Raw genomic sequence first — 287,446 nt, 5'->3', positions numbered from 1 at the left:
AAGGCTGCAGCTCCCACCGGGCAGTCCATTCTCAGAGCTGCCTAGATTACTCTCATATTGCAGTTGCAACAAATGACCACAAATTTAGTGACTTAAAACGACAAGGAGTCCAACCCCCTCCCCAGCCGTGACAACTAGAAATGTCCCCAGGCAATGCCAAATGTCCCCTGGGGTGCCAAAATCACCCTATTGAGAACCTGTGGGTTATGAGAGGAGAGGAGCTCCAGGTGGTGACCGGGGGAGATGGCTCTGCAGCCGTGGCCATCCTGGAGGGGCTGGCAGCTGAGTCCTCCCCGACAGAGCTCCCTGAAACCAGGGCAACAGCCCCTTCCTTGGCCGGGTATCAGAGTGACACATTTCACCTGCACCCTAGCCAGTGCTACTTTTGATATCAGAAAAATATTTAATGGCGATAAATAAAACAGGATAAAATACCACATTTCCAACATGCAGTTTGGGGAAAAAATTAATGTCATGTGATCACCTCCTCTGGGGCAAACGCCCTCCCCACCCATCGCCCTCCCCAGCAACATGCCCCCAAGGGGATTACACAAATATGTTTGCAGACTCAGAGTCTCTGCGACCAGACTTGTCGGTTTTGCCTCACAAGCAAGTCCCCTTCCCTGTCAACAGAACTTTGATTCTGTCCAGGTTCTGGCTTGGTCCCAGCCCTTCCCAACAGCAGACATGGATTAGTTAAGGCCAGTCATGGGAGTCCCAAGGCCTCCCGTGTTCACAAAATAGGAGGGGTCATGGGAAGAATTCTAGCAACAGGGGAAGGGTGTTGGGCAGCTGAAGGGAAGCTGTCTTTACATGTAGCTTTGAGAAAAGGCTGTTTACTCTCCTGCTCTTTGGGCATTGCGCTAGGATGCCTGGCCCAACAGCAGCCATCTTGTGCCATGAGGGGATGAGCCTAAAGATGGCAGAGCACAAGAACAGAAAGAGCCAGGTTCTTGGTAACCCTTGTGGGCTGCTGCATCAGCCAGCCCTGACAACACCTATCTCCATCTTCTTGTACTGTGAGACAATGAAGCCCTCCTAGAGGAAGCCATTTGGAGCTGGGGCTCCCTGGTAAACTTGGAAAAGTCCTCGAGTTGGGAAACCTGTTTGATACCCAGTGTTTCTCAGGCTTATCTGAGCAGGAAAACTTAAAAAGAACGTTTTGAATAATACCTTTTGATAGCCCTGAGAAGACAATTAGCAAATGTAGCAAAAACTGAGACACCTGGCAGTGGTGGGTTCGTCTATGGTTCCTTAACTCAACAGCAGTGTGACCTTGGACAGGCCCCTCTCCCTCAGGAAGGGGGCTGATAGTTACCTTCTAAATGTCCACCCTCTCCTTCTTTAGCCATGAAACCCCGATTTTTAGCTGGGTGACATTTCCCAGCCTCTCTTGCAGTTAGATATGGCTGGGTGTCAAAATCTGGCCAATGAGATGAAGGCAGAAGAGTTTGGTGGAACTTTCTTAAAGGAGGGTGACTCAGTTGAAGGATGATCTTGTTCTTCCTTCCTGCTGCCTGGAACACAGTCATAATGGCTGGAGACCCAGGGGCCATTTTGAACTATGAGATGACTTTGAGGATGAAAGTTATACATTAATATGTAAAGAAGCCCAAGGCCTGATGCATAATAAGTGCTGAATAAATAGAAGCCGTTATTTTATCATTAATATCTCCAGGACCCAGGTTCTCCCCCTAGTATATTCAGCAGAACACAAGAAGCTTCTCAAAAACAGGGATCCTGTGATATAATTGGGATGCCTCTTATAGATGCACAGGTATGGCCCTAATGAGTCCTGCATTTTCTCTGTTAAACCCTGCACTTCCCAGACTGGTTTGGGCACTAGCCATCCTCCCCGCATCTTTTAAATGTATCTACTCGCATTTCCCTGAACTGTACTCCAGGAAACCCTTATCTAGCCCAGTGCTTCTCAAACTCTACTGCACATACCAAGTATTTGGAAAGACTGTTAAAAGGCAGGATTCAGCTGGTTTCTGATGGGGCCTGAGATTCTGCATTTTAGCAAGCACCCAGGTGGACCTGGTGACACTAGTCCAGACACCACACTTTGAGAAGCACCGGTTAATAATCTCTCTAATGGTACCTTCTCAGGCAGCCCAGGCATCGTGGGATGAGATGGGCTTTAGCCTGGCAAAGTCAGGTTCAGATTCCAGACTCACTCTTTAGAGCAGTGGGACTCTGAACAAGTCACTTTGCCTCTCTGAACTTCTATTTGGATTTATAAAATAACCCATTTCCTGGACATGGCTAAGAACATCAAAGGAAAGATAGAAAGAACCAAGTCACAAGAATACCAACTAAACCTGCCAGTATGCACAGATGAGGAAGCAGGTTCAGAGAGGTCAGGCAACTTGCCCAAGTACACCAGGCCAGCAGGTAGCAGATCCGACTCCAGATAAACTGCCCCTGTTTCCCTGTGGGAACTGGGGAATAAGGCCAGCCTTTCTGGCAATCCCAGGTGGGAATTAGCATCAGTGATCACTTTTCTGCTATCTGCCGCCAGAGGGTCTTGGATTCAGCATGGCATGGGTCCCACGCTGTCTGACTGCCTAAGGACTGAGGTGTCTCCTCCCACCCTAGGTCACCAGGATCAATCTGTCAACCCCCCTGGAGTCTGGACAAGGCGTAAAATGCCCTCTTCCTGGCCACCCACCCCCGGCCTCCCCTGCCATCTGCAGGTGAAGTCATCTTATTAGAATCCTAGGATGAGCAAATGAGGTCCGGGCCACAAGGTGGCTCCCACATGTTCTGGGCCAGGGGACCCATTCTGGTGGAGTCCAGGAAGAGACGCCTCCACCAAGGGGGCCACTTGGGGCTTCAGTCCCACTTCCATTTCTCTCTGCCATCTCAGACCTGGGAACCTGGGGGTGCCGTGGGGGCAGAGGGACTGATTTCATCCTGATTCCTGATCTCCCTGGGACTGTTCCCAGTGTGGCACCAAGAGTCCCTCAGTGCTGAGCGAGCAGGGCAGTTAATGGCCCCTCCACAGGGTACTGGCTTTCTCTTCTGGTCCCGCAAGGGCAAGGCCTTGTCCCGTGACACACGCTGCTGTTTCTGTGCCATCAGAGCAGGGAATGTGTGTCTTCCTGCCTGTGCATCTTTGTGCAAGTACTATACCTGCACCTCAGTTTTGTCTCCTGTAGAATGGGGATAAGGCGGCTACCCTCCTGGCAGAGCTTCCAAGGTTTAAAGGAGGTAAGGTGGTAAGCGTCTCAGCAAAGACTGCGAGCACCATGCAAAGAAGCACTTTTATCAGTAATAGTAACACAAAGGGGCTGGTGTTTGCAAGGCAAAGTGAGTCCTGAGGGAATTTCTCCAAGTGGAAAGGTCACAACAGGAGTGAAATGTCGGTTGCCCTACGGTGTGCTGGGCCCGTGGGGGTCTGACTCATCCTCAGAACTACCCAGTAGGGAGAGTTCTTGCCCCATTCTACAGAGGAGGAAACTAAGGCTCCGAGGACAGCTGGCAAGGGGCAGGTCCCTCCCCAACACTCAGTGGGAGCTCTCCTTTCCTGAGGCCCCCAGCCCAGGGCTGTCCAATGTCCTAGAAACCTCAGTGCTGGGAGGCAGGACCATCCCAATTCTTCTGGGCCCAGGATCCCCTGTAGGACTGCAGCCCACAGCTGTGACTCAGTGCTGGGAGGCAGCAGCCTCAGCTTCCTCTTCTATAAAATAGGAAAACAACGTCACTGACGGCTGCTGAAGGGAACTTTCCATGACCTGCCCATAGCCGGTGCTGAGCGACCCAGGCCCAAACTCTGGGACACCAGCAGGTGACTCCAGCTTGTTCCCCGTACCGAGGCAGGCATTTTGCTCCCCAAAGTCCATACGCCCCCCACTATGGCTACAGCACTCTGGGTCCCAGCACCTCCTGAAGCCCTGTCCCCACACTACACCAGGGAGGGACAAAGCCACGTGCTCACCTGCCGCCCTGAACAGCCTCCTAGACCAGCTGTTTCCAAAATATGGACTGAGGACCCCTGGGGGTCTGAGACCCTTTGGGGGCACCCATAGGGTCCTCCTTTTCCAACTCCTGTAGGTGAGCTGGCTTTTCATCATGTCCTTCAACCAAGACGACAACCTCAACAGGCCAGACACAGAAGCAGACATCAGCACGCAGCTCCCCTCTAACATGCGGGCAGCACAGATCTGCACACGCTTCTCATTGACTTTTTTGTTTTGGAAAAAATTAGTTATTTTCATAAAAATACATTACTGACATTAACATGTAATGAGCCTCTTATCATTTTTAAGTCAATTAATAAATGGACATTAAAAAACTTTACTAGTTTCAATCTCTAATATGGTAAATACGAACAATAGAACCCACACAAACAAAAGCTCTTGGGAGTCCTTGATAATTTTTAAGTGTCACAGGGTCTGGAGACCAGGAAGTTGGAGAACTGCTCCCTGAAACAAAGGTTTTACTTTACTCCTTAAATTAAAATAGGTAACAGTTATATAGCACTTTTTAATGTGCCTGGCATCTGTGTAAACATTTTATACAGATAATGTTACATAGATGTGCACAGAGATATTAATTTAATAACACAACAACACTCTGAGGTGGGTTCTAGTTTCTCCATTCTACGGAAGGGGGAACTCAGGTCCTAAGAGGTGAAGTCCTTTGCCCGAGTGTGTGGGGGAAATAGTGGAGAAAGTAGGCAGCTGAAGCCTCAACCGCTAGGGGGCACTGCCTCTGGGGAGGCCCCCCACCTAACACTGGGATCACCCAGTTGGTCCAGAAGAGGCTGAGAATTGGAGTCAAACCACCTGGTGTCCTCAAAGCCACGCCTCCCTGGGGAAATCCTCCGGAGTTCACTGGCTGGACTACCCAGAGTCTACCAGCAGTGGAGCTCCACATGGGGTACCCAAATCTTAGCCTTCTGGTTGTTTGTTCTGAAAGAGGCCTGGCCACCTTTTGCTCACTCCCTTCCAGCTGCACTGGTCTTTTTGCTGCTCCTTGGACACACCAGCTCCAGCATCAGGGCCTTTGCACCTGCTGTTCCTTCCAGCAAGAACACCTTTCCTCCACCTTGGGCCCATCATCTCCTTTAGGCATAATAGGTCCACCTTTCCTGGCCTCTTGTGTGAAGGCAGCAGTCTGTCCCACCTCCATCCCTCCCTGTTCTGTTTCCAATACGTATTTCCTTAGTAACACTTATCACCACGTGACATTTTGTATGCGCTGATGTGGGATTTAGCGTCCATCTGCCCGGGGAGAATCTAAACACCATGAAGACCCAGGCACAGCAACAGGTCCCAAAGCTACCGAATGAGTGAATGAATGAGCAGATGACTGGAACAGAGAGGTCATGCCAGGCCGAAGGGGAAGGCCTCCTCCCCACCCCACCTGAGGCCGATCATGGCACGCCGATGGCACAGGCTTACCAGAACTTTTGATTTTTCAGAAGAAGCTGAACATCCACATTTTTAAGTAGAATTTCCTGATTTTTATATATTAGCAACTTATCCAAGTTACCAAAATTAAAAGCAGCTTGGTGAGCCAAACCTCACGTAAATAAACTCAGGAGTTTGGCAAAGTGAGCGTCCCTTCTCTTGTCAAGGAAAGTGACATTTGAGCAAAGCTGGGAGTCTTAACAGGGGAATGGTAGGCACAGGCCAAGCACAAGGGAGGAGAAGAAGGGCCCAGGATGAGTTGGGGTATAATCGAGCTGCCCCCACCCCTCACCTCAGAAGTGTCCTCCCTCCCCTTTCTGAGTCCCAGCTGGTTCCAAGTCATGCACTTGAATCATACGCATGGAGTGTTTTGGGAAATGGAACACACAATACACAGCAAATAAGGCTGCTCCTCCGTCTGGCCAGGACACGTCCTGTACTCCACCAGATGGTCCCCAGCACCTCCCCAGCTAAGAGGACCAGGCTTTGTGAGGCTCCGTTAGAGGCTCCTCTGCATCCCACAAAGAGGGGTCTGGGAAGCTCTCTCCCTGGGGCAGCAGGAGGGTTTTTCTTGGCCCACAGACAGGGAGGCTGATTCAGCTGGGAACCTTCTGGATTTATAACCCCCATTGGTCCATCCCCCTGTGACCTGGAGCCCCTGTGTGCTGGCGTTTATTGCTAATTGTTTTCAGACAGATGGCCTAGCCCAGGGTCCAGTTCCTCAGGCTGGGGGGCCGGAATGCTGGCAGAGAGGGCCTTGCCCTTGACCGCTGCTTGCATTCTTGAAGAAAACGTTCAGGGTTGAGGGGCGGGGCGGCAGGCCATGACAATGGTGGGTGCTTGCAGGGGGCATGTGTCAGGGCTTTGGGAAGAGAACAGTACAGGAGTAGGAGGCTTTGAAAGGGGGGAGCACTGCTCCCTGGCACCCAAGGGGCTAATAAGCTGGGTGGACAATGTCTCCTCCTCCAGGAAGTTCTCTTGAAGTCTGTGTGTAGAAGGGAGAACTCCTCCTGTATGGGTTGAATTTAGGGATGGGAGGATGTACAGGGTTCGTGGGGAAGGTGAAAGGCCTGCCTACAATGTAATAAGCAGTCCTCAGTCTTTAATATGATTGCAATATAATTTGAGGGCTTACAGAGCCCTCATTCCACTGAAGCCCCTGAGTGCCAGGCATGAATGACGATGCCAAATTAGAGATATGAAAGGAAAGGTGGACTCTGAGAGTACATGCCTAGCCTGAAATTACATGCTCAGTCCATCAAAACTAACTAAGCACCCCTGTGTGCCTGCCCAGGACACCACACACAGCAGACGGCAAGACCTACAAGCTCCCTATGTTCACAGTTTCTGGGTTTGTGAGAGGAGAAGGACATTAACTTACAGAGGAGTAAGTTCAGAAATTATAAGGACTGGAAAGAGAATGAAACAGGAAGATGGCATAGCAGGCGCTGTAGGAGGGTGGATCCACTGAGTGCCCCACCCCCCGACCCTGGGCCCTGTCAAAGCTGAAGCCACAGAGATGAGAGGACCACTGCCAAGCAGCCCCTGCCATGTTGGTGCCCCCTTGTGGGGCACGGGTTGCAGAGGGTCCCAGGGTCCCAGGGTGGACGTGCACAGGCTGTGGCCTCATTTGCTCAGTGACTCAGCACCTCCTGTCTTCATTCATTCAATTAACATCCACTCTGCATCCACTTGGTGCCAGGCACTGTCCTCAGCCCAGAAGACAGAGCCATGAATAAAACAGAAAAAAAACCTTGCCTTCATGTCAGCTCCAAGGTAGACAATAAACAAAATAAATAAGCAAAATATAAGGTATATCGTGTGGGGGGGATCACAGGGAGAACAGTGTAGCACAGAGAAGGCACATAGTGGATCTGTGGCATCTTGCTGCACTGATGGTCAGTGACTGCACTGAGGTGTGGGTGGGGACTTGATAATATGGGTAAATGTAGTAACCACATTGTTTTTTCATGTGAAATCTTCATAAGAGTATATATCAATCATACCTTAATAAAAAAATTTTAAATATATATATATAAGATACATCAGATGGTGATAAACATTGTGAAGAGAAATAAAGTAGGTGGGGTGGGAGGGAGCAGGGGTTGGTGCATGTGATTTTAAATAGAGAAGGTGACATTTGAGTAAGAAAGTAGATAAGGGAGTAAACCAGGCAGGAATCTGGAGGAAGGGTATTCCAGGAAATGGGGATAGCCAATGCAAAGGCCCTGGGGTAGGCATATGCTTGGTGTGTTTGGGGCACAGCCAGGCAGCCAGGGAAACCAGAGAGGATGGGGGAGGAGGTTAGTTCAGACATGTAAGGGAGGACATGGGGACAGACCATGAAAGGCCTTGTAGGCCAGAGTGAGGGCTGTGCTTTACTTCAGGTTAGAGGGGAGCCATTGCAGGCGTGTGAGCAGAGGAGTGACATCTCCTGACTTACATTTGGCAGGATCCCTTTGACTGCTGTGTGGAGAACAGACTAGAGGGGCCAGGGAAGAATATGGAAGGCCAGTGAGGAGGCTATTGCAACAGTCTAAGCAATGATAAACAGTAGCTGGAATCTGGGGAAGAGCGGTGCATGTGGGGAGAAGGCGCCACAGTCTCAATGGATTTTTCAGGTGTTGCCAACAGGATTAAGCAATGAAGCAGATACAGGGTGTGTCAGCACAGATGCCTGGGTTCCTGCCTCACTCTGGCCTGGATGAACAAAAAGTGGTTCCAGCTCTACATTCTGGGATTTTGAGATACTCCACAGCCAGGCCTCAGCTCCTGGACCCACCCCTGACCTCTCAACCTTTGAGGGTCTTGATTTCCCCCTCTTTGGCTGAGTCTCCCAGGCAACTATCTGCCCCTCATCCCAGATAGGCAAATCCTCTAGAGCAATGCACACAGTCAACCCTCTTCCTCATTGCTGTTTCTGCTACGTCAGCAGGCTCAGATGAGCAAGAAGCAGAATTCTCCAGCATCTCCTAAAATTCAAGTGAATTTCTGTTTTGAGCCCCATTCTGTGAAAGCTGAACCTTGGGAAGCCTGGGGTTTACCTGCTCTTCTCCCACCCTGTCTGGGGATTGAGTAGTGTGGCACTCCAGGCAGTGACAGTCTGGGGGCCTCTTTGGGGGAAGAGTCCCCACAGAAGTCCTCAAAATGCCCTTGGTTCTACCTGCCCTTGGGTCCTGGTCCAGCTCCACCACACTGACCTTCCTGTTTCCCAAACACACCAAATAAGCACCTGCCTCGGGACCTTTGCACTGCTGATCTCGCTCCCTTGCCACCTACTTCCCTTTTCACTTGACACTATTCCCACTCGTCAACAGGTCCCAGTTAAACATCCTTGCTCTAGGAAGCCTCCCCTCTGCCCCTGGTGACATCAAGCCCCTAGTTATGCTTCCCCCATCTCTCCCTGGACACTTCCCTTTCCTGAAACTCATCACTTTTGGAGGGAGAGGTAGAAAGCCTCTGGTTAGAGCACAGACTCTGAAGCCAAAGACTGGTTCTTTCACTAAAGAGCACTGTGACCTTGACCAAGTCAACCACTCTTGCTCTCATTATAAAATGAAGATAATAATAATCCCACCCATAGCATTGTTGTGGAGATTAAATGAGATACTGTATGCCAAGTGCCTGGAACAGTGCCTGACACACAGCATGTGATCCACAATGGTTGTCATCATGTGGAATCACTTGTTCCGTGGGTATCATCCCTGCCAGACTGTAGCTCAAAGGAGGGAGAGGTTGGGCTTATCCTGGGCATGACAATACTTGGTTAGCTGACAGACCTGGTGCTGGGCAGGGTCTGGCCCAGAGAGGAAGACTCAGTTATCACATGCTGACTGGAGGGATGTTTTGAACTCTGAGCCCTGTGGACACCCTCATTCTACATCCATGTGACTCCCTCCTCCCCTTGCTGCCCTCCTACCACCAGGGCCCAGCTGACCCACCCCCTCCTCCCAGCCTCCTCTAACCACCCAAGTACAATTAAGCCAAACTTTTGATTTATGATATTTATAAAGGCACTAAGAATGTCCTCTAATATCAGCTTATATATTTTTAATCTGCTGTTAAAGTGATTTAAAACAGAGCTCCAATGGATGGGCCTGATGAAAATTAAAAGTCTCCATCACCTAGAGTCCGGCTGCAGAGCCCCTGTCGGGGCACCTCCATCTTGCTGAGTTCCTGGGAAAAGCAGCTCTTACTCCAGGTCTCAGGCCGCAAGGGGTCCAGGCATAATTAAGTAAGGAGCACCCAGGGTGGGAGGGGTCTGGAGAAGGAGCCACGCGGTCACACTGCAGACGTGGCCTAATGAATGGTGACATCTGCTCATCCGCTTAATTAACGAGCCTCTCGCGCTGTGGCAGGACACAGGGACCATATCCTCTGTGCTTGCAGAGGCAAAAGAAAAAGCTGGGGGGAGAAAGGACTGCAAATTTGCAGATGATTTTTTTTTCCTGCCTCCTTTTAGAAACCAGAGAATGGAACCAAGCTCCTATCTTTCTCTCTGCAAGGCAATTTCCTGGGACTAGTTTGCAAGTTTCCTGGTGGGTGGATGAGCTCCCAGCCCATTCTCCTCTCCTTCCTCCCCAGTGCTGGCCCTCCTCCCACCCGGCCTCTGCACTGGAAAGTCTGAAATAAATGAAGGCAGCCGAGCACATGGGTCTGCAGCTTCCTCCAGGCCCTGGCTGAGAAGCCGTGAATCACCATATTAAATCTCGTCATCAATTCACTCATCCATAAATGCCTCCTGACTCCCTCTGCTCACTGACAACATGCTGCCGCCTAAGACGGTACCAAGCCCAGGCAGACGGAGAGATTCTGAGATCTCACAGTCCAGGACAAGACCACCAGATGGTGGCCAGGGAGAATACAGCCATTTGCAGGAATGTGTGGTGGTGGGTGTGGGGCCAATACGGATGCACCCACTATCACATCTCCCCAGGAGGTCTGGCTCCAAGACAGGTGGTTCTGGCCACGCCCAGAAAGATGCTCACAGAAGTCACTCCCCTCAACCCACGGAAATTTGGGTCTAGAGTCTAGATGGGAGAGAATGGTTTAGGACGTGTCAAGGTCCCTTTGAGACATGCAGGCCGCAATATCAAGGACAGGTGGGTGGTCCACTCAGAAGAAAGCTCTGAATCAGAGACATAAATTATAAGTCACTGACATGTGGGTGGCAGCTGGAGCAGTGGGTGTGGGCAGGGCCACAGAGAGTGGGGAGGGGAGGGGCTCCGGCAGCCTCAGGGACCCCCCGGAGGTGAAGAAGGAGCAATGTAGACAGCATGTAAGCTGCCCCCCACTCATTTCTGCTGTCTCTGCTGCTCAGATCCCTGTATAATCCTCTACCCTTGAATGTGGGCAGTCCAGAAACACGCTTCTCGCCACAGAATAATTCTTAAGATCTGGAGTCTGGAGGGCACTTCATGGCCGACAGAAAAGATATGGCTGGGCAGGAGCAGCTCAGGTCCCAAGAGTAAGAAAGTAAAACGGATTGCATGTAGTTTCTGAGAGGCTGATGGGAGTGGAAGCCACACCCAGGCTGTGGGACCAGGCTCTCTTGCTGACCACCCAACACAGCAGGCTCCCCCGTGTGAGGCCTCTCTCCTTCCCAGACAGCCTGGTCTCAGAGGTGGGCCTGGGGCTGGTGGGCATGGACTGAGCAGGCCGCCCACACCACCCCCTGCTCCTTGGCTGAGCTGGGGGATCTGCCCTTACAGCTGGCCTGACCTCCTGCAGGCGGGCCTCCATCAAAACAAGGGCCCAGTGTATTTTCCTAGGCAAGGATTTGGCTTGGGGCTCACCCAGGAGCCCAGTTCAGACAGGAGCCCTTTGAAGGCAGGATGAATTGGGCTCAATGTCTCCATCCAGCTGAGGGTGGGTGGGGGCCAGGGCAGCTTCCAGAAGGCCTCTTGTCCAGGCCTGAGGAGGGGAAGGCTGGAAGCATAGCCTCCATGCCCTTTGTGAGGCCTACAGAGCATCCTCGCCTAACAGTCTAATAACCACAGCAGCAACTCCTCCAGCCTTTGTCAGAGTGAGCCCCTCACAGAGAAAAGATGGTCTGAGACAAACAATGGTTTTTCATACTTACACATTTATGTTAATAATAATACTAAATAAAATATAGCTAGCCTGTCCCACCAATACATTCTCAGATTTTATTGCTTAGCACAAGGTGACATCTATTGACATCTACAAAGGGGCTTACTGGAAACTGCCTGCATGTGCATCAGCAGGTGAATGGATAAGGGCACTGTGGTACATCCATGCAGTGGAAAGCTACACAGTGGTTAAGAAAAACCCAGTCCTAAGGCACACAGCAGCACAGATCCGCAGGTATATGTGGTGGGCTGGAGACAGATGCCCATCCTCAAAGGAAGGAGATGTTGAGCAGGGGCCTCACTTGGCACAGGAGCCAACAGAGAGGCTGCTCAGCAGAGAGGCACCTGTCTGTCTCTATATTTAACTAGTCCCCAGGAATGTCCCCAGTCACTCCACACCCATCTCACTGTCTGACTCTGATTCAGACGACTGCTTAAGATGCCTCACGTGGCTCCCCCAGCCCTGTCTCTGGCAATTCAGACTACTCCCCACACTGCACAAATCGATCTTCCTAAAGTGCTGCTCCAGTTGAGTCTCTTCCCCTACTAAAGCACCTTCAGTGGATCCCCATCACATGGAAAATAAAGAGCAAATTCTTAGCCTGGGATTCTGGAGCCCAGGATCATCTGAGTAGGCTTTCGTCTGACATTGTGCCACCCACTCTCAGCAGCTAATTCACTATTTCCTGAATATACCCCATAAGTTCTCACATCTTGGTCTGCACCTTTCCCGCATCCCTAATGGTCAAATTCTGTCTCTTTTTTTAAAGGTGCAGCTTTTTAAATGACACTTCCTCCTTTCCCGTTAGAATCAAACACACCCCCCTTCATTGTTTCACAGCCTCTGTTTCTCCATTGTGAATGCCCTTATCCATTTTTCTGCAGACCACAGTGATTTGAGTTCCACCTTTGGGGATCAAGATTCTAAAACACACATGCCTCAACACCACAAAGTAAATAACCCTATTAAAAAAGGGCAGAGGAGCTGAACAGACATTTCTCCAAATAAGAAATTCAGTTGGCCAACAGGCAAATGAAAAGATGCTCCACATCGCTAATTATCAGGCAAATGCAAATTAAAACCACAATGAGGTATCACCTCACACCAGTTAGGATGGCCAACATCAAAAAGACTAGGAAAAAATTCTGGCGAGCAGGCAGAGAAAGGGGAACCCTCCTGCACTGCTGGTGGGAATGCAAACTAGTTCAACCATTAGGGAAAGTAATATGGAGGTTCCTCAAAAAACTAAAAATAGAAATACCATTTAACCTGGGAATTCCACTCCTAGAAATTTACCCAAAGAAAACAACTTCTCTAAGATTCAAAAAGACATATGCACCCCTATGCTTATCGCAGCACTATTTACAATAGCCAAGAAATGGAAGCAACCTAAGTGTCCATCAGTAGATGAATGGATAAAGAAGAAGTGGTACATATACACAATGGAATACTATTCAGCCATAAGAAAGAAAGAAATCCTACCATTTGCAACCACATGGATGGAGCTGGAGGACATAATGCTCAGTGAAATAAGCCAGGTGGAGAAAGACAAATGCCAAATGATTTCCCTCATTTGTGGAGTATAACAACAAAGCAAAACTGAAGGAACAAAATAGCAGCAGACTCAGAGACTCCAAGTAGGAACTAGTGGTTACCAAAGGCAAGAAGTTTTCATGGGAGGCTCTGTGCCCTGATCAAACGACAGAATCTGTCCCCAAAGTTCACTCAGTCACATGCCTGGGTAATGCTAGTCTGTCTGAGAAAAAAGGAGGAGAGCTCATGCCTGCATTCTCACATCCCCTAAAATGACACAGCCCTGTGCCCGCGGGCAGGAGCCAGCCCAGCCACACCACCGAGCACCTGCTACGAATTTCCCAGAATGAAGTAGCAGCCCCAAAAGCTGTGGGGACAGACTGACCTTCATTGTGTTGGTCCTTCCCGAAACTCAGATTCAACCTGTCTTACTGACTTGTGAATGGAACTTGTCACCTTCTGAAGAGGGGTCACAAATTAAACCTTTGAAGGCGAATTTGCTAACTGCTTGCATAAACCAGGCCAGGAAATTTCCTTTTGCTGAGGAGGCTGAATTAGAATGGGTCCCCATTTCTCAGCCTCTTAACTCAGGTCCTATGGGACTTCCTGGTTCCCATTCAGTCTCACTACCCCCAGCAGGTTGGCCCCAAAAGACGGGAGGTGGTGCTGAATGTAAACTGTACCCAGGTGGCATGCATACACATCAGCAGACAAGACAGATAATCAAATCCTTGGAGATGCCCTGGTAAACACTGTGCTCTGGGCACTCAGGCGTCATCTGGCAGCATGACCCCACCCTCTGTGCACCCACGGGGACAGATCCTGCCTTCTCCTTGCCTCAACTCCGATTGGCTCAATTCTTTAGAATCAACCACTTGTTTTCTTTCTAGGCAAATGAACTGACTTACAAAGGAAAGCTCAGATCACCCCATAATTGGAAAGCCTACGGTATCACTTGCTAATACACAAGGTGACCATGAAAATAAACACAACAAAACAAAGGGGATGACCAGGGTCTGGTTTCTGTTCTGCTGCCTGATGAAGGTTTTTGTGACTATAACTCTTCTGCTTTACTGAAGCCAGCCTTAGTGAGGCATCAGACATATCAGCACCCTGTGGAGACTTTCTCCTTGAAGTTGGCAGAAGACTGGGAAGAAAACAGGGAGTGCCTTTCTTGCTGCTGAGGATTATTTAATGGTGTGTCTGCATCCACCCCAGGTCCTCCCAATCATTTGAGAAAGATCATGTATTATGAATGATAGCAAATGACTGAGCAGAGCTTGCTGTGGGCTTAACGCTATGTCAAGAGGTTCAGTGCACAATCTCATTTAATCCTCAGCAGCCCTCTGAGGTAGAGGTAGGTGCCATTATCACCATCACATGGGACCCAGAGACGTTAAGTAACTTACCAAAAGTCACAGAGCCAGGGAGTGATGAAGCTGAGATTTGAACCCAGATCTCCAGCTTGAGTCTGTGCTCCTAACTACACAGTCCACTGCCTGGGAAGCACAGGACCACACCCATCAGGTCCCTGAATAACTGCCTGGGGTCTCTGTACTGGGTTGAACAGTGCCTTCCTTCCCAAAAAAATTTACATCCACCAGTGAATGTGACCTTATTTAGACATAGAGTCTATGCAGGTGGATTCAAGTTAACATGAGGTCCTACTGGATTAGGGTGGGCCCTGACCCAGTCACTGGTGTCTGTAAAAAGAAGGAAATTTGGACACAGTGACGCAGAGGGAAGACAACCATGTAACCGCTGAGGCAGGGACTGGAATGATGCTGCCACCAAGCAAGGAACACCAAGGAAGCTGCACCCAAGGAAGCACGATCCTACCCACACCTTGATTTCAGGTTTTCGGCCTCCAGAACCATGAAAGAGTATGTTTAAGGCACTCAGTTTATAGTAGTTTGTTATGGCAACCCCAGGAAATGAATACGGTCACTTTGGCCTGTGGCCTGCCAGGAGGACAAGAGTCTCTTGGGAGGAGGGCCTGGGATTTGCAGCGGGAGGTTTCACTGCTTCTAGGAGAGACAGAACCCCACCTTCCCCACCTGCTCAGACACCTGCAGGGCCAGCCTGACTTTTCTCTGGTCGTTGGCTTCTCCTGCAATGTGACTTTGGGCACAAGTGACTTACCCTCTCTAGGCCCCCGATTCCTTTCAGGCATTTAGCAAGAAACAGGCCTGAAGCTCCCGCCCCCAGGAGGAAGCTGCTGTAGCTCAGTAGATTTAGGCTTCAGGACTTGTCACCATCTGAAATGACCTCAACTATTGGTTGCTCGTTTATGACCATCTAGACCAGTGTTGTCCAGCGGAACTTTCTGTGATGATGGAACTGTGGCTGTTGAACACTTGAAATGTGGCTGGTGCACTTAGCAACTGAGTTTGAACTTAATTAAATTTAAATGTAAATAGCTACGGTATTGGTTTGCTCTCACTGCTGTAACAAATAACTACAAACACAGTGACTTAAGACAACACAAATGTATTATCTTGCAGTCTGGAGGTCAGAGGTCAGAAAGGGGTCTCACTGGGCTAGAATCGAAGAGGCAGCAGTGCTGCTGCCTCTGAAGGCTGCAGGGGTGAATCTGTTCTTTACCTTTTCCAGCTTCCAGAGGCACCTGCACTCCTGGGCTTGCGGCCCACATCACTCTGACCTCTGCTGCCACCGCTGCTCCTTCTCTGGCTCAGACCCTCCTGTCCCCTCTTTTAAAGACCCTTGTGATTACAATGGGCCCACCTGGATAAGCCAGAATAATCTCCCCATCTCAGGATCCTTATGCAAACCACAACTGCCAAGTTCCTTTGCAGTGTAAGTTCACATGTTCCCAGGTTCCAGGGACTAGGAGTGGACATCCGGGCGACATTATTCTGCCTCCCACACCCGCATGAGGCTAGTGGCTGCCATAGGGGACAGTGCAGGTCTGGACTGTCACTTCCTAGAGGAACTGTTTCTGCCTTGGTCATGCTGTGTACCCTGAGCCAGACACACCATAGGTGCCTAATTAATATGTTCAACTAATGAAATGCAAACACTGCTTCTACAACATGTTTCTTGAAGGCCATGGTGGATTTAAATTCCAGGTCTGAGCTAAACTTTGCAAAATGGAGACCCACACTGTGGTGCTTCTAACAGAGCCAAGCCTGGACCTTGGGAAACAGCTCTGTTCCAAGCATTATTGTGTGACTTTACGCAAACCTCTTGGCCTCTCTGGGCATCAGCTTCCTCATCTTCAAAATGAGGGGCAAGGAAGAACACCAGCCCTTGTGAAACAGCTACTAGCAGCCTGGAAACAAAGCTGTGGCACAGAGAAGCCAAGGGGCTGGCCTGATGACAAGATCTTGAGGAAGGGAGGAATCTGTCCCAAAGTCCAGAGAGCACTTCAGAAAGAAGGTGTGAGAGCCTAGCAGGGAGGCTTTCTGTGCCATCTGGGGAAGAGAAGATGGCAGCCCGGACCAGGTGTAAAGTTAGTGAATTCTTAAATGCTGTGCCATCTGCCTGAATAGTTCCCTTAAACTTTCTCTGGCCACTGAACTCCTGCTCATCCTTTAAGACCCAGTTCAAATGTATCTTTCTTAAGGAAACCTTCCTTGAAAGCCTTAAGCCACCTCTGACCCCACAAGAAGAGCCCAAGATCTGTGGGCTCTTCCACAGAAGTTGTGCTGCCCCATCACAATCCAGAGATGTTCAATGACTGGCCCAAAGTCACACATGTCAGTAAGTGGAAGATCTGGGATGTGAACCCAGGTGATCTGGCTCAACATCTATGTTCTCATGGACAGAATTATTTTCTATTCACCATACACATGTGTGCACACATGCACACACACATCCATATGTACATATACATGCACAGGCTCACACATATCCACACGAATATAAAAACACATCCATATATGCAATACAAGGAGATACACATATATATACAATCCTCTTGCACAACATGGGTGACCACTGAACACCTATGTGTGCAACATATATGCATAAACTTGTATGTGAGCAGGTAGACCAGACACACTTGCCCCCACACAAGTTTGTTCACCTAGACATGCACACACACCATATGCTGGTCCATGCACAAACCCACAGGCGTGCACACAAAGACCTGCATGAAGACCACCCATGCACATGCTTCTTATATCTAAACATGAAATCTATATAAACACCACTGGAATAGCACTTGTGGGCACATACGAATACAAGTGTGTATCCTCACACATATAGATATTCACATGTACCATGAACTGAATCACAAACAGAAAAATTTAACTCAGATATGTGAACCAGGAAAATTCAAAATTCCATCTTCCTCCATGCATCCCCAGACACGTGCATATTCACATATGCATGGCACGTGCACACACACACACATGCTCCTGTCCTCTGCCCCCTGGGTCCTCCTTGCCAGCCCTCCACTCTGTGTGCCCCATTGATGCAGTGAGGCCTGGGGAGCCAATGCCCCCTAGCCTATGATGAGCTCAGGGAGAAGGAGCCATCAGCTGCCTGGCCTTGTCTGCTGGGGTGGGAGGACCAGGCAGCATGGGGAGAGTGGTGCTGCAAGGATGGAGGGGTCCAGCTCCAGCTCTGTCCTCAGAGTCCACCTGGTCTGGCCCTCAGTGCCCTGATCACACTCATCCTGACCTCTGAATGGCTGGGCTCATGCTGGGCCCTGAGGCCAGACGCAGACCAACACACTAAATGGCACCCAGCCAAGACCCAGAAGTCTGGGGAGGGGACAGGGACTCCCCACCTGCCTTGGAGCCTCCACTGGCCCCACTGGGCAGAGAGAAAGAGGAAGCACAGTGTGGGCGGATGCGGGGGTACCTGCCTGGACAGCCTCCTGTGTGGCCAGATGGCCAGCCATCTGCAGTCCCCCCTTCTCTCGGCGTGGCCAGGCCTGGTGCTGGGGCGAGACTCCTCCAAGCTGGCACAGTGTGTTGGAACCATGTGCTGCCTGGCAGGCTGGGGGCTGTTCCACAGAGAGAGGCAGCCGGATGCATAGCCAACCAGGCACGGGCTAGCCTGCCATGGCCAGCTGCCATGGCCCCTTCTGTAGCCCCTCCTCTCAACCTGTAATGCAGGCACCTTTCTGGACGATTCTGGGGTTTTGGGGGTGAGAAGGGCCCTTTATCCAAGCATTCATTCACTAAACACCAAATGCCTACTAAGTACTAAGCACTAGAGATACAATAACAAATAAATTTTATTTATTTGCCTGAACAAATAAAACAAATATTTGTTGAGCACCTACTATGTGCCAGGCACATTTCTAGGAATCAGGAATACAGCCATGAATAAAATATGTATTAGGCATATGCCATGTGTCATGCTCTAAGCTGATGACACCAGTGGTCAAACAAATGTTTACTGAGTACACACTATGTGCCAGGAATTATGCTAGGCACTGGGAACACAGCAGTGCACAAACCACCTACTTGTTGAGTGCCTACTATGTGCCAGACACTATTTCAAGCACTAGAAATAGAACAATAAACAAATGGATTATTTGTTGAGTTCCTACTATATGCCAGGCACAGGGGATACAGTGGTGACCCAGGAGGACACAGTCCCTGCCCTTACAGAGCTTGCAGTCTCTGGGACGGGGCCCAGATGGACAACGTGCTGGGTGAGGGGAAGGTAAGCAGCATTCTTATCCATCTGATCACTTTCAGTGGGGCAGTCAGGGATGGCTTCTCTGAGGAAGTGACAGGATCAGAGACCTAGATGGAGTGAAGAACCAGCCAGTCATCCTGGGCCAAGCAGGCGAGCCCTGGTGGGAGGTGAGGGTAGGTAGGGCCCCAGTGAGGAGTCTGGGAAAAGAGACACCAGCGGTTGCGGGTGAGGCATGGGGGTGCAGTGGGCATGGGAGCAGGCGTGCAGGAAACGCCCTCCAGGCCCGGCCTCCATGGAGGCTGCATTTGGGCTTGTCCCAGTGCGTGTGGGAAGTGAACACCAGGATGGGTCCCCTTTCACAGACAGAAGGTTGGAGACACATGAGAAAACTGCTCCAGGGCTGGCATCTCGTTGGGTGCTCCTGATGCATGGGAGAGCGGGCGAGGCAACGCCCCTTAGCCCCCTGCCCACACGGCCCCACCCCGCTAGCCCTGGAGGCCCAGGGCTGCCTGGTGCCTCTCAGCTCCACTTCAGTCTTGGGCTCTGAAGGTGATGTCCCCGGCTGACCCCTCTGCCAGCCTGAAGCTGTCAGCCTTGATTCTCCACAGGCTTAGTCACCCGTACAAGTGACATTTATTTATTCCCTCACACAGGAGCGTGGTGAGAATTAATTATTTAGCGCCAAGGAAGCACTTTGAACATGAAAAGTGCTGAGGGTGACCGTGACATCTCAGAACACTGCCCCCTCCCCATGCCTACCTGCAGCTCTGGGTGGCTCGGCATCACTTCCAGGGCCCCCTGACCTTGCCCACGATGGGGCTGGAAATCCCCCTGGGTGGGGAAAAATGTTCTGAGCTCAGAATTTCTTTTCTGGGAAAGCAGGAGAGAAAGAGTGTGAAGGAAAGGAGCGGGGGGAGGGAGAGAAAGAAAAGTAGAAAGAGAAGAGGAGGCCAGAGAGTCTCACACTCAGCTAGGTGTCAGGTGCTCCACACTGGGCGAGCTGGGAAGGTTAAGAAAGAAACGAGTCACAACACAGTTACGGCTTGTGAGGCACTTTCTCTGTGTTATTTCACAAGGTCTGCAAAACGGGGTTTTTCTCAGAGCAGAGTTGGGCCTAACAGCCTCATTTTACAAATGAGGAAACTGAGTCTCAGAGAGGACCAGCACCTTGTCTCAGCTTCCACAGCCTGGCCGCAGTGGCCAGGAGAGACCCCTGTGAGACACTGTGGGGGGCCCCAAGGGCTCCCTGCCCAGAGTTCTTGCTCTGGTCCACCCGCCACACCACAGCAGAGCCCAGCAGAGGGAGACCCCAAGGTCAGCCTTGAACATGAGCCTCTACCTGTACCACCATGAGATCCAGCGGCCAGGCCTCCCCAGCCTGAAGCTGCGGGGAGGGGGCAGGGAGGCGAAACCTAGATGGGTGGGGGGTGAGGTTGGGGGGACACAGATAGCCTCGTAGCAGTTTGAGGTTTCACCTGACTTAACGCTTACCCAAAAGAAACTCCATCAGACAGAAGAGCGAGCTGGAACCAGAGGAACTGAGTTTGCAGTACTTGCCCTTAGACTGTCTGTTCCCCCTCCAGAGGGAAAGAGGTTGCAGGGCACACTTGATCCCTGCCTCAGCCACAACCGAGAAATCTTACTGGACGCAGAGAACCTGGGGTTCTCTTCATCACCTGCACACTTCTTTCTGAGGGTCCCAGTTCTGCCTTGATCCATCTCCAGTCATCCCAGTGGCCAGAACCAGGCCTGCATTTAGCAGGTACCAAATAAATGCCTGCTGTGTGTCCTGGCTGTTATCTGAGGTCCCCTGTTTGGTGAAACAGAGAAGGCCTGGGGCAAACAGCGACCTTACCAAGGAAAGTGACTTAACCACCTTGTGCCTCAGTTTCTCTATGTGTAAAATAGAAGCAAAAATGATAGAACAGCATCATAGACTAGTGAGGATTGCAGGGCTTATTCCCAAAGTGCTTAGAAGAGCACCTGGCACACAGCAAGTGCTCATTCAGTCAGAGCTCCTATTACAACCTCTGTGCAGGGCCCCTGGGAGGGAAGATGGTCCCCACAGCAGCCTACATGGCAGGTCCTGTTGGGCCTGTTTCCTTGTTATTTTTTTAGATAATGAAACTGAGCCCCCGAGATAAAAAGCAACTTGCCCAAGGCCACCCAGCTAGAGAGCGACTGAGCTGGATGCAAAATCTCTCCAGCTCCTGCCCCCTGGACAGATAAATGACATAGAAAAGAGAGGTGTCCCTGATGGGGCTGGCCTCAGGACCCCCACTCAGACTGCGGGAGTGAATCAGGCCCCATGGGTAGCCCTTAAGTTTCCTTTCATGGCTACCCTCATGGGTTATAATTGAGCGATGGGTGCTTTGAACCAGAAGACCCTCAGGCTATAAATCAGGAGGCAGCCCATGGGCACAGAGGCCCCAACCCTCAGCTGGGGAACTGGGTGGAGATCCCACAAGATCCTTGGTAGCTGGGAGGCCACTGGAGGCTGCTGCCATGACAACAGTGCTGGCTGCCCTCACTCTGAGCAGTCCTCATCCTGCCTCTCCTGGTCACTAAGTGGGCTGGGGCTCAGCTGGCCACCTCTCCCGCCTCCTCCCCCAGGGGGTCCTGGGAGTTCCCAGCCCACACAACCCAAGCAGAGCAAGGCCAGCTCAAAGACATCCCTCTATTAATAATAACTAACACCACCTGACATGTATTGAGTACTTAGCCCTTGACAAGTATTAATCACGTAATTCTCATGTAACACATTTAGTAGATGGAAAGACTGAGATCCAAAGGAGCAAAGCTGCCTGCCCAGAGTCACATGACTAGTAAAGAGCAAAGCCAGGGATTAATCCCAAGATTTCAGCCCCAGAGCTCCAGTGAACAGTACAGTGTAATGCTTAAGACACAAACTCTGGAGCAAATCAAGCTGCATGGCCCTGCACAAGTTACTCAACCTTTCTGGGCCTCAGCGGCTCCTTCTGCAAAATAAGATAATAGTACCTGCTGCGGAGAGTCCTTGGGAGGATTAGATTCTGCACCTAGTGCAGGAATGCGCAGGAAGTAAAGCACTGAGGGCTTACCTAGGTTTGCCCCAGAAATTGGCCCTGAGGTGAGGATCTGTGGGCAGAGGCTCCAGGGGTGTCATTAAGTCACTGTTGCAGCCCCAGCCTGATTGTGGAGGGCTCTGGAGCATTATGCTGAGAAGTTTGTCAGTGGTTGCCCAGGGGCTCTCCTAGAGGGCTGACAGCTCCCAGGCAGATCAGGCTTTCTGGGTGTGAGGCCAAAGCACTTCTGATAGCCCAAGAGTCAGCCACAGAAGCTAGGCAAAAAGTACAGGCAGTCAGTAGCAAGGCACTTGGAATCACAGAATGACAGAATCCGGGGAGCCAAACACCCAGGATCTGTGGGTGGAGCCGTGACTGTGTTCTTCGTGTTGTCCTAGCTATTGCTATTGTGCCTGCCTAGGACCTCACAGCAAACCTGTCTGACCAGTAGAGCTGTCCTCATTTTACAGATGGAAGACCACTGGTTTGGTAAAAGTCTCACAAATTTGGGGCAGGGAGCCAAATCTCTAAACTCCCAATTCAGCACAGTTTTCATTGCACCCCAGGCCTGGGTCTGGGTATGTCTTGCCAATGGGTTTCACTGTGGATTTGTCTTGCCAACTTGCAATCTCAGCTCCAGGCAACTTCACTATGGATTCAATGTGACCAAAGAAATGACAGTAGAACATTCTTGGGGGTGAAAGGGTTATATCAAACTTAATTCCCATGGTGGCAGATCAGTCACTAGAATCCCATCCACTCAGAGTGAGTCTGCATGCAGCAAGCTGGTCTCTGCCTCTCTGCACATGCAGCCATCTCAGTCTCTGTCCTTGGCGCTGCCACCACTCCAGCCTCTGCTCTGCTCTCCTGTAGCCTTGCAGCCATGCCACCATGTCACCCAGAGCACTGGGCGGAGCTCTTTATACAGTGTCAATATAATTGTATTACCCACACGCCTAGTGAGCTAGCCAACCAGGGGCCAGGTGAGAATCCTGGCCACAGGAACCTTCACTTTATCCACACTCCACCCCTCCAGGATTCTGGCCTCTCCATCTATGTGCCCTCAATCCTCTGCAGTGGTCCCTGGGCAAGGAAGCTGGAACATTGTAAAAGAACCATGGGTGGGCCTTACAATACCCACCTTCTCCAGCCTCTCCAGCAAAAAGTCTAGCAGATACACAGGCTAATCTTGTCGCTTTATCTCTGCCTTCTGCTTCGCCCTCAGCAGCTGGAACCACCACTCCAGTCTCAGTTGTTGCCACAGCTCCAGTCATCCAATTCCTTTCTATCTGCTCCTGCCTTTTCAAACCAACCCACATCTGGGTCCTTGTGACCTCTGTGGGGCTCTTTAAATTCTTCCTTCCAGAAGCAGACCGTATTTCCTTTTGTGTTTGAGCCTGAGGATAGGAGCAGAGCATGGAGTGCTCCACAACCCGAGGAGAGGCTGCACCTCTCCTGAAAGAACCCGCAGTTGCCAAGTCCTTCTGGCTTTCCACCAGCTTTCAATCGGGTAGGGTCTCAACTGAGGAGGGGCTGATGCCTCCAGCACCAGCAGGGCCTCCACCTGCACCTGTTCGTCAAACCTCTGCTCCTCCATTTCTGGGGCTGACAGCTCCACTACATCCTTCACCTGCCCCACGGCACCTGGCAGCCTGCGTGCTGCTTCTTCTTGTGCCACTCCTTCTCAGGCCTCTACTCCTTCTTGGGCCTCTGCTCCTTCTCGTGCTGCCTTCTCTCAGGCCTTTACTATTTCCACAGTACTTTGTAGTGATGCCATTTCAGTCAGCAACAAATTTTCTTTCTCTTAGTGTGGACCCCAGTCCTCCAACCCTTCACAGTACCATATGCCCACTGGGGGACACTTGAATGTCTCCCCGTCCATAGGTGCAGCCTGCTAAAACACTCCTTCCATGAGGGCGACCTGCTTTTTTCCTTGGTCACTGATGAATCCTGTTGACTACGCCAATTGTCTTGTGAATGGCTCTCAGCTCCAGGCAAGTCCACTATGGATTCAATGTGACCAAAGGAATGACAGTAGAACATTCCTGGGGGTGAAAGGGTTATACCCAACTTTATTTTCACAGTGACAGATCAGTTACTAGAAACCCGTCCACTCAGAGCGAGTCTGCATGAAGCAAGCCAGTCTTTGCCGCTGGGCCTCTCTCCCCATGCAGCCGTCTCAGTCTCTGTTCTTGGCGCTGCCACCACTCCAGTCTCTGCTCTGCTCTCCTGTAGCCTTGTAGCTGTGCCACTGTGTCACCCAGAGCACTGGACAGGGCTCTTTATATAGAGTCAATAACAGCATATTGCCCACACGTGTGTAGTGAGCTAGCCGACCACGGCCAGGTTAGAATCCTGGCCGCAAGAACATTCATTTTATCCACAGGTTGCTAATTGGGACAGGAGGAAGTGAGAAGCTCAAAGGCCCAGGGCACCTGGAGGAGGTTGTATCAGTCCAGATATCTTAAGCAGCAAATAACAGAAAAATCCCAATGCAAACAGCTTTAATAATGAAGATTTATATTTTCCATGTTAAGAAATCTTGAGGTGAAAGAACTCCAGGGCTCGTTGAATCAGCAGCTCAATGGTGGCACAGGACCAGGCCCTCTCTCTCTCTTCTGCCACCCTCAATATAGACCACTTTCCTCAAGGTCCCAAAATGGCTGCAGCAGATCTAGCCATCATATCACACCAGGATAAAGTGCAGCCCAAAATGAGCTAGTCATCTCTTTATGTTTCTCTCTTTTCTAAGAACAAGTGAAGACTCCCCATAAGCCCCCTAGTGGAGTTTTTCCCCACATCTCATTGGCTAGAGTTGGGTCACATGACAGCCTACAAGGGACATAGAGCAGCTGTGATTAGTTTAGACCGGCGTCAGCAAAGCAGGGTCCAAATCAGGCCCCAAGCCTTTTTTCTGTAAATAAAGATTTATTGGTGCACAGTTGTGGATAAAGTAAAGGTTCCTGTGGCCAGGATTCTCACCTGGCCCTGGTTGGCTAGCTTACTAGTAACATGTGGGCAATACGTTGCTATTGACTCTATATAAAGAGCTCCACCCAGTGCTCTGGGTGACACAGTGGCATGGCTGCATGGCTGAATGGCTGCAGGAGAACAGAGACTGGAGTGGTGGCAGCACGGAGGACAAAGACTGAGACGGCTGCAGGGGTAGAAAGGCCCAGAGGCAGAGAACAGCTTGCTGCATGCAGACTTACTCTGAGTGGATGGGATTCTAGTGACTGACCTGCCACCATAGGAATAAAGTTGGGTATAAACCCTTTCACCCCAAAAATGTTCCATTGTCATTCCTCAGTCTTACTGAATCCATAGTGAACTTGCCCGGGGCTGAAACCCATTCGCAAGACAACAACCATACCCCCTTTTTTTCTTTTTCTTTTTTTTTAACATGACTGCTTTCATGCTACAATAGCAGAGCTGAATAGTCACACCAGAGACTGTCTAGCCAACAGAGCTTAAAAGAATCATCATCTGACTCATAAATATTGAACAAAATAATAGTCTGTGAGGTAGAAGTGGGGTGGTGGCTGGGTTGGCAGCTAAGTCAGCCTCTAGGCCTTTGCTACTCAAAGTGCCATCCACAGATGAGCAGCATCAGCCTCCTATGGCAGCAGAGGCTCAGGCCCACCCCAGATCTACAGAACCAGAACCTGCATTTTGACAAGACCCCCAGTGAGTCTGTGTATGTGTGAAAAGCCCAGCCCTGCAGAGGCGTGAAGGCACAAGTGGGGACAGAGTGGGCAGCTGCACTGCAGTGACACTACAATGGACCCAAGTTCAAGTCCTGTGACTTTGACCAGCTATATGGCTGTGACAGGTCATAGCACCCCTTAGGGTCTTAGCACCTTTACCTGCTAAATGCCATGTGTTCTGGGGCTTCCTGGGTCTGTGCAGACCAGACTCTCAAGAGTCCTCTGCATGTCTAGGACTAGAGTGAGGCAGATGAGGCATCCAGGTACAAGTTTTAAGGAAGCACTCATTCTCAGGGGCCACCTCTGCACTTCCCCAGCCATGAGAAGACATGCCTCCTTAATCCTGGTGCTGAGTGCCTCGCTTGCCTCCCCTGGGAGTCCAGTGCAGATCCTCAGTTCTGCCTCACTTCCAAACAGCTCGTGGGCCTCTGTTCCCCAGCTGTGGTCAGGGAGCAGGTGAGCTCATCCCCAACATTTGCTGTGTGAAGAGAAGCCTATGTAACTTCTCAGGCAAATTGAAAACATCAAGAAATGTACACTAAGCACCCCTCTTTGCTTTCCACATAACTGGTGCTTTAAAAACACATGATAAAAAGACATATGCATCCCTATGTTTATCGCAGCACTATTTGTAATAGTCAAGAAATGGAAGCAACCTAAGTGTCCTCAGTAGATGAATGGATAAAGAAGATGTGGTACATATACACAATGGAATACTATTCAGCCATACGAAGAAAACAAATCCTACCATTAGCAACAACATGGATGGAGCTAGAGGGTATTATGCTCAGTGAAATAAGCCAGGCAGAGAAAGACAAGTACCATATTATTTCACTCTTCTGTGAAGCATAAGAACAAAGCAAAAACTGAAGGAACAAAACAGCAGCAGACTCACAGAACCCAAGAATGGACTAACAGTTGCCAAAGGGAAAGGGACTGGGGAGGATGGGTGGATGGGAAGGCAGGGAGGGAGAAGGGGAATAAGGGGCATTACGATTAGCATACATAATGTGGCGGGGGGAAGGGGAAGGCAGTGTAACACAGAGAGGACAAGTAGTGATTCTACAGCATCTTACTACGCTGATGGACAGTGATTGTAATGGCGTGTGTGGTGGGGACTTGATAATGGAGGGAGTCTAGTAACCACAATGGTGCTCATGTGATTGTATATTAATGATACCCAAAAAAAGATCCAATGGGCATGTGTCCGCGTGGGTTTGAACCCCACTCCTGGTAGGCTTGCTCTAGTGAGCATTTAATTGAAAACAAAAATTCTTTATGAAAAGCTGGGAGTTAGTCCAGCACATAGTTGGGTCTGGATTTCTTCTATCCAATGTGGCAACCTCTATCTATAATTGGTGGAACAAGTAAATTCCAAACTCCAAATTCCTCACCACGACCTCCAACACCCAGCATGATGTGACCCTGTCCACCTTGCTGACCTCATGCTCACCATTTCTCCCTTAACAATAAGGTTCCAGCTACACTGACCTCCTTGCTTTTTCTGGGACATGCCCAGCCCCCTGCGGCCTCAGCGCCTTTGCACTTGTTGTGCCCTCTGCTGGAATGCTGTTCCCTTAGATTCCCACGCTTCCTCCCCTTACGTTATCAGATTCCTGTGCAAATGTCACTCCTCAGAGAGGCCTTATGGACAATACAATCTAAAGTAGGCCTGTCCCCTCCATCACACAAATACTCAGTCGCATTCTATCCCATCAAACTATTTTATCATCTTCACAGAACTCACAGCTAGTTGTTGGCCATGTCCTTAGTGTCTAGAACAGTGCCTGGCACGTACATAGTGGGTGCTCGACAAAAATTTGCTACTTGACTAAACGGGCCCCTTCCCACCCCACTCCACTGAGCTCTTTGTGAACACTCAGGAGTCTCCAGGCCCCTGCATTAAAGGCCTGACAAGCCTCACCCTGCCGTGGAATTTTCCAGATGAAGCTGTTCCTTTGTGCGTCAATAGTGCCTTTAATCTCAGCCCATCTCACTGGGCAGGAAGGAACCTGCTTTGCTAAAGGACTTCTGTCCTAACACCGCCAGGTAACATGAGAGGGGCCTCTCAGGAGAAAAGCACGTCTCCCCACCCCACCCCTGATAGAGTCCAGCAGCCCTTCCTCACCTTCACCAGCCAACCTGCCTCCGCCAACAGCCCTGTCCATGGCGCTAAGCTGCCCGTGTGCTCAGTCCCCAGCATCCTCCCACCCAAGACTGCAGTTCAGCCCCTTGGTAGGTCAGGAGGTTTTAAAAATGGCCTGCATTGGTAAACCTTTAAAAATAGCATTATTCTTTTCTTTTTTTTTGCCTTGTTAGAAATTTATTCATGTAATCCACATGACACTGAAAAATCCAAGAATTACAGAACTCAGTAGGAAGAAGATCCTTGCCATCCTAATTCCAACTTCTTCTAGCCCCCATCACAGAGGTGATAACCACAGTCAAAGGCAGGGGTACCATCCCTCTTCATGAGGGCCCCAGCAATCCTCTAGGGTTGTTACTGTTATTATTCCCATTTACCGATGGAGAAACTGAGGCTCAGAGAGGGACACAGCTAGCCAGGGGTGGAGGCAGGGTGAACTCTGGCAGTCTGGCTCTGACCCTCACCTTTGACCACTATGCCATACCACCTCCAGGCAGAAAAGCTCTTGGCTCGGTTTCAGACTTTTTTTCTTTTTGTTCTATTTGCTGTCCTATGTTGTGCTATCACTTGCTTTTCTCATTTAACACTTCTTGTCTATAACATCATTTCATGCCATAAGTCAGCCCACTATTTTTAATATACACGTTGTGTTCCTTATCTTCTGACACACAGCACACAACTATTATGACATTTTGGGTCAAAATGGTCCATTTGTGACCATCTTAAATTCTCTGGACATAATTCATTTGAATCTGTACTACAGTTTATGTATGATACCGAGAGCACTTTTGAGAAACAGTAAGATCCAGGCTTGCAGGGCAGGAGAAGGTCTGAGTTGCCCTGTCACCCAAAGACTTTAAACTATGTCTTAGATTGTGTTCGTGGAAAAAGTAAATGCAGGCCCCAGCACTATGGTGCAGAATGTCCCCAGCTACATGAGAGGCCGTGAGGGTAAAACATCCATTTTGCTGACCAGCTACATATCTAAAGACTCCAGAAGGCCAAACCTTCAAAGCATTTTGACTTATTTCCAGAATGAAGGTGCCTGGTAATTCACAAAGCAACCTTAAGTACACCACAGTTTGTCCACATCTCCAAAGAAAGTCCTATTCAGAATCTCCCCTCAACAGATCAAGATAAACCAGGCCTCTCTCTACTTTAGGCACTGGATGCTCTTTTGGACTGGCATAAAAAGAAGGGAAGGGCATGCATGAGTTGTCATAAAGTAAAAAAAAAAAAAAATGCCAACAGCACAATTCTCTGTCTCCCAGGAGTGACTCACCAGGTGAAAACCTGCAAACTGTTTCAAGTGTCAAAGTCTGCAGAACAGCCTCCAGGACTTGGGTCTTATCCAGCTTAAATGAGCCAAACATTCCAGCATCTTCCTCAGGTACTTGTGAGTGGTGTACTGTCTTCCCCCATTAGCTTGTTTTTTAAAAGCTCACAGAGGAACTCAGGAGGTCAGAAGACAGTAGGCTGGCCATTTCCTTCCCCAGGACAGCGTTCCGACAGATTCTAAATGCTTCCTGGTGCTTGCCTCCTACCAACAACCAGACTGGTGCTGTTGGCACACAGGCTGCCTTGGTGCACATAGAAAACCAAGACCCTGGCGCAAGGCTGAAATGCACTCCTTCAGAGAATCATCTGGCCGCCTCAGCCCTGGCAGGGCCAGGCAGCACCAGGGGGAGTTTATCATCATTAGAAGCGAGTTAACTTTGAACAAGGGAGAAATGCTTTTAGAGTAATGTTATTAGCACTGGATTCTGGAATGTCTTTTCTATCCTTGAAGTAATGTTCTGTGTAGCCCTGTGCCCTTCATAGAGAAAGAAACTGACTGGTTTGTAGATGGGTAAAAGGCTGACCCATTTGTCTCCTGGCATTATTTATATGAGGAAATCTGCAAGGTAATCCCAGAACACTACATGTTGACGCGGAGTTGGCCAGGTCTCCATTATCCTACTGGGTATATTTTTGGAGCATATGTTAATCCATAATGAGTCATACAAAACCAAGACATTTTTGACCTATGTCAGTTTTCAGCCATGGTGGGGATGGAGGGGAGACAGGATAAGAGCAGCTAACACCTCTACAGGGCTTTGTATGGGCTGGGCACGGCCAACCACTTTGCATGTATTCACACTTAGCTCGGGTAATGACACAATAAGGAGATACTAACATGACCGTCATTTTATAGATAAGGTATCTGAGGTACAGAGCAGTTAGGTAACTTGCCTAAGTCACATAACTAGAAAAAGGCCAAGCTAGGATTTGAACCCAGGTGACCCAATTATGCTCTTAATTCTACTGATATTGTGTGATTGCCCCAAGTCGAAAGAAATTGGCAATGAGTGGGATCTCTGTGACAGACACTGTGACTGACCTGCCACCCATTCCCAGCCTCTTCTCCATGCCTGTGTCTACCACCAGGTCCAGAATAGCTATTTGCTTTCCCATGATCACTTGCAGTTCTGGCCAATGAGATGGAGACAGAAGCCAACAGGGGAGATGGTGGGAAACGTTTTGCTTCTCCCGATAAAAAAGAAGAAAAGGTAGCTAATATCCCCTGTGGCCTTTACTCCTGATTTGAATGTGGATGTGATACCTGGAGTCATGGCAGCCACATTGTGATATGAGGGAAAGCCCAGGAGAGGCACAGACAGTGACGTGAAAAGACCTCAGCTGTGGAACCAACTTGCCTACCCCTAGACTTATTTTTATATGGGAAAATCAAACTGTTTATATTGCAGGGTTAGGTTTTCTGTTACTTGCAGCCAAAAAATCATACCTAATATTCTGCTTTTCTCTCTTCCTTTCTTTCTTCTTTCCCACTTGAAAGTAACTGGTTGTTAAGTCTGCACTTTGGAAGAAGAGGACACCGAGAGACCTTCTTTCCAAGGTTATGTGATGAATTATATCCTCCTGCTGCCTTTCCAGCTATCATTTACTGAGCACCCACTGTACGTCATGTATACATGTATACCATGTACACCATGGACTCCAGGTTGATTTGATCCACAACGTTTTTAACAGGTGGGAGGCCACATCCAGCTCCATCTCACAGATGAAGACACTGAAGTAGAAGAATTTGCCCAGTGGTTGGGAAGCCAGATTCACCCAGGCCAGGCTGACCACAAGCCCTGCAACTTCCTGTCCTCAGATGTCATCATTCCAGCCCACAACCCAGTCCTCAAGAACTTCTCCAACTCATCAGACCCCAGGCTTTCTATTCCCTCCTGTCCCCTCAGGGTCATTCCCTCACCCTTGGGCTTCAGCGTTCTCATCTGTAAAAGTGGGGATGACCCTAGGACCCATTCACAGGGCTGCTGCACCAATTCAGCACAAAACCCAGCAATGGGGAGCTCTTAACAAACTGTGCTATTGTTATTACTCTTCTTATTACTAAGTACCCAGAGTCTTGGCCCTAAGAGTAATTCCCCAGATGGCAACAAATGGAAATGAGAAGCCAAGGCAACCCAGGGTCTGATTTCTACTCAGCCTGGCCTGATTTCATGCTCCCCAGGCCTGGGAGCAGAAGTATCCTTGGGTAACACCTTGCAAGGTCTCTTGAGTGGAGTCACCTGAGGAAGGTGCTCTCACCAGATACCTTGTCTGGAAAGGCACATACATTTGAGAAATGCTGTCTCCTGTCAGGGACTCAGGGGCTGGCCGTCGGCATCACAGTCAGGGTTGGCCAGCCCATGAGACTTGGGTGAAGGCAAGGGTGGCCGCAGCAGGAAAGGGAAGAGCGGGGACATCTCTCTCCTGAGCATCAGCCCACAGCAAAGGGAGTCAGCTTCTAGCAGAAGAGGGGAGGGGGCTCTGTTTCATTCATTCACTCACTGATGAGTACATATTAAGTGCCAAGAACTTGAATACACAAGTTTCACTGAATCTTCACCACAGCCCTATAAGGGAAGTGCTATTTTTCATCTCTATCTTGCAGATAAGGAAGCTGAGGCACAGAGAGGTTAAGCAGCTTGCCCCAGGCCACAGAGCTAAATAACTAGAGGGAGGATTCAAACCCAAGTGGCCAGACCCAGGAACCAGTGCTTCAAAGCAATAATGAGGTAGCAAGACCACCAAATTCCTAGCCATTTAGGGCTTCATCCTAATGCAGCCAGGAGAGAAGAGACCGACTAAAAGCTAATCAACAAATGCATGTGCTGAATAACTGTAGGCAGTGTTGGCGACTGAGTAAATCACCCCAACTGGTATGTAGTAGGTGTATCTGTTGAATGAATGAACAAAAAATTGGATATTCTGTGGCCTTGGAAGTGGTGTGGGACATCAAGGAATTCTGAGGAACCAAGAAAGAGGCTGATAATTCTGTCTGTCTGTCTGTCTGTCTGTGTCTCTTTCTTGCTCTCTCTCTCATACACACACACCCCTCTTCCTCCTGTCTGTATCCAGGACACCCTATTCCCACAAGCAAAGTCCCTGGATTGGGTCCTCTCTAGTCTGCTTCCCAAACTGGCTTCTCCACCCTCACACCAACTCCCACCCTATCCTACCAATCTGCAAGGCCACCTGCATAAGAAAAATTACGCAGAATTTGAAGTCAGAAAGACCTGGTCCACATTTAGGACTTCCCAGCTGCATGACCTTGAGTGAGTCACTTCTCTGTTGGAGCCTGTACAATGGAGCAAAATGAGGCCACCATACATAAAAAGCACGTTGTTTCCATGAATATGAGTATGTGGTTACTTCAGGCAGGGAAGGGCACTAGGCTTGCCTGGAGTAAACCTCCTCTCTCAGCAGCCCACAGTGCCTCAAGTGCTCTCAAGTCTGACCCAGCAGTTGTCCTTCCTCTGGCAGCTGCTCCCCAGAGAGTAAGAATGTTTAAGAGTCCAGTATTTTCTACAGCTCAGCGCAAAGCACCATCATCACAGGGCAGCCAGGAAGGGCTGTTAGCTTGATTGGGCCCTTTTTTCATCTCCATGTCAGCTACTAGGTGGCTCAGCTCATTCAGGGATGGCTGTTTCTTTATCATCCAGTGCTGGAGCAAGGCAGGTGAATCACAGCAAGACTGTGGTGCCACTGCATACCACCCCAGGCCGCAAACTCTGGAAACACCTCGTCTCCCTACTCAAAGGCCAGCAACAAGACTCATTCCCATGCAAGAACCAAGTCCAAAGGGCCCCCTTATGCTCAAGCTTCCCCTAACCGGGCCCCACTCCTGTTTCCTCCCCAGTCTCTCCTTTCAATTTGGAAAGGAGACACTTTTTTTCAAAGTCCTCCACATACACTGGGGTTGGAGGAATGATAACTGCTCCTGCCTCTTATGGAAGGTGGTATAATTCATTTCAACTGAGACACAAATTTCTTTATTGCCCCCCCTTTTAATATTACAAATGCTTTAGAGCAATTGCTGTATGCCAGGCATGGTTCTGAGTGTTTTCCATAAATTCACTCAATTAATCCTCTCAGCAACCCTAAGAAAAAGGCATTATCTGCATTCCCATTTTACAGACTAGATTACAGAGACACAGAGAGGTTCAGTAACCTGTCCAAGGTCACACAGCTGCTGAAAGAGGGGTTGGGACTTGAACTGAGACCTTCTGATGCCTGTAGCCTCTTCACAAAAGGGAAGGGAAAAGTGGACATTGCAAAGCTCAAACTGGTTCTTCTGCAAGGCTTGGGAATGAGGAGAGAGTAGATGGCCATTTCCACGGTAAGACACAATGATGAGAGTTTGGAAATATGATGGAAGCCTGAGTTTGGTGGGGGGCTGTATAGAAATGTTTCCCCTTTCTGTAAATGGGGTCAAAATACTCCAATCTCACTGAATTTTGAAAATTAAAGGCATTAATAATTGTGAAGGGCTCAGAACAGTGCACTTAGGAAGGACAGTGAACACTGGACCCTTTGCTAACCCAAGCCACATAGACTCCGTACATCCCCAATGCTACACCTTTGCCTGAGCCTGGGCCTCTGCCATCTTCTCAGCCAATCTAGTCTTCCTCCACTATGAAGTCTTCCTGGGATCTCCAGTGTACTCTGAGCCCTTGCAGCCCCATAGACCCAGGTCTTAACCCCAGCTCTGCTCCTCCTCCTATGTGACCTGGGAAAGTGGCTTCCCTCTTTGAGCTGGTTTCCTCTTCTGGAAAATGTGGATAACTCAAAGCACCTCAAAGGGCTTTCTGAGCCATTGGCTGAAGTAAAAGGCTGTGGTCTCTGGCATCTCTCTGTGTCCTGGAGAAGCCCCATTCATAATATCGATAGGCTCAGATTGAGGTCGGCACAGTCCAGAGTTGAGCCCCAGATCTACCCCTAACAGGCTGTGTGACATTGGGAAAGTCACTTTGCCTCTCTGGGCCTCAGTTTCCTCACAGCAATCCTTTGTCACAAAGAAGTTATGAGGCTGGCAGTAGCCTCTACATAGTACCTGAAATAAATAGTCACTGGACATTACCTCTTTCCGGGGCTGCCAGTCAAAATACCACCTCCTCTGAGCAGTCTTTCCTGACTGCCCAGTTCAAATGACCTCTTAACTTCTCTTGTCAGCACAGTGAGCAATGTGGAAGTTTAGATCAGGCCATTAGTGCCTTTGGAGTCACTCGTATCTGGCACATGGCCCTGTAAACAGTGGGTATTCTAGAGATTATGAGCTTGATAATGATGATGGAAAAAATGTCATTTGAGACCTCCCAGTTCTCCTTAACTCTTCTCCCAATTTAATTTCAGCTTAACTTGACTCCAGAAGTTTTTTCCAAATCCTCTTTAGGCAGGATGTAGGTATAAACAAATACATAAACCCAGCATCTACTCTGTACCCAGCTTTCTTCCAGGCAAGCCTCTTTTTATATTCTCAGGTGGCATCCTGCCTCTAATGATGAGGTTTTCATTCAGGCAGGGTTTCACGACCTGCAAGACTGCTTGGAACAGCACGCACAGATGAACAGTTTTTACTGTCATAGTTATGTATTTATTTTGACTAGGGATTGTATTTGGCTACATGTATCAGAAAACCCAAATAACAGCGGCTTACCCAAAAAAGGGATTTCTTTCTCTTTGTTAAGAGACAGCTCCACCATGCTATCAAAACTGAGGTCCTTTTCTAAGCCTTTTATTCTAATGGTCATCTGTGGTCACAAAGTGGCTGCTTTTCCTCCAGCACTGCATCTGAATTCCCAGCAGAAAGAGAGGTAAGAACAAAGGGCAAAAGATCTGCAGTAGCTTCTTCTTTTTAAAGAGCTTTCATAGAAGTGCCACCCAATAACATCCACTTACATCTCACTGGCCCGAACAATGGCATAGGGCAGCCCTTACTTACAAAGATGGCTGGAAAGGTGGAGCTTACACTGGGCATGCTACTGTCCTAAACAAAATCACCTTTTTAATAGTAAGAAAGGAGAGAAAAATGGATACTGAGAAGGCAACCACTAATGTGGATCACACACACCAAGTCTATGATTCGCACAAGTTATTACTTAAGCAGCAGTTCTAAGCATGCATCAAAAATCCCCTGGAGGGCTTGTGAAAACACAGGTAGCTGGGCCCACCTTCAGAGTGTCTGACTCAGTAGGTCTGGGGTGGGGCCCAATAATTTGCAATTCTAATGAGATGCCAGGCCGATTCTGAGGCTGCTAGTCTGACACTACATGTTGAGAACTGCAGACTTGCAGCAAGGCAAAGTCAGTACTCCAGTCAAAGCATGCGAATTGATTTTAAAAGGATAATAATGAGAACATAAGGTTTAGATACATTATCAGGTAGGATCCCAATAGAAACAGAGGAGGGTACACTCGGATGGGAAGTAAGAAAAGCTGACAAAGCAACGATTTGCAAAATTACGGGCAGGGGTAGACAGCCCCCCTCCCAGCAGCACATGAGAAGCTGTTACTACACCTGATGTGAGGCAAGGGTAAAGCATTCCTGGAAGCTGAAGTTGGGGTCTCTAGTAGAATACCACCCCATAGGAGCCTTATCCTTTGTTGGAGGGATGTAGCCAACCCAAGGCAAGGCAGAGAGAGAGCTGGGGAATAAACAGCCTGGCCTCTTTCTCCACCCACCTCCCACCCACAGCTGGTGCCTCCCACTGGCCGACTCCAGCTGGATGCCACAGGGCTGGAGGCAGGGATGCAGCCCACATGGGCCAGTCTACACGGAACACAAAGGAAAAGGGGTGGAAAATAGACCTGGAGAGTAAATGGAAGATGTCCAGCACAGACAGAGAAAATATCACGACATCACGATACACAGGAGCAACTGAGTTTGCAAACCACAATTTAAAGTAAGCAACGTGCCCAGCCCATTCATCTGTTCAATTATTCACTGAGCACCTGCTGGGTACCAGGCACTGTTCCAGGAGCCAAGGATTTAGAGCTGAATTAATCATGACTCCTGCCCAGAAAGGATGCTATCTACTGGGGTGCAAGGCACTACAGTGGCAGGGTGGGGTCATCTGCCCGCCTCTCCACCACAGCCCACCCAGTCTGACTCACCGTGCCTTCCACTGATCTCATCTGCTTGTCACCAGCGAGAGTTCCAGTGTGATTTAAGCTTTCATTAAAGTTTAACTACAGGGGAAAGATTGCAAAAAAAATCACCTGCTCCATCACAAATCACAATGTTATTATGTGTTGAAATAGGGGCAGCGGGAATATGCTGGGGGATTTGGCTGAGATTAGGGACAAAATGAATTTAAACCACTGGGTGCCTGCATGCCCCCCTGGTAATACCCTGTAAACCTTTGTGCATATAGATTTATATCTGGTGAACTGTGGATTATGATTTTTTTTTCCAGGCGGCAAACAAAACCCCAGCCCTCACTGACTCCCATGCTGCCGTTATCAGCCTTACACAAAATGTCTGTCTCTGTGCTCAATAGCCAACAACAAAAATGATGAAGAATCTGATGCAGACGTGGATAATTGCTCTTGCTTCCTCCCGTGAATTTAAATAGCTTTCTTGAATTACTGCCATTGACACGATCAATAAAATTGAGCTATGGCTGTATCAGGCCTTTTGGCAAATACACAGGGAGCTGTGTTCCTGGGGCTGATGGTTCAGCAACCCCAGCTCTCTGGGTGGCAAGGCCAAGAGCATGGGGACAGCTGATGGAGTGAGGACAGGGATGTGCTGGGCTGGCCAGCAGCCGAGCCAGGGAAAGCAGATGAACCTCAGTATTCTGCCTCCCAGCTGCCCTCCCTTACCTATATCCCTTTCCCAAAAAATCCAATTAAGCAAAACTTACCTGGCTGGCACCCCATTCCCTCTGCTCTCTAAAAAGGCAGCTGGCCAATAAGAAAACCCAACCCCTGCCCAGGTAGTCACTCAGTCCCCTCCTGGCTTCCAGGAAACACACTTGCATTTTAAATGGGGCTCCTGGACACAATGTCTCCAACAGAGGAAGTGACCCCAATGGTGGCATTTACAACACCTCAAGACAAAAATTAACTCTAGCCGTGAGATTTTTAGATAAAGGAAAGATATCAAGAAGGGAGAAAAAGAACATTCTTTAGGTGAAACTCACATAACATAAAAGCAACCATTTTAAGGGGAACAATTCAGTGTCATTTAGTCCACCCACAGTGTTGTGCGGCTCACCTCTGTCTAGTTCTAGGACATTTTCACCACCCCAACAGGAAATCCTATACCCGTTAAGCAGGCATTCCCTGTTCAGTCAGGGAAAACAGAAAGTTCAGCCCAACGCAGACCCTCGGGAAGGATACTACTGGTTGAATGGGGTCCCCCTACCCCAAATTCCTGTCCACCCAAAACCTGAGTGGGACCTTATTTGGAAAGAGGGTCTGTTCAGATGGGATCAAGTTAAGATGAGGTCCTACTGGATTAGGGTGGGCCCCAAACCCAGTGACTGGTGAACTTACAAGAAGGCCATGTGAAGGCACAGGGACCCAGGGAGAAAGACACTCAGTGAGCCAGCCACAGCCACAACCCAAGGAACACCAAGGATTGCCGGCAGCCGCCAGGAGCCAGGAGAGAGGCAAGGACGGGTCTTCCCCTGGAACCGTCAGAGGAAGTGCAAACCTGTCGCCACCTTTGGACTTTTGACCTCCTGAGCTGCGAGAGAGCACATTTCCGTTAGTGGCTCCCCTCATTCTGGCAGCCGGAGGAAACCAGCGCAGGGAGGGTTCTGCGGGAGGGAGGTACTGTGACAGTTACTACAGTTACTCATCACCTCCCCAGAGTCTTGCAGGCCTCACTCAGGAGGGCAGATTGGCTCAGGGGACCCGAGCAGGCTGAAGGGCTGAGGGGTACTCTGGTAGCCATCCCGAGAGCTGACATTCCCCTCCAGCTGGCCAGGCCTCATGCGAGGTGAGGCGCATGGATGGGTTTTGGTGGTGCCGGCTGGGGAAGAAGTTTGGGCCAGTCCTAGGGTGAGCTGGGAGGCAGGGCTTGGTGGAGAATTCATGATGACAGAGGGCCCTTCGAGGGTCTCCTGGCCTCTAGACTCATCAGCCAGCTACAGAGGGAAGGTGGGAAGCTTTCTGGGAAAGGCGCCTTAAAGAGCAGGCCTCACTTTCCCCACAAAATCCATCGGCTACTTCTTTACAACATGGTGGGGCTTGAAGGGCAGGATGCCAAGATGTTCACTAACCAAGATCTCTAGAGGGATGTTGACGGCCCAGAATTAGACATGACCTGGGGAAGACCCTGTGGAGTGGGGACTCCACCTCAAATCTCTCATCCACCTGAGCCACCCAAGAATCAAAGCCTGTTCCCCCAATGCTCATTACTCCCAGAACAATGGCCTCCAGACATCCGGTTCCTCTTCTCCCTGGATTTGGGCTCTGGGCAGCCCCATTCTCATAGGAAACTAGCTTTTCCCCAGAGAGCCCAAAGCAGAATGAAGGAAGCAAAGCAAAGGGAGAAATGGTCACTGGCACGCACACTACTGTCCTGCTCATTTCCACCCACAAAATCCGCTCATAAAATCCACCCTGAAGGAATCCAGGGGAGGCTGGATGATGCAGTCGGCATTTTTGAGAAGATGGGTTTGGATTTCCTGTCCACTATGTTGACGAAGACACTGGGAGAGTCATGAACCCTGCCAGATCAAAAGACGCTGCTGGGCCAGGCAGTTCCCAGGTAATGGCAGGTTATTCTTACATCTTTCTCAGCTCTTTTTACATGGTCACTGGGGTTCTGAGAGGCTGGGTGACAAGCAGGCAGGGGAGGTAACCACGTCCTCTGCCAAGCTCTGCAGAGCACACGTGCACAATGCGATCACTTGCCTCATTCCCTTGGAAGCCTCCAAGTGCATAAATGTTATTGCAAATCTGGTCTCTGACCGGGGGAGAGACCAGCCCCAGCAACGCAGGAGGCCCAATAGCTCTCCGAAGAATGCCGTTTTGAATTTCTGAAGCCAAACCAAACACTGCCTCAAAAAACGCTTTCTTATTATCTCATTCTCTGACTATGGAACAATCACCCCATTGAAAAGCCATGAGCCCGCCCAAGTTTTAAATTAAACCTCTTGAGTTTTCCCTCTGAGAGCAGATAAAATCCTTCCAGCTTATGTTTTGAGGAAAGAATTTTGGGGGTTGGTATTTCCCTAAAACTCATTTTCTTTTGTTGCGGAGTCCTTAAAGCTCTGTTTAAATATTTTACTTGAGGAAATAATTACATCTGATGAATGTTGAAATCCCCTTCCAGGAGCAGCTCCTCCATGCTGCCTGGATTCCAGAATGAAGCTCTTTCTGAAGAAGCGGCGAGGCCCCTTTCCAAGAGGTAAGCCCCCCAGAGTGGCCTTGAAGAGCTCTGCTGAGCTGTTATAAGAGGACTTTAGTCCCTAGCCATCTATTTAGTCACTGGGTGTCGACCACAGGCTTTGAAAATCCACTATGTAAAAAAGCTCAAGTTGCATGCTGGAAAGGGAAGAAAGAAGGGAGAGAGGGTTTTGTTCTGTGACTGGGGCCAAAAGAGACCCAAGTTCTGTTTTGGCCCCACACCCTGAGCAGATGGGCAAACGCTGGTCAATCCTTCACTTCTTGGCATCTCAGATGTCTCATTCTAAAAGGAAGGATAACAGGAGCTCCTTTTGTGGAATTCCCATTAGCAAATACATAGGAAGATGTATGCTATTGTTTAGACATTCAACAAACATTTGCTGAGTACCTACTATGTGCCAGATTCTGTTCTGGGCACCAAGAGACAGTGGAGAACAAGACAGGAAATATCCTTGCCCTCGTGGAGCTGATGTTCTAGAAGATAGAAAACTCATCTCTTTGAGAGTCTAGGAGTCATTTTTTATATAGTTTCAGAAACTACACAGGGCTTTGTAAGAGGCCTAGTGCATAGTAAATGGTCAGTAACTTTTCTTTTTTGTAAATGAATGGTGACTCAGCAAACACCAGGAGGGAAGGGCCCAGCAACAGCATGTGTGTAGGGGGGTGCTGGCGGCAATGCTGGGTCTGGAGGATGAGGCTAGCATACCTTCTAGGTCCTGGTGGTATCAGGGCCCCTGCAAAGGATCCCCAGCCCAGCCAAGACAGCCTGACCACCCCAGCAAGAGCAAGCAAAGAAACCAGTCTCCTTCACATGCAGCCTGACCTTTGTAACCAATGATGAAAACCAAGCTTTAAAGCAGAGGTGCAACCCGGCAATAGAGTGGGGTATGCACCCTGCTGACATGCTCAATTTGATCACTGAGCAACTTTATATATACTGGAGTGTGTGCACAATGCTGACAAACTGGGATATTTCACACACAAATCAAAATGTCTGGCTTCTCTTAAAAAATCAGCCATTTCACCAGGTGGGCAGCATGCCTGTGCAGCCATGCTGGGCTGGGACCTCTGCTGTCCAGGTCACCCCCATCCCTTCCTTCATGTACTCAGCTGGCCCTTGCATTCAATTACTCTTCTAAAAGGAGTGAGCAGGAGTTCTGCGAGGATAGAGGCAGTATTTTAAGTGAAAGAAGTTTTCTCCATTCTGGTTGGTGCAGGCATGGGAGGGAATAGAGGGGGCCCAGGTTTGGGAACCAGATAATCAGTGGTTCAAATCCTGGCTTTGCCACTCACTGGCTGCGTGAACTTCAGGAGCATCCTAATCTCTCTGAACCTCAGTTCTCATCTTAAAAATGTGATGATGTGTCCCACCAGGTTGTTGCAAGGATTCAAAAGGGTTTACCAAAGTAGAAGTTTAGTTTACTATGTAAAATAAAAGGTTTACTATGCACCAGGCATAGTCAGGAACTAGACACAAAGAAGGGACTGAAACTCAAAACTTTAGAGAGATCAGACAAGCACTGTCACGAGGTGGAAAAAAGCAGCTCAGGTATGGAGCGACAGGGACTGGTGGGGAGTTGGGGTGAAGTGAACAAAAACGCACCTGTCCTGTTTAAAGGCCAATTCCAGCCAACTGTCCTCATGCAAGGCCCCAGCGTTACTGAATGCTCTAATATTTTTTTTAACAGAGTCCAAAAATCCAGATTTTTAACGTGAAATCTCCTAACTTTAAAATGATGTCAATTAATTTGTTAAAAATTCTAAAACCCTATGGAAGGACAAGTAAACACATTTGTGCACCACCAGTGGGCAATCTCTGGGTTAGAAACACGGGGTTCCAGCTTTCACTCACTGATTTTGTAGCCTAGGGCAGGAGCTGGGCAGGAGGGAACAATTTCACAATTCTAAATTACCATTTGTGATTGATTCTGCAAAGAGGAGGCACTGAGAGATGGGAAGCACATTCCAAGGAGACAGGGAAGCTTCCCTGAGGAAGAGAGGTTTCAGCTGAGCCCTGAGAGCTGAGCTCATCAGGTGAAAGGCAGTGGGTGTGAGGCAGGAAAAGGGCAGGCCCGGCAGGAGGAGCACAGGGAGAGCTCGGCAGCGGGGACCTCGGTCTGCCCATCTGAAGATCTGAAAGGCGTCCAGCAGGGCATGGACACTTCGCCAAAACAGAGGCAGCTGTTACATCACTCAACCCAAGTGGAAAAGAGGCAGCCCTTGTAGAGAACTCTGTGCCAAGCTCAGGAATCACCCACCAGAATGCCAGTGAGTGGAGGGTTAATCGGGCTATTCCCCCCTCCAGAGACTAACTGGAAATTTGAACGGGGGACTCTCCTCTGAGGCTCCTCCACCACAGGTCTGCGCTCCCAGGCCCTGCCCAACCCACTCTTTCCTGAAGGAGTGATCCTGGAAACACACTACAGATTCCTCTGAGAGTATATGCTCTTTGGGTGAGGCCTGGCACATTCCAGAACAAATGGAGTTAGCAGGCAGGTGGGGCAGCCTCAGCAGGCAGAGGGGGAGGAAGGGCAGCAGGAGCAGATGGGGAGACCACAGAAGGAGACCCACCTGCAGAGAGGGCCGCACTCCTCTCCGCAGGCCTGGCTCCAGCACTGACCTTCACCCTTGCCCTCCCCTTTCACCTCAACCTGTTCCAGCTTACCATGGGGCCAGAGAGAGGAGTGATTTGTCAGCAGGAAATTCTTCGTGGTCAAGCCCAAGGTCAAGCTGATCTGCATGTGAGCACCTCCTTCAGGCCAGCACTGTATTTATGGCATCAAAGGCTCCACCGCAAAGGGAGGTGGGGCCATTGGGAAGCCAAGTTGAGGGGACCTTTGATGTCCCTTTATCTCTCCCAACAACTGTCCTGTAGAAGCCCACAGTTTTCTTCTTTCAGATTCTCCACTTAGGATGTTAATGTCCAGGGCTGTGCATACAGTCTGTGGTCAATAAATGCACAACCAAAGGCTGCTTATCTGAAAACGCACAGGATGAGCCTGCTTTCTGAGATCACATACCACAGCATTGGAACCTGCATACTCTCAGCCAATCTCTCTCCAAAGACTACTGGGAAGGAAAAATATTAACATGTTCAACCCTAATCAAATCTGGATAATTTCACTAGAAACCTTTCCATAATTTCATCAGCATTAAAGGATTACAATAGCAACAAATTAAACCAACAGGCATGAATTTAGTTGCTCAAGAGGAAAATGTAGCTTGATTTAGAAACGGATGTTACAGTTTATTAACCAATCTAAATTAATTTGATTTGGAGCCACTGTTAAATATACATTAGGATGTATCACCCAATAGCATAGCTGGCAGGGAAGAGAGGAGAGAGGAAGGACAGCAAGCGGGGCCAACGTAAGTATGGCGCCTACACAATGGCATGTTAATTCTGCGGTACTGGGCTGCGTGTTCAAAACTAGAGAAGAAAATACCAGTCAGCAGTCCACATAACAAGAATTGCAAACTCGATTCAAGCTAGCTTAAAGCCAAAAGGGAGATTTGTTATCTCGGTAGCTGAACTTCCCAGGGCCTATTTAACATCAAGTACAGCTGGATCCAGGTGCTCAGAGTCAATAGGAATTGGCCTCTCTCTATTTCTTAGTTGGTTTTCTTCTGTGTAGACTTTACTCTCAAGTAAGGTCCTACCTGGAGGCAGGGTAACACCAGCAGCTCCAGATTTTCTACTGGCTTAGCCATCTCACAGAAAGAGAACCCACCCCAAGCCCCAGGAAAGGCTCTCATTGGCCTGGCCAAGGTCATGAACCACTGATTGGCCAGGCCTGGACCCCCTGCTCATTCTCAGGTTGGAGAGGATGATCAGACCCAGGTGCAAGCAGCATGTGGACTAGGAGCAGGAGATGGGTGGTTCCCCCCAAAACAGGCAGTTCTCTAGTACCAAAGATGAAGGAAAGGGCAGCCTAAGGACCAGCGGCCCCTCTAGGAGCCATAGAGGCAAAGAACAAACTCTCTCCTGGAGCCTCCAGAAGGAGCCAGCCCTGCTGACACCTTGATTTTAGTCCTATAAGACTCATTTTGGACTTCTGACCTCCAGACTGTAGGAGAATAAACATGTATTGTTTGAAACCACTATGTTTTGGCCATTTGTCACAGCAGCAATAAGAAACTAATACATCTGTATAAGACCATGCATTCCCCTTGGGCATGAGGCAACATACCATGGAGTAGAGCAGCTTTCAAAGAAAATGAAGAGAAAATATCTTTATGTCACAGCAATTTCAGATCTATTATGGTATAGAATACAAAATTTACTTTAACGGCTGCCCTAAAATATAAGCCATCAAAGAAATTCCAGGCCTGCACGCAGACTGTTTTCAACTGTCTTTGCAGACCAGGGCACCTGCTAGCAAATGCAGGACCCATGGTGCCCTTGACGCATGCTCCTGAGTCTCCTACTGCAGAGCACATGACTGACAGGCCGCTGCTGGGCTCTGAATCCACCCTGTGCCCCACGGTGCTCCCCACCAATAACCAAGCATGGAAGGGAAATAAAGGCAGGCCCGTTCCAGCCAGGGACCTCTCCCCTCAGAGCCATTCCCCCCAACCAACCTCTTGTGCATCCAGTCTCCCTTTGGCGTCTTCTTGGAGGATCCAAATTGACTCAGCACCACCGTGGGAATTAGAAACATGGAGTCTCTGGGTGGATGCATGACAACAATCAGATGCTTCTTCCAGGATGAGCAGCCAGCAAGCAAGCCAAGGATAGGCTGAGATCACCCTGATCACCTCTTCGGTGGCACCTTGGTACAGTACGTGACATAGCCACTGTGCATGGCAGGGCTGCTGCAGAGCCCTGGGCTATGGGGGTATTTTGGAGGGATAACAGCAATCCAGAAAGATCCCACGTTACTACTCAGGGGACCAAGAGAAGCCAGGTGCCCACCATGCCAGGCCCTATTCCCTTCCCTACCCACCCACGGGGCTGTGCCCACTATGGGCACTGCCATATCCAAGTACATTGTTCTCAGCAAAGACCACTTCATGACCTACACTGAGTTTTCTAGAACTTTGACTTACTAGCTGGTATCCCTTCCAAATGTGGATTCTAGTTCCTCTTAAAAACTCATTTGACCTGGTCACACAGGATCTGAGTGTCCACACGTGGTGTTGCATCCTGACCACACTCTCTGGCCAGGTGCTAAGTATCCAGTGTGCCACAGTCTCCACCTGGCCCATTCTCCTCCCCTAACCTGCCAGGGTCCTGGAGGACCTCTCACCAACTCTCTGTGTGACCTTCGTCCAGCAACTGCCCCTCTCTGAGTCCTGCCCTCCTGTTCTTGAAACTGAGGGGGAGGGACAGGCTTCTCTCATTTTCAAGGGCCCTCCAGGCTTGAAGCTCTGACAGCCTGAGGAAGATAAAAAGAAAACAGTTCTGCTTAATTGCCTCATTAAGCCCTCCTTGTTGGAAAGCCAGAATGGGAGCAGCTTCCTCTGTTTTATTGCCTGCCTGCACCCTCCCCAGCTGAATTAGGCAGCTGACTGCCGAGGGGGTGGGCTGGGGCTGAGCCATGAGACTGGGGTGAGCCCAGTCCTCAGAAGGGGCAGGGTTCCCCCAACCTCAGGCTTTTAAATTGGCTGCATGAAACAGGACTCTCCAAACAACAGCTTAAACAGGAACGGGATTTCTATTTCCCCCATGACAACACCGCTGTGGTGCTTGCCGAGCACGGGTGCCCAGAACTCTTCTAAGCATGGTGCACAGATTAACACACATTAACCCCATGTCTTGGGTGAATAGTGACCCCAAAAATTCATGTCTACCTGGACCCCATGAATGTGACCTTATTTGAAAAAAGGGTGTTTGCAGGTGAATTGAAGTTAAGATGAGGTCATACAGAGTAGGCGGCCCTTAGCCAATGACCCATGTCCTTACAAGAAGAGGGAAAGTTGGACACAGACACACATAGGGAAGACTGCTGTGTGACAATGGAGGCAGAGATGGAAGGGATGCGGCCACAAGCCAAGAACTGCCAGCCGCCACCAGAGCTCAGAGAGAGGCACAGAACAGGTTCTCCATCAGCCACCCAGAAGAAGCCAGCCTTGCCAACACACTGATTTCAGACTTCAAGTCCCTGGAACTGCGAGAGGATGGGTTTCGGTTGTTTTAAGTCATTCCGTCTGCAGTACTTTGTTACGGCAGCCCAGGAAGCATACACCCCAGGAGGTAGCCTCTGCTGTCATCCCCATTTTACATAAGGGAAACAGAGGCACAGAGAAAGTAAGTAACTAGTGTGAAGTTGCACAGCTGGCAAGCATTAGAGCAAGGTTTAAACCTGGCCCACTGGACTCCACCTCAAAGACTTTCTGTGAAAGAGACACAAGTGTACAAGTGACCACACGTCTGTGAGCACAGGCATGGCCAGGAACCTCTAAGGGGTCACCCATGGGCTGCAACGGGGTGTGTAGAAGCCACATTGCTAAGATGCAGGATTTGACCTGTACCCATGCAAAGTGCCTCTGAAGTCATAACAAATGGGCCACAAGAACCAAGTCTCCAGGGCTTGATCACGTCACCCAGCCCAGCCTGGCCCATGACGAATGCAGTGTCAGTAACCAGGCCAGATGAGATTTAGCAGGTTGGAGCCTTTGTTGATGGAATAATTCCCACTTGCCCATTACTGGAAGGAAGCCCCAGCCCCTTCACTGAGAGTAACTTTACAACTTTCTGAGGCCCGTGGCTTGGGCTTTGTCCAGGCTGCCCTCACTGCCTTGGCCCTAAAGGGCCAAGGTGGTCAACTAGTGGCATAGAAGGGACCAGGGTTTCAGTTTCAGACTGGCAGGGGAAGAATTAAAATGTGGGCTCCTGTGTGGCACCGGGGAAGATTCAGCAAAAAAGAACACCCACACATGCCCATCTCAGGGTTCTGGGTGCATCTTCCCCATATTTTACCATACATGCACCCCACACTGGCCTGAGTTACTTAACTATTTCCTAAACTGATTTGATTAGTTTTGTTCAAATAAACTTACTAAGAAGAAATGTTCTGCTTACATGTCCACCAAAAGGCATATACAAGAATGTTCACAGCAGCTTTGTTCATGATCACCAAAACCAGGACATAGCTCCCGAATCCACCAGCAGATGGATGATTAAGTGAATTGTGGTCTATTCTTGCTACAGAATAGTACACAGCTATGAGAAAGGATGAACCATGGATACACACAATATAAATGAGCAGAAGAAGCTACACACAAAAAAAGCACACTCTGTGTGACCCTGTTTACACCAAATTCTAGAACAAAACCAATCTATGTGGATTCAGAGTTGTGGTTACCTCAACAGGGTGAGTACCACTGATGAGGAAGGGACACAAAGGAGCTTCCTGGGGTCTGGAAATGTTCTGTATCTTCATCTGGTAACAGTTACCTGGGTATGTGCACATGGAAAGTTCACCAAGCTGCACCTTAAGATGACTTCCCTTCATACATGTGTACATACATATACATATGTATATGCATACATGTAACACATGTTTATGTATATATATTTCAAAGAAAAGTAGGAAGAAGGGGATGAAGGGAGGAGGAAGGCAGGAAGCTACATAGTTTTTGATCACTGCTATCCTAAGTATTAAATGCTATGCAACCGTGGGTTCACAGTTGTCTTGGGGTCACAGCAGCTTCACTGGGGGTTTGGCTGCTTCCCCTTAGTGTTCTTTGAGGACTGACCTTGTGCTGAGCATAGTTCTAACCTCCTGATGAACATCTGGGGTTGACACAGCTTGTCGCTCCACTTTACCATGAGGCAACCGCTCTGAGAGCATCAATGATTTGCCCAGGGTGCAATGGAACCCAGCGTGGGCTCCAAGCCTGTGACCTTATGCCTCCACTCCCCAAGTACCATTTCCCTTTCACCTTACAAACCCTTCCAAATACCGCCCTAGTCCTAGCAAAGAACTGCGTGGTTGGCAAAACAGAGCTGCTCTGATGAAACTGCATGGCCATGGCCCCTAGATCCTCACCCAGGCTCTAGGGCAGAAGAGGCGGTGGGAGGGCAACCAGCCAGGACCCCTTCTCAGGGGGCAGGCTTCCCACCCCCACAGCACTGTGTTAGAGACTACTCTAATTGTTCCCCAATATCCAACAGCCCCTTCTTCCTTAGTAATAGAAACTCTGACCTTTAGCTGGGCACATGGTTGGCAGGAATAAAGATGACATTTTCCAGGCTTCCTTGCAGGTAGGTGTGGCCAAACCACTCAACGCTAGCCACAAACATGTAAGTGGAAGGGATATGTGCAATGTCTGCAAAGCATCCTTAAAAGGAAAAGGGATCTGCTGGCCTTTCCCCTTTCTGTTGGCTGGAATTCAGATGTGATGGCTGGTGCTGCAGCAGCGCCATTAGACCATAAGATGGAAGCCATGATTCCCCGCTGATCTTGTTTTCCTCTGATAAGTAAATTTCTATTTTGTTTAAACCCCCATTACTGGACTTCTCTGTCAAATGTTTTCCTAATTCATAATGGCAGTAAAGTGTCCAAGCAGTCACATGTTTCCAAGGGTTGTCGGGTATCCTCCAAGTGGCCTTGTTTTGGTTGAGAGGAAGTGATTTTTCTTTAAGGTATCATTGATACACAATCTCATGAAGGCTTCAGGAAGTAATCTTTCTTGAGAGTGTTCCCAAGGCCTTAGCACTGATCACAGAGGTGTCACCTGGGGTAACAGAGGAACCCTACCATGCTTGTATTTTCTGAACTCATATATATAAACAATATGATTCAAATCCTTCTAACCTGTCAAGTGTTCCCCACATTGGGGGAAAATATTTTAAACAGCACACTAGACTCTAGCAGTTATTACATTATCCCTATTCCAAATTCATTTTCTCAATATCCTGTACAAGCAAACTATTTCAATCATACAAAGGATGTATATATCAGATTGTATATATCCAAGCACTGGGATGAAAATAGATATTAACGGGACTCTCTTGTCCCCTCCTGGCATGAGCCGGGAGCTCTGTCCTTTCACTTTATCTCTAAATAAAAGCCTGTACCTTGCTCTCCTACCTTGACTGTTTGTGAAGCTCATTCTTCGGCTCCACAAACAAGAACCCCAGTATCATCTTTGGGGGCTCGTCCGGGATAACTTGGGAGGTGAGTATCGGCATCCAAGCCTGCCTTTTCTTTCACTGTCCTTATAGAAGGAAGCCGTCTGTGGCACACAACATTGGGCGCTTGTCAGCCACTTGAATGGGACTAGCCTGGCTGCCGATCTCAAAGTCTCAAGTGGCAGGTTCCCCTGCGTCTCCCTCAGTGGATCCCCCATCTCCCTTGGGAGCCGGGAATGTCAGCTGAGTGGAGGTCAGGATTCCCTTTCAGAGGCATCTCCTCAGATGCCAGGGACTGAGGAAGGCCGCGGGCAACTGCGAGAGTCTAGGCTGAGGCTACACTTCAGCGGCTTCTCGAAGGACCGCGTGTCTGGAATCAGACCCCGACAGCCCAACTGGGTATCCATGAGGAGCATCTCTCTGCCTCTGCCTCTGCCTCTGACTTCCAATCTGCTTCTTCAGGCTGCCCTGGCCTCAGTGAGGCGGGGCCATTCCTAACTCCCTTCTAACTTCATCAATTTCATGGAACCCGATGCTCACCACCGCAAGGTAGGAAATCCACGCTCTGCTCTTATTCCTAACTAAATGCTATACTTTTTATCTCATAAAAATGTGTCTGGGCACCCGTTAGCCACTTAAAAGACGATTAGCATTGGCTACCAGTCTTAAATCTCGGGTGAAAGGCTTCCCGGTGTCTGCCGCTCCTTGATCCCCCCCCTCCAGACGGACGGGAATGTCGGGGAGTGGCTGAGCCGACTTCCTACTTTCCTCTCCTAATCTGCGGACTCCGAGGGCAGACGGGACTAGCAGACAGTGGTCCTTGGATCTCGGCTCTGGCCCATTCATCCGACAGCGCTGAGTGAACCTCCGGCTAGGCTGCTGTGAGAGTCGCAGATGACACCTGACCTCTTGTCTCATAGATCAGATTTCTTACAGTGGGTGACTGGCAGGATAATTTCCAGGCAGTGGCAGAAACTGGTGTTTGAGAGTATAGACCTTCCCCGTAAATGTCCGTGGCAGCCCCTGAATTTTATTTCTAGCCTTAGCAAAAAGCTCCCTTGCTCCCCATTCAAAGCAGTCCTCTTAGGCCTGCACCACTTTCTCCTGCGTAATGTAAATGAAGTCTGTAAAGTAATCAAGCTGAAACCTGAGACCAACATGTAAATGGCTCTATTCTGTTGATCTCCCTTCCTTGGAGGCAGTCATCCTGGGGCTAGGTATTTCCTTTTCTGCAGCCCTGGGAAGGCAAAACAGGCTTGTGACTTAGATCAGGGCTCTGGCAGCCAGAAGTCACACAGTCCCTGCACTTATCAGACAGGCAGGGAGCACTCAAGGAAAGCTCATGCAGAGAAAACTAGGGGAACTCCCAAAAGGCGTAAGTAGGAGCACACTGGTAAGGTCCCACTAAATCCAGAGCTCCGAGGCGACTCTTGCTTAGTGGGAAGGCAAGAGGGGAATCAAGGCAAGGTGCAGGCCACGCTGGTAAGGAGTGGCTAAATCCAGTAGGCCTGGCAGAGGGGGTGACTGACCACTATCACCTAAGCTCCAAGGCAAGGGGATGCCCTCACAGAGAGAGAGGCTAACCAGGTGCTGGTCTTTCTCTCTCTCTCTCTCTTTCAGATGGGAGCATCCTCTTCAAGGTTAAAGCCAGACACGCCTCTGGCATGCATTCTGAGGAACTGGGAGCAATTCGATCCCCAAACCCTGAGAAAGAAGTGCCTCATCTTCTTCTGCACACAAGCCTGGCCTGAATACAAACTCTCTGATGGAGAGGTTTGGCCCTCTGAGGAAGTATACTATATAATACAGTTATGCAGCTAGATTTATTTTGCCTCAAAGAAGGAAAATGGTCAGAAGTTCCATATGTACAGGCTTTCATTGCCCTTAGAGAAAGTATTTGGCTAATTTGGCTTATTAATCTGATATATAATTACCTGCTTAATTACCTGGAAAGCACTGTCAAAGAGAATGATGCTAAACTTTGTTACTGAATGTTTTGTGTTACAGAAATATCTGAATTTCCTTATGTCAACTGTCTTACAGTAAGCTCTCATCAGATCTTTAACCATTGTCATTTGTAAGTCTTTTGTCATTCATAGTCACTGTTTTATTACTCCTAAGCTAACAAATAACTAGATTTCAGCAGAACAGGTATTGGTTACATAAGATTAAGTAAACTAAAGAAGATGATTTTGTGGCTTTTTGTTTGAAATGTTGCTGATAAAGTGTTTTAAGCTTTTTCTCTTAAGCTGACAACAGTTTAGTAAATGACTAATCTTTATAAGCAGATTTGAAACTTATCTTTCTCTCTACCTGATCCCTCCAGGATTTAAAAACTTTCATTGACTATTTTTATATTTCATGGCAGTATTTTTATTTGCATAAGTTCAATAAGAACCTGCTTTCCAATTAAAGACAATTAAAGACCAATTAAAAACACAGATTATACTACCAAGGCTTTGACTGGAATGTCATACCTGAGAGACACGTGTATAAGCTCAGATATGAACAGCTTTATAAAGCCAACAAAGCCCCTTGAAGAACTGGCCTGGTACCTTGCTTACAGAGTTCCCAGCAGCCTTACCAGGTGAGTAAGGAAGGTCACTTCCTGGCAGGTGCAGGAACCTCAGAATGTCTTGGGGACCTCAAGAAGAGAGGAATTCACCCAAATCTACAGGTACTGCAGGCAAAACCTGATGGCAAGTCTTACTTGGCTTTCTGGCCTCGAGAGGCCTTTAAAAGTTCAATCTGAAATTCCTTACAAAAAGTTCCAGCAAAGCACATTTAAAGGAGCCTATGTAATCAATTGCTCTTCTTGCTGCACTTATGCAAATAATAAAGCCAAGTGTTAATTATTTTCTTAATCTGGTTACTTCTAATAAAAATGAGGGTGATTTTGGAGAAAAGTATTGTTTCAATAATGAGCCTTGTCCATACTAAATCCTAGTACTAGTCATTGAGACATAAACTAGGTCCAGAATTCTAGCTTCTTCAAAATATCTGGCTATGATTTCCCAGAAGTTTTAGTTTTCTCCTATCATTTCAATTAAAGTTTTACTATTTCTAGTTCTCATATTCAACCATGCATTCTTAATCTCACCAAGTTTGCCCTTCCAGAATGGAAAATCCAACTCCAGATACTGCTACTTAACTTAATAACATGATTTGTTCTCTCTTGCCTAGAAGCCACAAAACTGCAAATAGTAATCGAAATAGAACGTGGAATAGAAGTGCCCATCTTCCGAGGTCCTCTCAACCATCCACTGATGGAGACCTAGCTGCACCCCTTACTGTGCCCCCTCTCAGCATGAAGCAGCCAGAGAGGTCATCGCCCCCTTTCCCTAGCAGCAGCTAGGGTCTCTTATCTGTAGAGGGGGGAATGAGACAGGGACCATGGATGTAGTCAGAGTAGGGTGAGGGCAGAGCGGGATATTTGCAGTCAGAGCAATGTAACTACATGCAAGGAAACCCCCCTACTAAAACTCTATATTAAACATTGAGCTCTAGAATCATTCTTCAGTGAAATCAGTTAATGTTCCCCAGATAAAGAAGAGTAGCACATGTTTTATTATGCTAATCATTTGTAACCATGTGTAAGATTCACTTTAACATACTAAAAGGTCCAGGCCTATGTGCTATCTTTCCTCCTTCAGAGATCTGACAAGGTGATTTTGCAAACTGAGCAACTAACTTAGCATGCAGACCCAGCTGTAAACAGCACAGTTAAAGGCAGGAAGAATTCCATCTTAAAGAAAAGATTGCATTTTAACACCCAGGAAGTTCAAGAGGCAAGATTCTTTAGCAAGTAGACAATACCTCAGCCCACCTTGGGAGCTGGGCAGGCAGCCTTCTGATATGCTCCCAGACCAAGGCGCTGGTGTCCCAGAGAGAAATCAAGGCAGGAAATTCCTTACAGCTAAGTTAATTTTTAATATTCAGGGGCCACTTAACAAGTCCCCACCCCTAAGTTTTTTCATGTTCTCGAAAAATCCTCAACTGCCTATAAATCCCTAGACAACACACCACTACGGACTCTCTTGTCCCCTCCTGGCGTGAGCCAGGAGCTCTGTCCTTTCACTTTATCTCTAAATGAAAACCTGTACCTTGCTCTCCTAAAAAAAAAAAAAAAGAAAGAAAGAAAAGAAAAAAAGAAAATAGATATTAACATTTTGCCAAATTTGCTTCAGCTCTCTCTTTTCACAGAACTAAAAGGTTGCAGACCAAGCTAAAATGCTCCTCCTCCCAGAAACACACCCAGCATCCTTTCCCCCACTCCCTTCCTCCACCTCCAAACCCAGAGTCAGCAGATATCACGCCGATGCTGTCTTAATACTTCTCCTACATAGTCATAAACAACAGGGAGAGTTATAAAAACCACTTTCTTAGTCTACCTAGTTTAATTCATTCCTCCGAATATTTGCTCATACCTAGTTGAAGCCATCACTTCATAGCGATTTCTGTAGGACAACTGGGCCCACTGGGAATATGTAGGTCTTTAGGGAGGTTTTTTTCCACCAGTATTACCTAAGACTTATTATCCCACTCTCCTCGAAGGTCAGCCAAACCCGAGTGTTTCAGACACTTCTAATCAGATTCTATGACAATAAAAACAAATTTTGAGCACCAACCCCCATGATACGAATATTTCCTAGCTTGTAAACTACACACATGTCCTCCCAAATTACTCAGCTGTTTTCTTGCTGCCTTCCTGCAATTGTGTTAGGAGAATTATCTTCCATCTGCTAATTCTCTGCCGGGAGTTTTAAGTCACTTGTGCATTTCACAAGGGTTAGTGTAGTTAATACCAGATACCCTCATCCTTAAAGCCGCAAGCATGGGCTCAAGGGCACTGCAGCTGTGAAAGGTCCACGGGGCCACCACTCCAGCCCTAGGTGCTCATGGAAAGAAAACAAATCACAGTCAGTGAGTGCTGACTGTGTGCCAGGGCCTGTTCTGAAAGCATCCTACAGACTAATTCATTTAACCCTCACAACAGACCAGGAGGTGGTATTGCTGTTATCCCCATTCACAACCCAAACTAAGAGAGGTTAAGAAACTTGGCCAAGGTCACAGATCTGACAAAGGAGAAGAAGGAATTAAACCCAAGCTGACCAGCTCTCAGCCTGTGCCCTTCAGTCCTCCTGTGGGAAGAGGGCAGCTCACCGTTTTCTAGGGAATCTTGGGAAGGGATTGTGACCTTAGATTAGCCGGCATTAAGCCTGAGAGGGGACATCCATAACAAACCAACTTTTAACACTAGTAGAGAATATTAATCTGTGGATTCAGTTCTAAAGTGGACTTTAAGTTAAAAAATTATATAATCAAAGTTATCCTTATAAGTCTCTTCAGTCACCCATACAGTAAGAGGTAGACCATCTCAGAAGGTGCGGCACAGCCATAGGTTCCCCTGCTGTGCATGCAGGTCATTGACTGCTCCAACCACTGCCTACAACCCTTATTTGCTGGGCTGTCCAATCAGCTGGCTTCCACCCAGGGTCAGCCAATGGGAGGCACCAATTGGAATTGGAGGGCAGGACGAAAGGAGCATCTAGAGTATTCTCCCCCTCTTTCTTTGTTGGTGGTTTTCTCCAGCAGTGGCTTCGTCTCTACGGCACTTCCAGCTCCTACCAGACCACCGTGCTGAGGCCCTACTGGGTGACCCTGGCCCTTAGTTCTGGTCCCACCACCTCCTCCATTTGTCCCTCTAGTCTGGCAGTGGCAGTGTCTTCCTGCAGTTGTTGATTGTTGAGCTGACTCATGGCTTCACAGCTCTTCTATCACTTGTGCAACCAATTCCCCACAAGAAATTCCTTTTGTTGAAACACCTCGAGTGGTGTCTGTTTCCCTGATTGGACCCTGATGAATACACACTGGGACAATGTTTGGGTGCCATGTTATATCAAAAATATGTAACTTTGGTTGGCAAGTGTTGATGAGGGTGCAACTAGAACTCCCATTCAATTGGTACAATTACTTTGGAAAACTGTCAGTATCTACATGCCTAGTCTATGACCCATTTTCAGATCAACTCCAAAGAAAAATTAGTACAAATGATCATCGGAAGACACAGACAAGAACATCCACGGCAGCTTTACCTGAAAGAGGCAAATGAAAACAACCCGAGTGTCCATCAGCACTAGAATAAAACTAAATTTCAATCTATTAATATAATTGAAAATTACACAGAAATAAAAAAGAACAAAATGTTGCTTTACATGACAACATGAATGGTTCTCGTTGAAATGTTAAGCAGATGAAGCCAGCCATACTGTAAGAGCTCACACACTGTCATTTCATTTATGTGGGGTTTAGGAAAATGGAAGGAATCTGTGGTGATAGAGCTCCCAGGAATGGTTACTCTGGAGAGTAAGGGGCAGGGCTCTGCAGGGCACAAGAGGACCTTTTGGGTGATCAAGGTGCTAATGACATTAATGTACATGTGTCAAAATCCATCAAGCTACATGCTTAACATTTGTGCACCTATGGTGTATTATTCCTCAGTAAAATGTTTAAGAATTCTTAATTGTGGTTCCCTCAGCATGGTGATGCACTCCCATTAAGCCAGGTATGTGAGAACCAGCAGCAACTATGGAAACTGCAGAGTGCCTACCTCACCCTCTCAGCTAAGTGAAATGGCCAGGAAGTTGACTGCATGTTCAAACTTCTGTCTCCAGCTCCACTGCTGAATCAGTGTGAGTTAAATGCACACTTGACAAGTCCACTTCATAATGTAGAGAGGCCCCGTGTCTCAGCTCTTAAGAGCACGTGCTTGGGAGAGTGGCAGCCCTGGATTCATGTCCCTGCTCTGCCACTCACAAGCCCTGTGACCTTGGGGAATTCACTCAACATTCTGAGTCTATTTCCTCTTCTGTAAAATGGTTACAATCACAGCGCCTACATCACAGAGCTACAGTGAAAATCAAAGAGAGTGTGTGTGTAAAATGCTTGGCACAGTCCCTAGCACGTGTTACTCATTCATTCAACCCACATTCATTGAGCCTCACTACACATCAGGAGCTGGGGATCCAGCAGTGAGCAAAAAGACACAGTCCCAGCCCCCAACTCTTACTTTCTAGTGGGAGAGTCAGACAAAAAAGTAGATACAATACTGAGCGTAACAGAAGGTGATAAGCTCTTGGGTGGAAAACAAAACAGGTGAGGGATAGAAGGTGCAAGGGACACCTTGGTACCCACCCTGCCAGGTCCCGTTCCCGGCCAGCACTCCCTGCCCCCAGCTGCTGTGAGTGTGGTCTGTGAGGACCCTCAGCGTCTTCCTCCCCCAGGGGCTGGCCTTCACCCAAGGTGCAGATACTCACCCTGGGTATCCGCCCCCAGGGGCAGCAAGTGGCCAACAACTGATGAAGGGGGCAAGGGGACAAAAGCCTGGTTTTCTAAGCAGAGATGCTCGCAAGCCCTTTGGCTTATTGGCAGCTTGACTCACAAGAGCCAAAGGTGGAAGCCACCCAAGTGTCCATCAGCCATGGAGTATCTGATAAGCAAAATGGGGTTTATACATACAACAGGCCATAAAAAGGAATGAGGCTGCTATGAACCGAAAACTGCTCTAAAAAATAGTCTCTTTAAAATATATAGAGAGAAAGAAAGAATGTATGGGGGAAAAAAGAAATGAAATATGGACGCATGCTACAGTACGAACCTTGAAAACTTTATGCTAAGTAAGCCAGATGCAAAGGGACAAATACTGTATGACTCCAACATATGAATTTTTCAAGGGAAACAAACATTCAGTCTAGAGCATAAATATTTTACTACAATAAAAAATAAAGCAAAAACCCCACTATGTACATAAATATAAAATACACACACACACACCCTGACCCCCCTGGCTGAAGATAAGATGGACCCTGGTGAATTCACAGTCCAGAGCTCAGAGCCCTGTGTGGGACCAGGCTGAGGCTGGTCTCCAGCCCACGCTGCATGCTTGCTCGACTTTTCCTGACTCCATCCTGCCTCCCTCTGCCCCCTGCTTCCCCAGTAAACCACTCCTACAAGAATCAATCTCTTAGGCCCTGCTTCTGGGGAGCTTGATCTAAGTAAGGCTGCACTTGTAAAATAAGGTGATCTGGGCAGGCTTTGTTGAGAGGATGAAACTGAATGAGAGCCCATGGGCACCGGCAAATTGACAAGTAGTAACTGAAATCCCTTGTTGCGGAGAAAAGGGACTGACATGCAGAGAAATTCTGTACCTCGACCAAGATTATGCCAGGGTGAGGGCACAGGGGACCCCACATGGACACAGACCCAAAGCCTAGCATCCTGCCACCCATCTTTAATCAGGGCAGGTTTGGCCTGGCCATCTAAGTAAAAAGGTGGTATGTCATCAGCCTGTCCCAGACTGTAGAAGTCCTTCAGAAGTCTGTGAAAACTTTGTTTTGAGAGCTAATGGCAGGAACAGCCAGCCCCTGTTCCTCCAGCCCTGCCTAGTGGGCCCAGCTTGTCTTATTAGATCCATAGCTCATGCATGCCTGACCAGAACTCTGACCTCCTAAGCATGGCCCCCTGCAACCTTGCCCGGTGCTGAGCTGGGGGTGACCACGTGGAAGCCACAGAGCATGGGGGAAGATGGAAGGGAATCGAAGGGCCCAGCTCAGTGTGGGAAACCCCATTTCCTGGTAGAGAGAGTAAGCAGAGGTATCTCAAGACACGCCCAGCTCCAGCCTTAATTCTGCACCCTCGAAGTTCAAATAATCAGTGTACAAACATGAAATGCTGGGTCCACAGACAGCACTAACTGTGTCTCCTGAAAGGGCCGATGACAGGGATGTAGCACTGAAATAATTGTCTTCCAAGTATGAAAGGAGAGTGGGCAGCGGGAAAATCTTATTTAATTACTGACAGTTAATAGCAGGAGCTGAGTTGGATAAAGAGAGCAGTCCAGTTTTTTACAGAGAGAAAAAGCAGCCTCCCTGATTGGGGCTATGGACTGGCTTCTGGCTAGGCCTGGGTTCTTCACCATGGCGACAAGGATTTTTGCCAAAACAAGAGTGCAGGAGAGCTAAGACAGGCCCTATTTGACCAAAGGCAGGTGGTGGCGGCTGGTGGATTTGGGGTGTCCTGTCCTAATAGTGAAGTGTGGACAGCGGAAAGGTTGTCAAGATGTCCCAAATATGGCCTCAGTGACCTACTACTGTGAGAAGGGAAGACCTACATATTGAGTACCTACTGTGTGCCAGACATGGTGCTGAGTGTTTTATTTGGGTGCCTTTCACGGCCCTCTGAGTATATTTTCAAACAGGTAACAAATATTTACTGAACACATACTATAAGCTACATAACAAACAAGCACAGGACAAACACTGATTTAGCTTGTGTGTCTGCAGGGCGGTGGGGACCAGCTGCCCTGGGCTAGCTCATCTGGCAGGCTCTGCTGACATCATCTGGCCCAGGACCAGCTTGTATAGTTGCAGGTCGGCGGAGGGAGCGGCTCAGCTCCACAGCTCTGTCATCCTCCCTCTGGGACCAGCTGTAGCTCAGCATGCTCTCCTCATGATGATGGAGGGAAAAAAGGGCAGGCAAAATAAACAAGGTCTCTGGGGGCTATGCTCAGACCTGGCACATGATTAAAGCCAAAATCAAGTGTTAGGGAAGTAAACTCCACCCCCATAATGGGAGGAACCCAAAAGGTGTGAAAATAGGGAGGATGAAGAATGGAAGCCAAAACTGAAATGTGACGCACCCACGCTCTGTGTGGCAGACTGTGCTCTTTGCTGGAAGCAACCAGTGTTTATTAGACACTCAGTGTGGGCCACTTGTTCATACATCCCACAAATATTTACTGAGCACCTGCCAGCCAACGCTAAAGATCCAGCACCATGAAGTGCTGGAGAAACAACTGTGAACAAAAACAGATAAGTCACGCTCCAGCGGACCTCACACAGTGTGGAGGAGGAGGACATGAAACAATGTACCATGTGCATGAATGTCAGCTGTGATTAGTGTTCTAAACAAGAGGTGCTTTGCTACTGGCACCTATAAGGGACCTGATCTAGCCTTGGGAGATGAGGGAAGGCTTCCCCCAGGAAACGATGATGGAGCTGTAATTTGAGAGATGTGTGGTTATGCCCTTGTGAAGAGGGAAGGGAAAAGCATCCTGGGATGAGGGCTTAGCAGGTCAAATGCCCTGCAACAAGAGGTTTTCTTATAGAAGTGAAGAAGCCAGGAGAGGCTGCCAGGAGAGGGATGGGTGCAGGCAGCATGCTATGAACACCAGCTCCCATGTCAGAGCAGCTGCTGGTCCTCATCAGAACCTGCCAGGTCTAAGGGCTGGTGACAATGTCTGACACTTTAAACAGAGACTATGCTGCCTCCAAAACAGAAAAGACAAAGGCAAAATCAAAGTTAATAGCTGCTGATTTGGATATTGACATAAGCTAACGATGTACGGTTTTGTTTGCAAGTCAAAACAACTCTTAGTTTCTGCCCTTAAAGCATAGCAACAGCAGGACCCATGCTTCCAGAAAGATGGAGTAGATGTACTTTACCATCTTCCTCCCACTAGCATATCTAAAAAAGATAATACTGGCTAACACTTATTTGGCCTTTACCACATGTAGAGACCCCACAGTAGGTGCTTCACTCACATTTAAATGCACACATTCAGCACAGGTTTACAGAGTACCTACTGAGCACTAGACACTGTTCTAGGTGCTCAGGATATGGCAGTGAGCAAGATGGAAAGAAAGCCTGCTGGCATTCAAGTGGCAGCAGGAGATGCACCATGTCAGATACCAGCAAGTATTAAGGACAGAAAATAAAGCAGAGCAAGGGCCGGTGCGAGTTTCAGCAGAGGCGCAGAGGAGGCCTCCCCAAGAAGCGGGCACTTCACCTGGAAGAGGAGAGGCTGAGCTCCAAGCATCTGAGGGGTGAGGGCATAGCCGGTGCCATGGCCCAGAGGCTACAATGTACCATGACTGCAAGGAGGCTGGTGGGGCTGATGCTCAGTGAGCCAACAGCCAGTACTGGGAGATGAGAGCAGAAAGGGAAAGGGTGGGGAGTGTGTGAGGCTGAGGCCACAGGGAGAACTTTCCATTTTACTCAGAGGGAAGTGCAGGCTGTGGGAGGCTTCTGGTGGTAGGCATGGGCTGCTGTGACTGCGGTTTAAGAGGACCCCCTCTGCTGCTGTGTGGACCACAGACTCGGTGGGGTCAGGGTGGGGCCAGGATTCCAGGAAGGAGGCTATCACACCAGTCCAAGCAAGCCATGATGGCAGCTGAAACCTGGGTGGGGGCAGTGGAGGTGAGGAAAACTGATCAGACTCTGGATCGTTTTGAGGATAAAAACAGGATTTCCCAATGAATTGGGTATCAGGCATGAGACAAAAAGAGGAGTCAGGGATGATGCCACGGTTTCTAGCCCAGCAGTGAGAAGATGAAGTTAGCATTCACATAGAGATGGGGGGACAGTGGGAGGAACAGGTCTGAGGTCAATTTTAAACATGGTTCAGCTTGAGATGCCCTTGAGCCATCTGGAGCCCAGTCAGGTTTTTCTCTAAGGACACAGCAGCAGAAAATGTAACACTGGCTGGTTTGAGCTTTGGAAATCTTCACTCCCCAGGTTTGTTCTCCTCTGGGAATAAAACAAACCGACCGGATCTCTCTCTACTGTCTCTTCTGTGTGCGGCAAGCCTCCAACCGGGCCGGCCTCAATCGGCAGGGAAGCTGCCACCATAAATCACCGGATGATGATACGAGGGCCCTCAGAGGACGTCTCCTGGTATGAGGCTCAGACAATAGAAGGGGATTCGGATGAGCTCATGCAGCGGCAGGCACATTAGATTTGCCATAAATTATTACAAAGTAACAGGAAATCACAGTGATCTCAGCTGAGCTGTAGAAGGAACAAGAGAAGGCTAGAAGGGCCCTGCATACTCCAAACTGTCAGCCTGCTGTGTGGTCAGGGTGGTGTGTACGCATGCGTGTGTGTCTGTGTCCCAGGGTAGACCATAACAGACCGGGCATGAATGAGAAATGTGAAGGTTTTCCTGAACATGTTGGATGATTTCTTTGCTTAGCTATTTAAAAGCTGTTTGTGTAAGTTACATGAGCCTCAATTTTCTCTGAGCCTCAATTTTCTCATCTGAGAAATGTTGATGATAACTGTACCTACTCATAACAGTTGGCAAGGATGTGTGGCAGTCATTAGTGATGTTGCCTAAACCATTTACTGGCTTTCTGATTCTATGCCTCAGCACACCCTTTGAATTTAGGTATGATCATGTGACTGCTTCCGTCAGTGAACTGCAAACAGAAGTGACAGTGTCACTGTAAGAGCCAGGGCTCTACGACCATAACTCACTGCTTTCACTTCTCTTTAAATGATGACTGCTCTGTTTACCGAAAGTAGAGCTCTGTTCTGACCCACAATGGACAAGAAATAAACTGTTGTTGCTGTTAAACTGGGATTGGGGGTCATTTGTTATTGTAGCAAAACATAACTCTTCCTGACTGACAATGGATTAAATGAGTTAACACATGTAAAGTCCTTAGAACACTGCCTGGCACTTAGTAGGCACCACAAAGTGTTGATTATTACTATTATGCAAACAATCTCCAAGAGTAAGAAGTAAATCTGGACACTGGGAGTGGCAGACAGACTCCAACGTGTCCCTATGATCCTCACAACCTGTTATTCACACCCTCGTACGATCCCATCCCTGGAGTGTGGATGGGACCTATGGCTTGTTTCTAACCAACAGTAAAAGTGTCAGGACAACACTTTTGTTGCATGTAATTATAATGCCTGTATTGCTGGAAGAGCCTCTCTTTTGCTGGCTTTGACAAAGTAAGTGACCATATGGGAGGCCCACATGGCAGAACTAAGGGTGGAATCTAGCCAATGACCATTTAAGAACTGATGGTGGCCCCTGGCTGGCAGTCAGCAAGAACCAGAAGCCCTCAGTCCTACAGGCAAGGTAACCAGTTCTTTCCAATTTGCCTGGGCTTTCTTGATCTTTGCACTGAAAGCGCTATATTCTTAGAAAACCTTAGTTTGCCCCCTGGTTTTAAAACCAAAGTCCTGTCTTCCTGCAAACTAGGATGGTTGGTATATTTTTTATTCAGGGTGCTGTAAGTGCCACAAACTGGGGTGTTTAAACAACCAAAGTTCACTCTTTCACAGTTCTGGAAGCTGGAAGTCCAAGAACAGTGTGCTGGCTGGGTTGGTTTTTCCTGTGGCTACTCTCCTCATCTTGGAGATGGCTGTCTTCTGTCTGCATCCTCACATGGTCTCCCCTCTACACATGTCTGTGTACTGATCTCCTCTTCCTATTGGATTAGGGCGCACCCTAAGTAACTTCATTTCTCCTTAATTATCTCTTCAAAGATCCTATGTCCAAATATAGTCAAATTCTGGGTTATTGAGTGTTAGGACTTCAACATATGAATTTTGGAGATGACACAATTCAGTCTATAGCAATTGGTTCTCCTACTTGACAGCCCACAAGGACCTGAATTTTGCCAACAACCATGTGAGCTTGCAAGCAGACCTTCCCCAGTTGGGCCTTCAGATGACACCCAGTCTCAGCCAACACCTTATTACAGAGGAACCAGATAAGCCATGTCCAAACTCCTGACCCATAGAAACTGTGAGATAATAAATGTGTGTCATTTTAAGCTACTAACTTTGTGGTAATTTGTTATACAATAGGTCATTAACACATTGAATCATATTAGCAATTTGTCCAACTGTGTCTGTTGCTTTCTGCTGACACCTGACATGGAACCCTCTATTTCCATATTTTCAAGATGTTCTTCTGGACGACCTCTATTATTCTTCAGGCTCCTGTTCTGTCTAACCTGACAGTTCATTCCTCTGGGTTCTTAATCCTTCACTCAGGTGTTGGACTTTCATTTTTGTCAAAGTGCTTTCACATGTTTTAGCAGTCAATCAACTTATTGGCTTGTTGGGTTTTATCTTCTTTCCAGCCACACAAGATAGCCTTCCCTTCCTAATTGAAGCTGGGTGGAGGAATGTCAGAGAGGAGATGTGATCATTGCAATGAACGCCATTCTCTAAGTGCCCTCATAGTTCTCATCACTGACCCAAGGTGCTCTGCAGCATACTCATGGTAGTACAAAGATGGCTTTGAAAAAAGAATTCCATGGAAAACTGCATGTTCTCATCTCTGTTTGGAGATGCACACTGGGCATATTAAAGTAACTGATAAGTCCTGCATGGGGAGAAACCACTTTGATGCCTTTTGAGGAACATTGCTCTGATGCATACATGACACTGCAGGTAAGTAATATTATCCCCATTTTCCAGGTGAGGACATCGAGTTATGTTCTAGTGCCTCGCCCATGGTCACTCAGTTGACACAGAACCTGGGATTCAGAACCAGGCTCGGGAACACCAAAGCCTGAATCACCACTGCTCCATACAGCCTCTTAAACCAAGTAAGGAATTAAATGAGGCTTTCATGGATCTTAAGGGGCTGATTAATGTCAAGAAGTTGCTAGAACAAGGGCAGGGGCTAACATGGGGGCCATGCTGATGTTATCTGCTGAAAATATCCTCCCTGTGAAATTTCAACCATCTCCTTCTCTTTCAAACCAAGAATGGGTATATAATTTAATTGTATTATCTTCTTTAAAATTTTAGCATGAGGTAAAGGAACTGGCTATCTAGGCTCCAGTGCCTAGAATGACATGCACCTCTGGATTTTTCCTGAAATCTTGCTGGGAGTAGTAACATTGGTGCTGATAATGGCTCATATTTGTTGAGCTCTTACATGCGCATGGAGTGCATGCTATGCTAAGCACGGCATTTAATCCTAACAAGAACCCTGCGAAATAAGAACTGTTAACACACCATTTTGCAGATGAGAAAACTGGGACATTTCGAGATTAAATCATGTGTGTAATGCTGCCCAGAAGCAGGAGGTAAATGGTCTTCTGCTACAGTGAGATCTTAAAGACAACTGCCACGAGTACAACATACCATGAATGCTGCTAATATAAACACTGTCTAGCAGGCTTTGGGTAACTATCTACTGAACATTTACCACATGCCAGGTGCCCTTCTAAGGACTTTGACTATATGCTATCCGTTAGTCCCCATGACAATCCTATAAGGGAAGAAATGTTATCATTATCCCCATTTTCTAGGTGAGGGGATTGAGGCACAGAAAGGCGAAGTGCCATGCCCATGGTTCCACATTTAAGAGGTGGTGGAGTCCAGACTCAAGCCCAGAGCCCTGTGCTCTTAACCCCTGCACTCCATTGGGTTCCAGGGCCTTACCAAAAGCTGGGCACTGGGCATTATCTCCTTTCCCACGTTAGCCCACTTTGCAAAGGCAGAAACTCAGGACCACAAATTAATTAGAAGCAGACCTGATCTCTATCTAACCCAGACCCAGTGTTCTAACCACCAGACTCCTAACCTAATGCCAGGCCAGAAGCAAAAGGGTTTCCTTCACTGTGCCACATCCAGCTTGGCAGGACAGGCCCTGACACACCCCACTCTTTCCAGGTCTACCGACAGTTCTGTGATAAGATAATGCTGACCCAAAAGACCAGAGGCAGAGGATGGCTTGGTGTGCTACACATCTGCTACTTGCTCAGCATTCTTGTGGAACGCAAAAAAAAAAAATGTTCCTGGGAATGCCAGAATCAGAACTGTAGCTTGAGTAAAAGGAAAAAAAAAAAGACAAGACTGATCATGTCAGGAATTTTTCTTGTAAGACAGTGCAAATCAAACTGGTTTCAGCAAAAAGGGATTTATTGGCTCAAGTGACTACAATTCCAAGAGTATTTCAGCTTTAGGCAAAGCTAGATCCAGGGGCTTAGGTAATGTCATCAGGCCTGAATCTCTCTCTCTCTCCTTTGGGCCTGTCCTCTCTTCCACGTTGGCTTCACTCACAGGTGCACATGGTGGCAAGATGGCTGCCCGGAGTTTTATGCTACATCCTCCAGGTCTGGGATCAGAAGGAAAGAGATGCTCCTTCAGGGTCCCGCAGCCAAATCTCTGTGATCGCAAATCAATCACAGAGGCCGTGGGAATACAGTAAGATGATTTACTTAGACTTGTATAATTGTCCTGGATTTGGGGGTGCACCATCTGTAGACCAAGAGTCGAAGGCTGCGGCCCCTGATGAAAAGGAGGGCAGGTGCCAGAAGGAGGAGGGATGGATGTTATGAAGCCAGCACAGATGTTCACTGCACCAAGAAATGAATCAGCCCCTGTGTGCCAGCACCTTCTGTTTGCCCCATGACTCTCCTCCTTCCTGTGCCGAGCTCTCAGCCCACGGCTCTCCACCTTCTGGATGGACTTGACCAGTGGGGGGCCCCTGCAGGACTTGGGAAGACAGCAAGGCTGAGGGTTCCCTGAGGCTGGCTGTCTCCCTCCACTGAGGGGCACCTGTCCTCTACAGGCTGCTGCATCCTCTCTCCTGCTGGCTTTCCAGAGCTCTCCTGCCCCTCCTGCCTTTCCACCTGGGTGGTAACATCTCCTCCAGGTCTAGCCCAGGGGTTCCCCATGCCTGCCCACACCTCTACAAACAGCCCTTTTATTAAGCCCTCCTAGAATTACTCTTATGTGACTATTGCGACATTTCCTGAAGACTTGTCCCCGAAGAGATTCGGAGAGGAAACCCAGTCCAGGCTGGGACACCTGCCTTCTCCCATGGTCCACCGGCACCAGCCCTCCCCCACCCCGCCTGGGGCCCCTGCCCTTCACAAGTCTGAAAAGTCAATGAATTGGGGAAGATGAAAAAGTTCTGGTGACTGATGGGGGCGCAACAATGTGAGTGCACTCAACGTCACTGAACTGGTCACTTAAAAAGATGAAAATTCTACGTTATATCTATTTTACCACAGTTTTGAAAATGATTTTTAAATGTTTTTTAAAAGGAAAAAAAAAAAAGAGGCAGTATGCACATGCCCTCCTCCGGTGGCCCATGTCTGATTTCCCCTCCCCCACGCCGGGTCTGGACGCTCCTGCTGGGAGGCACTGGGTAATAAGGCAGGCAGTCTCCTCTAGTTCAATGCTGAATTGATTCGTGTTTCTTGGGGAGAACAAGGCACAGGCTGATCTCCTTCCAGTGGATCTGAACTTCAGATGCCCCCAGGCCCCAATTACCAAATAATGCAAACCGTTTCCAACCTAGCTGGCGGCAGGCAGGGAGCAAAGGGAGAAAGCCTCTTGCCCTGGGAAGGAGCCCTGATGCCGAGGTCCCCACAGACACCCAAGTTCCCCTTCCCAGGGTGGAACTGAGTCACCCTGCCCGCACCCTCCCAGCAGCTGCTGGTCCTCCTGTGGGCAGGGAGTGCCCTGCATCTGAGGACAAACACCCACACTCGACAAATCAAGAATTCCTTCCTCCAGGAGAAACAAGGACCCAGAGCACACAGCAAGCCAGGGTCTAGATGCAGTGAGCCCAGACATAGAGCAGCCCTCACCAAGCCACATTCCAGCGCAGCACTGTCCCTTGGAAACCTAAGTGAGTCATGTGAGGGTGGTAACATTTCCCAGTAGTCATATTAAAAAAATCATAAAGGAGAAAGAAACACATGAAATTAAGTGTAATGTTTTATTTAACCAAATTGGTCCAAAACTTTACCATTTCAGCATCTAACCCACATGAAAAATGATCAATGAGACATTTACATTCTTTTTTTATATGAACACTTTGAAATCCACTGTGCATTCTACACTTACAGCCCATCCCAAGGTGAACGCTAAATTTCCATTGGAAATATTTTATCTGTATTTCGATTTCATAAAACTGACAGTTGGAAAGGTAGATGGACCTACCCAAGTTGTTCTGGAGACTTAAAAGTCTTCCAAGCACTGAGTAACAAAAACTCATTTTCCTTTAATATTTGTATCCACATCATCACAACTACTTCGGGTTTTTAAGTTTAAATTAATTAAAATAAAGTAAAATTTAAAATTCAGTTTCTCAGTCTCAGCTAACCACATTTCAAATGCTCCACATGTGGCCAGTGGCTATTGTTTTGGGCAATACAGTTCTAAAAGGGGAGAGATGAATTAAAATCAGTATCAATGAAATCATTTCATGTAAATGAATCACACAGTAGTTTTGGGTTTTTTTGTCTGACTTCTTTCATTTAGCATAAGTATTTTAAGAGGCATCTATGTTTTTGCTCGTGGGTATGTACATATACTTTTACCAGACGAAGGTAACTGCTACACAGGAAGCCAAGCCTAAGGCAAGGCTAAAGAGGGTTCTGGAGCTCTTTTAGACAGAGGAGAGATCCGGGCCAGCCTCTCTGTGGAGGTGACATTTGGGCAAAGACTTGGAGGCAGTGGAGACCTGAGCCATGTTTGGATCTGACAGAACAGTATCCCAGGCAGAGGAACAGCCAGGGCAAAGGCTCTAAGGAAGCATGGCAGTGGCCAGGGGTTCCTGGGGCACATGGAAGGAGAGAAAATGACCAGATTCTGTAGTAAGACTTGGGCTTCTGAGAGTGATGGTCCCTGACTGGTCTCCAGTGCCCACTGCCCCCATCCTCGTCCATTCTCAACCCAATCTGCCATCTGTTCTCTGGCTTCTTTCATGCAGCACAGTTATGCTGAGAGTCATCCATAGCACTGTGTGTATCAATAGCACATTCCTTATGACAATATTCCATTGTATGGACTGACCATCATTGTAATGCCGGTGTTCTTGTTTGCGGAGTCAAAGAATGAACTTAGCAAACAGTCAAGGTAGGAGAGCCAGGGAGACTTTTATTGAGAGAAACAGTGAGAAGATAGACAGAGCTCCTGGCTCACTCCAGGAGGGGACAAGAGAGTCCACAGTGGTGCGTTGTCTAGGGGTTCTATAGGCAGTTCAGGATTTTGGGGAACTGGATAAAAGGTCAGCGGTGTGGACTTGTTAAGTGATCCCTGAATATTAAAAATTAACTTAACACAAGAAATTTACTGCTCTGATTTCTCCCTGGTATACTGACGTCTTGGTCTGGAGCATATCAAAAGGCCACCGGCCCAGCCCCTAAGGTGGGCTGAGGTATTGTCTGTTTGCTAAAGAGTAAGTTAAGAATTTTACCTCTTAAACTTCCTGGGTGTTAAAATGCAATCTTATCTTTCAGGTGGAATCCTTCCCTGCCTTTTACTATGTTGTTTACAGCTGGGTCTGCATGCTAAATTAGTTGCCCAGTTTGCAAAATCACCTAATCAGATCTGAAGGAGGAAAGACAGCACATAGGCCTGGGCCTTTAAGCATGCTCAGGTGAATCTTACACATGATTACAAATGATTAGCATAATAAAAACATGTGCTACTCTTCTTTATCTGGGGAATATTAACTGATCTCACTGAAGAATGACCTAGAGCTTAATGTTCAACACAGAGTTTTGGTAGGGGGTTTCCTTGCATCCTTGCATGTAGTTACATTGCTCTGACTGTAAATATCTTGCCTTGCTTTTTCCAGAGGCCCTCACCCTATTCTGTCTAAGCCCATGGTCCCTGTCTCAATTGTTTATCCATTTACCTCTTGATGGACTGTTTGGTTTATTTCCAGGTTTTGGCTATACAAAGAAGGCAACTGTGAGCATTTATGTACAAGTATGCTTTCATTTCTCTTGGATAAATACCTAGGAGTGGGACTGCTGGTTTGTATGGAAGCTGTATGATTAACTTAATAAAACTCCCAAACTGTTTTCCACAGTGGTTGTACTGTTTTGCATTCCCTCCAGCGGCGTATGAGAGTTCCAGTGCCTCCATATCCTCACCAATACTTGATATTGTCAATCTTTTTCATTCTAGTCATTCTAGTTGGTATGTTATCTCATCATGATTTTGGAATGAGATCTTCAAGGTCCATGATATTCACTCAGACATTCAACAAATATTTGCTGAGAACCCACGAAGCACGAGGCACAGTGCCAAGCACAGCTATGAGTGGAAACAAGCACAGTCTTGTAGAGTATTTAGTTTCTTGTGTAGACTAACATTTATCAACTGTTGAATCACAGGGGCTTTCTAGACATACAATACTAAAAAGTATGAAACAAGGAAGCATGATCTACAAATAGGGAAGAAGAAACCAGGGCAGGCTCCTCTAAAAAGTAGCATTTTTTGTTGTTGTTGAGCTTTTTATAATGAGTAAAAACCATCTAGTTGAGAGGGTAAGAGAAATCCAGAAGGAAAAGAAGTCCACACACCAAAGGCCTACAAATGAGTTGGGATGCTTTTGGCTGTCATTAACAGTTGTGAGGGAATTTAATTATCTCATAAAATAAGTCAGGAGAGCATCAGTTTCCAGATGATTTTGGTTCCACAATCAAGAACCTAGGGGCTCACTGACTTTCTGCTCCACCATCCTCAATGGGTCAGCCATGTTTTGCCTCATAGTCATAAAACAGTTGCTGGGGCACCAGGCACCACTCTTTCATACAACAGTGAGGCAAGCAGAAGGAAGGATGAGGTGGCATGAAGAAGCTTTCCTCTCATGTGCTTCTCTCTTTTTAAGGGTGAAAATCTGCCCCCAGCGGAATTCCCCTAACATCTCACTGGTTAGAGTTGGGTGTCATGCCCACTTCAGATCAACAAGAAATAGGATTTCCTTAAAATTATCTGATTAATCCCCTGGGGCAGGGCAGCTCACCATCCAAATTAAATCTGGGCTCTGTTCGAAAATTAAAGGAGGGAATGGTTGACGGCAAGGTGACCACCAGGGCCTGCCAGCTCACAGACTACTGCTTAGCTGAATTGGCCACGATCTTAGGACTGTCTCGGTTGCTGGCCTACCAAAACTTAGTTCCCAAGTGTCCCTCTAAGCCCCAAGAGGTCCCAGTGGGGCCCACAGCCTGGGAGCAATGGGTGAGTTACAGGAGCCTCACTCCTAAGGCTGTCTGAGTAAGGGTCTGGCCCCGTCTCCACCCCCACTGAGACATCTGGAGTGGAGCTAGGGGCTGGGTAGCAGCTCAAATCCTCCTTGGCACTAGCCCCAGCCCGCTGGCTGCTGGCGCCCAACCAGTTCTCTCTCTCTCTCTTTCTTGCAAAGCCCTTTGTTTTTTTCACTTCCCTGTGGGAAATAGCTCAGCAATTTCAGATTGCAGCTCTGAAGAGGAAGGTCAACCTGGAACAGGAATAATTGGATGACAGCTCCACCCCCTCTTCCCTGCTAAGGGGGTCACAGCTGGGTTTGTGTGTGAGGGTCAGTCCACATCTGTGGTTGTGCATGCTCAGGATGAGTGGACAAAGTGTGTGTAAACAGATCTGTGTTTATGGGGGGGCATGAACAGTAGGTAAGAGGGGTGTGCTGTGAGTTAACCTTCATTCAGCCAAAATTCACTAAGACCAACTAGATGCCTAGTACTTCCCTGCCTTCTCAAGAAAATAACAGAACACTCCTCCCACTCTTCACATTCCCTAGGGGAAAGATGAACAATAAACAAAAAAACAAAAAAGGGTAACTTTAGATAAAGCGGTATGCTGGGATGGAAGTACAGCTTGATGATGCCTTTGATTCCTCTGCCCAAGAGGTCAGAGGCGGCCTGTCTGCGCAGCTGACATCTGAGCTGAAAACTGAGTAAGAGGAGCCAGTCGTGCAAAGAGCCTTGGCTCCAGGTAGAAGGTGCACTGAGTCCAAAAGCCCTGAAGCGGACGGAACTGGTGAGTTCCTGGAACAAAAGGGAAGTGTGGGGGTATGGGAGGTGGCACATGAGCCGCTGAGGCTGTGTGTGAGTGTGATCACAGGGCCTCCGTGTGCTCAGCTCTGAGTTTGGGTACTGAGTTAAATCAACTCAGGAGGACTCTGTAGGCTGAGTTAGAAGAATGTTGCTTTTTTCTGGAAATCCCGGAGGCAGGTAGAGCTGTAAAGAAGCTGTCTTTAGCTCTGGGGGCTGGCTGAAGCATCAAAACACTGATGTTTTTCACAGTGGCAATGTGCCCAGCTGAAGAATTCCATTTCCAGCCCCCTGTGCAGATATAGGCGGTCAATGAGTGACAAGCAGAAGTTGTTAGGACAGGTTCCTTGGAAGGCATTCTATTTTAAAAGTCAGATTTACTGAGGCATAATTTATATACAGTATTCAGTAGCATTCCACCAATTTTCAGGAATTTTGTGAGCAGTTAAACTGCTGGCATCTTGAAATCGGCTGTGGTGGAAGTATTCACACCGCAGAGATAGGTAAACATTACACATCAGGATTTCCAGCTCCCTCCATCCCCTAAAAAGGCTGACTTAAAAGTGTGCAGTTGATACATTGTTAGTGAACAGTTCTGAGTGTGTGCAAATGCATAGAGCTTGTGTATCCATCACAATCAAAATACAAAATGATTTCATCAAACCCCAAATTCCCATGTTCCTTTGAAATCAACCCTTTCCCCTACCCTAACCCCTACCAACCACTGGTCTATTTCCTGTCCCTCTGGCATTGCCATTCCAGAATGTCATTTTATAAATGGAGTCATACAGCTTCTTTCATTTAGCAAAATGAACCTGAGATTTATCCATGTTGTTGGATGTATCAGTAGCTCATTCTTACTTAATAATGCTGAGTAGTATTTTTCACTGTATGGATACATTATGGTTTATTTATCCAGTCACCTATAGAATCTGCCTTTGCCCCCTTCCCTGACTTCCTGCTTACATGTGGACAAGATGACTGGAGCTGTAGCAACCATGCTGTAACCATGAGACAGACTTAGAAGCCACGATATGAATGGTAGTGCAAAATGATAGGACTCTAGGTCTCTCTCTCTCTCTCTCTCTCTCTCTCTCTCTCAGAATTTTTCCAGAAGGAGAAGGAGGTTTTGTTGGAGGGATGTATGTATACTTTAAAAGGGACAGAAGACCTTTACATGAGACAGACTGATGGGTGAGAATACAAAGGACCCTCCAAGCTAAGTGGCCTTCCTTGTCGTTCCTTCTAAATTGGAATTCTCCCAGAGTTTAGAGGATGTATTAGTTTTCAATGCTGGATGACAAATCGCCAGAGATTTAGCAGCCTACAACAACAACGAAATTTATTATTTTGCAGTTTCTGTGGGTCAGGAGTGCAGGCCCACGCTCACTGGGGCCTCTGCTGAGGTTGTCACCAGGCTGCAATCAAGGTGTCAGCTGGGTGGCCATCTCATCTGAGGCTCAGGTTCCTCTTGCAAGTTCCTTCTAGTTGTGGGCAAAATTTGGTAGGCCTGAGATCTCCACTTTCTTACTGGTGGTCAGCCGGGACTGGCTCTTTGGGCTTAAAGGCCCCTGCTCACAGCATGCTGCTTTAATTCTTCAAAGCCAGCAGGAGAGTCTCTCTCCTGTTTGCTACTACAAACGTTCATATAATGTAACCATGGGAGTGGTTATACCTTCACATTTTTGGCATATAATGTAACCTAATCAAGGGAGTGCCTGTCCCATCATGTTTACACTCCGGGGGCGGGAATTACACAAGTTGTACACACCAGAGGAGGGCGGCCCTTGCTGCCATTTTAGCATCTTGCCTACCACAGAGGACAAAGCTTTCAGTGAAAGCCTGGCCCGGTACAAATGTAAACCTAAAGGAGCCCAGCCCAGGAGGGCCCAGTTTCCCAGGGTGGCTGTCTACAGTCGGCCTGGGAGTCCTCCACTGCCAATTTCAGCCCAAATTGTTGGCTCCTCAACCTGCATGCAACAGACACTCTTGAGTGATCCCAGAGAGATGAAGGGAAGCAGAGCAAGCCAGGGGACCAGACTCCTGTGCGGAGCCTCAGCAGCAGTCTGGGAGGCAGCCAGCAGGACCACTTCGTGGAACCAGAGGACAAAGGGACAGAGAGGGGGATGTTAGGAGTTAGGATTAGATTCGGTTGTACATAACAGAAAATCCATTTACTGAGGAAAGGCAGGGATCCACAGGGAATCTGTATACAGAAAACAAGCCCAGCTGCCCACAGAAGGTTACTGCATTTTACAGATTAAAAAATGGCATTCAGAGATGTTGAGTGACTTGCCCAGGGTTACACAACTAGTAAGGGGCAGAGCTGGGATTTGAACTCATTTGATTTGACTTTTGTCATTTGCAGCAAGTTAAGTTCTCGTATGTCATGCAAACCTTGGCACCCGCTCTGAGTCAGACCTAGGGCCAAGCTGGAACCTTAAGAAGCCTCTACCTTTTCAGCAGATGGGCCAAAGTCCCCACCTTCCTCTGACAGAAACCCCTGACAAACAAAGATGGCTGGCACCCAAGCCAGCAAAAAAACACAGCCTGGGTCAGGAACCACGAAACCACAAACAGAAGAAGCCACATTTCTTCCTCACATGCCACCAACAGACCAGGGAGGATTTGCCCAAAAGTTTAATCTCTTCTGAAATCTGAGTCAGCAGATGAAGATTCTATTTTATGACCCAATTAAGCAAAACCACTGAGAAAACCAAGAGTCCACCGAAGCTTGAGCACACCCACCATCCAGGATGGGGGGGTTGCTGACAGTAACCAAGGAATGGCTCTAGGCTGGCCTGTCACTCAAGGATGATCCCAGCCATGGGGTGGTCATGAGGCCCTGGCCATCAGCCCCATTTTATAGGTGAGGAACCGGAAAGCCAGACAGGGTGCACCGCCTGCCTGAGGTCACACAGCTCATGAGACCGGAAATTGGGAATATAGCCCAAACCTCCCAATGCCCCCCACAGCTCTTTCCTCCGACCTGGGAGCTGAGGGGGTGCTCCCTCCTCCGCTGTAGAAAACAGCTGTTTTTAGCTACCCTGCATCCATCCCCCCTTTTAATGAGAGCATAACCCTGGATTTCCTCCACATGCCAAGACTCTCAGTCCAGGATGTTTGGGTGGGGCTCCACCCCCTCAAGGGGCAGGGCCTGTGACCAGCCTGGTCAATCAGAGCACTGCTGGCCAGGTGAGTAACTCAGATATGGGCATGTGAGCTAAGCTGGTCCAATCAGAGTAACTGCCAGGAGTTGTGCAAGAATTACCAGAGAAAAAACATTGCGTCTTTTCTAAGCTTGAACCAAGGGAGATGTGAGTTAAAACAACATAAATTTATTACCTTACAGTTTCTGGAGCTCAAGAGTCTGAAATGGGCCTTACTGGGCTAAAATCCAGATGTTGGGAAGGCTGTTTTCCTCCTGGTGGTGCTAGAGGAGAGTCCACATCTTGCCTTCCCCAGCCCCTCTAGAGACTGCCCTCAGTCCGTGGCTGCAGCCCCTCCAGCAATGGCATTTTTCGCAGCTCCACTTACGTAGTCTCTGGTTCTGATGCTTCTGCCTCCCTTTTACTGATAAGACCCTCATGATTGTGTTACCTTTATGATAATCCAGGATAATCTTCCCACTTTATACTAAGATCCCTAACTGAATCACATCTGCAAAGTCCCTTTTGCCATGTAAGGTCATAGATTCATAGGTTCCCTGGGATTAGGACCTGGGCATCTCTGGGGGGTCATTATTCAGCCTACCACAGAAATCAAAACCACGGAAATCAGGGCGCCAAGATGGAAAGTTAACCTTGGTGTTTTAGGCCCCTGAACGAGCTGAACCCAAAGCTATATACTTAACATTTCATTTATACATTGACTATTACCTTCTTTGCCTAAGTTAAAGGTTTTTGTTTTGTATAATATACTTGTAAACAGAAAGTCTGACAGATATAACTCTCAACCCATAACAATGTCACAATGAGTAATCATCAGCTGGCATGTGTCTCTCACGTGAGGCTGAAATTCTTTGAGAGCAGGGATAATACCTTATTCATCAGACCTAGCATAGTGTTTGGTACAAACGTTTGTTAATTGAATAGCTGTTTGCTAATTAAACAATCAAATAAACAGCCTTCCGCATGCCCTCCCTCTGCGGCCATGACTGGAACAAGAGGGCAGAGAGAAGCCTCAGCAGAATTTCGAGGGGTGAACTGCATGCCAGTCACTTCTTCTCTGCAGGTGGCAGCTTCCTCAGAGATAGGCCCTGAGAGTTGCCCAGACAGAACCCTTGGAGAAGGCCTGACCTTCATGGGCAGCCAGGAGCCCGGCCATCCTGAGCCAGCACTTCCAAATTAATCCCAGGATGGCAGCTGCAGCCCTCTGCCGACAAACCTATCTGAGTCACTTCTGGTCAGGAAGTGCCTCGCTTTTAAACAAGGGTCATGGCAGGTCTCTCTGCACACCCAGAAAACACAGACTCCTCATTTTCCATGGCTGCAGGGCTAGGCAGCCACCTTGAGAGAAGGGTTTGTCATGGAACAAGGAGAAAAGATGAGAGAAGAAAAGTCTCCCAGGAACATGTGCATGTCTTGGTCCCCAGAGCTGAGCTATCATTTTAGTCAGCAAGGTCCCTGCAATTTTTGTTTCCACACGCATCTGGGAAATGAGGTTTGGGGGAGGGTTCCTTCCTGCTCTTCTGCACCCCACACCACACATGCCTGCCTGTTCCTTTCCCATCTCACATTAAAGGGCCTACCTTAATCTTTTGTGAACCCCAAAGGGTAGGGCTCAGCCTCTGCCACATGCATGCTGAGCCCTACAGTCGGCTCTTCCTCAATTGCTGCATTTAGGTGCAGCAATCATGCAAGTCCATGCAGCAATCATGCAAGTCCCTGCCCATGCTGTTCTTTCCACCCAGAACTCTTCCCCACGTTGTCCATACCTTTGGCTGTCTCCCACTGATGCTCGAAGATCGAGTAGAAATGTTGCTTTTTGTTTATTTAATCAACTGGGATTAATAGAAATAATTAACAATCTGTATACAGTGCTTAGGACATACAGGCTCTGTTCAATCTCTTATAGATACACACCACTGGCTTCATCCTCACCAAAAGCCTAAAAGGTGGGGTAAGTGGCCCAGCTAGTAAGTGGCAGACAGACAGGGCTGTCTAGAGGGCTGACTGCCTAACCCCTGTGTTGTACCAAGCTGGGGGTTTGCACTCCTCAGGGCACACTTCATGGACCCCTGGGTTTTAGCCAAGTCTCCTGCTGGCCCCTCAGCCCCTGTCAGACCTGGCGCTCCATGAGGACCAGGGCTGCCTCATTCATCCCTGGCCTGTAGTGCCATCACTGAATGGATGCATCAATATAAGGTAAATAAATATGCAACCAAGCCATGTGACCTTGGGCACCCTTCTGTGCCTCAGTTTCTCCTTTGTGAAATGGGATGATAACGGTGTCAAACTTGATAAGAGTGTACCGGATCCCCTCCTCTTGAGGGGCCTCTGACAAGAAATCCAAATGAGAGATGAGGGGATCTCAAAACACATCTTCAAAGTGGTGATTGAGGTCACATTGCCCCAAAGAAGCCTGAAGGGGTAACATTATAAATATTTAAGTAGCCCCAGGGCCTAGGCACCCATCCATAAGAATGAAACCAGCCATAAACACCCAGGACAGTGTACCAATGTGGAACCAGGTAAGTACACCCCAGGGCACCTGCTGGGGGTGCAGCTCTGCTGGGCCACGTGCTCTGGGCCTCTGACCAGCCCATGTCTGCATTTTGACAAGCCAGGAGAATCTTACGGGAGCAGGAAACAGTGCCCAGGGTCACTGGGACTATTTGCGGATGTGGGAGGCGGCAGCCACACCTGGAGAAAACAGGAGAGGGGAGTACCCGTGGCTCTCCACCTGGTCAGGCTCCCCACATGCCAGGGAGACTCTGAGGCCTGCCCAGCCCGAACAGCTGCCAGGCTTGCTTCTCCCCTGGCACAGGCAGAGCATAAGTTGTGAGAGGGGTCCCGTTAGAGGAGGCATGGGTGGCTGGGACTTAGAAGTTCAGGCAACTAGAACTCCCTGAGTCTGGGGTTTGCCTGAGAGCTGGGCTTAGGGAGAACTTCCAAATCCATGTGTCTCTGATTCTGCTTGACAAGTGTAAGATCGTGGGGTAACCCCTGGCAGCTCCCTGATCCTAAAGGAGCCAAATTTGGGTTTCAGCAAATTAGAGCCAGAGGTTCTCAAGCAGGCCAGGTAGTGTGGGCATCTCATGGCACAGGAGAGACCTGCCTTTTGGGATAGGAATCACATCTACAAGCTGGCCCCAGCAGGCAGCCAGCTTCTAGTTACACACCTCTAGGGACAGGGGGCTTATTCCCTTCAAGATCATGATTCAGGACCATGGATCACATTTGCCTGTGCAGAGAGAATCCTGGCAGCCACCCACCCACCCACTCTGCTCAGACAGCTGAAATCCAGTGTCTCTGCACTTTGTCAAGTTCACCATGTATTCTTGTTCAGCCCCACAGTCACTAAAATCCATCCCAAATTGCCAGGAATACCAGACCCTAGGCCTCCCAGGGTTTTCCTTCTCCATGGAGCTTATATTCTACAGTGAGGCGGCAGAGACCCAACATAAAGAAATAAACCTATACTGACAAATTGTGAAGAGTACCATGAAGAGAAGTGTCAGACAAAGGGGAGTGGGGCTACTTGTCAACATGAGTTTTGATGCCAATATTAGAATTTCCAGGCTACTTCACTGGTTTGGGGAAAAGAGGGTTTGGTCCCAAAAAAGACAGAAAGAAAAAAAGGAAGGAGAGAGGGAGGGAGGAGATAAAATAAGAAAAGGAGAAAGAAAAGGGACAGTCCCATAACTACAGTCTCATTCAGGAGTCAGCAAACTATAGCTATGAGCCAAATCCAGCCCATGGACTGCTTTGTGTAGCCTGTGAACTAAGAATGTTTTTTACATTTTTAAAGGGTTGTAAAAAATAAATAAATAAAAGAATATGCAACGAAGACCTTATGGCCCACAAAGCCTAGAAATTTACTATCTAGCCCTTTGCAGAAAAAGCCTGCTGTCTCTGAATCTCACTAGTTTTAGCTTACCAACAATCTTCCTGGCCTGAGCCAGCTTGGAAATGCAGAATGAAGGGGCAGACTAAAGAGCAGAGAATTTTCCATCTCTGCCATGAGGACAAGCATTATCCATCAAAAACCTTTCAAAGCCAAGGCCTAGACGGTTAAGTGATTTCTGCTCCAGCTCAGTGAGGCAAGGTCAGGGGCCACAGGAGAATGGATGTCCTCAACCACCAACGAGAAAGAAGTGGTCACGCAGCCTCTCCTGTTATCCATTCTTCATCAGCTTTTTAGAAAGCAGGGTAATTAATTTTCCCTGTTCCATGTGTGGAGCAGTGGGATTTCTGTTTTATGAAATAAGGGAGAGAAATGGCCTATTTATGAATCAGGGCTCTTGGTTCCAAGTGATAAAATCTTTTTTTTTAATTTTTTTTTATTTTGGTATCATTAATCTATAATTACAGAAAGAACATTATGTTTACCAGGCTCCCCCCTTCACCAACAACCCCCCACATACCCCTTCACAGTCACTGTCCATCTGCCTAGTAAGATGCTGTAGAATCACTGCTTGTCTTCTCTGGGTTGTACAGCCCTCCCCGTGCCCCCCACGCATCCAAGTGATAAAATCTTAATGCTAAGTGACTGAAGTGCCACAGAGAACATCCTGGTGCATGTTACTGAGAAGTCCAGGAGTTGATAAGCTTCGGGCATAACTTGATCCAGGGACTCATAATAGCACCATCAGGTCTCATTTTGTTCATTTCTTCAGGCCTGGTTTCATTCTCAGGGAGAATTCCCCTCAGGAGGAAGCAAGATGGCACCAGGGACCCACAGCCCATCGACTTGCCAACTCCAGTAGAAAGAGGTTCTGTCTTTGATGGTTCGAGAATGGAATCTCACTGACCCCTGCCTGGATCATGGGACCCCTGCCCTGCCCACACACACACTACCAGTGACTGTGGTAAGGGAATTTGGGTGCTAACCAGAAGGCGAGACGGAGGCTGAGTCATCAAAAGCAACTACTGTCCCCTACAGAAGCCAACTGATACTTCTCAGGCCCCTTTGCTAAGTTTCACTACCACCCATTTTACAGTTGAATAAACTGAAATCCTGGAGATAAAGTCAGTTTCTCAAAGTAACAAATTCAGTTCATGATGGAGGGAGGATTCCAATCTTAATCTGAGCCTGCTTCATATTCCTGCTACTCACACTGACCATATGCATCTGGAGCTCCTGCCCTCCAGAGCCTAAAATCCCTGCACACAGTCGGTGTGCAATAAATGCCCTTCACATTGAATTGCAGAGTGTGTGCCCCCTACTGGACCATAAAATGCATGAGCGCCAAGACCATGTCTTTCTTGTTCACTGCAGGCACCCCTAACACCTAATACATAGTAGGTGCTCCACAGACACTCGACAAACGAATGCATATAACCCTAGCATCCAGTGCATAGCAGGTGGTCCACAAATATTTGATAAACACATGTATCCCTGTAGATGCCCCAAAAATACTTGCTAAATGAGTGGAAGTATCTCTAGTGCCTCAAACACAGTAGGTGCTCCAGAAATCATTAGTAAATGAACATATCCTTAATGACCATACATAGTAGGTACTTAACAAATAGCTGGTGAATAAATGAATGAATCTCAGTGGAAGCCAAGCTGCCTGGCTGCTCAAACATTTCCACCATTAGCAAGATTGATGGAAAGAGAGAGATAGCGGAGGTGAATGAATGAATGAATGAATGAATCAATCAATCAATAACAAAAACCTTTTATAGAGTCTGGAGTGCTCAGAGGAGGACCCATGGTTCTTGTGGAAGCTCCTAGACAGTGAAAGCATCAAGGTTTACTTGGAGAGCAACACCCACTTTTGGGAAGGGACACTGGGTCTTTGTGAGCCAGGAGAGGTGGGTGGTGGAGCTGGCAGGAGGAAGTCAGGGCAGTCAGGGCCCCCCAGTGGGTTGTGCCAGGGACACTGTGCCCTGCCCGCCTGCCCTCGACCTTGCCTCATCCCACAACAGAGTATCCATTGTAAGTGGTAATTGGGTTCCGGCGCATCCCCTCCCCCGGCTGGGGGTGGAAGCAAAGGGAAACACAATCTGTTTTTTATTTGTCACAGCTGCCAAAATGCCACTCCCTCCTCTGTCCCCCTTGCCCCACGACCCAGCCCTGCTGAGGCACAGCCGCTGTGACATTTCTTGTCCAGGCTCAGCATTGATGAGACCTGACCGCCCAGGCCGGCTAACCTGGGAGAAAGGACATGAGAAAAAACCGCAAACAGCCTCAAGGGCCCTGGCTTTGGTTTGTATCTCACGTAATTACAGCCCTAATTGGAGCCTCTCCACCCAAAGGAGGGATTTGCATCCCAGCTCGTCCTCTTTGTAGCTGCATGGCCTTCGGCCAAACTCTCTGTGCCTCGGTTTCCTCAAGTGAAAATAGGGATGACATTAATACTAGGAAAGGCTGTGGGTTGTGCTGAATGTTAATCCAGGCAGAGTGCTTGGCATCTCCTTTGAACTGGCATTTGACTTACTGCTTAGGGAACTGGTGCCTCCTGGTTTCAGTTTCATTTGCAGATCTGCAGACCACTTTGTGGAGTAGGAGAAAAAGGCAAATGCTCAGAGTGGTCTTCTGCACGAGCCCCAGGGCTGTCTCTGCCCACTTACATCCAGAGGACCTACTGGATGTCTGGCATATGCCCATCTTCTGTGGAGAGAAAAAAGCAGGGAGGTGACAGAGAAGGGACATAAAAAGAAGCAGGAGGTTTGGGCTCTGCCTCTGAGGGGTTGACAACCGAGTTGAAGTAGAAGACAAACAGGCTCTGGGGATATGTCTCTGGGCCCCCTGGGCAAGAGTGAGGAAAGGCAGCAGACATAGAGGGCTTCATAGAGGAGGTGAGCTAGGTTTAAATCCTGCCTCTGATGGAGATGGCAGACAATGTTTTCACATCTCTGGACCTTATGACCTCCTCATCTTTTGGAGACTTTAAGGAAAACAACATCCCAAGTCAGCCAGGTCTTTGACAGACAGGATTAGGGCCATTCTGAAAAAACCAAGACACCGTGAACTTGGCTTTTGTTGGAGGAAATGCCAGCGAGGCCTTCACCTGGATGTTCAGAATGACCCTGCCCCAGCCCCTGAAGGTCCAGCAACAGACAGACCGCACTGAGGTCTGGCTCCAATCTCAAGCCACTGAACACCTCAGGCAAGTTGCTTAATCTGAGACTTACTTTCCCCATCTGTAAAATGGGACACGATGAATGCCAGTATGACCACGAGTGCTTAAGCTAACATAGACTTGGCACTCAGTGATTGTTCATGAACTACAGCAACTGCTCCTAATTTCTAGAGTCGAGGAATGTCTGAAAAAGGAGGAGGTGACCCACAGGAAGCAGAGGCCTGACCATATTTGTGGGGACCATCAAGGCCCCCACCCCCTTCGGACAAATGAACTTGGACAAGGCAGTAATGGCCATTAGTTCTGTCATGACTTCAAGTGCACAAAATTGGGTCACTCATGATCTCATGACTCACTCCCACTGTTGGTGGGCGCCTAGCCTCTTTGTGCTTTATAGATTTCTCTATTTGTTCATTTCTTTTTGTATTTTGTAATTTATTATTCCATCATGTAATGGGCACTCCCAAATCTACTTTCCAGTGCAAGAACAAGAGGATGACTCATCCATGTGCCCCACCACCTCTCCCCAGAAGCAAGCACTGTTCCACAAGTTAATAAATGTTTCTTTTGTCCTTACCCTGGGCCAGGCACATGTCCCTGAGTGTGTGTTTACCATTCCCTTGCTTTTTCCCTTGATCACTAGTATATGTTGGTATGTGTGCCTAAAGAGTTCTCACACTTGACTGTGCTCAGAATCTCCCAGAAGGCAGTGAAAACAGACTCCCGGCCTACCCCTGAAGTGTGACTCTGCAGGTCTGGAGTAGGGCCTGAGAATTTGCATTTTTAACACATTCCTAGGGGACACTGCTGCTGCTCTGAGGACCACTCTTTGAGGCCCATGGTCCTAAATAATACAGTACTGAGTTATAATCGTTTCCAAAATTCATTTCAAGGGTGTCTGTTACTCGTGGTCTTCCGTGACTAGAGGGAAAACACTGCACCCCAGTGATTCTCAACCAGGAACAATTTTGCCTCTAGGGGACATTGGGCAACATCTGGAGACATTCTGGGTTGTCACAACGGGTTGGGTGGCGATGTGGTACTGGCATCCAGTGGGTAGGCTCCAGGATGCTGCTACACATCCTACACACCCAGGACAGCCCCCTGCAGCAGAGAACTACGAGAACTATCCTGCTCCAAATGTCAGCAGTCCCAGGAGAAATGAAAACGTACAGCCACACCAAATTCTGTAGACAAACGTTCATAGCAGCACTGTTCACAATAGTCAGAAAATGGGGACAACCCAAAGGTCCACCAACGGATGAGTATATAACAAAGTGTGGCCCATCCATCCAATGGAATATGATGCAGCCACAAAAAGGAATGAAGTCCTGACACAAACTACAACACCCTGAAAATGTGCTCAAAGAAGCCAAACACAAAAGACCATATATATGATTTCATACATAGGAAATGTTCAAAAAGGGCAAATTCATGGAGACAGAAAGCAGACTAGCAGCTGCCAGGAGTTGAGGAGAGAACAGAGCACACCTGCTAACTGGTATGAGGTTTCCTTTCAGGGTGATGAAAATGTTCTAAGCTTGATTGCCCCGCCCTGTGAATAGACTAAAATCCATTGAATTGCATGATTTTAGTGGGTGGATTGTATCATATGTGAATTACATCTCAGTAAAGCTGCTACTAAAAAATAATGAGAAAAAGTGTCAACAGCATCACAGTTGAGCAGCTCTGCTAGATACTGTTATTAAGATCCATTGTGTTTTGGCCTGGAGCTGCTGTTGATCAGTTTTCACTGCTGTGTGATATTTCATGGTGTGAACACACCACATTTTCTTTATCCGTTCCTACCAGTTGAGTATTTGAGTGGGTTCCAGGTTTGCTATCATGGACAGGGCTGCTGTGCACATTCTTGTTCACAGGGCCAGGGTACATGACCAAGAATTCCAGTTTGGCATGCACCTGTGAGAAAAGTCACTAGGTCACAAGGAGAGGAAAGTTCACCTTTACAAGACAATGTCAGCATTATAGTGAGCACTCACTACTCACGCCAGGCACTGGGTACATATCAACCTGTTTTCTCACTGAATTGTTCCTGCAATAGTATTATTGGGTCTATTTAGGATGAGGAGGCTCAGGTGAACAACCTGGCCCAGCCCAGAAGTGGCAGACCACAGTCAAGCTCTAACCACATAGCCTACAGCAAACCCTCCTTCCAGCCTAAGAGATGCTTGCTGAAGCAGGCCTCCATAGGCAGCAGCAAGGGAGGGGCCTCACACAGGAGCAGCTTCGAATAATTCACCAGCCCGCTTCCAGCCCAGGCTGAGGTGGATGACAACTTGTTCAGAAAGAGCCCACTGCTCCTGAGACAAACACATAAGCACCTCCAAGGGGCTTCCCAGGGAGTGGCTTGCTGAGCTTTCTACGACAGCTGGCAAACCTACACCACGTATCACAGCCATCTCCTCAGGCACCCAGAATTCTCCACCACCCCAGTGGTGCTTATACACCAAGCAGGACAGGACGGCACAGCAGCGATGCATGTAGGGTCTGCAAACAACAGGTCTTGTTCCAAATCCCACTTTTATCATGAACCGGGAAGCTGTGACTTGACATCTCTGACCCTTGTTATAAAACAAGGACATCAATGCAGTGGGTATATATATCCCAGGCTGCAAATCCGAGTCTGTAAGATATAACCAATTTGTATTTCTCTCCAATCAACACAGAAACAATTCCAAGCCCTCATCCTCCCAAGACAGTAGAATATTCAGCCTCAGTCTCGGAATGGGGCTCCTCCATGCTGGGTTGGATTACAGAACAAATGTCCAAGAGGACCCCTGGCCACTAGTTCCCACTGAGGACTCCTGAAATACTTGGGATCCAGGACCACGTGACCCCTTTTAGTATGAAATTATTCAGCATCCAAATTGTGTCTGTGGTGGGGATTTGTGTGCCCTGGGACGACCGCTTGGGGTGCCCCCTTCTGGTGTATGATGCAGCTTCTAGATGCTGTCACCTCTCTGGGGCACCACCATGGAATGAGGTCACCAGGCTTTCCTACCTCTTGCCAACTCCAGCATGTGGAAATCTCCGTCCCTCTCTTGCTTCCCCACCAGAACCAATAGCAACTTCCCAGGGAGTTTGGGGATGTCCCTGTGCCGCAGTAAGAAAGCTTTAGCTAAGACATGGCTGTTGGCCAGAGACACTGCTCTCACAACCCCTGCTCCCACTGCAATGTGAAGGGAAAAGGTCTATGCTTTCATATCACCTGTTCAACAGGACATTGCTTGCTCACCACCTTCCCTCTCACCCCGTCTCTGAGAGCTGGATGTGGATCTGGTATGGACTCAACTTCACCCATATGTGAAGGTCCATATCTGAGGGTGTTGGAGCAATGAGACAGAAGGCCCAGGCTCCCCAAATGACTGCAGAGCCAACTTCCTGGCCCTCTCTGGAGACTCACCTCCCTCAACACACTTCCATTAGAGACAGACAAACTACTCTTTTTCAAAACAATGTAATATGGGGTTTCTTTGTTATAGCAGCTGAGCCTATGCTCTGAATAATACACAGGTTTTCACAAAAGGCATATATATGATGGTTAATTTTATGTATCAACTTAACTGGACCATAGAATGCTCAGTTATTTTGCTCAACATTATTCTGCATGTGTCCATGAAGGTGTTTCTGGATGAGATTAACATTTGAGTCGGTAGACTAAAGCAGATTGCCCTCCCCTACATGCTTGGACCTCATCCAGTCAGTTGAAGGCCTGAATAGAACCAAAAGGTGAGTAAGGAGAAGTCATTCTCTATACCTGACTGTCGTCAAGCTGGGCTATCACTCTTCTCTGCCTTTGGGTTCAGACTTAGCCTGGAACTTACACCGTCAGCTCTCTTAAGTCTCCAGCTTGGAGATGGCAGATTTTGGGACTTCTTAGCCTCCATAACCAAGTAAGCCAGTGCCTTACAATGTCTTTTTATAGTTATATAGGTAGGTAGGTAGATAAATATGACATTAAATGATAAAGAATATATGGATATCTTATTGGTTTATGTCTCCAGAGAACCCAGATTAATACAAGCCAGATAGATGGACTATCTTCCAGGAACTCTTAATTGCTGCTTGGCAAAAACAAAAATCAAGAAAATACAAATTGTTGTCGTGGAATCAGAGGAGGGAAAGATACAGGGTAAATAAACACAAGTGAGTATCTTAGTAAGGAATCCTGCCTAACATTAGCAACATGTAAGTCCGGGGAGAGGAAATCCCAGGGCAAAATACCTCTAAAAACCAAAATCAGTCAAAGGGAGAAAAAAAGTTTAAAACCGTTTATTGCTTACAAACTGCAATCCAGCACTGTCTCTCTCCCCTGCTCCCCAAGAACCAAGCAAGCCCCTCCCCTTAACCTCTCAGGTTCAGACACACCCTCGGTTGCCCAGGTAATTACCCACTGACATGGAGATGAACTTCTCTCCACTCCTGAGGATATGCAAATGCACCAAAGCCAGGGAGATATTCTGGAAATATTACAATTTTACCCACAGGCCACCCCTCCAGATATCTTGCCTTATAATCTACTTGTTCCCCTTCTTCCACAATGGTCCCTGGGCGAGAAAACTGGAGCATTGTGACCAGACTAATGACATAACAAGAGCAACAACAATAAAATTATGACAATCCTCAAGTCGGAGGATTCAGCTAGGTTCAAAGTCTTATGCAGATGAAGTCCACAGCTCGCCCATTCCATAGGCAGGCAGTAGCTGAGGGTTCAGAGCAATCATCATGCGGCAGCTGCAGCCAAGGGGGCACATTCAGGCCACAAGGACTGTAGGAGAAAAAAACCTTAAGGGCGATAAGATACATGTTTGAATGACACCAGCACAGGCAAATCTTGTCCACCAGGTAGGATACATGCAAGAGAGTGGCCTTGTGATAAAACAGTGGTGGGAATGGGATCTCGTCCTGGTCTAGTACACCAGACTTTCACCCCCCTCCCTGCGGGTCAATATATAGGGCTACAGGAGGTACATGCACTGGCCATAGAGATAAAACAACACTTCCCCGCGAGATGCTCTTACCTCCGGGATGTTTTGGGTACACTACCGTGACCTTTGGGGGCCATTCAGCTGTTATTACAGGAATACACAGGAGGCCAGCTTCCAGGCCTTTCCCCCAAGGTGCCAGAAGGGCCAGCCATTGCTGGTCCATGCATTCAAATGTCCAGGGCCGGGTCCATTCAACAGTGTCTGCAGGCCTTAGTGCAGTAGGGGCTGGCAGCAGGATGTTGCTCTGCTGGCCATATCCTGGCTTCAATAACTCTTCTTTGGTTTGGATGTACAATTGTATAGGAGAGGCAGCAAGGTGTGTGAGCATATCCACAGGGCTCAAAGCTCCTTTACGTGGCTTCTCATTAAAACGCCACAGCACTGTCCATAGGCGAACTGACCAACCCCGTAGACTATTGGTGTCCGACTTCAGGCCAGAGTTCAACAAACTGTTGTACCTCTCTATCATGCCTGCCTTGGTAGGATTGTATGGTACAAGAAATTTCCACTTTATTCCTAATTGCTGCACCCATTCTTGTAACACATGTCCAGTAAAGTGGGTGCCTTGATCGCTCTCAGTCACCTGTGGCTGGCCATAGGCTGCAAAGAGACACTCCAGGCCCCTCTTGGTGGTTTGCTGATCTGCACGGTGTGCAGGAAAAGCATGCAAATGTCCAGTAGCCATGTCCACAAAAGTCATGGCATGCTGATATCCTTCCAATATGGGCAGAGGCCCAATACACCTGACAAGGGGTACTGGCCCCCCTACTATTGTCCCATATTGTTGTGGGACTCATTGTAAGTCCCTCTTAGAGCACACAAGGCACCCCTTCTGGGCTCTGCTGACTTCTTCAAAGGTCAATGGCAAGCCCAATCAACAGGGTACAGCCCACATTGTCCTTTGCCCCACCTGCAACAAACGCTGGTGTAGCCATTGGGCTATATCAGAGGCAGGCTTTCCTTCTAGCCAGAGCACCTGGGCCAATGTGTCTGCTTCATCATTCGCTGGGGATGCCAAAGGCACATGGCCAGTCACATGATATACAGTAACAGTCTTAGTCTGACCAGAGGCACATAGGTCTTGCCAGAACTTTTGCCCCCAAAGATGCCAGTGACCAACCATCCAGTTGGCATGATACCATGTCGGTAGCCACAGGGTCAAGCCCTGATTGACAGCCCAGCTGTCAGTGCAGACAACTATGGGAGAAGGCTCCTGGGTGGTCACAAGCCATACTGCCTGGAACTCAGCCCATTGGCTGCTCTTCCCCTCTCCATCCTCCACCCATATTGTCACAGTCTTAGGATGGAAAGCCACAGCCCTCCACTTTGGAGGCTGCCCACAACTGGAGCCATCTGTGTACCAAGCATCTTCAGGTATAGAGGCTTTTCCCTCCTGATAAGGAGTCTCAGTTACCAATGGCTCAAAAGCAAGTTCTTCCTGCTTTCCACTGGTACAGGTCACTGGCCCCAATAAGCATTGGAGTTCTCCACTTAAGGGGCAAAGGGAGCTGCATTGCTGTAAATATGCACCCCATTTGGCCAGTGTAGGTGTGTGTGCCACGCCACTCCATGGCCTTTGGGTCCAGTCTCGCACCCACCCCGCGAAGGGATAGGTGGTTATTACCTTGGTTGGAGCTGTTCCGGCAATGGGCTCCGTAGCCAGCAAGGCATGGTACACAGCAGCCAGCTGCTTCTCTGTCAAGGTGTACCGGACCTCTGCTCCTTTCCATAGTTGTGACCAGAATCCAATAGGTTGGCGTATCCGTTCAAGCCGCTGCCAAACACCCCATCCATAACCATCTTCGGGTACATGAACATCTAGCTCACAGGGCCTTGATGAGTCCATTACACTCAAGGCCTGTACGGCCTTGACTGCCCGCTTGGCAGCAGTAAAAGCAGCTGCACATGTCTCATCCCAGTCCCTGATGCCCTTTCGTACCAAGTGGTATAAGGGCTTCAGAATTTGTGCCAAGTGTGGGAAGAACACTCTCCAGTAGCCCAAAAGACCCAAAAACTCTTGTAATACTGTCACAGTGGTAGGGGTGGGGAAAGCCTGGACCTTGTCTTTACCTGTTTCAGGAATAACTTTAGTTTTACCCAAACAGAAAACCCCCAAGAATTTCACAGACAAACCAGGTCCCTGAACCTTGGTGCTGTTCACAGCCCATCCTTTTTCCTGTAGATGTTGCAATGGTCTAGGAACTGCCCCTTCTAAATCTAAAAGAGAATCAGATGTGAGCATAATATCATCAATGTAGTGATAAAATCACACTGTTTGCAGTTTTATCCATGTGGCCAAGTCCTAGGCTACAAGGCAATGACAGATGGTGGGACTGTGGAGGTATCCCTATGGAAAGACAGTAAATGTCCACTGCCGGCCTTCCCACGTGAAGGCAAACTGTTCCTGGCTTTCCTGTGCTACGTCAATAGAGAAGAAAGCACTAGCAAGGTCTGCTACATAATGATATGTTCCCAGTTCATGGCTGAGGGTGCCCAGAATATCTGCTATAGAGGGGATAGCAGCATGCAAAGGGGGTATGACTTTATTCAATTCCCTATAGTCTATAGTCATATGCCAGGAGCCATCTGGCTTTCTCACTGGCCACACTGGGGAATTAAAAGGACTATGAGTGGGCTTTATGATGCCGACCCTGTCCAACTCCTGTTTTTTCCAATTTCCTTGTGCCCCTCAGGTGATTTATACTGCTTAGCATTTGTCCCCTGCCGAGATACAGGCAGAGCTACAGGTGGGTGCTTAGCATGTCCCCTTAGAACTGCCTTTACCATACGTGCCCTCAGTCTGAACTCACCTGCAGTGGTCTGTAATCACAGGCCCTGCAGGATACTCCCCCCGAAATATACTCAGGGATGGGAGAAATGTACGCGGTATACTCCTTTGGGGGTAAACACCAAATCCCCAATGATATTTGGGCTTTCTTCTCTCTAACTGCCTTACCCCCATAGCCATCTATCAGCAGGGGTCCCAGGAAAACGCTCAAGGTTGCCATGAATCAGAGAACACTCAGATCCTGTGTCCACTCATGCCAGGACACATTGTACACTCACAGAGGACCAATGAATTGCTAATTGTACATGTGGCCTCTGGTCCCCACCATGACCCCTAAGGTGGGGACTTTGACTCCCCCTCAGTCGAACCACGATGCCCAATCATCCTCCTATGGGGGTGAGGGCTCAGATGAATCCTGAGTACTGTCTCCCATGAAGTTTTGCAGGGACACAGGCCGGGCATGAGGCCTTGATTCTGGTTTCTGTGTCCTGAACCTCAGCGGCTGGAACTGCTGCTCTGTCGTTATTTGGTGCCACAGTTCTAACAATATTCTATTGGGCTGCCCATTGAGTTTCTTTCACTACCCCGGCCTTTATCAAATCATCCCACATCTGGGTCCTCGAGACCTTCACAGGGCCTTTTGCACCTCTCCTTTCAGTCGTGGCCCGTACTTCCCTCCGTGCCCTTATTGTTTCTACCTCCCCCAGATCTGCTAAAGTACAAGTAGCCTCACTTATCGGTTTTCCTAGGTGGGGGGCAAAAGTATTCACTAGGGACCCAAAGAGAGATGTGGGAGCCATATGCAGCACCAGGTTTCTCATTCCTATAGTGAACGCCTCCTTATCAGGGCCCTGAGGGTCCACATTATAGATGATATTTTTCATACCCAATTCCCGCAGTACCTGTTGGAGCTCTGCATACGTTTTCCAACTACTGGGAAAATATAGTAAATCACCCTGATTAGGCCAAACTACCCTGATGGCAACTGTCAGCCATTGCAGGAGTGTGATTCCTGAGGCATGAAGGGCATTTTGCTACCACTGCCAGAGGGACGGGTGAGTTGTCAGGGAAGCCATTCTACTCATCTCAGTACCCGACACAACAATGTTTTCCACCCCCATATCCCAGAGAAGTAAAAGCCATGTAGGCAGAGATTCCAATGGCCTCTGCCTATACTGGACGCTCATGTCCACCAGCTCATACTGGGTATAGGGGCAGAGCATGGAGTGCTCCCCAACCTGGGGAGGGGCTGCTCCTCCCCCTGAGGAGCCCGCGGTTGTTTTGTTTTTATTTTAGCATATCTGCCTAGGGTCCCGCCTCCTCTCTTCTCCTTCAGGCTCCTCCACCAATGGCTCCTCCTCCACCATTTCTGGGGCTGAAGGCACCACTCCTTCCTTCCCCTCCCCCACGGCCTCCTGCAACGCAGCTTTTCATGCTGCCTACCCCCTTGCCGCTAAAGAGTCTTCTAGGACCTAAGACAGGCACAGTCGCAGGGGGGCCATCAGGTGAGAAATTGGGGATCAACAGAGGTGAGGCTTAGAACCTCACCCCCCCGTTCTGAGAGAAATCTTCTGCATACGTGGATGTTTTATTGCCCTGGTCTAGCTTGGATTAACACATAGTCTACAGGCACACACCTGATCATCTACATTTGCTCTCTTACAACACTAAACTATGTTTTCTACCTTTGTCTTGTATCTACCTACCACTTCAGCATTTTATTAAAAATAATAATAATAAAGAGAGAAATGTGGTATCCACATATAAATCAAGTATAAAAACCAAATGAGTATTCATATTTGAACTGACTGTTTATAGTTCATAATGCATGAGCAAAACCGAAAGTTTCTGTGATGACTGCCCTTGTACTGTTCACTATGTAACTTATTCATTATGTAAGAATTTGTTCTCCATGTAAGAACTTGTTTGTTATGCCTCAGAAGATTGGAGACTGACAAAAATTAGGCTAGGGGTGGATTAATGATTGTGCATTGAGCATTGACTCCCCTATACAGAATTTTATTGTCGTTAACAACCATTTGATCAATAAATATGAGAGATGCCCTCACAAAAAAAAAAAAAAAAAGAAGGACAGACTTCCAATGGTAAAATAAATTAGTAACCGGGATGTAATGTATAGCATAAGGAATATAGTCAAGATATTGTAACAGCTTGGTAGGGTGATAGCTGGAACCTAGAATTATGTATATAAATGTTCTACCACTGTGTTGTACACTTGAAACTCATGTAATGTAATACTGTGTGTCAACTACCCTTCAATAAAAAATAATTATTAAAAGAAAAAAAAAAAAAAAAAAAAGAGTCTTCTAGGAGCATGACCTGTCTTTACAGTAACTGTCTCTCTTCTTTAACAGCACCCATAGGTTATCGCCCAGCTCCTCCAAGCGAGGCTGAAGTATGTCTCTCTCCCACCCAAGTCCCTTTCTCTCCTCGATAACCCTCTCAATAATCCTCTTTTTCTCCTGTACAACATTTTCCACTATCTCAATGAAAAGAGACCCTGTAATGCCAGCCACTACACAGCCCCGTAAGGTCTCCAAGCAGTCTTCCAACTCATGGAGGGCTAATTCTGCAGCTTCTGGTGTTTCCACCATTCACCAGTTCTGGGGAAGGCCCCACCCCTCTAGGAAGTACTTTCTAGACCAATTCCCCACTAGGGGTTCCCAAATTGGAAGCCCCACAGCTGGAGGGATAATAACAGGTGAAGTAGCACTCTCTGCCATTGCATCTGCTGGGGCCTCCCCACCATCCACAGGAGCAGCCCTCCCAAAGGTCGCACCCATTAGGACAGATTTCAGGTTCAAAGAAATCCTGCTGACTGCCACCAGATGTAAGTCCGGGGAGAGGAAATCCCGGGTCAAAATGCCTCTAAAAACCAAAATCAGTCAAAGGGAGAAAAAAAGTTTAAAACCTGTTTGTTGCTTACAAACCGCAGTCCAGCACCATCTCGCCCCTGCTCCAGAAGAAGCAAGCAAGCCAGCCAGCTCCTTCCCTTAACCTCTCAGCTTCAGACACTCCCTTGGTTGCCCAGGTAATTACCCACTGACATGGAGATGAACTTCTCTCCACCCCTGAGGATATGCAAATGCACAAAAGCCAGGCGAGATATTCTGGAAATGTTACAATTTTACCCACACAATACTATAAAATATATTTGAAAGTTGCTAAGAGATTTTTAAGTTCTCATTGCAAGAAAAAAATGTGTAACTATGTGAGGTGATAGAGGTACTAGACTTATTGCATTTATCATTTTGCAATGTATACATATATCAAATCATCACATACACCTAAAACTAATACACTATTACATGTCAATTATATCTCAATAAAACTGGGGAACAAACTCTAAAATTTAAAGAATCCTGCCAAAGTAATGTCTATCACAGAGAGTTGTTTGAAGAATTAAGGGATCAACACATGCCAGGCAGCTGACCATTGAGGCCTAGCTCACAAGTGCCCAGTGAACAGCAGTGACCCAAGAGGCAGCACTTAGAACTGTGTCTTTGCACTTTCCAGGGCATGTAATGTTGGACATGTCATTTCACAATTACAACAAGAAAATTATTGAGCTCTTACTGTATACCAAGCACTACTTTAAATTCTGTGGATACAGGGGTAAGAAATACAAGGTGTCTCAGCCCTGTCAGAGCTAGATTTGGGTACCTTGACAAGTGTACCACAGGGCAGGCTGACCAGCTTTAATGTTCAGCAACAGAAGTTCCCAGTGATGGCAAAAGGTGGGGGAAGGGTGACAAATCTGGCCAGGAAGTACAGAATGGATTAGAGTCAGATAATTAACATCTGCAGAAGGGAGAAGAAAAACCCTGGATTCTATGATGGCTCAGCAGAATTGCTCTCTTCAGTAAACAATAACCCTCTGGCTTTCCTGTTAACAGTTACATGATAGGATTTTTCTCTGTACTCCCACCCCACATCAGAGGTTGGGCACAGCCGTATGACTTGCCTGGACTAGTGAGATGTGAGCATAAGTGATTTAAGTTGCTTCTGAGAAGATGCTTTAAGAATGAGAGCAGTTTGCCCCATGCCCAGGAATGCTCCATACTGCGGAAGGGATGCTCCATTGGTCTGGACCCCAGAGTGAGGAGGGGTAGAGTAGAGCCCACAGCTGACCCACAATGGACATGCAGCATATGAGAAAAACAATCTTTAGTTGTTTCAAGCTATGATATTTAGGGGCTGTTTGTTACTATAATATAACTGAGCTGATGCTGACCAATACATCTCCATTTCACAGAGAAGGAAACCAAGTCTGGAAGAGCTCACATAGCTTGCCTTTTCAAAGTCAACTGTAGAGGCACAGTCAAGACTCAAAGCCAGGTCTGCCCATTGCTGTGACCCTTCCAGGTCAGGGGGAGGGTGTCTCCATTTGGAACAAACCCAGCCAAACCCCTCACTGCTAACCCCTTCAATTAAAGCCAATTTCAAGGTCTTCTGGTTTCTAAATGAACAGCCCTGACCGTGTTCGTTAAAGGCCCTGTCTGCTCAGGCTGCTCATTTTATCAGAAGCCGCCAACAAGATAAATGGCCCTGTAACTTATTGTTCCGCTGCAAAGCACCTCGCAGCAAGTGGCAGCACAGATGCCAGGAATAAATCACATTTGATCTTCTGAGAGTCAGGCAGAGCTCCCAGGAGGAAAGTCAGGACAGAGGCAGGCCTGAAGCAGCTGTGGGCCCTGGGGGACTTCACCGAGGTCTCATCAGGACCCCAGAGGTCTGGAGCAAGCAGGTTTTTTTTCTCTGCCTAGTATCCACTTTCCCTTCTTAAGGTTTAACAGAACCCCCTTTTTCTTTGGGAAAACCATCTCTCTTCTGCTCTCAGTCCGTATGGCTCAGGTGGGGTCATCCCTTACCCCAGCAACAGGAGTGGACACACGATTAGCCTGGCCAACTGGAGCCCCACATCCTCTTGCTCCTGTGATTGGTTTAGGGTGGGTATACATACCTGGGTGGTGGGACTCAATTATTGGGACTTCCGTTGAAACTCTAAGAAAAGGGAAGTTCTCTTTTAACAGAGCTTGCTCTAAGAAGGCATGTCTTTTTCACTGTGCTATCTCCAACTTCCAGCATGCCTAAAGGAATTAGTAGGTATTCAATAAAAATGTGCTGAATGAATAGGCAAGCTGGAGTCAAAACCACTGGGTTCTTGTCTGGGCTTAGCTATGTTAACTCTGTAATGTTAAGAAGCTCTCTTCATCAATTTGGGCCTCAGTTTCCTTGCCTAGGGAATGGGGTTAATAAAGCACTTATCAATAACTAGATGTATCAGTTAGCTATTCTCTCCAATATATTTTGCTGCATAACAAATAACTCCTCAACTCAGTGGCTTTTAAAACAACAATCATGCATCATCGTTTACATATCTGCCAGTTGGCTGATTTGCACGGGGCTTGGCTGCTCAGCCTGCTCCACCTGTCGTCCTTCCTGGATCAGCAGGCTAACCCAGGGCACGCTGGTCTACCACAATGGCAAAGGTACAGAAAGGTACAAGGTGCCTTAAGGGCTACAGACAGAACTAGCACCACATCACCTCCACTTCCTTCCTTTGACAAAAGCAAGTTGCATGGCCACACTCAAAGTCAAGGGGTGGGGAGGTGTACTCTGCCCCTTTGGTGGGAACAAGTGCCAAGTCACACAGCAAAAGGCACAAATGTGGGGAGGGGTGAAAAGGGAGGCCACCTGTGCACTCTCCCACACAGACGTGACTGTCTGTGTTTATGTGGTTCATGTCTGCCTTCTCCTGAAGAATATAACCTGCCCTGGCGCACAGCTCTTAATCTGCCCTGCTCACTGCAGTATCTCCAGCACCTAGGACATGCAGCCTGGGACAGAGCAGGTGCTCAGCAAGTACTTACCAAAAGACAGAGAAGCTGCCCACAGCCTCCCTACACTGCCATGAGGACTAAACCCAATCAGGATCCGAACATGTCAGGAGTTACTGAAGCCCTCCGAGAGCCACAATTCTGACCCCACCCTGGCCTTGCATCTCTGGCGATGATCATCCCATCTCAGTGCCCCTGAAAAACAGCAGAGCCAGGGGTCCAACTGTGGGTGGGGGTGTCACATCTGGGGACCAACCTAGAGACCCTGGCTGTTGCTCAGATGTCTCTCACATGGGGCCCAGGAGACCTGGGGAGGCCCCTCCATTGCAGCTCAAACCCATCCCCTTGGACCAGGCAGTTCAGGTCCAACTCTGTACTGAGGCCACAGATTTCTCTGGGCCCAGGACAGAGGGCCAGCTAGCTGTGGCTGCATGCTTGACACAGAGGCCCTGAGGCCACGGTGCTACGCTGTGTGGTTTCTCTTGAGAACCTCCCTCCTGGCTCTTGAGAACAGCAAAGACATAGAGCCCCTGTCCCCTCCCTGTCTGCCCTTTCTAGGGGAGATGCCCCAGCCCCCAAATCCATCTGGCTCTCAGCCTAGCCCAGCCCTATGGATGGACTGGGCTCCCCCAAGCTCGGCATGTAGGAAACCTTTCCAGTCTGCCCCCGTGCTGCATGCTTCAGCACAAAAACCTTCCCCCTCTTCAGGCCCAGCCTGAAAGAACCAAATGTTCCTCTATTATGCAAGCTCATTTTTCTCTTCCTGCCGGGCCGAAATTACAGTCTGGGGAGGGGAGGGGGAAAGGCGGCCTCTGAATCAGGGAGCTAAACATCTGCAGCAGGAAAACCTCTGCCCACCCTACCCAAGGCCACACTGTCCTGAGGCCGAGCTGGATACCCCAGCACAGTGCCCATCACCAAACACCCAGCCATCCCTGGGGCTTGCCCAGGGCAGACAAACTCTGAGTACCTTCTGACAGAGAAGAGAAGCATCACCCCTGGCCACTCATAAACTATAGCTCTTCCACCCTTAGGGGGCGGGGCGTGTCAACTGCACAGATCATCATCAGACAAGAACTTTGCCTAAAACAATACCCGGGTATTATTTACTGCGCATGTGCTAGATGCCAGGCACTATTCTAAACATCTTACTCAATTAATCTTCCCACTCTACGAATAGATACTATTATTATCCCCCATTCCACAGAGGAGGAAATCGAGGCTCAGAGCAGACAACTCAACTGAGAAATCCCAATTAGGAAGCGGCAGAGCTGGGATCTAAACCAAGCCCCCCACCCCAGAGCTTGCCCAATTGGCCGCTGCTCTGACAAATATGTGGATCAGTGTTTGCATTCCTGAGGGTTTCCCCACAAGGCTAAAAACCCCACTGCCCATGATCCAGCAATTCCACTCCTAGGTATATATCCAAAAAGATTGAAAACAGGGTCTCAAAGAAATATTTGCAAACCCATGTTCCCAGCAGCATTATTCACAATAGCCAAAATGTGGAAGCAGCCCAAATGTCCACTGACAGATGAAAAGATAAGCAAAATGTGGCTTATACATATGGTGGAATATTACTTAATCTTAAAAAGGAAGGCAATTCTCTTCTGTACAGCAAAGGACACCATCAATAGAACAAAAAGTACCTACAGTATGGGAAAATATATTCATAAATGACAGATCCGATAAAGGGTTGACATCCAAAATATATAAAGAGCTCACACACCTCAACAAACAAAAAGCAAATAATCCTATTAAAAAATGGGCAGAGGAGCTGAATAGACAGTTCTCTAAAGAAGAAATTCAGATGGCCAACAGACACATGAAAAGATGCTTCACATCGCTTGTCATCAGAGAAATGCAAATTAAAACCACAATGAGATATCACCTCACACCAGTAAGGATCGCCATCATCGAAAAGACAAACAACAACAATGTTGGCGAGGTTGTGGAGAAAGGGGAACCCTCCTACACTGCTGGTGGGGATGTAAATTAGTTCAACCATTGTGGAAAGCAGTATGGAGGTTCCTCAAAAAACTCAAAATAGAAATACCATTTGACCCAGGAATTCTACTACTAGGAATTTACCCTAAGAATGCAGCACTCCAGTTTGAAAAAGACAGATGCATCCCTATGTTTATTGCTGCACTATTTACAATAGCTAAGATATGGAAGCAACCTAAATGTCCATCAGTAGATGAATGGATAAACAAGATGTGGTACATATACACAATAGAATATTACTCAGCCATAAGAAAAAAAACAGATCCTACCATTTGCAACAACATGGATGGAGCTAGAGGGTATTATGCTCAATGAAATAAGCCAGGCGGAGAAAGACAAGTACCAAATGATTTCACTCATATGTGGAGTATAAGAACAAAGGAAAACCGAAGGAACAAAACAGCAGCAGAGTCACAGAACCCAAGAATGGACTAATAGTTACCAAAGGGAAAGGGACTGGGGAGGATGGGTGGGAAGGGAGGGACAAGGGCAGGGAAAAAGAAAGGGGGCATTACGATTAGCATGTATAGTGTGTGGGGGGGGCACAGGGAGGGCTGTGCAACACAGAGAAGACAAATAGTGATTTTACAGCATCTTACTATGCAGATGGACAGTGACTGTGAAGGGGTATGTGGGGGGGACTTGGTGAGGGGGGGAGCCTAGTAATCATAATGTTCTTCATGTAATTATAGATTAATGATACCAAAATAAAAATATATATATATCATTAGTGATTATCTCTGGGTGGTAGATTTTATGGGTGATATTATTTTGTTCTTTTGTATTTTCTGATTTTCTTTTTAAATAAAGAACACATGTTTCTGTACATTAAAAAAAAAAAAAAGGAAGGCAATTCTGACACATACCATAATATAGATGAACCTTGAGCATATCATGTGAGTGAAAGACAACAGTCACAAAGGGACACATACTGTATGATTCCACCTATGAGGGGCCCAGAGTAGTCTATTCATAGAGACAGGAGATAGAGTGGTGGGTGCCAGGGCAGGTGAGAGGATGGACAGCTGTTCAACAGGGACAAAGTTTTATAGGATAAAGAGAGTTCTGGAGATGTTTCACAACAATGAGAATGTACTTTACACTATTGAACTGCACTAAAACGGATAAGACAGTAAATCTTATGTGTTTTTTACCACAAAACACACACATATTTCATCTTTGTCACCATCAGAAGAATCGCTATACTACTTGTGTGACACTATCTAGACACCCACTGTACTCTACTGACTTTGACTTAAACTCTCTGACAGATGGCATTGATGGTCCCAATCCCACACCCACCCTGTACCCATGCCCTTTGCCACAGAGCTTTTCAATTCCTCTCACTAAGAAGGAAGTTTATTTTCCCACCTCTTCAGTCTGAACTGGCCTCATGACTGGCTTTGGCCTATAAAAGTGTCAGTGTGCTGATTCCATGCTAGGCCTTCCAAGGCCTGGCAAATTTCTGCTTGCCCTTTAGCACCTTTGCCATCAGAGCAGATCATGCCCCAGCTAGCCTGCTGGAAGACAGACATGTGGAGCAGCACAGAGCTCTCCCAGCAACTCCAGCTGAGGCCGTCCAAGATCAGCCAACAGCCAACCTCCAGACATGTGAGTGAGCCTGGACAGGAAAGAACCCCCAGCCCAACCCAGCCTCAGTCACTGGTCTGCAGACTCATGAGCCAAACAAATGCTTATAATTTAAAGTCACTGATATTTGGGGTGATATGTTACAGAGCATTATTTTGCTAATAGATAACTGATACAAACTTACATAAAAAGCTTCCATCTACATTCATTTATTCAATTGTTCCAACACATACTTCTTAAGCACCTACTCTGCATCCAGGGACCAAACCGCAAGGCACTCCTGGAGCCCACAGTTGAGAGGAGGAGACAGACTAAGACCCAGGCACTCATGTCAGTGTCATTAAGTGCTCTGAAGGGCCAAGAACAGGGGCTGTGGAATTAGCACAGGATAAGGACATATATCCAAGGCTTAGGAAGTCAGGGTAGGCTTCCTGGGGAGGAGTTGTTGAAATGGAGGCCTGAAGAAGCCAGGCTGAAGGGTGTCCCAAGCAGAAGGGATGAGGGTAAAGGCCTTGGCTAATTATGCAGAGCCTAGCTACTTGGAAGAATTGCAAGAGCATTGGGAAAGTTGTGCTGGAGCCACTTTGGAGTTGGGACTTTAACCTGCGGGCCCAAGGGGGATTTCAGTCATATGCTGCATGATCAGATGTACACTTGAGAAAGATCACTTGGGGCAGTGTGGACAAGATGTCAGCCAATCATGCAATTAAGCATGACGGTCAAAACTGCCTGGCGAGTTAGAGGTCCCTGTGCCAAAGCGTGGCGCAGACAGTCCCCAGACCACTTAGGAGTCGCCAGTGGCTGGCTGTCTTGGCTGCCCTTTCCCATGCTGGCTCCCTCTTGGGTAGTGATGCAGAAACTGAGGTTGCTCCAGGGTACACCACTCCATCATCATGCTGACGCCCCAGGGACCACTGCAGTGGCAGAAAGGAGGACCTCTGCCAAATGTCCGCCCTCTCTCCACCCAATCAGCAGGCTGCTGCCAGCTGTAGGGGACACTCTGCCCAATCGGGAGCCAGGACACCTCCACAGTCCACCTCCAGCAGTCAGGGAGTGGAGAGTGAATTTGCTGATTCTGGGTGGTGACTGAGGGCAGCCAGAACTCTCCCCACCAACCCCCTCCAAACATGGCCACCTGGCCAGGCAGCCAGCACCCCTGCCCCAGCTGGCCTCCCCAACACTGGCAAGACCCCACATCCATCAGACAGGATCATCTGCTGGCATCCATCACTCCACAGAAGAGAAATAAAGACACTGCCATATCGTTGTCCCAGATTAATGTCCCTGCTGTGAAAACAAACGTCGCATCTTCCCGCCAACATTTATTTTTGATAAATGCTGTGACTTTGCCTTGACATTTTGGAAGCAGCAGGAGACCATTACCCGGTGACAATGTTCTATTCCACTGACATTATCTCTTAATTATAATATGCAAGTAATGCTGAAAAAAATGGCCCATAAATAGCTCATTTGGAGTTGCTGCATTCTGCCCTGTCGGGAAATGCTGAACGATTTCATTCAGTGCTTGTAAATGAGGGGAGACAAATGGATATCTTGGGGCCCTGTGTGAGTCCTGCCTCGTCAATGACAAAGCTTGCTCACTCGGTGGCAGGAGGTGGCAGAGAGGCAAGGATCAGGGCATCAGCCAGGCTTCACCCATCCCCAGGATCCCTGCCCTCCTTCCCCATCCCAAAATGCAAAGTACACTTCACCCCCATCACCAAGTCCACCGGCGCCAGGCCTGCTGAACAGTTTACTGTTTAGTGCAGCAGGGACAGGCAGTGATTTTTTTCCAGGAAACCAGTTCTGCCCAGCGGCAGAGAGGCCAAGGGAAGAGTATCTGGAGGAAATCCCACTTTGCCACTACTCTGGGTCCTTAAGAGCGGAAGAAACATTTGCCAAAGTTCAGAGGGAGCAGGGTTCTGGGAGTGGGTCCTCAGGGACAAGGCACAGAGGCTGTGGAATCAGCTGAGCAGTAAACATGGATACCTCCTTTGGAAGCGGTGGACAAAGAGCTTCTAGATACTCACAGGACAACCAAAGCCAAGCTTATATGATTAACATTTATGGGGGACCCACTAGGGGTAAAAAGAGCCAAGGGAACTCATGCTGTGAAAAGCCTCTGATGCCTCAAACACACCACTGAAAACTCAAACTCTAAGCCAATGGCTCTAAACCAGGGGTCACTTTGCCCCCAGGGGGCCTTTGGCAAGTCTAGAAATGGCTTTTTGGTTGTCACAACTTGAAAATTAGGTGCTACTAGCATCCAGCAGGTAGACATACATCCGACGATGTCAGGGAGGGCCCCACCACAAAAGCATGAGCCACCCAGCCCACAGGCCATCCGTGCTGAGGCTGAGGACCGCTTGTGCAAATGGCTGTGATGGAGTGGGGGAGTTGTCAGGGAGTTGGAGAATGTTTGGAGCCTTGATGTGGTTGAGAAGAGACAGGAGATATTACATAGGTGTCAACTTTGCAAAGAAAATGTACAGCTGCCTAGTTTAAACACCTAGGAGCAACCACAGAAAGAAAGGAACACACACAGTTCTAGATGGGCAGAGGAAAGAGGGTGGAAATAGGAAAATCGATCCTATCTCAGCTGGGTGTTGTGCCAACTGACAGCTGAGAGAAAAATCTTCCATCAACCCTTGGAGGCAGTTACTCTGTTTCCTCTTTTACAGATGAGGACACCCAAGGCTCCCCGGTGTGGGAATGCCCAGTCACAACAGCAATTAGGGAGACGGAGGCACCAGGCAGAGGGTGGCTGGCTCGAGTCCTGGCCCATCACTTGCCAGCTTGTCACTGTGGGTGAGCTCCTCACCCTCTCTGGGCCTACTCCTCCTCATCTGTAAAATGGGCTCATAAACCCACTCTGTTAAGGTTGCCCTGGGAACCAGCTGAGACAGCCCATGTACATCAAGCAGGAAATAGAATCTAGGACTGGTGGTTTGAGAGATTTTAAGCAAGAACTACTGACAGAGGCATGAGCAACGTTGGCAGGGGCAGGGCAGAGTCAGGAGCCAGCCCCGGTGGAGAGCTGTTGCCACCCACAGGTAGAAAGAGGCTGGGCAAGGAACACTGCCTGAAGCCAGGGAACACAAAGACCATGGGGGAAGGGCCCCCAACAGGATCTGGGTCACAGTTAGAGGACAGGGCCAGTGCCAGACCATCGTGAGGGTGGACCAGCCAACCCCAGGAGAAGGCAGGGCTCTGGAGGCTGCATACCCCAGGCTCTCTCTCCCACCTCCCAGCTATGCCTGCTGCATCACCTTATAAGGTGGAGAAGAAGGCAGGTGGGACTGGAGGCATGTGTGGGGAATACCCAGCACAGCCTGCAAGAAGATGAGCACACCACAGGCACAAAGAAAGAAAAGTGTTTCTGACCTTCTGTTACAATAAGCCATGATGGAACAAAGCAGATTAAAGACGGCAGTGTGAGAGGTGAGACAGAGGCTTCTTCCTAAAACCACATACAATACGAAAATATAATTAATACAACTGATCTTGAAATAGCAACAGGAAAGAGGACTGCGCCAGACTGCATACTCCTGGAGAGCAGACCTCACAGGACAGGGTAACATACCAAAGCTGTGGCCTGGAGGGACCCAAGCCCTTCCCCCACCCCAGATCACCGGTAGGAGAAAGAGAAACAGAGTGGGGAGGGAGTGGAGGCCTGGGACTGCTAAATACCTAACTCCGGAGATCTGCTCTGGGAGCACAAACCTACATTTCATGGTGCTTGCACGGTATTCTCATGATTGGGGGTTGGAAAGCTAAGACAGGCAGGAGAGACTGAGATTCCAGCTACTTGTGAAAAGCAGGGATCCATATCTGGCTACTCTGGGACAAAAGAAAGGTGGGCAGTCTGAGAGGCTTCCTTTAGCAAGAGGGCTGCTAAAGCGGCAAGGACTGCACAGAGCTTACTGCTCAGGAGAAAGGATGGGTAGACAAAATTGTCCAGGTGCACTCTACCCAGCAGGTTGGGAATTTTCACAATCTTCAGGTGCTCCAGCTCCCCGCTGGCTACACAGCTCCAAGGACCCCCTCCATGATACGCAGCCCACTGCACCTCTCTCCCGGCCAACCCCACCAGGCTCACAAAGCAGCAAACCCTACCCTGGTGTTAGGCCAGCTAGAGGGAAGACCTGTCTGCAGCAACTACAAACTCAAAGCATAGAGGCTTATACCTGTGTGCCTGGCCCACTGGTTCAGGCAGTGGAGACAGGCATAGCGGCCAGGAAGCAGGAAACAGCTCTTTCCTCCCCCCAGGCACCAATACTACTCCCCTGCCACCGCCGACATTGCTTCAGGGGCTGAGCAGCTCCAGAGAGTACAGTTTCTGGACACTAGAGGGCACCATATACAAATATGAAATGCCAAAGGAAACTGGTTCAAAGTAAAATTATTAATACAATTCCTGAGAAATATTTAAATGACACCAGCCTCATGAATCTTCCTTAATGGGAGTTCAAAATAAAAATCATTAACATGCTCTTGGCAGTACGGAAAGATATTCAAGAACTCAGGAATGAATTCCAGTCGGAGATCCAATCATTGAAGAGCACAGTGGAGGGTATTAAAAGCAGATTAGATACGGTGGAGGAAATGATAAGTGAAATAGAAACTAGAGAAGAGGAATACAAAGAAGCTGAGGAACAGAGAGAAAAAAGGGTCTCTAAGAATGAAAGAATATTGAGAGAACTGTGTGACCAATCCAAAGGGAACAATATTCACATTATAGGGGTACCAGAAGAAGAAGAGAGAGAAAAAGGGATAGAAAATGTCTTTCAGGAGGTAATTGCTGAAAACTTCCCCAATCTGGAGAAAGAGATAGTCTCTCAGGCCATGGAGTTGCACAAATCTCCCAACACAAGGAACCCAAGGAAGATAACACCAAGACATACAGTAATTAAAATGGCAAAGGTCAAGGATAATGACAGACTATTAAAAGCAGCCAGAGAGAGAAATAAGATCACATACAAAGGAAAGTCCATCAGGCTATCATCACACTTCTCAGCAGAAACCTTACAGGCCAGAAGGGAGTGGCAGGATGTATTTAATGCAATGAAGCAGAAGGGCCTGGAACCAAGATTACTTTATCCAGCAAGATTATCACTTAAATTTGAAGGAGGGATTACACAATTTCCAGACAAGCAAAAGCTGAGAGAATTTACCTCCCACAAACCATCTCTACAGTGTATTTTGGAGGGACTTCTATAGATGGAAGTGTTCCTAAGGTTTAATAGCTGTCACCAGAGGTAATAAAACCACAGTAAAGAAAGTAAAACAGCTAATTACTAAGTAAATGCAAAATTAAAGTAACTGTCCCCAAATTACCCTTGAACCTTTGATAACCACAGATGAAAAGCCTGCAATGGCAATAAGTACATACCTATTGATAATCACCCTAAATGTAAATGGTCTGAATGCATCAATCAAAAGACAAAGAGTCACTGAATGAATAAAAGAACAAGACCCGTCTATATGCTACCTACAAGAGACTCACTTCAAACCCAAAGACATACCCAGACTGAAAGTAAAGGGATGGAAAAAGATATTTCATGCAACTAACAGGGAGAAAAAAGCAGGAGTTGAAGTACTTGTACCAGACAAAATAGACTTCAAAACAAAGAAAGTCACAAGAGACAAAGAAGGACATTACATAATGATGAAGGGGTCAGTCCAACAAGAGGATATAACCATTATAAATATCTATGCACCCAACACAGGATCACATACATATGTGAAACAAACACTAACAGAATTAAAGGGGGAAACAGAATGCAATTCACTCATTTTAGGAGACTTTAACACACCACTCACTCTGAAGGACAGATCAACAAGACAGAAAATAAGTAAAGACACAGAGGCACTGAACACCATATTAGAACAGATGGACATAACAGACATCTACACAACACTCCATCCAAAAGCAACAGGATACACATACTTCTCAAATGTACATGGAACATTTTCAAGAATAGATCACATACTAGGCCACAAAAAGAACCTCAGTAAGTTCAAAAAGATTGAAATTGTACCAACCAGCTTCTCAGATCACAAAGGTATGAAACTAGAAATAAATTACACAAAGAAAATGAAAAAGCCCACAAACACATGGAGGGTTAATAACATGTTCCTAAATAATCAATGGATCAATGAGCAAATAAAAACACAGATCAAGCAATATATGGCAACAAATGAAAACAATAATTCAACAACACAAAATCTTTGGGACACAGCGAAGGCCATGCTAAGAGGGAAATATATTGCAATACAGGCCTACCTCAGGAAAGAAGAACAATCCCAAATGAACAGTCTAAAATCACAATTAATGAAACTAGAAGAGGAAGAACAAATGAGACCCAACGTCAGTAGAAGGAGAGACATAATAAAAATTAAAGCAGAAATAAATAAAATTGAGAAGAATAAAACAATAGAAAGAATCAATGCAAGCAAGAGCTGGAGCTGGTTCTTCGGGAAAATAAACAAAATAGATAAACCCCTAGCCAGACTTATCAAGAAAAAAAGAAAGTCTACTCAAACAAACAGAATCAGAAATGAGAAAGGAAAAATCACTATGGACACCACAGAAATACAAAGAATTATGAGAGAATACTATGAAAAATTATATGCTGACAAACTGGATAACCTAGAGGAAATGGACAACTTTCTAGAAAAATACAACCTTCCAAGGCTGACCCAGGAAGAAACAGGAAATCTGAATAGACCAATTGCCGGCAAAGAAATTGAAGCGGTAATCAAAAAACTACCTAGGAACAAAACGCCTGGACCAGATGGTTTCATCACTGAATTTTATCAAACCTTTAGTGAAGACCTAATACCCATTATTCTCCTTAAAGTTTTCAAAAAACTAGAAGAGAGAATACTCCCAAACTCATTCTACGACACCAACATCACTCTAATATCAAAACCAGGCAAAGACACCTCAAAAAAAGAAAATTACAGACCAATACCCCTCATGAACATAGATGCAAAAATACTCAGCAAAATATTAGCAAACCGAATTCAAAACTACATCAAAAAGATCATACATCACGATCAAGTGGGATTCATCCCAGGGATGCAAGGACGGTACAACATTTGAAAATCCATCGACATCATCCACCACATCAACAGAAAGAAAGACAAAAACCACATGATCATCTCCATAGATGCTGAAAAAGCATTCAACAAAATTCAACATTCATTCATGATAAAAACTCTCAAAAAAATGGGTATAGAGGGCAAGTACCTCAAAATAATAAAGGCCATATATGACAAACCCACAGCCAATATTATTCTTAACAGCAAGAAGCTGAAAGCTTTTCCTTTAAGATCAGGAAGAAGACAAGGATGCCCACTCTCCCACTTCTATTCAACATAGTACTGGAGGTCCTAGACACAGCAATCAGACAACACAAACAAATAAAAAGCATCCAGATTGGCAAGGAAGGACTCAAACTGTCCCTGTTTGCAGATGACACAATATTGTACATAAAAAATCCTAAGGAATCCACTCCAAAACTACTAGATCTAATATCTGAATTCAGCAAAGTAGTGGGATATGAAATTAATACACAGAAATCTGTTGCATTCCTATACTCTAATGATGAACTAGCAGAAAGAGAAATCAGGAAAATAATTCCATTCACAATTGCATCAAAAAGAATGAAATACTTAGGAATAAACCTAACCAAGTAAATGAAAGACCTATACCCTGAAAATTATGGGACACTCTTAAGATAAATTAAAGAGGATACTAATAAATGGAAATTCATCCCATGCTCTTGGCTAGGAAGAATTAATACTGTCAAAATGGCCATCCTGCCTAAAGCAATCTACAGATTCAATGCAATCACTATCAAAATACCTACAGCATTTTTCAACGACTGGAATAAATAGTTCTAAAATTCATATGGAATGACAAAAGATCCCGAATAGCCAAAGCAATCCTGAGAAGGAAGAACAAAGCAGGAGGAATTATGCTCCCCAACTTCAAGCTCTACTACAAAGCCACAGTAATCAAGACAATTTGGTACTGGCACAAGAACAGACCCATAGACCAATGGAATAGAATAGACAGTCCAGATATAAACCCAAGCATATATGGTCAATTAATATACAATAAAGGAGCCATGGATATACACTGGGGAAATGACAGCCTCTTCAACAGTTGGTGTTGGCAAAACTGGACAGTTTCATGTAAGAGAATGAAATTGGATCATTGTCTAACTCCATACACAAAATTAAACTCAAAATGGATCAAAAACCTGACTGTAAGTCATGAAACCATAAACCTCTTAGAAGAAAATAAAGGCAAAAATCTCTTGGACATAAACATGAGCAACTTCTTCATGAACATATCTCCCCAGGCAAGGGAAACAAAAGCAAAAATGAACAAGTGGGACTATATCAAACTAAAAGGCTTGCTTATTTACAGCAAAGGATACTATCAGTAGAACAAAAAGACATCCTACAGTATGGGAAAATATATTCGTAAATGACATATCTGATAAGGGGTTAACGTCCAAATTATATAAAAAGCTCATGCACCTCAACAAACAAAAGCAAATAAGCCAATTAAAAAATGGGCAGAGGAGCTGAACAGACACTTCTCCAAAGAAGAAATTCAGATGACCAACAGGCACATGAAAAGATGCTCCACATCACTAATCATCAGAGAAATGCAAATTAAAACCACCATGAGATATCACCTCACACCAGTTAGGATGGCCACCATCCAAAAGACAAACAACAACAAATGTTGGCGAGGCTGTGGAGAAAGGGGAACCCTCCTACATTGCTGGTGGGAATGTAAGCTAGTTCAACCATTGTGGAAAGCAATACGGAGGTTCCTCAAAAAACTCAAAATAGAAATACTATTTGACCCAGGAATTCCACTTGTAGGAATTTACCCTAAGAATGCAGCAGCCCAGTTTGAAAAAGACATATGCACGCCTATGTTTATCGCAGCACTATTTACAATAGCCAAGAAATGGAAGCAACGTAAGTGTCCATCAGTAGATGAATGGATAAAGAAGATGTGGTACATATACACAATGGAATACTATTCAGCCATAAGAAAGAAAGAAATCCTACCATTTGCAACCACATGGATGGAGCTGGAGGACATTATGCTCAGTGAAATAGGCCAGGTGGAGAAAGACAAATGCCAAATGATTTCCCTCATTTGTGGAGTATAACAATGAAGCAAAACTGAAGGAACAAAACAGCAGCAGACTCAGAGACTCCAAGAAGGAACTAGTGGTTACCAAAGGGGAGGGGTGTGGGAGGGAGAGTGGGGAGGGAGGGGGAAGGGGATTGAGGGGTATTATGTTTAGTACACATGGGGTGGGGGATCACAGGGAGAACAGTGTAGCTGAGAGTAGGCACATAGTGGATCTGTGGCATCTTACTACACTGATGGACAGTGACTGCACTGGGGGTGTTGGGGACTTGATAATATAGGTAAATGTAGTAACCACATTGTTTTTTCATGCGAAACCTTCATAAGAGTGTATATCAATAATACCTTAATAAAAAATTAAAAAAGAAAAAGAAAAAGAAGCCATGACGGCAACTGAAGGCTGATTCCAAAGCCAGGGTGCCCAAGCTCAAGTCCACACTGGGCGCTTACTGGCTGTGTGACTACGGTAAGTGGCTCACCTTCTCTGTACCTCATGCTCTCACCTATACAGTGGAAGAGGTGTTACTAGTGCGTCCTTCGTGGGATTATTGAGATTAAATAACTTCAGAGAGAGAGAGGTACATGTGCAAGGCCAGGACTGCATAGCTACATAGCCACATGGCATCGCCATCAGCAGCACTGGCACCACTCTGTTTTCCTCACCGCTGAAACAAATGACCACAAATTTAACGGGAGCAAAGCAACATAAATTTGTTCTCTCACTTCTGAAGGTCAGAAGTCAAAATCAATGCATCAGCAAGACTGCATTCCCGGGAGGCTATAGGACAGAATCTGCTCTGTCTTTTCCAGCTTCCAGTGGCACCTGCATTTCTCGGCTTGCGGTCCCTTCCTCCAACTTCAAAGTACATCGCTCCAGCCTCCCCTACCATCGTCATGCCCCTCTCCAGCCCTTCCGCCTCCCTCCTACAAGGATCCTTGTGATCGCAATGGGACGCTGGGCCCACCTAGATAATCCAGCACACTAGCTCCATCTTGAGATCCTTCACTGAATCCAAAGCCCCTTTAGCCACGTACAGTCACACGTTCTCAGGTACTGGGGATTAGGACGTGACCACCTTTAGCAGGAAGGGTCATGGTCATCCCCATTGCTATTATTATCTGGGTCTCCGCCTCTCATCTGGTTTGCTCCCTACTGTTCAATGTTGCTTCTCGAGATGATACAACCTGGAGACTTGATTGGTCACTCTCAAGTGACAGCAGAGTGGAAATGACGGCTGCCAGGCTGGGAGACAATCAGAAGTGTCCACGCCCTGCCAACGGGCTCCTCAGAATGTGTTCCCACGTCTGGGGTGACCCTCTTCCAACATCTAGAAATCTGCCCCAAGAGTTCAGGCTTAGGGCATGGTCACCAGCTCAAATGTCACCAGGGTGCATCAGCATCTAGTGAGCAAGGCTGACCCAGGCAGTGACACAAACCATATGTCCCTTCTCAGAGCACCAACCATCCTGGGGGACAGCTTCCAGGCAGGCATTAGGGCCCAGTGTGGCTAGATCTTCCAATTTTGCAGAAGTAGCTGAAATACAGATTTTTATATGAAATATCTTGATTTTTAAATATTGACCACTAATTTAGTTTTTTCCCCCTGCTTTAAACACTGTATAAGCCAAAGTCAACCAGCTTGCACCCTCTGTTCTGGTCCAAAGCCATTCCTTCCCTGTAGGAGATGACTTGCCTGGAGTTACCCTACAATTCATGCTACCCTAGGATCATTGCCAGAAACAAGCAGCCATGGTGGCTCCCTCTCTCCCCAGGGAATGTGCACTTGAAGCTCGCTGACCCTTTACCTGCCTCTGACCCCTCTTCACCCCCAGAGCTCCTGATAGATCAGTTCCGCAAAACCACCCTATACCAGCTGGCCACCTGGCTATGTCAAGTCACCTCTCCGAGCCTCAGTTGCCTCATCCACAAAATGGGAATAAGGACAGCAACTGCCTCTCTGGGTCAGTGTGATCACAGAATGAGGGAATACAGGTTGGGTGCTCAGCAGCATTAGGCACACAGCGGTTCTCCATCAACAGAGCAAAAATAATCAAAACCAGAAGGAACAATAAAGGATTGCTGTGGCTGAGAGTCTCCAGGAGAAGGGAGGGGAAGCCAGAACCCCGTTGTCTATATTTTCCTCTTGCTCCTTAGAATACCATGAGGGACCAGCACAGGGGACACAGAGGATTTGGGGTCAGAAGACCTAGGTTTGCATCTCAGCTGCCTCACTACCTTGTTGTGCAGCTTTTGACAGTGCACTCAGCCTCTCTGAGCCTCAGTTTTTTCATCTGTAAAATGATGTGAATTGTTCCCTGTAGAAGGAAACCGCAGGGACTGACAGCCATGAAGCAGGCACTAAGCACACAGAAAGGCACATGAGAAATGTTACCGTCCTATTAGAAATTCCCCAAGTCCTCTTTTTAGCATAGTTTGTGGTTTATGCATCGAAGGGGCTGGAGCTTAAATGGAAAGCTTTACACCTTTAGGTTTTCTGAGATGTGCAGGGACTGCCTGCCCCAATTTCACAGATTGTCTTGTACCAGTCATTCTGCCTTCTCCCCAAGCAAAGTCAACACTGGCCTCTGCCCAAGGCCTGGCTCGGTTATCGACAGCACTGTGGGCAGCCTGGGGTGACCTGCCTGAAACGCTCCTGATCCCCACAATCTGCCTGTTGTCTCTGGGAAGGGAGGAGCTCTCCCACCCCCTTTTTGTCTGCCACCTGTAGTACCTCCAGACTTGGTTTCAATCCACCATGGGCCCAGGACAAATCAAATGCCTTCACTTTGCTTGTACACCCAGCTGAGGGAGGAAAAGCTATCACGTCACTAGAATGGAAGCTCCGAGGGTCAGGGATCTGGGCCTATTTTGTTCACTACTCTATCTTCAGGGCCTGAACGGGGCCTGCCAAGGCACAGGTGCTCAACAAGTATTTGCTGAATGAGTGAAGGAGAATCTACCATTCACGAGTGTTTGTCAGGTGCCAGATACTGTGCTAAGACCCTTCAGTGCTTTAGTTCACCGACTCCTCACTGCATTCCAGGAAGTGGGTCATACCATTCAGGACGGCCTAAGCCACATTACGGTGACACACAATCCCCCTGACCTTGGCAGCCTAAAACAGCAAAGGTTTATTTCTTGCTCATGCTACAGAAGTCAACTTGTACGTTCTGTGTACTCCTCATTATGGGACCCAAGATGACGGAGCAGTCAGCATCTCAGACACTGCCATCCCCAGGGCAAAGAAAAAGGGGTTCTGAAGGTTCTCACCCCAGCAATTACATGCTGTAGCCCACAGAGCGATACAAGTGACACTCCCCTCTCAGCTCTTCAGCCAGAATGAGTGCCATGGTTCCACCAAACCACAAGGGGACCAGAATCCTCCTGTGTGCCCAGAAAGTAAAAGTTAGAAACATTTGGTGGACACGCTACTAATGGCTATCATATGGTTATTTTTATTATCCTAATTTTCACAGATGAGGTTGCTGAGGCTCAGAGAGGTTAAGTAACTTGCTCAAGGTCACACAAGGAAATAAATAGCAGATCCAGGATTCACATACCATTCTGACTCTAGAAACTAGTGTGCCAGCAGTTACTATTTATAAACCCCAAAGTATGGTCTATTTAACCCGGTTTGTACATAAGATAACCACGTTCAGTGAATCAGGCTGATCAAAGACACCCCCTTACACACCTCCAGAGACAGGTATATAGCCACAGACATTTATACTTAAGTTACAGAACTAACAAGCAAAGGCAAGTAATGCTCAGAAACTGACAAAGTCAATTCCAAGATGCTTTCATCTGGCCCACATAGTATTTTATTTAATTGGAATTTGTTGCCAATAATTAAAAATCAGAAGATTTTGCATTTTTAAAAGCCATCTTCTTTTGAAAATTAAAAAAAAAAAAGAAAGACTTGGCAACAACAGCCTGCATCCCCATAAGGCAGCCGTCGGCGTGACGGAAGGCAAAGCCAGGTTCTCAGATGATGGACAGGCAGGCTGGACTGGAGTGGGAGGGAGGGGTGTCACTAACCCAGAGCCCAACACACACAGTGCTCCTCTCCTGAACCGTGGGTCTGCCAACCCCACTTCTACACAGGAACATATTTTCATCACAATCTTAGCAATATCAGTGTTAACCGTGTATCTTTAAAAAAAGTGTTGAGAAAGTGTTGCATTGGGGAAGGCAAAGCAGGGGCAATTCCCTGCTCATACTCACGGCTTTCCAGCCAAGCTTTGGGAAGGCACACCTCTACCCTCAGCTGGGCTAGCGCAGCCCCGCCACACAGGGAACAAACACCTGGCCTTCTGAGCTTGGTTACACTGCTGTCTGACTCTGTGGGCATTTGGACTCACCTCCAGTGATCTACATACATTGTTTAAAGAGGCTAGTTTTACACACACAGGAAAGCCAAGCAATGATTCACGTGTGCCAGAATGCCCATGACGCGTCTGACAGCGACACCGCCTGGTGATGCACAGTACTGCAGCTCAGCGCCAGTAGAACTTGAAAAACTTACCGAGTCCTGGATGTTAGGGTCTGTTCAAGATTGCTTTGTGACACATTTCAAAGTCTTTTCAAACTATTTTTAGTCAGAAGTGCATAAAATGTCCTTCTTTGCAATCCTCATGAGGACCTGTGAAATAAATGGGGCAGGAATTGGAATTCCTGTTGGACAGAGGCAGCACAGACACAGAGGTTCAAAGTGACTTGCCTGTGGGACACATTGAATGCAGTCCTCTTCAGCAAACAGCTCTCGCATCCAAACCCTGCCCCCTACCCAATCGCCCAGGCTGATATCATGGGAGAAACCCTTCCCTAAAACAGCTGTTGCTGCCACAGCCAGAAACTAGAGCTGAGAACACCATGAGGCAGGACCAGAGATGTTAGTGTCTCATCTGGGAGTCTCCATCCCCTAAAATGGAAGGAATTCCTGTGGCCCAGGGAAGAGCAGATGGGGCGGGTCACGGAAACAGATGGTCCCAGAGACCAAAGAATGTTCCACAGTTCTATAAAACTGCAACAGGCCTGACCACTACTTTAATGCCTTCCACGCCACATCGTCCCAATCCATCTGCTGAGATGTTTTCCCAGGGGAGTGGAAGTCCCATTCCGTAATGGAAGTGGAGGAGGTAAATGAGATCTTGCTTGCAGAAATGTGCATCATGGCCAATGTTGCTCAAACATCTGTTCCTTAAAGTAGAAAACAAACAGCTCCATCTTGAAGGCCCCCCCTTCTTCCTCAGCCAAGGACTTCTGGATGTTGACATATTTGCTGCAGCTAAGGCTTCATGGCAAACCTGCCATGAAATCTGGAAACGTTCTTGACTCCAGGCTCCAAGATACTGCCATTTGGCCTTCACCCTCAGGAAAGACACATCAGTCCTGGAACCCTCAGGAGCTGGCTTCCAAGACCTCAGAGAGGAAAATAAGAAAAACAGTCCCTCACCCTCAAGCAGATGACCTTATTCAAAAGTCCTGGGCTGCTTCCTCCAGTCTCTCCTGCCCTCTCTTTCAAGTTTTGTTGTAGATTTTATAGACCCAAGCACTATTTTCTGAAATGTTTATTCTTACTCTTCTCCTTCCCACCCTATTCTCAACCTCTCTGGAATGAGCTTAAATATTCCCCTGCCGGGAGCTTTTCCAGAGTGGTTTGGCACATGCCTGGCATGCAGAGCCTCTTTCTAGATAGAGTTGGGGTTGAATGTCTGGGGGAAATGAGTTTTGCAATCTCTTTTCATCTCCTCAATTTCTCAGATTCTCCAGAATCAGGACCTGGCTATACTTTGACTAGAAATGATATTCCCCAAAGCTGGGTATCGCAGAAGGGGTAGGAGAAAGTAGGAGTCTCTGGTTGTCAGCAGCAGTGGAGTCCTGGTTAACTGGACACTGAGGAGACATGTGGAGCAGTCATTGAACACACATGCCTTGGACTCAGCTGCCAAGGTTCAAATCTGGACTCGGACATTTGCCAGCCATAAGACCTTGGACATCTACTTTAACATCTCTGTACCTCAGTTTCCTCATTTGTAAAATGAAGATGATGATGACAATAACACTTCCCTGGGTCATGAGGAAAATGAAATGAACTCATGTCAAAGATTTAGAAGAGTACATGGCACACAGGAGAGGAAGCCAGGACACCAGGGCCCAACTCTGGCCTGACTGGGCTGAGAGTACCCGGCAACTGAGATTTACATTTGCTGGGCATCTGAAGTTCTGATCAAAATTGGGCCCATCCCTGGGGGATCAAGGGCAGCCATGTGGCCTGGGCCCTGCATTCACAACTCCACAATCAGACCTGGAAGCCGCTCTCCAGACGTGGTTGAATGTACTGCTCTAGAGCCCCACCATCCAGACAAAAAGAATCGCAATAATTTCCCATGACCAAATCCTGCCCTCTGCAGACATTGCTAATTAATTTTTACAAGCCTCTGTAACTTCACACAGACAATAGTGCAGGGCATTTTTATGTGTGAAAACTGTTAACTTGTTCAATGTAAACATACAAGGGAGCACAGGTTGTACAGCTCTGGCCCATCAATTTTTCATTTTTTCTTTTAATATATTCAGGTTCTCAAAATACAGACATGGCTCGGTCTCCTGGGCTGCCAGAGGCACCCAGAGTGAGCCCAGCCTGGCCTTTGTATCCTGTATGTAGGGCTGCCCGGCTCAGGAGTGGAGCCACAGCGCCCCCTGGTGGCCACAGTCTGCACTGGTGCCTCTAGCGGGCCCTGAGCAGGGCTCTGAGGCTTGAATACAGGCTGGGCTAGGAGCTCGGGATGGAGCCGAGGAGAGGAGGCAACTGCCTAGCGGGACTCTGAGCTCTCTCCACCCACAAGTCACACCCACAACTCAACTACTCCCCGAATGTTCGTTCATTACTCAACAAAGACTTACACGACCCGCAAAACACCATGCCAGGCGCTGGGGACACAGCTCAGAACCCCACAGACCCAGTGCCTGCCCTCAGTTTAGGGTCTAAGGAAGAAGGCAGAGTGTGACCACATGCTTACACACAATTAAGATGAAACTGCGAAGGGCAGGTACTCAGGGCCTTCAGAGTGAAAACCAAGGGGATGCACCCTCCTGTAAAGAAATCATTAGGAAGCAAGAAGGCGGGAGAAGCAAGGAACATGTCTCAGTTTCCTCTCTTGTGACACTGGCCTGATTATTCTGCCCTGGTCGTCTCAGGGGTGCTCCAACGGTCCCACAGAAGGAGCAGGGGGCAAGTGAGGTTCTATAAACTGTTGAGTGCCCCCTCCCGGATCCCTCCCCAATGCCCACCACGACTCCCAGCTCAGCAGAAACAGCAACCACCTGGCTCCCCAACTTAAAACCAATGGCTCCCATTGTCCTTAAGAAACTACAGGCCCTGCCTGACTGACCCCTGCCTAACTCTCCAACCTCATCTCCCATCCTCTCACTTGCTACACTCTAGCCACACCACTCTCAATTTTATTCTGTGTGTTGCTGCCTCAGGACCTTTGCACATGCAGCTCCTGATTCCTAAAGTGCTCTTTTGCTGATTCCTTCAAATCCTCCACAAATCAGCATAAATGGCACTTCTCAGAAGACACTTCTAGAAATACTCTCTCACCTAAGTAGCAACCCCCATCCCCCAACACCTCCTCTCATCATGTCACCTTGCTTTTTTCTTTCTTTCCTGGCATTCGTGGCTTTCTGGAGTTATCTTATTCCTTCACTTGTTCACTGTCTCTCCAGCAGAATATAAGCCTATGAAGGAAGGGACCTTTCCTGTTTTGTCCACTGTATTTTTGAGGCAGATAACATTGGTGCTCTAACAGATCCATAGAGACTCCTTTTGACTGTGTTTGTGCACCACTGGCTTTAGTGTGCTATCACATCCAAAACCTAGCTAGTACCTGTTGACCTTCCTTAGAATGCTGCCTTTGGGCTGCTGGAGCCCCCTTTTCCCTCCTGGGACACCCCTTGGCCACAAATCTTTGTCTCAGCATCTTCAACGGAGGGACCCAATCAAAGTCAACTACCAGTATATACTCAAGTTCTGACACATAGCGGTCACCCAGAAAATAGCTGTTGAAGGAATTAATAAATGTATGCAGGACCACAGCCCTCTCAGAGCTTGACTTCCTCTCAGTGCCCAGCAAGTGCTCTGTACACAGTAAGCATCTAATAAATGCTTGCTGGAGGCACAGCATCTGAGATCTTTCATAATAGTCCTTCACCCCATAGAAAATGTTTACACATCCATTAATTTTCCACCCTCACAGGGGTTCTTGGAAATTCATGGAGCTGAGATCTTCACTCCCATTTCATGGGTGGGAAACTGGAGGCTCAGAGAGGTTGTAGATTTCTCCAAGGCTGCCCAGCAATCAGGGCAAAGCAGGGATTAACACACAGATAGCCTGCCTCCAAGGCCAGAGCCCTTTCCAATACATCACATGACCTTGGCTTTTATCTTAGGGGTGTCATTCTTGCCCACAAGACCCTTGGAAAGGGTAAAGATGCTTTTGAAAATCTGACGAATATTAAGGAAACACTTCCTAGGAGAAGAAAATGCCCAGACACCAGCATAAAATGCCATTTCATGAGGTTACAAGTGCCTCAAGCCAGGCTGTGACTCCAGGCGACACCCCCCACCCCAATTTAAGGAACACCCTAAGAGGTTATTCACAGCATCAGAAACACAAGCCTCTGAAAAACCTGTCCTGTGTGCACAGCTCGCCCCCCAGTGGCCGAGCCCAGCACTGCGGCCTGAGTTGGAGAGGGATTTTCCCAGCAGCTCCCAAGAGGAGGACCTGATCATCAGAGTAAGGGGGAAAGCTGCGGAACGGATTTAAACAAGGGATGAATCTGGTGACAGTTTACATTCCAGAAAAACCTCTCAGCCTACTGCATGGCAAATGGAGAGCACAGGACATGCATGGAAGCCAGGAAACCCGTGGGCCAGCCTGGCACAGCCTGCGGCTGAGAGACTCTGGTGGCACCAAGCAGGACAGCCCCAGACAGGTGGGCTTGAATGCAGAGTCTCCAGCCCTGAACTCATCACGTGGGACCACCAACTCTTCTGAGCTCCATGCTGACCCTGAAAGACAGCTATTATCTTGCTGCCATTTTTTTCGGATAAGGAAAGCCACCCCAGTGACTTTATTCACAGTGCATAGGGAGCGCTCTGTATTTGTTGAAAGAATGATCATCTGATGAGCAGAGGAATGTATGTAACCATCCTGGTTAAGCATATTCCAGTTTCTGGCACAACTGTAGGTACCACAGGTTATGTTATAGGCCTTTGGGGTTTGAGGCTACAGCAGCTGGAGTTAAGACTTCAAGCACTAGAACATGCTAGTATCATTTAGGGTACAGACATAATGCCCCAGAAATTCCAAGATGGGGAAAGTTGAGTGAGCAGAAGTGATGACAGAGGCTTCCTAGAGGAAGAGGCATGGCTGGAATTGAGACTTTGGTGATGGAACTAAGCCAGGCAGAGAATATGGAAACCATTCATACAGGGGTACCACTTATTCCACAAGCAGAGTGGGAAGACAGGGGGCTGTGGGACAATAAAGACAGCACAGGGTGCTTGAACAGAGCAGGTCTGGCGGTACCTGGATCCTGGATGAACATCTTTAAATGTTAACAGGCATGAGGCAGAGAAAGACAAGTACCAAATGATTTCCCTCATCTGTGGAGTATAACAACAAAGCAAAACTGCAGGAACAAAACAGCAGCAGACTCACAGACTCCAAGAGGGACTATCAGTTACCAAAGGGAAGGGACTGGGGAGGGAGAAGGGGATTAAGGGGCATTATAATTAGCACACATAACATAGGTAGGTCACAGGGAAGGCAGTATAGCACAGAGAAGACAAGTAATGACTCTATAGCATCTTACTACACTGATAGACAGTGACTGCAATGGGGTATGGGGGGACTTGATAATATGGGTTAATGCTGAAAACACAATGTTGCTCATGTGAAACCTTCATAAGATTGTATTTCAATGATAACAATAAAAAATGTTAACAGGCATATATTCGTTTTAATGGATTATGGAAAACATAACATGCTCACTGGATTCACAGGTTCAGATAAAACTGTTTTTCTTTTCTTATTTTTTTTTAATTTTATTTTGGTATCATTAATCTACAATTACATGAAGGACATTATGTTTACGAGGCTCCCCCCTTCACCAAGTCCCCCCCACAAACCCCATTACAGTCACTGTCCATCAGCATAGTAAGATGCTGTAGAATCATTACTTGTCTTCTCTGTGTTGCACAGCCCTCTCTGTGCCCCCCCCCAACACTATACATGCTAATCGTAATGCCCTCTTTCTTTTTTCCTGCCCTTATCCCTCCCTTCCCACCCGTCCTCCCCAGTCCCTTTCCCTTTGGTAACTGTTAGTCCATTCTTGGGTTCTCTGCTTCTGCTGCTGTTTTGTTCCTTCAGTTTTCTTTTGTACAACTGTTTTTCTTTTAAAATAAAATTCTTTAAGTAAAAAAGTGAGCCATACTAAAGAAAAATATTAAGTTAGCAGAGTCACATAAGTAGATGGGGGTTGGGGCATAAAGAAAAGCATGGGAAGAAAGTTTCAGAGTCAGGATACTCCTTAGAATTTGTCAAGCCAGTGCCGCACTGGAGCCTGATGCAATGTCCTTTAAGGTAACCGTGCAGCCCACGCTGCCAGCAGCGAGCAGAGGGCAGTTTCCTTGCTGATCCCTGAATGAAGTAGTTGGCTGTTTAGGGACCAAGGTTGTACCAAAAAAAAAAATCAGAACCTTACAAAGATGCTCAGAAGCAAGATGCTCATACAATGAGACACGTGAGGGGCAGAATGCTTTATGGAGATTGCCTGTTTTAATTATTTTTTTATAAGCAGGTAGAGTTGAAAGCAAGTTAAATGAGTCTGTGATGAGGCTCAGGCACAAAGGCAGTCAGCAGTTCTCAACGTGGTTATCAAAGTACGAGTTGGGGAACACTGGGCTCAGCTTTCCAAGCGGGGCAAATGTGGGGGATTTAAGGGCCTGCACTCCCCGTGAGCTTTTTGCCTGTGAGTATCCCTGAGAGCAGACCCAGGCCCAGGGGCATTCCTCCAGCCCCTTCACGAGGCCCCCAATGTACTCCACAGGAGGCAGTTCTTCCCTGTCCTCCAGCCCCTCTGGAGGGATGCTCCCAAAGACTGGTTTTCAAAGCTAAAGTTTGGTCATCCTTTTGCAATTCTTTCGCAAGCTGGGGGTTTCCACTTTCCTGCTGTCTACAAATGTGAATAGAGGGCAAATGGACTTGTCAGTTTGTATATCAGTAAAGATACTTTTGGTGACAGATCACCATCTGTTTTGTGCCCATGACTCAGAAGAGTAAGAGTTGAGTGACATTGCTTTCAGGACATTCCTTCCCCTCCCAGCTACTTATTTACATAAACAAGCTTTCTCTATCTTATATGTACAATAATAAGAATGGAATGGATGACAAAATTTGTCTCATTCTAGAAATAAGTGTTAGTCATTCATGGATGCATCACTTAAAGTGAAAAGGAAGTCTCTCTGATCTCATTGTGGGACATGTTTCCATAAAAATAAAACCACAGTGAGCTACCGCCACAAGATGACTAAAATTTGTTTAAGTACCAAGGTGCTGGCCAGCATGCAGAGCAGGTGAAACTCTCAAACCTTGCTGGTGAGAATGCAGAATAGTACAGCTACCATGAAAATTGTCTGGCAGTGCCTCAAAAGGTTGAAAATAGAGTTACCACGTGACCCAACAGTCCCACTCCCAGGTATTATTCATCATTGCCCAAAACTGCAAATACTTTAAATGTCCTTCGAGTTATACATGGCTAAAAACCTATGGGATTTGCATACAATGGAATTCCACCCAACAATAAAAAGAAACAAACCGTTGATAACGTGAAACATGTATGAATCTCAAGACATTATGACAGGTGACAGAAACCAGTCTTAAAAGGCTACATACTATACGATTCCATTTATATGACATTCTGGAAAAGGCAACACTACCTGGTTATCAGACGTTACACCCGAGGGGAGGGTTTACTACAGAGGGCAAGCAGGAAGAAATTCGGTGATGATGAAATTGTCCTGCATCTTGGTTGGTGGTGCTTACTCAGTTCTACATGTGCTCAAATTCCTAGGACTGTATACACACACATCAATTCTACTCTGTAAATTTAAAAACATAAAAAAAGGAAATGTCTTCCAGTAAAGTTTTACTTCTCTGATACATAACAAAATGTGAAACACACTGATATTGTTGATCAACTGTGTATCTATAGTTGAAGGGCAATCCAGACCATAAAAATTCAACCTTTATGGTCAAGAGAAAAAAATTAAAATATCCATTTCAACTTATATAGATATTTATATTGCAGAGAAGTACGACCAAATGATTAGTAAGACTTAAAGGCCTAAATGCTATAATATTTAGCTAAAATTCTAGCTAAATGTAGATGGAAATGCATAGTCAAGGGGGGAAGGCTAAATTTTTTAACTGTAAGAGTTTGTTCATGCATTTTTTTTAATGGTGGTGAGCATCATCTCATCATTACATTTAGATCTCTGTGGGCTCATTTAGAAGAGTAATGACATGGTTCAATTTTAAAATGTCAGTGATGACAATACACCAAAAATTTCATCCTTTGCAACAACTTAAACATAAGATAAAAACTTTTCATCAAACCAAAAAGCTTTTGCACAGCAAAGGAAACCATCAATACAACAAAAAAGCAGTCTATTGAATGAGAGAAAATATTTGCAAATGATACCTCCAACAACAGGTTAATATCCAAAGTATATTTTAAAAACTCATAAAACTCAACACCAAAAAAAACAGACAAAAAATGGGCGGAAGACTTGAACAGACATTTTTCCACAGAAGGCATACAGATGGCCAATAGACACTTGCAAATAAGTTCAACATCACTAATCAGGGAATGCAAATCAAAAACCACAATGAGATCTCACCTCACACAGAACAGCTAGTATCAAAAAGACAAGAAAGAGTCTAAGTGAGGATGTAGAGAAAAGGGAACCCGCCTGCACTGCTTGTGGGAATGTGAAGTGGTGAAGCCACTATGGAAATTGAGAGATTTCTCAAAAAATTAAAAATAGAAATACCATACAATCCTGTAATTCTACTTCTAGGAATTTACCCAAAGAAAATGAAAACACTAATTCAAAAAGATGTATGCACCCCTATGTTCATCACAACATTATTTACAATAGCCAAAATATGGAAGCAACCTACATGTCCACCAGAGATGAATGGATAAAGATGTGCTACATACACACAAGGGAATATTACTCAGCCATAAAAAAGAAAGAAATCTTGCCATAAGACATGGATGGACCCAGAGGTGTTATGTTAAGTGAACCAAGTCAGTCAGAGAAAGATAAATACCATATGGTCTCACTTATGTGAAATCTGAAAAAGAGCCAGAAAGACTCAAAAATACAAACCGGTGGTTGACAAAGGGAAGGGGGGCTAACAAGAGAAATAGTAGTTGACAAAGGGGAGGGGGGATAACAAGAAAAATAGTGGTTAACAAAGGGAAGGGGGGCTAACAAGAGAAATAGGTGAAGGGGATCAAGAGGTACAAACTTCCAGCTTAAAAATCACTAAGTCAGGAGAATGTAAGGCACAACATAGAAATATAATCAATAACATTATGACAGTTTGGTATGACAGAGGGTAGCTACGTTTATTGTGGGGAGCATTTCCTAATGTATATAATTGTCCCATCACGTGTTGTACATCTGCAACTAATATACTACATTATACGTTATATATGGTATATCTACATACGTATATTAACTACATTTCAACTGAAATTTTTAAAAAGTTAAATTCATTCCACTAAAAAAATTTGAAAGTAAAAACTTTTGGATGTCGACGCCTTAGTAAGCACGGTGGTGGTTTTACCCCCCATTCCTGGGGCAAGGCGGGCGGCGCAAGATGGCGGAGGGCCCACCCCCAGGAGCCCCAGGCCCCGCTCCACCCACTGGCGGGCCCAGCCCCGTATCTGAAAGCGAGTCTTCCTACCCCAAGTTTTCTCGCCAGCAAGCGTCCTCCGCAGTCCTCAGGGCGCCTCTGGGTCCCACAGCGACAGCACAGTGCCTCTGAGAGGCTCTCACGGTGCCCCCGGCTTCCTCCTGGCACGTCTCAGGTCATCACAGCAGACCTGCGTCATGACGGCACTTCTTGCATCATCGCAAGGCCTCTAGAGACGCCATCACAGCGCCTCCTCCTTCATCATGGCGTGTCCTACATCCTTGCAGTGCCATTTGTGTCACCGCAGCGCCGTTTACGTCATCGCGGCGACGTTTATGTCACCATGGCGGCGTTACATCATCACTTCTTGTGACATCACAGCACCGCTAGAGAGGCCATCACAGAGCCTTGCGTTCATCACGCCGGCGACCATGTCACCAGGCATCTCTACGTCAGTGCTAAGCCTCTGAACGGGAACGCTGCGTCTTTCTGCACTGTCCCTTCCCCAAAATCCTACTTGAGGCTCGGACTCGTTTCCCACGGTTTCCCAGCAAGTCCCCACGGACTGCTCGGCTGGTCAGGAGACGTGTCTAAGCAGCCTAAGTGCACCGGGTGGCACAGAAGGCAAAGGGGCCCCACCACAGGTCTCTGGCAGAGCAACAGGCCCCTTCCTCTATTAAAATTATTCCAAATTACATTTAAAGCGTTAGTGTAAAGATGAATGTTGGGTTTTAAAACAGTCTACCCAAAAGTTCGCTTATTATAAAAGAAATGAAACTGTCTTGGGGGCCCCTTAAAGCACTGAGGGGTATAGGCTCAGTGCCTGCTGTGTCCTCTAAGCACCCCTGGCTCTCGGGTGGGAAAACCCCATCTGGCAGCCCCCAACATCGACGGTGCCAGTATGGGGAGAGGCCACTCCTGGGACCAGCCCCCTCCAAATGTTCCTGAGAAACTCATCTGAGGGTGTTCCTGGGGCAGTGCCTGGCCTGCCGTGGGTGCTCATTCAGGGAAGGGCTTAGAGACTGTGCAGCCATGAAAAAGGAGGCAGCTCAGTTTGTACCAACAGGGAAGGCTGTCCACGGCAGGAACAAGTTGAACAGTGTCCAGCGTGGATGGGAAAAAAATAGAAGACTGATAAATCCTAACAGATAATAATGGCAAATTTATATAGCTGTGTGCCAGCTATGCACTAAAAGCATTTCTTGACTGGCTCACTGAATCCTCAAAATGTCACTCTAAGAGGTAGGTACTATTATCTCTATTTTAGAGGTGGAGAAACTGAGGCATGGAGGCATAGAGCTTTCAAGTGATTTGCCTGGAATCACAAAACTAGTAAGAGGCAGAGCTTAGGTTCAAGCCCCCAACCATCTGCCTTCAATCCCTTCTCTTAATCACTTCTCTGTTCTGTCATTTATGTAACAAGAAAAAGCAAAAGTCCAGAACCGAGACTATAATGTCCCAATAGGCACCTTGATCTGTATACAAATACAGAGAAAAAAGCCTAGCAGGTTCCAGGCCAAAATGGCAAAGGTACTTACCTTGGGGATGGGGTAATGGTCAAACAGCCTTGCAGTATTGCATAAATTGAATATACACACAGCTGAAATTTTTAAACAATATGAAGGTAAGTCAGCAGCCCAGCCCCTGAGCAACACTTGGGGAAGCTACCAGAAAGGAGCCACTGATTAAAAAGAGAGCCTAGAATTCCCCAGGAAGCCTCCCCCATCCCCAGCAAAGAGGCCATCACAGACATTAGCTTTTTAAAAAGATTTATTACTTCAATTGTGAATTATTTTTAAAAGATGATAAAATTCATTTCTCTTCCAGTAGAAAAGAGACAAAGGCTTGCCCCAGAGACCAGGAGCCCTGGACGGACATTCTCCCACCCTAGCAGACTGACCAGTCCCACCTGGGCCTCTCCACCTCTGCCCTGGCACCTAGAGGCCGAGGACCCTCACTGGGGGCAGCCTCCCTCCACTCCAGCCAGGAGTGGCTGGCTCAGTATACAGGATGATGTCAGTTTAGGCTGGAGGAAAGGGGCCCAGACACCCAAACCAGGTGCCTGTATCGACTTCAGAGATATCACCGTCCTGCTTAGGGGTCAGGACACATAGCAGTTGCATTATGCATCTTGAGCTCTCACCATTGTGAATGGACTTCACCCCTGTCTCAGATGGATGTACAGTGACCAAAGCTCTAGGCCCCAGCGAGGTGCTGAATCCATGGCCCGTGCCCACCTGGCTTTGGCACAAGAAGTCTGCACTCCCAGGCTGGGCTTTGGACAGTGGCTGGCCCCATGGAGTTACAGCCCTCTCCTGCTTTAACTTGGGTGAGCCACCAAACAGGGTCTGCAGTGTTCAGTGAATGACAGGGCAACTGGGGAGAGGTAACATGAGTCATCAAGAGCCCAGGCCCACAGCAACTATGGCCAGGGCTATGGTTCACTTGGAGGGAAAATTCAAGAACAGTCTTGGTTGCTGAGCCTCTCTCAGAGTCCCCTCAGTACCGGCTCCATCCCTGAGTGTGTCTGCACACATCTGTGCACACGCGTACACAGGTGCTGCGGGTGTGCAATGTGCAGACACGCATATGGCATCTGGGGGGCTCAGACTTGGGGACTGGTGGGCTGTCTGCCGAGAGAGTCTTGCAGAAGCGGGGTGTAGGGAGTGGGGAGATGGTCTGGCTGGGCAGCCAGGCTGGGTTGGCTCGTGGCATCTCCAGGACCCTGTGGAGAAAGGGAACAGCTCGATCACCAAGCCCCCTCACCAAGCCCCACCCACATCCCAGCCCTACCCTGGTCCCTGCACCCACAAGGAAGCCCAACCTTTCATGTCCCTTGGGGGCACCCATCTCTCAACCTCAAGATAAGGAAAGACTGGAGAAACCTACAGACTCCAGAATGCAGTTACAAGGGCCTCCACACCTCACTAGACACCATCTTGCCCTGCCCTCACCCCACGTGGGAGACTGAGACCCAAAGGGACTTGCCCACACAGTAAGAAGAGCAAAGCAAGGACTCTAGGGTGTACATGCAACACTGACAACACAGAAAACCTGGAAACCACCTAAATGTCCATTGACAGGAGAATGCATTTTTAAATCACAGTCACGAGATGGTGTTCAACCTAGACAGCTGTCACAAACAGAAAATTAAGGGACGGCCAGCTGCAGAGTGAGACATACACTGTGACATCACTGAGACAGCGTTTTAATTACTGATCATTCATGGATACAGACAGACAGATTTGGGGGGCAAAAAGGCCTGATTCACCAGGCAGAGGCAGGAATCAAACTCCCAACCTGGGCAGCACATGGGGGAGGGTGGGACTCCTGGGTCCTCTCCCTCTGAGACAGATCCAAGGCTTTCTGGGTTGAGCCACATTCAAGCCAGGGGCCAGAAAGTTGGTGCAGAGGCCAGACCAGAGTGAGACCAGTCCCCACCACCACATAAAGACAGGATGAGACACCCAGAGGGGCCAGAACCTCAGCAATGTGGGCCCAGAGAACCACGACCTGAGAAAGCCTCTCTCAAAAGTAAAAAGGGAAATTATCTCCAGACTGTGAAAGGACCCCTGGTCTTCCCCAAGAAAAACATATGTAATAAATCCCCAAGGGACCAGAATGGGAAGTAGATTCCTCCTCCTCCTGTTTCCTCCCACTTTCGTTAAAGTGAGGAATGAGGACTTGGAACAGGAGAAAGGGTAATGAGAAGGTAAGAAAGGTTCAGGAACATCTCCCTGAAGCACTGCCCTGTACAGTTGTCCAGGCTGTTCACAGCAGAAGGGTACCCAGCCAAAGGGGCTACAAAGGGGCTGTCGTGCTGCTTGCCAAGCCCTCTGCCCTACAGCTGGCTGCATCTGCACAGAGGGGCTGTCTTTTTCTTATTCACTTAAAAATACTCTTTCGGGCTAGTGAAGGGCCCGTTTCCTGCCTTCTCCTAAGCAAGGAAGCCCCTCAAGATCACCCCCATGCCAAGATACAGGGCAAGGTACGGGGTGTCCCCCAGGAACCCAAGCACAGTCTGTAGGCTGCCCAGCAGGGATTCCAGGTCCCCAGGACCATGGGCTACTTCCCAGGTACCTGCCCTGCCAAACCGAAGTCTACAAGGGCACTGCATTCCCCAAACAGACATGACTGGGGGAGGGGTGTCCCCCGGAGTGGAGGTGGAGCTGTCTTCCAGAAGGGAAGCAGACTCTCCTGCAGGGCAGCAGAATCTCTTTAAATCAGAAAGTTCCCTAATAACTCAAAAAACTAATGTGTTCTGCTTGCAATATAAAAGGGAGACCCCAGTTTTGTTTTTGTTGTATTGTGGGGGAGGGTGGCAGGACCTCCTGGCTATGCCCAAAGGTGCAGCCATGGGGGCTCTGACCTCACAACCCTAAGTCTGTCTGTGCTAAAAACAAATAACCCCCTTCTCTATGCCTAAGGGCCCTACCCCTGTACCCTGAGAACACTAGGCAAGTTTCTACTGAAGGGAATTGTGGTTGAAAGGGGACAGGGGTGCTAATGGGACCAAATGGTACCCAAAAGGCATCCCAGAGGAGTCCCTGGGAGGCAGGCAGGAAAGGGGGCTTGTCTCCAACTTGGACAAATCCAGGAACTGTGCCCTCAGGAGGACACCCCCCTAATGCTCACTCCTGTCCTCCTGTTCCTGAAAGGCAGGGGGAGCCCCCCCAGAGCCTGGGTGGGAACAGAACTCTCCCTCCCGCCTCCTCCTTGCAGGGCTGGCAGCACCTGCCAACGCAAACACACCCATGCCATCACTTTGCATTTTCTATCTTATTTCCTCCTCTGGCCCCAGGGGGCAGCCAACTGGCCCCAAAGAGCAGGGTCCTTGCCACACCCTCACTCTGTGGCTCTCCAAAATGCTTTGAACCTCAGCACACCCAGCCCCAGAAGCCCTCAAGGGTGGCACATTTTTCAGAAATACCAAAATAACAGCTATTACCAGAGGCACAACCATAGAGCTACTCACCCCTACCCAGACTAGAGCCTGCAACTCTGCCTGTCACATCCCTGGCAGGATGCGGCTGTTCTAGGGCATCGGACCTAATGGAACTTGGTGTAGGAAAACGTGGCTCCCAAAGGCAGGAGCCTACCTGTCCTGATAAAGTCAGGGTGTCCAACTGAATATTAATTCCAGGTAAACAAGAAAGAGGTTTTCAGTAAAAGCATGTCCCAAAAACTGCATGGGACACACTTATCCTCAAGATTATTCATGGTTTGACCAAAATTCAAATTTAACTGGGCACCTTTTCTGTTGTATCTTAGGATTTTGTTGTTTGTTTTTCCTCAATCTGGCAAACCTACCCTGGATATTCAGTTGGTGCTCAATTGATGCTTCAACTCTTTTCTTCATCAGTAATCCCAGACTTATTTTGATAAATGTTTCTCTGACAGGGGTCCCTGGACCATGTACATCTGAATCCTCTTAAGGGCCCATTAAAATGCAGATTCCTGGACCCCATCCATAATTCTATTCCTGGAAGTCTAGAAGGATGTCCAAGGGTCCGCATTTTTAGCAAACTTTCCCAGAGAAGTCTATCACATCAGAGGTTTGAGAAGCAGCTGACTCAACCTTGATCCTGTCTTTCTAACACAACCTTGCAAATAAGATGCCAGCCCACAGGACACTGATTGCCATTCATCTCCTACCACTCCTGGGATCAAAGAAACTACCATCTACTTTGGCAGTTTCTCCAAAAACAAAATATGCCAGTAAGTATTTTTCAGTCTGTAGACACTCCAGGTGAAGTTTAGACTGAAGAAATGGTTAAGAGACAAAGTGTTTCAAGCCACCAGAGTTCTAATCGCTACGGAAGGGGAGGCAGGGCGGGAAGGCACGAAGTGAAGTGTTACCTGGTACCCACCTACAGCCTGGCTTCTTGCAGCACAGTTCCCTTGGGAGCTGACGTCATCAGGGATTCAGAATAGGCCTGAATGGCCTCCTTATCCTTTGAGCCCTTTTTACTACTACTCCAAAATAAATAGCATTTCTCCTAGAAGATAACCAAGCTAATTTATAATTGATGCTGCAGCCAAACACAAAAGAGTTTACATGGTTCTTCGATTTTTGAAAAAGAGCAGGTGCAGAATTTGAGTCCAATAACCAGTAACTAGTGGAGCTGGCTGATATCTGGGGAGTTGGTGCCCTTCACCAGTGACAGAAACACAGGTATCTTCAGGAAACATGCTTGGTTGGGGGGACAAGCCAAGCTAAAAAGGGTGTGTCCACATGAAAACATAGGACCTGGAGAGGAACCAGGGTGGGGAGACGGGCCGTGGAGGCAGAGCAGATCGGCCAAGGATCAGTGGGTCAGGCAGGTGGCATTTTAAACTGACCAGAAACAGGTTTTCCTGTTAAAATAATTGATTTTTTAAAGAATGACTTGAAAAGAAAAATTTCTCTGAAGAGAAGTTAAAACACATTGAGTTCACCAGCACATGATTAAAAAAAAAAAAATCAGGACAATTACATAACAGCACGTAAGGCCTACCTTCTACTAGGCCAAAAAAACCATACTGGTTAAATTTCAATTACTTGGCCTCCAGTGAAACCTGCAGGGAGGGAGTCTCAACTGCATCGTCCATAGAAGCAGTGGAAAGAATGGCTCTTACTGGGTTTGGGGCCACACTCTGATCTGTGGGGTGAGGCAGGGAAGGAGGCCATAGCCAGCACTTCCGGTCTCCTTACTCTTTCCTCCACCCCCCAACTTCTGAATGGAGAGAGACAAAGGGGCCAGAGGGCCTTGGCCTCCTCTCCTGGCCCAGCCCTGCTTCAGCCAGATTCCTGGGCCCTCCAAGTATGGCTGTGCGTGTGTGTCTTCACTAGTAGAAATCTACCCAGGGACATATCCACGGGCTGGGAGCTGTGGCTTCTGGTCCCTCCCGCTGTTCTAGCATAATTCAGCCGAAATACCTTAGGGAACTCCCTTCTGCTCACTGAAGTGACAGCTATGCTCAGCCCAGCTCTCACTGAGGCAGGGACAGCAACAGGGCCACCCTGCAGGCTGATCAGACCCAATGTTCATGAGGGGCTTAGGCACCAGAGGTAGCAATATTGCAAGAGCTGGAGGGCCCTACCATCCTGGAACCAGCACAAACCATTTCCCCTACAGGACAGGGGACTCGGAAGGGAAATCAGGCCTGGCGTCGGAAAGCCCAAGTTAAGAGCCTGGGAAGGTGTATTATGGCTCCAGCAAGCAAGCAAGCAGGCAAGCTGCCTCCAAGATAGAGGAGTAAGAGAAAGAGCTTTTTGCCAAAGCTAAAGCAGAAAGCAGGTGTTGCTGAGGGCCTGAGGGGCAGCAGGGGACCCAGGTAGGTCCCCCTCAAAGGTCTTCAGCCTGTGGCCCCAGGACAACTTCCTTGTTCACAGACTCAACAGCCTTTGAGACTTCCTGCCATGGAACAGCACTTCCTCCCTGTCAGGTAGCTGCCCGGGACCCACTGCCCCTGGAGCCCCGAGATCACAGCCTTGTCCCTGTGTGGCTGTAGTAATCGCTTAAAGTCTGTCTTGTCCCCTGTTCTCCGGACATCATATCTAATCATTGCTGTACCCCCACAAACTGCACGGTGCCTTGCAAAATGAACTTGCTCAGCAAAGGTGTGCCAGGGGGTGCCATGAATGAATGACACCAAATTGAAAAGAGGTATTCATGTTGCCCCATCCTTTCTGTCCCTAGAGGTTGGATGCCTTCAAAGCTCTTTTTCATCTATCCTCCCTTTCCAAAATAACCCGTTCCCACCCTGGTCTAAGTCACCATCCTTGCTCACCTGGGCCTCCCCACTGGTCCCCCTGATTCCACCCTCCCAGCCAGGGACCTACTTGCCACACAGCAGCTGACCCAGTCACTCCTCTCCTTAATAGCCTCTAACAGCTTGCTGTCCTGCCCAGAAGCAGTTCCAGGCTGCTCATCCTGCCTTACAGGGCATGGTGTGACCTGCCCCTGCCTCACAGACACTACCTCCTACCTTTCTCCCCTGCTCACTCCCTTCCAGCCACTCTGATACTCCAAGATCTTCCCATAAGCCTCCCGTCCCTGCCTCAGGACCTTTGCACTGGCCATTCCTCCCACTCTTCCCATGACTCTGTGCATTCCCATGAGTTCCTCCTGAGCATTCACACCGAAGCTTAAATTCTACCTTTTCAGAAAAGCCTTTCCTGACATTCTTTCTATAGCCGTCCCAGCCCCCTTGAATGCTGTGCTGTCCAGTCTGGTAGCCATAAAAGGTTATCCAGCCTTTGACATGGAGCCAATCCAAATCAAGACCTGCTCTAAGTATAAAATAAACAGCAGAATTTCAAAGACCTAACATGAAAAAAATGCAAAATATGTATATATTTTAATATTGGTTGTATGTTGCAACAGTCAGATTTTGGATATATTTGGGTTCAATAAAACATATGATTAAAATTAATTTTTTTAACTTAAGGTGGCTATTAGAAAATCTAAATCTAAAATTACACATGCGGTTCATATTGTATTTTTAGTCAATAGCACTGCCCCAGTCCTAACAGCCTTATAATCAGTGAAATTATCTTTACTGTTTATTTACTTGTTTATTTATCTGTCTCCCCAACTAGAATGCCAGCCCCCAAGCTCCCCTGGAGCACGGCCTGCAGCCTGTCTTGTTCACTGCTGTATGCCCTGAACCTGACAGGTATTGACTTGATGAACAAACTATTCAAGTACCAGGTTTCAGTACCCAAAAGCCACCCGCAGTTCCTCCGAGGGAGGATTCCCAGACCTCCCAGAACAGGCAAAAAAAAGCAGCACAGGATGCAAGAGATGCAAGGACACAGCGACAGATCCTCTTCACCAGGCAGAGATGCGCTGCCCAAACTGGGCTCCAGGCAGAGAAGGGAAGGCCAGGAGATGTGATCCAAGCCGAGCCTGCCCCCAGCAGGCAAGCAGTATGCCGTTTGGCCAGACCACACCACCTACTTGGTTCAGGATCTGGCAGATGATGGTGATGAGCAGCAGGATGCAGCCCAGGGCGAGGAGGAAGTACTGGGTGTAGTGTAGTGCATTGGGCATCAGCACCAACTGGGTGTAGAACGTCTGCAGGGTCTCACCCTCCATTGTCCCACTCTGGGGAGGAGAATGACAAACAGGCTGGGGCCTGGGGGTAGATGCCACCCATGCAATATCCTTCTGGCCACCACCCCCCTCCCCATCTCAGGACCACTGGCCACAGCATGTAATGGAGTCTGCAGGTCCCTCCATGTCCTCCAGGGCCACACATTTCCCAGAATCCCCTGGGACATGGGCACATCGCCTCTACAGCTTTCATGCCTGCCCTGTAAAAACCTCCCACATGATTCTCTCCATCTTTCCCAATTCATTGAATGGGATGGGTTCTGAGGATCTCCAAGGGGCAGGGAAGAAGCCTAGGCACTCCTGAATGACTGTGGATAGCAGAGTGTGACATGAGCAGGAAATGACTTTGACCTTCAGAGGCTGTGCGGACCATTAGCTCACCCTGATTAAAGACAAGCAAGGCCTGAAGGAACTCTGAAAAGCTGGGAGAAAAGAAAGCACAAGTGAAAAGCTGACACCTTGAAAATCACTTCCCTTCTCAGAAGTGGTCATGCAGTTAACAAAGCCACTTTACGCCCTGGGCTTGCTTCACAATTTCACGTTGCTTCTGTCTTCCTCACCTCAAGAGGTCCTTTCAGCTCCGGGATGACTGACATAAAGTGTGGTGTGTGAGGCTTTGGACAGTGGGAAGTTTCTGACAGATTGTTTGACTGGCCCAGCCTTCCCTTCTGCCTCAAATGCCCACACCGGCTCCTCACTGGGTACCAGACTCCTTGCCCACGCACCCCCGGTGTGGGGCGAGGTGGGTAGCCTTACCTCACTGAACCACAGCAGTGGCAGGACCACCGGCTGGATCCTTCCTGTTTGTCTGGAAATAAGTGAGACAAAGCGAGTGAGGAGTTTTTTCAAGCAGCTTTGGACATGTGATGGTAAGCTCTGGGCTCAGGTGCGATTTGATTTTGCAATGACTGGATTAGAAAGGGCTTGAAGAATGGGTGTTTCCTGGCAGGGAGCTGCCTGACAATCTGACAATACCTTTTAAAATTAAACTCTTGGCAGAGGGTGCCAGTGACCTAGCTGATATCCATTCATTCCTTTTAGAACAAAGCCCCAGTTTTATTCAGGATGGCACACCCAGCTAACAAACAATATGGTTTATGCTGACCACCTGCTTTCCTTCGGGGAGCATGCAGTCTGGGTCTGAGTAGGTGCCTCCGTGAGCAGCCCCCCATTACCCTGGGCGCTGAGTCTCCCATGGGTTTCTCTGATAGATGACACTTCGCATGTGCTATCACAACTCCCTGGGGGACTTAAGCATGTCTGGTGTGACTCCCTGGGGAGAAGGCTCTGGAAGCGCTCCTGGTTCCCCTAGACCTCACTCTATGCTCCTTTCCCTTTGCTGATTTTGCTTTGAATCCTTTTGCTGTAATAAATCACCACCATGAGCATGACCACATGCTGGGGCCTGAGAGTCTTCCCAGCAAATCATCAAACCTGAGCATGGTCTTGGGAACCCCTGACATAACCACTTATTAGCAAGCTGTGTGACCTTGGGCATGCCATGTACCCTCTCTGTGCCTCCTCTGTAAAATGTGGATTATACTGGAACTGCTCACAGGGGTGCAGTGAGGACCTAATGCAAGAATTGAGCAAAGGACTTAAAAGAATACCCAGCACTTAAACAGTGCTGGATGTTTATTGTCATTGCTAAATAGCAGCAAAATAAGACAAAAGTATTCTGTGACTTTACCATTCTTGGGTCTGCTTAAAGGTGGCACAACTGCACACAGGGGAGGTGGAGTTCAGTAGGGGATGGGCCCCGGAGTCAACACAAAAGGCTAAAATCCCTCAGTCACAATCCTCAGCTCTCTCTGGGTCCCCCATTAAGTATTGTGCAGGGAATGAATGTGCATGGTGTCACCTCCAGAGGGAGACCTGGGAAACACTATGGGAATACGGTGGAGGGTTCCACTCAGTTTGGCCTCTGTTACCTGAGCTTGCTAAGAACTGACATAAATTAAATGCAAAGAGCATGCAACTCCACTGCCTTTATCTTGCTAGCAAACAGACTGTAAGTTGCTCAGACAAGGCACAGTGAAACAGCTCTGCTTCCAGGCGGCTGCACCTCTATACCTTTCCCACACCCCGCCGGCCTTCAGGGATGGCAATATGCACAGCCACTAAACCAGCTCCACTGAGGCCACCGCTCCAGCCTGGAGGGAACATTGGGCAGCTGAGCGGCCCCTGTTCTGAAGCGACGAGACCACAGAGGCCCAGAGAGGTCAGGGTAGTGGCCTGCAGCCTCCAACAGGCAGAATCCAGCCACTGGGCAAACCACTGGCTTGAGCAGCATTTGTCAAGAATTTGAAAAACAAGTAAAAGTTGACAGAACTCATGTTAAAATCCATATTTTGAAAAATGCATTTGAAAGTGCACAGGATGGGGCCATGCTGGGCCTGTATTCCCTTGGTGCTGGGCAGGGGCTGGCCCTCGGGCCCATCCCCACCCAGGATGTCCGGCTCCTCTAAGTCACCTGCCAGGCCCGGTGCATCCAAGCTAACAGACCAGGTGCCAGTGATGTGGGGCCCAGAGCACAGGCCTGGGTAGCAGATGCCTGGTGCACACCCAGTGTCATCTCACCAACCACAGATCCTTCCAGAATAAACCCTGAGAGCAACCTCAAAATGTAAAAATTAAAAGCCAGAGTGGGCCTTAAGGAGATGAGCATGCACTTACCACTCCCACCTCCCTGCGACAGCGTTATTCTTTCCAGCTGAGAAGCAGCTTACAAAGCTGGATAGATGCTCACATTCCTGCCACCCAGGAATTGTTCTAAGGGGAATTTTCTGGTTAATGAAACTATTTCAAATATGCTAAGAAGAACAGGACCTGACAGAAAGACCAATCAGTGTACTTCCAAACCCAGCTTTATCAAAACATCATGTTCTAACAGGACTCAGTGAGGATGGGGAGAGAGCGGAACCCTCCTACACTGCTGGTGAGCAAATACAATGGTGCAGCCGCTGTGGAAAAGTCTAGTGGTTCCTCAAACCGTTAAACATGGAGTTAGTACATGACCCAGCCATTTGGCTCCTAGGTATGACCCAAGAGAATCGATTGTTGCCCAGCTCTGTGAATATGCTACAAATCACTGGGTTGTCTATTGTAAAAGGGTGAGCTTTATGGTATGTGAATTATATCTCAATAAAGCTATCATTTAACAAATCAAAAAAGAAAATCAGTGAATTGTCAGACTCAAGGATGCTCTTTGGTAGGTTTCCATTATCAAATATTTGGTTTCACCAGAATTTAATTTTTTTCAATTTTCTCTTCAGTGGACAACAGCTTGGATGGAAGATTCTGGCTAATTTGGGGACAAGTATTAAGAGGGAAAAAGAGGATTCTGGGGCAGGGATGTGAGGATGTAGGCCGGGCCCTAGCCCAGAGCTGAGACTCCTTTGAGAGGACTATGGCAGAGACCAGATTCCACACCCAGTGGGACCATCCCCTCCCAGCCACACTGGTCCCTGAGAAGGTGCTGAGTCCCTAATCTCTATACAAGTCCCTGCCCCAGCCCCACTCACCCAATGCCTTTGATGGCCTTGACGTACAGGCTCAGCTGCAATTTCACAGAGCAGTTCATGGGGATGCCAGTGACCTGCAGTGACAAGCATTGTAAGTAAGGGGCCTGGCCTCCATGCAGCTCCAGGGACACCTGGCCCTGGTCCTTCTCAAGAGGGTAGGTGTCCCAGCTTAACTTCACATGCACTGGGGTCTCCTCTACTGTCCTAAGCCCACCTGGGTAAACACATGCTTCCCAGACTGTTCCTAGGCCCATGACCCCAAGGAGCACCCTCTAGAGAAAAGGCGTCTCTCTGGGTGTAAAAATCTTATCCTTTCTACCTGTCCTCTCACGACAATGCTTCCCCAAGTGCAGAATGACATCTGCCATTCTCCAAATTAAATAAAATCAATTTGCACATTGAGACAAGTCACTCTCTTCTCAACTCCCAACTTTTCCTGACTGTTGCAAACATAATAGTATTTTTCCTCTTGCATTTATTTTATGGTTGCTTTATTCTTTTTATGAAAAAAATTTTTTTAATTTCCAATTTGAAGTAGTGATAGAAAGCTACCTTTCTATGGAAATTTTTTTTTTTTTTAATGGGGAAATTTTTCAAAGTAGTAAGTAAAGAGCAGGAGAGTGACACACACACACACACACACACACACACACACACACACACACACAGAAGACCCAAATCAGGAAATCAGAGTGGGAAGGAACACAGGTTTGATGTCAGAGGATCAGAACTGCTACTTCTTAGCTGAGATTTGTTTCCTCGTCTATAAAATGGAGATAATTCCCCCCACCTGAGTTTCCACATGGGCAAAATGAGCTCAGCAAGATAGCAACACTCATAAATGCTTGTCTGATTATTACACACACCAGGAGAAAAGGGCCCTTTGGGGCCCCAGTGGTACAGAGAAACTGGCCAAAGGCCAGGCTCCCATGATGGGAGAGAGCTTGACCTTAAGAACCTGGGGGGATGGGAGTGAGATCACTATGTGCAGAAATTCAGTAGCACTGCAGGCCTCAGGCCTCCCTCCTGAGAAAGGCCTGCTGGCAGGGTTTACCCTCAGCTAGCGCCTGGGAACTTGGATTTTCAGAGGGCTCCCACCACTCCCTAACTGACACAAGAAGCTCACTGGCCTGGACTCTTTGCGCATGTGGCTTGTGCTGAGCCCCTGCCTTCCTTCAAGGGGTCTGGCTCTTGGCAGGTGCAGGCAGAGGGTGCCTATATGAGCAGCCCCAGGAACACCCTGGGCACTGAGTCTCTGACCCACTTCCTGGCAGATGACACTTCACACGTGCTGTCACGACCCATCGCTGGGGAGTTAGCCTGTCCTGTGTGACTCCCCTGGGAGGGGGCTCTACAAGCCAAGCCTGGTCCCCATACTGTACCCGACGGGCCTCTCCCCTTTGGTGACTGTGTTCCATGTCCTTTCCCTGTAATAAATCACAGTCACGAGTGTGACTACATGCTGAGTTGTGGGAGTCCCCCCAGTATTCACCAAACTTGGGGGTGGCTTCAGATTCCCCAATACAACGGGCCATTCTCCTAAAGCAGACTCCACATTCTGGGATCTCCACACAGGCCACTTCCTTGCCCAGGAAGTTTCCATCCCCCTCAGCTCGTTCCTGCTGCTGTTGTCAGGCCACCTCTCAGTGGGCAAAGCCCCACCAGCTCCCTGCACCTCAGAGAACAGAAACCTGGGCCGATGAGCCCACTCCTGATTTCAGGAGCCAAAGAGGAGCCATCATAGAAAGCAAGCACTCCGTTTTCAGGGCTGATGCTGAACAGGCAGCAAAGTGACCACATGACCGCCCCCCCCCCCAAGTGCCCTTGTCAACAACATGAAAATGAAAGGGCCCTTTTCCCGGCCTGCCCGGAGCTGACCTGAAACCAGAGAGGTGGAGAAGCCAGCGGCCATGGCCACTGCAAAGCTGCTGTGGCCATCTACTGCCTCCCAAAAGGACCTGCCGGTTTCTCACTGGGTGTGTGTTGGTGGGGGAGGGCAGGTGGAATCCACACACTAAAATGGAAGTCACGAGTGAGAACAGAGAAGAGACCATATTCTTGCTGGAGTTCCCCAGAAGCCAGCTTTCTGAAAGGCGCAGTACATCGAATGAACTGAGAGGGAAGATGGGCAACTTTTTGTTAACGTGATGATAAAATCTACTACAACCTGACTAAAACTTTAAGATAACATGGAAAAGGCTTAACATTTCTAACAATAAAGAAATGAATTTACTATAGAACACATAATGTATTAATACTAATTTCTACCAATCAAATGGATCAGCATCAATGTAATTAACTCTCTGTTAGTAGAAGACATAATGTAGTGGGTGTCAGAAGACCTGTGATCGAATTCAGCTTTATCCCTTACTAACTGTCAATCACTTATCAAACACACAGTTTCTGAGATACTCAGACTTCTGTTAACTGTCCAAACCCAAGCAATTAACAAGGAACAGACCTTTCCCTAGCAGAGCCAACATCCCGTGTACTAGTTACACCTCTTAACCTATCTGGACTGCCCTCTCCCCATCTGAAAATGGGAGTGGAGATGCCCACCTCCCAGAATCTTGTGCAAGTTAAGTGAGAGAACATGTGGAAGTGCCCAGCTCATTACTGGAACAGCATGAGCACACAAGAAGTGTTTGCAGGATGCAAAGTGTGTGCAGTCAGAGTTGACCTCACTCACATGGGTTTTTAGTGAGAGAGACAGACAGACCGACAGAAGGTGGAGGGCCGATGGGTCAAGTCGGTGGCTCAGAAAGTCTGAGGAGCACACAGAAAAACATAGTGCAACAGCACCAGGCAGAAGAGCTTTGAAAAAGGCTGCAGGGGGACCACGAGTATCAACTCAGGAAACAGACACCCACAGAATTTTTTTAGTCAGTGGTAGAAGACCCTGAGTCTAAATAGTCAAAATGTTATGGTGAACAGAGATACTGAAAGAAGAGGCAACTGGCTAAAGACATCCTCATGAGAGACCCCGATCAGGCACAGGTCGGATGCCCTCCAGGTCCCGGCTTACGGCCAGACGTCACACTGGACAAATTCCTAGCACTCAATTTATCTGCAAGATGTTCTAGGCTCTTGCTGGTTCCTAAAGATCTTTACGGTATGTTGGCACAGCCAGAGGGCTGCTTCTGGCTAATTTGCAGCCTGATAATTCCTAATTAATTTACTGTTTTATGGTCCTTTTACAGAGATAATTCTCTTATAATGAGATGATAAAGTCCTTGAACTATGGAGTCAGGGCAAAGTAGGGATCTTTGACGGCTTCATACTCTAGAGCTAACAGTGCCAAAGCAAGCCAGGCTTCACATCACCCCTACCACAGAACAACTTGGTGCCTGGGGGAGAAGGGAGTCAAGTATGCACCAACCAGAAATTCCCCCCTCCCCACCACAGGCTGACAGGTAGGGGCTCACCGGGTGGACGTCCAGGAACAAGGAATGCTCTTCTGGGTTAGGGTGGAGGCCAAGCACCGCCTCTGCCAGGACCGGGTCAGCATTGTAGAAGTGAGGATGGGAGAGAAACAAGGGTGCACCTACGAGGTAGAGGGACAGAGATGGGGCTGTCAGACAAGGAGAGCATGTTGGCATATCCAGAGGCCTGCTCTGTGCCAGGCCCTGAACCAGGCATGGCAATGCACAGATGACAAACTGAGGCACAGTCAATGCATTGCCTGTAGAGCACCCCATGATGACAAGATGCAAACGGTAAGCAGACAGAACTCCTTCATTCAGGCAGGCTGTAAATGCTTACCAAGTGCCCAAGAGGCACCAGGCACTGGAACACAACAGGGGAGGGGCTCTGCGCCATAGGGACGATAAGGTGGGAGCTGCTGATTCTGGTTGGGGAGACCAAAGGAAGAGAGGCTGATTATGAGATGCCAGGCCAATGTCAGGGACCAGCATTCCAGGTGGAAGGGGTGGTAGAAGTGAAGGCAGGAAGGTGGAAAATGCACAAAGCATATGGAGCAGACGGTGCATGGAGGGGGATTATGGGACATGAGGATAGAAAGGTTAGCCAAGGCCACATCTGAACTTGACTTGGGGAAGGGATGCACTGATTGCCAAGACAAGCAGCCAGACTATCTTCTGCAGGCAATGCAGCAACAGAGATGCTCAGGTGTGCACACCTGTAGCCAGGTCTCCCTAACATCCATGGGAGGGGAGGAGACACGCCTCCTTTGTTCCTTGTCTCCCAGCAGCCGATCTGCGGGAGGGATGCCAGAGTGGGTAAGAAGGGACTGACTCAGCCCGTGAGTGAGACACTCACACCCAGAAACGTGAGGCCGAACCTCTCCACCAAGCAACACAGCAAGGCAAACACCAGTGCATTCAGGACAACGTACGACAGGCCTGTGGATGATGAGCTAATGAAGAAAAGATGAGCCTCTCAAAAACTCACAAGGATCCAGAACAGGCAAATCACAGAGACAGGGCAGACTGGTGGTGGCCAGGGGCCGGGGGAGGGAAGATGGGGAGTGACATAATGGGTACTGGGTCTCCTTCTGGAGTGATGGGAATGTTCTGGAACTAGAGGCGGTGGCTGAACAACTTTATGAATGGACTAAATGCCAGTGAGCTGTACACTCTAAAACGGTTAATTTTATGTTATGTGAACTTCACCTCAATAGGAAAAAAAGAACAAGCAAAACTCACAAGGCCTCCCTCCTGAAAACCAACAGTGTGTCTGACACCAGCCAGGGAGGTGACCAGCTTTTAGATACATGTGTTTGTCAACCTCAACTCAAATCTAGATTCCTCCTGCTTTTCTTAGCAATGCCAAGCACTGGTGTGACATGAGAGCTGGGATTTTAGTGATGTCTGACTTCATCTTTCCTAGAGCCATTTCACATTCACTGCCGTCATGTTTCTCACCATTGATCCATTCATCCTCGTACCTCTTCAGTTTGCCATATCTGGACACACCCTGCACTGTTACACAATTGCTTCTGTGAAGCAACTGCCATTGCTTTATTTAAATAGCTGTATTTAAAAAGGGAGCTTTCTATCTGAGCCATTAACTGGCAAACATTTGCCACAATTAGAAAGTAATACAGGGGTATATACAATGGAAACCAATGAATGTTCTACATTCTAACTAGACACTGTTGCCTACCCAAGGCTTTGACCCTGAGACCTATTCTTTCTCTGTTACTAAGACAGAGAAATGAGTGTTGGCAAGGTGTTCAAGGCAGAAACTTTCTCCTGGAGCTAACTGGAAGGACAGAAAGAGACTGGAAAACAGAAGCCTTGTCCGCCATGCAAGTCAGTATTATTTAAAGCCGCCTCTTGGAACTTTGAAGTCACCTTGAGTACCCCCAGGAACCACGTCCCACAATTTGGAAAACCCCATTTTCAGTGACTGGTGCACAGCCAGCCATGTGATGCAAGACAGACCAATCAGAGTGAACCCTGGGACTTTCACTGGAGGGCAGAGGACCCACATAGCCCTTTCTGCAGGACCCCGAGCTGGAGGAGGTCAGCCTGGAGCCCTGGGGAGAGCCTGCCAAGCAGGGAAGTCAGCCTGGAGGAGAATTTGGCTGACGTATGGTGACAGGCAGTTTCAAACAAGAGCTGAGCTCTGGAAGCATGCCTAATAAAAGGATCTGCTCTGGACTGTATAGCTACACAAGCCAGGAAGTGTCCTTTAGGCCCAATCTGGCTGATGCAGCACCTGCATTTGCCACAGCAATTCCAGCACACACCTACAAGGTGTCTGCACTGTCAGGCCATCCCATAAGCAGAAATTCCCATAGACAGCAGTGCAGAAAGAAACAAGAGGACAAGGCCAGGTGGGCAGGCAAGGCTATGGCAGAGAGGGCATTTCCAGGCCCCAGTTCCAAACCCTTCACCCACGGAGCACCCCATTCTGCCTGAACTTGAGGAAACCAAGTTCAGGACAGTCCTTCCTCCCAACCGTGCCACAAACTACTCCTCCTAAATCCCCATCATCAGCTGGAAATGTGGCTTCAACCAAACAGGCCCCCAAAAGACAAGACCCAGTCAGATGAGGAATGGCTTCTTGCCCTACCAATCATGTGAACTTGGTTTCACTGTTGACAATAATATATTTGTGTTGTTCTAAGCCACTAAGTTTGTGGAATTTATTATGACAGCAGCTAATATACATGGCATTTTTTTTTCAAATTATCATTCTCCTGCCCTTATTATCTCTGGTCCAGTGAGATCAGCAAGAGTAGAAAGGCCAAAGATTAAGCAGATAGCATGGCCGATAAGCCCCTCACCACCACGTCCTCCGCCCTCTATTGGTGACACGTACTGAACCTGCAGGTGCTGACATTCTGAATTCCAGACTCCAGGCACGGGCAGAAGCCCTCGTTGGGTGGGTAGACAGACCCATTGGCAAATAAGGTGTTGGGGGCCACAAAGCGATACGTAGGGATGCCTTCAAAGATCCCCGACTCCTTGAAAGTTAGCTTCATGGACCTGCAGGGGACATGAAGATGGAGGATGCCACCCAGAGCATGGCAGCTGGAACCCGGTCTTGCCGAAGGTAACCCAAAGTGAGCCACCTCCCACCTGCCCCACAAACCCTGGGTCCCGGCAACCGTCGTCTGTGTCCCGGGGAACAACAGCCTCCTAATGGTCTCCCTACACCCCCACCCGTGCAGGCAACTCTTCAGAAGCAGGCAGAGCTTTAGAACAAGAACAGAATAGATCAGGTCCCTACTTTAAACTGCAATCACTTCCAGTCTCATCTCTAGTAAGACCCAGCATCCTCACCATGGCTCACAAGCTTCTACAGGGTGTCAAATTACAGTCCAGACATCTATGGCTTGATATTAAAAAAAAAAAAGATGTAAAACATCTCTTCGATAATATTTTACATAGCTTACACATTGAAATGATAGTATTTTGGATATACTGGGTCAAAGAAAACAGGTCATTAAAATTAATTGCACACATTTCTTGTTACTTTTCTTAACACGGCTGCTATAAAATTTAAAATTGCTAATGGGACTTACATTGTTACTAGATAGCACCAGTCTAACACAATAGTGTTATGTCAATGCTAAATTTCCTCATCTGGATGACAGTTATGTGGTTATGTAAGAAAATGTCCTTGTTCTTAGAAAACATTCACTGAAGTTTTTAAGCAGCCAACTTACCCTCAAATAGTCCAGGAAAAATAGAGAGAGAGAAGAGGGGGTAATGACAAAGCAGGTGGGCAAGAGAGAGAGAGCCAGTGAAATTGGTAAAGGGAAACAGAGAAAGCTGTCCTCTCTCAAAGCTGTTCTCTAGGTTGAAATTTCTAACGTTAAAAAGTGAACACACACACAAATGCCTAAGGTGCCTAACTGGTTTTCTTGGTTTCACTGGAGATGGCTGGTAATTACAGGTATGCTTTGGTTATGTAACTATACTCCTGTTATGTTAATGTGTGTGCGCAATTTAAGTAGTAGCTTAAAACCTATACATGCTGAAGTTACTCTACAAGAAGATATGTCAAAGAAATAATCAATCTTCCCATGTTTTCTTCCGCCTGCTACTTCTATAGCTTTTCTTCTTCCTTCCTAATTACAACCCTTAAATAGAATTCGTGCCTCATATCAAATTTACCGAGTATCATAATTATTCCAAGTGGTAAAGATACCTCAAGACAAATGCTGGGCATAGAAGCTACAGGGCATAAATATGCAAAGAAATAAAAAGCTAACCTTTTCAAACAATAAGGCTTCTCTCTCACTTACCGACTTTACATTTCCCTGTATGGCCCCGGAAGATGACTGGTTAGCCAGAGACGGGTAAGATTCCTCAAGGGAGGAACAACCTAAGACAGGCACAGTCGCAGGGGGGCCATCAGGTGAGAAATTGGGGATCAACAGAGGTGAGGCTTAGAACCTCACCCCCCCCCCCGTTCTGAGAGAAATCTTCTGCATACATGGATGTTTTATTGCCCTTGTCTAGCTTGGATTAACACATAGTCTACAGGCACACACCTGATCATCTACATTTGCTCCCTTACAACACTAAACTATGTTTTCTACCTTTATCTTGTATCTATCTGCCACTTCAGCATTTTATTAAAAATAATAATAATAAAGAGAGAAATGTGGTATCCACATATAAATCAAGTATAAAAATCAAATGAGTATTCATATTTGAACTGACTGTTTATAGTTCACAATGCATGAGCAAAACCGAAAATTTCTGTGATGACTGCCCTTGTACTGTTCACTATGTAACTTATTCACTATGTAAGAATTTGTTCTCCATGTAAGAACTTGTTTGTTATGCCTCAGAAGATTGGAGACTGACGAAAATTAGGCTTGGGGTGGATTAATGATTGTGCATTGAGCATTGACTCCCCTATACAGAATTTTATTTATTGTTGTTAACAACCATTTGATCAATAAATATGAGAGATGCCCTCACAAAAAAAAAAGTACACACTTCCAATGGTAAAATAAATAAGTAACCGGGATGTAATGTATAGCATAAGGAATATAGTCAAGATATTGTAACAGCTTGGTAGGGTGATAGCTGGTACCTAGAACTGTCATGTATATAAATGTTGAATCACTATGTTGTACACCTGAAACTAATGTAATGTAATACTGTGTGTCAACTACCCTTCAATAAAAAATAATTATAAAAAAATAAAAAAAAAGTGAACACACGCACAGCGAAAGCACCTCCCTCCCGCTGACCACACTCCAGCCCTGCCCCCAAGTCCCCATGCCAGATACAAGCTTACAGGGAGCAGGGACTCGGCCCAGCTCACCACTGTGTCCCCAGCACCTCGAGCAGACAGGGCACCATTACAGCCTTGCTGGGAAGGTGACTGAGTCAAAGCTCACACAGGGAATTCCCAAGTGAAGACTTTCCCAGAGAGGAGTGAGTGGAGCAAAGGACAGGGCTCCATCTGGAGAAGGGCTCTGGGATCCACTGTCTATTCTTACCCCTCGGCCAGGCCCTGGAAGAAATCAACCCCCGAGGCCACCACTCCGGGAACTGAAGGGGCCATAGGAGAGGCATCCAGTTGTGTCAGTATCCAAATGCCCTTTAGAGCAGCCAGACCCACAGGAGTCCAGCCCTGCCTAGTTCACAGCCCTCTGTGACCTCGATCATTTCCTACCCACCACACCACCACGTCCCAGCGACGGCCAGGAGCCTCTCTGGGCCCTGCAGAAACATCCACATTTGGAGTCTGGTTCTTCATGGTGTAACCAAGGAGAATTCAAGATGATGCCAAGGGCTGGTGGAGACAGAGAGCCAAACACCTTCCAAGTGTGCCCCAAGGGGCACTCCATTAGGCCCTGAGCATACAAGAATTAGATTTCCAAGGCTTAGGAGTCCCAGAAAGCCTGCAAGTGAGAAAAATTACCGGCAAGCCTCAGGGCTGTAGAATTCCAGAGAGGATTCAGGAGTCATAAATGGCGCCCACATCTGCCCGGAAGTCCCATTAATCATGTTGCACTGATCAGAGTGCCAGAAGCTGACCTGTGGGCACATTCAGACACAGTTACTTAATATAGCGAGGCCTCTTAAGAAATGCTCTCGGGCACTGCACACCTAACTTGGAGCTACGACTTCGGCTCTGTGCCCTGGGGTAAATGTCACCACTCAATTCCCAGTCCCATTTCTGGGCATCTTGGAGAGATGAGTTGGCACAGAGGGAGGAGAGCAAGCTGTGTAGACAGCCAGAGAGGGTAGTGACTACAGCCCCGTAACTGTGGATCCCTGAATGTGCAACTTGGCTGGGGACTCAGTTCCTTCATCTGTGAAGTGGGCCTGTCACCCACATCTCCAAGGAGCATAGTGAGGGAGTGAGCCTGGAGGCGGGATCCTGACAGCCTCACCTTTCAGAGAAGAAGTCCCCAGACACTACCTAAAAACAGACAAAGTCAGGTGGTAGTACGGTAGACAACATATTTAAAATCATAATGGTGGCCACAGGGAGACCTCAAAATACTTAGTCGCCTCTAGGGAGAGACTTGGACAGAAAAAAAACAGATTTTTCCCTCTCTACCCCTCATACTATCAGCATGTTTTTAATCATGGGTACATGTATATCTTTATATTGAAAAAGCAGGCCACATAGAATTTTAATAGTGTATCCATTAACAATCGTTATTACTGGCTGCAAGTGGTGATCCTGCTGCTCTGGGCGCCGATCGGGGTATCATCAGCCCCCAGCCCTCAGATCTCTGCAGCCACCATCTGGAGGCGTGAGCCACACCACGGCACATTTTCATGCCACCAAGGTGAAAAAAGCAAATTGCAAAGTGATGCACATATGACTTCATTATGTTCAAAGGAAAAATAACCACTGTATTTCTAGGTGTACATGCAGTCTTGCAAATGGATAAAAAGAGACAGGAAGAATATACCCAGTACGGATAACCATGGGTTTCCTCTGTGGTTCAGGGTGGAGTGGGCTTCGGCTGAGCACGTGAGGTTTCATATCTACCCGTGTTGTTTTATTTTTCTAATGTGAATGTCTTCCTGTGTTTCTAGAGTAAGTTTTTTTTTTTTATTCAATAATACCTTTTCATGTAATGGATGGTTCTGTCATCAGTATAATATTTTTGAAGCATTTTTATAGATTAAAAGCCAAAGGGAAGATCTCAGCTCCTAGCATACACGAGGGGCTAAATAAGTAGGTTCTATTTCCCATCCACCCATCTAGAACCAAGGGCCAGTAGAGCCTCAACCATGGGTAAACCCCCACCTTTGAGAGTATTCTCATTCACAGATGCAAACAACCTCCAGAGTTTTAAGAGGAAGAAGGCCAGCCCAGGGTAGTTTTGGGGTGGGTGGGGGTGTAGCAGGGGAGTCACCATCTCCTGTCCTCACCTTGCTGAGTCCGTTCCACCTGTCCACAAGGTGGATTTTGCTTATGTCTTTGACGCCTGTGAACACGGTGAAGAGCCCAGAATCGGAGTTGTTGAGCTGTGGACAACGGCAGAAAAGAGCATCTGTAAGCCTCAGGATGGGGCAAGGGGCCTGGGGGCTGGCCCTCGAGCCTGCCCATTCAATTAAGGCTGCTACCCCTTCACCTGGCCAGGCGCCCTATTATCTTGTTCACCACTGCATCCCAAGGCTTGGGGATCAACGGGAGGAGGACTTGGGGGCTTTCTAAGAGGGATACTCCCCTGATTGCAGTGCCCCTCCTAGAAAGTGTCCTCCTTCCCTTCTGACTCAAGGAGAGTCTAGCTCCTCTCCCAGGTGAATGGCAGGGTCACTCCCTCTCCCCCAACTTAGAATAAAGCATGGCCATTTGACATCTTCAATCAGTGAAAAAGAAGCAGAGGTGGCTTATCACCTCTGGTGGCAGCTTTAGGAGCCGATGCACATGTATTCACAGTGTTTTCTGATGCTGCTGTAGACACCGGGAAGTGTGTGTCAAGCTGTATCCTCCCTCAGCCTGGGTCCCTAAGTGACCATAAAGAGCAGAGGACTCCCGGTCACCCACACTGGGCATGGCATTTCAGCAATAACATTTTGCTGTTTACAGACACTCAGATTCTGGGGCTGCTCGTTACACAGCATAATCTGGCCTATCCTAAGGGATACAGAACCCAGTATTTATTGAGTACTTTCTAGAGGGTAAGCCCCAGGCTTTGGCACTCTGACGATATTTCCTAGAAATAGATTTCCAATTCAGAGCCAAGCCATGCAAAGCATACAAAGAAATGAGTGACTGCTGGTAAAATCTAGAAGCACCATTTACTATTGAGGCCATATGATGTAAGGTATAACACATGTTAGGAACTCAATAAGGGCTGTTTCCTGGCCAAATGGCTAAATCAATTACTGACTGGTTAAGCAAACAGGCTCCAGAGTAGGGTCCAGTTCAAAGTCCTGCTCTGGCCTCCTAATATCTGTGCAGAATACCCCCTGTGCATTCAGAACTTCAAGAGCCCATTACTTCAGCCGTCACATGAGGAGCATGTAAGAGGCGCCACTACAGAGAGGTAATGGGAATATAAAAAGAGTTATGTGTAAGATCTGCTGAGCACAGGGCCTGAGAACAGTAAGAACTCAAAATGCTAATCTTTATTTTTAGTATTATTGCCATTATTATTAATAAATGCTCACCCAAAAGGATACTAAAATAATACTTGTAATAGACAAAGTGTATCAGAGACTGCTAGTTACCACCTAAAGTCTATTCTCCACTTTCTCCTTTGTAACAAAACTCAAACCTTACTCAGGGCGTCAACATACCAGCTAAAAGACAACATTGCCCAGCCTCCTTTTTAGCTAGCTGTGGCCACATGACAAAGTTCTGGCTAATGGAAAGTAAGGAGAAATTGGTTTTCTCCCTCCCAAAGAGGGAGATAGCTGGGACATGGTGTTTTGTCTTCAACTCCCCTGCCTGCCCTTCCACCCCAACCATTTCTTCTTTCCTGCTGTGCTGCCTAGAATGTGGATGTGATAGCTGGTGTTCTAGCAGCCATCTCTGACCATGCAGTAACCTTAAATGTGGAAACCACCCCCTAAAGATGGCAGAGCAGAGTTAATAGAAAAATAGAAAAATTCTGCAACCCTGAAGAGTATGAAGCCACTACCTTAACAGTACAGTCACTGCTGGATGATTATTTTGGAGTTGCCACTATGCACAATCAAAACAGATTATAGGTGTACTACCCCAATAGCAGATCAGCAGAGCCCAAAGAGGAGCACGAAGCTAGAGCAACCCAGAAGGCTCATTAAAACCTATGGTTGAGGGAGCCACGGTCAGGGATCAGACTCTACATCAGATCATGGCCAAGGAGTCTAATCACTGATCCTCCCAGATTACCAGGGCAAAAGCAGGCAGTTTAGAGCAATAATAGTTGACATTTACAGACTGCCTTCCCAGAAGCCATTCACCCTTTTTTTTTAGACACAGCCTCCAATTGTCTAAGCTCCACCTCAGTCACATCATTTGAGCCTGGATCAAGCTGCACCTGAATCTATTGCTAGAGTTTTCAGTTATATGAGCCATTAAGTTCTCTATTTTGCTTAATCCAGTTTGAGTTATCTGCCATTTACAACACACAGTCCCTGGGTCCCCACCCAGCTCAAACAAGCTGGAGCCAGTTTCCTGTGTCAGAGAAGGACAAGACACAGGTGATGAATTTCTTAGTGGGCTACACTTACCTGGGCAAATAACCCGAACTTGCCCTTGAAAGGAAATGTGTTTGGGAAGTACTTATTGATGAGGTGCACAAGTGGATCATCATAGCCCCACATGATCTCGCCGACAGTGCGGTTCATGAAGGCGCGCTCACCAAGGGTGCTGAATGCCAACGTCATGATCAGCTTCAGGCTCATGGGCCTATCTTCCATCAACATCGCCGCACTCTGTAGGGCAAAGACACCACAGGTGAGAGATTAGCCCATCCCCTTGGACTTTAGGCCAGGCCTCAAGGCAGAATCCATCTAGGAAAATGTTAAGACCTGGGATGACCTCTGCAGTGGACTTGTCGGGTATCTGGGGGCAACCAGAACCATTCCCTGATCCTTCAGTAAAAGGACCACCTGTGCCCTTGGATTCAGGCTATGTTAACTCCACCTTCAGCCACAGGGGCAGGTACATGGCTCAGGCACAACCAATCAGAAACTTTTCTCCCTCTGGCTATACTTACTGGTTTGAGAATGTGTACATGGCCCAATCAGAGCCAACAAACTACAAGGAGACATTCCACTGGGGCTGTGGAGATCGGGGGAGCTGCTACTGTCCGTGAACCTGGAGTGTGCAAGGCTACAGACAACGTGAGGGGCAAGTCTGCCAGAGTACGGAACTAACACAGATCAGGGCCAGGCTGTCTGCACCCTGGATCAAGCCACACCCTAAACCAGATGCCCTTTTAGTAACATGAGCCCATAAATTCCCTCTTTTATGACAGTTTGCAGCACCTTTTACTGTCACCTTTTAACAAAGAGAGTCTTAATATAGATTCAACTCTACTTATCATCTCCCTCCAAAACACTAAAAGCCCCAAACATCTGTTCTACCCAACATCTGGGTCTTAGAAAATAGGTGAGTTTATTTTCAAAGACTGTCTTTGGGAATGGAACTGATTTATGCTGTCAGAAGGTGGTAACCTTAAATATAAATTGTACATGCCTTTAACCTCAGAAATTTCATGTGTAGGAATTTGTTCTCTTGATAGAACAACACACATGAACAAAGATGTTTGTACTCAAGGATATTCATTTCAGCTGTGTTGTTAGAGCCAGAAGATACTGTCTTGGCACTTGGTTAATTTTTTAAAGGCAATCCAAAAAGTCAATCTCTACCTACAGAAAAGTGAACGCAGCCAGCATCTCCTAAAACAAGGGCTATAGAGATCTGGTTCCATGGGACCTCACTAGGGTTTTCTTAACATACAATAATTTTTTAAAGGCAATAAACACATGGTTTTCAAAAATCATAAAAGGATATAAAATAAAAGTCCATCTCCAATGCCTGACTCCTCTTCCTTCCCAGTCTCTTCCTCCATGTCCACCAACTGCTATGCGTTTCTGGGTTTTTCTCCAGAGACACTCCACACCAGAGGTCAGCAAACTAGGGCCTCGGGAACAAAGCCAGCCCACCATCTATTTGTGTACAGTCTGGGAGTCTTTCTACATTTTCAAATGGTTAGAAAATAAAAAAACAAAAGAAGAATATTTTTAAAAACATGAAAAGTATATGAAACTCATGTTTCAGTGTCCATAAAGTGAAGTTTTATTGACATATAGCCACACCCACTCATTTATGTTGTCTTTAGGTGTTTTTGTGTTTCAATGGCCAAGTTGATAGCTGCAATGGAGACTGTATGGCCCTCAAAGCCTAAAACATTTACTATCTGGCTCTTTACAGAAAAAGTATGCCCATCCTCGTATAGACACATAAAAGTACCTACATGTAAGTGGGTGTGTACACACAAGTCTTTCTCCTTTATGAATAATTAGTAGTTCTATTTTTTATGAATAATGAGTAGTTCTATTCTTCATGAATAATTATGAATAATACTGCACTCTGCTCCTTCCTTTTCCCGCACTGAGACATACCTTCGGGACGGCTCCATGCCCCTCCCTGCCCCCTGTGCTGGCTGTATCCTAGGCCCTTGCCTGGCCACAGCACACTATCACAACGTGTCTCCACACGATGCACATTTAGATTGTTTAAAGACATTTGCTCTAACGGGGCTGTTGAAATGAATATCCTTGAATACAAACATTTTTGTTCATGTGTGTTATTCTATCAAAAGGACAAATTCCTACACATGAAATTTCTGAGGTCAAAGGCATGTACAATTTATATTTAAAGCCACTACCTTCCGACAGCTCATACCAGTTCCATTTCCAAAGACGGTCTCTGAAAATGTGTTTCCACACATGCCAATAAACCCTGGGCATTCCATGCAGTCTTTGTCAACCCAGTCAGTGGGGGAAAGTGACTTCACTGCCAAAACATGTGTTTCTAACTCCGAGAGAGGCAGCTGTAAGGCTTCGGGATGCAGTTACCTGAGCTTCCTCCGTCCTGTCCATCCAATGGACCCACCAGGTGAGTTCACCTCTGATCCTGGGCCCGGCCTAGGGCCAGGCTCAGAGCAAATGCCCTATAGCCCTTGCCGGGTGGACAGAGGGCTGAATGGAGGACTCAGTACAACAGAAGGCAGAATCAAAACCCAAACTCTCTAGGTTCAAAACCCAAATCTGCTACTTGCTAGCTGAGTGACCATGGATAAATCACTTAACCTCTGTTCTTTGGTTGCCCTCCTCTAGAAATGGAGAAAATAATAGTACCTAGTGACCACAGGACTGTTGACAAGTCAGCAAGGTAATACATGGCAAGCCCCTAACCACTAAATTCTAATACATAGTTTTAGCAAGAAGTTAACGCCACAGTCCTGAGGCTGCTCTCTCTAGAAAGGCCTGCTGGCAAGGTGGGCTCAAGGCTCATGCCTAGGAACTTGGACTTCTGGAGGCTTCCCACCATTCCCTGACTGATAGGAGGGTCTCACTGGGCCTGGACTGTTTGTACAAACAATGTGGTTTATGCTGACCTCCTGCTTTCCTTCAAGAGGTCTGGATTTTGGCAGGTGCCAGGCAGAGGGTGCCTATGTGAGCAGCCCCAGGAACACCCTGAGTGCTGAGTCTCTAATGGGCTCTCCTGGTAGATGACACTTCACATGTACTATCACAACCTGTTGCTGGAAGAATTAGTGAGTCCTGTGTGACTCCCCTTGGAGGGGTTCTAGAAGCTGGAGCCTGGTCCCCACCCCATGGGCCTTTCCCTTTGCTGATTTGGTTCTGTATCCCTCTGCTGTAAATCAGCAGACCCCAGAGTGGACCGTGTGCTGGGTCCTAGTGAGTCAGCAGGCTTGGGGGTGGGCTTGGGGACCCAGCAGACATGGCACGCTGTCAATAAATCCAGCTGCCACTATAACTCTCAACTGCAGAGAGCAGAGGCCCTGCCCACAACCTCCCTCAAATGCCATGGATGGTGCTGTGGCCTGGGGATACCCCACTGCACCCCAACTAGTACCTCCTTTGGAGATACTCGATTTGTAGATTGAAAAGGGAAAGACAATGACCTTGGCCAGTGCCACCAAACCAGAGACAGGTGGGCACACCTGGGAAACTGGGCTGACAGTCTGGCCCAGGAGCTACAGGTGCCCCCTTGCAGTCCTGCCCAGTGCCAAGGGCAGGCAAGAAGAGAGACCCAAGCCCTCAGGCCCAAGGGCAGGGGCAGGTGTGGAGGGCGCGAGCGCGGGGCAGCCTCACCAGGACCAGGATGTTGGGCATGACGATATAGTCGCTCTCCAAGCCGGAGGACCTGTCGGGCTGGAACTGGAAGCTGCGGTACTCACGGAAGGACACCGTGTCGTTGTCATTGAAGGTGATGTTTCTCTTGTGTCTGAACTCCCTACGGAGAGGGGGCCAGTGGGTCAGCAGACCCCAGCTGCCTGGGGATGCAGCACCTGCCTGGGCGCTGTGCAGCCTCAGCTGCCTTCCCCAGGTCTGTCCCGCTGCCACCTGCCCACCACAGGGCATGGGGCCAATGCCTGTCAGGCTCATCAGAGCTTCCCAAAGAGTACCCCAAATCTCAACACGCCTCCCCTCCAACTGGCTGAGGTGTTGCTGTGCCTCATCAGCCTCCTCCCATGGCTCCCTGTTTTCCTAGGGGAGGCAGTGAGCACAGTGGTTGGACAGAGGGCTGAGGCTCAAATTCTGTCTCCATCACTTACTACCTGGGCCTCAGTTTCCCCATCTATGAAGTGGAAGTAACAACAAGCCTATTTCACAGTGCTGTTGGGAGAATTAACATGAGTTAGTGCACATCAAGCAATTCAGTTGCCCAACGTGCAGAACACTCTGTGGGTATCAACTGCCATTACAGTTGCTGCCAATATTGATATTACCTATTGCTCTGTAATCCATTCTCCATAAAGTTCTCAGGAGAATCTTTGAAAAGTGGAAATCAGACCATGTCATTTGCTGGCCCTTCCTTTGCATACAGGATAGAATCAAGCTTCTCGTGTAGCCTCGGGGGTCCTCACCAGCCAGCTCCATCCTGTACTCCGCTCATATCTCCTCACCCAGCCACACAGGCCTCTTCTCCTGGGCCAGGCTGCTGCCACATCAGGGCCTTTGCACTTGCTGCTCCCTCTGCCCAGGACCCTCTTCCCCAAGATCTTTCTCTCCAGATCTAGGTGAGGAGTGTCCTTTTGCAGGGGTCCTCCCTGACCCCCCAGTGAGACCGGCCCCACCAGCACTCTCCACCCCTTTACCTCTGTTCCCACCACACTTAGACCACCTGACTTCACCTTATTTGTCCACTTGTTCACTCTCCCCCTTGGGATATCAACTCTGAGAGGCACAGGCTTTAGTCTGCATTTAAAAGTGAGCTGGCACAGTGCCTGGCACATAGGAGGAACTCAATAAATGCTTATGGAATGAAGGAACAAATATGAACTTTGGCAAACCAGGCTGGGCTCCGATACAGAAGCCCTTCTCAGGTGAGCTCAGCCAGGATCACAGTGTCACGATCGCGGTGTTGTGAAGTGTTCATCCCGGAAGAGCACAATAGTCGATTCTGGAAATCGGATTCTAGGAAAACTGCTCTGGCCATTGCTACATGCTCCCAAAGAACATGATCAAAGAGGCCGTGGCAACATAGGTAACAACGTTAACAATTAGCATTTACTGAGTGCTTGCTGCATACCAGGCACTGTGCTGAGAGTTTCACACTATCTCATCCGATCGTCATAACCACCCTACAGTGGGTACTGCTATTGCCATTTTATAGATGAGGAAACTGAGGAACAGGGAAGTAAAGCCCCTTGCCCATCATCAGAGAGCCGGTGAGTGACAGAGCCACATTTTAAACCCAGAGAGTCATTCTCCAGAGTCCACAACCTCACCCTACAGTGTGCGTCAGGAACAGCCAACTGACCTTGAAAAAGCTATTCCCCCCTTGGGAGCCTCAGTTTCTTTATTTGTACAATGGAGTGATAACCCCAATCCTGCAAGGGCCCTCCACTTGGTAGTGCTGGTCTTGCCCCTCTGTCCTCACCTGTACACGTAGGGCCCACGCTCCTGCACCTGTGGCTTCCCACCCTGAATAATCTCGTCGGGGTTGACCACATGGAAGAAGTAGGCAGAGAGGTAGAAGGGTACAGGGATCTCTTTCCACATGTTGAAGGACAGGCTCATAGGGTCGATGCGCACATTCTGTGGGGAAAAGACAAGCATGACTGTGAGAAGGACAATGGGCCCTACCAGGCCCCATCAGCAGGCTGCAGAATAGCTGCCTGGATCCGGCCTGCACTTCCAGACGCACAGGCACAGCAAGGACAGGAGGCAGAGGAAAGCCCTCACACGTGCTGCCCTGGAGCACACACAATTAAGTCAACCGGTAACATATTCATGCTGTGATGTCTTTCACGCACTTCAATGACCAGAGCACACGGCAGCCCTTCGAGGCAGCCACTATTATTAGGATCTTGGTGAGGGGTTCCTCTGTCACTCTGGATGGAGACATATGTGAATGAGAAGCCTCCGCAGCTGTGTTCCCAGGCCCCCTGCCCACCCTGACCTTTGACCAGCAGGCTCCTGCTTCCACCCAGGGCGCACAGTGATCCATCACTACTGAGCCCTTCAGGGAGAGGAAAAGGCCCTCAGCTCAGGAGGGGGACACCCCAAGTACTCCTCTTCCAAGTTTGTGGCCAGAAGGGGTAAGTGAGTGGGCAGCCCGTTCAGCCCCTGGCTATGCAGGGGCAGAGGGTAATGAACCACATCCCTGGGACTGGCAGAGAAGCAGGCAAGGGATGGAAGTGAGGTCCCTGCCTACCAGCTGTGGAAGCAGAAGGCCTGTCCCCTGCTCAGTCCTGACACAAACAAGGCATGCGGGAGCCGAGAGGGCAACTCGGGTGAGCACCGGCTGGGGGGCCGAGGGGAACTACAGGGTCACTCCCCAGCCAAAGGCAGAGGCTGCTGGGGCTCTGGGGTCCCGAGGGCTCACCTTCTCCAGACCCTCCCCTGTTTCATGAGCCGCAAGAAATCCAGATCTTTCCATGGACTCTCCTGACTGTTTCAGTATCAACAATTTATTTTTTAAGATCAAACGCAATCACACACCTCCAGGCCACAGCAGCCCTTGGGCCGCCCAGCTGCCTCCCGGGCTCACCTCCCTGAGGCTCTCCCCAGGCCCCACGGCAGGTCCAGCCCCAGAGGCGACCTCCAGCACCCCTCAGCACAGGCTTGACGGGTGGAATTCAGACCTCAGTCTGAAGGCTGCTGGGGAACATCTGGGGGTCACCACCTCACATCTTCAACCAAGACAGGCCCCCAGGGAGGAGCCACAGAGGAAGCCAGTCCTGTCACGCCCCCGCCACCATCCGCTCACATACAGAGAAGGTACGAAGGGCGAGCAACTCGGGGTTCCCGCCTGGCCTGCCTTCCACTGAGCACCCCACCAGAACACGAACCCTCAACCTCAGATTCCATCTTTCTGTGTGTGTGATAAAAACACAACATAACGTCTAGCCTCTCAGCCAATAGTCAACTATGCAATGTAGTACCTTTAGCTGTAGACACAATAGTGTTTGGTAGATCTCTGGGCTTATTTATCTTGCATAACTAAAAATATAATAATCACAATCACAAGTTAGGAGTGTGAGAGGAAACTCCTGTTTATGGCACAGCTTGGGGTGATGGTCCAATGGGCGTGCGCCTTATATCATGTTGTAAACATTAAATATGTACAGGTTTTTTTTTTATACCAATTATACCTCAATAAAGTGGCTTAAAAAAAAAGGTTCTGGTTCCAACCTCCCTCCCCTAGTTCTGTGCCTCAGCAAAAGCAGCCAGGCCCCAAGAAAGAAGCCTTCAGAATCCTGGAATCCTCATGTGCCCTCCTCATCCACTGGCCTGCTCACCCTGCTTCAGGGATAAATCAGGGTCACACCAGTGAGTCACCAGATAAAACCACATGTCTCTCTCTCCTTCCAACAGATGGGGCTCTGGGCTCTGCGGCTCCACCCCACTCACTGGGCATGGGCTCACAGGGCATCTGTGATGACCTAGCTCTGCCTTTTAGCTGGGAGACAGTGGGTAATTGCTGATCCTCTCTGTACCAAGTTTCCTTATCCATAAAATGAGCATAATATAGCATTCACTGCATAGGGCTGCAATGAAGCTTAAATAAGTTGTAGAGGTAAAGTTCTGGAAGAACCAGGAGCCTGCAGGTCAGCCATACAGTCACCTGGCATGGAGTGACCCAGTCCTTCCTTGTCCCCTGTCTGCTGCACCACCCCCACTTCAGGTGGGGGATGGACTTTGCACTGCTTTTGATTGGCAAGATAGCTTTCTTTGGGTCACTTCAGACCAGAGACATCTGGACCAGGCAGCTGATTAGATAACAGTGCTGGCCAAGCTCACAGCCTTTGCCTAACACAGCTGATTCTACCCTTGCAGGCCCCCCCATCCCCCCACAAGGCCAAAGATCACTGCCCAGAACACAAAGATGGGGGGAGAGGGCCATGGTGATCCCTTATCGGATCTCCCTCTCATCCAACCAGACCCTTCAAGCCCATCCCTGGACAGTCAGGAAGGCTGCCTGGAAAAGGGAACATGTGAGCTGGGTATTAAAAAAATGAGTTGGACTTTGCCAGGGAAAGAAGTTCCTGGTAGGGACACAGCCTGTGCAAAGGCTAGTTAGGAATACTCTGGAAATACAATTGAACCTACATATCCATCAATAACAATTATGTTTTTAAAGTCTATTTTAAAACAACCCAAACATCCATCTACCAATACAAGAACTGCCATGTATCCAAACCATGGAACACTACTCTGCAATAGGAAGGAACCAGTCCTGGTAAATGCCGCAACATGATTAACCTGGAGGATGTCACAGTGAGCAAAATACACCAGGCACAAAAAGATAAAACAATATTATTCCACTCATATGAAGTAGCCAAAGGAGTCAAATTCATAGAGAGAAAGCAGAGGGTGGGCGCTGGGGAAGAGAGGAGGGGGAGTTGTTGTCTAGTGAGGACAGAGATTTTATTAGATGAAAAAGCTCTGGAGCGGGGAGAACAGTGTAGCACAGAGAAGGCACATAGTGGATCCGTGGCATCTTACTGCACTGATGGGCAGTGACTGCACTGGGGTGTGGGTGGGGACCTGATAATATGGGTAAATGTAGTAACCACTTTGTTTTTTCATGTGAAACCATCATTAGAGTATATATCAATCATACCTTAATAAAAAATTTAAAAAAAAAAAAGCTCTGGAGGTGGGTGGTGAGGGAGGCTGTAAAACATCATAAATGCTGAATGTCTCTGGACTGCATGCTTAAACACGGTTAGATAAATTTTATGTTGTATCTATTGTACCACAATTTTGAAAACTGGGTGTGGTGGGGTGAGGATCTGTGTGAATTATATCTCAGTAAAAGTTTGAAACAGCCCTGAATGTTGCTGTATATAAGTCATTGTAGGTAAATAAACTGAAGTCCAGAACATTCTGCTGCCCTCAGATGGTGCCTTGGGCTCCTTCTCAACACCTTCTGTTTTGTATCTGGCTTCTTTTATTCAACTTGATGTTTCTGCTAGTTGTCCCTTTTTTCACTGATTAGTATTACATTGTATAAAAGCACCTAAGGAGTTCATCCATTTACCTGTTGATGGACATTTGAGTTGCTTCCAGATTGGAGCTATACCAAATAAAGTTATTAATGAACTCATCAAACTGCACACTAAAAGTTTGTGCACTTACTGTCAATAAGTTATACCTCAATAGAGGCAATATATTAAAAAAAAAAAACACCCAATACAGGCTACATTTACTACAACGGAATAACCTCCACACTCCTTGGGGTTTTAAGAAAAGTGGGGAAGGACGGGTATTATTATCACCTCTAAGATATAATGGCTCACATGCCTCCTTCTCAGAAAGACCCACCCACCGCAATGAGCAAAAGAAGGCAGACAGGAAAGGAAACACTGGGTGCTTCCATTGCTGGACATGTCCTGAACCCAGGGACAGAAAGCAGCCTGGTGTCTGCAGGCAAGAAGGGCACTGGCTGCTCAGCAACCAGGAGGTGGCTTTGTGGTGCAGGGAGATGTTCTGGAACCAGACGGTAATTGTTGTATGACATTGTGAGTGGACTACAATGTCACTAAATCATACACTTGTAAATGGTTGAAATGGTGACAGTTATATTAAGTGAATCTTACTATATTTTTTAAAAAGATAAACTGCAGATTAAAATGAGGTATTTCCAAAAGATGGACACAAATTAAGACTCCTAAGAAAACCAAGTGCAGATGAAGGTGAGGTGAAGCAGAGACGCACCCCTGTGCAGCTGGGATGAGCCCTCTGGAGAGCAGGGTGGCAGTTCCTCACCAGGTCAAGGATATGAGCACAGCCTCGGTGACTCTGGCATCCCCTGTTTGGCCCGGGGCGCAGAGTACTGGCTTTCAGATGCTGCCGGCCACCCCTAGGGCCATCACCTGCACATCTGGAGTGAGCAAGAAGCTTCACAAAGGACCCCTTACCTTTCTGGCAGGTGCCCTGAGATTATTTACAACTGCAGTATTCTATCAGATGCCATTCTGTTTTTTAAATGCTGGTCTCCACACACCCTACTCTAGGATCACACCCCACAGTTTGGAAACTCTGCCCTTGAGAAATTCCCACACGCATGCAAGAGGGCTGCAAAAGACATGTTGAATCTTGAGAAGGAACAGATAGTCCAGCAGGTCCTCAGCCAAAGATAAGCTCCCACTTATGCACCTGTGGACAAAATGAACACCCAGGTCCACCTGGGTGACCCTCCAAGACAGACTCTCAAATAAAAAAAGGCAAGATGTGGCCTTTCTGTGTAAATTTTCAAACATGCAGAATTATGTGAAAACAAAATTAATCAAAATTGCCATCTGAACATTGGCTTGCAAACCCCTCCACCCTGTGGCCTCTCCAGGCCCCACATCCTCTCATGTCCCTATCACTCAGTCAACCTGGCCAGGCTGGCCTCTTTGCTGGCCCTTCCATGCGTAGCACACTCCTGCCCCAGGGCCTTTGCATGGGCTGTTCTCTCTCCCTACAGTGTTCTTCCCAAGGTAACAGCATGGTCAAATCCTTCACCCTCTCTAATCTTGGCTCACATGCCTCCCTCTCAGAAAGACCCAACCTATCCAACCCCAAATTCTAGAACTCCTTAACCTGCTCTGTTCTGCTCATGGTCCTTGTCACCATGTCATATAATATAACTATTATGTCTACTGGTCTCCATCCGTCACCCGTGCTAGATCATAAACTCACAGGGACAGCATCCTCATCTGCTCTGATCACTGATGTGTCTCAGGGCCTGGAACAGTGCTTGGCACCCAGCAGGGACTCAGCAAACATTTGCCAAATGAAGAGCAACATGAGCTCTGGAACAAACATAACCAATGTGGAAATGTCCAGGGAGTGGTTACCTGCCCTCTCCTTTGTGTATGTTTTAAATAGCTCAACCCTAAGAGAGAATTTCTTTTTAATACACAGAGAACATTGCCTGTTTGGGGCCCAGCCTGGGCTGGAGCTCAGTGGATATGGGATGGCAGAAATGAAAATTTCATGTACATTAATTTTCAGCTTAATTAGCCTAAGTTTCAGTTAAGTAAATCTTAAAAATTATAATTAAAAAAAATTTCTGGCTTGGTGAGCTGCAACTGCACAGGTTGGGCTGCAGCCTGAGGACTGAGGTAAACAGATGTAGCAGCTCAGGCCACCCTCCCACTCTGCGAGCCCCAATCTCCTTTCTAGGCTTGGCAGTGAGGAGCCCCAGCCCCAGCCCCAGCCCAGGGAGAGCAGCTGCCTGGTGTACACCTGTGCTGTCCAGAGGCCCAGGCACCAGCCCTGCACTTCACACAGTAGCCCCCTGTATACAGGCAGGGGAGACGCAGTCCTTCCAGAGGACTCAGGCCTCCAGCTCACACCTGGGATAAGCCTGCAGCACACGGAAGCTGAGGGGCCCATGACCCCACAGGCCTTTACCTACACCCTCAGCCACCGGTGGTCAGAGCACAGGACCTCAGCTCACAGAGGCCAGAAAAGCATCTCTCCCTGGGCACCAAAGGCCAGGAAGACCAAGACCCCCGCCAAAACCAGGCGCCAGGAAACTTTACCTGGCCCATCTCCCCAGCCCTGAGGTATTCATGTTAGGTTCCTTGGGCTGCTGGAAGAAAGTCACACACGGAGCAGGGGGCTTAAAGTGACACACACTTATTCTCCCCTGGAGCTCTGGAGGCCAGACATCCCAAATCAAGGGGTGGGCAGGGCCGTACTCCTTTTGAAGGCTCCAGTGGGGATCCTAACTTGCTCTTCCAGTTACTGGTGGCTCCTGGCAACCCTGAATTGTGGCCACATCCTTCCAACCTCCCTCCCTGTCACGTTGCCTTCCTCCCTGTATCCTCTTCTTCCCCTCTAAGGACATTTCAGGCCCCATCACAGAAAATGCAGTGTGCACCCCCACTATTCACCTGTAAATACTTACTGGGCATGTGGGGGAACCCGGCAGCATCTTGGGTGCAGGGGATCCAGCAGACCATAAACCCACAAGGCCCTGCCCTGGTGCAGGTGAAGGCCCTGAGGTGGGAGGACTGGGGGGCACCAGGTAAGCAGATCCAAGTAGGAAATAAGGCCCTGAGGCGCATTAGAAAAAAATAATACAGGTGGACAGGGACAGGGCTGGTACAGAGATGGGCAGCCCAGGAAGGCTTCTCTGGGGAGCTGACATTCTAGAATGGCACTTCAGGGTGTGCTATTTTCAGGAAGGGGATGGCTCTTATTGTTCACTTATGGGCCCTTTTCTCTGTTTAAAGAACTCAAGATAGAAATTCTCAAGGCAGGACATGCTTGGTTACCCAGAAATGTCCCTTCCCCAGACAGGGACGCCTGGAGGTCCAGACCAGACTTGGTGTACACCTGTGCTGTCCAATACAGCACTCTTCCCTGCTCCCAGGATGCCCATGACCTCCAAATCCAAAACCCCACTGACCAGGTACCACCTCCTTCAGGAAGCCTTAGGGAGCTACCTACAATGAGCCTGCTCTGATCTAATTGCGCTTGGGTTCATCCTGTGCACACTCACCCACCCCATGTTAGGTGCTATTCCAGGAATCTAAGGATGCATAGATGAACAAGACAGGGCCCCAGCCCCTGAGAAGCTGGGGCATGAGCAGGAGAATCAGGTCACCCACCTGTACAGCACTGTTAAGGTAACAAAATTGGTCTACCCACTTCACCTCATTAGACTCTCAAAGGCCCACTTAACAGACGCAGACAGTGAGGCTTGAAGGCCAAAAGTCTCCCCGAGGTCACAGGCACAGAGAGAGATCAAGCTGCAGGTTCTGCGTCCACAGGCAGGCCTGGGTCCTCACCCTGCTGTCTGAGGCCTTCCCCTCGGGGCTGGAGCACATGCACCAGACAGGAGCATCACAAATTAATCATTTACCTGACCAGGCTGCTGAGTTGCAAAACCTAATCCCTCCTCCAGTGATAACAGAATACGGCTCCAGAGGAACAGGACCAGCCTCTGCCTGCTGCAGGCTGGCCAGCAAGCCTTACTGGCCACTGGATCCGAGGGCTCTGGAGGCGTGCCCAGCCCCAGGGGGCCCAGGCATCCAGGGAGGACTGCAGCACGGGCTGATCCAATCTGGGCCTTGGGAAATCCACACCTTTGGCCAATGTTCTAACTTCTTTTGATTTTAAAGGTAAGAAGAATAAAAGAAAAGGTTTTATAGGAAACACAAGCATGTTACTAAGACGACAGGGTGAGTTACTGCAGCCAAGAAGCTGAGTCATCCTGGATTCCTCCATTTCCCTCCCACTCAACACCCTTCCACCAGCAAGTCCTGGCCGCTCTCCCTCCACGACACACCTGCAACCTGTCCACTCCTCCCACCACCACCCGTAAGTGGAACCAAGACGTAACCTCTTCACTGGTTTTTCCCACTGCTCTTACCCCTGCTCTATTCTCCCCAGAGAACTGAAGTTCTCCTTTCAAAAGGCAAGTAAGATCATGTCGTTCACCTGCTCAAATGCCTCCCACTGCTCCGTTTGTATTGGAATAAAATCCAAACCCAGGTGTCAGCAGGGCTGGTTCCTCCTGGAGCTCCTGGGGAGCACACTCCTTACACCTTCCAGCACATCCTCTCTGACCGCCCCCCGCCTCCCCACCGTCCCTCTCGTATAAGGACCCTGTGATCACATTGGGCCACCTGACAATCCAGAACAGTCTCCCCATCGCAAGGCCTGTAATTTAATCACACCTGCAAAGTCCCTTCTGCCACGTGAAGTAATACATTCACAGGTCCCAGGATTAGGACATGGATGACTTTGGGGGACCACTGTGGCACTCCCTCACCCACTCAGAGACATGGGGCTTTCTCCCACAAGGCCCCCTCCACCGAGTACGCCCTAGCACTGCCACAGGGTGACATCTGCCCCCATGTGTCCCTTTGCCTCCCAAGGGCTCCTGTCCGAAGCCAGCAGGTAGGGTCCCTGCCAGGCAAGGTGGACCAGAGCCCACTGTGAGAGGCCCGCTGTCTTCTTTAGGTGTGGCCCTACGTCCAGGATGCTCGGTCCACCACCACCCTTTGGAAGCCTCCTTTGTTTGCAGCCTGAGCTGCCTTGAAACACAGAGCAGGACATATTCTCCGTGGCTTCTTTCAAATGGCACCACAGGGAGTCTTTGTGCTCACCTCCGGGATCTGTAAAGCAAGCCCCTTCCACCCTGCAGACGTGCTACTGCCTCCACCTGACTTCTGAGAACAAAGGACAGCCCAGAGCTTGATGGGGACACGAGGGTGGTGGGACACACCCGAGGCATGCCCCAAAGAGAGCTCTGCCAGCTGCACCCTCTGCTGGGAACACCAGGGGGGCCAAGGGGCCCTGGGAGGCCAGCCACCCCCATCCTGGGGTGGTACCAGAACCAGTGGCCTGGCTTGCAGCTGTGGGAGGGGAGAGCCAAGGCGGGCCACTGAAAGCTGACAGGTTCCCAGCGGACAGATGAATGGAGAGCAAAGGTCAGAGATCAAAGGGACTCAGGGGCCCTAGGGGTTCCAGGAGCTTCCTGGCTGGGCAGGGACCAACTGACCACTACGCATAGCCATCTCGGCCCCCAAAGAGGGACCCAACTTCATAAGGCGGAGGGCCCAGGTGATCTCCGAACAGCTGAGCAGATCCATCATTTCAACTGCTCAGCACTAAGCCTCGGAACTAGTCCTGGTGTGATAATACTATTGCGGCAATGTCTGGGGGTGGGGGCCTCCTGCTCTGCAGGCTACTCACCCTGTACCTGCTGGAGCCATGGTTCTGAGTGTGTCCCTGGATCAGCGGCATCAGCGTCACCTGGGAACTCGGTGGAAACACTGCTTCTCAGGCCCCATTTCAGACCCATCCACTCAGAGACTCTAGGGGTGGGGCCGGCCCCCACCTGTGTCAACAAGCCCTTCGGGGGGGCTTCTGTTAATGTGAAAGGATCACTGTGCTGGAGACAGGTGAAGTGGTGCCAGGCATGTGCTTCAGAATGATTCAGGGATAGAGAAACGGATGGGGGCACAACTCCATGTAGTTAAAGCCGGTGATGGGCACAATCAGTGCACTGCTCTGCTTCTATGTATCTTTGGAATGTTCCAATATAGGTTTTTTTAAATCACTCAAGATTTCTTAAACCACCCCCTAAAAAAACGCAGACAGCGTCTGCTGTCTCCCTAAAGCTGGCTCCACAAACTATCCGCCCATGGGCCAGATTTGGCCAGTGGAAGAGCTCTGAATCACATGGTATTTCAAATTATTTGTATTTGTGACAGCATCTTTAAAATGGCAGATAAATTCTGGACTTCCAGCTTCTTTTGAAACCTTGGGAGATGTGCCAGCATGTGGCCACAGCCTGCTGGAGTTGAGCATCAGCTTCTCCTTAGGTGGGTTGGCTTTCCAGCTTGCCAAAGGCCCCACTACTCCCTATCACCTCACACCAGGCTGCTTCACTCATTTTGTGTTGACAGCACGGCTCTTACAGGTATGAATTTGCAATCCCTGCCCTACAGTAACACAGGATGAGAACACAGCATTCATTCGTTCATTCATTCACTCCAACCCAGCCTAAGTATCTGACATGCTCCAAAACTGGTGCTTAGTGTTATGGGGCAAAGCTAACCAACAGGAGATGAGTAGGAAGAGGACAAGAGCATATGTTATTCCCAAGTGACTCAGAAACTCAATAGGAATTGCTCAGGGGTGGCAACGTATTTACTGACATGTATCCATATACCATTGGCAGGAGGGCCAGCTGGTACAACCACTTTGAAATATTGCTGGACAGGACACGTACATACTCTACATCTCAGTAATCCCACTCCTCAGTATTACCTAAGAGACATGAAAACATACACCCACACAAAATCTTAGCACAAAGGTTCCTAGCAGCTTTATTCCTGATAGTCCCAAACTGGAAACAACCAGAATGCTAAGCAGTACACACACTGTGGTAGAGTCACATAGCAAGGAGAAGAAACAGCCACACACAACGTGAGTGAATCTCACACACCCAACGTCAAGCAAAAGAAGCCAGACCCCAAGAGTATCTGCTGTGTGGTTCCATTTTGATAAAGCACAGAAACAGGTAAAATTAATCTGCACTATAAGAAGTCAGGGAGCTGGTTACCTTTGGAGTGAGTAGTGACTAGACAGGACATAGGGGACTCTGGGCACTGGTTACCTGGGTATGTTTGGCTGTGAAAATTCCGTGTACCCAATGCATACTAAGCTAATGGCCAGCATTTGCTGGGGGCCGGGCTATGCACCAAATAAACATTTAACACACGTGGTAGACAGTGTTGCTGCCCACCCAAAGGCCACTTCCAACCCCTTCCCCAGTAAGAGGACCTTGACTTCCTTCTAGTATTGGGTAAAAAGCCCTAAATCTCAGGGAAGGTGGGCCCAGACTCTAGCCCAGGCCCATGACCCTATTCTAGCCTTTGAGAAGGAAAAGGAAGCCTGTTGGTGCTTCTGAGGGAAAACATCCCTCTTCCAATGAAAGAGGAAGACTTGAAGAGAGCCCTCCCACTGCACCAGCCCTTCTTCCAGCTTTGAATGTGTGTGACAGCATGATGTCTGACACCATGGCAGCCATCATGAGACCACGAGGGCTAGGCTAAGAGCATCACACAGAGACTGACCCAGTGCCCTATGGTAGTGAACTGCTGAACAAATCTGGAAACACCTACCACCTCCAGCCTGTTGTGAAGCACAGTAATAAACACCTGCATTATACTAGCCACCCGGAAGCTGGTTTTATGTTGCTTGCAGCCCAAAGCATCCTATCTGAATCAATGCTTTCTTTCATTTAAACCTGACAATTACTGTGAGGCAGGTGCCATTATTTGCTCTGGTTTACAGATGAGGAAACTAAGGCACAGTGAGATTAAACCCCTTCCTTGCCCAATGGCACAAGGCGAGCAGTGGCAGAGGGTGGTGAACTCCAGTTGGCCCATGGCGCCAAACCACTCTAAACTGTTCTTAACCCTGCACTCTACTTACTGCCTCAGGAAAGGCTCACGCGGTTGTGGATGAGCAAGGATCACAAAGTGCGGAGACGCCTGGAAGGCACACACAGTTCTGATTCCCAGCCCCCAGGCCAATAAAACCCAATCTCACCCCCTAGATCAGGGCCTCATCCAGACATCCCCTAATTACGCTGCCATCATGGGAGCCCAGGCAGCCCACCTGCCCACGCTCTTTACGGCAGCATCTCCTCCAGGGCTGACTCCAGCCCCACTCTTCCACCTGAATCAGGCAGAGGATGGCCCTTCCTGCCAATACCAACTTCACTCCAACAGTAAAGCTGGTTGCTTTCCAGCAACCAAGGGTCCGGCACACTACAGCCTGCGGGCCAGACCTGGCCTGATGCCTGTGTCTACTCATCCAGAAACGAAAAGTGGTTTGAAAAAAACATAACAATACTATTTCATGACATGTGAAAGATACATAAAATTCACACTTTACTACCCATAGAGTAGCAACACAGAGCCATGCCCATTCACGGGTGTGTTGTCCATGACAGCACCAGACGTGACAGGCTAAGACAGAAACTGTTTGGCCCAGAGAGCCAAAAATACTCACTAGTGGCCCCTTTCAGTAGTTTTCCGACCCCTGACCTCTCCACCTTGGTCCCCTGATTGGCCACACAGAGGCATGAGTGTCACCCATTCCTCCCTGGGGGCCGTGCCAACAATGAAATGCCCTGGGACAGGGACACCTCTGAAGAAGGCATCTGGTGCAAACGTGCCACAAGGACTATTGCTAAACTAGCCTTCCACCTCTTGGCCCTGCCTCAAGAACACATCACGGAGCCTGCCAAAGATCACAAAGATCTTGTAAAATGGGGCAACAGTGGTTTGAGCCTGTAGCAATCAAACTCAGGGCTGCCTCCCTCAGAGGCTTCACCTTTTGCAAGAAGCTCAGCATGCTGTCATTGCAGCACGGACGGTGGGCTGGGCATCAGGTCCGGCATGGATCCCAATCCATGCCACCAGGCAGGCATACCAACTCCCCCTCAGGTTAAACCCCACCATGATGGGGTTTTTAGTGTGATACTATATACCTAACAGGAAGTTTACCGTCTTAACCTATTTTAAGTGTACAGCACAGTGACAGTAAGTACAACCCCACCACTCACCTCCAGAACTCCTTCATCTTACCAAACTGCCACTCTGCCCCCACTAAACACTCACTCCCCATCCCCTCCCCCAGCCCCTGGCCCCCACCGTCCTACTTTCTGTCTCTACTGATTGACTCCTCCACAGTACTGCATGTAAGTGGAATCTCACAATACTTGTCCTTTCGTCACTGACTTATTTCACTGCCATAATGTCCTCAGTGTCCCCATGTTGTAGTCTGTCAGAATTTCCTTCCTTTTTAAGGCTGAATAATATTCCACAGTGTACACACACCCCACTGCGTTTATCCATTCCTGCATCAATGGGCACTTGGATTGTTTCCACATGTTGGCTGTTGTGAATGAACAGTCCACCTGCTTTCAGTTCTTCTGGGTATGTACCCAGGAGCAGAACTGCTGGTCATATGGGAACTTTTTCTTTAATTTTTTGAGGAACTGCCAGGCTATTTCCACAGCTGCCACACCATTTTATATTCCCACCAACAGTGCACAAAGTCCCGATTTCTCCACATCCTCACCACACTTATTATTTTCTGGGGCTTTCGATAGCAGACTTCCTGATGGGTGCAAGGGGCAGCTCACTGTGGGTTTGATTTGCACTTCCCTAGTGATCTGTGTCCCTAGTGCATCTTTCATGAGCTGGTTAGTCATTTGTTTATCTTCTTTGGAGAAATCACCATTAAGTCCTTGGCCCACTTTTAATCATGCAGTTTGTTCTTTGTTGTCAAGTTGTCCTGATGAGAACTGAGGGCCAGATTTAATGTCCACACTCTTCATCTGTTCTTGACTGCCATCCCCCAATCTTTCCAGCTTGGAAAATAGCTCCACCATCCCTAGGCCCTCTGTAGGCATCTGAGAGTCAACCTTGACCTCTGCCCCCTCCATATCCCAAGCTCACCACTCAGCACATCTTGCTGAGTCTCCTGCAAAAGAAATTTCAACACTGTTCTCCCCTTCCAATTTCATGGCCTCCACCCTGAGCTGGGCCTCCATCTTCTCTGCCTCCTGGCTGGTCTCCCCACTTCCATCCCAACCCCCACAACACTCTTTTGCCTTAGGCAGCCACAGCATTCTGCATGACATGGATCGGACCATGGTTTTCTGCTGCACAGAGCCCTCCAACAGCATCCAAGGAATTGAAAACCAAGCCTGCACCCCTCGCCACACTCTGCCAGGCCCCAGCCCGCTCCTCCGTCATTTGTCCCCAGCCCCACTGCCCACTTCCTCTTCCTCCACTGGAGTAAGCCACTTCCCATCTCCAGGCCTTTGCACCTGCTGTGCCCTCCACTCGGCATGCTGTTCCCACACCTGACTCCTCCTCAGCACAAACGGCCCCCTCAGAAAGGCTCTCCCAGCCACCCCACCCAAAGGCGCCCCCTCCCCACCAGTCCCTTAATGCCAACTTGCCTGTCTTGCTCCCTTCAGGCCTCACGCCACTTCTGCAGGTCTGTTTGCTTGTTCGTGGGCTGTCCCTCTGGTGAGAATCTCAGCTGCTGAGAGTAAGACCGGTCTGGTTTGTCCACAACCACAGTGCCCACACCGGCGCAATGCCCAGCTCACAGTCCATGCTCAGCCAGCATGGGCTGGAGGAATGGGCAAGCTTCCCAGCCATTTAGATGCTCAAGGGTCCCTCCTTCCCATGGCACCCAGCCCCCTGCCCGTCTGCACCACTCAGCTGGCTCAGAAACGGGGCTGCCAGGGGCCAAGACTCCACCAGGGCTGTCCTGTCGGTCAACAGAGATTGTAGTTACATGACCCGTTCAGAGAATTTAAGGAGATAGCTGGTGATGAATGAAAAGTGTCGCCCAGCCTGGAGCGAGGGGCTCTCTGTTAATGCTCACTCCCACCCAAGTGACAGACACCCTGAGCTGTACCAGTGCCACCCACTGCAGGGCAACCAGCCACAGGCTGCGAGCTCCAGAAAAGTCGGAGATGCTGCAGATGTATGAGGCTGCTTGTTATTATGTCTAAAACTGTGAAGATGGTTCAAAGATCCCCCTCCCAACACCCCCGAGGTTGAAGGCTACCACAGATCGCAGCTGCACTATGTCCCAGTGCCATCCTTTCCCTTCCCCCCGCAAGGACACAGGGGGCCACGACTGCTGACAGCTTTGCCACACTTCCCTGTGTGCCTGGCCTCATAGCGCAGCTGCAGGCCCATGAGAACGTGAAGGTCAGTGGCCTCAAACCTCGCGTCTTACGGGAGAGGACGGCCCCCTAAGGACGGCCTCCCTACCCCCAGCCCAGAGGCACACTGGGCCGGCCACCCTCCTGTCCAGGCTCCCTGGACACACCCTTCATCGCCACCCCCTCGCCATTTCCCGTGGCTCCCCAGGAGGGGCCACACTCTAAGCACTTTGCTCACTGAGTCCTCATGACAGCTCTATGAAATGCACACTAACGTCAGCCCACCTCACAGGTGGGGAAACTGAGGCTCAGGGAGCTTAAGGCACAGCCCAAGTAGGACTAGAATTGGGGGCCATTTTCTTAATCCCCGCCCCATACTGCCACATATACTAAAATCATAATTACAGTCATAAACGATATTTGTAAACTCTTTGCATTCTTACCTCATGTAACCAGGTAACAGAGCAGATCTATTACAGATGTGGAAACTGAGGCAGGAGGTTTATGATGGGCCTAAGGCCTCGGGCAGCATTGGAAGACGAAGGGCTCCCAGTGGCTGAGATCCCTTCCGCAATCATTTCCCTCACCCTGTGCCATGGACGGCCTCCATGAACTGACTTATCCCAAAAGGGGCTGTGATGAAGAGCAGCAATGCCAGCCTGATGCAGCCCCCTTGCGGCCCATATCGTAGCCAGCTGAACCCCACCAGGCAGCACCTACTCACTTCCCATCATCAGACCATTTATCCCTGGCATCATGGCTGTGAGCCCAGGGCTATGATCACCCCCACCTACAGATAAGGAAACCAAGGCCTGGAGAAGCCAAGTCACTTTGCCCCTGGCCACACAGCTGAAAGATGAGGCTTGCTAGGAACAGACCTCATTCAACAGGGCAGCCCCGGCCAATGGCACCACATAGGTCTCCCAAAGTGTCCTGGCATTTAGTGTGGTGTGAATCTGCCCATCAATAAATGCTTGTGACCAATTTCACTTCTTTTTAAGAACAGTGTGGGCCACACAAAACACCTCTCCAGCCAAGTCTGGGTCTGTGAGTGGCTAAGCTGCAATCTCAGGACAAAAGTGGGGAGCACTGGTGCTGGTGAAGGCTGCTTCTGCCCCCAGCTCTGTGACCTCAGGCATGTGCCTCCACCTGGAAAATAAGAGTGACCGTGCCTCAAAGACACATCGTGAAGACCAGTGAGTCTGCTTGGTGGCCAGCACACAGTAAGTGCTCAATCAATGCTGGCTGTTGTTGTCAATGTCATCTTTTCTGTTTGGGTTGAATGGTGAGCCCCTCAAAAGATACATCCACCTGGAACTTGAGTATGACCCTATTGGAAAAAAGGGTCTTTGCTGATGGAATCGGACCTTAAAAAGAGATCACCCTGGGTCGTGTACTTGGGCCCTACTTCCTGACAAATGTCCTTATAAGAGAGGACACAGAGGGGATGGCCACACAGAGATGGAAGCAGATGCCAGAGTGACACAGCCCCAAGGCAAGGGATGCCTGGGCCACCAAAAGCTGGAAGAGGCAGGCAGGATCCTCCCTGGAGCCTCCAGAGGAGCCCAGCCCTGCGGACACCATGATTTCAGGCTTCCGTCCCAGAGCTGTGGGAGTGCATTCCTACTGCTTTAAACCACAGGGTGTGCAGTCATCTGCTACAGCCGCCACCGAGATAGCAGGTGCACAGTGCACAAGCCTGTGTGCCTGGGACGGGAGGATGTGCTGGTGCCTGCGGACACAGGCACTGGTTTTCAGGAAGGAACTATTACCCTAAGCTGCCTGTGGGGCAAAGCCCTGCACTGGGCAAAGGGATGTGATTTTCACGGGTGATTTCATATCCTGCCATTTCTTTCGAGGTTTTACTTGTTTTTTTTATGCTTTCTTCTTTTTGTTTTTAATTGCAACCGACCCTATTTTATTTGCTGTATCTTCTTCCTGATGCCAGCAGGGGCAAGAGCTGGCCCTGCTGAGCATATCCAGTCCAGCTGTCATGAGTGACGTGACCACCCAGGGCCCCCTCCTGACCACGCTTGTGAGGGCTGAGAAAATCGGCCCCACTTACAGAGGAGGAAATTGGCTTTCAGAAGGATGCCAGTTCCCAGCAAACCCAAGAACAGGGTCTGTATTTGGACCCAGAGTTCTACAGGCCCAAGGGTGGGGCACACACCTTGTAGTGGTTGTACAGTATCCCCCAGAATTCATGTCTAGCTGGAAGCTCAGAAGGCGACCTTTTTGGAAACATCATCCTCGCAGATGTAATAAAATTAAGACGCTTGAGATGAGAGCACCCTGGATTTAGGTTGGGCCCTAAATCCAAAGACAGGTGTCCTTACAAGAGGGAAGGACACAGAGGCACACAGAGGGGATGGCCATGTGAGGACAGAGGCCCTAGGAAATTAACACACACACACACACACAGCTGCACACTGAGGTGGCCACAGGCACAGTTACCGGGGGACACCCATGCTGGTTTCAGAGAGCAGGGTGGGGACAGGGAGTCAGCCACATTCTCTCCTGGTCCTCCACACACACTGACCTCTCACCGTGAGCCTTCTCAGCTGAACACAGGAACCTCTCGTCCTCTCCCTGCCAATGACCTCAGTCACAGGGCCAGGCATGAGGCCAGGGGTCTAGCCCTAGAATGCTGACCCAACAAGCCTCTGAAACTCCCTGGGCCTGGACTCTGCCCCCCACGGACTTATGAAAGGAAGAGGGCTCAAGCTCGCACTTCAGAAATGCAAATCAAACAACACCCCACCATGCACACTGGCACATGCATCACCACCAGCGACATTCCCCAAGGCCAGAAGGGATCTGGCTCTGGAGCAGATGTGGGAGGGAACAGCAACAGCCCTTCTGGAAGGCACACTCATGACCCTGGCTTCTCCTTGCCCCACAACCCAGCGACTCCACTCACAGCACATCCCAAGGAAACTGTTGAGAAGTATAAAGTGGAAGGTTCCAAGATGTTTGCTGTTTGCAGAGACAGGGGTGCACGGAAATGGGTGCCCATCACAAAGGGAATAAACAAAATGTGAAGAATGTGAGCTGGGAAATCCAAGCATCATCAAGAATCAACAAGCCAGGTGCATATACGACGAACGACATGGATAGATTTCAAGGTGCCGGGCTGGAGAAAAGAAGGAAGCAGAGCAGGTACCCTGTGTCACAGCAGAGGTCACCCTCTCTGCGGGGTTGGCCCGGTCATACCCGGCTCAAAGCACCTGCCTCCTCAGCCCTACGGGAAGGTGTGGTTTATCCTATTTTACAGGTGTCTATAAAGCCCAGGAACTTGAGGAACCTGCCCAAGGTAACACAGCAGGCAGGAGGCAGAGGCAGGACTTGACCCCACGCCCACCTGGCTCCAGAACTGTTCCTCCACCTACTGTTCTGTGCACATGAGGGAACAAGGGGAAGATAAAGGGGACAGTGGACAGAGGATGCTCAGCAGGTACCTGCATACGCAGGCCCACAGCACTGTTCACAGTAGCCGAAGGGTACCAATAGCCAAGTGTCCCTCAATGGCTGGACAAACCAAATGTGGTCCAGCCAGACAGTGCATATGACTCAGCCTTAGAAATAAATGATGTCATGACACACGCCACAACACAAATGGACCTCGAAACACATACCAAGTAAATGAAGCCGGACACACAAGGCCACATAGCATAAGATCCCGTCTGTAGAAAATGCCCAGAACAGGCGAATCCAGAGACAGAGATCATATGAGTGGTTGCCAAGGGCCAGGGGGAGCTGGACAGGAGAAGGGGGAGTGACCACTAAGAGGCCACGGACTCACTTCAGATAGATGGAATTGTTCTAGAAGGAGACAGAGGTGATGGTTGCACAACATTGTGAAAGTACTAAATGCTACTGAGCTGATCACTTTAAAATGACCAATTTTATGTTATGTGAACTTCACCTCCACAGATTATTAAGTAAAAAACAAATGAAGGGAGAGAAAACAGTGCAACCACTTTAGAACACAGTCTGTACCCCTAGGTAAAGTTGAAAATGACCAATAGCCCCTGCCTGATTTATGGACCAGAGAGCAATGCAGGCATGTACACTCTGGGGTCAAAGGTGAAGAGTGTTCCTAACCTAGAACTGGAGGTCCCAACTGCACCATGAAGAGAAAGGAGTAACTGTGGTGGCCTCATGGAGTATTACACAGCCATGAAAATAACATGTGGCTTATCACAACATGGCAGAGCTCACAAACATAATGGGAAGCAAGAATGGCAAGACAAAAAATTTACAATTTGTGCCTTAGTCCATTAGAGCTGGGCTGCTGAAACAAAACACATTTACTTCTCAGGGACAGGAGGCTGAAAGTCAGAGATCAGGGTGCCAGCATGGTCAGGCAAGGGCCCTCTTACGGGTTTCAGACTTCTCACTGTGGCCTCACGTGGCAGAAGGGGTGAGGAGCTCTGTGGGGTCTCCTTTATAAGGGCACTAATCCCATCATAAGGCTGAGTTCCATCCTCATGACCTCATCACCTCCCAAAGGCCCCACCACCTAATTCTATCACTTTGGGCATTAGGTTTTCAACGTATGAATTTGAGGGTGCCACAGACATTCAGATCATATAGCATTCTGACCCTGGCCCCCAAAATCCATGTCCTCGTGTGTCATCAACCCAAAAGTCTAAGTGCAAAGCCTCATCTAAATGTCACCTAAATCAGGTATGTGTGAGACACCAGCTGCAAACCTGTGAAATCAAGTATGTTACATGCTTCCAGAATACAATGGTGGGACAGGTGTCGGACTGACACTCCCATTCCAAAGGGTAAAACAGAAAAAAGGAGCAGGTCCAAGATAAGCCCGAAACCTAACGGGGCAAACAACACTAAACCCCAAGGTTCAACAATGATGCCCCCAGGTTGATATGCTGCCTTCCACACCCACAGCCCTTGGGGCCCCTCGGCCCTGCAGGGCACAGCCAGCTCTGCAGCAACCCAGGGCCCGAGCTGCATGCCCACACCCTGTGGCTCTCCCAGGCTACAGCTGCACACAGCTAGAGCCTCAGGTGCAGGCCTCCCCATGGCTCTGCTGGGCACTGCTCCAAAGGGATCTCTGCATGCAGCAGCCCTGCCTGGCAGCCACTCTGTCTGGGGTGGCCCACAGCTTTGGGCCATGACCATCTGGCCTGCTGAAACTGGGTGATGACCCCCTCTGTTGAGGAGGCAGCCCTGATGATCTCTGGATTGCCTCTGGGGTCATTCCATGTCTTGAAGAACAGCACAAGTACAACCAGTGGCTCTATGGTTCCATCCTGGAAAATCTAAGCACGCCAACCACCTCCCCTCATTCCCTCCTCCTGCCCTTCAGTTCATGCTGGCTGTTTTCCTGCTGGGGTGGCTAATGAAGTCCTGCTTGGCCCACACCAAACTCCTTACCAAAGGTCTCTGGCCACCTGTCTGCATCTCTTCTGAACTGGCTTTCTCATATTCTCTAGTATGGATAGGCTGAGACATTTCCAGATTTTTAAGTCCTGCTTCCTTTCTGATTAGCAATTCTGTCTTGAAGTCATTTCTCTCTTCTTGCACTTTATTATAATCATTTGGAGAAGCCAGACCGCCTGTAGATTTCCTCCACCATATGTCCAATTTCACCACCCACATTCTACCTTCCCCCAAACACCAGGACATGAGCAAAATGCAGCCAGGTTTGTGGCCACTTAATATCAGGGATCGTAAGGCCTTTCCTCCAGGTGGCAGCCAGTTCCTCCTTTCCACCTGGTACTGCATCCAAGTGGCTTTCATGTCCACATTTCCCCCAAAGTTCTGCTCACAATCACCTGGGCCTTCTTTCCCCACCTCTCCTCTTCTCCTGAGCCTTCCAGAATTGCTATTAACGGCCCGTTCACGGCAAGGTGGACTCTCTCTAGCATGCACCCTAAAACTGCCCATCACCCAGTCCCAAAATAGCTTCCACGCTTTTAGGTACTGTTAGACTGGCACACCAATCACAGCACCACGTTGTGTCTCAGTCTGTCCAGGCTGGGCTGTCATAACAAGATGCCACAGATGGCACGGTCACAGTCTAGAGGCTGGGAGTCAGAGATCAGGGTGCCAGCATGGGAGCGTGAGGGCCCTCTTCTGGATTGCAGCCTTCTCTCTGTGTCCTCATGTGGCAGAAGGGGCGAGGGAGCTCTGTGGGGGTCTCTGCAGAGACCCACACTTTATAGGGGCACTGATCCCATCATGAGCCTCCACACTAATCACCTCTCAAAGGCCCCACCTCCTAATTCCATCACCTTGGGCATTAAGGTTTTCAACACATGAATCTTGGGGGGGAATCAGACATTCAGACCATAATGGTATGATTCCATTCAAGTAAAGTTCAGAATCAAATGACACGAAACTCAGTTTTTAGGGACACAGACAGGGGATAACACAATAAAAAGTGAAGCAAGCTGGAGATGAGCAGCGTTTCCTCCACAGGGGCTTCTACAGGGCACACGAGGTTCTGCTCTTTTATCTGGGGGAGGCCATACAGGTGCTCTTTTTAGTTATTTATTTAACTGCACATTCTTAGGCACTTGCCTTGAAGTGCATATTTTACAACAAGAAGATATTAAAGACTGTGAGTTGGAAAGGGAAGGCAGTAGGCTGCAGCAGTGGAATCCGGGGAGCCTGGCAACAGGCAGCTGAAGGAAGTCCCGACGATTAGTCTTCCCAAGCTGCCAAGGGATTCCGGCTGTAGTCAGCTCTCAGCCGAGTAAAGCCAGCATGACCTCTGCCGCCGGCCAAGACGCCAGATGGGGCCACGGTGATCAGCACAAGAATTTCTGCAGGGCTCAGAAGGGCAGCCGAGGGCAGGTGGGCATGGAGAAGTCCCCATCTGCCACTCCAGCATCCCATCTCACCCGACAGACCCTGGGGGGCCTTTCCAGCCCAGAGGATGAGGTGAGCATCCGACGCAGCCCACGGACCATCATGTTTCCATGGCTCTGGGGTTAACCCAGAGACGGGAAGGTCTGAAGGGAAGAATACAGGCTGGCCAAAGGCTGCTAGAAGGATCTGCCTGCCTCGGTGTGAGTGCAAATAATCAGAGCTAGGGAAATCAGGAACCAGGTGGAGGAATGGCTAGGAGGTGAGACCAAAAGATATTCCTGTCTTCTTCCAGTCGAAGGGGGGTTCAGACTTGCCCTAGGTTCCCAGCCCACCATGGGTGGAGGGGGCTGCCAAAGTGGGGGGGTGGGGGGGTGGAGAGGGAGGAGTCCAGACCACCACCCCAGCTCAGCCAGGAGAGCTCCCCTCCCACTGATTCACACAAGGAGGCTTTGTGCAGAAATCTGTCAGAAGAAAACGCGCAGTCATAGGGAAACCACTAGAGAAATCCAAATCTAGGGACGTTCTGCCTAAACTGGCCTGGGCCCTTTCCAAACCAACTGTAAACCATCAGCAGAACCAGGAAGAGGGCTTACAGGAGTTCGCTGCCTGCTCTTGTGATTTTTCCAAAATAAAACTTCTCAAACTACAGCCTCGGGTGGGAAAAGAACACATAAAAAACAGATCTATGGATTATTTGAAGTCTGAAAGCTCCCTCATGGGAACAGCTGGTACATCCACAGTGTGGAATCTTCTAGATGACCAGTTAGAGCTACCCAGGTGTGCAGGGAATTAGAAAAGAGATGATGGAGTGAGAAACACTAGATGCAGCAAAGTAGGCACATATGGTCCCATTTTTGGTAAAACGATGTCAGACTGACCGTTTTATCTATGCATCTGTAAGGTGTCAACAGCAAATATGTAAGTGATACCTGCCAAGCTGTTATTCTAAGAGCTTTATATATGCCAACTCATCCACCTTTCTAAGAGCTCTACGCAGGAGATACTTTTATTGATTCCATTTTACAGAGGGGGAAAGAAGGCACAGAGAGGTTAAGTCACTTGCCCAAAAGCATACAGCCAGGCAGTGGCAGAGTGAAGATTTTAATCTGGGCTGTCTGGTTCCAAAGTCCATGCTCTTAGTCCGCCTAAGCTCCTGGATGCCAAAACCCTGCCCAAGAGCTGGAGAGAGGCCTGAGAACATGTGTCTGACCTGGATGGTGACATGCTGGGCCACCTCATTGGGCACCACCTTCCAGCTCCCCTCACTCCACCCTGTCCCATGCCTCTCACCCAAGTGGAAGGTGCTCATGTGGGCACCCAAGGTGCTCTCTCAGTGTACACAGTGGTGCTCCCAGAAGCCCTAGGGGCCTAGCTGTCCAGGGGGTCCCTCCCCAACACACCTCTGCACTGTTGCAGGTAAAGAAGGGTGTGCCCCAGGGTTTGGGGCAAGAGCCAGCATGCTGGCAGCCATTCGTCCAGGGACTGTTGGCTGACAGGTGTGTTAGGTGACACTGTAGAACACAGTTGCGGCCTACAATAATTCTAGATGAACTCCTCTGCATTTGTTGCTGGACACATCTCTATCAGGCTTGTATCTGCCCTGCCCCTGTCCCCTCCAGCACATACACCAGAAGCCTCCCACCTGGAGCAGACAAAGCCTGAACTTTGGCACACACACGCCCTGACATCTCTCCCAGTTTATAAAAAATACCTCCTCCTAATTCTGCCACCAGGACGTGGGCTGGAAGAGGTGCAGACCGGGGACTTTCGACCTGCAGGACACTAGCTAATAACTTGCTCCTTGTTACTAACTGCTTGGTGTCTTCTAAACCCTGCTACCCCAGCCCACCTGGCCTACCCCCCACATCTCACTTCCCCTGCTTGCCTGGAACAGTCTGCCCTGCCAGCACTCACAGCTCTGCGGCCTTATGTAAATCCCTGTTCCCTCTGGGCTTTGGCTTCCTAGAGGAAAAACAGAACATGGAACTAAGTAAAACCCAAGTTCAGATCTAACCATATGTGAGTTTATGAAACCTTCCCTGATAAAAACAAGAGGTCTTGGATAAAGCCAAACAAGATAATCTCTAATGCTCTAATAGCAAGCATCACTGAGAGGCAATGAGAAGATGAAGAAGGAAAGCTATTTTAGGGCAATGGGCCCATCAACCATTATTGCTCCCTGTCATCCTTTCTTCCTTCTACTAACAGGCCCCCACCTTTTTCCTTTAGGATACCATCCCCCCTACCTCAGCCCCTGTGATTTGGGGAAAAAGGACCTCCCTCCCCAGCTCCAAGGATGGGTATGCTCCAAGCCTGACCAACCAGAGCACTCCATTTCTCCAGCCACAGTGATTGACTCAGGGATAAATATGTGACACAGACGTGATTCAAGCCCAGCCAATCAGAACCAATGAGCATTCACCCCAACTTTTCCCAGCCAGTGGGAAAATTCTCTGATTACCCTTAAAGGTCCCTCCACTGGGTTCCCTTTGGAGACCTCTGGGGAAGTCCAAAGCAGCCAGTCTCTCCTACACACAGTGCAGATGGGCATTGTTTTCTGAGCCCCAGATAAAGCTGCTAGTGAGTGATATGGAAGCATACATACAAAAAATGGATCTAACTCTAGGACTGCGTTCACCTGCTGGATGCACCATTATAGGACCCAAAGGAGGAACAGCAGGGCCATAATGGACTCCCTCCCCACTCTGCACTATCCAGGCTGGCACTAAGCAAGCTGGCTCATGGTTTACTAAGAGCAGGTGAATGATTTCGCATGATTGGGATGCAGGTGGGCTACACCTCTACAATCCTGTGCAGAGTAAAATCACCAGCACAATGGATCTGGGCCTCCCACCAACAGTGTCCCAGTTTCTGCTGGTAAGACAAAAGAATGAGATCTGAAAGGGTCCACTTTAGTGCTGAACTTAGGCTCAAGTGCAGCAGGTGACAGGTGAGGGAGCACCAACCCACCCACAATCCACACCCCTGGCTGGGGCCATAGGCCAGGGTAAGGATCCCTGCCCTGTGGGAAGCAGAGGAAGGTGGCCCCAGACCATGCTCCACACCTCCCGGGGCCCCTCAGCCTGACCGGTTTCTTCACCCACCACCCATAGACAGCTCTGATGACACCTTTGCAAACCTGTGTCCCTTCCTCCCAGTCACTCCACCCTCATGTTGAGACAGAGAAGGGGTCAATCAGAAGATACCAACACTCAGCCAAGAGAAACACCCAGTCACTGCAATCAGAAGTCACTGGACTCCAGGTGGGGCTTGCTAAGACTCAGGCCCTGAATCCATGAACGCGTTGCAGAGACCAAGTTCCGGGTGCTCACTCCCTGTGCCAGGCACCACACCATACGCCTAACACATATCACACCTTTGACCCTCACTAAGCCCCATTGAGTAGGCCTGGGGAAACTGAGGCTCAGCACGGTTATGTAACTCACCCACGGTCCCACAGAAAGGTGGAAGAGGCAGTACTGCAACCCAAGGAGTCTGGCTCCTGAGTCCACAATTTGAAGCTCTCCACTGGGATCCCCTCCCTGCGTATGGAACCTCAAGCAAGTAAACTGTGTATTAAATATCATTTCAGAGAATGATGAAAGCTTGTAAGAGGATAACATGGAGTGGTTATAACACAGATGGGGTAGACAGTGGGGGTGGGGTTCATCAGGGGGATTGGTGGTCAGGGGGTATCTTCTTCAAGAGGTCATATTTGAGCTGAAAACATAAAAGAGGAACCAAGCTTAAGAGCAGGGGGAAAGCATTCCAGGGAGAAGGAACAGCCTGTGCAAAGGCCCTGGGACAGGACAAACATGGTATATTGGAGGAAAAGAAAGGGCCTGGAGGCAGAAGCAGTCTGAGAACTCTGAGAATTGAAGCAGTCAGGGGCCCACAAAGAAGGGACTTACAGGCTGAGGGGGCAGAAGGGTTTCACACCACATGCAAGGTTTTAATCAGGTGGTGAAATGAGGCAACTTGCATTTTTTAAGGAGCATTCTGGCTGCAGAGGGGAGAATTGACAGCAGCGTGGCACAAAAAGGCAGGAGCAGGCAGCCCAGTGAGAAAACTCCTTCAGTCAGCAAGCAACAGGGGTGGCTCAGCCTGGAGTGGGGCCCACAAGGGGAGGACAACACACCCCATGTCCCTGCACAAGACCACAACCTGCCACTAGTCAACAACCGTCCTGTGAAATCACCCCAGTCTTCTAAATATCCATTCAATAAATATTTGAGAACCTACGATTACGTGCTAGGCATCATTCCAGGTGCGTGGAACATAGCAGCAAACAAAACCAAGGTCCCTGCCCTCGCGGCCCCCATATTCTAAAGGGGAGAAAGACAATAAACAATAAACATGATGCATAGGTAAACTGCGTGGTATCTCGTGGGGGGTAGGGCTACAGAAAACACAGAAGGGTAAGGAGGGTTTGGTGTACAGAGTATTGGCTAACGGTGCCTTGGGCCAGGGTGGTGGCCATAGGTATAGAGAGCAGGGGTTGGATTCTAGCTATATTTTGATGGTAAAGCCATAAAACTTCCTGATGGTTCCATATGGAAAGTGAGAGAGGAGAGTCAAGACTGACTCCCAAGGCTTTTGGCCAGAACATCTAGAAGATGGAAGAGCCATGGACTGAGATGGAACTCTGGCTGGAGGAGTGGGGCTTCGGCGGGGTGATGAGGACCAGTGAGTTGCTTCTAACCACCCAAGCTGAGGTATCAACCTGGCCAGGTATCAGTGGCCGTGACAAAGATGAGGCTGGGTGACTCACCCAGGGAACGCGTGAACCCAGAAAGGATGTCTGAAGCCCAGGCCCCGTGCCACACCAGCAGCAAGGGGTCAGGGAGACAAGGAGGCACTGGCACATGGGCCCAAGGGAGGCCAGCCAGTGATGTAACAGGAAAACCAAGAGAATGACATGTAAAGTGTCTCAAGAGCCCTTCTAGAAGCTTCCAGAAGAGGTGGAAGGAACTTCACCCAAAATGCCAGGAAGCAAGCAAGGGTCAGGCCACTCCTGTTCCTTCCCCTCCCCAGCACAAGGCAATTAGGGAAGGAAGGGAGAAGGAGGCAAGAAAATGAAGGCAGCCACGGCTTGGGCCTCAAGGGTCCCAGGCCTTTATGTTCAGGAAGGTTCCAAGCCAACTGAGCAGCTTCAAATTAGGATCAAAATCATTCCCATCAACCTATAAATCACCAGCTCCTGGGCCCTGTCAGGCTCCCAAGCCTAGAATGAACTTTTTTGTTGTTTTGTTTCTCTTTGCATTTCAGCTCTGGCCCGACCCATCCCAGGGCCAGGGGAGGTCAAGGTCAGGTTTGAACAAGGGGAAGGGAAATGAGGTACATAAAAGGACTTCTTGTTTTGTTTTGTTTTGTTTGTTTTGTTTTGGCTGAGCCCTACACTTGAATTCCCTACACAATAAATACGTTTACGGGCTGTATCTTCAGGGAGCAAAAGGGAGAAGGCAGAACCCTCCTTAACCAAGTTCTCTAGTTCCAAGACTGTGAGCCAGCAAAGTCTGTCTGTGTCAGCCTTGTGGTTGAAAGCAGCCTTGGGGGTGGCTTATGACCCCAGGGCCCTCTCTGCTGCTCACCAAGGACATGGCATCACTCTGGGCACTAGTGACCACAAACAGGACCCACAGTCACAGACAGGCAGAAGCGCCTGTGCCAGATCTCCAAAGGGACCAAAAGATGCCCCAGGGACACTTCCTTGAGCAAGTCCTCCACACTGACTGGCTTCCAACTCACCTGCTAGAAGTTTGAGGCCACAGCGAGATGATTCCAGGTAGTGGAGACTAAGCAAATTCTAGCTAATCACACTTAGTCACTCAGAAGCACAGCAGGCATTAGTCATTCCAGGAAGGTATGAGGAACGTTTCATGGAATGCGAGGAGGCAGGTGGGCTGAGCACACCCTGATGCCAGGCTGTAGGAAGGCCAGGTGGAGGGGGGGCACATCACTACACGTGGGTACACACATACCAATACACGTGGACACAACAGTACACATATGCATGTGTGTCCGTGTGTGTAATGATACCCATAGGCACATGTCAACAGCAAGCCCACATGTGCATGCATATATGCCAACACACGTGGGTCTATGTGTGTCAGGCCACCTGCGGGCACTCAGCACATGTGTGCACTTGTGTACACACATGTGCCAACACAGGGCCACTGGGCTCCATGCCAACACATGTTGATACACATCAACATATGTATGCATGTGCATGCAAGCACACAGTCACTGACGTACATGTGCACGTGTCAATACATGCTCATGTCACTGGTCATGTGTGCATATTTGGCACACATACGCAAATATCAACACTTGTGTGTGTGCACAGACACACATACTCATGAAGCAGAGAGAAGCAAATCCACCAAGACAAAAGAGGGAAACAAAAATAAACCAGGCTCAGGGAAACTAAAAATAGCCATGTTGTTGTGCTGTCACCATGGCCCACATTGTGGTAGCCCTCTCCCGCACCAGGACGGGTAGGAAGTTCCACGCAGGAAGGGAAAGAAAAACAAAACAGAATGGAGCACAACTGCCATCCCAACTCCCCTCCTAGAAGAGAGTGCCCACCACCCAAGGCCACACATCAATTCAGCATTGCCCTAACATGGCCAAATGTGAGGCCTGCAGGAAACACCCAGCTGTCCAGGGCACAGGAGTGTCAGTCCATGACACTGTGACACCCTCTGAAACTTGATTCTGAAACTTGTCTGGAGCCCCAGAGCTGGCCGAGCAGACCCTGCAGGACAGGCGAGAGCCCACCCTAGCAGTCACCTGGAAAGAGCCCCCTTCCCCACTCCCAGCTTCCCTTGGCATCAGCAGCTCTAGACCACGCCCCAGGTCTGAGCGACTGCCCTGGAAGGAAGATGTCTGGGAGACTCTGCACCAGCAGTGTTTAGGTTGGTGATTATATGGAGAAAGGCCGGGGATGGAACCCACTGCCCTCTGGTCATGCAGGAAAAGGAAAAGGGAAGGCCACCCCAAGCAGAGACTCTGGGAAGGGCCTGTCCTGCCTCGGAACACCAAGTCAGGCTGCTCAGAAATACGAGAGCAGGAAGCACAGGGTATTGGGGCAGTGGGCTTCCTGGGTTAAAATCCTGGATTCTGCCACTTCAGCTGTGTGACCTGGGGCGAGTGGGCTTGCCCATGGCTCTGGGCTTCAGTTTCCTCAGTAAGGGAGGCAACTTTAAGAGCACAAAATGATTTAATACAGATGAAACACTCAAACTGGCACAAGTGCTCACTGACTGTTATCTATCATCAACCTGATGGGCAAAGGAGATTTGCCAAAGGGCACAAAGCCACTCAGTGCGGAGGGGGGGAGGGGGTTGTTGATGTTCTAGGTGGCTCTCACTGGCTCTCACTGAGGGATAGGAGAGAAAAATAGAGTCTGGTTTGGAGGTGGGGAGGGGAGACCTCAAAGTGCTTACCATCTGTTCATCCCGCCATCCTATCCTGACCCCAAGCACTCTCTGGCCCACAGTGACAGCGATGGTACAGCCCTTTCTCCAGCAGACCTCCACGCACATGAGGGAGAAAGAGGATGCACAGATAAACATATAACATCATGGGGTGACTTTTACAGACATGAGGGTAAACTAGGCAGATATCTGGGGGATGAGCCTTCTGGGCAGAGGGGAAAGCAACCAGAGACTCTGGTGGGACCAGGCTTGATGGGTTCAAGCTTATAAAGGAGATGAGCGTGGCAGGTGAGATGGTTGAGGGGTGAAGTAAGAGAGGGTAGGAGGACCAGATCATGAGGGCCCTTCCAGCCACTGAAAGGACCTTGGCATTCACCCAGGGAGCCCCAAAGTGTTGTGAGCAGAAGGACACCGGATTAGATCAGTGTTTTAGCAGGATCCCTCTGGTTGTCTATGGAGACCAGAGATGAGACTACTGCACCAGTTCAAGTGGTGGACAGGGGAGACTTTAGTGATGGAGATGTTGAGAAGGGGTCAGAATCTGGACATGTTTTGAAGGTGAAGCTGATAGAGTTTGCTGATGGACCAGATACAGGGGTATCAGATAAAAAGCACGCAGTCAAGCAAAACCCAAGGCTTTGCCTCTACACGCGGCAGAACAAACGGAGGTACCATTTAATGAAATGGAGAACACAGGTGGAAGAAGCCTTCAGCAGCTGGAAAGATCAGTGGATAAAGCACCCAAGGCTGATTCCTCCCCGAAAACCAACTTAAAGACAGCAGAGGGGACTCAGTTTCCATCCTGGATGTGGAGAAGGCCACGGGGCCTGTCATCACATGTGGTGGCCCAGCAGATGGCCCAGCTGCAGTGCACGGTCCCCCCCAACTTAGCCATTCAGACACAGAGAGCTGAGCATGCCAGGCTCAGTGCTAGGTGGTGGAAGCAAGAATCCCTATCTTCCTGGGCTTTGCACACACTTCCAGGGCATTTTCACACACACACACACACAGAGCACGGTCATTTGGGGCAAATTACTCCAGCAAGCTTCTGTTTTGCTAACTGTTGGTGATGACAATGACATGTGTGTCATAGAATTCTCCCAGGGCTAAAGGAGATAACATTCACAAGGATGCTCTGAACCCTGTCTGGCATGAAGTAATTCATGATTATGCTCATGAACACATTCAGTCTCAACACCACTCATCCAGTCCTATCCACTGGGGGAAAGGACAAGAGATGAGCCTCAGTTCTGCCCCAGGCCTCTCCCAGCAACCTCAATCCACAGGGATCCTCCACTGTGCACCCCCTGTGCTTTATGTGTCTAATTCATTTGTCCATTCTTTGGGGAAAACTATGGATTCATCACTAATTTTTAATTAAACACATAATTCATGAATACATTCTCTTTACTTAAAAAAAATGTAGGAACAATACAGGTAAAAGCATGTTTCCGTCAGGCACACACCCAGTCCCTCCTTTTCCCCCTGAGAGTCAGTCTGGTGCACACCCTTACACACCTTTTTCTGTGCTTTCATGTATACTAATAGTAACCCATTGAAAATACAGAATAGCATTCTGTGGGGTTTTTTTTAACAAACATAAATAGCACCAGATCTTTTTTCAATTAGTAATGTGTTTTTGAGACCTATCTGTGCTAAAATATATGTATCTTATCCCTTCTTTCTAACTTTTGCGTAGAAATCCACTAGATAATGAGCTCCCATTTTATTGCCAGTGCATGTATTGAGGTGTATACCAGATTCAGCAATCGGATTCCAGCCCACCACTGCCACAAGCCGTGTGAACCCCAGCAAGCTGCTGATCTTTCTACTTCTCAGTTTCCTTAAATGCACAAAGGAAAAATATCACCCCCTCAGCCTGTTTCTCAAGGCTGTGGTCAGATTCAAATGAGAAATCCAGGGCATTTCCACATACATGTAATCGCCTTTGTACTTTATTGCCTTGCCAAGAGGAAAACTAGATCTGACCCAGGGCTCAGGGCTGAAGAAAGAAGTCCTGGCTCAGAGGTGAAGTTACTGGCCTGAGGACCCCAGCCAGCAAATGGCACAGTGGATCTACAACCCTCAGCTCCAGAAACTTACACAGGTTTCAAAATGTGTCATGTCCCTACTTAACACCATCAGCAACATGAGAAATGTAAATCAAATTCATCAGATTAGCCGAAAAAAAGGATAATAAATTGGTAATCACCAATAATGGCAGAGATGACAGGGGAAGTGGGTACTTTCATACTCTGTTGGTGGAAGTATAATTTTCAGTGGGGCAATTTAAATACATTCAAACTGAACAAACTTTCTGGTCCAGAGGTTTCTCTTCTAGAAATCTACCCCATGGAAGTGTTCATAAATGTACCTGTAACGTATGTATCAATAAAGGTCTAGAAAGGTACACACTGATAATGGTGCTACTGTCTCAGGAGCAGGATAACATGGGGAGAACATTTTTTGTCCTCCATTTGAATTTTTTTTTGGCAAGAATTCATGTCTTTTATACTTGAACTTCTTTCATGAACTGAAAAGCATAAAAAATAGAAATCAAAGCACAAGGCCTCCCATTCAAGTTGCACATGGGCACGTGCAGCCAAAGAAAACACCAGCGGGCAGTCCCTCCTGCTCCTAGAGTCCCACCCGCTCATCCCCTAACGCTGACATGCTCCTTCCACGGGAAGGTACTTGGCTGGGACGCAGGCTGGGCTGTCTAAGAAGTGACTGTCAGGGGCTGGGCTTGCCTTCCTGCCTTCACACCACTCAGCCCGGAGCCAATCACCTTTGGGATATTCATGTAGGATGCTGGGCGGCTCTCACTCAACTTTTAAGCCCGGAAATCCTAGCTCCGGGACAACTGAGGAAGACTACTGAGGACAATGGCACTTTTCTTTTTGAAATCCTAGAGTTGGAGTGGGAAATGCAAGCATCATGTGTGCACGCACGTGCACGTGTGCGCACGCACACACACACACACACGGGACTGACATCATTAACCTGATCAACAAGACGGCCCACAGAAAGAAAACACCCTGAAATAAGTTCAAGAAAGACTGGGCTGCCAAGATACTTCATCGGCTATAAATTCCCACCCACCCCCACTGTCGGAAGCCAGGGGCTCTTTGCCCGAGTTCATGATGCTTACACCACCAGAGTGACAGGCTTTCCAGGGCACACACTGTACAGAAACCACAAAATTGGAGGACGTTTATGGAAGGCTTTCGCTGAGATAAAGCTCTCACAGCTACTTTGAAAAACACAACAGAGATACCCCCTTGGCCACCGTGGGCGAGAAAGTAACAGGCCTGCCGCTGAGGCCTCCCCACACGTTTTTCCTGCCATCACCCAAAATTACACAAAGTGGAACTCAGAGCTCAGTGTCACCAATGGACAGGATCTCCTTGCAAGCAGATTATAGGATTTAAGGGGACACGATTTTGGGAGAAAAAAAAAAGCAGTGTGGCCAAGACAACTCAGACAACTGCTCATCCACGGACCTTAAGAAAAGCCAAATCTTTAAAGCCAGCCAGGTCCCATGAACTGACAGACACGTCTAAGAAGATGCAGCCTTCGTTCACGCACTGATTCATTCATTCCCAGGCATCTTATGCTGGGCATGGGGCACAGACATGAAATGGACAAGTTCCCATTCTTAAGAAACTCACCTAAAGAAGTGGCTAAGGGAAAAAAAGAAGTTAACGAGCAAGTGACAATATCCATTTTTTCACCCCACCTCAGCATCTGGGCCTCAGTTTCCCCTCTGCAGGTGGTGGTTCTGGCTTCAAAGCTCTGAAGTGCTTTTAGCTCAAGTGCGATACTCTGCAATCTTCCCGACCTTCAGTAACTCCAGGCTCATTTGAAGAGGCTGCCCAGACACCCAGGACAGTTTGATGGTCTGAAGGCCAACTGACCTTAATTTGTCTCCCTGGTTGAAAGGGCATCATGCCTAAGGCTAGGATCAGAGGAAAGCCCTCTGCTTAGGCAGCTGGGCTCCTGCCTGCATCAGGATGAATCTGGGGAGAAAAAAAAGCTGCTTATCATTTCCAATCTGCTTCAGGGATGCAGTGTGGAGGAGAACAGAGCATTCTGCCTCAGAAAAGGGGTTTCTTTGGGGAGATTCTGGGCAGCAGAGAATATTCTACTGAGCACCCACGATGGCCTGAGCACCCACTTGAACCGCAGAGAAAAACACCTGAATGAAAGGCTCCTGTCCTCGTGGGTTCACAGGAAGCAGGCACAGTGGTGCCCTAATTTTAGCAGACACTGCCTCAGGCTGCCAAGAAGAGGCAAGGGGCACGTGAGCCGGTTCCTGGGCTCCTCAGGGCAGCACCACAGTGTAGCCACACTCCAGAGCCCAGACCTGTCCTGAGCCCCAGACCCCTGAAGATTAGGTCAGGCTACCAGGTGGTCTCTCACTCAGGCCTCCCCAACCCAGGCCGGCGCCTATAGCAAAACCGCTAGATTCTCCCCCATGCTCCCAACCTCAGCCTGGATCGAGCGGGTACTGGGGAGGTGGCCAGCTGGCCCTCCCGATGTGCTCTCCTCTCCCCAGTGCTCAGGGTCCCGGGCCCAGGATTCTGACCCCGGCTCCGGGTCGCCCACGCATCGGCTGCGCTCGCGGGCCCCGGTCGGCGGCCCCCACACACCTTGATGACCTGCTGCTTGATGATCCAGGGCAGCACCACTATCATCACGGCGCCCAGAACGGCGAACAGCAGCCCGGTGACGCCCAGCGCCGCGGCCGTCCGGCGCGCTCTGGCGCGGCTGCCCATGTCGGCGCGCCCTGGAGCCCGCCGAGGTTGCGGCGCTCCGCGCCTGGGGGGCTCCGGAGCACAGGCGGCAGAGGCGGCGACTCGGTCAGCGCGGGCCGCAACTGCACGGCAGGGCCCGGACGGCAGCTCACGAAGGAACGGCCCGGCAGGTGGCCAGCCGTTTTATGAGCCATCGCAGGCGCCAGCGGCCCGCCCCCGAACGCTCAGGACACGGGGATTCGGGCAAGCTGCGGCGGGCGGGGAGGGGGCGGGGCCTCGCGGTCCGGGGCAGGGCCGTGGGCGGGGTTGTGGGCGGTGCACGGATCGGAAGGTATTGGGGGCGGGGCCTATGCCTCCAGGACACGCCCCGCCGAGTGGCGGCTGGCCCTGAGCTCAGGCTTCCGTTTCCGCGGGGGGCGGCCGGGTGACGGCTGGGTGACAGTTGGACCAGACGCCCCTCCCCCCGCGTCCCTCGAGTTCCTCCCTCTCTTGCCCACTCGCTCCTTGTCCTGCTCCCCCTCCTGTGCCTCCCCTGGTACCCGTCTGGGGCCCTGGCTCTCCTCCCCTCCCACGTTCTCAGTCGTGACCGTCGTCGTCGTTCACACCCATATGCCCCGCCCCCGCCGCGGCGACCTCATTGCCCAGTCCTGGAAGCCCCCACGGGCGCACACCCACCCTCACACACCCTGTTCCAGCGTCACTCCTCCTGGAACAGGTCCGCAGGCTCCCCCTCCGGGGCCTTGTGCGCCCTCCACTTGAATTGTGTTCCCCCAGATATCTGCCGGCTCCCTCCTTCATGACCGCTTGGCCCCCTTATCAGAAAGGCCTTCCCGCCACCCTATGTAAAATAAAATAGTGCCAGCCCTCCCAGTGCCCCCCTTATCACTGGGCACCACCTGGCGCCTTACACACTCACTTGTTCCTTGCATTCTAACAACCCCCTAGCTAGAACACTGCAAGCAGAGGCTGTGTCCCCCACCCCTTGCCCTGTCCCCAGCTCTAGAACAATGCCCGGCAGGTAAGGCTTGCTCACTGATGCACACTTTACAATGAACGCATGAGGAGCCTTGTACAAATGGCTCCATTTTACAGATAAGGAAACAGGCACAGAGAGGTTAAGTCAACAAATCTAAGTTTTGCTTTCTGAGGAGGAGGGAGACAGAGGTGAGCAAGTGAGCAAATGAAGGAGGGGTAATAGCAAATGGGTGCTTCGCTGGTACGCACTTCTGGTAGTCCTGGGCAGCCCACACCTGGCCTGCCTCCTGGTGCCTGCAGCCCCACCACCTTGTACTCTGTTCTGGACCCTGAGGTAGGCCAATCCCCTCACACTCCAAATGGGGTTACTGAGAGGCAAAAAGACTCCTCCTGGATTACAGGGGATGGAAGGGCTGTTTCTCCAACACCTGCGAGGACTCAGAATGAGGCGTTCTGAAGCTCTTCTTCCACCCTGGAAGGAAGCAACCTTCAACCAAGCCCATGCTTAAGCAACAGGGCCTGGCCTGAGCCAGAGTTTATGGAGCACCTGTGTGGGGCTGGAAAGCTTGGCACTGTCCTCACCTCTGGAGACCCAACCTTTTCCAGAGCATCAGGAGCAGAGGCCCAACTACTGACCTAGATCCAGGGGCACACACAAGGCTATGTGTCTGGTAGGAACAAGTTGAAAGAAATCCATACTCCGGGGTTTCCACTCCAGAGTCCTGGGGCAAGTGGGCTTAGTCCTCTCTGCACCTCAGTTTTCTCACCTGTCAAATGAAGGTAAGCCTCTCCAAGGCTGCCGTGACAATTAAGCAAGTCAGAAAACTCCGACAGTACTCAGAGCAATGCCTGGCATGTGTGAGACAACAGGGGCTGGCTGTCAGTGTGATCCGGAGGTCTTGCATGACCTGGCTGCTGACCACTTTCTGCCCCCACTCCACAGCCTCTCCTCTTGTCCACCCTTCTCCCAGTCTCCTGACTTGCTTTCTGTTTCTTGAACAGCCCCAGATTTCTCCCTGCACCAGGGCCTTTGCATTTGCTGTTCCCTCAGCCTAGAACTCTCCTCCCCCAGATCCTCCCAGGGCTGACTCCTTCTCCTCCTCAAAAGCCCACTCCTCAGAAAGGCCTTCACGGTTTAATCAGTCAAGATGGGAGCCCCAAGCCACAATCACTCTCCATCAAGTCACCCCATTTCTCTGAGATTTTCTTATCCATTTATGTGTTTATTCCTTCTTCTCCCACCAGCTACCAAGAGAAGCTGGTCTGTTTCTGTTAGTGGATGATCCCAGCACCTAGAACAATGCCTAGCACATAGCACATACTCCTTAAAGATGAAGTAATCAATTAGCTAGGTAAGTCCTTAATTAACCAATCAAGTAACTCATTGATTAGTTAATTTATTTCACTGTATTCCTTAAGGCCATCAACAGCCATCAGTTACAAGGATTGTTTCATTTCTATTGACTTTTATAGTCCTTGGGAATTAACCAATCAACTAAAATCTGGGGTCAGCCCTGGCCCTGACACCTCCCCTTTCCTTGATACCCATTTTGCCTCAGCAAGGACCAACTCGCCTTTGACCATGGCCCCCAATCTAACGTTTATTTATTATCAAGTCTTCAAGGTCCAAATGTGCGTGGTGCTTACTCAAGAGAGCCCCAAGGCCAAGGCAGGAGTGTGCTCATGTCACACCACCCAGTCACTCTACAAGAGAGAAAGGCAGAGATGAAAGCTTGTCTGACACACGTGACCGGCTGTGACCTCTCTGGGGAGAGTCACTTCCCATGGCTGGGTGGGGGCAACATGAGAAGCAGGAAAATAGACTTCGTCATGTTTTAGAGAGAGGCCTTGCCTGGATGAGGAAAGACTAAGATGTGGGAGAAAAAGAAAAAGTAATGATAATAAAATATTATCAGCACAGATGTAAAAACAAATTAGGTGACATTTCTCCTCCCATGGTCAAGGCAGCTAGTGAATGTGGGTAAAGATGTGAAAACTTAGAACCCTCCTATACTGCTGGTGGGATTGTAAGATGGTGCTGCTGCTCTGCAAAGCAGTTCCCCCAAAGGATAAACACAGCCCTGTTTAGACCATAAGACCCATAAGATCTGATAGCTACCAGAGTCCAGTTCTGGGTATAAACAAGAGAAAGAAAACCATGTCCACACAAAAAGCTGTGCACCAATGTCAACTGCAGCACTATTCACCACAGCCAAAAGGTGGAGACAGCCCAAATAGCTGATGGATAGATAAAATATGCAATATTATTCAGGATATAAAGGAAGGAAGTGCTGACACGTGCTACAACATGGATGTACCTTGCAAACGTTATCCTAAATGAAAAAAGCCAGACACAAAAGGTCACCTATGAGTCCATATATAGGAACTCTCCCAAACAGGCACATCCACAGAGACAGCGAGCAGTGTTTGCCTTGGCTGGGGGACAATCAGGAGTGGCTGCTAAAGGGGACAAACCTTCTTTTCTGAGGTGCTGAAGATGTTCTAAAGTGGATTGTGGTGGTGGTTGCACAGCCCTGAGAATAGACTGAAACCAATTCAGTTGTACACTTCAAATGAGCAAATTGTACACTAAATGAATTAAATGTCAACAGAGCTGATATAAGAACTAACAAAACTTCCCTATGGCTCCCACCTCACTCAGAGGAAAAGCCGAAGTGCTCACCACAGCCCACAAGGTCACCGCCATCTGCCTGACCTCAGGTCCCCCTCTCTGCAGCCCACTCTGTTCCACCTCCTGGGTGAACCTGGCCCCTTGCTCATGCCTCAGAGCCTTTGCATCTACCAGTCCCTCTACTGGACATCCTTTCTCAAACCCCCATGTGGCTCACCCTCCCTTCCTTCCACTCTCTGCTCAAATGTCATCTTCTCAGCGAGGACTTCCATCCTATCCACCATTTTAAAATTACAAACCACCCCCACAATGCTTCCATCTCTCTTCCTGCTTAATTTTTCTCTGTGGCACTTATCACCACCAGCACACTACATAACACATATGTTTTATTGGTTTGCCTGCCCTCTGGAATGAATGAAGTTAGGAATCTATTTTGTCCACTACTGTGTCTCTAACTCCTAGAACAGTTCCTGTCACACAGCAGGTCCTCAACCGATATGCATTGATGCACAGTAGCTACCAGAGCCCAGTGGTTAAGCGCCTACCTTTGTACCCAGATGGCTTTGGGCAAGTGGCCTTACCTCTCTGTGCCCTGGCTTCCTTATCCCTGCAATGGGGATAATGCCAACCTCCTGGGGTAGTCACAAGGAATAAATGATTTCATCCTGGCTACGCACTTAGCAAGGTGCCAACATTAGCCAGAATCATCACTCCGTGCAGGCAGCCACATGTTCTGGCCCCACCTCAGCCTGGGAAGAATAATTATCAGCCCCTGGACAACGGATGAGTTCTATCTCATGGGAGATAATGACTTGGTTAAAAGGAGTCACAGCTGGCTCGTGGCAGAACAGGGACTGAAATGTCACTTGTCTCCAGAGCCAGGGCTTGAATCACTACTCTTTGCAGAGGAAAAGGGAAAGGTGGAGAAAGGTTAAAGAGGAAATAGTGGAGGGAAGGGAGCAGTGAGGGAAAGGACAGGAAAAAGAGAAGGAGCCAATGAGGGAGAGGAAACAGTCGCATTGGCCCACATCCTCCACCTTGCTCACTGCTGAACAGGCAAGAATAGCTCCTTCACTCCTTTTATCACATTTGCTCATTTCATCCATTTCAGCACGTACACTGAGCACGTATTATGTGCCAGGTACTCTGCTAGGAGCTGGGGACTCAGAAGTAGACATGACAGAGCTCCCTGGCCTTGCAGAGCCTACATTCCAGCAGACAAACAAGAGTGATAAATGATCAACATAGTTATTGGTATATTTTGTAACATGCCAGAGCTGTGCAGTCCACACACTGGCCATGTGTGTGTACTGGGCACTCCAAGTGGTGCTGGTCCCACATGAGAGGTGCTGTGCCATACACACGCCAGGTTTCAGACTTAGTATGAAGGAAAGAGCATAAAATATTTAAATATCTTTATATTGATTACACATTGAAATAGCAACCAGGCATGTTGGGTTAGATAAAATATACTATTAAAATCAATTTCACCTGTTTCTTTTTATTTTTGAAATGCAGCTACTAAAAAACATTTAAATTGCATATGTGGCTCTCATTGCACCTCTGTTGGACAGTGCTGTTACAGGATAATATGTACCTTATGGGAAAAAAATAAGAGAACAGGGTAAGTGCTACCAGTGGGGAGAGGGTTGTGATTTAAATGGGTGGTTTGGGAAGGCCTCTGTGAAAGGGTGACATTACACTGAAGATCCAAAGGAAGTGCAGGAAGGAACCATTCGGATATCTGAGGAAGAGTGTTCCAGGCAGGGAGAACAGCCAATGCAAAGGCCCTGAGGCTGGTGTGCACCTAGATAGTTCTTAAGATGCTAATTTCTCATGATGATGCAAATGACTTCTTAGGACCTGTTTGCCTTCTGTAGGTGAAAATGCCCCCTACAATAGTGTGAATATTAGTGGAGTTCTCCAAAATTCCCAAACATCCTCTAAGAGACTCAGCCTAACCCCTACAAATCCTGACTTCCTGCAGAATTCCCCCCACCACCTTGTGGGTCTCCTGCCACCATTTTCTCTAAGAGCTGGCCACTGAACTGCATCTTTGCCTCCAGCTCTCAGGACTTGAGATATCCCCACACCAGTGAACACAAAGCTGCCAAAACAAAACCACTTACGGAGACAAAGGTGGAAGTATGTGGGGAGGACTCAGCTGGCAGCTGTGAACTGATAACTCTGCTCCATTTCCACCAGGTCACAAGAGGAGAGAAGCTTCTGTCGGATGCCATGGCCCACAGCAGCTGGCCACATGAGGATGGTTCCTATCCCAGGAGACCCAGAAGGCTCCTCTAAGGTCACCTGGCCCTGCCCTACCTGCCCAGAGAGATGTTCACATTCATTCATTCTTCATGTAGCAAATACCTGCCGAGCTCCTGCTCTGTGCTAGGCCTACTTTGTGTTATGAGCTGGGGATAGACTAGTGGACGAGACAGACAGGGTCCCTCTGTCCTGGCCTTCTTTTTTAGTTAGGAAGAGAAATTTAAAAGCAAAACAAACAACAACAACAAAAACCCCACAAGCAAATAAATAAGGATCTTAGATGATGTTAAGTGCTAATGAGAGAAACAATGGGGTAATACCACAGAGAGATGAGGGGGTGGAGGGTGAAGCCTGAAGGACCAGAGCCAGGGGAGGACATCTCTGGCAAAATAAGCAGTAAGCACAAAGGCCCTGCAACAAGGAGCTGTCCAGTTTGTTCAAGGGCCAGAGAAGCACAGACGGCACCATGAGGACCTGAGGTAAGCTTCAAGACAACTCACTCAAAGAGAAAGAAACAAGGACAGATGAAGCAACGGGGACAAAAAAGCCTGGATAATTGTTAAATCTGAGAAATGGGCATGTGGGGGGATTCATGGTACAATCTTTGCTCTGGTGTGTGTTTCAACTAAGACTAAACGTGTGGTCCCCCAAAATTTATATGTTGAATCCTAACACCCAGTGTGATGGTGTTAAGAAATGGGGCCTTTGGGAGGCAGTTAGGTCATGAGGGTGGAACCTGATACATGAAATAAGTGCCCTTATAAAGGAGACCCCAGAGAGCTCCCTCACCCCTTCTGCCAGGTGAGGACACAGGGTCCCAGGTACCTCCTATGAACCAGGAAGTGGGTTCTCACTAGACCCAGAATCTGCCAGCACCTTCACCTCTGACTTCTGCCTCCAAAACTATGAGAAATAAATTCTGCTGCTTATAAGCCACTCAGTCTGTAGCTTTCTGCTATAGCAGCCCCAATTGACCAAAACAATTTCTTTTCTTTTCTTAAGAATAAAAAAATGCATCTCCCTGGCCAATGTTTGGAGGTCAAGAGTAAAAAACGTGCCTCAGATATGATAAGATACAGTTGTCATATCAACAATACCTCAATAAAAAGAAATGCAGTTGTCCTGTGTTATAGGGACCTGGGTTGGGAAAACCAGAGACAGCTGGATGGATTCAAGGTGTATTTGGGGTACAGAACCCACAGCTCTAGCAGATGGATCAGGAGTGAGGAGCTACTGAGCACCAACCTATGCCAGTGCTGGGCCTGGGGATCCAGTGGTGGGCATAGCAGCTGGTCCCACTTCCTGGGAGCTCATGGTCTTAAAAGAGAGACTGACAATGAAGAATTTGATACAAAGCCAAATTTGACACAAAGCCAAATCACAGATCTGTCACAAATTGCATCATAATAAAGGAAAAATAGAAGGTCCTAGAAGAGCTTAGCAGCAGCAGGTGCTGTGTCAGGGTGTCCTCCTCCCCCTCAAAGCCATCTTCCACTTCCACCCCGTGCCACCCGAGAAGATGACTGTCACAGGCCAGGTCGGCAGGCTTCCTTGTCCTCAGGTGTCCAGCTGCCTCTGGCCAGTGGGAGGGAGGCGATCTGAAGAAGGTGAGAGAGAAATGAGACACTATTCTCCAGATTCCGCCCATGCTATTTCCTTAAAGATTAAAAGATTAAAGTTCCTTGGCTACTCCTCTTACAAAGAATCTATGTCCCCTCCCCTCTCGTCTAGGCTGACACTGTGGCCTGTTTCAATAGGATGTGGCACCAGTGACACTGTGGCCTCCAAGAGGGGACCCTAAGCGATCAGCAGCTTCTGGCCTCACCTCCTGGAACACTCCCTCTTGAACTCGGCGGCCACACTGGGAGGAAGCCCAAGCATCTGGGTGAAGAAGCCATGTGAGGAGATCCCAGCCCCAGCAGCAGCCCAACGAGCCCCCAGCTGGCAGCCAGCACCCTGAGGGGCCATTTGGGACCTGAATCGCCCTTTCTACCCACACAACGGGAGAAATACCTAAATGGTGCTGTTTTAAGTCATTACGTTGTTATGTGGCAACAGCTGACTGAATGGGCAGCCTCCTCTCCTTCCAGGTCCCGACCCTTCAGCTCAAGGGCTGAGAACAGCCTCTCGGTCCTTTGTTTTCCCTCTGCCTTTGGAAATAGTTCCTCTGTTGAATCCTCTTGAGAGTCTCCTGTTTTGAGCGTGCTGTCCACTTCCTGCTCAGACCCTGGTGGATACAGGAACTGATTCTGTGCGGGAAAAGGAATTAATTAAAGAAGAGGAAGGGAGGCCCAGAGGCACTGTTCTGGGCAAAGGGAAGAGCGGGGGCAAAGCCAAGAGCTAAAAAAAAACGTGGTCATTAAAAACAGCAGCAAATCTGGAGCTGGGCAATCCAGGTTCAAACCTCAGCTCTCCTCTGGGCTTGATCCTTAATTCCTCTGGGCTTTGACCACCCCACCTTTACAGTGGAGCTGATAATACCTATCTCAGATGGTTGTGGTGTAAATTAAGTGAGTTCATATCTGTGAGGCCCTTAGTACCTCAGTATGTTTGTTAAATACAACAAACTGAAAGATCCTGTGCTGGGAGGGAGAATATGAAATATGAGACCACAAAGTAAGCAAGGCTGCGGCCTCAAGGACTCATGAACCCAAAAACACCCTGAGCAGATGGGGGCCACGCAGGAGTCAAGGGATCCACTTTCATTCCCCCATGGCTACCCGAAGCCCTTGTCTGAGCACACCCGTTTTGGACAATGCTGTGGGTTCCATCTGAACCTGGACTGTAACAACAGAAATCTAAAAACAGCTAGTATTTTTTGAGCACTTACTATATGCCAGGCACCTTCCTAAGGGCCTTAGATGTGCTGACTTACTGAATGCTCATGCTGCCCTGAGAGGCATGTGCTGTTATTATCCTTGTTCCCATTCCACAGATGGGAAAACTGACTCCCAGAGAAAGTAGCTGCTTCCTCAATGCGGTAAGACCAGGCCCTCACCCACTGCCGGGCCCTTGTCAGCGGAGGTAGGAGCCCCACCCCGAGGACAAGAGTGGGAAAGGCTAAGCCACAACACCCTGACCACTAGGGAAATACGAGCACAGCCCCGATGAGAGACCCCTTCACACCTGTTAGAATGGCTATTTGTCAAAAAAAAAACGCAGAAAATAACCAGTATTGGAGAGGATATGGAAAAAACATCTCAAAAGAACTACACCCAAAAGAAGTGAAAGCACAGACACAAACAGATATTTGCACACCCATGTTCACAGCAGCACTATTCACAACAACCAAAGGGTGGAAGCGTCCCAAGTGCCTGTCAGTGGATGAATAGATCCATACAACGTGGGCCATCCACATGCTGGAACATGACTCAGCCTTAAAACTGGAGGAGATTCTGACAACGTGGATGAATCTGGAAGACGTGATGCTGAGTGAAATAAGCCAAACCCAAAAGGACACATAATGTGTGGTTCTACTTACATGAGGACCCTAGAGCCATCAAATTCACAGAGACAGAAAGTACATGGTGCGCACCAGAGGCTGGGGTGGGAGGAAGTGGGGAGTTACTATCTAACAGGAACAGAGTTTCAGTTTGGGGAGATGAGAAAGTTCTGGAGATGGAGGGTGTGATGACTGCACAATGTGAATGTGCTTAATGCCGCTGAACTGTGCACATGAAGGAAGGAGGGACGGAACCTGCACAACACAGAAATCTGAGGCAGCCGAGGAGAGAATAGGGTTCCCCCCACAAAGTGCAGGGTTTGTGGTCACAGCTTCAAAAAACCTTTTAGGAGCCTGGAGAGAAACACCTAAGAGGAAGCATATTTGGGAGTTGGTCTTTGATTAGAACTAGGGAGCAAAGTTTTCTGCAGCCTCCAAAGAGGGAAGTCAGGGGAGGTGGGCCTGCAAACTGTCTAAGCCTGCCCAGGGAACATCTTCTTTCCCCTCTATTCCTGGGCCAGAGAGAAAGGGGCTGCCCTAGGTGACCGAGGAGCCACTGGCTTCCCTGAGCAACACAGCACATGCAGAGTCTGTCCCAGAAAGAGACACCCATGGCACAGATTGGCAGGGGGAGATGCGCCAGCCAAGGCTCACTGGTTTCCAGGCCAAGAAAAAGGGAGCTGAGCAACCAGCCTAGATTTCTGCACAGTTTGTTGGACTCGCCCAAGCCCCAGGTATCCCCTCAGAGTCCCAGATGCCCCTCTATAAAATGGAAATCAGAGGTAGGCCAAGGGGGATGGAATCCCCCACAATGCACTGCCTGTAGGTATTTAAAAACAATAATAAAACCCACTGGAAATCAGTCTGCTTCTTATCATGTACCAGTCATTCTAAATAATGTCCTTGATAAAATATCCCCCCTGAAAAAAAATCCCTTATTGGTCTAAATTCTAAACCAGGAACTAGAAAACTATAGCCCACAAGCCAAATCTGACCCCCAGCCCATTTTCGTCAAGATAATTTTATTGGAACAGAGCCACACCCATTCATCACATACCGTTTATGGCTGCTTTCCTGCTTCAGTGGCAGAGAAATGTAACAGAGACCCTACAGCCCAAAAAGGCTAAAGTATTTATCATCTGGCCCTTCACAGGAAAAGCTTGCCAATCCCTGTACTAACAACTGCTGCAGTTATTATTGAGTATTAATAATAGTCATAAGCTTCAAATGAGCACATTTATATCACTCAGCCTTTAATAAATATTATAGCCTATGTGAGTTTAGTTCAGAGAACTCCAGATGTCACACACACACTCATTCACTCACTCAGTCACCCACATGAAATATTTTAATAAATATCTCTAAAATAGAAATGTATTCCTCTTTTGACTTGTTTCAAACTAAAGAAGTAATCCGTGAGGGGGATCATAGGGAAAACAATGTAGCACAGAGAAGGCACACAGTGGATCTGTGGCAGCTTACTACCCTGATGGACAGTGACTGCATTGGGGTATGGGGGGGTACTTGATAATATGGGTAAATGTAGTAACCATATTGTTTCTTCATGTGAAACCTTCATAAGAGTGTATATCAATAATACCTTAATAAAAAACTTAAAAAAAAAGAAGTAATCCAGAAAATAATGATTCTTATTGAATATAATTGTTGTTTTAAGGGAGGGTGTTAAAACATGATCCACTTAGGGGTCAACTATTGTTATACTGTTGACAGGGTTTTGTGAAGATGAAATTAAACATGTGTGATGATAGACACCATTGGTTGCCTTCCCCAAGATTTATTCTCCCCCACCCTGTTCTTCCCTGATGGCAGAGAGTCTATCTTCCTCCGTGAGCCATACATGCTCAAGAAGGAGGATCATGTGCCCCTATCAAGAGGGAATTCTGATTATGCTAAGCCAAGTCATAGGAATACCATTCCCCCACTGTGATTGGCTTAGGGGTGGGCATGTGGCCAAATTCTGGCCAATAAGAATGGGTGTGTGTGCTGTGACTTCTGAGAAAAGCTGTTTCCCTGATAAAGAGATGCTGCCTGCACCACTTCTGTTGGATGTTATCCCATCTGAATGAGAAGTCTGGGTTGATGGGGCCACCTTGCAATGCAGAAAATGCTGGAGCAGAGAGATGAAAAAAGCCTGGGTCCTCAGGGATGTCCATCCTTGACCACTGAACTGAGGGCCTTAATGCTGCTCCATCTCAGGACTTCCCACTATGTGGAAATAACAAATGTGTGTATTGTTCAACAGCGTGGGTTGATGCTTTCTAGGACTTTCAGCCAAAAGCATCTCAATGGGCTCAGATATGAAACCCTTTGGTAAGTTGCCAGCAGCCACAATCAACAGCTTTATTGATTTATTCATTCAGTGACTATTTACTGAGTGTCCTCTATGGGTCAGGACAGCTCTGGGCACTGGAGATCATGAGAGAGGTTCCTTCCGTGGCAGAGGTGCATTCCAGTGGGTGGAGACTTACACAAATAAGCAAACAAAATTATTTCAGATTAAGTTAAATGCTGAGAAACAAAATAGAGTGGTCTGACAGAGAGTGAATGACGGTGAGGCTTCTAGAAAGTGATCCTTGAGCAGAGAACTGCATGAAGAAGGGCCAATCATGAGAAGACCGGGAGAGAACTCCAGGCAGAGGGCACAGCAAGTGTAAAGGTCCTGAGGCAGGAATGAACTTTCTGTGTTGGAGGAACTGAAGCATGCAATGTGAAGGTGGCATGATTTTGGCAGCAGCTTTTAGGGAGTAACAAAAAGCACACAAGAGGCTCACAGTCTAAATCTCTCTCTTCCCTGTATCTCTCTTAGGGCTTTTGTTCCCAGGTCCAAAGAGTATGAGCTCTGGTTTGTTGAAATCTGGGCTGAGTTTTGGGGCTTCTCTTCCTAACTCAGGAGAACCACTTAACCCCTCACCATGTGTGGGCCCAATGCACACTGGCTTTTTAAATGAAAGCCAAGTTTCTGTTCAACACTCCATTTGTTGCAAGGCCCCATCTGATATACTACTTTTCCTGCCAGAGTGACATTTTCTATCCTGCAGCTTCTGTACAGCCCCCTCCTCTCCAACACCCATGTCCTCCCCCCTGGGGCCCACTGAGGCCTGGGGACACATTCCGCAGCATCATCAGAGCAAGCGGACAGCCACTGTGCAGCCAGGCGGGAGCATTCTTGCAGCTAATGGTACAAAGCATCCCTTTAAGATAGAAAAGGGCCTCACTCACCCTTTAAAAAGTTCACTCAACTGTAGAACAGCATAAAGATGGGGACAGCATGCTGGACACAGCCACCAGCAGCCAACACTCCTGTTAGGGCAGGGGTGGGACGATGTTAGGCGGACCGCAGGACACTCACCACAGAGCCAGTAGTTTACTGGGCATTTCCAATGGGCAAGGAAGACAGCCTCACACAGATCCCAGACCAGCAGAGACAAACACAGTACTCTCACAGCGGTGAGTCTGAGAAAAATACTCAGGGAAAGGAATCTGCTTCAGTGAGGGTATATTACAGAGATCAGAGTGGACTTTTTCAAAGCAAAGGGATCTCGTTACTCCTGGCTTAAACCCTCTTCTGGCTTCCCCTTGCACAGGCTTAAAGCCCTGACCCATCCCCGGAGCCCAGCAGGCTCTGCAGCTCTGGCACTAGGCCACCTCTCCTCCCTCCCCCAACTCACTCGCTGAGATGCAGCCACCCCAGCCTCTAGTGGGTCTTCCATTGTGTTCAGCTTGTGACCACCACAGGACCTTGGCATGTACTCACTGCTTTAAACACTCTCCACTGGTCTCCATGGCGGCTCCCTCAGCTCTGGCTCTAATGTCACCTCCTCAGAGAGGCCTCCCCTGATCAGCCCATCCAAAGTAATGCTCCCTATCACGTCATCCTGTTTTATTTTCAAGGCACTCTGATGTTGTCCAGACTGATTATTTATGTCTGTCTCCTCCACCAGGCATGAAATCACCATGAGGAAAGAGCTGAGACCTGGCCTCACAGCAGGACCCAGTGCATGCGAGGGAAGGAATGAATGGATGGTGGATGAGAGCCCTGATGCCCCTGGGGGAGTCAGGGAAAGCTTTCTGAATATATGTCTGATGCACAAGGAGGAATTGGGCTCTTGGCCCCCAGTCTGGCTGACTATTAGACTCCTAAGCATGCCAGCGCTGTGCCCCATCCTCAGAGATTCTCAGGTCTGGGATCCAGCACAGGCGCGGTGTTGTTTTTAATTCCCTGTGTGAGCCTCACAGGCAGGGCTGAGAGGTTTAACTCAGCTGCAGTTCCACGTGTTCCCAGGAATAGCAACACCCCAGCCACCTGGGAATGCATTAGAAATGCAAATTCCTGATCCGTAGCTCAGAGCTGCTGAATCAGACACTGGGGAGAGGCCCAGTGATCTGTGCTGTCACAAGCCCTCCAGGGAACTCTGACACCTGCTCAAGATCTTTGGTGGGTAATGGGAGGAGGGAAGAGCAGAACCTTCCAGAAGGAAGGTGCTTTGAGTCATGCTTGGGATTGGGAGAAAGAGGCTCCCCTACTGACCACTGGCCGGTCCTCTCCTCCTCCACCCTGAGACTGGCCCAAAGCTGGCTCCCTTCTGTCCTTCCCCTTAAGGCTGCTGAGATCTGGAGCAGCTTCCGGTGTCCCGGGGCCCTGGGACCCTGAACTTGGTTCGGCTCCAAAGCGTCGCCTAAACTGGAATTGGTTGTGTGCCTGCAGGACTGCGTGGGGAGAACCCCGCCCCACGGGGAAGGGAGCAGGCTGTCAGGCAGGAAGGAGGTTATTTCAGCAATGTGTTTACTGGCCCAAAAATATGGGAATCAGGTTCTCGAAATACTATCCTAAGGAACTCACTCAGAGAGGAACAAGACACCAGCATGACTCCGAGCTTTGTGATGCCTATGAGAGCAGGGCATTTGAGTGGTTTTTCTCTTCATTCTACTGCCCCCACCCCACACCCTTCTAGTCACTAAGATTTCTCTTATTTTGATAGTCCTTGAAGCCTCTCACTTCTCTCCATTTGTAGTGGGTAGACTATGTCCCCTTAAAAAGATGGGTTTCAGGCTCCCAGGGACGCACCTGGAGAGTACTTACCGTTTTGCCAGCTTCGGAGACAGGCGGGATGGCATGCCTGGCAGAGGTACCCATCCATTCCCATACCCATTGCCCAGTAGCTGGTGACTGGAAGACACTCTGCAATGATGTTCAAGCTGGGGCAGGAAGGCCTTCTTCCAGGACTCTTCCTTGACATGGTCTCTGCCATTTTCTTGAAGGCATCGTGGCTGCCCTCAGACCCCTCGTGGAAGCCTAAGATCGTCAAAAAGAAGACCAAAAAGTTCATCCAGCACCAGTCAGACTGATGTGTCACAATTAAGCATAACTGGTGGAAACCCGGAGGTATTGACTATAGGGTGTGTAGAAGATTCAAAGGCCGATCCTGATGCCCAGCGTCGGCTATGAGAGCAACAAGAAAACAAAGCACAGGCTGCCCGGTGGCTTCGGGAGGTTCCTGGTCCACATCGTCGAGAAGCATGAAGTGCTGCTGACGTGCAACAAATCTTACTGAGATTACTCACAACGTCCCTTCCAAGAACCACAAACCCATTGTGGAAAGAGAAGCCCAGCTAACCATCAGAGGCCCCAATCCCAAACACCAGCTGCACGGTGAAGAAAGTGAACAGACAGCTGTGTGCACATTGTGTTCGTGTTAATAAAACCATAAAACTGTAAGAAAAAAAAAAGATATGTTCAAGTCCTAACCCCCGGGAACTGTAAGCATGACTGTAAGTCTGGGAAAAGGAAATCCTGGGGCAAAATACCTCAAAAAACCGAAATCAGTCAAAGGGAGAAATAAAGTTTAAAACCCGTTTATTGCTCACAACTGCAGTCCGGCCCATCTCTCTCTCCTGCTCCAGCAGCAGCAAAACCGGCCCTCCCCTCCTTTCTCAGGTACAGATAAGCCCTCCCATAGCCCAGGTAATTACCCATTGATATGGAGATGATGAACTTCTCTCCCCTCCTGAGGAATTATGCAAATCCACTAAAGCCATATTTCTTACCACCCTTGAGCTCCTGTTGATATGCATGTGTACTAAAGCCAGGAGCAATATTCTGGATAAATCACAATATTACCCACAATGACTTAACTTGGAAATAGGGTCTTTGCAGATGTGATTAGTTCAGGTGAGTTCCTACTGGAATAGGTTGGGCCCTAAATCCAAAGACTGGGTTCTTACAAGAAGAGAGGATATACAGAGACACAGAGGGAAAGCAGCTACCTGAAGAAAGAGGCAGAGATTAGAGCCACCTGTGCCCAAGCCATGGACACCAGGGACTGGCCACACCTCCGGGAGCTGGAAGGGGCTGCATCCTCCCTTAGAGTCTTTGGAGGGGTTGTGGCCCCACCTACACCTTGACTTCAGACTTCTGTCCTCCAGACTGTGAGAAATAAATTTCCTTTGGAAAATTTCATCTCTAGCTGGGTGGCCACATGCCTGCTGAAACTCCAGGGGCTCTAAAACTAAAAGGAAAAGGGGACAAAAGGTAACTGGTGTTAATTAAAAATTCCCCCACACTGTGCCACCCTAAGCCTCACGTGAATGCGGGGCTGACGTTCCGTGTAAGCACAAGTTTCAGACTGAAGAAGTCTCTTAGGATGGGGCAACAGTTTTGTTTTCTTGCTGTTGTTACATTTCACTCTTCGGAATTTCTGAAAAACAACTGAAATTAGAGCTTTGCCAAGCACAGTGCTGACAAGAGGAACTGAGTTCTCACTTAAGTGGAACAAAACACAAACCCCTATATTCCTGCAGAAGGGCAACTCAGACACTGCTCAGAGCAAACACTTTCTCCATTAAGAAATCACCTTTCAAGTCAGGACAGAACCTCCACAAACCTTGTGAAAGGAGTGTAGCAAAGAGCTCTTTCCTGGCAGGTGGTCCGTGTCCATCCCGAGAGACCTGGAAAGCAGGGGCTTCACAGATCACCCATTCCAACTCCCTTATGTTTCAGGTGGGGATTAGGAGGACCCCAGAGGCCTGTCAGAACCAGGATTCACTTTGCAGTTCATTTTGCATAAATGCAAACTCTGCATAATTTCTATGGAAAACTTTACATCACGAAGCCTCAGAGAAAATCTGTGAACAGCTACACAAGAAACTGATAATAGAAGTAGCCTCTGGGGCAGGCAGTCAGAGGAAGGTGATACTTTCTGCCAAAAAGCATATGCTTTTATGCTTCTGGTGGTTTTACGCATACCTGTGAATTATTTGACATTTTTCCATAAAAAGGTGGAGCCTATTATGCATAAAAGGACACTATCAGTAGAGTAAAAAGGCAACCTACAGAACAGGAGAAAACACTTGCAAATCATAGATATCTGATAAGGGGTTAATATCCAGAATATATAAAGAACTCCAACTTAACAACAAGAGCAACAAACATCAAATAATCCAATTAAAAAATGGACAAAAGACTTGAACCAAAATTTCTCCAGAGATGATATATGAATGGCCAACAATCCTATGAAAAGATTCTCAATATCCATAATTATCAGAGAACTACAAGTCAAAACCACAGTGAGATATCACATCACACCCATTAGGATGGGGTAATATCCAAAAAACAAAAATAACAAGTGTTTCAAGGATGTGGAGAGATTGGACCCCTTGTGCATTGTTGGTGGGCATGTAAAATGGCACAGCCATTATGGAAAACACTGTGGCCATTCATCAAAATGTTAACAGAGGAACTACCATATGATCCAGCAACCCCACTTTCTGAGTATATTCCTAAAAGAATTCAAACTAGGATCCCAAAGAAATATTTGCTTGCGCATGTTCACAGCAGCATTATTCACAACAGCCAAGAGGAGGAAGCAACCCAAGTGTCCACTGATTTAAGAATGGATAAAAAAAATGTGGTATATACATACAATGGAATATTATTTATATTTTAAAATTAGGAAGGAAATCTTGTCATATGCTGTAACATGAGTAAGCTTGAGAACATTATGCTAGTTGAAATGTCACCAACAAATGGCAGATACTGTATGATTCCACTTATAGGAGGGACCTAAGGTCATCAGAGTCATAGAGACAGAAAGAATCGTGGTCGTGGGCTGAAGGGAGGGAGGAGTGGAGAGTTTTTAACAGTGTCAGGGTTGTGGGATGAAAAAGTTCTGGAGATCTGTTGCACAACAATATGTATATACCAAATGCTACTGAACTGCACCCAAAAAATGGTTAAGATGGTATCTTTTATGTTATGTTTTTTATCACAGTAAAAAAAAAAGGAAAACAAATAAAGATGTGGAACCTAATGCTCTTCCCCTTGAATGTGAGCTGCTGTCTTGCTGGTCCATCACCCCACCTAGGGACAAAGCTAGCTCACCAGCACCCTGTTCACACTCCAGCCCAAGGGGAGAGTGGTGAACAACAAGGTTCCTTTTTAATCATGGAAGTGACGTTGCCCTTGCTGGCTGTACTAAGGCCTCAGATGTGAGGCAGTACCCGCCTTGTTCTCACGGGCTGCTCACTCCATGCTTGGAGGAAACCCAGGCCCATGAAGATGTTCTGTGTAGTGTTCAAGCAACTGGCCCCACTGAGGCCCCAGCCAAAATCAGCTCCAACTGCCAACCGTCTGAGGGAATGTGACTTCTTGATCCCCTCAGCCTTTTCTGCCCCCTAGCGCATGAGAGACCCAAGCAAGAACCACCTTGCTGCGCCCAGTCACCCCCAGAGACCTGTGTGGAGTAAACACAATGGATTGCTGCAATTACCATCAGTAAGTTTGGAATGATTTATTAAGGAGCAACAGATGACCAAACAATACTGCTGAATTTTAATCATGTATATGTACTAGATATGCTTTTAATACCTAATAAAGGTAACTAAAAGATAATAAGATTTTAAAAATATAATTAGAAGGATAATAAAAGCCTTACAGCTGCATTTAAAGTCTAAATATTTGTATAAAAGCAAAAAAAACAAGCCAGATCAGTTTTCTGCCCATGTATCCTGTGGAATATTTTAAATATTCATGAAAGGATAGAGAATAATATGTATCCATGTACCCAGCATTAAGCTCTAACAAACCTTCATTTTAGGAATTTTTTCTTCTGCTTTTTTTTTTTAATTGTAAAAAAGAAAAAACACATAACATAAAATTTACCATCTTCACTGTTTTTAAGTGTACAATTCAGTAGTGTGAAGTTCAGCACACTCCTCACTTTGTCGTGGGACAGATCTCCAGAATTTTTGCATCTTGCAAAAATGAAACTCTGAACCCATTTTAAACACAACTCCTCACTTCCTTTCTCCCCAGCCCCTGGCAATAACCATTCTACTTTCTGTTTCAATACATTCGGCTGCTTTTGACACTTCATACAAGTGGAGCCATACAATATTTGTCTTTTAGTGACTGCCTTATTTCTTTTTTAAAACTGAAGTGAAATAACATGAAATTCACCATTTTAAAGTGAACAATTCAGTGGCATTTAACACACTCACAATGTTGCACAACCACCATCTCCATCTAGTTTCAAAACATGTTTATCACCTCCAAAATAAAACCCTGTACGCATTAAACAGCTACTGCCCATTTCACTCCCTCCCCCAGCCCCCTGGCAACCACCATTCTACTTCCTGTCTCTTTAGATTTGCCTGTTCCAGACATTTCATATACATGGAATCATGCAACATGTGGCAGTTTACATTTGCTCATTTTTAATAAATGAAGTATTATTGATACACCTGAAAATGCAAATATGTCCCTACCCAGTACCATGCCTGTTATTCTATTCTCAGAGCTAATAAAGGATTTTTTAATGAAAAAGTATGTTTCAGGAAGAATCCACATTATAATAGAAAGATCTTCCCAAGATAGAAAAAAAATTGTTGTTATCCATTCATTATTTATTCCACAAATATTTATTGAGCACCTACTATTGTCCAGCCCTGTTCTAGGCCCCAGGGACACAGCAGTGAAAAGACAGATGAGGCCCCTGCTTCTGGAGAGCAGTAGAGAGGCAGACAATAAGTAAATACCAATAAGTAAAGAGTGAAAGTGTTAAGAAATAAAACAGGGTGGGGGCATCAGAAGTGGCCAGATGGCACTTCCAGTTGGGAGGCCAGGGAAGGCTTCTTGGACAGTTAAACTACACCTGGAATGACAAAAGGAACCTGCCACCAAAGATAAGGAACATCATTCCAGAAAGAGGGAACAGCATGTGCAAATGTTGGGAGGTCTGAACTAACTTGGTTTGTTAAAGAACAGCAATTAGATGAGGAAAAAAAATCCAGGTCATGTAGAAGACAATGACTAGATGGGAGAGGTCTCTCTGAGGAAATGACTTTGACAAAAGACTTGCAAGGTTCAAGGGAAGAAGGTGGGGAACTGGATTGGAAGGACTAACAGGACCTCACATGCCACAGGAGGAAGTTGAATTTTGGGTGCCCTGGGAAGAAGCCACTGGAGAAGTTTAAGCAGGGCAGAGGCAAGAATCAGGTGTAGCTTTTCAAGAAATCCCTGGCTGCTTTGCAGAGAGTGGGAGTGGGGGAGGCTCCAAATATGAGCTGAAAGTATCTTAAGGTGAGAAGGTTTGGTCACCAAAATAAAAAATGAAAGTGGAGAAAGTCGAGTGGTTCCTCACCCAGTTAACCAGAGTTACCATATAACCCAGCAATCTACTCCTAGCTACTCATGAGAACTGAAAACAGGCGTTCAAACAAATACACGTGCAAGTTCATGCCAGTACCATTCACAAGAGCAAAAATACATGTGGTACGAAGCTCACCATTTTAACCATTTGGGAAACAACCCAAATGTCCACCAACAAAGAATAGATAAAACAGCATGTGGGCCATCCACACAGTGGGACATGATTCAAGTATGAAAAGGATTGAGCCCTGACACAGGCTGCAACACGGAGGAACCTTGAAAACATGCTGTTGAGTGAAAGAAGCCAGACACCGAAGGACCCACAGTGCAGGACTCCATTTATACGAAACGTCCAGAGCAGGCGAATCCGGAGACGGGAAGCAGATGGTGGGTGCCAGGGGCTGGGGGTGGGGGCAATGCGGGGTGTCTGCTCACGGGCATGGGCTTTCCTTTTGAGGTGATGAAGAAGTTCTGGAATTAGAGGTGGGGTTGCACAACATTGTGAATGTACTAAATGCCACTGAATTGTTTGCTTTAAAATGCTTAAAATGGTGAATTTTATGTTGTGTGAATTTTACCACAATTTCATAGAAGCAAAGAGACCTCTCTGGTAAAGGATCCGGATAAAGGGCGGCTGCGCTCCTGTGGGGAGGGTGTATATGGGACCACTCCGTACACGCCCCTCAGTTTTGCTATGAACCTAAAACTGCTCTGAGAAGTAAAATCTGTTAAAAAAGAAAGGGAAGCAGGGACGAAAGACAGGGAGGGAGCGAGGGAGGGAGAGACTGCCCTGCCTGGCCCTTTCTGGGGTGCTCAGCCGTCTCATGGTGCCCCCTTGTGGCTGATGGTGTTTGGGGGCCGTCTTGAATAGGATGGAGGTGCCCTCACACTCCGTGTACAGCTCCAGATAATACCGTTTTCTAGTCATTGACTCTTCATTTAGGTTGAATAACTTCTCACCAGGGCCCTCTTCCAGCCCCGAAAGCATGCTCACGCCCTTGGGAGCCCTAAACAAAGCTGTACGCTAGGGTGATCACAGAAGGTTCATCTTCTAGGCAACCTCCCCAATGGAAGGCCCCATGACTATTTCTGTTTCTCCACCTATTTCCTAAATACTTTTCCATGTCTTACCACAATGCATGTAATTTTTTTTTTACCATTTTAACCATTTTGCAAGTGTACAGTCCAATGGCATGAAGTACATTTACGTGGCTGTACAACCACCACCACCATCCATCTCTACAACTTCTTCATCTTCCCACACTGAAACTCTGCCCCCATTAAACACTAACTCCCCATCCTCCCCGCACCCACCTTTCTAGTTTCTGTCTTTGAATTTGGCCTCTCTGAGTGCCTTGTACAAGTGGAATCTATAATTTTTGTTCCTTTTGTGTCTGGCTTGTTTCACCCAGCATCTTGTCCTCCAGATTCATTCATGGTGTAGCATGTGTCACAATTCCCTTCCTTTTCATAGCTGAATAATATTCCATTATATGGCTAGACCACGTTATGTTTACCCATTCGTACATTTGATAGTCTTTTGGGTTGTTTCCACCTTTTGGCTATTAGAATAATGCAGCTGTGAAATTGGGTGTGCCATAATTATTTTTAAATGTTACACGGTTTAACAGTTAACAACCAAGTTAACAGTCCTATGCATTGGCTGCTGCCTAAATCTTGGATTCCAAAAGCAAATTGGTCAACCAGTCACAGAGACGGGCCCGGTGACAGCCCCTTATTTGTTCGGGTAAATGAACAAGCTCTGACTGATAACTAAGTCTCCTATGAGAAACATCATATATATATTTTTTCAAAAGTGATGGCCATGCCCTCTTACAGTTTATCATAGCTTTGGGCACCCCATATCCAATTTTGTCTTTCCCTTGGCATCTGCCATAGCTAATAATTAGTAGTGCACAGTACAGCACCTAATGACAGGTGAGGCAATCAATATAAACATTAGATGCCCTCCTGGGGGACAAAGTCCCCAACTAAGATACAAAGGACTTCAGGAAATGTTTTTCTCATTGAAAGTGATTTTGTCAAGTGAAATAACAAATGAGGTCCTTATTGCATTAGGGGAGACTTAAAATAAATTTTTAATTAAAACTATTAGAAATCACTATATATTATAAACTATTATAATAAACCATTCTTCACCTAGTAAATGAGCAAAGATCAAAGTCTGAGAAGCCGCTGGGCTGGGTTGTATTTGGTGAAACACATACTGTTGACTATTGTTAGCAGAGTGTAAATTTGTATAACCTCTTTGGAGGGGGACTTAGCAAAGCCTGTCTAAATTTAAAATACATATACTCTTTGACCCAGCAAGTTCCCTTGAGAAGTTTATCTTTCAGATATACACACACACGGGCAAAGATCTATGTGTAAGAATAGTCTTGGTTGCTTAACTAAATTATGGCCCACCTACCCCAGGACCACCCAACAGAACTTTCTGTGATGATGAAATGACATAACAGGACTGTTTATTGTGAGAAATACATGTTTGCTGTTTAAGCCACTAGTCTATGGTACTTTGCACAGCCCCAGTTAGATCTTTCTATGGAGCATTTGAAATGTGGTTAGTACAATCGAGGAGCAAATTTTATTAAATTTTAATTAATTTAAACTTGAATAGTCATGTGGGATTAGTAGCTGTGGTTTAGTTCAAATCTGCATATTGGAATATTTTGCAGCTGGGAACAAACGCGGGATGGATCTACATGTACTGCTAAAGCATTCTCAGGCTGTATCCTTACACAAAAAAAGCAAGTATATAAGGAGTGTTACGGTATGCTTTCAGTCATATAGAGAGAAAGAACAAGTAAACAGCCTCCCAATGCATAGAATGTCTAGAGGATACACAAGAAACGGGTAACCATGGGGGAAAGGAGCTGATAGGACACAATGTCTGTGTCCCCTGAAAAATTCATACGTTGAATCCTAATCCCCAAGGTGATGGTGTTTGGAGGTGTGGCCTTTGGCAGGGGATGAGGATATGAGGGTGGGGCTCCCATGTTGGGATCAGTGCCCTTTTAAAGGATACCTTATAGAGTTCCCTGTCCCTTCTGCAACGTGAGGACACAGAGAAAAGACAATCCATGAACCAGGAAAAGGTCCTCACCATATACTGAATCTGCTGGCACCTTGATCTCAGACTTCCAGCTCGCGGAACTGTGAGACATACATGTTTGTTGTTTAAGCCACTTAGTCTATGGCATTTTGTTACAGCAGCCCTGATGGACTATGACAGAGCAGAGGAACGAGGACAGGAAAAAGAGAAAAACTTTCTTTTTAAATTTCTCACAGGCACTTGCATTACTTTCTAAAGATAGCTTTTAATTCTAACAAGAAAGGTGGATTTGAGTCAGTTCTTCAAAGCAGTGACAAGCTTTGGAAATAACACATGTTCAATAAATAAGCATTTTGTTCCTGCCTCCCTTCCTCTTCCCATAGCCAAAATGATTTTCTCTTATTTGTCTCTCAACTTCAAAATGATTTCCTCTTATTTGTCTCTAAACTCTGGGATATCACCCACAAAGCCTGAAAATGAACAACCAGTATAAAGGGCAACTTGAACTGCCATTCAGAGGCCAGCACCATTCACGATAATGGCCCACAATCAGGTGCAAATCAGACAGCTATGTTCTAAAGACCAGACGTCAGCTGGCTGGCTTGTAGCCCCAAAGGCAGCCAGGTAAGAAACCTCAGTGATCAGAATAAGAGGGCAGAACGCTGAACAAGTTCATTCCAATGTCCTTCCTCCAGGTCTCACTGGCCTGCAAAGACATGTCTCCAGCAGAACTCAACAGTCCTAACATTTTTGTTAGGACTGCCTAACATTTTTGATGTAGACTTCAACTCAAGCACCCCATTCCAAGCAAGATCTTCAAAATACAGAACATAAGATTGAAATGCCAGGTCACTGAGCACACAGTTTTTCAGAAAAAGATCCTTGTCCACAGTAGGAAGAAGCTGTCGGCCAGGTAATGTCCTATGAATAACATAAACATACCCCACCATAATCTTTGTGACTGAACTCTAGGAAAGCAAAATTATGGTCCATTTATACCACTGTTGTCCAACAGAACTTTCTGCCCTGATGGGAATGTTCTCTCTCTGTGTCATCCAGTACGGTAGCCCCAGGGACACATTGACCACTGGAAATGGAGCCACTGCAATTGAAGAACACATTTTATTTCATTTTAATTATTTAAATGCAAGTAGCCTCACGTGGTTAGCTTCTTAGAGTCAAGTTACAAGCCTGTGACAACTAGGCCTTGTCTTTCATCCTTTCACACCAATGAGTGAGTTATTCCTGCAGATTTGCTGAAGCCATTCATTCTGTGGCTCCCAAATGTGCCACCTAGCAAACTGTCACCAAGGCCCATGGCTTGCCAAAACCTGCTCAACCACCCAGCCCGGGAGAAGATAAGATGCTACTTCTTAGAAGAGCCTGATTCAGAGGCTTCAGGTCCTAAGCACCAAAAGCTGCAGTCAGAGCAGGAAAACTAACTGAAAAGGCCCCAATCTTTGTGGTGCCTAAGTTGGGAGGTCTGACAGCATAAGAGCTAAGTGTACGGAGCTGGAGCCAGACTGCCAGGTGATCTGGTTTTACCTCTCAGTGCCTCAGTTTCCACATCAATAAAACTGAAAGATAATGGTACCTTGGTCACAGAGTTATTAAGAAGTTTCAAATTAAAGTGAGTGCTTTGAACAGTGCCTGGTGTATTGTGAGTGCTGAGTATCTGTTGGTTATTAGTATTCTAAGGGATGGGGGGACTAACAGCGTACTCAAACACAACCGGGCAGAAAAAATTCTGCATACCTTTAAGTGCTATGAAGGACATGGAAGTGGAGCATAGCCCCACTCCTCCTCCTTCCTGCTTTGAATACAGATGTGATATCTGGAACTATGGCAACAATTTTGCAACCTAGGGAAAGAACAAGAGAATCCCAGCAAAGCAGCTTGCTGCTCACAACCAGACATTTTATGTGAGAAAATTAACATCCCTACATTTAATCCTTTGTGATTTGGCTTTTCTGTTTCCCTTGAGGCTTCTCTTCTGCCGTAAAAAGTTAGGTACTTTCACAGAAGCCAAAGAGCAAGATGGCTTAAATAAGGAAACAGATTCCCAATTTCCTGACCACTCTGCAAGACAGAAACCAGCTTTTACTGGTAGTGAAGATGGGGCTTGATACCAATCGCATATTAGTATTTTTTCTTACTATTCATTTGCTATCTTAAAAGCATCCGTTACTACTCACTGAAAACCTTGCATCATGAAAACCCACTGTTTTACAAATTGTTCAGATCTATGTGATTTATCTGTCTCAAGATAAGCAATATTTGGTTCTGTCTTCCAGCTCTATGTCTAACACAGAACCTGGTTCTTAATCTGGCTTTCTTGTCAAGCAAAGTAGTAGCCCAGCAGGAATCACTTCAGGATTTCTATAGCCAGATTGTTTGGGGAAGTACTCGTGAAAAGCCCATGAAAGATTCTATCTCATACTTAGTCAGTGTACGGGGAACAGCAGGCTCTGAAGTGATCTACCCAGTAATTGTTTTTATTCCCTTCAGTCTAAAATTAGCATGTGGATGTGTGGATGATTCATTCCAAAAAGTTTCAGAATTCTCTTTTGGCAGGGAAACATTTGAAAAAGAAAAAAGTGTAATCTATTTTCTAAAAAATGTTTGATAAAAAAAACAAGAGCAGGGCTTCGTAAGACCTTCATAGGCCCTAGACATTTTTACTTTGGGTGCCATACCAACTATTAAACATTTCATGTTGTATCTTACAATAAACAATAGCCACATTAAATACAATTCCCTACATCAGAGTTGAGGTGAGTAGCCATACCAACTATTAAACATTTCATGTTGTATCTTACAATAAACAATAGCCACATTAAATACAATTCCCTACATCAGAGTTGAGGTGAGTACAAATTTATGTGTTACCTTTTGTAGATATTAAAATATTTAAATTCAGTTTTACAGTTTTTACATGATGAGTACAACATATGTTTTCCACACTCTCAGTTTGGCAGGCCTTTGAAAACACTAGCAACTGGGCCTAGAGAATCTAATTGGCGGTGTGGCCTGGAAAAAAAGAAAAATGAATTCTGATGACATCTTATTCCAAAGGTTATATGCATCAGGAAGTTTTTACTTTGTTTTTCAAACTACATGAGCTACATAAAGTAAAAATCATTAGGTATTTTAAACACAATCAATGACTGCTGGAAGCTTGTATTGTCTCTTGGAAAGAAAATTCTAAAAGACCAAAACAATATGAAATTCATTTCATTGATTTTGAACAAGGCCAAATAATGATAGTTGATCAGGGACCCAATGCAGTTATGGTATCTACTTTCAAGATGACTAAAATAAAAGGCATCCAGATTGGCAAGGAAGAAGTTAAACTGTCCCTGTTTGCAGATCACATGATATTGTAAATAAAAAACCCTAAAGAATCCACTCCAAAACTACTAGATCTAATATCTGAATTTGGCAAAGTTGCAGGATACAAAATTAATACACAGAAATCTGTGGCATTCCTATATACTAACAATGAACTAGGACAGAGAGAAATCAGGAAAACAATTCCATTCACAACTGCATCAAAAAGAATAAAATACCTAGGAATAAACCTAACCAAGGAAGTGAAAGACCTATACCCTGAAAACTACAAGACACTTTTAAGAGAAATTAAAGAAGATACCAATAAATGGAAACACATCCCGTGCTCATGGATAGGAAGAATTAATATTGTCAAAATGGCCAACCTGCCTAAAGCAATCTATAGATTCAATGCAATTCCTATCAAAATACTAACAGCATACTTCAATGAACTAGAGAAAATCGTCCTAAAATTCATATGGAACCACAAAAGACCTCGAATAGCCAAAGCAATCCTGAGAAGGAAGAATAAAGCTGGGGGCATTACTCTCCCCAACTTCAAGCTCTACTACAAAGCCACAGTAATCAAGACAATTTGGTACTGGCACAAGAACAGACCCATAGACCAATGGAACAGACTAGAGAGCCCTGATATAAACCCAACCATATATGGTCAGTTAATATATGATAAAGGAGCCATGATATACAATGGGGAAATGACAGCCTCTTCAACAGCTGGTGTTGGCAAAACTGGACAGCTAAATGTAAGAGAATGAAACTGGATTATTGTTTAACCCCATACACCAAAGTACACTAGAAATGGATTAAAGACTTGAATGTAAGTCATAAAACCATAAAACTCTTAGAAGACAACATAGGCAAACATCTCCTGAATATAAGCATGAGCAACTTCTTCCTGAATGCATCTCCTTGAGCAAGGGAAACAAAAGCAAAAATGAACTCATGGGACTACATCAAACTAAAAAGTTTCTGTAAGGCAAAGGACACCATCAACAGAACAAAAAGACATACTACAGTATGGGAGAATATATCTGTAAAAGACATATCCGACAAGGGGTTAACATCCAAAATATATAAAGAACTTACACGCCTCAACACCCAAAAAGCAAATAAACTGATTAACAAATGGGCAGAGGATATGAAGACACAGTTCTCCAAAGAAGAAATTCAGATGGCCAACAGACACATGAAAAGATGCTCCACATCACTAATCATCAGGGAAATGCACATTAAAACCACAATGAGATATCACCTCACACCAGTAAGAATGGCCAGCATCAAAAAGACTAAGAACAACAAATGCTGGCGAAAATGTGGAGAAAGAGGAACCCTCCGACACTGCCGGTGGGAATGTAAGCTAGTTCAACCATTGTGGAAAGCAATATGGAGGCTCCTCAAAAAACTAAAAATAGAAATACCATTTGACCTGGGAACCCCACTACTTGGAATTTACCCAAAGAATACAAGTTCTCAGATTCAAACAGACATATGCACCTCTATGTTTATTGCAGCACTTTTTACGATAGCCAAGATATGGAAGCAACCTAAGTGTCCATCAGTAGATGAATGGATAAAGAAGATGTGGTACATATACACAATGGAATACTATTCAGCCATAAGATACAAATCCTACCATTTGCAACAACATGGATGGAGCTGGAGGACATTATGCTCAGTGAAATAAGCCAGGTGGAGAAAGACAAATGCCAAATGATTTCCCTCATTTGTGGAGTATAACAATGAAGCAAAACTGAAGGAACAAAATGGCAGCAGACTCAGAGACTCCAAGAATGAACTAGTGGTTACCAAAGGGGAGGGGTGTGGGAGCGGGGGTGGGAGGGAGGGAGAAGGGGACTGAGGGGTATTATGTTTAGTACACATGGTGTGGGGGATCACGGGGAGAACAGTGTAGCACAGAGAAGGCACATAGTGGATCTGTGGCATCTTGCTGTACTGATGGACAGTGACTGCATTGGGGTATGGGTGGGGACTTGATAATATGGGTAAATGTAGTAACCACATTGGTTTTTCATGTGAAACCTTCGTAAGAGTGTATATCAATCATACCTTAATAAAAATATTTTTTTAAAAGAAAAGCCGGCCCTTGCATAGCTACCTGCAGAGACCCTGGGGCACACCTCCATGCTCCCTCCTGATTCAGGTGTACTGGCCACTCCCCTGCCATGATCCATCCTGACGGTTTCCCTCTTCACTGCATAAGCGTGGGCTTTCAACGTATTTTAAGATCCATTTAACAGTTCATTAAATATGTCCTGCTTAGTAGAACCATCACTGAGGAAGAGGTAAATGTGTCTTGATCATTGTTTTCTATCAAAACTTGTGTTCTAACCACGATAGGAGAAACAATTAGAAACAACTAAAAACATATCAATTCTACAGTTTGAACAACAATAAAATGAATGAGCATGTAACCCAATACCGGCCAATGAAGACAAGTCAGCTGCAGGACTTGGGGAAAGATTTTCTCGTTCCTATAAGAATCACAGCAAAGAGATGCCACCTTTTCTTCTGGATGTTGTCAGGTCTGTATGACATCTGAACTGCTCAGCCATCCTGCTGACAACCTGAGAAAAAAGGACCCTCACAGGGGAGGCAGAGCCCAGCTCCTAGTGTCTGGTCATGAAGATAATGTATCTCCCTATGGTTTAGGCCAGTTGGTGGAGCTTTCTATCACTGGAAGAATCCCCATGCAGCAGGGGCTTCATACCCTTCTAATTAAATGGACACCCAATTTGCTAAAAATAAGATCCCAAATACTGAGAGTCACTTTTTTACAAAAATATATTTGAACTCACTCTTCCTCAGTACAACAACTAAAAACATAGATTCTGTAGTTTGAACAACTCTTTGGTACTAGTTGGATTAAAGACTGTTTCACCCATATAATAGCAACACTTTAAAACTGGTTCCCAAACTCCCCTGCACTTCAGAGTTGCTGGGTTTTTTCAATGCTGCTGCTTGCTGCAGCCAGCATAAAAGGGAAGCAGGGAAGAGCATTTTGACAGGTGGATCTGATGATAGAGGGGCTACATTGAATAACAGATATTATGGAGTCACTACAGCTGGGGTGCAAACAGAGGTGGCTGAGGTAATGGAAGAAAAAAGATAAAGTAAAAGGCATTTGGGGGGACAGTAAATTAACTTTTACACAAGGGTGAACAAGCCTCCCTGGGAGTAGAAAAAAGCATAAAGGGCCTGGGCAAGGACTGCTTGCTGAAGGTGCTGCAGGCTTAATGACTAAACAAGTGTGCCAGGAGCTCCCTCCTCTGGCAGGAATACACACTGCACAGGAAATGGCTGACATCTTTTATTAAAGTTCATTCACCAATCTCTAAAAAGTGTATCTCTGAGGTTTGTATTTGTAACTTGGCAGGATAGTTGTGCTTTCAGAAAGAAAAAAACACATAAAGGAACACTATAAACACAAGCTACACATTTGTTCGTTTATTCAAGTCTAACACCACCACACCAGAGCCAAGTTAATCTTCATATGTATTCTTCCATGTGTGAAACCAAACTTCCAGGAGGCTTTTAAGACTTACACCATTCAGTGAAACTGAGCAAGGCTAACATCTGTTTAGACCACTTGATGGCAGAAATATTTCTCAATCATTCTATCACCAGTTCCTGACACTCTTGAACTTGCTGGAGGACCCTGTAAATGTTCACTAGCGATTGTGTTGCCCTGGTGGTTCTCATTGAGATATGAGTTATTTTTCATTTATACAAAATAAAAGGATGGTAGAACTCTGTCAAACTACGAGAGATAAACTAAAGATGCAAGGTGCAGGACAGGCAGCAAAGCAGTATGCTACCACCTTCTATGTGAGGGGGAATTAATAATTAGGAGTTGCTTGTATATGCACAAACTGTGGAAGTACATTCTAGCAGCAGTGGAAAACTGGGTAGATGGAAGACTTCTCATTACATACCATCTTAAACTTTGTACCTGAAACACAACTAGTATCTACTCAAAATATTAAAAACAGAAATGGGACAATAACCATGAAATATAGAAAGTCCCAAAGCTGATTAAATTATCCCAAAGATTATTAAAAATTAGTATACATGGATTTAAGGTTATACTTTGCAGTAGCATTTCAACAGCAAAAACCTGTAAACAAATGTTGGACAGGTTGCATAAATCATAGGGAATCCATACAATGGAATATTACTAGTATTAAGAATGCAGATCTATACTGGCATGCTGTACTACTCAGTTTAAAAAAAAAAAGCAGAGAAACACTGTTGCAAAGGTCCCCTTTTGAGTATGTAAATGCCTACTTACTGTGATGCATGTAATATGGTGTTTAAGGGGAAAGTCCAAAATACCAAACATTAACAGTAGCTATTTAGATAAATAATTGGTTAGTAAAAATAGGTAATAGACGATTGTTGACTTTACAATGTACGTAACACGGTGTTATTAGAGGAAGATGCAAATATAATCCTAACATTTTTTTCCTGGGAGTTAAGTTTATATGGAACTTTCTAATTGACTTTGATGTGCTTGACCTTTACCCCTTTTTCTAAAATTTCCTAGTGTTCCTACCTTTAGTTAGCAATTTCTTTAATTAAACACTTCAGTTCAAGGAGTACAATGTTCTTCATTGGGTTCTCCATCAGGTATCTGCATCCCAGCACTATCCACACACGTTAGATCAGACTGATGCTCTAATGCCAAGAACTTTCTAGCTTTGTGTAACAAACAAGTCTCCATTCGTCTTTGGGGACATCAGGTTCTAACAGCAGGATGACCCAACTTCATTTTCTGTGTTACCAGCCACTTAACCTCTTGTACTCGCACTCATCATTAACAGATTTGGGAACCCTGCAACACCTTTCCAGCGGTGGTCATTTTCAGGTTGCCACTTAAGTTTTTCCCTCTATGTTATGACCACTTTTATTTAATGAGCACCAAAGTTTCTTACACAAGAACTCCTAGTGACTGGCGGTGGTTCCAAGTGGTGTTCTTTTACGTTGCTTGACCTCTGTTGACTTACCCGATGACAATGCAATTCAGTGAACTACACATTATACACACACATCAAGTGAAAAAAAAACGTTGAAATCTTAGATTTCAAATGGCATTTTCTAGCTGTGACCCCTAAAGCAAAGACTAAGTCTGTTGGCTTCCACAGTTCCTTGGAAGCAACAAGTTTCTCCCACTTCAGGCTATACCGACACTCTAAATCTGGGAGTGGTGCTCCTCACAGAAAATCTTTCAAGTCCATTTATGGGCCTGATTTCTGGGGTGCTATATTAAACAAGCTTCCCAGAAACTTTGGTTCTATTCATTCCTTACCAGTATCATACGATTGGGTAAATGCTTCTATAAATTTGCGAAGGATGACAAAGGACTAATTCACACACCATTACATACAAACCCTTCCTAAGTCACTTGAAATCAAGTAATCACCTTGACAATTTAATTCAGCAGTAATTATTACCGTTTCAACCGCTTTCATAACTAATTCCTAAATTTCCTGCATAATGCCTGACAGGTATAGTTTTACATTTTTATTACCTGCCACACCCTTCAAAAAATCCGAACTTTTCAAGCATACTAGTATGAATTTAAACAGAGCTACATATTACAAGGTTCTTCCATAGGATTCCTTCCAAACACACCTGCCCTCTTAGTATCTTTCCTCCTGGTTCCATAAACTTTCCCATTCTCACACCAGGACACACCCAAACTTATTATTTTTAAATCCTATGATATACAAGTCTGACATATAGGTGTACATATGTAATTTCTAACTACCAACTTGATTTTTATTCCCACCATTAAGCCACCTTTGCTGATATTTCTCTCCCAGTTGCCACAGAACCATTTGGTATAAAAACCATGATCCCTCACAACTCACCTAAACTAAAAAGAACCTAGACACATAAAAAATAACCACACTATTTGGGAATGCAACAATTTTATTTCAAAGAAAAGTGCAATGAAACTGTGGAAAGCTTCTAAGGGGGAATTTAGACACCTCCCCTCAAGCGGAGGACCAAGTGCAAGGTGGACTCTTTCTGGATGTTGTAGTCAGACAGAGTGCGTCCATCTTCCAGCTGCTTCCCGGCAAAGATCAGCCTCTGCTGGTCTGGGGGGATGCCCTCCTTATCTTGGATCTTGGCCTTGACATTCTCGATGGTGTCACTGGGCTCCACCTCCAGGGTGATGGTCTTACCGGTCAAGGTCTTCACGAAGATCTGCATGCCGCCTCTGAGACGCAGGACCAGGTGCAGGGTGGACTCTTTCTGGATGTTGTAGTCAGACAGAGTGCGGCCGTCTTCCAGCTGTTTCCCGGCAAAGATCAACCTCTGCTGGTCTGGGGGGATGCCCTCCTTGTCTTGGATCTTGGCCTTGACATTCTCGATGGTGTCACTGGGCTCCACCTCCAGGGTGATGGTCTTACCGGTCAAGGTCTTCACGAAGATCTGCATGCCGCCTCTGAGACGCAGGACCAGGTGCAGGGTGGACTCCTTCTGGATGTTGTAGTCAGACAGAGTGCGGCCGTCTTCCAGCTGCTTCCCAGCAAAGATCAGCCTCTGCTGGTCTGGGGGGATGCCCTCCTTGTCTTGGATCTTGGCCTTGACATTCTCGATGGTGTCACTGGGCTCCACCTCCAGGGTGATGGTCTTACCGGTCAAGGTCTTCACGAAGATCTGCATGCCGCCTCTGAGACGCAGGACCAGGTGCAGGGTGGACTCTTTCTGGATGTTGTAGTCAGACAGAGTGCGGCCGTCTTCCAGCTGTTTCCCGGCAAAGATCAACCTCTGCTGGTCTGGGGGGATGCCCTCCTTGTCTTGGATCTTGGCCTTGACATTCTCGATGGTGTCACTGGGCTCCACCTCCAGGGTGATGGTCTTACCGGTCAAGGTCTTCACGAAGATCTGCATGCCGCCTCTGAGACGCAGGACCAGGTGCAGGGTGGACTCCTTCTGGATGTTGTAGTCAGACAGAGTGCGGCCGTCTTCCAGCTGCTTCCCGGCAAAGATCAACCTCTGCTGGTCTGGGGGGATGCCCTCCTTGTCTTGGATCTTGGCCTTGACATTCTCGATGGTGTCACTGGGCTCCACCTCCAGAGTGATGGTCTTACCGGTCAAGGTCTTCACGAAGATCTGCATGCCGCCTCTGAGACGCAGGACCAGGTGCAGGGTGGACTCTTTCTGGATGTTGTAGTCAGACAGAGTGCGGCCGTCTTCCAGCTGTTTCCCGGCAAAGATCAACCTCTGCTGGTCTGGGGGGATGCCCTCTTTTTCTTGGATCTTCCCCTTGACGTTCTCGATGGTGTCACTGGGCTCCACCTCCAGGGTGATGGTCTTACCGGTCAACGTTTTTACGAAGATCTGCATTGTCTTTTAAAACAACAAACATACAGAACCCAATAATTTAGCAGGAAATTCACGTAGTAATCAGTTTCTAAAAGAAAAACGTCGTTTCATACAAGTCAAATGACTAAAAACCTCTTTAAAAAGCTTAAGAAACAAAAAGGGACAGGCTTGACAAATTACACGTTTCAGGCCCTTACAAGAGAAAAGCACACTTACGACAACCAACGCCCAGTAAGTTCTCAGGTCTCGCTCCTCCCCCCGGATGTCCGTCTCCTGACCGTTCAGCACCGTCCACCCCAGGCCCAGACCGTCTCCCGCGACTGTTAAGGACCTAACTAACTACAGACACACTGCCGGGCGGTGCCCTCGCCAGTTATGAGCCAACAGAGAGGGGCGACGTGATGGAAGCGCTGCGTTGCGCAGGTCCTCCCCTTCCGGGGGTGCAGGGCCTGTAAGAGGTGCCTGCAGTCTACCGCCCCCTCACTGCAACGAGAAACCGAGTCCTCACGCCAGTCAGGCCGTGAAACACTTACAGCAGATCGCCCAGCACTGTCCCTCCGAGTCCAACAGAAGCTGTGCCCTCCAACGCTGAGGGGATTCCTTTCTACCCCAAGTCCCATCGCCCCTCTCCGACCTCGCAGCCTGCTTCCCAGCCCGGCATCACCCACTAGCGATCGGAAGCGGCCGCCATCTTGGTGCGTCCCTTCCCCTCAGGGCCGCCCGGCTCGCGGGCCCCGGGAAACGCAGAGCCTCGGCTGCCCCTTCACCCCCAGCAGGGAACCCTGCCTACCGCCTCCTGCCTCCCTTCTCCCGCGCAGCTCGACGGCTGCGGGACCCCGAGCCAGCAAAGCGACCCTCCTCACCGAGCGGCGGCGGCAGCAACGTTCAACGACTGAACACTGAACTCGCGGCGTCGACAGAACTGCTAACCCCACCCCCGGCACTTCCTTATATAGTGTCCTGTGGTAGAGCTTCGTGGATCCCTCCGCAGAAACGCCGAGAACGGACTACTTTTCTCAGCCCCTCGTGCCCAATTGAGAGAAAACCAGTCCACCAGAATCACCTAACTCCCCCACAAAAACGTTCTCCAGTTAAGACGGTGACTCTGGGGCTCAATCCGGCGGGGAGTGAACCACTCGCAGGAGCCTCCCACAACGACCCCCTAACCCCACCCCTGCCCCGGCGGAGGGATCAGCGCGTTCGTTGAAAGAGGCGTCAGAGGGCGTTGCCGGCGGTGGACCGTGGAGGCGGGGGTGGGAGGTGCGAAAACCTGGCCCGGAGTCGTCAGGGCCCCCGGAGCAGGTTGTCTACCCTGTTTCCCCCGACTCCCCGCCCCCGAGCCCCAACGGTCTCCGCCGTTCTCGAGACCAGCCCTAGGCGGACGGGGCTCGGGACGAGCGTCTAGCGGGGTCGGGGTCTCGCTCCTTCGAGCGACCCGCCCTGTCCCCCACTCCTCCTGTGAAACCGGGGGTCTTTATTCCGGGCCGTGCTGTGGATGAAGACTGTGGTTTTGTTTGGGCAATCTCCCCTTCAGTCCAGGGTCCGTCGCGGGGCCCCGGCGCGAGCCCCCAGCTCTGGCGGCGGGCCCATCCCCCCCGGTGGCGGGCGCCGGGACAAGTCCAATGACTCGGCAAATCTCAGCTCGGGTGCTGGGCCCGCGGGGTGGCCTCAAAGCAGACGGGCCGCGCCCGGTGACAATCGCGGGTCTGTGTGTGGCTTGTCTACACGGAATTTTGAAAAGAAAAGCGGAGATTCCACATGGTTTGTGAAACTATTTGAGCTGGACCCGGGAACTAACAACTTTCTAGATGGTGCCTTCCTGTTCAGTCTGCACAGCCTTGGCTTTGACAAGGTTGTACGTGATAAACAGGAAGGCATCCCAATTTTATTTATGCTGATGTTTAGTTGAAGTGAACCTACTTAAGGCTGGGGTTTTAAAAATCACTAATTGAATCCCAGTCCAGTATATTTCTGGTGGGGGGCGGGGAAGGGGATTTCAGTATCCTAAATACGAAATTTTAATTCTACAGGCAAATTCCAATTGGATCAAAGAAGAGAGAAAGTTCGCCAGCCAGATCTTTTTTTTCATTTTTACAACACTGTTCTGTGATCTCTGTGTCTCGTTTCTTCAAAGTGTTATAAAATATATGAACAGGGTGAAAACCTGAAACAGGTTTTTGAAAGTTAACAAGGAAAAGTCTGCATGTCTTCAATTCACTAGCCATTGTCCCTTCTGGACTTTTCTAGAAATACTCCTTATTTCCAAGGACGCGGAGGAGGGAGAGAGAGAATATTTTAATTTCCACCCTTAAAGCCTTCCAAAAAAAGAAAGAGGCAACTTACCAAAAAATGTTATGTCATTAGAAGACTGTAATTCATTCCTGTTTTAAGTTATGAACTGCATTCCTGTTTTAAACAGACTTAAAATGTGAATCCAAACAAACTGCTATGTTTCTTTGGTAACTAACCTATGTATGTATGTATGAAAAAGGTCTGTGCCATGTTCAAAAGACTAACCTCTGTTAATTCTTAACACTTTTCAAAGACAACTTACACTGTGAAATTAAAATGAACAATAAAAATAAAAAGTCGTTTCTCAGGTTAGTAGGAGACCCCAGTGACTTCCAGTACAGATTTCTGTGAAGACTATGTCTTTCTAAATTTCTGGGAAGTGGTTTTTAAGGGAACAAAACATTGAGGCTGTTTTTAAGATTATTTCCCTCTACATTTCAGGAAGAATTTTTCAGAGGAAGAAAAGCTGAGGTTCTTTCCAAGGTGACCAGGGATGGCTTCAAACCAGTGCTGTTTGCTTTTGGCTGTAGCTTTGCTGCAAACCTTGTGATTCAGGTTGTTTAAGGCTGAGTCACAAACTTTGTGACAGCTTTTTTCCACTCCAAAAGGTATAGAGAAAAACAGGCCTGATTTCAGAGGCAGGGCTGGGAGAAGAGAAAGAAGAGAAGAGGTAGAAAGGAGGCTCAGACGGAGGAACAGCCTCAGGGTTATCACCAAAGAGGAAACAACATTCTTGTGTGCTGAGAACACTGATGTTGATAGCAAAAAGAAAAAAAAAAAAAGCCCTTGAAACACCACTGCATTCTGTAACTTAAGCCCAACAGTGGGTTTTGTTGACGCACATAGAAGTGTCCAAAGGGCGGGTAGGTGAAAAGGAGGGGAGGTAAGAGTGACCTTTCCAAAGGGAAGTGGCTCCTGTTTCCCTGGAGCAGTGGTTCTCAACAAGAAGTAATCAGGTCCTGTAGTGGACTTTGGCAACATTTGGAGACACTTTCGGTTGTTTCACTGTGGTGTGGAGGGAGTGGGGCGGGGGCAGGAATGCGTACTACTAGCATTCAGTGGTAGAGGCCAGGGCTGCTAAACGTCCTACAATGGACAAATGTCCTACAACACAGTTACCTGGCCCCAAACAGCAGTTTGGGGTTAAGAAGTCCTGCCCTGCAGAGGATTTTTGTTCTTCTCATAAGTTGCTTTTCTACCGAGAAGGGCTTGTCCCACTTGGACTCAGGGATTGGGTATCAACTCACGCTCCTAAAATCCCCTGACCTAGAATGCAATGTGCTAGAATGTGCGAGAAACAGGATGAGTCATCGGATCCATTTTAAGTTCCTTCCACCGACAGATCCGTCCTTTGCAGGCGCCCAGAAGAGATTGCTTCAGAGCTGGCACCAATAGAAAAGTGACAGAGGCCCAGCAACAAGCCGGGATTGGCAGGCTGCCGTGAGCACGTGATGGGCTGAGCTCACAAAGGGCTTGGGCGTGGGGTTATTGGGGGTAGGGAAGGGGTTTGGACTGGAACCGTGGCTGTACTCACCTTTCTTCCTTCTTCCAGAGGATTCAGTTACCCTGAAGGTTGCAGCCTTGTATGGGAGTTAACTCAGCATCATGAAAATGTCCAAGAGCACAATGATCAGCAAACATTTTACCCCAGGAGAAAGGGGGAAACTGGGGAAAGGTTTGCCTTGCTTTGTCATCGGTTATATAACCATATTAGGTAGTCATGTGTAGCTGCCGCTTACGGAAAAAAAGAAAAAAGAACCCAAGGGACTTTATTCCTTTTCCGGTGTACATACCATGCATTTATTTGCATTGTGTGGCAGAACACAAACTGCTCCAGTTAAAAATAAGTTCATCCCCCACAAGTCAGAACATAAGACTTAAGTTTCAGTCCCCAAATTTCCCTACTTAAGGAATATTAAGAAGTTAACCTACTGGGGCTTTGTTTTGTTTTAATTTGTTGTTGTTAAACAGTGGCAAAAAACACATGGCATAAAATTTACCATCTTAACCATTTTGAAGTGTACGGTTTAGTTGTGTGAAGTATACTGGAGGGGAGGAAAAACAATTTTCTCTTTACCCTTCTGAGTTCTTAGTTGAGACCCCTGTGTGAAAGACAGATTAAAAGAGAAAAAGAAAAACGCAGACGTTTGTTAACATTTATATTTCATGTGTACACGAGAGATCCCCCTGGGGAAAATGAGTAACTCAAGGCTTTAGAATTGAGGCTTAAATACCATCTTAATAGGTAAAGAGGAGGGAAATGTAGACCTCTTAGGCCAGAGGAAATGATTTTTAGGGAAGTATAGAATACAAGATTTAATGATGGTGATAATAGAGAACAGAAGAATAGATGGGAGGTAGGCTAGTTTGTGACAGTCTGGTGCCAGATTCGTAGTCCCCTGTCCTGTGACAAGAACCATTCAGTTTTCCTTTGCTGGTCAAGCTCTGAGGGGACCTCTGACCACAGAGCTCCTTTTGGAGGATCTTTCTTTGGGCAGATTAGGAGCTCAGAAAAAGCCTCTCTCCCTGCATCTGCTGTTCTGTTCTTTAAGTGTCTTCAGCTCGAATTAATATCAAAGTGGCATATTTTGGGGTGGCATATTCTGATTCCCTTCAGTCTTCACATTGCTTTGCAGCCATCACCACCATCCATCTCCAGAACTTTACATCTTGCAAAACTGGAAAACCCTGTTCCCATTGAACAATGCCCCATTCTTTCTTCCCACCAGCCCCTGGCAACCGCCTTTCTACTGTGTGTCCATGAGTTTGACTCATCTAGCCCCTCACATAATAGGCTTTGTTTTTAAAGTGTAAAATAAAATATAATGGCTGAAAAAGACATTTGTTTTTCAAAGATTCACAACTTTTCTAGGAAGCTCCATTTCCCAACACAAGCTTTATGGTCTTTTTTTTTTTCCTTGTTAATGTGCTATTATAACTATTTAATTACAAGATACAAAGTAAAACAAGCATATAATTATTTTGTGTTAGGCCTCATAACTTTAGAAATAATCTCAGCATTTGGTTCCCTCTTGTTGACGTTTAGGGAGAAATAACCTCCACAGAAGCTCATTAGAACCAGCAGCTGTCACCAAAACACCGCCACTCAGCTGGTGAGTCATTTCCTGAGTTCAGTGTCATCTAAAAAATGAAGTCTTTGCAAAGAGTCAGGTCCCTCCAGATTTAAGATAAAATGTTTTTATGATGTAAAATATGATGTAAAATCAAATGAGAAACAGGATTTGATGCGTGAATAATTCATTATTACTGCAAACAAAGAACCACAGATTGCAACAGAATCCCTGCTTTCAATAAAATGCTTCTACTTTTAATGATAAAATACAGCTATAGTGTATGAATATTTAAATACAAACAGTATGTGCACAAAAGCCATTCATTAATTCATTCCTGACTTGTTGATAAAGCAGGAAGCAACATACCACCTTCTGAGAATGCTAATTTCCTTTTGGGTCAGCTCCCTGAAAATGACAGGTGGATTTACTGAGAGAACAGATAAAGAGCAAGGGCCAGCTGAGCTCAGACCTTTGAATGACTTTCACACTTGCCCTCTGATGGCCAGGAATGAATAAGCAGTTCTCCAGCCTGTTACTGTAACACGATGCCAGGAAACATGCAGAATACTCCCCAAATGCTCATCATCCCTTTTGTGTGGTTTTAGTCATTACACCAGAGTTTGCCTTCACATTTTTCTGCCAGTTTCTCCCCTTAGCCTCTTGTAACAAATTAAACTGTGTTAGGGATTTCAGAAGGGGAAGATCCTGCTTATTATGAAAACCCTACCTCCAGGTAATGGCTGGAGGAGTAATACTTGTTATGACATTCTTGGTGCTTTATGATGAAGATGGGCAGAAAGGAAAATCAGAAAAAACAGTGTGGAGATGCCGGGGATCGAACCCGGGGCCTCATACATGCAAAGCATGCGCTCTACCACTGAGCTACATCCCCCTCCTTTTTCCCTTGTTTTCCAAAAATTCTCTGCTGTACTCTATTTCTGCACCCCCACCCCCACCCGAAATAAGAATTTTGCAAGACTAAATGGTGTTAGGGTCTTGAAAAAGCAAACCAAAATAAATAGGCCTATTCTTCATAATCTTGCAGCTGAAATTCTGATTCTGGAACCAAGGAACAAAGGGAAATAGAGCTATTCTCGAAGGTTGCTCTTTACAGACAAGAAGGGAAGGAAAATGGAAGTTTCTTTCCAATAAGGGAGTCGCCCTGATTGCACCTCCACCCTGAAATCTCTGGTTTCCTGTCCTTTAAAACTATTCCAACCTTTAGTGACTATAAGGTTTGCAGACCTTTATTTTCTCCTAAAAGAAGTCTTTTGAATATAAAAATAAGCAAATAAACAAAAAACACCAAAAAAACACCAAAAAGAACCACACAGATCCTGCCCAGAATCAAGGCTTACACTCTGAGGAAGGAATCTCTTTGCAAAAACCACTGAAAAGATGGACCATTCCTTAACTATCAGTTTGCACCTCTCTCTTCCAGAGTGCTTATGTAGCACCCCAGGTGAGAAAACTCACAATGTATAGTGCCCTTCATATCTTCAAGAGGCCACTCAGTGGGCAAGGAACATGTTAAACCAAGAAGAGGGCAGTAAACTGAGGCTTCACCTCTTTCCACCAGCACTTGAGATTTTCTGAAAAGAAACAGTCACTTCCTCTGATGGGAGAACACACCGGAAAAAGCCCTGCCACCTTGGTTCCCAATCACTGCCTTACAGCCTGCTGATGTCTGAAACCCTTTGCAGCAAGAGGCCTGGTGAGCTGGTGCACAGGTCTCTGAACCTGGCAGCTCATTTCATTTCCTGATGTCTCTGGGCCTCATCTATAAAATGGAGATTTGAGTAGTACCCCCAGTACAGGGTGGGTGTGACCACTGAACAAGCTACACACAGAAGTATAGGACAGTGCCTGCTACAGGTCTGTGCTCTGAGATGTGAGTTCTCACTGCCCCACATGCTGTTGATACTATGTGAGTGGTGAGGCCTCTAGCCACTTCTCACATTCACCCCAGGCCTGAACTGATGCGTCACTAATGCTATTTTAGTGAAATGGGATGCGCAGGAGTACAATAGGGTGAGCTGAAGAATGGAGTGTAAGCACCCTCTGAGCTTATTCCTCTGGCGCAAGGGGGCAGCCACAAAGAGACAGGGGTCACACAACAGAAGGATTGGAGCCACAGGTGGCCTTGTTTGGGAGCAAGCTAGCATTGTATTCAGTTCAGCAGGTGCTCATGATTACTCTCTTGCCAGATTGCTCTGCTCCAAACAACCCCGGGTATACTTCCTCTCTGCATAAAACTGTTACTCTGGCCTTAAAGGCCGTCTGTGAGCTGGTCTGCGTTTGCCTCTCTAAAGTCCTCCTCCCTTAGGTCACTCCAGCCACACCTGCCTCTTTGCTGTTCCTCAGGCATGCCAGGCTCCTACCCACTTCAGGGCCTTTGCACTTGCTAGTCCCTCTGCCTGGAATGCTGTTTCCCAAATCTTCTTATTGGCTCTCCCTCATTGTCCAGGGCCTCAGGCCTTCTCGGCCACCTAAGAGGTTTATGAATTTCATACTTTCCCTGTCATACATCTCTAATTTGTTTTGGATTTTTTCATAGTATTTGGAGCCTGTTTTTATACTGTCTGCTTATTGTCTGTATCCTTCACTTGGTTGTAAGCTCAGTAAGGCATGACCTTATCTGCCTTGTTTCCTTTTATATCTCCAGAGCCTAGGACAGTGCTTGGCACATAGTAAGTACTCAGTAGTCGTGGAATGAATGTGAAAAAATAAATAAATAAATGAACAGGCAAACTTATGAATGAAAGAGTAGGAGTTTGGGAAGGATCATTCAGGAAGTTGAGTCGGTCTGCAACTGATTTAAGAAAACGTTTCAGTTTAGAGTCACCCTCGCGCCTGTCTAAAATCTGATTTATCAACATTTTCGGAGGGCCTGCCTCTGAGCCTGGAGCAAGACAGAAGATGGAATGTTTGCCCCAGAATGAGCATTTCCTGGCCTTAGAAGTTAAGTCTTATTCTGGAAAACCACTATATAAACCAAACATCAGGAGCACCGGGCACACAGGAAATGGAACATTACCTTTCCCTATGGGAATTTTATCTTTTCTTGTAACCATGTAACACTAGGGAGCAGAGAGGGGTAATGACACCAGAAAGTGGAAACAAAACCGCAGGGCCAAATTCCGCTTGTCTGTCAGGTTTGTTCTTCTAGAGAATGGGAATTTCTCAGAAAGCTGAAGACTTGGAGTCATTTAGAAAATAGAGGAGGAAGGTAAAAAGTGCACAGCCTCCCCGTCGGGGAATCGAACCCCGGTCTCCCGCGTGACAGGCGGGGATACTCACCACTATACTAACGAGGACTGGCCACAACCTCAGTTTTCTGAGGTACATATTGTACCTTTAAGGTACATATTGCTACCCCAAGTAGTAACCCAAATGTTAAGTACTTTACTTTTTCCTACAAAAACTAAAGGATGAAAAGTCCCCCTTGAATTCATTCCATCGTCAAGAAGCCATTTCCTGCTTGATCCTTGATTCAGCCGGGAGGGTTTAGAGAGCAGAAATTAAGAAACAGACATCAACGAACATGTAAGAGATTTAACAAGTGTTTACAAGATAACAAAAATGGAGTCAGGAAATACCCGGCCAGATGGAGAGTTGTGGGGTAGTAGTTAGCAGCTGCTGTAGCTTCCTGTGGAAATTGCCTGGAGCTATTTTAAACAAAGTGAAACCCTTTTTTATTATTTGGAGAGCCTCAGCTTACCCCCATTATCTTCTAGTGGAAAAAGAAGTTGCCGAAACCCGGGATCGAACCAGGGACCTTTAGATCTTCAGTCTAACGCTCTCCCAACTGAGCTATTTCGGCAGCCGCAGTTACCGACTCCTACCGCACTCCTCCTCGTCGTTCCAAAGGCCTTGGGTGCTGGGCAGACATTCGTGCGCCTGCCAGGCTCCCTGTGCATCTGCCCTGTGGCATCCTTCCAGCCCACCGCCTCTGAGAAGCCCTCTCTAAACCCGCCTCTCAATACAACCCCAACCCCCAAGTGCTGTTAGCTTAGTTATCGTTTTCCTTGTTCATTCTCTGCCTCCCCAGCTAGAATGGCGGACCTACGAGGAGCAGGGAAGTCATCTGCCTCGGTCAAGGATGTACCCTTGGGACCTGGCAACTAACAGGCGTTTAATAAATATTTGTTGAATTAATGAACGAACGAATGAATCCCACCTAGCTCAAAACTGCTTTCTCAAGTCCCTTCTCTGCGCAAAGGAACAAGATCGCCCCCTGGGTGCAGCTCCCAGGGCACCCAAAGGCCCGGCAGGGATGTGGACCACGGCAAAGTGCACGCCCGGAACGTGCCTTCCTTCGGACAGTGAGTGACTCAGATCCGGCCTCCAGCGTGGCCGTCGCCCCTGTGGCACTCTTTCATCTTCAAGGCATGAAGAAATCAACAGGATGGCATCCAGGCTGGGCTCTCTCTGCCTCCCTTCCCTGTGGCGAATGGGATGTCTGGGAGAGGATGAGCAAGCGGGGAGGTTCCTCATGATGGGAAGTCGTGGAATCAGTGTTTGCTAAGCAGCTAATGACCCTCTGGCCCATTCACAAATACGGCCACAAGATAGTTTGGTATGCTAATAAGCAAGTAAGTGGTACTGAAGGCATGACATACTGGGATGTGGGCAGTAAGAGAAGGGGAGAGTAGAGAAGACCTAAAGAAGAAAGAGCCAGCCACGAGTAAGACCTGGAGGAGGAACCTCTCTGACAGAGCAAGCAGCTGGTGCAAAGGCTCTGAGGCCAAAACCAGGTGGGCTTGGGGGAGGAACAGAAGGAAAGTCAACATGGAAGAGGTGGAGAGAAGGTGAGAGGGGGACTGGGTGGTGGCAAGGTCAAAGAGGTGGGCAGTGGCCAGACCTTGCCAGTCTTGATAGCCACAGGGAAGGGTTTGGATTTTCTTCTGTGTTGGAAAGCCATTGGGGAATGAATGGTATGATGTACACCTTAAAAATGTTCCCCAAAAGCGTGTATTGAGAATGGACAGGAGGGGCTAAAGTAAGCAGCAAGGAGATGGGGGTAAGTGGCTGCTGCAATCATCCAAGCAGGGACTGATGATGTCTTAGACCTGGGAGGCAGTGGAGGAATTGATGAAGAATGGATCTGGGATACAGTTTGGAATGAGGATGGAAGGACACGTTATGGATTTCATGTGGGAAGTAAAGAGAAGGAAGGCAAGTATGACACCTAAGGGTTGCCCTGGGCTACTGGGTGGATGGATGCTCTTGACCAAGGGTGGGAGTTCCAGTGTGAGCAAGAGAAACAAGACCTGTCACAGATACATTCCATTTTGAAATGGTTGTTTATTAGACTTCCCAATGGAAAAGCAGAGCCAGCCAATTTCCTGAACTTGCTGGGACAAACTAGAGTTCCCTAAATGTTTCCAAACCCAATGATATTGTGTTCCCCTCTACCACCACCAAATTTATATGTTGAAACATAACCCCCAGTACCTCAGAATGTATCTGGATGTAGGGTCTTTAAAGAGGTAATTGAAGTAAAATAGGGGTGGGTGCTAATCAAATATCACTGGCATTCTTCTAAAATGAGATTAAGATGCAGATTACACAGACAACCATGTGAGGACACTGCCATCTGCAAGCCAAGGAGAGAGGTCTCAGAAGAAATCAAACTGCTGCCACTTTGATCTTACACCTTTCAGAATGGTGAGAGAATAAATTTGTCATTTAAATCACTCATACTGTGGCATTTTGTTATGACAGCCCTAGCAGGCTAATACACCCAGCCTGGAATACACCTGCCCATCCTAACACTTACTGTGGCTGGATTTTCCTGGGTAGGGGGAAGGTTTCTGATTTCAAGGGTCTGGGAGATTCCTTCTAAAAATAGTTCCTGCTCTGAAGATCCTCCTGCAGTGGCCTTGCAAATTGACGTTTGGGAATAAACCCTGGTTTGTTCATTTCTAATATGGGTGTCAGGCCTGGCTAGATGCAGCTCCAAACAGCCAGGACAGCAATATGGTACACCTAGCTTTCAGCCTCTGAGAGGAGGCTTTGATGTCCATCGTCCTGAATCTACACGATTCCCAGAGCAAAGTGTGTGTTTTTGAAATGTAATTAATGTGATTAAAAATTACAAAGGTAAAAAAACACTATCCTAGTCTCATGACCATTGCTAAGACTTTTAAAAATTGCTTATTCACTTTGTTTTGTTTCTCCCAATATTTTTTTCAAATCATGCAGTTCATACAATGTTTCCCGTTTTTCTGAATATATCAGCTTAATGCCGAGCACATAGGAGACTCTCCATAAATATTTGTTGAATACATGAGTTACAAGTCCTTAATTATTGTATTAGCTCCTAGGGCTACTGTAGCAAATTACCATGAACTGGGGGGCTTAAAACAACAGAAGCTTATTCTTTCACAGTTCTGGAGGGCAGAATTCTGAAATCAAGATGTCAGCATAGTTTGTTCCTTGTGGAGGTTGATTGAGAAACCTCTCCAAGCCCCTGGTGGCGGCCAGAAATCCTTGGCATCCTTGGCTTGTAGACACATCACTCCACCTCTGCCTCCATCTCTACATGGCCTGTCCCCTTATCTCTGTGTGTCTTTTCCTTTTCTAACTCTTGTGAAGGTGTGTGTCATTGGACTTAGTGTGATCCAGGGTGATCTCGTCTCAAGAGTTTACCTTAATTTTATCTGCAAAGATCCTTATTTCAAATAAGATCACATATTACAAGGTTCTGGGTGGACAGATCTTGTGGGGGCCACTATTCTACACACTATAATTACCATCACATTTTATTTTTATGCTTTGATTTTTTAAATCAAAATCTGCTCAATATCCAGAACCATAGAAAAGTATGAAGATGTGAACTAATAAACACACAATATTACAGATATTTTATTAACATCTGTTAACATTTTCCTCTTCTGTAAATTCATTCATTGCCTTACAGTTCATTCACTGTGATCTATTGGCATTTTAAGATTTTTCTTACGGTTTCAATAAATTATGTCTATAATAAAGATATCAATCTTTTGCCAAAGTTTTTAAAATATTTTCTACACATGCTGAAGTAGTACATAGATATGGTTAACAAAATAATAAAGACTTCTAATGCAGAACAAAACTTTTCTGGCAAATCTGGCAGGGCCTCTGGATTCCTTTTTATGCTGACTTTTCAGTATGCTGCTGGACTTTTCTTCGAGTTTAATCTCTTTTGCTTTTTAGAATACACATACCCTTTAAAGTCATCTGGAAGAGAATACACAAGCGAGATGAGAGTCTAAATTTATTTTTAATGTTAAGGGAAAAAAAGAGGTTTCTTAACATAAGTTATTGGACTCGAGTTATTGGTTAGACATTTTTGTAGTTTCAGGACTTCAATTAAATAGAGGAGTATAAAAAAGAGGAAGAGAGAAGAAAAGGCCAATAAACTCCCTGCCCAAATAACTCCTGTTGGCATAAAAGAAAAAAGAACAAATGAAATAAAGAACAAATAAAAGGTTTACAAATTGTAATAGGAGCATTAGCGAGGAGAATTTCTCTCTATACTCCTGGGTTGATAGCGGGGTCCACAAAATAAACGGACGACCAGTGGATTAACAAGAGAAAAGGCATACAAATTTATTAATTTTAATATTATGTGCACAGGGGTATCACAGGAAAAAAAAGCAAATACCCATAGAGCGGTGAGATTTGAGAGTTTATTATGGTCTTAATAGGGGAAGGAGAGGAGAATGCAGGCCACTTGAGGAAGAGCAAATGATTTTTAGGAAGGATAAATGGCCTTAGACGAGTCGGTGGGAGGTGTGGTAGTTTGTGACAAAGCTCATCTGGGTGTGCTGTCCCCTCCTAGTCCCCGGTCCGGGGACAAGAGCCCATCTTTTCTGGTCAGTGACACTCCCAGGTAGGGGGCCTGTGACCATTGAGCTCCTTTTGGAGGATCTGCCCTTAGGCAGAGGCGGAGTTCAGAGAAAGGTTCTCCTCGCATCTGCTGTTTTCAAGTGCCTTCACCTCAAAATAACCACTATGCCAACGCAGCATGTCCTGAGCTTGAGGATCGAGGGGGGTCTGCTTTTCTCTAAAGCCGAGCAGTTCTCTAAAAACTAAGTGTATCATTTTGATAAACATCGAAATAAGGAAGGAAGGGAAGAAGGAAGGAAAAAGAAGGATAGTAGGAAGGGAGGGAGAAAAAGAAAACTCAAAACAGTCCAGAGTCACAGAATAGGAAGATCAGAGTCGCTCCCACCTTACCCGGTCCCTGTCCCCATTGGTAACCGACGTCTGGAGTTGGCTGTGGTTTGACGAGGCGGGTTGCGGAGTCCGTGTGCCTGCTCACCTGTCCACTGTGTGCAATGGCCTCCAGCAGCGCCTACCTGTGGGGCGCCTAGGAGTTCTGCCTCCACGTGGTAAGAGCTCCATAACTGCTGGCTGACATTGTGACAGCTCATAAGAAACAGAAATAGGAATATACCTACAGTGGAAAAGGGAAGTTCTAGGTTATGCTACCGAACACCGGGCTATCCTCGCTCCACACCCCCTTGTGAGTCAGCGCAACCTTGAAAGTGCCTGAACGTCTTCCTACGGTGCAGAAACCCTGTGACGCACACCGTGGGATTACACCGTGGGCACCTCTCTAGTGTCCTAGAAGGGACGGTGCCGAGGTGGCCTTTTCGCAGAGGAGCTAAAAGGTCTCTATCACCTCCCCGCCGGGGAATCCCGGTCTCCCACGTGACAGGCGGCGATACTCACCACTACGCTAAGGAGGACACACATCATTACATCCCCCGGGTCAGTTCACATGCACACGCGGTTTCCGGCCACCGCGATCGTCTACTTCAGACGGAGGTCTCCGCAGGCGCAGTGCTGGGGACCCCTGGCCCGTGGGCTTCTTTGGGCGGGGGGAGATACCCTTGAGCTGACAGGGGTGCTGAACACCTGGAAAGGAGGGAATGTGGGGGGCGGGCAGAACAAAGGCGCAGTTTACCATATCCTCATCCCCATGGCAAGCTGCAAAGACAGGGGCAGGGGATGTAGCTCAGTGGTAGAGCGCATGCTTTGCATGTATGAGGCCCCGGGTTCAATCCCCGGCATCTCCACTTTTCCCTTTCTAAATCTCAATAGCACAAAAAAAGGCAGAACAGGGGAGGGAACCAACACACCAGTCAGAACGGTGCTCCCTTGGACAACAGGGCAGCGATAGTTGAAAACCACAGATCCCAGTTAAGGGGATTGAGGGGTGCAAAGCCTTGGAGATTTGGGTCCAGGGACTGCCTGCCTTCTTACATACTCCTAAATTATTCGTGTCAAGCAGTTAGAAAAACACTGCATTTCTGAGGGGTTTTTACTGACCATTCAGTGAGTGACTCCTAAGCACCTAATGTCATGTAATATATACCCCTTTGAATAACTACTGTATACCCAGGCAGTTAAGTGCCCTGGAATCCCTGTATAAGACAGGCAAGGTTTCTTGCTCTCCTGGCCTAATATTCCAGTTCAGGAGACTAGCAATGAGCAAAGAATAAGTTTTATGAAGACTTTCTATCACTAAAAGTAGTGATGAGGTGGACACTTATGGTAGAGGGTGAAGGGGCTCCTGCAGATAATCTGTCAGGGAGACCTGTCTGCAGAAACAAGAAATATCATGTGCAAAGGCCCTGAGGTTGAAGAAGGGTGGCAGTTTGTGTTGAAAGGACACAAAGTTCTGTGTGTATTTAGTGAATGAGGGTAAAAGGAGTTGAACTTTAGCTTGGAAGACACTGGAAGGCCTAATGCAGGGGAATGACATGATCAGAATTAGTTTTTAAAATGTTTCCCCTGGCTGACTTAAGGAGAGCACACCACAGGCTGGCAGGGTGGACACTGGGAGTGAAGCAAGGTAGCCTAAGCCATGGCCAGGCAGGAGCTGGTGAAGGCTTGCTGGGAATGGGGTAGTGGGCAGCAGAGGTGCAGAGCATGTGGGCCTCTGGATACATTCTGGAGGTTAAGCGTACAGAAACTGCAGATGGCCTGGAGGTAGGGAGAGACAGTAGGGCAGACCTAGTTTGGGGGCACACTGGGATTAGTGGCCAGGCTGTGGAGAAAGTGAGTAATTTTGGAATATTAAACATGTATAACGTTGTTTTATTTATGCATTTGTATTATGGACTTTATACATTTATATTACAGAATTAGCACAAACTGATTAGGGAAAATACCCAAGTAAATGTGGGAGGAAATCAACCATCCCCGCAGGCTCCCAGTGCTGGGTGATCATCATAATCACGCTGGTGAACGTCACCCAGACTAGTTAGTTTCCATTATGCATATGTATGTGGGGGAAGAATGTCCTCAAGACCACATCTATGCTTAGAGACTGGAGAGGTGGACTGAACAGACTCGGCATGTAGTTGCTCTCACAGTCAAGATTTACTATAGCCTGCAGGTGGGTGCCCACTGGTGTGGGGGAGCGGCTCCACTCCACAGGAGGTGGCGTGGGACCTGGGGTCCTCCCTTGCTGCAGGGAGGACTCACAGCCCTGCTGGGAAGGGGGCACAGGAAGGGCCTGTGGTCACTCCCTCTTGCCCTGCTGCTCCACAAGGGACTATAATGTAGTCCACTGATTATGCTGAAAAGCAGTCTGGCATGTGATATAAAACCATTACCCACCACGTAACAAATAGTTACAAAAGTCACCCGTGGGTTTAGGCTGCCCAGGGTGGCAGAAGCTGTGCCCAGAATCAGGCCAAGATGAATGAAGGTTTCCAGATCTTCACATGACTCCTGGGAGCAGTCCAGACGATGTGGTCATGCTAGAAACTGGCCACTGCCAGCCCCCTTGGTACCCAGACTGGTCCTTGGCCCTGCAGCCAGGCTTTGGGTCAGAGGTCAGAAGTGGGGGGCCAGGCTTTCCCGATGTCAGTGTGCATGGCCTGTGGGAGCCACTCGCAGTACTCAGCCAGCAGGTCTGCAGGAGGCAGGAGGGAAGATGGTGTCACAATGGTTCTATGCCCAGCTGCCTGCTGCAGGGCAGATACTCCTGCCAACCCTGGGTTACCACAGTGGGATCCCATCCACTCCTAAATCCTTGGCCATGGGGCACCTGTCCTGGTCAAACTCACATTTGGGGTTTTTCTTCCAAGTAGCCAGCAAGGTGTCTCGGCAGTCGGCTTTCTTGGCAACAAGGGCTCTCAGGAGACTCTCTGTCCTGGGCTGCAGCCTGTGGGTGGGATACAGGTCATGGGGCACAATACAACAACCACAATGTTCACTGTCTGGTCTGCCCAGGAGCCATGAGAGCAGGTGGGCATCACTGCAAGACAGCTCTGCCCAGGAGGCTGAAGGGTGTCCCTTCACCATGCTGGGGATGTTAGCCGCACAGATCTAGACCTCAGTACCTCTCTGATGCCATCTCCTCCCACAGCTTGTATCTTTGCTGCCTCTGATCTGCCCTCCCTGGCCTTCCTCACATTCCTTGAGCCCATGCCCACCCAGGCTGCTTCTGTACATGCTGCTCATCCCACCTAGAACTTTCCTCCAGATTTTGGCCTGGCTCACACAGTCTGCTGAGCCATGTTCTCCTGAACAACCCCACCTCACCAGATGCCTCATCCCACTGTCCCGCTTTGTCTCTTCATAAGCTGAGTCATCACCTGCCATGTATGCTAGTCATGTTCTGTTTGGAGTCAGGCTCCTTGCACTGGGGTTTCCTTATGGGATGGGGTGATGCTTAGATCCCAGCCCTAAAACATGCCTGGCACAGAGCACATGCTCAGTCATCTGCTGGGTGAATGACTTGGTTGGCAAGAGGGTGCCTGGCTCCATGCCCCCATCCCGAGTGGTGGGAAATGCTGCTCTGTGTGTACCCGTGCCTGCCTGCTTCCTAAGCCCTGAGCCCCCTGTACTGTCTAGGATTCCAGTCTTCCTGGGACTGGGCTATGGGTAGAAAGCAAGCAAAGCAGGGGCCTGGGATGCAGGGTGGGTCTGTGCTCAGTGGGCAGGAGGCCCCCAAGGTTACAGGTGTGCTGGACACTTGCTGCTGATACCTGGCAGCTCTATAATGGGTTGAGGTCTACCCAAAAGTCCATGTCCATCCAGAACTTCAGAATGTGACTTATTGGAAAGAGGATCTTTGCAAATATAATTAACTAAGATGAAGTCATACTAGCTTTGGGTGGGCCCTGAAGCCAATGATTGGTGTCCTTATTAGAAGAGAGGACACAGAGACAAAGCGGATGACCATGTGGAGAAAGAAGTAGAGATGGGAGGGATGCAGCCACAAGCCAAGGAATGCCTAGAGCCACCAGGAGCTGGAGGAGGCAGGCAGGGTCCTTGCCTAGAGCATTCAGAGGGAGCGTGGCCCTCCCCACACCTTGATTTCCAACTTCTGGCCTCCTGAGCTGTGAAAAATAAATTTCTGTTGTTTCAAGCCACTTGGTTGATGGTCATTAGTCACCCCAGGACACTAATAGCAGCTCCCTCCACCACCACCTGCCACCCTGATGCTTTGGGGAAAGGCTGTACCTGGCCCATGTTTTCAGCATCGTGCTGGGGCTAGACAGCAAACAGCCCCGGTGCGAGGCCAGCTTGGGGAAGACCTGAGGAGAGACCACAGAATGGGTGAGGGACTCAGGGCTTGTCTCCTGCCAGGGAACAGAGGAAGGAGTTAAGGGAGCCGCCAGACTGCCTACCTGCCCTTCCAGCAGGGCCCGGGCAAAATGCTTGTAACAGTCAATGCCCTCTGGAAAATCCACCTGGACTGCAGGGAGTGGCCAGCCAATGCGATCTGGGGGGCAGGAGCAGATGACCAGGGCCTGGGACAGTTCCCCACAGGCCACTAGTCCCGTCCCTGAGCCCTAAGGGGCAGGAAGCCTGTAGTGATACCACCTGAGATACACACACTTCCTAGATGCCGAGGGCATGGAAGCACACGTCCATGAAGCCCAAGGTGGGCAGGAGGGCCAGGCCCCTAGAAGTCAACCGACTTACAGAACACACTGGTCCGGTGACACAGCACCCGCCCCTTGTCAGGGCAGTAGGCGGGGGGCGGCTCGTCCAGGGGCTTCTCGAACTGGCAGTATGAGGGCAGCAAGACTGGGATCCACTGGACCTCCATGGCTGAGACGCCTGGGAGCCCGGGAGACAAGGACCGGGGTCATGCAGGCACGCTGCCAGGAGGGGCTCCCGGAGACACAGCTGACCAGAGCCTCAGGGCAACAGGCAGAAGGCTGGCCACCAGCTTTGCTACCTTTCATGTACATCTTGGTGGTCTCCACAATTTCCTGGTAGACCACAAAGTCGGGGAGTTCTCTGAAAAGGATGGAACTGGGGTGGATGAAGACAGGGTCATCGAGGAGAGGGGTCTGCATAAAGAAAGAAGAGTGTGTCACTAACTGGTGAATGGACATACGCATGTGGTGCATCTGAAGGATGGAATGGTATTCTGATGTGTGTGCTGGCACATGCTAGAACATGGGTGAACCTCAAAAACAGGATGCTGAGAGGGGCCAGACACTAAAGGCCACATGTCCCACTAATATGACATGCCCAGAACAGAACATTCCATGGAGATGTGCGGAGTCCAGAGATTAGGAGAGAAAGGGAGCAACTGCTAAGGGCTGCTTTTCTGGGAGATGAAGATGTTTTAAAATTGACCTAAAATTGACTGTGATGGTTACACAACTCAGTGAATACTGAGAAACACTCAACTGTGTACTTTAAAGCAGTGAATAGCATGGCAGGTGACCTCTATCTCAATCAGGCTGTTATAAAAATAAAGTTGGCAGTGAAGCCAGCATCCAAGGAAAGATGAAACTGAACTGTCCCCAGGACTCAGGAGGACTGGCCAACCCAGACCCCAAGAGTTCCCTAGCTGCCACTCGCTGGGTATGACGAGTGCCCAGACTGGCAGGACAGGATGGTGGGTGGAGGGGAGCCCTGGTGCAGTGACCCCTGCCATCCCTGGGCCAATGCCTGACCTTGTAGGCATTTCTCCACTTGTCATCCAGCAGATCCTCGCTCTGGACCCTGCGGGCAAGGTGGTCACCCAGGCCGGCTGCCACAATCTGCCGCAGGTAGGTCACCTGGCTCTCGGAAGGCGGCTGCATCTTGGGGTCCACAAAGACCCCAGCCTCGGGGCACACAGCATTGACTGCAGGGAGAGGCAGTGTGAGGATGGCAGGCAATGGCAGTAAGGTCTGGGCTGGCCCTGCCCTGGCCCCTGAACACGTGGATGCTCCCTACCCCACGCCCACTTTCTGCTCCTCCTCAGGACGACCCTGGCTCCTCTGTGAGGGGCAGAGAGAGCAGCTCAGAAAGGTCTGACCATCAGCCTCGGTAAAGGGTGGTGCCTTCCCAGGAGAGGCCAGAGGGCTGGCTGTCCTGCGTATGCATGACAGGGGGCCCGTGTCTCCTCCTGAGCTCCTGCCAGTGCCGCTGAAGGGAACGACACCTGTGCTGAACCCAGGTGTGAACTCAAGGCAGGGCTCACTCCTCTGCACAAGAAGGGTCAGAAACCCTGGGGATACCTGGGGCCAGGGGGTTTGGGCCCTGCTGCTGTGGGTTCAGTGGCAGGGAGAAACAAGGGGTGAGACCAGGGAGGAGGAAAAAGAGTGGATGTTTTTCGTCTGAGGTTTGCAATGTACTTAAACCTCCTGTCTTCTTTATAAAACCCTCAATGAAACATACACTGCTTAATTTAAAAGGGAAGGAAGGAAGGAGAGAAATAGGAAGACAGAAGCAAGAACCAGCACAGGACCCAGGAGGCCCACCGACCCCCGTGCCCACCAGGAGCTCCCACCTCCCACATCCTGCCTGATGTGGCTTCAAACAGGTCTGGTCTCTGCTGTTGGAGACCAAACTCCCACCAGGAGGCCCTTCCACAGCTGGCCGTGGTGCAAAGGAGCAGGGAACCCCAGGATGAGGCCATGGGGGTCCCCAGGGCCACTGGGCAGGAGGTGCAGATAACAGCTAGTCAGGCCAGAGGCAGGCATGGAGAGTGACAAGAGGGACGCCACCACAGAAAAGGTGAGGCCGAGAGGCAACACGATGGGCGAGCATGCTCTGCTCACCCACTCCGTCACTACTCTTCTCCTGCATGTCCAAGGAGGACCACGTAAGGGACAAGTAGCAATTTTGGGCTTACAAGTAAATTTTATCAAGTAGGTCAATTTCCAAACATGAAGTCCGTGAATAATGGGAATCAACTGTACTTGGATAACATTGTTCAAAACAATTTTAAATGCTGAACGGGTCATGTTCTCTGCTGGATGCCGCTCAATGACCTGGGGAGCCCCTGGAGGCTGGCTGGGAGGCCACACCTGCGGTGGTCAGCTGGCCCCGTAGGCGCCGGATTTCCATCATGGCCTTGTACCGCAGCCCATTGGCCTCGCAGAACTGGGGTGAGCAGCCAGAGTACTCACAGGCCCCCACAGCACCTGAGGACAAGGGACAGGGAATGCACTCACTCTCTGCCCACCCCCTGGCCCGTGTGGCACCCACCCCCTTCCCTGCTGGGGCACACACCGAGCAGCACCATGATGTCTCCCAATTTCAGAGAAGCGCCTCGCCCCGCCCAGATCCTCTTCATCTGGGCCACCCGGGCCCGCTTGCCCTTCAGCTTGGCAAGCTCCTCATCACTGGCGGCTGGTCTGCAAACACACATACCACTCAGGCTACTGCCCTGGTGCCCTCAGGGCTGCAGAGGTAGGGAACCCCTTTGTTAACTAGGGCAAAGCTCTGAGGCTCAGGGGCAAAGAGAACACATGGTTGGGGCCACTGATTAACACAATTAAGGTCTTAGGTTCAAAATTCACCACCAACAGCCAACAAGATTAAACATGTGCATGCCTCCTAACCCAGCAATCCCATGTCTAGAGGTGATTATAAAGAAATATAATAATTAACACTGTACACTGCTACACTGCCTATAAATATAAGAAAAAATGCTGAAATGGCTGTAATGATATTCACCAAGTGTGGCCTGGGTAAGTGAATTATTCTGGTGGTTCTCAAACCTGGAAATTGTACTGACATGCAGTTCAGGCACAATGACTCACTTATTATTAACATCTCATCCCTATTTTCCAGATGCAGAAGATAAAGCACAGAGGGATGAAGTCATTTTCCCAAGGCCACACAGCTCAGAAATGGCAGAGGTAAGTTTGAACCCCGACGGCCCCCACGGCCCAGAGTCTGGGCTCCTAGCCACTATGCCTCTGAGCCTTGACCCCAGCGCCGCTCGAGGAGTTTTAGAGAAACAGAGTTCTGTAGAGGTCAGAGCACTGACAGCTCAGGGAGGACTAGGTCCTTGCATGAGGTCACCTCTCAGCCCACGGCAGCCCCTGAATGCCCAGCCCCCGAGCGCACCTGTCCAACTCCTCAAACAGCTCCCGGACTGTCATGGCAGCCACAATGGTGATGGCGTAGGGCAGGCAGCTGTGTTGCCTGCTCAGCGCCAGCATCTTGGCATAGCGAGGTGCCACGGGGAATGTGGCCATGGTCCTGCCCAGCTCGGTGATGGGACAGCTCAGCCGGGACCTCTGCAGCTGCTTCACCCTGGGGATGGAGGCCTGTGGTGGGAGGGGCTCCATGGGGAGGCTGAGGCCCAGGTGCTCACATTGGCTCCAGAGAGGGGAGGGTGGGGGATGGGCCCCCCAGCTCCCCAACCCACCCTGCCCTACCTTTCTGCTTTCTGGGGTGCTTGCAGGGCACCCAGCGCAACCAACAGCTCCTCGGCTGCAATAAGGGCCTCCAGGGAGGGCGGAGTGGGAAAGGGGAAGTTGAAGACCTAGGACCCGGGCAGAAGGGCAGGAGACAGAGTGAATGCAGAGAAGCAAGCATGGTGACCCCAAGAGGCAGCAAGGCCAGGCTGGCAGGAGGATGGGTTCCTACTGCCTGTCCTTTGAGCACCACTCACCACCCAGAGCACGGGGGCCTGGATGCTCATAAAGCAGCCCCAGCAGTCAAGATGTATGTGCCAGGGGAACCCCAAAGCCTCCTTCCTTCATTTATTCACACGGTCCACTCACACCAAAGCACAGATTGACCACCCAAGGGGTGCATTTACTGCATGGCCAGTGTGTGCAAAGGCTTCCTGGCACTAGAGATGGAGGGAAGCATGGAACATGGGCTCAGCCTCCACTGAGCACCATCAGCCAGAAGGGGCCCCAGACGACCAGGGAGTAAGCACATGAGCAAACAGGAGGGAGTGCCCACACAGCCAAATGGCCAGGGCCCTCGGGGACTGCGCTCAGGGACAGCAGCACCTTGGAAAGAGGGAACAGCTCAAAACAAGTGTGCTCACAGCCCTGGGCCTCTCGTTCCTAGCACACTCCTATTCACAATAGCCAAAGGTGGAAACAACCCAAGCGTCCACTGACAGATGAGCCACCAAAAAGAATACGGTCTGTTGCCAGTGGAACACGATCCAGCTGCGAAAACGAAAGCAGCACTGACACGTGCCAGGACATGGATGGACGCACCTTGGAAACATTCGGCTAAGTGAAAGAAGCCAGATGCCACAGGACAAATATCCTGAGTTCACATGAAATGTCCAAAGTGGGCAAATCCAGACACAGAAGCTCATTTACAGCTGTATGGGGCATGGGGAGAGTGGACAGGGAGTGACTGCTCACGGGCCTGGTCTCTCTCTGCCAGCACCAACCCTCCTGGAGCAGGAGAGGCAGCGACCCCTGGATGGGGCTAAGGGAGGACAGTGCTGCCCAGTCAGAGGGCAGAGTCAGCCGTGTGAGCTACAGGTGACTGACCTCCATGCGGGGTGAGCCCTCCATCTGCATGGCTTCCATCCTGGGCAGCCATCCTCTAGGGGTTCCAGGGGCACAGCCCTGGGGAAGCAGGGGTCCCAGGAGCACGTGCTAGTGCAATGTCCTGGGAGAGCCCACCAGGTGGCTGGGCAAGCTCCATGGGCTTGGCTCCTGATGGACTTGGGGAAGGGAGCTGGCCCAAGACAGACTGTGGCCACCCCGTCAAGCGGCCAGACACAATGCTCAGGCAGAGGGCAGGGCTGAGGGCTGCGAATGACCTTTTCAATGTTGAGAGCTTTCATCTGGAGGATCAAGTCTTCAACGGGCCTCCGGGTGATTTCAGGAGGAGGAAACTGCTCAAAGTCCCCAAAAACCGCAGATGAGTAGAGCCTGAGTAGAGAGAACCACCAATAGTAAAAAATACAAATAAGTAAATAAAAAGAAACTCAGCCAAACCACCTGGGCACTGAATCTTTACACGGCTACTTCCTGCCTCATTTTCCTCACCTGTGAAACGAGGGCAGAAGAGCGGTGCCTCGCTGGGACACAGCACGCAGTGTTTTCACTTCTCTCATCTCTTACTATCTTTGTGTAGTTTCTCAACTTTTTTTTTTGTAATTTAAAACAATGTTGAAAAGAACAGCAATAAAGTTACTAAAGACATAACAGAACACAAATTGGGAAAAAGTCTGCCAATAATACCTCTGATAAGGATCTAATATCTACATTATATACAGAATACTTTCAACTCAATGATAAGAAGACAACCTCACTGGAAAAATAAGCAAAAAATCTGGTACACATTTACCCAAAGAACATACACAAATGGCCAAAACGCATGTGAAAAGATGCTCAGTGTCATTAGCCATGAGGCAAACACAGTGACACGTCACACTCCCACTAATAAAAAAATAACAAGTGTTGGCAAGTATGTGGAGAAACAGGAACCCCCCGCAAGGTGAGTGGGGCTATAAAATGGGGCAGCCACTGTGGAAGACAGCCTGGCAGTTCCCGGAAGGTTAAACACAGAGGGACCACATGGTCCAGCAACACCACTCCTGGGTACAGACCCAAGAGACACAGAAACTGATGTTTAAGCAGATGCCTGTACACAGATGTGGCACTATTCACAAGGCCAGAATGTGGGAACAACCTAAATGATCAACAGACCACGATAAACACGGTGTGGTCCATCCACACAATGGAATAAGACTTGACCTTGAAAGAAGTGAAGTGCTGACACAGAGGTCACAACATGGACAAACCTTGAAGACCTGAAGCCAGACACAAGGCCCCATAGTGTGTGACCTCACTGATAGGAAATGTCCAGAAGCGGCAACTCCATAGACAGAAGCAGATGGTGGGTGTGACACTGGGGGAGGGGAAACGGGGAGAGCTGCCTCATGCACACAGGGTTTCCTTTGGGGTGATGAGAACATCTGAAAACTGAATGCACAGCTCTGAACACACCAAACCACAGGAACTTCATTCCAAAATGGTAAATTTTATAGTATAGGAATTGTATCTCCATAAAGCTGTTAATAAGATAAAAACAAAGCAGCTAAGGATAGAGCCTGACTTCAGTGAGCAATATGAGCATTTGAGAGCCAACAAGGGTTTTGGAGCACCCCAAGGACACAGGGTCCATTGCACACAGGGGAGGGGACCCCCTTTCCTTGACCCTCAGCAGTGGCCACTGCAGAGCAGCCCCAGTGTCAAATGAGGGGCACCCAGGAGCCCCACCTGTAGCAGTGGCCAGGCTCTGTCCGACCTGCTCTGCCCGCCCGCTGATCGGCCGAGGCCTGGGAGACCCAGGTGACGCGGAAGGAGGACACGCCAGTGACACGGTCGTAGTGCCTTTTCTTCACCTTCCCACAGTCCACCACGTACTTGATGCCTGGGATGGTGAGGGATGTCTCAGCCACATTGGTGGCCACAACACACAGCCGTGTCCCCTTCGGGGGAGGTTGAAAGACCTAGGATAATGGGGGTGGCAAGAAAACATCAGAATCAGTATAGAATTTGTGGGATAGAGTTGTAGGAATTTCTCTTAATCAGAGAAAATTCAGCCAGGCTGGGCGGTGCCTGGGAGGTGATGAGACGGACAAGGCCTCTGCAGGGTTGCAGCCACAGCGCTCCTAAGCAGGAAGTGTTTCTATTCTCCAGGGAGTTACCAATGCCCTTGCAAAACTCTGGGGGTGCTGATCAAACAGGTGATGGGAAGGAAGACCCAGGGCCTGCCCTGCCCCCTCCTGATGCCCTTAGGAGATGAGGTGGGCACCCTGAGCCTGGCACCCGCCCTCAGCCCGTTACCTGTGCTTGCTTCTCTGGGGCCAGCAGAGAGTAGAGTGGGAGCACATGCAGGGGCAGCGAGGTGTCTGGCTGCTCACCTGCAGGAAGTAGAGGCGTGCTGGCACCCTCAAAGGCCTGGGCAGAGCCAAATTCAGGACGCCCAGCCCCTACTACCTGCTGGACAGGTCCCTATGCCAGCCCCACTGCCAGGGGCTTAACCCTCATGACCAGCACAGCAGGTGGGCACCCCGGGGTGTCCTAGAGAAGTGACCAAAGGCTGTCCCCACCCCACTGCCCTGCCCTGGGTTGGGAGCATCCCCCATGCTGCAGACTCTCTTCCTCTCATGAGCCTGGCCACGGGCCCTACAGCTTGCTGGGGGTACCCTTGGGCTAAGCCATAAGGCCTGGGCAGGGGCCACCCAGCAAAGCTGAGCCAGGGGTGACACCACCACTACCATCAATACAACAAATACTGAGGGTCTGATTTATGCCAGGCAGTACAATTCTAGGAGCTCAGGCAGCAGGGATGAAGCAGCCAGAACCCTGGCAATGCTGAGGCTCAGCACCAGCGAGGAGCACACACTTGGGGTCACACCGCCAGCCTCAGGGCCAGCCGTGTGGGACAGAGATCTCAGCCTGGCTGCAGCAGGCCCTACCAAGGCCACACCTCCACCTGCTCCACTGTCCCCCAGGTCCAGGTCCAGGTCGGAGTCCAGGGCTCCGTCCTCCTCATCCACCTCTGCCTCCCTGTCCTCGTCGCCTTCACCCACTGGCAGCACGGAATAGTTGTCCAGACTGATCTGGGGCAATGTCTACAGTGAACAAGACATTAGGCCAAGGGCTGCAGGCGACCCTGGGTGGAGAGACCCATCACCAGCAGGAAACACAGGTGCACTCAAGCACAAGGCCCAGCACCCCCACCTGTGAGCCACACGACCTCAGGCAGGTCACGCGACCTCTTCCTACAATCATAGGACTTTGTTCTCAGGGCTGCTGCAAGGACTTAGTTAACATACAAGAAGCACTCAGAAGGCCACCGGGTGCTGTAACGTGGTAGGAGGGCAGTAATCACTCGACTGCACCAAGGGGTCCCTTGCCTTGTCCCGCCTGCCCTCGTAGGGGATCCTTACGGGCCGTGCTCAGGTGCTCAGGGCTCTGCTTTCCGGAAGCTTCCTCATGGCCCACAGCACAGAGAACCATAAAAGTTGTCAATGGCGCTGGAGTAGCACCATCCAACAGGACTCTCCTCCATGGCAGGAATGTTCTAGATCTGTGCTGCCCCAAGTAGCTACCGAGTACCTAAAATATGTCTAATGTGACTGAGGAACTGAATTTTTATTTCACTTCATTTTCATTAAATTTCCACTGACACGGCCACATGGGGCTGCGGCCTCCACACAGACAAGGTATCTTCAGGGCCACTACATACCACTGCCTGTGCCTTCTTGGCTCTCCTCCGGGACTTCTTAAACTTCCGAGTTTCTTCTACTGAATCTTCCTGATCTTCATTTTCTGGAAGACACGAGCAGCTTGGGGAGGGGGACACCTTGTGTTCAGGGCAGGTCATCTGGACTGCTCTTCCCTGTTTGGGGTAAGATCGCTGCATCCACAGCATTTACTGGGGGGACGGGAGGGCAGCAGAGGGAGGCTCTGGAGCCCAGGCTGACTGCCCTGGCCTCTGGGGGCAAAGTGTGTTCTTGAGCAGCCCAGCAGCTGGGGTTACCTGGTGGCTTGAGCCTGGTGGGTGGGAAGGTCCTCCTCAGCCTGCGGCACAGTGTGTGCACCTCTGCCTGCCCTGTCAGGAACACCAGGATTCCGCCTGCGGAATGCACAAGGTGCCCCATTACCCGTTCACTCATGCAGTGAAGACTGATGGAGCCACAACCACCAGCCTGCCTGCTGAGGGGTGGGTGTGAGGAAGAGCCACCAAGCTGGCACTGCAGAGACCTGGCCAGCAGGGCCAGCCACCCTGAACCTCAGGGCACTGGGATGTGGGAGCTAAATGGAGTCTCCATGCCACGAGGCAGTTCCACTTGGGGCACAGGCTGGAGAGAACAGGAGAGGACTGGACAAACGCTCACAGCAGCGTGATTCACAACAGCCACAAGGTGGAGGCAGCCCAGAGTCCACCAGCCAGTGAGCAGATCAACAGACAGCGGTCCATAGACACAGTGAGAGACGATTCATCCTTACGAGGGCCTGAAGCTCTGACACACTCTACACCATGCACGCACCTTGAAAACGTTATGCTCAGTGAAAGCAGCCAGACACAGAAGGACATGTACCGCATGATCCCACTTCTAAGAAATGCCTGAATAAACCCATGGATGCAGAAAGTAGGATGGTCAGGGCCAGGTGTTGGGGAGGGAAGGACTGGGTATTCAGTGGGGACAGAGTTTTTGTTTAGGAAAATGAAAGAGGCCTGGAGGTGGATGGTGGTGTTGGCTACACAGCAATGTCAGTGTACTAAATGCTGCTGAATTGTACACTTAAACCTGAATAGAAGAGTAAATGTTATGTATATTTAACCACAAAAAAAAAAAAAGAAAAGAAAAGCAAACAATGTAAGTTGAAGCCAGGAGTGGCCATGGCTGCCTGGGGAGAGGGTGTCATGTGGGAAAAGAGCCCAGGAAAGAACCCCAAGGAACAATGACATTTAAGGAGAAGGCAGCAGAAGAGTGACAGATGAGACAGAGAGGGCCACAGGGGAGGTGACACCGCAGAGAGGTGGTGGGGCCATCATGCTATCTAATGCTGCCAAGAAACCAAGCAAGAGCTTTCCACAAGAGCGGAAAGAGGTACAGTGTCCCCGGCAAGACACGTTTAGTTGTGCGGACAGAAGCCACACTGAGTGGGGGGCAGGTGGAACCTGGGGGCTGAGGACACAGAATTTGTTCAAGGAGGCCAAGGCAGAGGGGAGGGCATTGCTAGGAGCTGTAAAGGGCTTCCCAAAGACTGTGTCTGACAGCACCCACATACCAGCAGAAAGGAGCAGGGGGACAGGAAGAGAAACCAGGGCACAAGACCCCTGGAGAGATGGGGGAGGTGGCAGGCAAGGCAGGAGGAGGGACAAGGTACCCCTCCTTCTGCAGAGACAGAGGGGAGGGGATATGAGGGCCATCATTCTGAGTGGAATGTCTAAGGGGAAGCATCAGAAAGAGGGAAAAAGAGCTCACAAGGAGGCAGAAGACAGCTGGCACCAGGTGGCCCTGGAGCTTGCAGACACAAGGCTGCAAGGCAGCACAGTGTCCTGGGGCAGCGAGGTGGGTTGACTGCGGAGCAGACAGCAGGGAGCAGGGGCCGGAGCAGTGATGAGCCAGAGAACAGGAGCGACCAGTGGAGAAGCAGCTATGCTGAGCAGGGTGCTTGCCTGCCGCCCCCAGCCCTGGGCCATGCCAGCGCTTGCTGCAAGCTCCCTCCTGGGCCTCATGCCCTCCCTGGACTCCTCCCGCCATCTCCTCACCACCTGCTCCATCTCCCAAAGACAAGGTGGGAACCCCTGAATAAGGAGGCCCATCAAACAGCTGAGTCCAGGGCCTCCTGCAGGACATGCTACAGAGACAGGAGCCTGTACAGCTCTCTACCTTTCTAGCAGAGAAGGCGGGCCTCAGGTTCAGCCTCAGAAGACAAAGGTCTATGGCTGGGGGCCACTGCAGCTGTCCTAACCATACTCTGTGCAGTCTTCTTGTTTCTGGTAGGTGAAGCTGGTTTCTGTTGATATTGTTTCTTTTGAACATAATTTATTCACCCAGAAAAGGTCAAGACAATTTAAGTACCACTGGGTAAGGAACTGACCAAGTGCCACTGGGGGCTGCTCTTACTAGGCATGGGAAGAAGGCATGGGCAGAACCCCACCCACGTTAGTCACTGGAGCCTTATGATCCCATGGACAGTGTGAACACTGCAGGTTGAGCAAGAAAACCGAGGCACACAAGGTGCCCACACTGCCTGCTCCCTGGCCTCACCTGCAGGCAGCATGCGGTGGATCTTGCAGACCTTCCGGAAACACTCGCCACTGTAGTCATCCAGTGGTGTCCGCTTGTTGAAATGCACTGTCACTGGGAACTGCCTGGACTCAACCTGTGGAAGAAGCCCAGGGTGGCATGGGGGTGTGAGCTGTAGCCTGGCGCAGCCTCCCCCTTTCCTGAACCTTCTGGTGGAGGACCTCTGCTTGGCACTAACACTTTCTTAGCCCTCTCCAACACCCTAACCCCCACAGAGCGCAGCAAGGTCTCTCCAGAGGACCCTGTGCTGCCATGGCACCCTTGCTATGTCAAAGGTGACAGCGGGCCCCGCTTTACTGGCCACCCAGAGATGCTGTCCTGTGCCTCACCTTGATGACAGGGGGTGGGTTGGCGAAGAGTCGCTGGTTCTGGGTGAAGTCCTCCACCCGCAGCGTGGCCGACATGATGAGCAGCTTCAGTGGCAGGTGCCTCTGTGGGACGACAGGCTCAGAGACCACAGCCACCTGGGCTGAACCGGCAGAGTGGGGAGACTTCTGCCCTCTTGGCCTCCCTCCAGTCCCCAACCCCTTGGCCCCGTCTGGTTGCCAAAGATCCCAGAAACATGAGCTGACAGTGGGGCCCACCTCTCCGAGGCAATGGCTGGTTAAGAGGAGTCCTTAAAATCCCCTATGTTAAGCTCTAATGGTATAATAGGCGGCAGGAGGGCTGAGCCCAGGGCGCACACAAGCCAAAGTCACAGCAGTCATTTGTCCCCAAATTCTGGGGGGAGTGCACTGACTCCTGAGCACGTGGGGGGTGCCCAGTTTCCAGCCCCTCAGCAGTGCCTCCTGTGCCTCACGGTGGGCGCTGCTCTCAAACCCTCGGGTGCCGTCTTCTGAGGCTAGGAAACCCCAAACCCAGAAGCTAAAGCCTATTCAGCGTGCCTCTGGTGGAGAAGCCAAGGTGAGCGGCAGAGCACAGGTCAAAGGCCCCGTGTAGGACGCCGTCACCCACCAGTGCCTCCTGAGCCCATCGCCTGCTTCTCCCCGCCGCGCCTGCTCTGCTCAGCCACCCCAGGCTCCCTGAGGGCCCTCAAAGGCCACAAGGCAAGGCCACAGTGGGACACCTCTTCACCCCACCATGATGGCCGGGACTGAGAAAATGAGAAAAAACAAATGTCGGTGAGGACATGGAAAATGGGAACTTTTGGGCACTGCTAGCGGGAATGTAAAATGGAGCAGCCGCAGTGGAAAACAGGCTGGCAGACAGTGCAAATGGTTAAACATCATGCTCCCGGGTGACCCGGCAGTTCTGCCCTCAGGCACAGGCCCAAGAGAAACGAAATGTATCTACCCAGAAACCTGTACAAATGTCCATGATAGCCAAAAAGTGGAAACAATGCCAAAGTCCTTCAACAGACAGTGGGTATGTGAAATGTGGTTCGAGGGCACAGTGGGATGTCATTCGGCCATAAAAAGGAATGCGGCACCAACACACACTACAATGTGGAGGAGCCTCCAAAACATGAGGCTGAGTGAAAGGAGCCAGAAACAGGGAGCCCACTGATGTGAGATGTCCCCAACAGGTAAATCCATGGACAGAAAGCAGACTCCCAGGTACTCTGAAATGGGGGAGCATAGGCAGACTGGGGGTGACGGCTAAGAGGTGTAGAGTTTCTTTTCAGGGTGATGAAAATGTTCCAGAATTGATTGTGGTGATGGTAGTATAGCTCTGAATATGCTAAAATCTGCTGAAGTTGTGCTCTATAAGCAATCAATTACACAGTGTATAGCTCTTTTGAAAAAAGATAGCAGGCCAGTTTCTGCCAGGGCCTTTGCACCTGCTATTCCCTCTGCTTAGAATCTCCTCAGCCCACAGGCACAACTTGCTCCCTCACTTCCTCCAGTCCCCCTCACAGGTCTACTTTCCGGGTAGGTCATCTCTCACCATTGGCCTTCCCACACTTCTCCCGGGCATCCCTCCTCCCTGGCTTTATCCATCACCAGCTCATACTTTCTGAGTTTGCTTACTGCCAGCTGCCTCATTGAAATGGAAGCCCCCAGACAGCAGAAACTGTTATCCTGTTCACTAGCAAGTGCCTGAAGGTCTGGCACCCGGCACACACAGAACTGGTATCTGTTTGGCTAATGTTCTTCACTTACAAGAATTTAGCATGGTAAAGTGTCACTTCAGGCAGGATTGGGGGCCTGGACTGCTCCATGGAGCCTCTCACCCCAGGGCAGCATCCCTCGACCCAGCAGTGCCTAACCAGGGTGGGGCAGGAAGACGAAGGAGAAGCTGAAGCTACGCTGGGCAGCCCCTGCTCTGCAAATTCCAAAGACCTGGCTGGTGTTCTTAAGCCAGCTCTGGTAGGGCCCAGCTGGCCATCAACTCCTGGCTTGAGCTTCTTGTTTTAGACGGAGGGAAAGGTAACAGTTTGTGAGGCTGGACCCAGGATACCAACAGGGCGGAATCATAGGCTGTTTGCACCAAGACCCACGGCCCTGGCACTGGGCCTGGGGGGACCCTGACCTTGGGAGACCCTCCCATAGTAGCAGCAGCTTCAGGTGCAGACAGATGGGGTCCAAGGGAGCCCACACTCCTGACTGGGTGGCAGAAGCCTTGACCTCAGGACTCAGGGGCTCCTTGGCACCCCACCTTCTGCTCTACCTTTGCCCGGAGTGAGACAATACGGGACAGGAGGCCGATGAGGATGTCCGTGTACACACTCCTCTCATGGGCTTCATCGATGATCACCACTTTGTATTTCAGCAGCAGGAAGTCCTGAGGAGGGGAGGTCAGTGGGGTGAGGCTTACCAGTCCAGGATTACTTCATACCCCAGAATGCCCACCCAAGGGGCCACTCTGATGGCAGGCAAGGATCCTGGAGCACTCAGTCTGGGGGATCCTGGTCTGTGACCTTGGGCAGGCTACTCTACCTCCCTGTGCCTGTTTCATCTGTAAAATGGACAACAGGACCAACTCAAAGGACCATGGTGACATTTTGATGACATTTACTATCTGTAAAGTGCACAGAATGGGGCCTGGGCCTGGCAAAGAAAGTGCTATAAAAAGGGCAGCTACTATTTACTGGAGTTGAGCTACCAAATGCAGATGCCTGTGGGTGGGGAGGGAAGATAGGAAACAGAAATGAGAAGTCAGGTGGGATCAAGGGCAGTCAGACCGTGCATGCCGTACCGAAAGGGGCCATCAGACCCAAACCACATGCACAGCCACCTTCTCAGTGATCCTGGCTGGTCTCGAGGCAGAGGAGACAGGAGTCACCTCTGCCCTCCCCAGAGACCCCTGCCCAGGTGTGTATCTCACAGCCAGTGAGGAGCAGAATGCACCTGGCTAATGCACAAAGCCTGTGAAACAGATCATAATAAAAATGTGTTTGCAGTTAATGAGCACCTACTGGGCATTATGCTAAGGTGCTCTCATGCATTATATAATATTTGCTTCAAAACAATTGTATGAAGAAGGTACCAGCTTGCAGACCAAGAAATGAAGGCTCAGAGAGGTTAAGTTACTCACTGGAGGTCACACAGCAGCATGGTGGTACATACTGCTTTGCTGACAGCTGGCTTGCCAGCTGCTTACACCCGGAATGAATTCCTAACTCCCTATTTCCACGCTTCTGGCCTTGCTATGTGAGACAAGACAAGTAACCCACCTTCTGGATTTCCTTAAGCAAGACACCATCTGTCATGAACTTGACTCTGGTCTCCTCGGTCACGTTTCCCTCATACCGGATTTGATAGGAAATGACCCTGTAGGGACACACTTCGGCTCAGGGCAGGTGAGTTACCAGAGCTGCAGTTGGTTGGAGCTGTAGCCCTGTGGTCACTCCAAGGTGGGCAGGTGACCAAGGGCAGGGCCCACCAGCTGCTCCAACAAGGCCCAGACATCTATCCAACCCAATTTCCTTTTCCAGTGGGGACCCACCTGGACACTCCTTAGGAGCCAGCACAGACTGAGGGACACTCCAGGGTTACACATTTCTTAGTTATGATGAGGGTATTGGAATTATGCTTTAAAGAGTCCTTGTTTTTAAAAAAATAATGCAGAATGGGTTTTCCAGTCCCACACAGTGAGATACTGGGGATGAAATGGCAAAGCATCTGAGACTGGCTTTCAAACAACGGCAGGTGTACAGATGGAACAAACTGCATCACAGGTTGACAATTACTCAAACTGGATATTGGATACATGGGGCATATTATACTTATCTTTCTACTTTCGTGTATGCTTGAAGTTTTCCCAAGAAAAAGTTTTAAAAAGGATTACAAAAGGGCAGCTTTGTATGTATTATTATTTTCAAGAAATACTACTAAATAGAACAAGGAAGACACAGGAAGGAGAGAATAGCATGTCCCTGTTTATGTACAGGTCAGACAGAGAAACAGAGACAGAACTAGTTGTTTGTCTGTGCCTAGAACTGTCTAGGAGGATCCTTGGGAAACATGCAGCAGAAGGCCCACCTAACATGCCAACAGAACAAACCTCACCCCCTTGCCCACCATCCCCAGGGTGCCTTGCCCCTGTCTTTCCCACCAACATGTCCTGAGCCTGGTACAGGCAGGGCACACAGTGAGTGGTGCTCAGTGAGCACCTGAGAACGGGAGAGATGAACCTGACTCTCTATAGCCATCCATGCTTTCTGACTTTTAGGCCACACTGGACGGGCCTCCCCTTCAGACTTGGACTCCACAGTCTGGGCTGAGGCCCGAGCATCTGCGTTATGAACACTGATTCAAGCCATTGTCAAGCAAGGCCCTATTTGCTTTGTTTTGCTGCTCATGGAGGATTTCTATTTAGGACCTTTGCCTAAGGAACTTGGTGCTGCTGAATACTATCACTGCCTCCCTGGATTTGGCCACTTACTGCTCTGCTCTTGAGCCCTGATAAGGGCCATTTGTCCCCTCAGCGCACCATATGAAGTGAGCCCAAGAGCCTGGTTGGCTTGTCCCTGCTCCCTGGCCCCCTGCCCAGGAGGGTCCTGCTGTCTGGCATGTGGGAAGCCTTCTCTGACAAGGAGACCCCTATGCTTATATCCCATCCAGAAACCTTGGGATGGACGAGCACCCACAAAGTATGCAGCTCCTCCTGATCAGCTGGCACCTGGGTATGATGAGAGGAACACCCCCACCCCCACAACAGGAGGCAGGGCCCTCACCGCTGTGACAGATTCATCTCCTTGGCCACTCGCTGGGACATGGCCATGGCGGCCACTCGGCGGGGCTCCGTGACGCCAATGATGCTGCTATCACTGGAGGAGGGAGAAGATGATGCATCAGCAGTACAGGGCCACTGTCTGTCCCAATGCCACATGTGTTCCCCATCAGGATGCACTGTGCAGAGTGGCCCTCAGCAGGGACAATGGGGCATGAGCACAGGCAGGCACTGCAGCATCAGTTAATGGCAAAAGGACAGCCCACAGGTGAGCACAGGGGACAGTCTAATAGTCATGGGGACATGGAAGCCAGGTGAACAGGAACGAGGCCTGGGTGGACCTGGCCTGCAACTTGGAGGTGCAGCTGGACCCACCAGACACAACCCATCAAGGGGGAAGTGGCTGCGTTCTGGGCTCTGCAGAAAAGCGTTAACCAGGCAGGCCCGAGATGCCCTCCCTACAAAGGCCTGTTTGTAGGATTCGTCCTTGGCTGGCATGGCATGCGGGATGCTGGATTTTGGGAGGGCTTCCACTACATGCTAATGGGTAAGGGTGGTTCACTGGGTCTGGACTGTTAGTGCATGTGATTTATGCTGACCCCCTGGCTTTCCTTCTGGGCACCTGGGATTTGGGGGTAGGTGTCAGGCAGAGGGCCCTGGGTGACCTCAATCAACACCCTGGGTACTGAGTCCCTGGTGCACTTCCTGGCAGACAACACTTCACACGTGCTGTCACAACCCGTGCCTGGGGAATTCGTGTCCTGTGTGACTCCCCTGGGAGGGGGCTCTGCAAGCTGAGCTGGTCCCTACCCTGCACTCCATGGGCCTCTACCCTTTGTTGACTGTGTTCTATGTCCTTCCACTGTAATAAATCACAGCAGCAAATACAACTACATGTTGGGTCTTCTGAGTCTTCCCAGCAAACACTGAACTGGGGGTGGTCTTGAGGACCACTGAGACACGAGTCAAAATTGCCAACAGGAGGCGACGTGAGTAAACACACTGTCCCACATGCCGGGGCTGATGTAAGTGTTTTACATGGATTCCCCCATTTCATCCACATGGCAACTCTGTGAAGAAGGTGCAATGATTATCCCCATCTCACAGCTGAGGAAACTGAGGCTCAGAGAAGTCAGTTTGCCCAAAGTCACACAGCATGTAAATGGCAAGAGAGCCAGGATCAGATTGGGAGTCCATGCCCACAACGACTTTTGGGAACCATATCACTGTCACCCGAAGGGCCTGTGGAGGACCCTGGGGCCAGCCCCCACCTGCTGTAGCCTGCTTCGTAGAGAAACTGGGGCACCTGTGTGGTCTTCCCGCTGCCAGTCTCTCCACATACAATGACGATGGGGTGCTCGGCCACTGCCTCCATGATTGCTTGTTCTTCAGAGAGAATCGGGAGCTTTAGCCGTTCTTCCTGGCGAGAGAGGAAGCCAGCACTCAGAGAATCGGGGTGGGGGCTGGGGGCTGCAGAATGGCAGAGGGAATAAGGGGACCCCACTCAGACAAAACAAAACCATGTAGGGTGACATGATTTCTATAAAGGTGGCAGCTGGAACATGAACGGCACCCAGCCATGGGGAAACAGGTGCACCTGTTGGTAAATGGAAGCCTTGATGCCTGGGGAAGGGGGCGGAGAGCCAAGGCCCAGGTCCTTGGGAGTGTGGGACCTGATGTCCTCGGGGACAGCTGGGCTGGTGCAGGATCCCCTCCGAGATGTGGGGGCTCTCAGCTACTGCTGGAGGGAGTCGACATTCATGGCACAAGCACTTCTATAAATAATCTGCAGCTCATTTTATCAAAGTCAAGAATGTGTGAGCCTCCTCTTCGAGGTATGTTCCTGGAGCAGTGAGTGACCTTCAACCCTTTTCCCCTACAACCCACAGAAAGAGAACTTTTTATATTGTGACACAGTACGCACATGGATGCATGCTCACACATATATCATATGCTGGAGGAATTTTGTGAAGTACTGCTTAGCTTTGTTATGTGTGAAGCATGCTAACATGCTAATTTAAAAAATCCCATTGTGTTCTATTTCTATTCTATTCCATTCTATTTGTATTTTTAGGGGGAAAAATCAGCTGCACAGGTCTTCTCACTGATGCTGTGACCTTCAGTCTGCAAAGTCCACCCAAGAGAAAGACTTGCATGCGTGTGCATGACAAAGGCAAGAGTGCTTAATACAGTGAGGGTGATGCAAGGAGCTACGACCCAAATGCCAGCAAGAGCATGTTTAGACTGTGCTCTGTCCACACAAAGGAGGACGTTATAGTGATGACAAAAAATGACATCATGCCATCGATCAAAGCAGGCAAATCTTATCCAAAGTAATAAAATGGTTTAGGAATACGTATGTGGAAGAACCACAGAAGGCATCTGTTTCCACAACCAAATTCTTGGTATGAAACAGCCGCTCTAGGACCTGAGCGGCCTCCAGTGGCAGGGCCTTTGCACGTGTGGCCCTCAGTATGGGTTGGCCCCCCTACTCAGCCTCTGCTGGACCCTGAGATCTCCCCTGGACTCCTGCCCTGATGAGCCTCATGGTACCCGGTCTCTGCCTCCATGACTCTGCCCCCGTTCATGACAGCGAGTGGTCATCCTGCTGGATGGAGAGCTCCACAGGTTGCAGGTCACTGCATTTCCTGTGGCCTGGCCATGGCACACATTCAGTGGAGATGTGTGGATGAATGGAATAGTCACTGTCCACAAAGGGCCAGGCCCTGGGCTCAGGGACCTCCTGGCATTCCTGATGTCACCAACACCTTCCACCCACTGAGGTGAGTTGCTAACGGCATCACCTCAAGGTTTCCCGGGCCTCCTGTGGCTTCTGGACTGCATATCCCCAGATCCTCTTGTCGCCATGACAAGCAGTGAGACCCTCATCCAACCGGATGAGGAAACCAAGGCACAGAGAGGTGGAGCACCTAAGTAGGACAGAGCCCTCACTCACAGAAGGCGGCAACAAGGCCCAGCAATGGGCTCGACAGCGGTGGAGCCACTGCTCCACTTTAGATCAACTGACTGTGTAGCCCACGCTCGTCTGGATGCATGGCCACCTGTCCAGGGCCCATGGTCAGAGGCTGCGAGTGATGGTGATAAAACAGCCAACACCCACCCCGACAGCCCGGACCATGCTGGGACTGAGCACACACATCCTCACATACACCTGTTCCCCGTCTCTGTAGCAGCCCTACCAGGTAGGTAGTTATTTCCCTTTTCCAGACAAGGACACCGAGGAGTGGGAGGTGACACTGCCTGCCCAAATCACAGGACATCCTCTCCCTGCCAGCCTGAGTTCTTATTACAAATATCGAGTGGCTTACCTGCATTTCAGGAGAGCGGTGCACAGGGATGAAGACGGCGTGCTTCACCAGAGGCTTGGCTCGGGCGGATGCTGCTGCGGGAGGGGCCACAGGAGTCCTGGCAGGAGAGGGCTGACTGCTGGGCACAGGGCTCCCACCCCTGGCCCCGGGTGGAGCTGGTAGTGTCCCGGTGGCACCCTCCTGCTGCTCAGCAGCTGAGGCCTCGTCAGGTTCAGGTTCCAACTCCACTGAGGACTCGGACTCCTCCTCTTCTGCCTCCTGGTGGCGGCGCTTGCGGTGGGCCCCACTGAGGCTACTGATCTTCTGACCCTGGGCTGCCATCTCATCAGACTTCCTGCTGGGAGAGCTGGGAGTCAGGCCCAAAGGCTGGGGCCTCCCCACTGACCACTGGTAGAGGCCAGAACTCAGAGGTCACACCCCTTCCCACCTCAGGGCCTGTGCACCTGCTGCCCCTGCTCCCTGGAGACAGCTTCTTCCCTTCACTAAATGCCACCTATCAGACTTACCCTGACTGTAGCCTAACACCTCTCCCAACTTTCTCCACCTCTAGTCCCTGCTGTACTTTGCGCTCGGTACTTACCAGCACTACACATGTATGTTTTGCTGTCTATCACCCCACTATTACCATGTAAGTCTTAAAGGGAGCTTATTTATTACTTTATTTTTGTGCATTGTTTTATTCCCAGAGCCTAGAGGAGAGCCTGGGACACAGTTTGCACTCAGCAGTCATTAAATGCACAGCAGTATTTACAGGGAGTAGGCTGGGGGTAAGACAGGAGCAAGTGTGGGGCCTCGGTGAGGAGGAGCACACCGGCTCTGTCCATGGGTCTGCTGACCTCTGCTCATGGGAATGCCAGTGAGTATGGCCAGACCTTCCAATTGCTCAAGACCAGGTGGGAACCTGGATTTTAACATGAAATCTAGATCTTAAATGTTGGCTGTACTGGGTTGAATAATGTCTCCCAAAAATTTATGTCCACCAGAGATTCAGAATGTGATCTTATTTGGAAACAGGGTTTTTGCAGATTTAATTAAGTAAAAAGGAGACCATACTGTATTAGGGTAGGTCCTAAATCCAATGGTGTCCTCAGAGAAGAGGAAACAGACACAGACACACAGAGAAGCCTTGGCAGACACAGAGCCATGCAGGGAGAATGCTATGTGACAGTAGAGACAGAGACAGGAGTGATGCACATAGAAGCCAAGGATGCCAAGGGCTGCTGGCCACCACGAGCTGCTGGGAAAGAGGCATGGAACAGACTGTCCAGCCTCCAGAGGGAACCAACCGTGTTGACACCTTGAAGGCCATGGTTGTGGCCTCCAGAAACATTGAGTAAACTTCCTCATTTGAAGGCAACAGTTTGTAGTAATTTGTTACAGCAGCCCTACAAGACTAAACACATTGGCCAAAGGTCAGAATGCCTTAAAAGCAGTACAGGATTCAACCAAAACTTGCCAGTGGGCCAAATCTAATCCTTGAGCACCCAATGGTAATTTCTAGCCAAATCATCTGTGCAAAAGCTGGAAGAACCTATATATAATGCAGGACTCCATGTTGCAGGAAAGCACTGACGTTGCTGGAGTAACAAACTCTGCCATCCCATGCACCAGTGTTTAGCAGTACTGGGCCTCTACACGCTAGAAGCATGTTAGCATGCAGGCCACTGCAAACACTCAACCCCTGGGAGGCTCTGTAACCTGGGAGCCCTTCCCCAGGGGCCCCGGCAGAAGGATGGGTATCAGAGGGGGCTGGCCATCTCACTCTTTGGTGTGGTACATGTGGTCCCCTGTGCCCAGCTTGGATGTGGTGTAGAAAAGTCTCATCTCAGCTTCCGAAACTTGGACTTCACTCAATTTCTGCAGCATCTCTGCTCGCTGGGGAAGGAAACAAGTGTGTTGTTAAGATAGCTGGCATCACAACCCTCTCTCCAAAAGGGAAAGGGGACTCTACATCAAATTTCAGCACCATTAACACCGACAATCTTTTTAAACTGGAGATCAAACTGCAATTGCATTGCTGCATGGCATTCTCATGCCAACAATGTGTGAAGCTGGGTGGCTTTTTACCCCCTTATGGACTCTGGGGTCAGATAAACAAGGCTCTCTCTGCATCACTGTGCCATGTAATAGTTGAGTGACTATCTGGATGCCCATAGAAGGGACACCAAATCCCCTGAAGGCCATTCTGAAGGGTCTTTGCAGATGTCATGAAATTAAGGATCTTGAGATGAGATCCTGTATCATCCAGGTGGGTCCCAGATCAAAGTCAAGTGACCTTGTGAGACACACACAGAGGAGAAGGCCACATGAAGACAGAGGCAGAGGTAGAGTAATGTGGCCCCAGCCAAGTACTGTCTGGAGCCCCCAATCTGGAAGAGGCAGGAAGGAACCTCCCCTAGAACTTTCAGTGGGAGCACGGCACTGCTGACACTTTGATTCTGGCCTCCAGAGCTATGACAGAATAAATTTCTGTTGTTCTAAGACACCCAGTTTGTGATCCTTTGTTTTGGCAGCCACAAGAAACAAATACAGATTTATGCCACCTGGCTTTGATCCAGGAGGTGGGAAAGTGACCAGCAGTAGAGATGGTCCAAGGTCAACCATAGGCTGATAACTGCCAGGGCTGGTGACAGCTACATGGGAGTCTATCATGCTATTTTCTCCACTTTTGTGTATGTTTGAATTATCCATCTCAAAATTTTTCCTTAAAAAATAAAAAAAACCCTAAGGAAAAAAGGTTGAGATTCTCCAAAATAAAGTTAATAACACCAAATGATTAGGGGTGAAGAAAAAAGATGAGCCTATTGATCATCTGACTCCTGGTTTAATGAATATTCGGCCTTCACAAACCTGGGCCCATCCCAGACTGCCAGAGCCCCAAGCAGCAAGCTCAGGAAGGGTTTAAAGGTTCTGGGCTGTGTGTCAGAGATGGGGGCTGCTAGTCACATGTGGCCATTTGATTTTAATTAAAAGTAAATCACATTAAAAATCAATTCCTTGACCACACTCATCTAGCGATTACTGTACAGGACTGTGCACACAAAATATGTCCCTCAATCTCCAAGTTCTACTGGACAGTCCTGCTTCTGAGATCAAGTCCGGGGACACAGACCCCCCCAGTGCTCCCCAGTCTGGAGAGCTGCACAGACCCTGACAGAGCAGGTGTACCTGGATCTTTTTCTCCTTCTGTTCTAAGATTTTCTGCAGTGTTTTCCGCTCTTTCTTGGTCAGAGGCTTCTTCTCCTTCTTTGATGGAGGAGGGGCTTTAGTCTTCTTTTTCTTCTTCCCCAGCAGAACTAGTGCATTGCTCGCATCAACTCCTTTCAGCAGGCCCCTTTCTGGAAAGACACACTTGCCTGACCCACAGGTCCAGAGGCCAGAGAGTGCCGATGCTTGGATACTCAAAATTCTGCATTAATGTCCTTTTCCATTGGAATGGCTCCCACGGGCCCTCCTGCCCCACACTTGAGTCGCCTGTGTACCGCAAGCCATAGGTTCTCTCAACTCATCCATCCACTCAGCACCTGTGGAGGGTCAGACTCCTCCATAGCCTGGGGAACCTCCATCCTAGGCACGCGAGGAGAGGATGGTGAGCACCAGAAAGGGGGTACAAGCTGTGACAGTGCTTCCCTCCAAGTGTGGTCCTGCTTTCAGTGGGACTGTGAGGTCAAAACTATTTTCGTATTAATACTATGATGTTCTCCTAAGAGTGTGCAGTGGACTAAGTACTGACTTTGTGTCATATCCACTTTTAAATGTTATAGCTTGAAAGTATACCACCTAGACCAAAATTCAGCTATGTTAGTCTTCAGCTCAGTCTACTCCAGCCCTTAGGGGAGGAGGGACTCTAGGGAGCCCCTGTTTCTGCCTGACATCTAATGCTGGCGCTCTTGCTTCAGTGCTCTGTAGGGGCAGTGCCTGACTCTCATGAACTGTTCAGACTTTGTACTTCTTCATTTATGTTACAAAGTGTAGGAAAGATAGGTGACCCTCATTAAGAAGAACGAGACAATTTTAAGCTATACTGCACTACAAGCTATCCATTCTATAGTTCTCAGAGTTATACTTTATTATGTATTATATATTATGTTATATTAAATTTTGCATATTTATCTTTGCCTGTCTCCTCCCAAGGTCATCTAAGCTCAGCAGGGGAGGGATTTTTAAAACATCTCCTCTTCTGTTATGTTTCCTAAAATAGTGCCTGACACATAGCAAGTAGGTGCTCCTGCTAAAAAAGGAGGAATCTGAGCAGAATGTCAAGCAGCCTGGAGCTGAGCAGTCAAGTCTGGGCTGAAAATACAAATTTAGAGATCGTAATTGAAGTCATTGGACTGGATGGGTTTACCTTACTTTCTTGCCCAAATTCCCAATTGCTACTATACTAGGGCTGGACCCCATGCGGGTGAAACCCCGGGGATTGTCCCAAATTCACTGTGAAAACTAAACTGTCACCGTCCCTCCTCTTTTGGATCATCTGAGAAGCGGTTCCTCTCCGGTCCTCCCGCCCCAGAGTCGCGGAGGCAGGGCACATTCTGGGAGCCCCCGGCCCCCAAAGGTCAACCCTGCCAGCGAGGCCCCGGTCCGCCCCTTCTCCGAAACCCAGCCGCAGTCCAGGACGCCTTACCCTCTAGTTCCAGCTGCACGGGGGGCGGCTCGGGGGCGCCCTTCGAGGGGTCGGGGGCCGCCTGCTGGCGCCCTTTGACGTTGTATCGCCGGCGCAGCTTCCCCATGGCGCCCCGGTTCAGTATAGGTCCCACGGCTGCCGGCACGCAGCACCCTGAAACCCAGGCCACGTGAGCTCCCAGCCCACCAGTCTGCAGAGAGACTTCCGGGCTGTCCTCTCGCGAGAGCCGGGACTAACAAGCCCTCTGGGGGCGGGGGCGGGGCCATGCGGGAAGGCAGGGCCACGCAGGGAGGCGGGGCCAATCTAGAGACGGGGGCGGAGACTTAGGGGGCCAGCAGAGGCCCGAGTTTAAGAGCTCTAGTTCACAGTTGGTGTAGACTACCTGTAAGTCTACTTAGTATCTTGGCTCCTTGGGGCTGGCAGTGTTTTGTCATCTTTTAATAGTAGCTTGGCTACTTGGGAGTGGGAGTGTTTTGTCACCTTTTAAAATATAACCCTGCCCCTAACACAAATTTCTTCCCTCCTTTTTTTTGCTCCTTTTCATTTTCTGATATTTCTATAAGAAACATACATTAGTTGTGTAGTAAAAGGGCACTACACATTTCCGTTGCAGGGACAAAAGAAGCCACCTAATAGCTCTAAACTCTCATTACCACATCACATTGTCTGTAGTGCACTCGGAAATAATGTATTTTCTGAATCCTGTAATTATCTTGTGAATACAACAGTTATATTGTGTCCCATTTTTTCAGTTAAAAGCACTAACTCGTTAAGGGAAAACATTTAAATTATATCACAAAACAAGGTGAGGCACTAGGAGTTATTTTAGAAGGGAACCTAGAACAAGCTCTGTCTGCTGAGTAGGTAAGCAATGAATAATTACTGAACGTAGGAAAGAATGAATGAGTGGATGAATGGAGAGTGTGATTGAATTTGGATAAGCTCCCCTCCTCCCCACAAAAACAAAAACAACCCCCCAAAAACACATAGGTGGTACATGAGAGGACTTAGGTAGTATATATATGAACACGTTTTGAAGTTATATATTTATTTAAGTGGATTTTAGGGAAAAAAGGATAATCAGCATATCAAAGCTGTTTTCATGGGTTTTATTGCTTAGGATGATAGGGATCCACAGTCTCTTCTTTAAATATGTTTAAGTAAGCAAACAGCATGTCCATTTTTAAATTATCAAGTCAATAATAGTCCACTATCCTTCATTTTCTTTTAAAATTTTATATACCAGAAGATTGTCTCCAAAGATATAAAGAACATTCTATTAAGCAAGAAGGAAAAGACATATACACAATAACACTATGGTTCTCATAAATACAATGTTGAACAAAAGAAGCCAGTCACAAAAGGACATAACTGTGTGATCCTATTTATATAAAGTTCAAAGAACAGCGAAAATGAATCTTCTGAATTTTGGAGGGGAACACAGTGAATGGGGAGTGCAAAGGGAGCCTTTTTGGGAAGCTGGTAACGTTTTGTTTCCTGATATGGGCACTGATTACCTTGTGTGTTGTTTAAATTCATAGAGAGTCACCTTATGATTTGTGTTTTTGTTTGAATGCTATACTTAAAAAAATTTCATTGAAAGAAAAGATAAAATATATGACCAATAAATGTATGAAACCCTCACCAGGGATCCAGGAAAATATAACTTCAAAAATAGACAATTTTTCGGTCTTTGGATTGACAAAAATTAAGTTTTATTTTCCTGGTTGTCTCAAAAAATGTCTGGTTAGACACGGTTTGTTTTAATTTAGGATTGCATTTGGTTATTGGGGCTCCTAAGTCTTTTTTTTAATAATCAATAATCCTCTACTTCCTTCACTTTTTATGACATTTACTTATTGAAGAAACTGGGTTGTTTGTCCTGTAGAACGCTCCACATGCTGGATTTGGCCGATTGCTTCTGCTTCTAATTTTTTCCTCCATCCTCCACGTTTCCTATAAATGATTGGTGAGACGCCTGGGCCAGATCAGGTTAGGGTTCAAATTCCTTTGGCGAGAACCTATCACAGGCGGCGCTGGTACTTCTGCTTCTAAGATTGGCGGGTCCAGATCACGACAAGGTTCCCACCAACCTTTCACCTCTTTGTTTTTAGTGTCTTGATAATGATCTCCTGGATCCATCATGTCATTAAGGGACGCAAAATGATTTTCTAATTCTCTCCCTTCCTCCTCATTTACTAGCTTGACTTAATTAAAGGGAACTTCACCTCCTCTTCTGTTCTGTGGCGCTAAAATACGCTGCGTTCAGGAAGGGCAGGAGGGATGCTTAATGCTTTCCCTTTTTAAACATTGGAATGAATGAATGAGCGGTGCCCTTGCCGTGGCCAGTGGTGGCCAATCATCGGGTGGCCAACCGTTGACGATTCAGAGGTGTATGTATCATTTATTCCCATCCGTTGCAGTCATTATCTTGGCTGAGGCCGCTGCAAGTTTTACAGGCATGGTTTGCTTTTCACAAAAAAAGTTAAATACAAAAATGATTTTTAAAAAAAGGTTGAAACCCCCAACCAGCTCAGGGAGGTACCCGGTTGAGCGGCCAGGAGGCCAGGCCACCCCAGTCCGGGCAGCCCCAGCGGGGGGTGGCCGGCCGGCATCCGGGGGCGGGGCGAGGCGTAGGCAGGGCCGTCGCGCCTCTGCGCGAGGGGCGGGGCAGGTGGCTCTGCGACAGCGCGGCGGCAGGCAGAGGCGCGCGTCCCCGCGAGCGGCCCCAGCCCTGCGGACCCCGCATCCCGCTAGCCAGCATGGGCGCGCGCGCCTCTGGCGGACCCCGGGCCCGGGCCGGGCTCCTGGTGCTACTGTTGCTCTGGCTGCTCGCGCCGGGAGCGCGGGGCGCGCGGGGCCGCGGCGGCACCGAGAAGAACAGCTACCGCCGCACCGCCAACACCTTCTCGCAGAGCGTCAGCAGCCTGTTCGGCGACGACAACGTGCGAGCCGCTCAGAAGGTGGGCGCCGGGCTCGCGTCCGCGGTCACCTTGCCCTCCGCCGCGCACCTTGGCGCCTGGGGCGGTCTTGGGCCGTGCGCGGCCTCCGGGGCCGCAGGCCGGCGAGGAGAGGGGGCCCGGCCTGCGCCCCGGGGCCTGCCACCCGCCCGTCTGCCCGTCCACCGGACCAGGGGCGGGCTGGATGCTAGTCCCGGCGTGAGGCCGGGCCGTCCCGCCGCGGGCGCCCTCTACTCCGCATGGCACTTCTCCTTGGACCTTGTCCGCGAGCGCGGTGCTGCCCGGGCCCTCGCGGCTGCGCTGACGCGGCCGCGCCTCTCATTCATTCTTGGGCGCGTCTGAATGGGCGCCCACTGTGAGCCATGCAGCCCCGGCCCGCCCGCCTGCGCGCGCCGCCCTCCCGGCCACCCCACATTGCCGCCAGCCTCTCATGCGCCCCTCTTCCCTGGAGCTCCGCGAGCCCTCCGCCTTCTGCTTCCAAGATATTTAGGCTTTTTGGGGGTTTTGTGTTTTTGAACTTTACAAGAAAGTAAAGGGGGTACTGCAGGCTACTCCTTTGCTTTGGCAACCTGTCCCGGCAGTCGTCCTGAGCTCCTACTGTGTGCCTCCCCTTTCCCTTGGGGAGCTTTGTTTACCTTGGAGCTATTTGGGAGCCTGCAGCCTTTGGGAATGGTGTCGATCACTCGGGAGGTGCGCAGGAGTTTGGCCCTCTGGAGCTGGGGGCGGGCACAGGCACCACGGGGGGCCACGAGAAAGGGGTAGTTACATGTGATAATGCGGTTCCTTGAGTACAGCCCTTGCTGTTCCTTGTGTTAATTCCCTTGCTTTGCGCTAGCTCTGGGTTTTTGAAACGGTAGAAGTTTGGATTCAAGTTACGACTCTACCACTTACAAGCTAGCTGCCTTTGGGCAAGCGGTTTTACTTCTTTGAGCCGCAGTTTCTTTTTCCTTTAAAAGAAGGCAATAATGATGTCCTCTTCATTGTGAGATTGTAACTATGAATCATTGGTATTTCGGTGACCCCAGAGGAAGGACTGAATGTGTCAGCTACTGTTGTTAGTTACATCCTGGCCAAGGTGTAAATCAACAGTGCTTAGCTCTGCTGGAAAGTCTTTCAGGGTTAAAAAAAAGTTTTCTGGTGCTTGAGATGGAGGAGGAAAAAAAGAACTTTAAAATGCAAATCAGATTGGCTGGATATTCTTATTGGATCGAATGAAAAGTTAATTTTTAGGAAAACCGTAATTTCTGACCACCCTCTCCTGTGGGTGTGCAGACCTATAGGAGGTTGTGGGTTTTGGAGGGAGAGATCTCTGTAGGTGGCCAAGAAGGGAGAAAGCATGACCCAACAGCTGTGTGCAAAAAGGCTGCCATCCAGCCTGCTAGGTATAAAGGGTGTGAACAGGTGAATCTGCACTTCCCTCATGCCACAGTGCCTGAGTGATTTGAAGACAGGAATAATTTGTTCTAGAGCATGAAGACTGTGCAAGGTAAACACACAAGCAACCCATGTCTCAGATGATGGTCCTAGGTGAGAATCTAAGGTCCATGGACATGAAATACAAAATAGATATATAAGGGCTTAACCTCTGGGTTGGTATCAAGACAGCTGTATTTTGGCAAAGAATCTGAGAACTTCAAGGTTAGAACTTTCTGGCGTACAACAGAATTTGTGCCTTCAATAGAGATGATAAGACAAACTTGTTGTTTGGTTAAAATGTGCTTTTATAGAGTAACTCAATCCTTAGAACAACCCTGTGAGGTAGGTACTGTTAATGACTCAATTTTACAGATGGGGAAGATGAGGCACAGAATGGTGATGGGATGGGCTTCAGGTCAGAATGAGTGACAGAGCCAGACTTGAGTCTACACTGGTACCCTCGCTGGTCTTCTTTCCTCATACACCTTCCTGGCTCCCCAGTCAGGGCACCATCTATAATGAGGCTGACTTGACATTTCCTGCGATTGTAGCCCAGGCCCAGTGTAGCCCAGATGGGCCAGACATGGGGGAGATTGTTTTATTAATTTTAATTAAATGAAAACTGGCTCTGCTAGCAACTGTAGTTTTCACCACGCCTGGGTTTACTAATCGGAGCCAGACGGGCATGGTGGATTGTGAAGTTTGAGGGTATTTAAAAGAACACCCCACATTCTAACCCAGAGCTTTTCTAAAATAAACCCACGCCTTCTGGTTTGGAGTGCAGGCCTTGCTGTTCAATGGACATAGGTTCGAATCCCAGCTCTGCTTCTCGCTAGCTCTGTGACCTTAGGCCAGTTGCTTGACCTCTCTGTTTCCTTTGTGCAGAGGACATTTGTTGGAGGGTTGAATGGGATTAGTTGGTTTGTACAATACCAGGCACTGAATAAGCCAGTTAGTAAATGGCAGAAGATATGTATATGATGAAGGGATTTGTCTGGTAGGAGAGTAAGATACTCATTCATTTAAAAATTATTGAGCAACTTGTACATGAGTGTTCATAGCAGCACTTTTCCCATTAGCCCATAAGTGGAAACAACCCAAATGTCTATCAGACCATAGATGGATTAAAAAATGTGATCTATGCAGTGGAATATTATCGGCTATAAAAAGGAATGAAGTACTGACACATGCTACATGGATGAACTGAAAAAAAAATGAAAGATGCCAGATACAAAAGGCCACATGTTTTATAATTCTCTTGATATGAAATGTCCAGAATAGGCATATCCATAGAGACAGAAAGCAGACTGGTGATGGTGGCGAGGGTCCAGAGGCAAGGGGGAAATGGGGAGTGACTGCTTAATGGGTGTGAGGTTTCTTTTGGGGGGGATGACAGTGTTTTGGAACTAGATAGTGATGGTTGCACAGCATTGTGACTGTGGTTATTGCCACTGCATTATACCTTTTAAAGTGGTTAAAATGGGTAATTTTATGTTACCTGTTTTTTACAATTTTTAAAGATTCTTAAACACCTACTACATGGAGCACAAGCCAGACAAAATACCCCTTCTTGAGGAGCTTTCATGCAACAGCCAATAAACAAGTAAAAAATAAATAAAACAAGATTATTTCAGAATGATAAGAGCTGGGAAAGAATGAAAACAGGATGATGTAATAATCATGGTGGATAACCTTTGTTTAAGCTTAGTATGTGTCTGACACTGTTCTAAGAGAGAGTTTCTGTTATCATCATCTCTATTTTACAGGTGAGGAAAGTGAGGTACAGAAAGGTTGAATCTCTTGCCCACAGTTCAGCTAATCAGTGGAAGAGAGCTGGGAGCACCTCTCCGGAATTGGAAATAACTAAAATAGAGAGGCAGAGAGGGGGACGGGGGCTGAATGAGAAGGAGGTGGAGGGACAAAGGGACAGCATGAGCAAAGGCCCTGAAGTGGAAACGGGCTTGGTGTGTGTGAGGACCAGAGAGGGTGGGTGCATGGCTGCAACAGAGTGAGCCAGAGACAGAGGAAGACACATAGGACCTAGGGTTTAACAGACTTGATGATGATGCAAGAGGGGCTTTGCAGAGGGCCAAGAGAAAGGGGTCCAGGTGTCCTACCTGGAGGAGGAAGAGTTGGGGCACCAGCAGTGGAGGAAGGGGCACAAGTCAGGTGGGGAAGATGTGTTGATAGGAAAGGAAAGGCTGTTATAAGGTTGGGGCAAGTTGAGTCTGGATCTTGGGAAGTACAGAGAAAAAGATAGCTGGTCCAACGCTGGCCTCAGTCTACTGCTAAACTGAGCGTTCCTTGGCTTTTGTGGTTTAGTTATTTTTTTTTTAAGGAAGCTTAACATTTATAGGGCTTTAAAAATAAGTAAGGTCATAGTTGCATGCAATACAATTTCAAATAGTTCAAAAGTTAAAAAAAATAATAAATTTGCCTCTCACTTATGACCCTATCTTCCATTTTCCTTTCCAGAAGCAGTCAGATGCTCTGAGCGTACATAGGCATAGAGATACATGATCCTGCCCTTTGTTGGTTTGTTTCTTTTTCACTATGCATACTTTCTGCACCTTCTTCTGCTTTTATTTTAGTTAATAAATTTTGGAGGTCAGACCCTATCAGTACTTAAAAGCTTTGCTTCTTATTTTTTGGAGGGCTGCGAAAAGCAAATTGTTAGAGGGATATACCATAATTTTAACACAGCTCTAACGGTCAACATTTTGTTAGTTTCCTGTCTTTTGTAATTCCAAACCTGGCTGTAGAAAAGGTCTTTCTATATAGATTTTTCTGGGTTCACATAGATAAGTTCATCTGCAAATTGTTAGAAATGGAATCGCTGAATCAAAGGGTCTGTTCACTTTAAGTTGAAATATAATTGGTGTACTTTTCTGAATGACAAGTAGAGGGCATAATGAATTCTCACACACCAAACACACCCATGTCACCAGCATGCAGCTCTAGAAATGGATTGTTCCAGCTCTCCTCGCCCCAAGATAACCACTCTCCTGACTGCTGACCACATAGATTAGTTTTATGAGCTTGTGTCCTCTGTGCACAGTTCCATATATATTTTTAATGTTGGGAGAAATTACAGAATTGTTTTCCAAAGACTTAATACCAGTTTCCACTCCCAACTTTTCCATCAAAGGGCTTTTCCATCAAAGTGTGTCATCAAACGTTTTGGGTTTATTATATTTGAGATACATGGTCTTTTTGTGTATTCAGGATCCATTGGCCTTTCCTTTTCTGTCACCTGTTTTCTTTGCCATTTTTCTTCTGAGCTGTTGGTCTTTTTTTTTTTTTTAAGGCACTTTTTTTTTGTTGTTTGCAAGAAACTCTCGTGAGCAAAATAACTTAGACATTTTCCAGTCTTTTTCTCCCCAACAACATTTTAAGGTGGAATTGACACTGTACTTCAACAGACTGCCCATATATAAAATGGGATAAAAAAATACAAATGTGTACAAGTTGATGAATTTTGACATATGTATATACACCCATGAGAACATCTCCACAATCAAAATAATGTTTCTGATAACTTTTTACTTTGAAGATTTCCAAAGTACAGAAAAGTTGAAAGAATAGACTTAGGAACAGCTATAACCTCCTCACCTCGTTTACTCATTGCTCACATTTTCCTCCAAACTTGTTTTTCTCTTTTTTTCTACAGACCCCACACACACGCACACACACACATTTTTCCTCAGCTGAACCATTTAAAAGTGACTCCCTCAAGGAACTTAAATTGAGTACAGTAATAATTTGTAATATACAGCTCATACGTTTCCATCCTAGCTTTTAAAAAAAAATCCAATACCCAATCAAGGATGGTTCATTGTATTTGGTTTTCATGTCTCCTTAATGTCTCCTTTAGTCTGTTAAAATCCCCTCACTTTTTTGGGGGTATGGGTAGCTTTTATGACATTGACATTTTTGAGGACTACACACCAATTGTCTTTTTTTTATAATAGGTTTATTGAGCTGTAATTTGGATACCATACATTTCATTCATTGAGAGTCTGGTGGTTTTTCATACATTCGGACGGTTGTACAACCATCACCGCCATCAATTTTAGAATATTTTCATCACCCCAAAAAGACACCTGTGCCCATTAGCAATCACTCTCCCTCTCCCATCCCTAGACATCCCCTAATGTGCTTTCTGTCTCTCTAGATTTAATTATTCTGGACATTTCATATCAATGGAGTCACACAATATGACTGGCTTCTTACACATAATGTTTTCAAGGTTCCTCCATGTGTCTGGGCTTCCCTCCTTTTCATAGCCCAATAATATTCTACTGTGTAGAAAAACCACATTTTATTATCCATGTATCAGTTGATGGACATTTGGGTTGTTACCACTTTTTGGTTACTATAAATAATGCTGCTACAAATGTTCATGTACAGGTTTTTTTTTTAATTTTTATTTTGGTATCATTAATCTACACTTACATGAGGAACATTATGTTTACTAGACTTCCCCCCATCACCAAGTTCCCCCCATACTCCATTGCAGTCATTGTCCATCAGCATAGTAAGATGTTGTAGAATCACTACTTGTCTTCTCTGTGTTGTACAGCCCTCCCCGTGCCCCGCCCACATTATACATGCTAATCATAAGGCCCCCTTTCTTCCTGCCCCCCGCCCCCGGCCTTATCCCTCTCTTTCCATCTATCCTTCCCAGTCCCTTTCCCTTTGGTAACTGTTAGTCCATTCTTGGGTTCTGTGAGTCTGCTGCTGTTTTGCTCCTTCAGTTTTTTCTTTGTTCTTATACTCCACAGATTAGTGAAATCATTTGGTATTTGTCTTTCTCCACTTGGCTTATTTCACTGAGCATAATACCCTCTAGCTCCATCCATGTTGTTGCAAATGGTAGGATTTGTTTTCTTCTTATGGCTGAATAATATTCCATTGTGTATATGTACCACATCTTCTTTATCCATTCATCTACTGATGGACACTTAGGTTGCTTCCATTTCTTGGCTATTGTGAATAGTGCTGCGATAAACATAGGGGTGCATCTGTCTTTTTCAAACTGCTGCATTCTTAGGGTAAATTCCTAGGAGTGGAATTCCTGGGTCAAATGGTATTTCTATTTTGAGCTTTTTGAGGAATCTCCATATTGCTTTCCACAATGGTTGAACTGATTTACATTCCCATCAGCGGGGTAGGAGGGTTCCCCTTTCTCCACAACCTCACCAACATTTGTTGTTGTTTGTCTTTTGGATGGTGGTGATCCTTACTGTTGTGAGGTGATATCTCATTGTGGTTTTAATTTGCATTTCTCTGATGACTAGCAATGTGAAGCATCTTTTCATGTGTCTGTTGGCCATCTGAATTTCTTCTTTGGAGAACTGTCTGTTCAGCAACTCTGCCCATTTTTTAATTGGATTATTTGCCTTTGTTTGTTGAGGTGCATGAGCTCTTTACATATTTTGGATGTCAAGCCTTTACTGGATTTGTCATTTATGAATATATTCTTCCATACTGTAGGATGCCTTTTTGTTCTATTGGTGGTGTCCTTTGCTGTACAGAAGGTTTTCAGCTTGATGTAGTCCCATTTGTTCATTTTTGCTTTTGTTTCCCTTGCCCGGGGAGATATGTTCATGAAGAAGTTGTTCGTGTTTATGTCCATGAGATTTTTGCCTATGTTTTTTTCTAAGAGTATTATGGTTTCATGACTTACATTCACCATGTACAAGTTTTTATGTGAACATGTTCTCAGCATTTTAGAGTATAAACCTAAGAATGAAATTGCTGGGGCCTATGGTCAGCCTAACATTTCAAGGAACAACTGTGCCAATGTCCCATTTTATGTGCCCATCAGCAGTGTATGAGGATTCCAGGTTTTCCACATCCTTGTCAACACTTGTTATTTTCTGACTTTTATCACGGCCATCCTGGTGGGGCTGAACTGGTATCTCACTGTGGGTTTGGCAGACCTTTGTCGTTTGAAATGCGTGTTGTCTGTTGTTTTTTCAATTGAGGACATACATTTCTGGCAAGAATTCTGCATAAGGGGTCTTGTGTGCTGGCATGGCAGCTGTCAGGGTATCTGCCCTAGGGGTGCCTTTTCCCCTTGTAATTCATATATGATCTGTATGTTTGTTCCAGCATTTTTAGTTTATGTAGGCTTTGCATTTTGGTATGTTCCTTACATGCCTGGGCGACCTCTTAACTGCAGAAACCCCATGCCTTCTCTGATTTGCTCATCAAAACATTTGCCCTTACAGCCTGATTTTCCCTGGAGCCAGCTTGCATGTCAGGTGGTGACGGGGGTGAGGAGAGATTGGGATGCAGGAACCCTCTGGACTTGGGTGTCCAGGCCTTGCTCCAGCAAGAGGAGGAGGATGAGATCCTTAGCTTGAGTGATTTTGTCCTCTTCCATGGGAAGGCCACAGGCCTCCTAAATTTGTTCACCTGAATCTCCTTTGTTTTAACTTTTCATTAGGAAAATTGTCCAACAGACAAAGGGAGAAAGAATGGCACAATGAACCCGGCACCCAGCACCCAGTGCCTCCATGTATCAATTTTCTGCCACATTTGTTATATTTATACTGTCGTCAGAAAAATTCTCTAAGCCTGGAGTAATATATTAAAACAAATCCAAGACATATTTGTTCACCTTAGAAGACTTTCATCTACATTTTAACAAATAAAAGTTTGTAAAGATCATCATCAGCACAATACCATCATCATGCCTCAGCTCTTTAAGAAGAAAGCCAAGTCATTTTCCAGCATCCCCAACCGACTCCGATGTCTTTTTACACAACTGCTTTGTTTATAGTGGGATCCAAAGTTTTCACTTGCATCTTACTGCTGCGTCCTTTAAGTCTCTCAATTTCTTAGTAACTTTTTTTGCTTTCAGAACAGTTTTAGACTTACAGAAAAATTAAGAAGATAGTACAGAGGCCCAATTTCCCATTATTAACAGCTGACTTCATGTAGCACATTTGTTACATTAATGTACCAGTAGTAGTAGAGTACAGGTAAAAATAGCCCACCCTTTGTTTTGATGTCCTTGGTTTTTATTGTCCTTTTTCTGTCCCAGGATCCCATCCAGGACATCACATTGCATTTAGTTGTGTGACAAGCTGTGACAGTTTCTCCCTTTCCTTGTTTTTGGTGACCTGGACAGTTTTCAGGAGTCCTGGTCAGGGATTGTGTAGGATGCCCCTCAATTGGGACAGGTCTGATGTTCTCATGACTAGACTGTGGTCATGGGTGTTGGGAGGAAGGCCACAGGGGCCAAGTGCCATTGTCCTCACACCATGTCAAGGGCACATACTTTTAGCATGATTTAAGTTGCTTTTACTTTTCATGGCTGGTCCTCTCTCTTCCACTGTTTTTTGTTCTGGTGCCCGTTTATGGGGTAGACAAGCCAGGCACTTGTCCCATCACCATCTCCATGCCTGCATCTGGCTGATACGTCCTCATGGTGGCATTTCCCCTGCTGCACCAAAATCCAAGCATCAGGTTTGGATTTTCTGTGAACTGCTTCAGGCTCTGGGCCTCGTTGTAACCCCTGTATTGGTCTGCCAGGGTTGCCGTAACAGAGTACCACAGACTGGGTGGCTTAAACAACAGAAATTTACTAGAGATCTGAGCTCAGCGTGTTGGCAGGGTTAGTTTCCTCTGAGGCCTCTCTCCTTGGCAGGTAGATGCTGTCTCCTTCCTGTGTCCTCATGTGGCCTCTCTCCTGTGTGTCTGTGTCCTGATCTCTTCTTCTTAGAAGGACACAAGCCCTATTGGATTAGGGCCCATCCTAGTGACTTCATTTTACCTGTCCCCTTCATTTACCTTCATTTACTTTAAAAACCCTGTCCCTAAGTCACATCTTGGGATTCTGAGGGTTAGGGCTTCAACAGAGGAGTTTGGAGGAACACAGATCACACCCCATTAAGGCTGCTGTGTCTTCACACAGGTGAAGTGGGCTAAGGTGTCATGTTGGAGCTGTATCCAGAGTGAGCAGTGCCAGCCCAGAGGGCAGAGAGCAAGTTTCCCACTTGCTTTCAGTGTGGGCCTTGTGTGGGCAGGTGGCCACTCGGTTTGGAGCCAGGGCCAGGGCTCTGTCCTTGCTGGGAACGTCAGGTCGCCACCCAACCATTCTTGCCTCTGGCAGAAACAGCCAGACCCCATTCTAGGGCAGTTGGTGCTATTTTAAAGGTCTGAAATCGTCTCATAAAGCCTTGGTACAGAGCCCTTCCTTATTCTTCCATTTGAACGAATTATACAAATTGCTATTCATTGATGAATGTGTATAACTTGTGTACTTTAGAGAAGTATGGCAGGATAAACCAAATGTGGTATCTGTAACATGGAATACATTTGGCAATAAAAACAAGTGAACCACGGGTTTGTGCTACAACACAGATGCACCCTGAAAATGTTACTGGGAGTGAAAGAGGCCAGGCACAGAAGGTCACGTATTGTATGGTTCCATTTGTGTGGAAGGTCCAGGAAAGGCAAATCCATAAAGACAGAAAGGAGATTAGCAGTTGCCTAGGTTGGGGGAGGAGGGAATGGGGGTGACTGCTAAGGGTACGAGGTTTCTTTTAGGGCAACAGAAATGTGCTAAAATTAGATTATGGTGATGGTTGCACAACTTTGAATTTTCTAAAACCACTCACTGAACTGTATGTACATTTTAAAGACATGAACCTAATGCTATGTAAGTGCTATGTCAATAAAGCTCCTAAAAATTATAACTAAACCAGTACTAATGTGCCTTCTACCTGGGTGAAGATAACTGCCTCCCAAATTCCCCACCCACCCCTGTCCTCACCAAAGAGGGGCAGCCGCCTTCCCTTCTCTCTGACTGTATGCTTCCTTATGACTTTCTCATAGTCTTTTTTTTTTTTTAGGATATTTTTACACTTCCACTTTTTATATAGCTTTATTGAAGTATAATTCACATAACCATGGAGTTCATCCATTTAAAGTATACAAATCAGTGACTGTTCATAGTCACAGAATTGTGCAACCATCACCACAGTGTTAGGACATTTCATCAGCTCAAAAAGAAATCCTGGACCTATTAGCTATCAACTCCCCCATGCCCCCAGCCCCTGGCAACTTCTGATCTACTTTCTGTCTCTATGGATTCACCTGTTCTGGACATTTATATAAGTGGAATCATACACTGCATGTCTTTTGTGTCTGGCTTCTTTTCCTTAGCATCACGTTCTCAAGGTCCATTGATGTGGAAGCATGCATCCTTTTTTAAGGCCAAATAATATCCCATTGTTTGGACAGCCCAGGCTTTGTTCATCTGTACATCAGTTGATGGCCTCGTAGTCTTTAAATAAAATCCCCTTAGAGCAATTACCTAAGGCCAAAAGAATGTTGTCCTTCTAGGACATATTGGGGTCAGTGCTCTGTCAGAATATTGGATGTCCATAGGCATTTTGACCATTTACTGATGCTCAAAACAAATGAAAGCATTCACACGAATATCCCATTTAATGCTCCAGTAACCAGATGGGTAAGTACTATTATTGGCATATGTTAGCTGGAGCCCTGGTATGTGTATATATATAAAATATACCCATGGCTAACTAATGAGTAGTAGGTAGCAGAGTTGGGATTTGAACCCAGGCAGTTAAACTCCCAACTGGTGCACTCTCAGCCACACCATGGTGCTGGTGCACACATTGGGTTCCTCTGCTCTCCTGGTCACTGGTTCAACCCTGCTGCTCCTTCTCCTCCATCCTGGAGGAGCGATCTGACCGGAACATCCAGTTTGAAAAACTGCAGCCAGTACACTTCAAGGCATTTTGAGCCAGAGGGCACGTGTGCAGGGTTCTGCAGTGCTCCCATTTGCTCTAATAGCACAGGCTGGAACAACCTAGGTGTCCATCAGCAGGGGATTGGTTAGGCAGCTGCAAGTGTGCTGTTAACAGGAGGGTGGCAGCTCTGTATGGTATGAGGCCAAGTAATCCCCAAGACAGACTATTAAATGAGAATCACTACAGTACCATGCACATAGGCTGCCCTGTGAAAAAAGCCTCTGTCTATGCCATTATTCACCCAGCACATCTCAGAGAGGCCATGCATGTGAGTGGTAATGATGGTGCCTCTGGAAGGGGATTTGGGTTTCAGGGAGTAAGCTGAGAGGCTTACTTTTCACTGATTTCCATTTGGAACTTTGAGTTTTATACTGTGTATTCAGAATATCACTTATTCAAAAAAATCAGGGGAAGTGAGGCTGCACCTCACATAAATGTTACTTTGGCCCAGTGGTCTCCAAAACCACCTGGGACCTAATGAAGCCCTCCGAGGTGCGAGGTCCTTGGGGTTGGATAGGTCAGGGGTCTCCAGTGTCCCACATGCCTGGGATCCGGGTGTGGTTCACATGTGAGAACCACAGTTCTCCACCTTCAGGCTTGCCCCTTGTATCAGCAGAATCAGGGTGGGGGCAGAAGCTCTCACTGTTTATCTGGGAAACAGGCAGGAAAGCAGACACCTTGACAAGACAGCGAGCAGGAAGGCACCAGGGGAAACCGGAGTGGATGAAGCAGCTTTAGTGCACAGTGTGCAGGCTCTAAAAGGAAGGTTTGAACAAATTTTGCTGGGTTCTTAGCCTGCCTAGCTCAAATCAGTCCCCAAGGACTAAGGCCACACCTGGTGAGGTCTTCCACGTGGGCTGGCTGTGTTTTCCCGCTCAAGTGTAAAGACAGCTTGGCTGCACTAGGAAGGAGGGCATGCTGGCCATGCCAAGAGTGACCGTTCTTTTATTTCTGCAGTTCTTGACCAGGCTGACCGAGAGGTTCGTGCTCGGCGTGGATATGTTTGTGGAAACAGTGTGGAAAGTTTGGATGGAGCTCTTGGATGTTCTTGGACTTGACGGTAGGTGTGTGCGGGGATCTTTCATTTGAGGTGCTGTTTATTCTGGTGGTTCTCAACTGGTGGAAACAGTACCCACAGTGGCTGGTCCATGAAATGCTTTGGAAGGGACATGAGGATACAAGTGAACATTTTTTACTATAATAGTTGTGCATATAAGCTGCCCATCAAAGCTGAGATTCACAGAGGCTATTTAGGATGTGGTGCAAGCAGGTAGTGCCGACTTGTTGGAGCCTCTGGGTTGTTTGGATCTCTAACAAACGGGTGCAGCTGCTTAGGCAGAAAGGGCTTAACACAGAGGATGAAGCGCCTGCAGCATTGTCAGAAGGGCTGGAGGAGCCATGTGTGACCCCGAGAACGCTGCCAAACCAGCTGGCCAGGGAAGCTGCCACCCTGCTCCAGGAATCAGGAGGCTGCTGCTGGAACCATGGAATTCAAGGACGCAGCCCTGGTCCAGGCTGCTGCCTCTCTCTAGGAAGTCTGCAGTAGCATGTGTCCAGATCCCTAGGCCACCCACCCCCAGGGGTGGTGAATACTGGGGACACTCCCAGGACTCAGCAGTAGTCACACTCATAGCTATGATTTATGACAGGGAAGGGACACGGAACACGGTCAGCAAAGGGGAGAGGCCCGTGGGGTGCAATGTGGGGACCAGGCTCGGCTTGCAGAGCCCCCTCCCAGGGGAGTCACACAGGACAGGTTAACTCCCCAGCCACAGGTCATGGCAACACGTGTGAAGTATCAGCTGCCAGGAAGCCAGTCAGAGACTCAGTGCCCAGGATGTTCCTGGGACTTTCACATAGGTACCCTCTGCCTGTACCTGCCAAAAGCCAGACCCCTTGAAGGAAGACAGGGGCCCAGCACAAGCCAAATGCACAAAGAGTCCGGGCCAGCGAACCCCTCCTATCCGGGAACAGAGGTGTTCTCTCCACACCAGCAATTAACTCAGTTCTCCATGCACACGGACTAGGAGTTCACAGATTGAACTCAGTTTTGACACTCTGGAGGTAACGGTCAGATCTCACAGGTTGAGGGCTCAAGACTGCCCCCTAGAAGCCAATTGCAAGTCCAGATTGCCATCTATGCTCTGACCTGGTAGCTATAGATTGGAGGTTCTCACCACCCCCTCCCTGGGTTCCATTAATTTGCAAGAGTGGCTTATAACTCAGAAATCCACTTTACTTACCAGTTTACTTACCATATGGAAGAGATGCAGAGGACAAGGTATGGGGAAAGGGCCAGAGCTTCCCACACCTCTGGGAGCTCTCTGAATCCTGACCCAGTCCTTTTGTTTTTTTATGGAGTCTCCATTATATAGGTGTGATTGATTAAATCATTGACTATTGGCAATTGATTCAGCCTCCAGCCCCTCCCCTCCCTGGAGGCCAGTGGATGGAACCAAAAGTTCCAACCCTCCAATCTCCTGGTTGGTGCCCTTGGCGACCAGCCCCTGTCCTTAGGATCTTTCCAAAGTCACCTCATTAACAAAGGGGCTAGTTATGAATTGCCAAGACACCTTAATCTGTGTCATTACGTAGGAAATTCCAGGGGCTTTAAGGGGCTCTATGTCAGAAACGAATGAAGACCAAATATGTATTTCTTATTATAAGTCACAATATGACCCTCCAGAAATTCAAGTGCCCAGATATCAGCCAAGGGTCCCTTGCCGGCAGGCCTTTAGAGAGAGCAGCCCCAGGCCCACCATCAGCTTTCTTATATCCCTCTTCACTGGGTTTCCTCTTGGCCCCTGTGGTCCCTTCTCAGATCAGCCAGAGTGATTTTTTTTTTAACTACTTTTTTTATTTCATAGTAATTAAAAAAAAAAAAAGTAAGTTGGATCAAGTCACTCTGCTTAAACTGTGCAAAACTGCACAGTGACTTTCTGTTGCTCTTGGAGTCCACACAGGTTCATCCTCCCTCCCCTCCATCCTCTTCTTGGACATGCCTGGCCTCTCCTGCCTTCTAGACCCAGCCTTGAACCATGGAGTACAACCCTTGAGAGGTCTTAGGCCAGGTCGGGGTACCTCACTGCTCAGGCAAAGAATCGTAGCAGCAGTGTGGCCATTTGAGAGGATGCTATGCAGCCCGCAGCCTCCCTGGGGCTGTTGAGGTCCCCTTCTGGGACTCAGGCTGAGTTAATGCATAATCCAGATACAGCAATTGCATGCAATCCCGCTCGGAATCCATATTCACCACCTGTACAGCTTGTTAAACTCTGGCAGTTTAAACAAACCTGATTGCAAGAGATTGCATGCAGCTTGGAATGAAGAGCTACAGAGTAGAGACAGCCTTCTAATTACATGGGAGTGGATCAGAGTTGTTTCGCAGCCGAACCCTGAGGCCCTAAATGCTCACATTCAGGATGAGCGCAGCTAGCACATGGCATGGTTTTTCCTTCTTTTATGATGTATAAGTTTCAAAGCATCCAAAGGCCTTTGGAATTTGTGTCTTATGCTTAGGAGATTGAGTGTGCAAAAGGCCTTATAGGAAACTATATTTCAAAGTTGGATATTCTGGTACAAAACATTTCCGTGAGCAAGATCCTCTAACTTCGTTCTGAAGAATTTTTCAGGGCTCTGGTTAAATTGACACTCCTTAGCATGGAGTGGTCCAGGCGAAATAGAACACCAGCCACACATGTGATCTTAACCATTCTAGTTGGCACATTAAAAAAATAAAGAGAAACTGGTGAAATTAATTTTAATGAAGTATTTTAGTTAATAGATGAAAAATATTGTCATCTCAACTTATAATCAATATGAAAAATTATTAACAAGGTGTCTTACATATTGGGGATATGAAGTCTTCAAAATCTGGTCTGTATTTGACACAGCACATGTCAGTTCAGATGAGCCACATTTCAAGTGCTCAGTGGCCATGCATGGCCAGTGGCTACAGTAACAGACAGCATGGCTTTAACCCACTCTAGGTCTGCTGGCCTAAGACACTCTTCTGGGAAACAAAGCACTTGTCCGGGAGTTGAAAGGGTGGATTTAAAGCTTCCACCTTCATCAAGCTGTGTACTTTCCCTGAAAACTGTAGGTCACTTCCATCACTTTGGGGGGAATATGAATTCTGCTACGGTGATGCATCAGGATAATACAGGGCACGGGTGACTCTGGAACCCAGGCACCCTGTGTTGGAATCCCATCTCTTCCCTGGTCTCGCTGTGGGACCTGGGGCAAGTCATGCTGTGTCTGAGTCCCCATGTGGAAAATGCTATGCAGCTTCTCAGCACACTGGGAGGATTAAATGATATACATGCCAAGCAGTCAGAACAGTGCCTGGACCATGGTGAACACCTAGAAAAAACTTGATGGCTTATGAAGGGGCTCTGCTCCAAAAGTAAGTCATCATGCAGTTCTGGGACCCTCCTGATTTCACTTCTCCATGCTGAGGGCCAATCGGGTACAGCTATGCCCAGAGCCAGCTTTCCCCTGGTTCTGGATTGGTGGAAGACCCCAACCCAGCGTGACTGGTGACCTCATAAGAAGGGGAAATCTGGACCCAGTGGCACATGGGTAGGAGGCTGTGTGAAGATGAGCAGAGATCAGGGTGATGCTTCTACGAGCCAAGGAATGCCAGATGGCCAGCAAACCACCACATCCAGAGGGCAGGCCCGGAGCAGATTCTCCCTCAAAGCCTGAGAAGGAACCAGCCCTGCTGACACCTTGATGTCAGACTTCTAATCTCTAGAGCTGTGAGAGAAGACATTTCTGTTGTTTAAGCCACTTGGCTTGTGGTACTTGATTGTGGCAGCCACAGGAGACCAACACAGCACCCACTGGCTATGAGGCAGGGCATCCCGAGTTGCTCATGTTCTGTTTAGGGCTTTTAGGGCCTCTGGGGGGGCAAGGTTGCTTCTTATTACCCCACCTTGACTGAAGTTTTACCAAAGTAGTTGATTCGGGGGGTACAGGTTAGCATTGTCAGCTCCTGCCCAGGATGGCTCCTGGGGGGGTCCTTGTACCTGCTGATCACCTGTCTTAACCCCTTGATAACATCATAGTACCTGGGATGTGGCTTTGGAGGTATAATCCAGTCCAAGAGAAATGGTTCTCAAACTGTGCTCTGAGGAACCTTGAGACTCTTAGGGGAACTGTGAGGTCCTCCTCTTCTAGCAACCTGTCTGTGTGAGACCAGGTGTCAGCCTGTGCTTCAACAATTTTTTATATCAATTACATGTTGATAATATTTTGAATATATTGAGTTAAATACCTTAACATTAATTTTACCTGTTCCTTTTTGTCTTTTTTAATGTGGCTACTAGAACAGTTAAAATTATGTATGTGGCCTGCATTTGTGACTGGCATCCTATTTCTATTATATTCAAAAATAGTTTTGAGGGTCCAGTTCTTTCCTAATGAGCCAGATATTAAAGAGATTTGCAAAAGTGCAAAGCAATGCCCTGTTCTATGTTTTTTTTGTTTGTTTGGGAAACAGTTATTCTTCATGAGAAATATATTATTTGTGTTAACCTTAATGTGTTCACTGATATTTTTAAATGATTTCAAAATAACGATGCTTAAAAATTAACTTATACCTTCCATTTCATTTTGCTATGAACCTAAAATTCCTCTGAAAAGTCATCTACTTAAAAAAGAAAAAGTTTAAGAGAAATTAGCCTGGAATGTATGTTAAAGTCCAAAATCACAGTGAAACCTTTTTCAAAGTTAAGAATTTATTAAAAATGAATTTCTATTATGGTAAATATAGATAGAACCCATATAAATAAAAGTCCTGAGACCACAAGGTTTCGTTTACTCTCATCTTCTGCCGGGATTAAGTGTGAGTCAAAACCACATATAGGCAGAATGTTCCCAGTGCCTCTGGCACCTGGCTTCCAGGAGTCCCGGGCAACCCCATGCCTTCATCCCTGGAGAAGGTTGCTGTTTTGCAAGGTTGGACCCCAGATGAAAGTGTCCCCTTGGGTGCAACAATCTGATCACTTTTGGTGGATGTAGGGAGGGTGGGAGGCAGTCACACTGTTGATGCATTTGGAGACTTGAAAAGCCCAGATTCACGTCTTCCATCTCATGTGCGATCTGCGTCTACGCTTACCCACTGCAGATGGTCTTAGCCCCCTTCAGTCCACGCCCCTCCCTTCCCCCTCCTGCAGAGTTGATTGTGCATCAGCCAGCAGGTCTCAAAGTGAGACCCTCAGGTCAGCAGCAGTGTCCTCTGGAACTTGTAAGAGGTGCGGGTTCCCGGGCCTCCACAGACCTAGGGAATCAGACGCCCTTGGGGTGGCATCCACTGCCTTGCTCACAAGCCTTCCGGGGGATTTGGAGGCACACCCTCAAGTTTGAGAACTGCTGGTGTAAGTTAAATGCTCTTAGTATAGAACTCCCCTTGAATACAACAGACCACACCATGAGGAAACAAGCAATTCCAGAATGTAGGACCTTCTGCCGGAAAAGGAGTGTGAAGAAACTAGCCTTCAGAAAATCGGAATATCCTGTGTCATAGGAATTTTCAAGATTACAGAAGACCAACACAACCAATTGCAGTGCATTAACCATGACTGGGTCCTGGCTGGGGTGGGTAGGAGATGGCGACAGATAGATATATATTCCTGAATAACCAGGGGTGTTTGATATTATGGAATATAATATTCTTAGGTATGGCCAAAGTGTCCTGGTTTGGAAGAGGATGTTATTTTTATTCTTAAAAGAGGAAAGGCATCAGAACTGGAAAGGAAGAAGTAAAACTGTTATATTTTCAGATTACATGACTTTATATATAGAAAATCCTAAAGATGCCACCAAAAATCCATTAGATCTAATCAGTGAATTCAGGAAAGCTGCAGGGTACAAAATTAACAAACAAAAATCAGTAAGGTTTCTATGGATACACTAAGACACATAACAAATTATCTGAAAAAGAAATGATCCTATATATAATAGCATTGAAGACAGTAAAATACTTAGGAAATAACTTAACCAAGGAAGTGAAAGATCTTCACTCTCAGGGCTACAGGGCATTGATGAAAGAAATCTAAGAAGACACCAATGGAAAAGTATCCTGTGTTTATAGGTGGGAAGAATTAATAGTTAAAATGTCCATACTACCCAAAGCTGTCTATAGATTCAGTGCAATCCCTATCAAAATTCCAATGGCAATTTTTACAGAAGTAGATAAAATAGTCCTAAAATGTATATGCACCACAGAAGACCTCAAATGGCCAAAGGAATCCTGAGAAAAAAGAACAAAATAGGAGATATCACACTGTCTGATTTCAAGCCATATTACAAAGCTATCATAGTTAAAACAGTGTAATAGTGGCATAAAAACAGACCAATGGAACAGAATTGAGAACCCAGAAATAAACCCATGCATATATGGTCAACTAACATTTGACAAGGGATCCAAGAATACTCAATGGAGGATAGTGTCTTCGATGAATGGTGCTGGGAAAGTTGGATATTCACACGTAAAAGAATGAAATGAGACCCCATATGACACCATGTACAAAAATTAACTTGAAATGGATTGGAGATTTAAATGTAAGATTGGAAACCATAAAACTCCTTGAAGGAAACTCTGGTGATAAGTTCATTGACATCAGTTTTGGTGATGATATTTTGGGTTTGACCCCAAAAGCAGAAATAAACAAGTGGGAGTACATCAAACCAGAAAGCTGCACAGCAAAGGACACCATCAACAAAATGAACAGAACCTACAGAATGGGGAAATATATTTGCAAACCATATATATGTTAGGTTATGTATATACATATCTCCAAGATATATGAAGAACTCATATAATTCTATAGCAAAAAAAGCAATCAATTATAAAGTGGGCAGAGGGCCTGAACATTTTTCCAAAGAATATATATGAATAGCCAAGAGGTATACAAAAAGGTGCTCCACATCACTAATCATTAGGGAAATGCAAATCAAAACCACTATGAGATAGCACCTCATGCCTATAAGAATGACCATTATCAAAAAGACAGGAGATGTGGAGAAAAGGGAATCCTTGTGCACTGTTGGTGGGAATATAAATTGGTTCAGCCATTACAGCAACCAGTATAGAGGGTCCTCAAAAAAATCTAATCAGAGAACTACCATGTGATTCAGTAGTCCCACTTCTGGGAATAAACCTGAAAAAATGAAAACAGTATGCTGAGGAGATACCCACACCCCCATGTTCACTGCAGCATTATTTACAAAAGCCAAGACATGGCAACAGCTTAAGTGTCCATAGATGGATGAATGGACAAAGAAGTGGTGTGTGTGTGTGTGTGTGTATACACACATACACACAATGGAATATTATTCAGCCATAAAAAATGAGTAAACCCTGTCATTTGTGGCAGCATGGATAGACCTTGAGGGCATTATGCTAAGTGAATTAAGCCAGACAAAGACAAATACCCTATGATCTCACTTATACGTAGAGTCTAAAAACAAAAACAAGAAAACTCATAGAAAAAGAGATGAGATTTGTGTTTACCAGAGGCTAGGATGAAGGATAAATAAGCAATGGGGATGTAATGTCCAACACAAGGACTATAGTTAACACTGCCATGTGGTATATTTGAGTTATTAAGAGAGTAATAGATCCTAAGAGTTCTCAATACAAGGAAAAAAATACCCCCCGCCCCGTTTTATATCTCTGTGAGATGATAGATGTTAACTAAGTTTATGGTCATCATTTTACAATATATGTAAGTCAAGTCATGCTGTATACCTTGAACTTATACAGTGCTGTATGTCAATTTTATCTAAATAAAACTGGAAAAATATGCATGCTGAAGTACAATATCTTTCAGATGATTTGTTAAAGTATGTGACTAGAGAGATGAAGCAAAATATGGCAACATGTTAATTGTTTAACCTAGGTGGTTTCAATAGGAGTATTTATTTTACTGTTTTTTAACTTTTCTGTTTGAAAATTTCCTTAAGTTGGGCACACAGAAGATGGAACACTTCCATTTCACTCCATGCTTAAGATGGAACTTCATGTGTGTGCACTTCATGATTAGGTTTGGCTGTAAAAGACCCAAAATAACAGCAGCTTAAGCAAGATGGAGGCTTATTGCTTTTATATGAAAGTTTACAGGTAGGTGGTTAGGCAGGTAGGTGGCCTTGCAGCACATTGTCCTCAGGACCAAGGCACCTTCCATATTATTGGCGGCCCCATACGTGACTTCTATTCCCTCATGGCCCAAGACTGCTGTTCCCACTACAGCCATTGTATCCACATTCCAACAGGCAGAAGAGGACAAGGTAAAGGGCACATTCTCACTATTTTTAGGAAAAAACCCTTTAAGCTACCACAGAACATTTTTGCTTTTCTCTCCTTGACCAAAGCTTAGTCATGTAGCTGTAAGGGAGTCTGGAAGGTGCCTTTAACCTGGGCAGCCATGGACCCAGACTAAAATTGTCCATTTGTTGTTCTGAAAAACAGGAAGGAAGGAAATTGAAGGACAGTTTGCAGGCCTTGTCCTGCCACAAGAGATGTTTTAAACTCAGGATATGGCAGGCAATCTTAAAGGACTGCCCTGACTTCTCCCAGGGCTTTCTGTGAAGGTTAATGAGGCAGCTGACTTTAGTTCCCTGGGTTGTTGCAAAGACCCAGCAAGTGAGCTGAGCTGCCCTACTGCCAGCTTGTAGAGAAACCCCTGAGTTCCAGTAACCAGCCACTGTCCCTCTTTTTTGTTCTGCAGTCTCAAACCTGTCCCAGTATTTCAGTCCAGCCTCCGTGGCCAGTAGCCCAGTCCGTGCCCTCCTGCTCGTCGGCGTTGTCCTCCTGGCCTACTGGTTCTTGTCTCTGACCCTGGGCTTCACCTTCAGCATCCTGCACGTGGTGTTCGGCCGCTTCTTCTGGGTTGCTCGGGTCGTCCTGTTTTCCATGTCCTGCGTGTACATCCTGCACAAGTACGAGGGGGAGCCAGAGAATGCCGTCCTACCCCTCTGCTTCGTGGTGGCCATCTACTTCATGACCGGGCCCATGGGCTTTTACTGGCGCAGCAATCCCAGCAGCCCCAGCGTGGAGGAGAAGCTGGAACACCTGGAGAACCAGGTCAGACTGCTGAACATCCGTCTCAACAGAGTGCTAGAGAGTCTGGACCGCTCCAACGGCAAGTGACAATCAGCCAGCCGGCCGGGTCCCCTCATACCAGCGCCCTCTCTCAGAAAACAAAAGAGAAGAAGAAAAAAAAAAACACCAAACCCTAAACAATCTTAATAAACGTTCCTGAGCAAGAGAGTGGTGTTTTGTGAGGGTATTTCCGGCCACCGGTCAACTCTAAGGACTCATTCCGAGAGGAATGACGAGATCATTTATGTAGAACTACCCACGAAGTGTCATTAGTGGAAATAATATTTTTTAAACAAAGGATATAACCATATTAGCTGTACAGTATGAGAAGTTTGTGCACAGAGCATAAAGTTAATTTTTTCAAGCGTTTAAATACATCTTTTGTAAGGTTTTTTAATAAAGGCAGATCGAGTTGAGTTTATTAAAACTTTACATGGAGGGGAAGAAACCTGACATTTTAGAAACGTTTCGATGCAGGTGGTTTTTTTCGCAGCATTGGGATTGGTGGGTGAGGTCTGTGCGTATTATTTTCATGTTCCAAAACTGTGAGCTTCATTTTATGTTATTTTTGGCTGATGTTGACTTAGTGAATGAATATTGTCACCTCTGAATGTGGATGGTTGGGCTCAAGGATATAACTAAATGTCCTAGAGACCCCAACCAAGCCCCCATCAGTTATGTTTCTAAATGAAGAATCATTATTTGTAGAAAACCTCAGATGTTTTTTCCCTTCTATACTTTGATGTATTTTAATCTTAATATTTTGTAAAGGAAAATTCAAGGACAGGCAAAGAAACGCCTTTGGGGTTTGATACCAAGAGCTACCTGGGTGAGCATCAATGCCCGCTCAAGAATCTATTTGATGTCCTAATTCTGCCGTTTGCCAGCTAGGCCTATATAGGAAAGATATACTCTGGAGGGTTGTTTCTTTATTTGTTACATTTTGTTTTGGGTTGACTCAGGACCTCAGAGGGAAAATAAACCATAGCAGCTAATTTTCAAGTCTATTGCTGCTTATGAAGTATTCTCAGGAACAGTTAGCAGCAATAAATAAGCCTTGGAGAAGATCTGAATTGTTTTCCTGAGATTTTTTACAGTACACTTGTTAGGTGCTTTTGGTCTGAAGTCTGTGGTGTCTTCATTTTAGGTGGTTTCTAGGGGCAGAGAGAGGTACATTCAGGGCAGATAGCTGGAGGGTGCCTGGACAGGGGAGCTTTGCAAGGCTGGGGTCAGGGGCTGGTAGAGACACCCCTTTCTAGGGCCCCATGCATGTTGATAGGCGCAAGAAACATGGGGCAAGGAATCAGAGCCCCAGCCTTTGCAGAATGCAGAAGGCGGC

The 287,446-nt window shown here is 48.0% G+C and overlaps 4 protein-coding genes, 3 long non-coding RNA genes, 4 other non-coding genes and 1 pseudogene across 23 annotated transcripts; 4 read left to right on the top strand and 8 right to left on the bottom strand.

Moving 5' to 3' along the window:
• Positions 1-38,483: 38,483 nt before the first annotated feature.
• LOC118930459 (uncharacterized) lies at positions 38,484-43,454 on the top strand. 2 transcript variants are annotated; one of them, XR_005032069.2, is made up of 3 exons: positions 38,484-38,614; positions 39,182-39,256; positions 41,916-43,454. It is a non-coding gene; the product is annotated as an uncharacterized LOC118930459 (long non-coding RNA). The 2 variants fall into 2 exon arrangements; XR_005032068.2 differs by lacking the exon at positions 38,484-38,614 and adding an exon at positions 38,766-39,068.
• Positions 43,455-122,395: 78,941 nt separating this feature from the next.
• Positions 122,396-185,844, bottom strand: SCARB1 (scavenger receptor class B member 1). Of its 5 annotated transcripts, XM_057492320.1 has the most exons (14): positions 185,518-185,649; positions 184,783-184,884; positions 151,800-151,957; positions 150,008-150,149; positions 146,390-146,593; positions 144,098-144,193; positions 142,626-142,741; positions 139,557-139,723; positions 136,694-136,812; positions 133,269-133,342; positions 130,501-130,552; positions 129,589-129,735; positions 126,514-126,642; positions 122,396-123,368 (listed from the first exon to the last, which is right to left on the bottom strand). In XM_057492320.1, the coding sequence occupies exons 2-13, from the start codon at positions 184,813-184,815 to the stop codon at positions 126,514-126,516; spliced, it is 1,437 nt and encodes a 478-aa protein (XP_057348303.1). In that variant the 5' UTR covers positions 184,816-184,884; positions 185,518-185,649; the 3' UTR covers positions 122,396-123,368. The 5 variants fall into 5 exon arrangements, with proteins under 5 accessions (XP_057348303.1, XP_057348302.1, XP_036777686.1 ...); XM_057492319.1 differs by lacking the exon at positions 184,783-184,884 and having other exon boundaries at positions 126,503-126,642; positions 185,518-185,844; XM_036921791.2 differs by lacking the exon at positions 184,783-184,884 and having other exon boundaries at positions 185,518-185,844.
• Positions 185,845-190,679: 4,835 nt separating this feature from the next.
• Positions 190,680-194,199, bottom strand: LOC118930462 (uncharacterized). Of its 3 annotated transcripts, none has more exons than XR_005032071.2 (4): positions 193,905-194,199; positions 192,746-193,749; positions 191,359-191,502; positions 190,680-190,826 (listed from the first exon to the last, which is right to left on the bottom strand). It is a non-coding gene; the product is annotated as an uncharacterized LOC118930462 (long non-coding RNA). The 3 variants fall into 3 exon arrangements; XR_008993768.1 differs by having other exon boundaries at positions 191,359-193,098; positions 193,326-193,749; XR_008993767.1 differs by having other exon boundaries at positions 191,359-193,098; positions 193,514-193,749.
• Positions 194,200-200,001: 5,802 nt separating this feature from the next.
• Positions 200,002-200,660, top strand: LOC118930550 (60S ribosomal protein L32-like; annotated as a pseudogene).
• A 17,306-nt stretch (positions 200,661-217,966) lies between these two features.
• On the bottom strand, positions 217,967-220,385 carry UBC (ubiquitin C). Its single transcript, XM_036921795.2, has 2 exons — positions 220,252-220,385; positions 217,967-219,412 (listed from the first exon to the last, which is right to left on the bottom strand). Exon 2 carries the CDS (start codon positions 219,407-219,409, stop codon positions 218,036-218,038), a length of 1,374 nt encoding a protein of 457 aa, XP_036777690.2. The 5' UTR covers positions 219,410-219,412; positions 220,252-220,385; the 3' UTR covers positions 217,967-218,035.
• A 5,189-nt stretch (positions 220,386-225,574) lies between these two features.
• On the bottom strand, positions 225,575-225,646 carry TRNAA-UGC (transfer RNA alanine (anticodon UGC)). The gene has a single exon. It is a non-coding gene; the product is annotated as a tRNA-Ala (tRNA).
• A 2,353-nt stretch (positions 225,647-227,999) lies between these two features.
• Positions 228,000-228,071, bottom strand: TRNAD-GUC (transfer RNA aspartic acid (anticodon GUC)). Its single transcript has one exon. It is a non-coding gene; the product is annotated as a tRNA-Asp (tRNA).
• Positions 228,072-228,504: 433 nt separating this feature from the next.
• On the bottom strand, positions 228,505-228,577 carry TRNAF-GAA (transfer RNA phenylalanine (anticodon GAA)). The gene has a single exon. It is a non-coding gene; the product is annotated as a tRNA-Phe (tRNA).
• Positions 228,578-231,606: 3,029 nt separating this feature from the next.
• LOC130680565 (uncharacterized) lies at positions 231,607-233,683 on the bottom strand. Its single transcript, XR_008993569.1, has 2 exons — positions 232,981-233,683; positions 231,607-231,978 (listed from the first exon to the last, which is right to left on the bottom strand). It is a non-coding gene; the product is annotated as an uncharacterized LOC130680565 (long non-coding RNA).
• A 70-nt stretch (positions 233,684-233,753) lies between these two features.
• Positions 233,754-233,825, top strand: TRNAA-UGC (transfer RNA alanine (anticodon UGC)). Its single transcript has one exon. It is a non-coding gene; the product is annotated as a tRNA-Ala (tRNA).
• Positions 233,826-234,833: 1,008 nt separating this feature from the next.
• DHX37 (DEAH-box helicase 37) lies at positions 234,834-262,036 on the bottom strand. Of its 6 annotated transcripts, none has more exons than XM_036921796.2 (27): positions 261,836-262,035; positions 260,377-260,546; positions 258,971-259,083; positions 257,209-257,545; positions 255,151-255,299; positions 253,884-253,976; positions 252,381-252,477; positions 251,375-251,488; positions 249,094-249,195; positions 248,726-248,840; positions 246,484-246,579; positions 246,190-246,272; positions 245,428-245,572; positions 244,782-244,858; positions 244,212-244,444; positions 242,747-242,858; positions 241,386-241,492; positions 241,072-241,260; positions 240,229-240,353; positions 240,024-240,140; positions 238,683-238,855; positions 237,953-238,067; positions 237,694-237,831; positions 237,396-237,490; positions 237,229-237,302; positions 235,827-235,924; positions 234,834-235,672 (listed from the first exon to the last, which is right to left on the bottom strand). In XM_036921796.2, the coding sequence occupies exons 1-27, from the start codon at positions 261,939-261,941 to the stop codon at positions 235,587-235,589; spliced, it is 3,459 nt and encodes a 1,152-aa protein (XP_036777691.2). In that variant the 5' UTR covers positions 261,942-262,035; the 3' UTR covers positions 234,834-235,586. The 6 variants fall into 6 exon arrangements, 5 of the variants coding, with proteins under 5 accessions (XP_036777691.2, XP_036777692.2, XP_036777693.2 ...); XM_036921797.2 differs by having other exon boundaries at positions 257,209-257,542; XM_036921798.2 differs by lacking the exons at positions 260,377-260,546; positions 261,836-262,035 and adding an exon at positions 258,495-258,601.
• Positions 262,037-264,499: 2,463 nt separating this feature from the next.
• On the top strand, positions 264,500-286,275 carry BRI3BP (BRI3 binding protein). Its single transcript, XM_036921801.2, has 3 exons — positions 264,500-264,798; positions 276,960-277,062; positions 285,734-286,275. The coding sequence occupies exons 1-3, from the start codon at positions 264,598-264,600 to the stop codon at positions 286,153-286,155; spliced, it is 726 nt and encodes a 241-aa protein (XP_036777696.2). The 5' UTR covers positions 264,500-264,597; the 3' UTR covers positions 286,156-286,275.
• The last annotated feature ends 1,171 nt before the right edge of the window (positions 286,276-287,446 follow it).

This window comes from Manis pentadactyla, chromosome 14 (genome assembly GCF_030020395.1).
Source record: "Manis pentadactyla isolate mManPen7 chromosome 14, mManPen7.hap1, whole genome shotgun sequence".
Taxonomy (NCBI): domain Eukaryota; kingdom Metazoa; phylum Chordata; class Mammalia; order Pholidota; family Manidae; genus Manis; species Manis pentadactyla.
This window is presented reverse-complemented; position numbering and strand designations above follow the sequence as displayed.

Excerpts from the sequence above, each read along its gene's own strand:
- SCARB1 (XM_057492319.1), bottom strand. The coding sequence starts at position 185,643 with ATGGGCAGCCGCGCCAGAGCGCGCCGGACGGCCGCGGCGCTGGGCGTC. Across the intron at positions 146,594-150,007 it reads TGCCCAACATCCTGGTCCTG|AGTGCGGCGATGTTGATGGA; the intron begins GTGAGGCTGCCC and ends TTTGCCCTACAG. Across the intron at positions 144,194-146,389 it reads AGTTCGGGTTATTTGCCCAG|CTCAACAACTCCGATTCTGG; the intron begins GTAAGTGTAGCC and ends CGTTGTCCACAG.
- BRI3BP (XM_036921801.2), top strand. The coding sequence starts at position 264,598 with ATGGGCGCGCGCGCCTCTGGCGGACCCCGGGCCCGGGCCGGGCTCCTG. Across the intron at positions 264,799-276,959 it reads ACGTGCGAGCCGCTCAGAAG|TTCTTGACCAGGCTGACCGA; the intron begins GTGGGCGCCGGG and ends TTATTTCTGCAG. Across the intron at positions 277,063-285,733 it reads GGATGTTCTTGGACTTGACG|TCTCAAACCTGTCCCAGTAT; the intron begins GTAGGTGTGTGC and ends TTTGTTCTGCAG.
- DHX37 (XM_036921796.2), bottom strand. The coding sequence starts at position 261,941 with ATGGGGAAGCTGCGCCGGCGATACAACGTCAAAGGGCGCCAGCAGGCG. Across the intron at positions 255,300-257,208 it reads ACCGCTCTCCTGAAATGCAG|GAAGAACGGCTAAAGCTCCC; the intron begins GTAAGCCACTCG and ends CTCTCTCGCCAG. Across the intron at positions 246,580-248,725 it reads CCACCGCATGCTGCCTGCAG|GCGGAATCCTGGTGTTCCTG; the intron begins GTGAGGCCAGGG and ends TGCATTCCGCAG.
- UBC (XM_036921795.2), bottom strand. The coding sequence starts at position 219,409 with ATGCAGATCTTCGTAAAAACGTTGACCGGTAAGACCATCACCCTGGAG.